This window comes from Balaenoptera ricei, chromosome 9 (genome assembly GCF_028023285.1).
Source record: "Balaenoptera ricei isolate mBalRic1 chromosome 9, mBalRic1.hap2, whole genome shotgun sequence".
Taxonomy (NCBI): Eukaryota; Metazoa; Chordata; class Mammalia; order Artiodactyla; family Balaenopteridae; genus Balaenoptera; species Balaenoptera ricei.
The window spans coordinates 15,675,448-15,920,508 of NC_082647.1; the positions used below are offsets into that span (position 1 = coordinate 15,675,448).

Consider the following 245,061-nt stretch of genomic DNA (forward strand, 5'->3'; position numbering starts at 1 on the left):
GACCACTCTACAATCCACCAAGACCTGGTATTCTGTATTAGATTTAAAATATGCCTTCTTCTGTATTTTAATCACCCCAGAGTCACATGAAATTTTTGCTTTTGAGTGGCAGGAGCCAAACACACAACAAAAACAACAATACTGCCGGACAGTCCCGCCCTAAGGGTTCAAAAATTCCCCCATCATCTTTGGGGAAACTTTAGCTAAAGACCTTAAAGATCTATCAATATATCTGGGGGAGGGTTCCCTCATATATAAGAAGACATTCTGATCACCAACCTTACTAAGGAGGCCTCTGACAAAAATACTGTAACCACCCGGAACCACCTAGCTGATAAAGGATATAAGGTGTCCAAGAAAAAGACTCAAATATCACAAACTAAGGTTACCTACCTAGGCTTCATCCTCACAGAAGGTCAGACAAGCCTACCCCAGGAAAGGAATGAAGCCATTTGCAGTCTTGCCCCTCTTAAAACTAGAAGACAGCTTAGGGGCTTCCTGGGGATGGCTGGGTTTTGCCACATCTGGATACCTAATGGTCTAATAGCTAGGCCTTTATATGAAAAATTGAAAGAAAAGGATCTTCATCCTTCCAGAATGTGAAGGGGCCTTTCAAGAATGGAGAAAGCAGGGACTTCCCTGGCGGTCCAGTGGTTAAGACTCCGCACTTGCAATGTGGGGGGCACGGGTTCGATCTCTGGTCAGGGGACTAAGATCCTGCATGCCACACGGTGCGGCCAAAAAAAAAAAAAAAAAAGAATTGAGAACGCAAACAACAAGGTCCTATAGCACAGGGAACTATATTCAATATCCTGTGATAAACCATGATGGAAAAGAATATATATATAAAAAAAGAATGTATATATGTATATAACAGAGTCACTTGGTTGTACAGCAGAGATTGGTACAACATTGTACCTCAACCATACTTCAATTAAAAAAAAAAAGAAAAGAATTGGGAAAGCAATTACTTCAGGTCCCTGCTCTGGCCCTCCCAGATTTAGTTAAACCCTTTGACCTTTACATTCATGAGAGAAGGGGAATTGCCCTTGGGGTATTAGATCAAAAACTGGGACCCCTTACTTGGGTGGTTGCTTATTTCTCTAAACAATGAGATAAAACCACTAAGGGATGGGCTCCTTGCCTATGGGCAGTAGCAGCTACTTCAATCCTGCTAACGGAGGCTGAAAAGTTAATGTTTGTTCAGCCAATCACTATTTGGACCCTACACCAGGTTCAGGCTTTAGTAAGTTCTAAGGGAACAGAATAGCTATCCCCCGGAAGTTCGATTCAACTTCAGGCTATGCTTTTAGACAACTGTCATTACCATAAAAACCTGTCACACCCTAAATCCTGCCACCCTGCTACCCACAGGAATGGGGCCCCTGGAGCATGATTGTATAGAACATGATATATTCCAGTTGTCCTGACCTAGGAAGTGAGCTTCTCCCAAACACCAAAGAGGAATGGTTCACAGATGGGAGCAATTTTATGAGAGAGAAAAAAAGGATGGCGGGATATGCAGTGACGTCTCAGACCCGAGTCAGTGAGGCATGAAGCCTACCCCCAGGGACTTCAGCCCAAAAGGCCGAGCTGATGGCCCTCACCTGAGCCTTAGAGCTCAGGACAGGGAAGATCTTAGATGTTTACACAGACTGCTGGCATGCGTATGCCATCCTACATGCACACGGGGCTATTTGGAAGAAAAGAGGTATGCTTACTGCAGAGAAGAAGCAGGTGAAACATGGCTTAAACATATTGAGACTCCTAGAAGCAGTGCAACTTCTGAAAAAAGTGGTGGTGATTCACTGGAGGGGTCATCAAAAAGGGAATAGAGGTAATAAAGGGAAACAGCAAAACAGAAGCAACTGCCAAAAGAGCGGTCCTAGAACCAGTAACTTGGCAATTACTCCTCATACCTAAAAGGCCAGATCTATCCAATTACTCCCCAGTCTATACAAAGGAAGAATTAGACAAAGCCCAGAAATGGGGCTTCAACAGAGATCTAGGAGGCCAGGGGTGGCTAGTTAACGAACATGGGCAATACTTCTTTCCCCAAACTGCAGCTTGTCAAGCCATCAGGGAGGCTCATCAAGGAACTTATTACAGAAGGGAAGCCCTATATATGTAATTGGTTAATTGAGGTCATGGTAACTCCTGGCATGAAAAGTATAATCAGTTGGATAGTTGAGACCTGCCCCATCTACACAGGAACACCCCCAACACCAGAGCCCTCAGAGGTCCCCAGATAAGGCCCATTTAGACCATAGGGACATATCCTGGGGAAGACCGACTGATTGATTTCACTGTCCTGCTGAGAGTACTAGGCAATTTCAGGTATCTCTTGGTGCTAGTGGACACATTTTCAGGGTAAGTAGAGGCGTTCCCCACTAGAACTGAAATGGCAGCTGAACTGCCTAACGTATTACTAAAAGACATAATACCCAAGATCCCGACTAAGTGATAATGGTCCAGCATTCGTGTCACAAATGGCAAAAGGGACAAGTGCCCCGGGCATAAAACGTACCTTGCACTCAGCCTGGAGACCCCAATCATTGAGAAAAGTAGAGATCCAATCAGACCTTAAAACGAACCTTAGCCAAGCTATGCCAGAAGACTCAAGAAAATTGAATTAAATTACTCCCAACTGCCCTGCTATGCATGTCGTTTGCTCCAAGATATAAGTTAAATTTAAGTGTATTTGAACTTACGTATGGCAGACCCATTTTCGAAGCCTGAGAGAAGCGACACCTTAGCCCCCTTGAAATGGAACAACTCAAGTACACCCTCCAGGTAGGAGAAACCATGAAAGCCCTCACAGAATATGGTAACCAGGTGCTATCTGCACCCACTGACCCAGCCCTCCACCCCTTCCGGCCTGGAGACTGGGTGTATCTAAAAACCTGGAAAATTAGCAACCCACGAGACCAGCTTACTCCTGAGTGGAACAAAGCCCACTTGGTGATCCTAACCACCCATTCTGCCCTGAAGTTGCAGGGGATCATGCCATGGGTACATCATAGTCAAGTGAAGAGGGCCCCCGAGCCCCAACCTTTGATAACCTGGGGCAACGGACCCCCTTGATTACTTGTGTGAACCCCTCTCTGATCTGAAGCTCCTCTTCCGAAAACCAACAAAAGTGTGCCCCCAAAAAGCAGACTACTAATTGCAGGAATCATTGCTCTCATAGGGGTTCTAGTGACCTTGGCCAGGGGAATCTTATATAACTCTGTCACCATAAAAAAGGTAACAGCCAATGTGGTGTTGGTGGCCAACGAGATCCACCTCAACTTCAAGCTATGACAAAAGTCCATTGGCTCACTGGCTGGTATAGTCCTGGGTAACCGAATTGCCCTAGATGATCTGTTAGCTGCCTGGAGAGGGGTCTGTGTGCTGGAAAATACACTGTGCTGTTTTTGCATCGATGAAAGTGGCCTGATTGGAGAAAGCACAGACAGACCACTGGGAAAAGCCACTTGGCTGGCAGAAACCAGGCCCCCTAATCTGGCCAAACATATGTGGAGGGGGTAACACAGACCCTCCGGAGCGTCACTGGGTTTGAACCTTTCCTGGGCCCCTTCATGACCATTATTCTCTTGCTAATATTTGGGCCTGCATCCTAAGTTGTCTGGTGTCCTTTGTCTCCAAAAGGTTAGAATCTATAAAACTCCAAGTGGTGGTCACTCGGGGATGTGAAGAGTCACAGCTGAGGCCTGGTGACAACCAAACAGATCTAAGGGCTGCTGGGGACAACTTCCGCTCCTCTACCCGGGGTTATAACAACCGATGCCCAAACTTAGCAGGAAGCAGTTACAGAAGACGGACCCGTCGCCCCTCAGTGCCCCTCAAGATCGAGGAGCAGCACAGAAGACAGGAGGGATTTGTCACCAGCAAAGCCCATTAACAATTCCTGGGGAGTAAAAATAGAATCTGGGTAATAAAGTCTAACCTTTTTTTTTTCCCCCCTCTGTGTTTCGTCTGGTTTCACTCGCTCATTGGGTGCCAGGGGCAGACGCCTCTCATCTGGTGCTCCAGACCAGACCTCCTCCTGTGAAATGGCTACGCAGGCACCTCAGCCGGGCGGGTCGCGGGCAGAAGCCCTGAGAACTACACTCAGTGCAAGATGGCGGCAGCGGGCTGTGCGCAGAGACGCTACGCCCAGCACTGCGATCTGGAACGTGAGCCTCGAACCTGAGCCAGCCTCGCGAGAGCTCCACCCCCTTCCCCGGCTAACGAGCTCTCTATAAAGCAGCCCGATCCGCAACCTGTCCGGAGCGTGCGTGCTCTAGAGTGTGAGCTTGTACCTCTCCATTCTTTGATCAAAGAAAAAAACTTTCTTTTGCTTCTGAACCAAACTCAGCCTCGTTCTATTGGCTGCAAGGACACCAGGCCAGAGGACCGTTGTTGGCGACTGCCCTGGAAGGGTAGGTAACTTTGCCTTGTCAGACTAGGAGATGTGAATATCCCCAAGAAATAGCAATACGTGTCTGTGATTACATGATCCTTACATTGAATTTAAATTGTTTCAGCATAGGCAGTGTGGTATGATATGTTCAATTTAGTTTTATCCTCTTCTTAGGAACGGTTACTCGACATTTGAAGAACCCTAATTGGGAAAACACACGCTGCGGGGTGGTAGGTTGAATTTGAAATTCTCAATTCAGAAGCCACATTCCAGAGGGGTTTGGTTACAGGCTCCAGCCATCTTTATCGTATATCTATCCCAGGGGCTTTGTTAATTAGCATACTGAGGTTAGAAATAATTTCTCATTGGTGAAATGAGTTTCAGATGAGTTTCAATTACGTGGATTGGCTAAACATGTTTTAGGCATACCCTTGCCTTTGCATAAACAACATTAAAAAAATCTAGCCAGCCTAACAGTTTATACGCTTTGGATTATCTCTCCACATTTGGGATTCTAAAGTGTGTTTTGGGCTGTAATGGGAGGATTCTTTCACCTCTGATTTGAGAGCTCAGTCCTGCCACAAAGCTGGAACCTTGTTCTCCTTGCCTCTAGTGCCTGTAGGATGCTGGGCACCTAAAAGGCCCAAGTACTGAGACTTCATCAATCTCAGTAAGCAGGTCATGTGATTGGTTGGGACCTGATTGCTAAATATTTACACATGTGGCAGAATGTGGTCTGAGACTTGTTTTCATCATAACACACCATCTGGAAGTGAGGTCCCTGTAGTTGTCACCTGCCTCTAATTATTGAAAGGCATGGGTATCTATCAAAAGGCAAGTAATAGGGGCTTCTCTAGTGGTGCAGTGGTTAAGAATCCACCTGCCAGCACAGGAGACACGGGTTTGAGCCCTGGCCCGGGAAGATCTCACATGCCATGGAGCAACTAAGCCCGTGCACCACAACTACTGAGCCTGCGCTCTAGAGCTCGTGAGCCACAACTGCTGAGCCGACGCACCAAAACTACTGAAGCCCATGCACCTAGAGCCTGTGCTCCGCAACAAGAGAAGCCACTGCAATGAGAAGCCCGCACACTGCAACGAAGAGTAGCCTCCGCTCGCCGCAACTAGAGAAAGCCCACGCACAGCAACAAAGACCCAACGCAGCCAAAAATAAAAATAAAAAATAAATAAATTTACAAAAAAAAAAAAAAAAGTCAAGTAATAACCATGCATGACCAAACTGACTGAGGTACACTTGAAACAGCACTGCAGCCCCTTTCTTGTATCCTTCATGGTCTTCAGCCACAAATGCATGCAAGTGACAAGATGAATATCTGTAATATTTGCATTTCTTTTAAAAATCATTTCTTCTTTCTCAGATTACTCCTTCATAGTACCAAATAGAACTTAAATATATGTATCTGATTCAGGGAATCTGGCAGAACTAGGAGAGAAAGAACAAATCTAGAGAAGGTCTAATAAAATATAGTGTAGAGGAGGAAAAAAATTTCCCTTCTACCCTTCTAGCTTCTGTGACTGGTATAAGAATTAAATTGACATAAAACAGCTTAACAGGATGGAAAAAAAAAAAACCGTAACTGCATATATACGCAAGGAAGGCCCACAAAAATGTGAGATTTCAAATGTTGCCGGAGGATTGAGACTTATATAGCATTCCTGAGCTAAGGAAAGGGACTGGGGTGTGGCGCTTCTAAGTGGGGGAGGCAATTCATAGGACGGTGACAGGGGGAAATGTGTGGTGAATAAAGTTTGCCCTTTTATGTAAATAAGAATCTCAGGTGAAAACATGTTATCTCTGATAGTAGCTCTCTTCCTGGTACAGATATTCTTTCTAATGGAAGTTTCCTTTATTAATGTAGATTTTTCCCACAAATGGGGGAATTTATACTTTCTTTTAGGCAGTTAAGAGTTTTTCCCGAATCTGCTGGCTCTTGATTGCCTAGCTCAAAGTAATCTACATGCCAAAGTGGCATAATTTGGGGTGGAAAATTCTGAACCCCTTCAAGAATAATAATAGCTTTTTCGTTATTGCAAAATTAACTCTACCTCTCAGTACATAAAAAAATACATTCTATATATATTAAAGAAATAGACATAGACACTTTTAAAAATCATAGAAGAAACTGATAATATTTTAATTCTGGGAAGCCTACCCAGAATCAAAAAAAGATAAGATTGAGAGACTTCATTAGATAAAAGCAAAACACTGAGGTAAGACAAAAGATATCAGAAAAAATGTTAAAAGACAACAATCCAGCAGAAAATATTTGCAATGTGTAAAAAAATCAAAATAATTACTTGCAATTGCACTAATTAAGTGATGACAGAGATGATGGTTCTTAATCACTTGGAGGGTGTGTCTATCTGTCATCGATCTCAATATCATAATTCTTCCTCACTTAATGACATAATTTGAATATATTTCCATATTATTAAGTGTGCTTCTAGACAAAATTGTTAACAGCCCCACAGAATTCCACTGTGCTGAGTATGGTGTACAAGTTGCAGTTACTGCAGTGGCACTGTTCTGGAGGAAAGTGAGCTGGTCACTTGCCCAGAGACCTTCCGCCATCCTTCCCCGAGTCAGTGACACAGGCTCCTGCAAATAAACACTGGAGAAATATTTATGAAGTGGTGCCAAATTATTAGCCTGCATGGATGGTGTACCCCTACTGCTTTTGGTTCAGTTTTATCAGAGTCTTTTTTCTTCTTATTAAGTAGAAGATGGAAAAACATGCAATAGTATGAAACCAGTAAATGCGTGAAAATCCTTATGACTAATTTCTCAAATTACAAGCAACTTTCTCAATAAATACATATATCATCTTTCTTATCAATATTTTCATAAAATAACAGGAAACGGAGTTTGACATATAATACATGTATTAACTCCCCTCTTCTGATACCCTTAAATAATACTTTAATTCATAGAGAATACTAGATAAAAATTGTTTTGAGTATTTTTTATTTATAAATTTTGAAAAATTTTGTCGTCTATTAGTGCAAATATATTAAAATTTATTTAACAATTAAAATGAATTAAAATAATTTTGGGGGGACGTTCATGATTTCAAATAATTTTTCAAATAAAATGTTAAAAGTTTTACATTTGTAACATGTTAAGTGAAAAACAATGAGATCGCTTTAATGAAATTAAAATGCGTTCTAAAATACATTTTAATGTTCTTATGTTAATGACATAGTAGTAAATTCTCTTGATTAAAAAGTAGAAAATGCATAAGTGTGGAAAAAAGAAAAAAATCCAGTCTCAAAACTGTTAATATTTATTGTATTTCTTTTCAGTCATTTTCTTAGCAGAGGTTCCTCTCTTCCACCCTTCATGATTATTTTTACATTATATATACAGTGTAAATTCTTCATTTTTCATGTGACATAAAATAATGTATTTTTAACAGGATTTTAATTCTATAAGAAGGATCTTTCATCCAAAGAATGCACACTTAAGATATGGCCCCTCTATCTAACAGCCAGAAACAACACCAGGCTGCAGTAGATGTGTTTATAAATGAGTCCCTGTTCAGTACAGAACCTTTTAGGAATTTAGAGAAGACATTTGGATAACATAACTCCTTTCCGCTCTGTTCCCAATGGCAAAGAGAATGGCTTTTGGCAGCCTGGCTTGTGATATACTGCCAATCACCAGAGGCAACGCCTGATGATTAACCTAGAAAATCTCATTACTTTTGACTGATAGAAAAGGAAAGGGATAGTCTCCAATTTATAAATATTTGGTTCATTATTGCATGACAGACACAAAACACATTTTGTGGGAAGATATTATTTATGTAAAATACATCCTTCCAGTAGGTTGGCAAACAGACATCTTCAGTCTATAGATCAGTGATAGTTACAGCAGACATCTTTTGTCCAGGCAGCTCTCAGGGTCATTGTACCTACAACGGATTCAAGCATTGAGCTGGGCATTTTTGTTTTAACCTCGGTCCAGAGAGGAGTCACTCACTCCATCATGCATTTCCCTTCAGTGAAGTCTAGCCTCCCTAGAGAAAGCCTGCTGTGGAAGGCGTGGCCTTCTCAAATATCAGTGCATAGTCTGGTTTATGCAGACACAATGAATAATGCACAGAAAATAAAATTAATGCAACTGACCCGAGGTATTTATCTATCTCTGGCACTAGAATTCCCTTCCCAGAAGTAGAAACCCTGACTCTGTGAAGAATGAAAAGCACATAGTACAACAATTTCAAAGCAAAACCCCCAGTGTGCACAAAACACTGCTTTGGATAAAAGATGGCAGCTGCCCAGAGCTGGAATGGTAGCTGGTTGCCATGGTTACCAAGGCTCTGATTCAGCCACCATATGCCACCTGGTGTTCTCAGCCTGAAAGAGCAGGTCTGTGGTGTCCTAGATTCGAGATGGAGCTATGGCCACAGTTCTTCAGAGAAATAGTACTAGCTTTGGATGTGAAGCAATATTTGCACTATTTTATCCATTGATAGATTTGGAGTCTACAGCCTTATCACTTGAGGCAGGGGTTCAGTTGGGGAGAGGAAACAAAAACAGCCCCTCCTCCTTTTTAAATAATTCTTTTACTGTCATGGAAACACTGCTATATGGACATTCATTCTCAAAGATCTTTGTCCTCTCTTCAGGGCAAATTTGCTCCCCAAATATGCTAGGTCATACAATATTGCAATAGCAACAAACTCAAACAATAATTGCAGAACGCTAGATTATACCAATTCTAAGGCATCCAGAATCTTTATTACCTTATTTCCTTCTAAAAGTGCTAATGGCAAATAATAGCTGTATGACTTTATTTTAATGTTGAGTTGTGTCCAAATTTTATTTATATATATAAATTATTAATATATATTACAAATTATAATAATTTTTATCCTGTTCCATAATAGAATATAGAGGTTCTTAGTACTTGTCTTGGGCTTCCTTGAGAATGTTCATAGTCACTGGGTAGTTGTCCTTATGCAGTAATAAATAAATATACAACATACTATATAATGATAATGGCATATAAAAATTTCAGCCTTTACTATAAATTTTAGGGACTTCATGTTTGATTTTTGTATATTTATGATAAAGACACCAACTAGGTTTAGCAATTGCCAATGATTTAACTTTGAAAACAACATTTCGTGTTGTACTACTTTCTAATTTCAAGAGCTATTTAAAAAGTGATTACTGACTTCACATTAATGATTTGAGCATTCAAAATTGTATATGTTATTTTGCTGTCATTTTTACCAGAGCTGAGGAAACAATTATCAATATAATAAATAAGGTGGGTAAAAAAAATAAGAAAAAAATAGTAATTGTTACTCTTTTCAACTATTCCTATATTGTGTCAGGATTTTTAATACTATGCAATTTAAAAAAGGAAATTTGATCTAGAGATTGCTATAACAATATCTTAAAATTTGGGGGTTTATCAAAACATCCTCATTATTCTAATTAATTGACTTTATAATAATAAATATTACAAATTTGAATTTATAAATTGCATTATGTCAATTAAAAATAGCTTTTATTTCTCTTATATATTGGGGTCCCAAATTCAATTTTTTTTTTTCCCCAAATGGGTTCTGCTGCTAAAAACAAGTCTGAAAATCACTACATTTGATAATGTCAGGGCCCTAGTTAAATACCCTTTTGGAGAGGATTGACCCAATCTCAGTAGACAAATCAGTTGAGGGAATTTCAGGGAATTTGGCTTCCCTTCTGGTCCAGGTAGAAGTGCCAGTACTTTTAATCAGCCTCCAAAGAAACTCCATTAACAGCCGTTCCCCATTTCCCCAAATCTCCCAAACCTAGGTAACCACTAATCTGCTTTCTGTCTTTATGGATTTGCCTATTCTGGACATTTTATATAAACGGAATCATATAATATATGATATATGACATTGAAAACAGAACGGATAAGATGTTGGTATCTGATCCAAAGTTAGAAAAGAAATATTACAATTCTCCAAAATACAGAAAAGATATTTGCTCTGTATCATAAGTTAGGTGAGAAAAGGCAAAAACTGCTCAAACTACTCTTGATCGAGTTTCTTTTACAAAGAAATAAAACACTTGAATTCTCAATGTTTCTAAAATTTTAAATTATGGCATAGTGAATAAATATTAGTTCTATGTTTTTCAATTTTACTCTACATTTATAATTAAGGATAAGAGAATTTTCAATGTTCTGACAAAAATTTTAAACATCACAGGCAATTTTAATTTTTCCTGTTGATTATTAAGATTGCATAGTTTTAGCTTGCATGGACTTTTTTTAATAGTCCTACATGCAAAGGGAGGATTGCCTGTAGTTGATATACTGTTGCTTCTTGGTATAAATTTATGTACATTTATTATTTAAAATAATTTAATATTATTAATGCTTTTCTACATTAAACTGCAAGCTTCTGTGTTGTGCCTGGCCCACAGAAGTTGCTTAATTTTATACATAAATAAATATTTTCTTTTTCTTGCATACCTCATTTCATTATGTTTATATTTGTTTATATTTACTTCTGGATACAGCCTTTACCTTATATATTGGTAAAATAAATGCTTTAAAATTTTCCAATTTTTAAACAGTATTGTAAATGTTCTGATCACCAGTGTGTGTGTGTGTGTGTGTGTGTAAAATAAAAGAGAAATGGTTTTAATCTAAAATTTCTTTTTTTCCCCCTGCTCACTCTGAAAGGAAAGCAATTACCAATCACCTACTTTCTAAAAATTGAAACTTCAACATATTAAAAAATACTATGATGTATAAGAAGATAATTTAGAATGATCTCTAGACACAAATAGTCAAAAATCAACAGCTTTTCTTTATAATAGCATTCCAGTTAGAAATGGAAATTTTAAAAAATTTATAGTAACAACAAATTATATATTACCAAGTATAAGTTAAACAAGAAAGGTGGAACACTTATCTCAGGAAAACTATACAATTTTACTGAAGGACATAAAACAAAAGCTGGAATACAAAGACATACCATGTTCCTGGGTGGGAAGGTATAATATAAAGCTGTCAGTATTTCTCAGAATAACACGTAAATTGTATGTGATTCCAAACAAAATCCCAATAGAGCATTTGGGGGGATCTATTTTTGATCTGAAGGGAAAAAATGTGATAATTACCAAGAAATTATTGAAAAAGAGTAATAGGGAACACCTAACATATACTAAATATACTAAAATATAAAGCAACAGTAGTTAGTAGTTTGAGTAGAATAAACAAATAGATCAGAGGAATAAAAAAGAACCCAGAAATAGACTTGTGTACATATGGGAGTTAAGTGTATAATAAATGGAGCATTTAAAATCAGTGAGGAAAGGACGGCTCCTTGAATATATTGCATTGGGACAACTAGATTTCCATTAAAAATATGGTTATGACTATTCTGCATAGCAAATGCAAAAGTATTTTCAGATGAATTAAAGATCTAAATGCAAACACACAAAGCAACTAGAAATGATTAGAAAAATAGAGGTGACATATAATTTTAGGGTAGGGTAAAAAAGTCAGAATGTCTAAAGGAAAATACTGACAGATTCAACTATATGACATTTTATTTTATATATGTTTTTCTTAGTCAGACTTTATGTACAGGGGGTTGAGTTAATCACAAGCCTCGTTTTATGGCACATTAATATTATTAGGGAGTGTGAGGCGCCTCTTCTGTTTTTATATATGTACATATGTATTTGTGTATTGTTATTTATCCCTTTTCATTTTCTCCTCTCTCTATATAAGTAACCATTCTAATATTTTAAATGCATATTCTGTTTGTATTGCTCTAACACGGATAACATTGCTTAGAATACATGCCTCTAATTATGTAAATTGTATCATTACAGATCTCATCTTGTTTCTTATTCTTTTATATTTTTCTCTCTCAGCACTATGTTTTCAAGATCCATATTGCTATGTTTACAGTTAGCCTGTTGCTTCTTCTGGCTGCATTAGTACTCTGTGCATTTACCGTATTTTTCTCATTCTCTCCCCTGCCATGGGCATCCAGATTGCTTCTGACATCCAACTACAACAAACAATGCTTCCATGAATATCCTTGTGCATGAAACCTTATGGACATGGGTGGGGATTTCTTTGAGATAAATACTCAGATGTGGAATAGCTGAACCACAGGGTAGTACAGACTTAATTTGGCCAACTGCCAGATTGCTCTCCAAAATGGCTGTACTGGTAGAATACACTTCCATAAGCAGTTCATTAAGGCCAATATCCCCCAATTTTCCTAACAAGTATAAAATGATCTCATTAATTTGTTTACAAAGATTAATTAAAATGAGTGTCCTATAGACAGCATATATAGTTGGGTCTTACACTTTTATCTAGTCTGACAATATCTGCCTTTTATTTTGAATTCTCAAACAAATTACATTAGATATAATTATGAATTTGATTGGGTTTGCATCTACCATCTTGCTATATGCTTTCTATTTGCTCCATCTGTTCTTTGATCCCTCTTTCTTTTTCTGCCTTTTGAATTTACTGAATATTTTTTATTACATTTATCTCTACTATTGACTTATTAGCTCTACACTTTTTTTTTTTAACGGTTGCTCTAGAGTTTTCCTCATGCATGTTTAACATAAAACAGGCTATTGTCAAAAAACTTCATAGTCAATATAAAAGCCTTATTATAATATACTTTCATTTCCCCACTGGGTAGCTAGTTGGCAGCTAGTATGGGGTCGGTCTGGATATTCTGTCCTTAAGAAGGCCAACTATGGGTATCTAAGAACTTCATTGGTTTATGGATTCTCCAGAAGAATTTGGGAGTTTAGTCATGGAGTACACACAATAGCTGTCTCTGTGTAATGTCTGCCTGGGTCCTTTGGTTAGCACCACCCTTTGGCTGCACCACTTTCCTCACAGGAATTTCTCAGCTTCCCCCTTTTGGTCAAATGAGCTCCAAGTGAAACAGCTTTGTCCATAAGGGGTTAGGCTCTTCTTGACACAGTCTTATCAGTTGAGTGTCAGCTTGGGATAATGGGATGGCTGCACAACAACATTTTCACACCTGGCTATTTTCACACCTGGTGGAGGAGGGCACAAAGGGATGAGGACAGCCACAGATATTAACAGAAAATTCGGAACGTAAAGCCTAGCAAGAAAAGTAGCTTCACTAAATTTAAATAAGCTGTTTTGGTGTGCCTGTCTTGATGGAGTATTTTAACTGTTATTTGGTTTATCATCAAAACTAAATTATGGATCACACATTGTAGTTTTTGAGACTTCTCACCGGAGTAGAATCCTCATAGAAATCAGTGAAATCAGGACTTCCCTCGTGGCACAATGGTTAAGAATCCTCCTGCCAATGCAGGAGACATGGGTTCGAGCGCTGGTCCGGGAAGATCCCACATGCCGCGGAGCAACTAAGCCCATGCACCACAACTCCTGAGCCTGCGCTCTAGAGCCCGCGAGCCACAACTACTGAAGCCTGCGCAGCTAGAGCCTATGCTCTGCAACGAGAAGCCACCGCGATGAGAAGCCCATGCACCACAACAAAGAGTAGACCCTGCTCGTCACAACTAGAGAAAGCCCCCATGCAGCAACGAAGACCCAACACAGCCAAATAAATAAATAAATAAAAATTAAAAAAAAAAGAAATCAGTGATATCCAGTGTCTTAGATCCTTTTTGATAAATTTTGATATCAGGCTTTGTTTTAAATACTTTGGAAGGTTGGACAACAAATTTAACAGTTGGAAATTGATAGTGTTGCCCACAGAAAAGATTAACATGAAAGGAGTAAGGAAATGGAGGTGAGATGATTATTAAACCTAAGCTCAAATGTAAATCCTATATCCTGATTACGAGTCTTGATTTGAAGGCCTTGGCAGGACATTGTCTGCACCCAATGTCATCTTGAGTCAGAGAATCTTAATTACAGAATTCACAGGAAGCTGTCTGCTTTGGTCGTGGTCTGTTTCTGGAGCCTTTTAGTGGGTTTCAGGGTCAGGTCTCTAGCAGGTTTGTATGGCCAGGTTGTAGAATCTTAAGTTCTCCTCTCTCCTTCTCCTTTTCCTTCCTGTGGTATAGTATATATAAAATGAATTTTATCGTTTTAACCACTTTTAAGTGTATAGTTCAGGGGCATTACTCACATTGTTGTGCAACCATCACCACTATCCATCTCCAGAGCTTTCATCTTCCCAAACTGAAACTCCATATCCATTAAACACTAACTCCTCATTCTGCCATCTCCCTCCCCACCCCCCTGCCCCATCATACCCTGGCAACCACCATTTTACTTTCTGTTTCTGTGAGTTGACTATTCTAGGTACCTCCTCTAAGTGGAATCATTCAATATTTGTCTTTTGTGACTGACTTATTTTACTGAGCATAATGTCCTCAAGGTTCATCCATATGGTAGTACTTCTAAACTAGTTAGTCTGTAGAGGTGTATTATTGGTTTCCCTTTTGGATGTGTGGCTGGCAGCTGCTGGGTATATAACTAAGCACATAAATGAGGTAAATAATAATAGTCAATGAGATCAGGATGCATCAAGGTAGAATCTGTCAGTAGAGAACTCAACCCAAGTCTAAAAGTAATTTTAGTAACAATCTAATATAGTGAGAGTTCATGGAGATTTTTAAAAATTTTTATTTATTTATTTTTGGCTGCCTTGGGTCTTTGTTGCTGTGCGTGGGCTTTCTCTAGTTGTGGCGAGTGGGGGCCACTCTTCGTTGCAGTGCGCAGGCTTCTCACTGCAGTGTCTTCTCTTGTTGCAAAGCATAGGCTCTAGGTGTGCAGGCTTCAGTAGTTGTGGCACGTGGGCTCAGTAGTTGTGGCTTGCAGGCTCTAGAGTGCAGGCTCTAGAGCGCAGGCTCAGGAGTTGTGGCACACGGGCTTAGTTGCTGTGCGGCATGTGGTATCTTCCCGGACCAGGGATCGAACCTGTGTCTCCTGTATTGGCAGGCGGATTCTTAACCACTGCACCACCAGGGAAGTCCCCATGGAGATTTTGAGATAAGATCCCATTATCATTCGAGTGAGAGTAAGCTTCTTTGGAAGCTGGGCAGTATCGACTTTAAAATGTCATTAGCTTGCCTTTTTCTTCTTAGAGCTTTGAAAATGATGTGGACTTTCCAGTTAAATGTGAATACTTCGCATACATTTAAAAAATATTTTACCTGTAAAGTGAGCTTCCACTGTTATTGATTATTGAAGATATTTCCAGGTGGGAAAATGAAATCTTTGTTTTTATATCAGCATGTTAGTCTTTTGGCAAAAGACTGCTTAAATTCAACCAAAATACTTATTTATAAATAATCATTAAAAAATATATATCAAAGCTTGAAACAAAAAAATGAGATTCATTTGTAAATGTTCAAATGATTCACTAGGTAGGGGTTTCAGTTCTTGCCCTACAGCTTCAGTTTATTAGGGGTTTATAAAAATTACAAATAATGGAAGATTTTATCAATAAGTTTTTTTCCTTCTAGAAACTAGATTATATAACTATCTTTCTATTGACTATAAATGTTTAGTCTCTTTTGGATGCAAACCAGTAAGAGTCACTAGTTTGCATAATAATAGAAAATGCATTTTCTTCATTGGTTTTAAGCTTAATAATGAGATTTTTTTGGATGTTGGATAATCTCCAATAATTTTCTTGGGCTTCACAAAGAAGTTAGAAAACTCCTTTATTTTTGTAGCATGGTAAATTCATAAGCAACTTTAAAGGCATAACATCTACTATTAAGTATATAGATGCTAATTCTTAAGCCTCTGGTAATGTGGCATGCTTGGGTCAGTTATCTGAATGGAATGATTTGTTAGTAACATAATATATTAAATAAAATATTTAGAAATTCCCTTAAGTATTCCTAATACCAAATAAAATCATATTAAGATTGTCATCAGAGTTTAGTATCAAATTAGAATGAGAAAAGTTTAGAGTTTTAAATTGGAGTTACTACCCTAAAACATAAGCTTGACTTTTATAAATTAATAGTGAAAAGAGGCTTAGCATAGTTTGAAATGCCCAGAGATTGGGGGCTGTTGCTATAATACCTGTTAAGAAAGGAAGGTCTATTTAGGATCTGGCTTCCAAGAGAGGGCTTTTGAGATCTTTAACTATAGCAACCAAATTTTGTACCCAATTAACAGAGAAAATTAAAATGAGAAGAAACAAGGTCTGTGTGCTATGTTTCTCCATGAGTACTAATTGTCAACTGAAAAAAAAAGCACAACGTGAGAGTTGTGAGTTAAGTTTTACTTGGGATAAAATGAGAACTATAGCCAGGGAGACAGCTTCTCAGCTCTGAGGAACTGTTCTTTCTTTCCTTTTTTTTTTTTAACATCTTTATTGGAGTATAATTGCTTTACAGTGGTGTGTTAGTTTCTGTTGTATAACAAAGTGAATCAGCTCTACATATACATTTATCCCCATATCTCCTCCCTCTTGCGTCTCCCTCCCACCCTCCCTATCCCACCCCTCTAGGTGGTCACAAAGCACTGAGCTGATCTCCCTGTCCTATGTGGCTGCTTCCCACTAGCTATCTGTTTTACGTTTGGTAGTGTATATATGTCCATGCCACTCTCTCACTTCGTCCCAGCTTACCCTTCCCCCTCCCCGTGTCCTCAAGTCCATTCTCTAAGTCTGCATCTTTATTTGAGGAACTGTTCTGAAGAGGTAAAGAAGGAGGTCAGTATATACAAGATTTTAGTGAAGGGGGAGACGTGCAATCAAGCACACATTTTGCTAGAAGTTTACTGCTATTCATGAGGAGCAGATGTCTCCGTTAATGATTTTAGTGCTTTTCTGGATATGAGAAGATGTAAGAAATTAGGCTCATAAAATCTTCTTCTGAAAACATCTAACTATCTGAAGGCCTGTTCTGCCAGTTTTTCCCTGATCTCCGCCCTGAACCCCTTTCAGGGTGTGCTGAAGGACTGCAGTGGCTAGTGACCTAATCCCTGTAGAGGCAGATGGTGAGCAACAATTTTTCATCCATACTATCATCTTATCAAATTTTAAGTTGGCAAAAATATTCATGTATATTTTCATTTAAAGGCAAGTTCATCCTTTAATCTGCTGATTGCCATTCTATAGTTTTTGTAAAAATAAGAGAGAGGGTAAATTAATATGTTTAGTGATCAACGTTTTTTGTCTTTATCTTACCTAGAAATTTTCCAGGTACCCAAATATAACTCAGTGATTAACACAATTTAATATTAGTTTAAGTACTTAAAAATAAGGATTTGGATATTATAATTTATGCTGACACATTAGTCTGTATGATTTATAGCATTATAAGAATCCCTCTTATAAAGAATTACCTATGATAATTCAATTTATTTTGACACATAATTTTAATATTTTATAATCTATTATGAATTGGCTTATTTGACCATTAAAATCAGTAGAGGAAATCTAGAAAACTCAAATTAATTAGCTTTTTTTATTAGAAAATAAACCCAAGAAAATATGCTAAATAGTTTTATACTGGTAAAATCAGAGGAAAGATAGCTATTTCTAAACCAAAAGATTAAACCAGTCTAATTTATCCAAGGTATCATCTTATTATATAAAACTTTTCCCTATATAACTATGTACCAGGTATTAACTTTTTTAAGTTTTTTAGAAACAATTTTTGCTCTTGACATATTTCCAAGTAACCAAGTAACCAATTATCATAAGCTTCTCTTAAAACATTTTTTTCTGTTACTACCTTAGCAAGACATTTTTCCCTCTTAGAGACAGTACATATAAATCATAAAAAAGCAAAAAGAAACCCCCAAAACCTAGAAATCTTCGCATTTTTCTTCAGATTTATATTAATATTTGATATATTAATGTTGTTTCACTGGATAATTGGAATAAAAACTTGCTCCATTAAATTTTAATAACTCTTATAATCTGGTTTATTAATTCTTCCTGGAGGTAGATAAGATATATTTTCGGTCAAAAATTATAATATGGGAAATTTTACCAACTCTTGTGCAAGCTAGAGTTGCAATGGTGACAAAGCAGGAGAGTCTAACGTGGAAATGGTGTCACTATTAGGAATATTGATCAGTTAAAGAAACAAAGACATAATTATGTACCAGCAGGACCCTTGAGGGAGAATCATTATTGGAATCTAAGTAGTTTTATAATTTTTTTCTGTAGTAGCATAATCTCGCTTTTTTTTTTTTCCAGTTTCTATGTCCCTATGATAATGGCAATCTCCTCCCTTTAGTCTCTGGAGTAGGGCAACACCAAAACAAAAGCGTCCAGATGATTGCAACACGAATGATGGTCCATCCTGTTGCTGAAGGGCCACTGCTATGTTGCTGCTTAGGTACTTTATAGTCTGCAGCTGGACCCCAAGTCAGAGGCCTCAGGCCTCATCAAAACCTAGCAGAAGATGAGAAACTGACTCACTGTGGCCTCCTCCTTGGCAGATAGGGAACTGAGTGAGAAATGGCCTGGTAGCGGCTCCTCACACGCCTCCAGCACACTCTTGTTTTCAGAGGATCCAGGATGTTCGGCCAAGACTCAGATCAGCTGCGGATCAAACTTTGCCTATGTGCCTCTGTGGATACGTGCAAGATCCTTAGGTATTAGCACAGAGCTGTTCTTTAACATTACTCAGTTAAAAACCTGTGTTTAGGGACTTATCCCAAAGGAAATACATGTGAGGCATTCCTGGCAGGCTCTACCACCTGCTCAAAATGCAGTTTCCAGTTTAAAAAGCCTGGGAATGGAGGTGGAAATTGATGGTGCTAATAGTCAGGTGCAGCTGTGACTGATGACACCTGTGTATATGGGCCGTCCTTTTCGTGCCACACACCTTTGAAGAATGCTCCTGGAATTTTGAACATCAGCAGTGCATTTGGAGCCTCGTAGCTATATGGTTCTGCCTCCTAGACTACCAATTGCTCAAGGCCGTTTTAGGCAAAGCCCTGTTGCTGTCTTCTTTGGAGTTGGCTGGTGTAAACTGTGTTCTGCTCTTGTTCCTCAGTTTTCCATAGTTCACCTTAGAGTTTAACTTTTCTTTCAGAGGCTTCTTGCCCAGAAGGCAGGTGGAGTTGGCAAGAAGAGACAACTGGTCTTATGGTTTCCATGATGATTGCTCATGTCATTGGCTTCTTTGCCTCCCTTATTAAAAGGAAACCACGAGCTTCTACCTGACATAGTCTTATAGGTGAGGACGAATCTCTTCCTCTACCCATCTTAGGTTCTGCAGCTGGAGCCCTGTAGATTGGACTGACAGAAGACAGATTAACAAGAGAAAAACAAACAGAAGTTTACAAACATGTGTATTCATGCATGTTACACATGGGAGTTCCCAGAGATGAGTAACTCAAAGGCTTGGTTAGAACTAGGTCTTACATAACATCTTAACAAAGGAGCAATACATTTTTTGAGAAGTGACAAGACAACAGAAAAGGACTTTGAGTCTAGGGGCAGCAAATTGTGGGAGGACAAATATATGGGAGACTAACAGAAGATAAGGTCTAGTTAGCAAAGTTTGTTATGTAAATTCCTCTGGTGCCATCTCCAGACTGATAAGGATCTAAAGTTGTCTCCAGCAGTTGAACTTTTGTCCTTCCTGGTAGAGAGGGAGGAGGGACACTTTGTAAGTTTATTTCCTCCTTTTAGGCAAATCGGGGGAGAACAGAGATTTCTTATATCTGTTTCTTCTCAATTGTCTTCAGCACAAAATAATTCTTACGCCAATGTGGAGTATTTTGAGGTGGTAAAATCTGTTCTTCTTCAGTTATAATACACTGGTTCTCATATGGCCAAGGGTAGCCTTTAATCCTCCCGCTATTGTCACTTCTTCTCCGCCTCCCCCACTCCATGGCTTTATCCTGGAAGTAAATGCCAAAATCAGCTTTGCTCTTTTCTGTTTTTAATCCTACCTTTTGTGTGGTTTTTTGAAGTTTCCCAGGTTGTGATCTGTTTCTCCAGTCTCAATATTGTGTTACCTGCTCTCTTCCGGAACAGTATTCACTTTGATTAGAAAGAAATAGGTTTCAGCCTAAAGAACAAACATGGCGGGCTTTGCTGGTGGTGCAGTGGTTAAGAATCTGCCTGCCAATGCAGGGGACACGGGTTCAAGCCCTAGCCCGGGAAGATCCCACATGCCGTAGAGCAATTAAGCCGGTGTGCCACAACTACTGAGCCTGAGCTCTATAGCCCACAAGCCACAACTACTGAGCCCACGTGCCACAACTACTGAAGCCTGCGCACCTAGAGCCCGTGCTCCGCAACAAGAGAAGCCACCACAATGAGAAGCCTGCGCACCGCAACGAAGAGTAGCCCCCGCTCGTGGCAACTAGAGAAAGCCTGTGTGTAGCAACAAAGACCCAAGACAGCCATAAATAAATAAATTAATTAATTAATTAAAAAAAAAGAAATTTGGGACAAGAAGTAAAGTAGTTACCAGCTTAATCTAATCTTTCAGATTGCTTCTATTTTTCAATGGCGGTCTGTTATTAGAGCAATTTTTCTCTTGATTCATACTGAAGAAATTAATTTTTTAAAAATTTATTTATTTATTTTTGGCTGCGTTGGGTCTTCTTTGCTGTGCACGGGCTTTCTTTATTTGCGGCGAGCGGGGGCTACTCTTTCTTGCGGTGCGCGGGCTTCGCATTGCGGTGGCTTCTCTTGTTGCAGAGTGCAGGCTCTAGGCATGCAGGCTTCAGTAGTTGTGGCTCGCAGGCTCTCGAGCACAGGCTCAGTAGTTGTGGTGCACGAGCTTAGTTGCTCTGTGGCATGTGGGATCTTCCCGGACCAGGGCTTGAACCCGTGTCCCCAGCATTGGCAGGCGGATTCTTAACCACTGACCCACCAGGGAAGCCTGGTTTCCTGCATTAACTTATTTTCATTGGGGCTCGTTTGCCCATGTGTTTTAAACTCAAATACTAAAAGCATGGCATCCATTAGCAGTTTAATAATCTGAGAAAAGATAAAATACACAAGAAAAAACATAGCTGAATTATAAAAGATGGACAGTTTACTTCAAGCACTATAAACATGAGGCTAAATGGATTAGTTTTCAGTTATATGCAATAAATTGAAATTATGGCATTAGGAATCAGCACATTTTAACATCTATCAAGAAAGACTCTTCTGATAGCAGGGTTTCTCAATCTCAGCAAAAATTACATTTTGGCCCAGATAATTCTTTGTTGTGGGAGCTGTTCTGTGCATTGCAGGATGTTTAGCAACATCCCTGGCCTCTTCCTACTAAATGCCAATATCACCTCTCCCCACCCCCACCAGCTGTAACAATCAAAAATGTCTCTAGACACTGCCAAATGTCTTAACACCCAGTTAAGAATCACTGTTTAAAAGAAAGAACCACTCACTCAAATAGCTCTTCTAATACTAGATGATAAAAATGTATAACACAGGATTATATGTCCATTATATCCAACTCAATACTTTAAAATAGAATGTATCTTGTCACAATTCCATGAAATGTTGAAAACATTGACTGATGATATCTTAGCTCAGCATGATTAAAAGTAGAATATAAAAGCTAGAAAAAAAGCTCTAACACTAGAAATTAAAGTAAGACAGGAACTCTTGTAAACAACTATTAAAGAAGAAAGCAAACCCAAAACTCAGAATATCTGGAAAATTACAAAATCGACTTAAGAAATCTTAACTAAAACAGTACTCAATGGACAATTCATTATATTCGATGTATATATTACTACACAAGAAAAACCAACAAAAATCAATGAAATAAATATTCAACCTAAGAAGTTAGAAGTCTATGGATGAGTTATAAAAAACAGACAAGAGATAAGTAAAAGAAAATGAGATATGAATGAATTAAGAAACAGAAAGACAGCAGTAGTCAATGAATTTTCTTTCCTTTGGGAAATTTGGTCTAAATGAAATCCAGGAAAAATAAAAAATAACTTGATAAACCACTAATTAATTACAAAACAAAACCATAGACATACAAAAGAAGAATTGGAAGAGGGAGGTGACCACATGTTTAGGAAAATTAAAGGAATTGGAAGAGTACAGGCGTGTATGAGAGCTCAGGGACTTTTGTTTACTGAAATATCCCAACTGCCGAGGATAGAGACTACCATAGTGGCACACAAAAAACTTGTTGACTAAATGAACAAATATACCTCCATATGCTAAATACATGACATTGATAAATTATAGAAAAGATAAATTTGCAAAATTTATTTGAGATGAAATAGAAAATGTACAGGCTCTCTATTGACAGAGAGGCAATTCTCAGGCGAATTCCACCAATACTTTAAGAAATAAATCATTTAAATTTAATTTGTTCTAGAGTGGAAAGTGTGAAAGAAAATCTCACTCTCTCCTTTTAACAATGAAAGGAGCACAATTTGATAATAGAAACTAATTAAAGAGTACACACAAAACTACACAATAGTCTTATATACGAATGTCAATAAAAATGCTCAATAGTACATATCAAATAGCAACACAGTTTAAAAACATATGTTCAATCATTTCCACTAGCTGCTCCTCTCTGACCAACATGTGACCAACTTCAGCAGGACATAAAGTGAGGGCTACCCAGCTCCAAATTGTCCTTTGGCAATTTTATCTCTTCCTGACAACCCCCAAGACAGGATTAAAGGGGCCCTCATGCTCCTAAGGATGCCACATAGTCTTTGTAGGAAGATTTACCAATGGCCAGATTTAAGGGGGGGACCTGCAAAGTCCATGTACTTTTGTCAAGACCACTGCTACTCCCTCCCACCATATTCTGCATCTCAGCTCTCAATCTAGCTAAAATACCAGTGCCCAGAGGAGATTAAAAGTGATTATCTATCCCTCCTCACCCCTTGCCCCCATCAAGAGAAGTGAGAACTTGGGGATTTGGTATCTGGAGGTAGAAACATGGTGGGTACAGTTCAGATTCCAGGAGGGTTCACATTCAAGGACCAGGGCTCCACAAGATATCATGATTTTGTTACTAGTTTGGAATGGTCAGAAATTGAAGTCACCAGTGAAAGCTTAAAATTTTAAGGGAGTTCCAGAGAAATACCAAGCCTGGGAAATATAATTTACCTCAACCTTTTAAATTTCCAAAACTGTGGTCAAGAAGTGTGCAGCACGTCGCAGTGTTGAAGCCTGCAGACTTGGGATTGGTGCCTATGTGCCTCTTGTGGCCTCTTCCAATAACCTCTGTGTCATTATCTATGGAAGACAGTGCCTGAGGGAGGTCTTCCAAGGAGAATAGTCAGTGATGGGCAAACAAAAAACATTCTGCGGGCTGGGGCAGAAAGTTCTTGCTGTTCTGGTCCATGTGTTTTTATGGCTCAGTGGGCACGCTGTTGGCCTCCTCTCCTTTTCCAGGCAGGTTATGTAACTATTGATGTATCTTACTCCATATTCCATTAGAGGCCTCTGATTAGGAAAGAGATTGATTTGGGTTAACAAACATCTTTGGGGTTGCAAAAGTCCCCAAGAAGGTCAAAAATACTGGTCCTCAAAACCTGAGCTCAGTAAAGCATTGACTAAGTAAGGCCATTTTTACTGCTGGTGTCAGCTTGAGAGACTGGAAATCTTGACTGAGAGATGGTATATTTGCTTGCTAGGGCTGCTTGAACAAAGTGCCACAAACTGGCCACTTACATAACAGAAATTTGTTGTCTCACAGTTCTAGAGACCAGAAGTCCGAGATAAAGGTGTTGGCAGGGTTGGTTCCTTCTGAGGGCTATGAGGGAGAATCTGGTCCATGCCTCTCACCTAGCTTCTGGTGGTTTGCTGGACATCTTTGTAAAAGCATCACCCTGATCTCTGCCTCTGTCTGCACATGGTGCTCTCCCTGTGTGTTGCCTGTGTCCAAGTTTCCCCTTTTTATAAGGATACCAATCATACTGGATTAGTGTCTGCCATACTCCAGTATGACTTCATCTTACCTAATCGCATATGCAATGACCCTATTTCCAAATAAAGTCACGTTCTGTGGTACTACGGGCTAGGACTTCAACATATGAATTTTGGGGGCATACAGTTTATCCCAAAATAGATGGGAAGCTTGAGAGGAATGAGAGTGAAGGGAGAAGTGACATGCAGAAACTCATGCAGACCATCACTCTTTCCTGACCTTCTGTTTTCTGTCTCCAACTCTTTTTCCTCCATCTCTGTTAAGGCTAAGAGAGAATTCCCCTCTTCCAATCTTTAGAAATACATGTATACATTTCCCCTGACAAATAGTGGGACTCTTTTCCAATGCCTGTCTTTAAAAAATGGTTTGATAGGTGTGGTCCTTCTTCCACACCAGCCCCCTGAAATATTTTGAAGAGTTTTGACAGTAGAGGTCAGGACTTGAGTTTCTGTTCTTTCATTATGGTACTCCCTTTTCTTCCTATCTTCCCTATCTTCCCAGTGCTAAATGTACAGTAGGAATTCAACCAAAGGTCTCTAATTTAAATGAATTCAGATGATTTCCCCCACCCCAAGCAACAAAATAGAGATTCATGTGGTAGAATAAATCATCATTTTTATTATTTCTTGTGAATGAGATATTTTCCAGAAAATAGCATTGTAAGTATTCATATTAGAATTATTGGAAACAATAAGTAGAGATCAATTTTTTTTAATGATAATTTCTCAGAAATGTATGTTTTCAGATCATGGAAGATTATAAGCAATTGATCTTGGACAAACATAAGTTTGTTTTGATGTTTTGAAGTTTTGAAGCGCTCTCTTGCCCTGTGAGAGTGACTTAATATGAATGAATAAAATATATTGCTCTGGCTGGATTGAAAATAGGTACACCTCTACTATGGAATTCTAATAATCTTTTTATTCACTTAAAAAAATTTCCATATAGTAAAATTATCAGCGTTCTTTTGAACTTGCTACTTTCTCAAAATTCAGTTATCCCAATAACTTTCAAAGTCTTAAGTCTAATGATTCTATAAAACCTCTTCTTTCAATATGTTTCCTAAAGCTTCCTTTTTATATGTCTTCTTTTGAAATAATGGTCTGTGGACTATTTTACAATACAGGGTATGCAGGTTGTCTCAAGCCACTTTGCATAATGGTGGTCGTATAAAGAATGGGGGCAAGAGTGGCAGGCAGTGTTAGCATGGATCACTAGCTTACTGAAGCTCAGGCCCTTTAAAGCATGCAAGAGAGAACAAGCAATTATCCATCTCTCAAGCTGGATAAAAGCTACACCAACACACATTGGATGGAAACAAACAACAACCAAATCAGTATGGCTTTGTTGACCACTGAGGTGTTTAATTAGCTCTATAGTAAGACTTTTCTATACTTAGCCCTCTCTCTCTACTCAAGGTGAAGCAAATCACTTCCCTGTTAATAATGCATGTGTGGATCTTACCTTGGCTGTGTCTGTATTACAGTCAATGGTCCAAACCATCAAGACCACTGCCAGCACACTGGCATGGTCCAGCTCTCCATCCTTGCTGTTGCCCTGTTAACTGCTAAAGAACTCAGACTACCCATGGCAGCAGTATCCGAATTCATGTGTTATTTATCTTCATATGTTGCCTTTGAAGTCTTTTCTAAAGCCTAATATTTTTCTTTCTGAAACCCAGAAGACATTGATTTAATAAAATATTAGCTGATAATTTCCAAGTTATTTCAACAGATTTAAACCTATTTTTTTCCCCCCACATAGCTAAGTCAAAGTCACTTACACTACACAAAAGTTAAGTGTGTCTCCATCACCATTTCATCTGAAGACAGTAAACTCCTTTGATTTCCATAGCTGGAGGAACCACCCAGCCCAAAGTCCTGGCACATATAGGAGGGAAAATATCTGTTGCGGAGCTCTCTGAAGTCAGTATTCCTCATGAAATGGGTATTCAGGATGGTCACACCACCTGCCAAAACAATTCCCCCAAAGGGAAAAAGTTCACTTCAAATGCTGCATGGCTGTATGTGTTACTAGCATCCTTTGGTAACTTCACCGACCTTTCCCTCTTTCTCTTACTCATTCCATTTCTGTTTCATGCCCATTCTCCTCCCCTGTTTCCCCTCAAGCCAGCACCTTTTACTGAAGCCCCAGATAGCACCCTGGGTGTAAGTGTGGGGTGGGGGGATTGTGGGGGGGAAGGCTAGTTGTCTCCACATTAACACTTTCTTAGAACAAAAGCACAGGAGGTGAACAATACCTGCCTACTTACACACTTTGTCCCAACTTCTTCCGCCTCCTGCTCTCTTGATATAAACTGCCTCCCATTTCAATAAACCACATAAGCATTTCTCTTCAAAACTCTATTATGAATCAGTGTCAGTCTCTTCTCAGAGTTTTTACTTGCCCCTATCACTAGACCTCTTGAGAGTTGAAAGTTTGAGATTTAGAAAGTTGATGACCAGCAAAGTTAGTTTCCATGATGATGATGACGGTGATGATAATGATGAATCTATCTCTTAAATAAAAATGGTGAAACAGTCTATAAAAGGACTGGAGTGTATGTGTGCCTGTACTGAAGCACACCTAAGATTTAGTTCTCTGCAAGTACTATGAGCTTTAAATTAAAATATAAAACAAAACCAAAGAAGGCTCTCAAATATCAAGGATCAGCCGGATGAAAAGCAGCAGAACCTTGGCCCAGCATCCCTAAATGATACATTTTTTTGATCAATGGGGCCTAATCTTTGTTTCTCCTTTTTGATTTTTCTAGTTATTTCCTGATGCGATGAGTTATTTTCCCAGTGTTGCTAGAATTAGGTATTAAAAATGTCAAATGTCGGGCTTCCCTGGTGGTGCAGTGGTTAAGAATCCGCCTGCCAATGCAGGGGACATGGGTTGGAGCCCTGGTCCGGGAAGATCTCACATGCCATGGAGCAACTAAGCCTGTGTGCCACAACTACTGAGCCTGTGCTCTAGAGCCTGTGAGCCACAATTTCTGAGCCCGCATGCCACAACTACTGAAGCCCGTGCGGCTAGAGCCCGTGCTCCACAACAAGAGAAGCCACTGCAATGAGAAGCCCGCGCACCGCAACGAAGAGTAGCCTCTGCTCACTGCAACTAGAGAAAGCCCGTGTGCAGCAATGAGAACCCAACACAGCCATAAATAAATAAATAAATAAAATGTCAATTGTCAAACCAGATAATGTCACCAACCAACTGTAAAAAAAACCCCAAAAAACAGCACATTGGTGGATTGGCTATCTCTTACTATTTCTTTTTAATTGAATGATATTTATTCAATAGAAATAGTTTATCTTCAAGAGCTGTTAATTAACCTGTTAGTTCTGTGTTTGTGTTTACTTTTATGTTCTTGAGGCTAGGAGGTGCTTCTTGATTTCAAATAGTTTTTCCCCTGGAAAATTCACATTAGAAAGCTGTTTATTAATTCAGAAATTGATTCAGAAATTCAGTGTTAGCATAGTCCATACATTCTGACTCATGAAAAATAGTGGGACCAATAAGATAAGCGCCCAAACTATACGAACCATCTTAACAAGCATTTTCTAAATGCTCACTTAAAGAGAAGGTTGTAAAAAGAAGAATACTATCCAGGTGATTTCAAGAACTAGGAATACTAATGAAGAATGATTAAGAAGAAAAAATGTGGGTATGTATGTATACAAATATTTACGTGTGTATATATACATGAACTATATTCTTTTTTTTAATTTTTAAGGCTCTGTAATATTCAGAGAATAAAGGGTTACTTCAGTTGATAGTTAAATTTGGCAACACTTCGAAGGAATTTTGCTTGTGGGAAGTCAGACAATAGGTGAAGCCAGAAGCTCCAAATCTTACAGGCAAACATTTGTCTAAAACTCAACCTGGTGCTCTTTCTACTACACTCTAATGCTTCTCTCCCAGAAATCGTTCTTGTTGACAGCTTTGCTCTAATTTGTGCCCACTTTGATTTTTTTTATAAATTTATTTATGTATTTATTTTTGCTGTGTTGGGTCTTCGTTTCTGTGCGAGGGCTTTCTCTAGTTGCGGCGAGTGGGGGCCACTCTTCATCGCGGTGCGCGGGCCTCTCACTATCGCGGCCTCTCTTGTTGCGGAGCACAGGCTCCAGATGCGCAGGCTCAGTAGTTGTGGCATACGGGCTTAGTTGCTCCGCGGCATGTGGGATCTTCCCAGACCAGGGCTCGAACCCATGTCCCCTGCATTGGCAGGCAGACTCTCAACCACTGCGCCACCAGGGAAGCCCCCACTTTGATTTCTAAGGAAGAAATAAATATGGTGTTTGCATATCTGTGCTGCTGTTGTATTAACATACGAAAACAGTGATTTAATTCTCCTCAATGTTTTTAGCCTGTGATGCCTTAACCTAACCAATGGGAATGTCATAAATGTCAGAAATATTCTTTTAAACAAAAATGTAGGTTTGTAGGAAGTTCCTAATTCAGAATATGCTGCCCACCGGCCTTTACCCTTGTGCCTTCCACGGACACGGTCCCGGTTCATGAGAGCCTGTTGGTTGACGCTTGACAATCCAACATCACTGCGCAGAACCTGATTAATGATCCCCCAGAACTCACATGAGCATTTCCACGAAGCGGACATTTTTATTCAAGTCTTCAATGCCCTTCATTTCTTCTTCAGTGAGAGAAAAGTCAAAGATCTGAAATAACAGAAACAAAAAACAGACATTTATAATAGTAGAAGATGGGTCAAGCTTGGGATCAGGGAGTGAGGCCAGCGGTGGGAGCACTTCAAAGATTTATGAACATCTCTGCAAATGTCTTAGAGGAGTTGGGCTAGTGCAGGGGGGCCACCCCACCCATGTGGAGGTGGAATTCTTTCTGCCCTTTGTCTTTAAGACAATCCTGCTGGGGACATCTTGCAAGAAATTTCAAATGTTCTGAAACAATATGCATTCAGAACATCTCCTAAAAATCTAAAAGTGAAGAATTCTTATTATTTTGGTATAAGATGCTGAACTTTTGATTCTGGACTATGGCCTTCATGCACTTTTTTTTTTTTTAACAAAAATATTCCCTACTCTCTAAATTTGCTTATGTATTCTTTTTAACTTTTAATTTGCTTTGGTTCATCATCTTAATCCTTTCTCTTGTCATTTTTAATGTCTCTTTATCTACCTTTTAATTCTAGTTACTTTTTCATTGTTTTGTTTTTTTCTTAGCTTGTACAGTTTGTACCTTGGTTTTATAATCGTCCTTTATGAACATTTTAATAGTTTATTTTACCTTATTTATATTTTTAACAGTTGATTTGTTTATAATTTCTCTTGTTTTATCTTTCTATCCCTTAACTTTTAATTTAGTAATTTACATGAATAAATTTTAATTGTAAAAGTAATACATGAATATATGCTTTTTGTAAAGAAATGAAACACTACAGAAGTACATGGACATTTACGGAGTGAAAAAAACAAAAGTGTCTCTTGATACCCACCACCCCAGTCCTATTCCCCTTCCCACAGATTCCTTCCAAACATTCAACACAGCAAGAGCAAAATGCAATAATTGTATCATATTTCTATTATTCTGCAACTTTATCTCATTCACATAATATGTCTTAGTGATCTTTTCTGTCAAAATATATAGACTGACTTTATTTATTTAACCACTATATCCGTAGTATAGATGTAATACGATTTACTTAGTCATTCCCCCGAGGATTGTTTCCAAGTGGTCTTTTCAGAGCATTCTTTCCTTTGATTATTTATTATCCAAGAATTGGAGTTATGAGATTGTAGAAGGAAATTTATTATAACATAAAAACAGTCATGAATGAACCAGTCACTTATAAAAGAAATCCTTACAAGCTTCCTTTTTCTTTAACACCTTCCCGCACCTAGTAGGGCTACTTGTCACATGACCTCACCTCCTTCAGCATGAGAATAGGGATGTAGCCCAGGGGACCAATCAAGGTATCTTGTTCATTAGACACAGTGATTATTATGGGAGTAGCCAATGACCCATAAAGGGACAAGCAGGGATTGACAGAGACAGAAGCCTTTATCTGTGATCATCTTTACTAAATGTGGGTAACAGATTAACCCATATTAATCTGTGTGTACCACCATGTGGAGAAAGGGGGTGGGGAGAACTCAATCCTTTTATAAATCATTTGAATACCTGTGTCCAGTCATGTCTGACCTATCCTTGGACTTTCCAGTTATGAGAGGCAATAAATTATGTCTCTTTTTCTTTGGTAAGTTTGAATTCCATTCCTTCATGTGGTAGCAAAAAAGCTCTGAAGATAATTGTCTAATATCATGGATGTCTTCCCATGTCAGTACTTATATTTTCACTTTATTATTTAAAAATGGATATAAAAGCACACATACTGTGTGAATTCATTTATTTGAAATTCTAGGAAATGCAAACTAGCCTATAGGGATAGAAAGCAAATCAGTGCTTGCTTGGGATTGGGGACCGGGAGGGATAGATTATAAAAGGGCATGAAGAGACTATTGGAGGTGCTAGATATGTTCATTATCTTGATTGTGGTGATGGTTTCATGGGTGTGTACATATGTCAAAACTTTTCCAATTTTATACTTTATGTTCAGTTCATTGCATTTCAATTACACCTCAGTAGAGTTCTGTTAAAAAAGAAAAATGAATAAAAATGCCTATATACTATTTCATTGTACAAATATATCATAATTTGTTTTACAATATCGTATTGAAAATTGTTTCCAGTTTTTTTTAGCTGATAAAGTATGCTGTAATAAACATCTGTATATGTGTGCATGAATATGCAAATACATCTATGGGAAAAGATTGTTGGGTCAATGGACATGTATGTTTGAATTTTGATGGATCTGGAAAAATGACATCCTTCTCCAAATCTTACATCAATTTATGTTTCTAATAGTATTATATGAAACTGCCTGTTTTCCCACACACTGTTAACATTCTGATTATTTTCCTATCTGAGGGGATAAATACTATCTCATTTTTATCTTTAATTATAAGTAAGACAAAAAACAACTTACTTTTGAAATTTAAATTATTAACTGATGGGTAACTGATTAACTTTACATGGTACTTTTCTATGGCTGCATTTACCTAGCAGTTTATTCTTTGGAAGTAGCACAGTAAACTAATCACTCCATTGTCTAGTGGCCTCTTTTCTCACCTATAATTTATAATGCTGATTACAGATTACTTATAGAGGAAACAAAGGGGGTTGGCATTTATGAAGTCTAAATGATCCTCTTCAATAATTTCCAAATTTGTCCCCGACTTTTTCCAGAGCCATTAAGAAGGTGGAAAGTTGACTGTTACGAATTTCAAATTCTATACCTTCTATTCCTGCTGTGCTGGTGGGGAAGGGAGTAGGTAGTGTCCAGAGTCAATAGGTAAGGAAACAGAAGAAATAAAGGAGCTAGGTAGCCTACAAGCAGCAAAGAAATCCCTGAATTACTAGGAATTGTCTCAAATTCAGCTAAAATTAAATCCAGGTATGGGCGGAGTGGGTCGGGGAGCTGGTATAAAATGACATATGAAGGCATTGCAACTTTCTTATTAATCTGAACACAAAATTCTCTAAAAAAAAAAAAAAAATACCCTACTTTTTACATTTCCAGAAGCAGTTCTCTTACTTGAAAGTTTTCTTTGATCCTTTCAGGGTTAAAGCTTTTAGGAATGACAACCACTCCTCGCTGGATGTTGAAACGCAAAACAACTTGAGCTGCTGTCTTATTGTATTTTTTCCCCAGTGAGTTTAGAAGTGCATCCTTTAACAAAGGTGGGGAAGACACATTCACCCTTTAAAAAAAAAAAATCGAAACATGCATCATATTTAGTCCGAGTAATGAGAACCAGTGGTTTACCAATCACCCTCCTCCTCTGACCCCCATTCACCTGGTAACCTATCCAGAACACTTCAGGTCACCTGTAACCAACTTCTCTGAGTGCAGAGTATTCGGAAGACTTGCTCTTAGTATGGGAAGATCAAGACAGGCAGATTCACAGAGCTGCCTCTTCCAGAGGGTAAATAATATTGCTTTGATGGATCTTATAGAGAGAATGGGGTTGGAAGTAGGCATACAGGGGAAGGCAAGAAGACTGAAGTAGAAGAAACAAAGGCACAACTCTTGGAATCATCTTAGAGTAGAAAAATTTCTACTTAAGTCTGTGGAATGTGAAGTGTTGCCACTGAATACAGAAATTTTAAAAATTCAAAAATTTCAGAATATGGCCATAGAGACTCTTTGTCAAATAATAAGGTACTGGTAGGCACTTTCACAGGTAGAGTCTAATCAATTATTACAACACCTCAGTGAGGAAGGTTTTGTTAGCTCTAATTTGCATATGTGGAGAATGACTTGAAGAAATTACTTCCTTAAGATCACACAGCTGAACAGTCATTTCAGTCAAGCAATTTACATTAGCCTCATACTCTACACCAAAGGAAATATACTTCCTGAGGAGACAGACAGCATTACTTACCAGGATGGATTCCTAGAGGTCCCCAAAGGGCTGTATGCAATAATGACAATGTCATGTTGTTGGCAAAATTTCAAGAGTTTTGGCTGGGTGAAATATGGATGGCATTCAACCTATGTGGTTGCATTGGAGAGCAGAGCACAAAATTAAGGGCTTTTGGATGAATGCAATTTTATATAGTTTGTAAAAAGTTCTTCAATAAAATCGATTGCAAAGTATTCTGGATAGCAAGGCAAATCTTAAATATTTTTCCCAACAAGGAAGTTTACATTGTTCATATATGGGTGAGATGAATTAAAACAAGGTTAGTGAGGTCACCAACTGTGGGTTAATCCTAAAATAATTGGGGGACAAATTCAATTTTTACAGCTATCAGTTTAAAACTTTAAGTAAACAGACTCTATTATTTATAGTAAATATTCTAGCAAATACAATTTTCCATAACAAACACAGTCTCAAGGTTCACATTACAGTCTTGGTAAATAGAAGTGACATGTTGCAGAAGCCCTCTGTCCCTCACTATCAAACATCTAAGAATATTTTCACAAGAGATAGAGTATGTATAAAACTAGATTTACAGATGAATTTTGTCTTCTTGGTGGAGAGTTCTTTACACCACCGAGTGTAGGCCTAGTTTAATTTTCTGTATCTTATTGACAGGATTCCTGCACTAAAAATACATGTGTCAACAAAAGTTCTTCTCAAAGTTTCTTCTTAAACACTATGGTAGTTTTTGACCTACATGTTTGTTTTCTTTTTAATTAAAATCAACCAAGTCTTAATTAAAGTATTTTAAGTATATAATTATTATTTTCACTATCTAAAGTATTAAATACTTGACAAGTTACATTTCTAGAAGGCACAAGAAAATGCTACTGATGAAGTGGAAAGGTAAACTGGAGCTCTTAGAGGTAGCTCTTCTTTCCTTTTTCTAATTTGATAAACTCTTTTTTCCCCCTTGTCAGTTTCTCCCATTTCTTCTTTTTCCCCTGCCCCCTCATAATCTTGATCCCTCCTTTTCCCTAAGACACTTTTGTTTTCTCCCCCACTTGGGAACATTTCTTAATTCTAAAAAGTGACACACAGTGTCCATAGTACGGTAGTCCCTAGGTATTTGCGTAGGATTGGTTCCAGGACACACCCCCCCACCCCAGCGAACACCAAAATCCGCAGATGCTCAAGTCCATTTTGTGAAATGGTGTAGTACAGTGGGCCCTCTGTATTTGCGGGTTCTGCATCCATGGATATGGAGGGTGGACTGTATTTCTTTCCCTTACCCTCTCCCACTCCTAGCATCACTCTCCCCCTTTGGTCTCTTTCTCATTTTCCATCTTATTGGTACACTAATCTTTTCAAACACATTTTTTTTTTATCATGTCACGTCATTGCTTAAAGACTAAGTGTGAATTCCTTACTTTCATGCCTGCCTGCTTGCTCCAAACACATTTAATTTTCCCCACAGGGACTCCTTTCTAATCAATTGGAGTGCTGTTATGGTCTCTGGCCTAAATATGTATATGCACATGTGTATACAGTATGTGTATTTACCTATATACATATATATGTGTGTGTATTTGTGTGTGTGTGTGTATATATATATATATAATACAAAATGTATACATAATAAGGCTAATACAATTAAAAAATAAAACAAACAGGTATGTGAATATCCATTCTGTGAACAAATTCAGGAGTTTACAGAAAGTTGCATTGGGCAACATACTAGAAACCCGTACTCAACAAAAAATTTGAGTTAATGTAATATAAACTCAAATATATAATATAATATGTAATATAACAAAGATCTTTGCATAGATAGTTTTTTGATAAAAAACTTGAGGGCATATCGCTAAAGGACCACTCAGTGAAGGAAATTCTCGGGATGGAGGTGAGGGTGGGGGTGGGAGTGGGTAGGCTAACGTGACCCAAGTGCGTATGACCTCAGAGAGTCACATTCCTTTTCTTCAGAGCATCTGTCTCAGTTTCCAATTACATATAACTTTCCTGACTTCATTAATGTCTGATCCACGAGAGCAAGGACTATATCTGTCTTTGGTCACTTTTGCATGCCTAGAACCTAGCACAGTGCCTGGCATAAGGCAGGTGCTTGATGACCATTTGTTGAATGAGTGAAAACAAGAGTTATACAGAGAGGACAAAGCCAGAATCTTAGGAAACATCACTCTTGATGCTGCAGACTGTTGTAGGCTGGGCTTCATATGGGGTACAGCTGGTCATTTCTGGCTGGGACCGGATGCTCAGTTTAAGGTAGAGGGTGGTGATGGTTCCTGATGTTGCAGGGCCTTGATGTCATCCTTATTTCTAAGGAGAAAGGTATCTAAGCACACTTGCCTTCCTTCTTTGCTAGGGACTGCTTAGAGCCCTTTGTGAATGAGCCAGTGGAGCTGCAGTATTTACTTTTCCTTGTTTGCTATGTAAAACTGATGTAAGTTGTCAGCGTCTTGGTGTGTCCGGGGTTTTACAACACCCTTTGGTAATGCTGTAGTTTTAGATATCAAAATCTCACAGGGTGAAGTTAAGAAGCTGGGCAGAATCCATGAAGGAAAATAGCAAAAGTCCTTTCATTAATTAACCCAACCTCTTCTGTCTTTCCATGAAAAACTGCATTGAATTTTCATTTCATTAATGAAGTCACTCAACAAATATTTACTAATTTCTGTGTCAGAACACCTGTGAGTTAGGCATGGTGAATAGGATCAGGAAAAACTGAAGAATGTGGAAAGTTTCCTTACTCCTTCCCTTCTTCTTTCCTTCCCTCCATCCCTCCTTACCTCCCTTCTTTCCTTCGTTCCTAGAGTTAGGTGTTGGAACTTTGTATGAGATTAAATGGCTTGAGATAGGTCCACAGTCCCCTTTGAACTGGGCTGGGAGAGCACAGTATGACACTAGGAAGGCTTTCAGACAGTCTAAGCCAGGGGCGAAGCCTGGAGGGACATTGCTTCCCATGGACATCATAGGGAGTACTAAGGAATCTTGGATTGCTCAGGCTCTGAGAATGAGTATAGAGTGAGGTTATATTCTATGTCAATTTGTTCATGAAGTCAATGAAAAATACAAAAATTTGCAAATTTTACGTTAGATTTAGTCTAATGGGAAAATTAGTTTAGAAATACGTGAATTTTGAATCAGGCAAGGCCTTCAGGTATGTATCCCTTGCACATGAAATGTGTCCACTCTGTCTAATGCCTGAAATATGCTCACCGTATTCCTGGGTTGAAAGCTGCTCATTTTGTATCTCTGGAGTAGAGATGGTCCTACCAGGGCATAGGGTCATGGCTGGTGGCTGGGAGACCTGCACTTTGATCTGTGCCAGCTCTAGAGTTTTGACATATTCTGCTTTCAGACACCACAGGACACATGAATAGGTTCAGGCTATGATCTTCCAACAAGCCTTGCTTCTCTTTCAGGGTATATTTGTGAAGCTGATCGACATTCTTGTGCCAACAGATCAGGGTATTTCCTCCTTGGCATGAGGAAACACACTGTCAAATTTTCACTATTTTTCATTCTCAGGTCGAAAATCACCATCTGTCTCTGTGCATTTGTAAGAAGAAAGCTGCTTGTCACTTCAACATTTTTAGAACAAAATATTGTTCTTAGGGGTGCAGGAAGGAGATGTGAAGGATATGCTGGGTAGGGGATTGATTAAGAATAAAGGGATGGATTGAGATCAATGAGGAAGGCAAAGGTAGTTGCTCTCTGTTCCTGAGAGCATATGATATAGTACTAGCTGAGGTATCAGTTCGGAAGTGGTACTTCTAAATATGGCAACACTTCTATTTAGCTGTGAGCTACTGTCATGATGTAGGTAATTCATTTTTTCTGTTATGAATCCTTTTGAGTTTCTAATAACAATGAATTCAACAAACAAGTCCACCATAATCCAAGTTTGTGAATATTTACCAGTTCCAAGAGCATTTTTTAGTGCAGCTTCTTAATGTTTTATGAAGTAGGGGGAAGAGGATGTCATATCCCCATTTAACAATAGTATTTTGTTGTGATTATAAGAGTCATATATGCTCACTGCAGAAGACTTGAAATACAGAAAAGCATAAAGAAGAAAACAGAATTTACTTGTAAAATTCACAGCCAGAGATAGCCATGGTTAGCATTTTGATATATTTCTTTCCAATATTTGCACTTTTTAAATAATATAATCACCTTCATACTGTGTTACGTTTTGTATACTGGTCTTTCCACTTAATATCGTGGCCATTTCTCTTTTCCTCAAGAGTGATTCAAGAACATTTTTTGTTAAGATTTCACATATTATAAATGTTTTAAAGTTTATGTAAACATTCCCTGAATTTTTCATATTTGTTTCCTTTTTGGTGTTTTTTTTTTTTTTTTTTTTTTTGCCATGATAAATGGTGCTGCAACACACACGTAAAGTGCTGTGACAAACACACATATGGGTGTTCTGATTTTTTTTTCACAAGGATGGATTCCTAGAAATCGAAAACTAAACACTTTTTAAGGCTCTTGCTACTTATTGCAAAATTGCTTTCCAGGAAGGAACCAATTTGCATTTGTCAGCACTCCATCACTTGCTTACATGGAACACTATATTAAAAAATAAAACAGAAACTTTGCTAATTTGATACACAATACAAAATTACACTTAAATTTAAATTTCCATAATTACTAGAGCAGCTAAATATTTTTCATATGTCTACCAGTCTTGCAATCTGTCTTCTGTGAATTTCTGTTCATTTCTTTTGAGCCTTAGTATTTTTCTCATTGATTTTTATTAGGCTTTTAATTCGTAAGGATATGATCCCCTTTTTCTATTATATTTTTAAATATAATCATCTAATTTTGTTTGCTCTTTGTTTCTAATATTTTTAGGGTTTAACATTTTTATACTATTACATGTATTGGTTTTCTTTATAATTTCCCCATGGCTTCCCTTTCTATCCATAGTTCCAGAAAACTAAAATTCTTTTGTAGTATTCACAAATAATTTCTTGTTTCTTCTTTTAACTCCTGATCAAAGGGACACTTTGGAGTATAACATGAGGCAAAGATCTATATTTGTTACTATATAACTATCAATTTTCCCCACACTATTTACTGAAAAATCAATTCCTTTGTCATTAGTTTGTGCTATTTTATTTTACATTAAGTTTTTATTTGAGACTGTTTCTAAGGTATTTCTTATTTTCTATTTATTTGTATGTTGGTTCTTGTGCTAATCTTACATTATTTTAAATACTCTGTGTGTCAATATCTGGTAGGTTTTGTCCCCCTACATTATTATTTTTCTTCAGAAAAAGTTTGGGTTACTTTTTGGATTTGAACTTTCAAATCTTTTTTCTTAAGAGACATAAATTGACTTGCCCACAGTCTAATGATGAGATATACGTAAAGTGACCACAAGACTTCCTGACTCCTAGTCCAGGATTCTTTCTGTTAAGTAACGGATTCTCCCACATTCCCCAATCCCCACACTCCCCCTCACCTCCCTCCCCTTGTCAAGCTGTACCTGGTTGCTGACTGGCTTATGCTTAAGTCCTGGTTTGTTCAGAATGAGCTCCAGCTGCCTACGGTTAAAATTGGATACACCGAGGGATTTCACCAAGCCAGCATCTTTGCAAGCTTCTAAAGCCTATAGGGTAAAAGCCAATGGGTCAAGAAAGAAACCTCAACACAAGCAAGAGTAAACATTTATAAGGGTGACTGTGAATTCTTTAAAAAGTAAAGTCCCTGGGTATATTAATAGGCATTCTGTGAACTAAAGAAAAGTGGAGGAGACAGGCAGGAATTCTGTAATTGAATGATTTGGGGGAAATGTTGTATATCATATCTTCCCCTTGTATTTTCATAATGTATACCAGCATGATAATAATGATCTTATTTCTTAAAATTTGTTGAGGTTTTCTTTATGGTATAGTACCTGAAAATTTTTATGTGTCTGGTATGTGTGGAAAATGTATATTCTCCTATTTTTGGATACAGATCCTTCTTGTTTCTCTCTCACACATACACACGCATTATATAGAAGATTAGGTCTAGCTTTTCCTGGCTTTTCAATAATTTAGAGAAATATATCAGAAATCTCCCACTGTAACAGTGGATTTACCAGTGTCTTTCTGTATTCTATCAATTTTTGCTTTATATATTTTGAAGTTATTTTATTTGGTATATATGTGTTTAAGATTGATATATCTTCTTAGTAAATTAAATCTTTATCATTATGGTTTTTGCACTTCCCTATACATTTTAGAATCAGCTTTTCAATTTCCTTTGGGATAGTCATTGGGATTGCACTGAATCTATCCATGAATCAGGGGAGAATTAACAACTTATCTGTATTCAATCTTTCCATCAAAGAACATGATACAGCTCTCCATTTATTTAAATTAAAAAAAATCCTCTCAGTAAAATATTGTAGTTTTAACTATATAAGTCTTGCATAGATTTTGTTAAATTTATCTCTAAATATTTAACATTGTTTTTAAAAAATTCCATTTCCAATTGTGTGTTGCTAGCATATAGAGTACATATAGATTCAGATTTTGTTATTTTTTCTTTATCTTATGGGTTATTTACATGTATCTTCTTAGTTTCCAAATATATGATGATTTTTCAGATATATTTTTGTTATTGACTCAAATTTAATTCCAATGTCATCAGACAGCCTACTTTGCATGAAGAATATTTTTAAATGTATTGAGATCCATTTTATGTCTCAGAAAATGAACTATTTTGTGAAATATTCCATGTGCACTTGAAAAATAGCATTCTGTTATATTTTGGAAAAGTATTCTATAAATGTCAATTAGGTCAAGTTGTTTGATAATGTTTAAGTCTCCTATATTCTATAGACTTTCTGTCTACTTATTATCTCAATTATCGAGAGAGAGGTTTTGAAATCTCTGACTAGAATTGTGGATTATTCTTTTTCTCTTTTCAGTTCTCTTAGTTTTGCTTCATGTATTTTGGAGTTCTGTTATTAGGTGCATAGATGTTTAGGATTGAACCCTTTATTATTATAAAACAAAATTCCTTATCCCTGGTAACACTCTTTGCTCTGAAATTTTTGTTGACATTAAAATAGCTAGTCCAGCTCTCTTTTGATTACTGTCAGCCTAGTACATCTTATTCTAGCCTTTTACTTTTTTTTTTTAACCTTTTACTTTCAACCTGTTTGTGTCTTATTATTTATTTATTATTTTTTTAATTTTTGGCTGCGTTGGGTCTTTGTTGCTGTGTGTAGGCTTTCTTTAGTTGTGGTGAGCAGGGGCTACTCTTCATTGCAGTGTGCAGGTTTCTCATTGCAGTGGCTTTCTCTTGTTGCTGAGCACAGGCTCTAGGTATGCGGGCTTCAGTAGTTGCAGCATGCAGGCTCAGTAGTTGTGGCAATGTGTGCTCTAGAGCGCAGGCTCAGTAGTTGTGGCGCATGGACTTAGTTGCATGTCTTATTATTTAAAATGAGTTTCTTGTATATAATATATAGTGGGGTTTTGCTTTTTAATCCATTCTGACAACCTCTGCATTTTAACTGGGTTGTTTAGGCTCTTTACATACACTGTAATTATTGACACCACTGAATTTAAATCCCCCATCTTGCTATTTATTTTCTGTTTTTCCCATCTATTCATTTCCCCTTTTTTCTTATTTTCCTGCCTTCTCTTAGACTGATTATTTTTTATTATTTCATTTTGTCTCCTTTACTGGCTTGTTTGCTATACTCTGGAAGCTTTAACATTTTCTCTTTATGTTTGACATCCTGAAATTTCACTATAAAGCATCCAGGTATGGGTTTCTTTCTCTTTCCTGTTTGGTAATTCATGCCTTTTCAATATCTCTGGGTTTTTTCTTCAATTATTACTTCCTTTTCTTTTTTCTTCTTTCTTTTTTTCTAAGACTTCTATTGTGTGGATACTGGAAATTCTAATTTTATGATTTACATCTCTTAGCTTTTCATATTTCACATTTAAAATTTTTTCTTGTCCTTTCCTTCTTCAATTGGGAGATTTCCTCATTCTGATCTTTTAAGCTGATCATCTTTTCCTTTTCTGTATCCATTCTATTTTTATCCCATCTATTGCACTGTGTTTTTATTTTTCCTAATTATTATTTTTGCTTGTTTTAAAAAAATGTTTTCTTGTTCTTATTTCATATTGCTGATATCTTTTTTATCTCCTTGAATATATTAATTGGCTAATTAAAAAGTTCTTGGTCCTCTGTTCTGTTTTTGTTGCGATATGTAATTGAGATATGTTGTTTCCTTGTGAAATAAATGCCTTGTTATTTTGGGCTCTGAGCTCATTTTCTCCTGAGGATATTAGCTACACTGTGAGGCAGTCCCTTAGAGGAGAATGCCAGACTCCAATCCTAGTTAGCTCCAATGAGGTCAGGAGTGAGTGTATGGTCTTTCGGGTGGAGAGCCCCAGACAGCAGAAAACACACTCAATGCCTCCTCACCCTTCAAAACAAGCCACAGTTCAGATCCTCAGCTGTAACCTAAACAGGGGGAAGTCTATTAGAATGAGGTGATCATTAGAGTATCATTTCCAGCCTTTGGAGTTTGAATTGGGAGAGGCAGGAAACAACTGCCAGAGGTCACGCAGAGACTTATGTTTTTATCAGCTTCTCACAAGTGCAAGATTTCAGTGCTGTTCTGACTTGATTCCTGAAGACATCTGAACATGAGTCCTAAGTGTCTACATGTGTGGAGTGTGTCCCAAGGCTATAGCAAGAGAGAAATAAGAGCAAAAATCACTCTGATAGTTCCTTTCCTATATTATCTTACTGGTTGCTGAGTTGCCTCTCACTTTAGGTAAAAGCTTCCGTACTACCTCATAAACAAACCAGTTCAAAATATCTGTACCTGCCTCCCACCTAAATCCATAAGGGTTTTCTCATTATTTTCCCCTAGTTTCTCACTCTTATAATCTTGGGGAAAGAGCCAGCAGCCTGCTCAGAAATGGAACCAGAATTATTTTTCAGTTTTTCATATATTATTTTACATTTGTTTCTTTTAGACATCATATTACTGATTTTTAAAAATTCAATTTGAGAAACAAAAAATTTGTGAGTTTATCTCATTTATATATTTTTATTTAGTGTTACAGTAGAACTTATTTCCTTTACTTTCTTTTTCCTCCCACACTTCTCTCTTCCTTATCTTTGGCATTCTTCTCTTCCATCAAAGCAAAATCAAACATTTTGCAGCACCCAGAAGTGGAGATTTTATACATCTTTGCTCGTGGTTAGAAATACCTGACTACTACTTTTCATTGGGAGTAAAGGTTGCAACTCTCTGTAAATCGAATAGGAATAATCAGATCACAATTTAAAAATGTAGTCTTTTAACATAAGAGGCCCACTTGAACTTACCTCCCAAGTGGCACACAGATTTGACTTGTGATATAACCATTTGCCATTTTCATCTTTAGGATAGAATTCATCTCCAGGCTGTCAAAAAAGAGAAAGAAAAAGAAAAAGTGTAGTTAACTTTATTTATATCTGGGGATTGAAATGATGGAATTTAAGTTGTCAGTATTCCAATATACCCGGGCCCTGGGAAGCCAATTCAAGATATATATATATATATATATATATATATATATATATATATATATATATATATATATTTTTTTTTTTTTCCCCTCCCCCCGTGGAACTGTCCAGAAATTCATTTGTCCAACATATATGACACATCAGTCTCATTCTCTCACCCCAGCATTCATTATTCTTTATTTATTGACAGATTATTGTTGTTCTTAAGCCACAAAGTTTTCTCTTAATGATAAAATTTCTCATTAAAGAAAAGTAAAAGTTGAGAATTAGGACTTTTAGACTCAGTGTTTGGATAGTCTATCCTGGCCAAAGTTGAGGACAGCAAATTTCTTACTCTTATAAGAAACCAAAGGTCATCACTAAGGCTGAGAGGAGAAAATTCTTTAGCTAAGTATAGTTGATGAATGCAATGTTCCTTAAGTATAAGGGAAATGCATAGCACATTACTTCTCAGGTCTGGCTAATCGCCCCGTGGTTCTTTTCTTTCCCTTTTTTGGGCCTTCTAGGAGTTCAGCATCTTTTTTTCTACCTCATACACTATGTAAGTGTCAAACCTCCTCCTCTAACTTTTGGATGATACTTTCCCAATGAAGATTGACTATGGTGTGCAAATTGTCTTTCAGATTTCTCCTTTTTTGCTATATTTAAAAATGGGACCCATCTCTTAGGGGCTTGGAAATGAGATAGAAATAAAAGATGATTTCTAGATTCCTTGAGTGGATGGTGGTAATCATCTCCTGAGGCTGGACAAGGAATTGAGAGTTTTGTTTTGCATAGTTTGAGTTTGAAATGACTGTTAGACAGTCAAGTGGATATTTGAAGAGAACAGAGAAGTCTCAGAGAGAGGTCATGGGTACAGATAAAACTTGGGAGTCCTCAGCATATAAAATGGTATTCAATCCATGCAACTGGATGAAATCACCTATAGAGAGAGTATGGCTCAGTAAGACAAGAATATTGAGGATAAAGCACTGGGCAAAACATTTGGAGTTTAGCAGGGAAGAAGCTGTCAAAGAATCACCAGAGGGTGATATCATAGAAGCCATGAGATGAAAATGTTTAAAGAAGGAGGCAGTAGCCAACTGTGCTGAAAGAGATCAAATAAAATATGAGGACAAAGTGTCTACTGGATTTGGTTGGTGGCATAGAAGTCTTTGTAGACCTTGATAATAGGAATTTTTTGTTGTTGAAAATCAAGCAATTGGATAAAATGCATTATATTCTTAAAATTTTCCCCTAATTTTTCGCTCTGCCATCTCACCTGAATGAAACTTTCACCTGGTGATAACAATTTCTCCATGCCCTCTTTAGCAAAGATAATTTCACCTCAATTTTCTTCTATTTCACTGAGAGCAGGAAAAGGACTCCTTTCTCCTCAAAGCCATGTAATCATTCATATTAACTACCCTGGTTCTCTCTGATTTCTAAGCCCTTTGACCTTCTCAACACTTATGAGGCTTATTTCCACTCCAGACTCCCTCCATATTTCTTGCTTTTTGCCTTTCCTAATTTTACTTCTGACCTGAAATGGCCTTGTATCTCCATTATGAACTCTGTTACTATTAATAGTTTTTACTCTCCCAAATTTTAATTAAGTCCTCTCCAAGTCTGAACCCATGTTAGATATTTCTATGATGTTCCACTGTGCTTACTTTACTAACCTTTTCATTTGGATAAGCTCATTGTCTTTTTACTCCTTTCCTGCTCCTGACTGTAAGGCATTATTAGAAGAATAACTCAACCCTCTAAAAATCCATGCTATTGACCCTCATTCCTGTTTAGCAATAACTTTGTCTTTTTAAAATGTCTTATCATGATTTTTTGTACTTTGTATTTTGTTGTTCTGAAATTGTGTCTGCTTATTAACTTTACATTTAAAAAATAACAGAGTGGTAAAATATTTTAGCGAGAAAGGTTTTTCTTTAAAAAGAATCATGAGATTCAAAAAGCAAGTGATATTTTGGCTTCAAAGACTGATTTCTCAATTACAGGAAGTACAGGTTCAGTTGGGAGGTAATGTCACTCTACTGTGTAATTTCTCACTGTTAAAAGTTTACCTTCTCTGTGTCCTTGAGCCTTGATCCTATTTAAGAATAGAAATAGAATTTCTTTATTTACCTTCTCCAAAAAGATTTTACAAGTCATTAGTCAGCCACAGAGAAGTAAATTTCATTTTCTCACTTTTAAATACCGGTTCTTTCCAAATCTGTAAGACTCAGCTTAGAACTCTGCCATTTGAATAAGAATCGAAGTTAGCTGAGTGAGGAGAAGCGCTAAGGTCAAAATCCCAAGAGCCTGACATAAAAAAATCACTGTAGTCCACAGGACATTGGGATTATTAGGCTTGTGAGGATAAGGCAGAGGGTAGTGTAGTATAAGGGAACACGTATGAGATTGGCATCAGGGGACCCAGGATCTTGTCCTAATTCTGATGGACTTTAATCCTAAGTAGTTCATTGCTTTTCTCTTCTGTGAAATGAGGTTTCTGGGATATGTAATTGCTAAGGTCACATCTTGGATATGACCACAGAGGAGAGTTAATAAGGGAGGTGCTTCCAGAGAACAGAACGGGGCAGCCAGGTTGGCTGTGTAAAGAAATTCTGGCCACTGCGATGGCAGAGAGTCCTTGTCTTTCGTGTCCAGCAGGATCTGGTTTACCTCATGGACAAGTGGTCAGTTTTGTTTTTCAATCTCTCCTTCCCTCAGTGAAATCTTAAAGCAGCTGCTGCTCTTCAGCAGTGTATACTGGGTGTGTTGGTGGTGCTTAAACTGAGTCCATATACTGAGAAAGTTCAAGGAAGGAGTGCATTTGAATTAGAGGAATAGATATCACCTAGAAGTCCTGATCTTGGAACTGGCTTCAAAAATCTGACTACTCTTTGGGTTATTTTCCTTTGGAGAGGGTGAAGTGTGAGTAGGTTTTCAGTTGTATTTATAATTTTACATTATGTTGTGCAGGGATGTTTTCGTGACTGTGTGAATGGGAAGAAGGGTGTGTCTGGATGCTGGACAACTGCAATGTGGACTACAGCTAGGAGACTACTTGTTGGTTTGATGGAGAGCGTTTATAGCTGCAAAGACATGATATAACAGACAGTGCATTGGATTATGAATCTAGAAACTTGGGATCCAGGCCTGAGTTGGCTACACATAATCTTTCTTGGCATTTGTTGGGTTAGGTCAGTACTATCTGATTTACGGTAACAAAACATCATAATATTCTATGGTGCTAAGTAATGAATGAGCTTCCCGTACATAGATGTTGGCCCATGGTTGCCAAAGAGCAGAGGCCTTACCTTTAGGCCTATGAACTTACCTTAAAAGCCATAGGTATTTCAATGATGTAAAGATCCACATAATCTAGCTGGAGGTCCTTGAGCGTCCTCTCCAGAGTTGGGCGGACCATCTGTGGGTCATGATGTGTAGCCCACAGCTGAAAGAAAAAAAGGGAGATAGTTAACTAATATCCTCATTATTATTATTATTTTTAACAATATGCAGCCCTTTAAAAAAATTTTTTTTTTTAAAGATTGATTGATTGATTGATTGCTATGTTGGGTCTTCGTTTCTGTGCGAGGGCTTTCTCTAGTTGCGGCAAGCGGGGGCCACTCTTCATCGCGGTGCACGGGCCTCTCACTATCATGGCCTCTCTTGTTGCGGAGCACAGGCTCCAGACGCGCAGGCTCAGTAGTGGCTCACGGGCCTAGTTGCTCCGCGGCATGTGGGATCTTCCCAGACCAGGGCTCGAACCGGTGTCCCCTGCATTAGCAGGCAGATTCTCAACTACTGCGCCACCAGGGAAGCCCCCAAAATTTTTTTTACTGTTTCTTTTTTTTCCGCCGCACCGCGCAGCAGGATCTTAGTTCCCCAACACCCATGCCCCGTGCAGTGGAAGAGCAGAGTCCTAACCACTAGACCGCCAGGGAATTCCCCAGCCCTTTATTCTTTACAAACACTCATACACATTGTATTCACCCATTTCATTTCACAAAAATATGTTTACATTGCAGTGTCATCTGAGTATAGGTTGAGCTGATATAAATTGATATCCAGAGTATAACTTTATCCAAATATAGTACCAGAGATTTAAAGATCCACTTGAACCACAGAGTACCTAATTCAGCAATAAAGTCTTCCTCTGCTCTATGCTAATTGCCTAATCGACTCTTAGCACTTTCACTTTTCCTCATTGTGTAATTAGGGAACATGTATCTGACTAGTGGTTCTGACCTGGTTTGGCAATTTATTTTCATTTCATTGATAAAAGGTGTGCTTCATGTGAGTAAGAAATATGGTTGTGTACGTGTCTTCACCAGATCCTCCACATTGTGATGGGCGGTGCAGAAGCTGGTGAAATTTTAAATTATTGCAAAAGTTTAGATCCCTTTTCACTGCTCCTATGTTCTCATTTGGTTCACTTCCTCATTTCCCCAGGAAAATTCTGCCAATCCCTACTAAGATCTAAATCAATAATGTCACCAAAATGGTGGCACGGGAGACCCCAGCCTCCAGTCCTCCAACAAAGATCAACAATTAAATAGCTATTCATGGGGCATCCCTGGTGGTGCAGTGGTTAAGAATCCGCCTGCCAGTGCAGGAGACACGGGTTCGAGCCCTGGTCCAGGAAGATACCACATGCCACGGAACAACTAAGCCCGTACACCACAACTACTGAGCCTGCGCTCTAGAGCCCGCGAGCCACAACTACTGAGCCCATGTCCAACAACTACTGAAGCCCGTGTGCCTAGAGCCTGTGCTCCCGAGAAGCCACCACAATGAGAAGCTTGCACACCACAACGAAGAGTAGCCCCTGCTCACCGCAACGAGAGAAAAGCCTGCGTGTAGCAACGAAGACCCAATGCAGCCAAAAATAAAGTAAATAAAATAAATAAATTTATATAAAAAACAATTAAATAGTTATTCATGAAAAAACAAAACAAAACAGCTATTCATGAATACAAATGGGGAGATGTTGGTCAAAGGGTACAAACTCCCTGTTATAAGATGAATAAGTTCTGGGGATCTAATGAACAGCATGGTGATTATAGTTAACAATACTGTATTATATACTTGAAAGTTGCTAAGAGAATAAATCTTAAATGTTCTCATCACAGAAAATAAATGGTAATTATGTAATGTGATGGAGGTGTTAGCTAACACTATGGTGGTAACCATTTTGCAATATATAATTGTATCAAATCAATGCGTTGTACACTTTATACAAGGCCATATGTCAATTATATCTCAATAAAGCTGAAAAAGTAAATAAAAGGAATGTAGACAGCTTAACATAAATAAGAAAACAAGAAAAAGAAATTACTCGTTCTCTAAAGTGTTAGGTAATGAAAGATTAAGCCTTGGGTTGTCAAACTGGAGCATGTGTACCCTTGAGGTCTGTAAAACATGGGATACTGAAGGGTACCCAGAGCTTCAGGATAAATGAACACATCTTCTTGGAGCATCAAATTTGCTTACATATTTTTTGGAAAAAAAAGTTTTGAATTTATGTACATTTTTTGCCACAAGTAAGAGCAAGCAAAATTAGCAAAATTTGATTTTTTTCCTATGTTGGACAATAATGTTTTTTCTTGCCTTCAGAGCACAGAGAAGAGAAAACAATGTGAGAGTAGAGAAAAATGTGTTTTTGTTGTTACTGTGGGTCCTTTTGGTGTATTGTTGAAATCTCATCTAACTGAAAATTCTGTTTTATATGTTTTAATCTATTTTTATTCAACAAACACATGCAGTACTAGTTCTAGGTACTCTTTAAGTGCTTTGTAAATGTTAACTCATATCAACCTTGAAATGAAATGAAATGGGTGATTTAATTCAGTTCAATTTTTTCATCATGATAGGTATTCCAACAGCTTTAATGGTTTACCAAGGAGATAAGAAGGAAAGTTTGTTTTTTTTTTTAATAAATTCAAAAATATTTCCAGCTTTGGGCAGGCTTCTTTGGCTCAGGTCCTCAGGATATGAGTTCAAGTTTATTTTTCCCCGGAAACACTTGGTGAGTTGTAATGAGGGACCCTGTAATAACAAAATCTTTAGGAATCAGGTTGTAAAGCTATAATAAAGTGAAAAGCTTCAGGCTGATATTTTGGGACAGTGGCTCTACATGGCCCCTTGAAATCATAGCCCATAAGTGGCTGGTGACTTGGGGAACTGCAAACTCCTGGAGAGGCTGGAAAGGAGTCAGGAGGACGGGGTTCTGGGGAGTGAGTGAAGTCAGAAGCACCATTTTGTTCTCTTTAGAAAACTTAAGAGAATTGTATTACAAGTTCTCTAAAGTTATACAGTTTTATTCCTGCAAGGCTGCCTGTAAATATGTATCCTATATTTCCACTGGCTTTAATTTTATCATGATGCTTTATCTTTCTGATTGCTCTTGAATGGATAGTGATTTCTAACACTGGGGATTTCAATTTCTCAAAAGATAGTGATCCAAACAAAATGTGGTATATCCATACAATGGAATATTATTTGGCCATAAAAAGAAATGAAATTCTGATATGTGCTACAACATGGTTGAAAGTAGAAAACATTATACTAAGTGAAAGAAGCTAGACAGAAAAGAACACATATTGTATGATTCCTTTTGTATGAAGTGTCCAGAATAGGAAAACTAAAGAGACAGAAAGTAGATCAGTGTTTACCAGTGACTGGGGGAGAGGGATAAATGGGAAGTGATTACTAGTGGGTAAGAGGTTTCTTTTTGGAGTGATAAAAATATTCTGGAAAAGGTAGTGGTCATGGTTGTACAACTCTGTGAGTATACTAAAAATGGTGAACTTTATGGTACGTGAATTATATCTCAAAAAAAATTAGTGATCTATGGACAAATAGGCATATACAGAAGAAGCAGCTGCCTCCTTTTAAAAGAAGTTTTGACAAATGCTTATTGTAATATGAACCACCTCCTTACTTCCCCTCACTCCTCAAATCTACTTTCTTTGTAGATTTGACTCTTCCATATTGTCTTAAATCAATGCCCAAGTAGGAAGAAAGAACTTTTCCCTAACCTTCAAGGGGCTAATTAGTCCCTAAATTCTTGGCAAGATTGAGGAACTTGGCAGTTAAGAACTCACTCCTCAGGACTTCCCTGGCAGTCCAGCGGTTAGGACTCTGCACTTCCACTGCAGGGGACACGGGGAACTAAGATCCTGCAAGCCTGCAGGGTTTGGTGAGTTCAACATTCTTCAGCAGAGAAAAGACGTCAGACCCACCATGAACATAAGTCGTGTAGGGTGAAGGGAAGACCTCACCTTTCCGCAGTAGAAGATATCCTGCCTCTGCACCTTTCCTTCTGCTATCTTCTCCCTGATGGCCTCCCCCACTTCGTGCTCGTTCTGGTAGAGGTAGGCGCCATCAATGTGCCGGTACCCCGTGTCAATGGCAATTTTCACTGATCTTGCACAGGTCCCCTTAGGGGTCTAAAATGATAGGGGGGTTGGGTTGGGGGAGAAGAGAAATGTGTCTTTTCTTTAATCATTCTTAATCAGGACACTTGGCACATACATCGTTTTTACAGTGAAAACGACAAATTCGGACACCTAAAAGGACAAGAAAGACCCCTGTGTAGCTGGGTAGGATGAAAGAAAGAAGGGAAAGGAAGAGGAGAGGAAGTGGGATGGGACCTGCACCCCTTGGGGGAGCTGAAGGTGAGGAGAGGTTCCCGCACCTGGGGAAGCCCCCTCACCAGCGAGGAGATCAGTTGGGACAGAAGGGGAACTTTGGGGGCTATGGGAGGAGAGCCCAGCAACCTGTCTGTGGCAGGCAGGACAGAGTGAGACCTACACAGATGGTCCTCGCCACAGCCCTGTGTGCCCCAGCCTGAGAGGTGTGTCGCCAGTGTGTATGGGGGCTGGGTGCTAAAATGTGGGGTTTGGAGAGCAGACCCGGGGAGAAGACTTATGTTGACTGTGCGGAGACAGCCTGAAGGGATGGAAGTGAGGAAATCCGCAACTAGGAATGCTTGTAGAGGAAACCCAGACCGCCATAGAAGCGAAGCACCATTGTTAAGTGACTTGCAAGGGGCAGGACTGCCATTGCAGCCTCTCTCCCCACATGAGGCCCCTGCCTCCCTGGGCACGAGGAAGGGCTCCCGCCGGGGCAGGAGCTCTTGTGACCCCGGCCGCTGCTGCATCCACGTCCCCCTCCTCGCCGGGGCGGACTAGTGTGCTCCAGGGCAGCCTCGGGAGCAGACCCCTGTGGGTGGCCCACATGCAGAGGTGGTGCTGAAACCACAGCTGAGCCCCAGGGGCTGTGCAACTAAGGAAGAAAAGCTGAAGTCTCTCCTCGCAGCTGCACAAACTGCGTATTGACAACCCTGCAAACAGCTTTGTAAGCTAAGTGCCTGCAGAACATCTAAATGGGCAGCAAGTGCTCCTGCAGCCAAGATGGGCCTAGCTTTAGCAGCTGTAGACTTTGTGGGCACTTACACAGGGGGGTCGGGCCAGGCCAGAGTCTGAGCTGCCCCCATAGTGCACACAGCGGGTCCAGATCCATGATTACTGCAATCCTGGGACCTGACTTCAGTGGATCTGCGCTGGTGGCCTGGTGAAAACAACGTCTGAGGGACTCTGGGGCCAACTGCAGGCATTCCCATGGTTAAGGTGGGGACGAGAGCAGTACCAACAACAGTGTAATCTAAGAGCTTGTACAACAGGTGAAGGTGACACAACAGAGCACACCCATAGGTGAACAGCTCCAGAGGAGGAATGCTCCAGTCCCGCCTACCTCACACCACAGATCAGAAACATAGCTCAGAAACAGATCTGGGGGACTCTACTCTGACAACTAGGGAGCAGACCCCACCCCCGACAGGGCAGTGACAACCACAGAGCAAAGGGGAGGCCCTGCTCAATATCCAGTGCAGGTTCTGGTCACCACAACATCAGTCACACCTCCTATCAAGGGGATAACAGCTAGCAAACACTGAGGAAAGAGGTGGCAGACATCTATACTAAAAAGAGCCCTCTCACCAAAAAATATTAAACCCATGCAGGCTACACAGGGACGTTCCCACATAAAAATAGCCCTCTGTGACAGTCTGAGGGTCTGGCATTGGGAGGAAGAACCCCCAGAGCATTTAGCCTTGAAGGCCAGTGGGGCTTGAGTGCAGGACCTCCACAGGGCTGGAGGAAACAGAGACTCCACTCTTGGAGGGTGCACACAAGGTCTCACGTGCACTGGGACCCAGCACACAGGAGTACTTCCATAGGGACCTGGGCTAGACCTACCTAGGGGTCTTGGAGGGTCTCCTGGGGAGGTTAAGGTAGACTATAACTCACTGTGGGGGCAAAGAGACTGGTAGCAGAACCCCCAGGGAATATTGATTGGAGTGAGCTCTCCTGGAAGTCCACATTTCAGCACTAAGACCCAGCCCCACCCAATAACCTGCACACTCTAGTGCTGGAAAGCCTCATACCAACAACCAACGAGATAGGAACACAGCCCCACCCATCAGAAGACAGGCTGCCTAAAGTCGTACTGAGATCACAGCCACCTCAAAACACACCCCTTGACATGGACATGGCCCTGCCCATCAGAGGGACATGACCCAGCTCCACCCACCAGAGGGCAGGCACCAGTCTCTCCCAACAGGAAGCCTGCACAAGCCCCTGGACCAACCTCACCCACCAGGGGGCAGACACCAGAAGCAAGAGGAACTATGATCCTGCAGACTGTGGAAAGGAGACCATGAACACAGAAAGTCAGACAAAATGAGATGACAGAGAAATATGTTGCAAATGAAGGAAGAAGATAAAAACCCACAAGAACAACTAAATGAAGTGGAGATAGGCAATCTACCTGAAAAAAGTTATATGACCTTTAGAAAAAAGCAAGAAAATAATTTCCATAAAAGTTAGAAGATAAATTACCTCTTGAGGGAGAGATGGTTTTGAATTGGGAAGGGCACACAGAGGGTTTCTGGGGGTTGGTATATTCTAATTTTGGATCTGTGTGCTGGTTACTCAGATGTTAGCTTTAAAAGTATTCACCCTTCTATATATTTCAAAATTTTAAATGTTAAAAAAATAAGGAAGTAGATCAAAAATAAAAGGTAAGTGACTCAAATAAATTCAAAACTTTAGATCCAAAGAATGTAGTAACCTGGGCATGAAACATCCATTTTTGGCCTTGGACCTACTATTTGTTCTCCTTTGTTTGGATCCAATTGCTTGCCAAGCTTTGTAGAGTCTACCCCACGATTTGTATCCTTCAGCCAAGTTACTTCTTTTCTAGGCCCCAGCCAAATTATTTTCCTCGCAGCCACCAACCAAATTTAAGTCCTTATTATTTGTTGCCTGATTTATTAGAGAAGCCATCTCACTTGATCTCTATGTATTTCGCCTCTTCTCATCTTAATTCGATTTAACGTTGGCAGGTTAATAGCTTTGAAATATGAACCTACTTTTTTCTCCCTGGTAGTTTTTTGTTACCATCTACCCCACCCCCCGCCCCCCCTCTCCAGCAAACCATTTTTTGCAGCTTGATGTGCAGCATTCATTGCCTCTGGAGAGGAATGACATAAAATGCAGAAGTTAGTTCTTGGTATTTGATTTCTAAGAGCCAAGGCTTCTGTGGCAGGAGTGTGAGTGTGAAGGGGTCACAGGTACTGCAGAGAACTCAGGATACACATTCTACTAAAAGTAAAAACAAACACCAGCTGAATTATTTTCTTTGACTCTTAAAATACTAGCTCATATAGCATTTTACAAAAATATAAATGAGTCGCCATTACTTAAAAGTTATTAATTACTTTACAATATTCTTTGAAAAATGTGAGAAGATCAGGCCACACTGGACTTTTGTTTATGCATGACAATTAGGTGTAGTGGAGAAATTACCATCTTCATTTAGAATGGTGAGTGGAATCCCTGGTACTCTATTTATTGTGTCTTGTACCGTCAATCACCTCCTAAGTGTTACTTGCACATGTTTTTTGTGTTTTTGTTTTTGTTTTTGTTTTGTAGCAAAGAAGAAAAGAAAGCATTTCTTGCACTTATATCTATTATCAAAATGAGAAAGCAGAACAAAACTGAGAAATAGACTTGGCTCTCTAGGACCACTTATTTATGGTTCCTGCCTTGTCCCTGGTCCCTTTAGGTAGAGATTGTGGGAACATCCTCAACCCTGACAAAGATTCTTTCATGGACCAAACTCTAATCAGGTTCTTTTGAACTCGTTTCCAACTTGGACTTTCATACTCATCTCTGCTCTGTCCAGGCTTAGGAAGAATCCTGCTAAGTCAGTTTAACCACAACCTCTCACCCTCCATATCTGATCACACTTGATATCAAATCAGGTTCCTCCTCCTCCACCATGCCCCAGGAGATGTCTAGTCGCCCCACCCTGTCTTCAGCAAGAATCCTGTTAGGTCAGTTTAGCCAGAATCGCCCCTTATTCCTGATGTTTCCTCTTAGTAACTTTCTACCCACAGATCCCAACCCTGCACCTTGGTTATAAATTCTCACTTGCCCATGTATTCAGAGTTGACACCGATCTCTCTTCCCTACTACAAAATTCCATCACGGTGGCCCCTTGATGTTTCAGGCTCCTCCTTGGTACTCAAGGGATTGGACTTCACCTCTCCTTTGCCCCATATACAAAGCCTTTTGCTCACTCTTCAGAGTGTGAAAACTGTTTACAGCTATAGAAATCTTAACCAGAGCCACCCAGGAAGGGATACTGGATCAGTTACAACCCCAACCTAGGCTACTCCTTCCCTATAGCTTGGTGTTTCCTGATCTACCCCATAACTAGACTTGTTCACTGTTACTTTCATCTTTGAACAAGCACTTCAGCTTTTCTTTATATTTTATTTATAAGTGTATTTATTTTTTCTGCCTTCAGTCACTCACGGATTTCAAATCCCTTGTTTCTAGTCCATTGTTTCGATCCCTGTGTTACCTAGAAAAATGCCTCATACATGGTAGGCACACAATAAATATTTATTGAACTGAATTATTGCCCATTTTCCAAAATATTTACCATTGGTCCCAGATGTGTGTCATTTGCACACTTGGTAACATTCTTGAGTTTTACTTGAAGTCTTTGATAAATATTGGTTATTAACTCATGGGCTGATATACATAAAAACCAAATTAATTTCTATCAAAGCAGAAAAAGGAACAAGATTCAAAACTCTTGCCTATCGGACTTTCTCAGACAGAGATATAGGGAGAGAGACAGGAAGAAGGGAGACTTGCTGGGAGGCTATTATAGACTATTTCATCCCTGTATGAAAACATTCTGGGAATCTGTCCTAGGGAAATGGCGCATAGATAATTTGTACAGTTCAGTTTTCATTAGTTAGTGATCATCAAATGAGGAAATGCACAGAGTGCTTGGTGCTACTAAATGTTAGTTCCATCTCAAATTCCCTGACTCCACAGGCACGAAACACCTCCACAGGCATGAAAGTTGGGCATATTAAGAGAAAAAAAATCTTTGTAAATCAGGAGAAGCTAGGCTGGTTGGCCTGACACAGCTGCACAATAATGTTCCTCCGGGCTGCTGTTCTACAGTTCCTATCGCCACGTGTGTGACAGTGGAGTCTCAAATGGGCAGATGCTGGAGGAGAGGGTGTTGTTAGTCTTCCTTATCTCAGCCTTTCATCTCTGCTCCTACCCCGACTCCCCCTGAAGACAAGCCTAAATCTTCCCCTGGCGCCTGCTAACTTCTGTATCAAAATGGAACAGGATCCCAGGACAAATATTGACTGACTTGATTATATACATGAAATGTGAAGGATTTCAGTTAATGAGTTACCTCAGCCTGTCATTCTCCTTCCATCTCTTGTGGAATGAAAGGTTTTGAAAAGCACCTCAGGCACGCCAAGGGGGGAAGACTGAATTTTGGCATCAGATTTCATCTCTAGGACTAAGATTCTGACGTTAAATCTAATTCGGTGCTTTTATTTCCTGGTGACCGACTTGGGCATGGGTACTCCTAGTGTCTGTCTCATCAGCCCTCGGTAGATGGTGAGGGAGTTGTCAGTTGTACGGCTTTGAACAGAAACTGCTGAGTGTTCCAGCTCAGAGATACTCCACCCTCTCCACTCCCCGTCTCCCCCTCAACCTAGCTCTGCCTATCCCCCTCCCCCAAATCTTCCATGGTGGGCATTTTTCCTCACATTAGAGTGTCCAATTTTGTGAGACATACCTTTAGTTCTGTATTTCTGATCACAAATTTGGTTTGCGCATGCACAATCTTCATTTCTAATAGTATTCCTCGAATGCCATATTCTCTAACTGCAGTATGTCTTATCTTCTGAAGTGAGTTACAACTCTTTTTGGGAAGTGACACATGAATGCTTTTGAATGTCTCCATCCTGTAGCATTTAATATTACTAGACACATAGCAGGCACTTAATATTTATTGGTAGATGCAGCACTTTGAGCCCCACTGAGTTTCAGGAGATAGATAGAGAGATAGAGAGATAGATAGAATGATAGATGTGCAAGCAAGGAGCCATATAATTGATAGAGAGTCATTGAAATGAGTAGAGGCATGACATAATTAGATTCATATCCTAGATCTATCATTCTATCTATCTATCTATCTATCTATCTATCTATCTATCTATCTATCCATCCTAGGTACTTTCTGGATATATTCCTAGATACTTTCATATATAGAAATACATATAGAAAGTCATAGAAATATACAGCTGCATTGACATAACATACATTTATAACAGGTAATATAGTATAGGGACTCAGAGGATAGGATCTAGGCCAAAACTACATTGGTTCAAATTCCAGTTCTCTTCCTCAGCATTATAAGTTTGGGACATTTTATTTTATCTTGCCATGCCTCAGTTTTCTCATCTGTAAAACGGGGCAAAATGGTTATCTCTTTCATAATGTTGTGAGGATTAAATTAGAAAATGCATGTACTATAAAGTACTACAAAGAGTTCCTGGCACACGGTTAAGTGTTAAAAAAATTTTAGCTATTATTATTGTATGCATTTACAACTCCATATCCTCTGATGCACATATATATATATATATATCTCCTTTCATTCACTTGACAAGGATTACCTGAACACCCAGCACACATACTATACTGGGAATATAGAGCTGAACAAGACATGGTCTCTTTCCTGATGGATTTTACATCTGATAGGGAAGATTGCACAGCAACAATGGTAACAATATAGTGTGATAAGTGCTACAACAGAGTTGAGTATGAGGGGCTATGTGAACACGCAGGACGGGCAAGTTGTGGTGGCTGGGAGATGAGTTTCTAAGGAGAGGTATCCTCCAGCTGAGTCTTGCAGGTTTAGTAAAAATTAGTCAGCTCAGGAGAAAGCGTGTTCCAGGTGGAGGGCAGCATGTTCAAGGTCATGGAGATGGGAGAGTTGTTCAAGGAACTCAGGTAGCTATGTTTTACATGAGGGAGAGGTGGAAGAGTGGTGGTAGATACTGCTGGACTGACAGGTCTTGACTAAACCATAAGGCCCAATGTGCAAGTGAGGAGTATGGCCTCTACCCTATAATTGATAGGGAGCCATTGAAAAATTAGGCAGAGGCATGACATAATCAGATTCATATCCTTGTGCCTCTGTGCTTCTCTTTCTGCCTACAGTGTCCTGCCTCAGCTCTGCTTCTCTGCCTAGCTAACTCATATTTAGTTTAACAGAGTTCATGCACACATGATCATTCAAATTTCAGTAGCATTTCTAGATATAATCACTGTTTATTCTGGTAATCAGCATTAAATGTGGAATTGCAATGTGGAAAGCAGAAAGATATTTTTCTTACAAGTAGAAGCTTTTCTGTGTTTTAATGGAAACCCACTTCAGTCCTCATGGTCAAATCTAACTATTCCCTTTCCTGTGTTTTCAGAGAGATACTGTTTATAATTCTCAGACAGCATTTACTCTTCATTGTTCTATGATTAATTAGTTATTAGAGTCTGTCTCCTCTATTAGATTTTTAATCACTAGACAGCAGAGGCACTGTTCTCTTCATATTTGAAGCTTCTATAGCCTAGTGCTTCATACATGGTAGGTTTTCACTAAATGTTTTGTTGGACTGAACTAAAAATTCTCAAATATGAACTTAAAAAAATCATAAACCATAAACTCAGAAATTTTATGTACTTCAGTTCAACCTAATAACCAGCATTCAGGCTGAATTTTAGTAAAGGAAGCAGAAAGGTCCCATTCTTTAAGCCAAGATACTTTAAAATCATAAACTAATTTAGTTTAACCGTTGGCTCAGTACTTACTCAGCCAAACAGCAGTCCTTCAAGGTTGCATTCATTATTACAAAAATTAAATCAATGAAATCCATTCAAAATGAATTACAGATTATCCTTTAGGAAAGTGTTAATTAAAAAAAAAAAACAGAGAGAGATAAGCTTACCAATCTAGGTTCTGAGTAGGTACCAAGTCCGATGATAGGAATGCTGTTTCCATCACTTAGAGGTATGCGGTGATATGCAGCACTGAGGTACATCTTGCAAAGTCTGAGGTTTCAATTTCTAGAAATGATTCTGAACACCACAGAAAAGCCTTTTTGAAAAGGTGTCCTAATGCCTATTTAATCAAAGAAAGGAGAGCCAGAGGGAGGAGCAGTGGGAGGGAAGAGAGATTTCTCAACCTGTTTTTTTTTCAGGTTGTTCTGGAAATCCTAATTGAGGTTGTCCTTTGAACTTATCAGAGGCATGTAAATAATAACCCATTTTGATCTTATGCTTACTTCCCTGCAAAGAAATGATTTTAAAAATAAAAGGAAACAAATCTAGCTGGCTTCTGTCAGCTAGGATGCTTTGGTTGGTAAGTAACAGACCTATCGCAAATTCTCTGAAATAATAAAAGAAATTTATTGGTCTATATTCCTGAAAACCCCAACCTTAGGGCTAGCTCCAGGTGTGACTAAGTTTTCCAGGACTTCCCTAGAGATTTGGGCTAGCAGGACTGGGAAGGGGTCTGGAATTTTTATCACCTAGTTAAGTGGGAAACTGGACTGGAGGGGAAAATGATATGGCCAGGAACCAGTTTTTCACTCTCAGTTCATTTCTCTGCCTCCTTGCTCTCTCAGTGGATTTTCTCTTTATCACTGAAAGATGGTAACCAGTCCTTAGAGTGACATGGTTCCAGGCTCCAACCCAACAAAAAAAGGGATTTTACGTCATAGCTCACACAGTAATCCAGAAATAGGGTCCAGTTGGCCTCAATTGCCTTTCTTAGTTCCTGGAGCCAACCACTAAGTCAATCACAGGGGTCAAAGAAAATAAAAGACTGATTGCTTTAATGTAATTAGAAGCCATTTCTAAATTTGGAGTTGGGCTTAATCCCACCTGGGCAGATTCTGGAGATGTTAAGAAAAAGGAAAGGAGTAGCAGTTAGTGAAACAATTAACACATGTTTATTATAGTCTTCCTCCAAAGGATTGTGCTGTTTATGAGAGTTTTAGACCTGGTGATCTTAAAGATAACTGTGTCCATGATGGTGAAAGTATCCTGAAGTATGTCTCTAACTGACTTGTCTTCTCTCCAGGACAACCTCATTCTTGCTTACACACACATGATCAGCCAGTGGACACAATAATTTCAACTATGTTGGGGCAGGGTGGAATATGGGCAGTAGTGATCTTCAACATTGTTTGTAATTCGATCCAACAAACACTTATTGTGCACCTTTGTGTGCTAAGATGTTGGCTATATATGTTTCTTTATTTTTCTTATTTTTGACTTTTTTGGTGTTTAGCTCTGAATTTTAGCACATGCACAGATTTGCGTAACTGCCATCACAATTGGGATATTGAAAAATTCTATAACCCAAAGAATTCCTTCATGCTATTTGTTTGTAATCAAAAGCTCCCCCACCAGCAACTCGTAAAAATCACTCTCTGTTTTCCGTTGCTATAGTTTTATATTTTGAGAATATCATGTGAATTGAATCATATAGTATGTGACCTTTTGAAATTGGCTTCTTTCACTCAGCATAACACCTTTGAGATTCATACAGGTTGTTGTTTGTATCAATAGCTTATTTGTTTTTAATTGCTGAGTAGTAATGTATATATACATTATATATATGTGCCACCATTTGTTTCTCTATTTGAAGGACATTGGTTTGTTTCCAGTTTTTGATGATTGTGAATAGTGCTGCTATAAATATTTGTGTACAGGTTTTTGCATGAATATTAGTTTTCATTTCTCTTGGTTAAATACCCAGGAGTGGGATTGCTGGGTCATGTGGTGTGTTTAACTTTGTAGGAAGCTGCCAAACTGCTTTTCAGCATGATTATATCATTTTGCATCCCCATTAGCAATGCACGCGAATTGCTATTTTTCCGCATCTTTGACAGCACTTAGCATTGTCGGTATTTTTTAATTTTAGTCATTCTGATAGGTTTGTCATGGTATCTCATTGTTAATTTTAATTTGCATTGTGGATAATGATGTTGAACACTTTTTCACATACTTATTTGCCATCTATATCTCCTCGTGGTGAAGTGCCTATTCAAACATGGGTTCAGTGCCCATTTTTTAGTGGAGTTGTTTGTCTTCGTAGTGTTGAGTTTTGAGATTTCTTGGTAAATCCTTAATACATGCTCTCTACTGAATACATGGTTTACAAATATTTTTTTTTCTCAGTATGTAGTTTGTCTTTTCATTCTCTTGACTGTGTCTTTCATGCAGCAAAAGATTTTAATTTTGATAACGTTCAATTTTTTTGTGTTGTTTTAGAGTTTCATGTGAAAGAATTTTTTGTCTAACCCTAGGTCACAGAAGTTTTATTCTATTTTTTTTCTAAAAGTTTTATATAGTTTCATGTTTTCCATTTAGATCAATAATCCATTCAGAGTAAATTTTTGTATAATCTAGCATATTTAGGTAGAGGTGTTTTGTTTTCTTTTACGTAAGGGTATCCTATTGTTCCAGTTCCATTAGTTGAAAAAAAGTATGCTTTCTTCACTGAATTTCTTTTGCACTACTGTTAAAAATCAAAGGTCATATTTGGGTAAATCTACTTTTGGACTTTCTACTTGGTTTCATTGATTTATGTGTCTCTTCCTTTACTGATACCACATTGTTTAAATTATTCTAATTTTATAAAAGGACTTAAAATCAAATGGTATAATTTCTCCAACTTTATTCTTCTTTTCCAAAAGTGTCTTAGCTATCCTTATTTATTAACTTTCTATATAAATGTTAGAATCAGCTTGTCTGTGTCTTCAAAAGTCCTGCTAGAATTTTTTGAATTGAGTTAAATCTGTAGATCAATTTCTTATCTTTACTCCTTTGAGTCTTTGAATCCATGAACACAGTATTTCTCTCCATTTATTTAGGTCTTCAGCATTTTGAAGTTTTCAGCCATACACATCCTATATTTGTTTTGTTAGATTTATACCTAAGTATAGGTATAAATATTTATTTCTTAGAGCCATTGTACATGGCATTTAAAAAATCCTGTTTCCAACTGTACATTGCTAATACATAGAAATAGGGTTGATTTTTATGGCTTCAATCATTTAGTATTTATTGAGACTTGATTTGTTTTTGTTGCCTGACATACTGTCTATCATGGAGAATATTCCACATGTGCTTGAGAAAAATATGCAATCTGCTGTTTTGGGTAGGGTCTTCTCTAGATGTCTTTTAGATATAGTTGGTTCATAGCACAATTCAAGTCCTCTATTTTTAAACTGATCTTCTTTCTAGTTGTTTTATCTATTCTTTAGAGGCGTATTGAAGTTTCTAACTGTTACTGTAAAACTGTCTATTTCTCCTTTCAACTATGTCAGTTTTTTGCTTCATATATTTTGTGGTTCTTTTGTTAGAGGCATATATGTTTATAATTGGTATATCTTGATATATTGACCCTTTTGTCAACATGTAATGTCCTTCTTTGTCTCATAACGATTATTGACTTCAAGTCCATGTTGTCTGATATTAGTATATCCACCCCAGGTCTCTTTTGGCATTTTTTTATTGCATGGAATTTATTTTTCATCCTTTTACTTTCAATCTATTTATGTACTTGGATTTAAAGTGAGTCTCTTTTAGACAACATATATTTGGATCATTTTAAAAAATCTATTCTTCCAATCTCTTCTTTTTAATTGGAGGGTTCAATCCATTTACAGTTAAGTAATTATGTATAAGAAAGGATTTACTTCTGCAATTTTGCTGTTTGTTTTCTCTATGTCTTATTTTCTTTTTATTCCTCAATTTTCTTTTTATCCCTCCACTACTGCCTTGTTCTGTGAGTGATTTTTCTTTTCTAGTTTACTGTTCTGACTCCCATCTTGTTTCCTTTTCTGTATACTTAAAAAAAGGTTATTTCCTGTATGTTTTAGTCAGCTTGGCTGCTATAACAAAATATCATAGACTGTGTGGCTTCAGCAACAGCCATTTATTTTTCACAGTTATGAAGACTGAAAAGTCCAAGGTCAAGGTCAAGATACTGGCAATGAGTTCCTGATGAGAGCTCTCTTCCTGGCTTTCAGATGGCCTACTTCTATTTATGTCTTCACATGGTGGGGAAAAGAGAGAGAGCGAGAGAGAGAACAAGCACACTCTGATCTCTTCTTATAAGGGTATAAATCTCATCATGAAGACCTCACACTCATGACCTCATCTAATTACCTCCCAAAGGCCCCATCTTCAAATACCATCCACAATGGGAGTTAGGGCTTCAACATATGAATTTTGGGGAGACACAATACAGTCCATAATACTAGGGTTACCCTGGGGTTACAATTAGCATTTTAACTTTGTAAGAATCAAGTTTGAATTAGTACCAAGCTACCTTCAGTAGTATTGGGTTGGCCAAAAAGATCATTCGGGCTTTTCCATAACATCTTACGGAAAACCCCAAATGAACTTTTTGGCCAACCCAATACATAAAAACTCTGATCCTTTAAAACTCCATCTCCCCCCTTTATGTTGTTATTTTTACCAATTACATCTTTATACATTGTGGGTCAATTAACATAAATATATAATTATTGCTTTATTTATCTTTTAATCATGTAGAAAAAAAAGAGTTATAAACCAGACATACAATACTACTGGTTTTTGTATTTATCTATGTAACTACATTTACTGTTGTATTCTTTATCTCTTCATATGGCTTCAATTATCCTTTTATTTCAGCCTGGAGGACTCCCTTTAGCATTTCTTGTAGTACAGGTCTACTAGTAATGAGCTCTCTCTGTTTTTGTTCATCTGGGAATGTGCTAATTTCTTCTTTTTTTAAAGGATAGTTTTGCCGGATATGCAGTTATTGGTGGACAGTTCTTTTCTTTCAGCCCTTTAAATATGTCACCCCACTGTCTTCTGGCTTCCAGTTTCCAAAGACAAATGGGCTATTAATTACACACAGTATCCTTGTATGTGATGAATCACTTCTCTCTTGCTGCTTTCTAGGTTCTCCCTTTGTCTTTGGGATTTGACAAGTTGACTATAATGTGTCTTCCTGTGAATCTCTCTTGGTTTATGCTTCTTGGAGTTCATTGAGATTCTTGGATATTTAGATTTATGATTTTCATCTAATCTGGGACATTTTTGGCCATTATTTCTTCAAGTAGTCTTTTTGTTTCTTTCTCTCTTCTCCTTCTGGGACTCCTGGTATGTATATGTCGGTATACTTGATGGTGTCTCATAGGTCTGTTAGGTTTGGATCATTTCTTTCCTTCTTTTCTCTTTTCACTGCTTAAACTGGATGTCAATTGATCTATCTGTATTTTTCATCTCCAGAATTTCTATTTGTTTCAATTCTATAATTTCTACTAATATTCTGTATTTGGTGAGACATATTCTCCTGGTTCCTTTGTTCTTTCTCCATGATTTCCTTTAGCTCTTTGAGCATATTTAAGAGAGTTGATTTAATGTTTCTGTCTAGTAAGTCTAAATGCCTAGGTGTCCTCATGGACAGTGTCTATTAATTTCTTTTCTTCCCCCTGTGAATGAGCCATACTTCCCAGTTTATTTGTATGCACTGTAATTTTTTTTTTTGTTTAAACGTGGAGATTTTTAATATTAAAATGTGACAACTCTGGAAATCAGATTTCCCCCCTCTTCAGGGTTTGTTTTTGCTGTTTGTTGTAGGCTGTTGCTGTTTGCTTGTTTTGTGACTTCTCCAAACTATTTTGGTTAAGTCTGTATTGTTTGTTATGTGAAGTCTGTGTTCCATTAACTTAGGGGTCACCTAGTGTTTTGACAGAGTTTCTTTCAATGGAAAAAGAAAAGGAAAGGAAAGAAAAAAATACTCTCCCAGTCTTTGCAGATTGGTTCTATGTTGGAGCACTCCTTCAGTGCTTAGCCAGGCTGCTTACAATTCTGCCTTAGCCTTCACTCACAGCTTGCACAGAGCCTGAAGGCCAGTGAGAGGTAAAAGCTTGGAGTCTTCTCAGGCCTTTTTTGAGCATGTACCCACCCCTGACACTATGTATACCTGATTCCCTGGTATGCATGGGAGCCTTTAAAGGCCCCTTTACCCCCACATATCTCTTTTCCCTACCTGTTGTTTCCCAGGGTTTCCAGTCTGTCTGTTGCTTGTCCCAACTGTTATCCTTAGCCCGAGGCTGCCACAGCCAATATTTCTGCCTTTAAATGCATATAGGAAAAACCTCCTAGGCTGTCACCTTAGCCCTAGAAATGCTTGTGTCAGGCAAAGTAAAGGCAAGCACTTCAGAGAGCCACCATATGGGCTGGAACTTACAACCACAATTCTTAGAGAATTCTTCGAGAAATTCTGCATTGCTCCCTCTGTCACTAGCCTCCTGCACAAGGAATGTGGGTGCAGTCCTGGTGGCTGGCATCAAATAGGGTTATAGCACGTGGGACGTAGGCGATTTAAATCACCACAGCTGTCTCTTACTGCAAAGCAATAGCTTCTTTCTTCATCAAGCTTTCCCCTGGTTGTAAATTTTTGACTAGACTCCAGAGTTCTGCAAAAAAAATGATGCTGACAGCTTTTTCCAGCTCATCAGTTTTTTTGTAAAGGGACAGAGCCCTGGAGTTCCCTACTCTCCTATTTTCCTCTATTCATTTTTTAAAAATCTTTTAAAATTTCTCTGTTTTGAGATTGGATTATTTCTCTTGACTTATATTCAAGTTCACTTAATCTTTCCTCTGTCTTCTTCTCTTTTCTTTCTCCATTCCGATACTGAACTCATCCACTGAGTTCCTTTTTTTCTTAAATAGACTTTATTTTTTAGAGAAGTTTTAGGTTCACAGCAAAATCGAGCAGAAACTACAAGAGTTCGTGTATACTTTTTGCTCCTCCACGTGCTTCTCCCACTATCACCATCCCCACCAGAGTGGTATACTTGTTACAACTGATGAACCTATACTGACACATCACTATCCACCAAAGTCCATGCTTTACGTCAAAGTCCATGGTTTACATCAGAGTTGACTCTTGGTGTTGTACATTCTATGGGCTTTGAAAAATGTATAATATCATGTGTCCACCATTACAATATCATACAGAATAGTTTCACTGCCCTAAAAATCCACTGTGGTCTGCTTACTCACCCCTCCTTCCTTCCTAATCCCTGGCTTCCACTGATCTTTTTACTGTGTCTGAAGTTTTGTCTTTTCCAGAGTGTCATATAGTTGGAATCATAGATTTTCACATTGGCTTCTTTCACTTAGTAATATGCATATAAGGTTGCTCCATGTCTCCCCCACCCTTCATGTCTTTTCATGGCTTGATAGCTCATTTCTTTTTAGCAGTGAATTATATTCCATTGTTTGGATGGACCACAGCTTCTTCTTTTTTTTTTAAAATAAATTTATTTATTTATTTATTTTTATTTATTTTTGGCTGCGTTGGGTCTTCGTTGCTGTGCACGGGCTTTCTCTAGTTGTGGCGAGCGGGGGCTACTCTTGGTTGCGGTGCGTGGGCTTCTCATTGTAGTGGCTTCTCTTGCTGCGGAGCACGGGCTCTAGGCGCGCCGGCTTCAGTAGTTGTGGCACGCAGGCTCAGTAGTTGTGGTTCGTGGGCTCTAGAGCACAGGCTCAGTAGTTGTGGCCTATAGTCTTAGTTGCTCCGTGGCATGTGGGATCTTCCCGGACCAGAGCTCGAACCCGTGTCCCCTGCATTGGCAGGCAGATTCTTAACCACTGCGCCACCAGGGAAGTCCCCACAGTTTCTTTTTCCATTCACCTACTTAAGGACATCTTGGTTGAGCCCAAGTTTTGGCAATTATGAATAAAGCTGCTACATACATTTGTGTGCAGGTTATCGCATGGACATAAAATTTCAACTCCTTTGGTTTAACTCCAAGGAGCACAATTGCTGGATCATGCTATAAGAACAATTGTTTAGTTTTGTTAGAATATTTGTTTAGTTTTGTAAGAAACTGCCAAACTGTCTTCCAAAGTGGCTACACCAAAGTGGCATTCCCACCAACGATGAATGAAAGTTCTTCTTGCTCCACTTTAATGAGTTTTTTATTTAAGTTATGTTTTTCATTTCTAAAATTACTATTTGATCATTCTTTATTAAAAAAAATTTCTTTGTTGAGACTTTCTATTTTTTCACTGGCTTCAAGAGTGTTCTTGATTGTTGGTAAGGCACTTTTGTAATAGCTGCTTTAACATCTTTGCCAAATAATTACAATCTCTATGACATCTTGGCATTGACATCTTTTGGTTTTATCCTACATAAATTTATATTTTCCTTGTTATTCACTTGCAATGTAAATTCAGATTATATTGAAGAGTTTTTGAATATTAGGTCTTAAGACATTGGGTCCTATTTATATCCTGTAAAATGTTGATATTTTTTGTTTTAGAAGGCAGTCAACCTGGTTAGGTTTAGGCCACAAGGTTCCCCTGCCTCTGTGAACTATGGTTCATTTCTCAGATTTTGCAGTGATCTTTGGATTTATCTTGCATGTATAGTAGCTGATGGCAAATCTGGGACTTAGGCAGTGGTGTATCTATATAGTTCATTTCTCAAAATATTTGATATAACGAATAGTATCTGACCCAAGCATACACAGTTTAGGGGTGAGCCCAGGGTAGTTCACAAACAACTTTATGGTGTCACTTTCCCAAATTCTTCCCTCACTACAATCTCTTGGTTACTTTCTAGTTCCTTAATGTTCTCTTTTGGTCTTCTATCTAGAAAGGTTTTATTACCCCGCTGCTCTATTGTGTGCTTCCACAACTGCACCTGAATCTAGGGCCATGTGACAAGAGACTATAGAGACAGTATAAAGGCAAGAGAGGTTCGATCCACTCTCTTGGAACTGCAGCTCCACTGAAAAAAGAGGAAGCTTTCCCTTCTGCATAGTTTTGGATTCTGCTGGCCTGTATTACCTGAGAATGCTACAACACCTACCATGGAATTTCTTGGGAACTATGCCACAAGTTAATAGAGGGGAAAGAAAAAGAGGCAAAAAAGTAGGGGAAAGTAGGGGATTTTCAGATTCTGTAATTATTATGAGTTTCTCTCTCAAGCCAGAACTAGAGGTCTTCTCCTGAAGTTCTGTCTGCACTCTGGTGCCCACTATCTGGTTGCCAGGGTGATACTGAGAGAGCCCAGTGACACTTGAGTTTTGTTCTTCTTTCCTAATCCACCTGCTACTATTTACTTTTCAGAGTCCTGAAATAACTTCCTCACATACTATTTCATGTTTTATAGCTGTATTCAGTGGGAGAGTCAGGGTAGAATATGCTTACTTCATCTTACTGGAGCTAGAACCCTCACTTATTCCTAAAATTAATTTTTAATTTATCACACATGCTGACTAAATTGATGTGAATTTACATATTGGATGGTTTTTCTTTTGAGAAATGGCTGGAGTTGCTCTTTATATATTGATACTCTCAAAATAAATTGACCTAATTTAAAATAACTCATTTTCATTCAGTAAAAGAATTGCTTATGAATTATTTCTTTGCTGATATAAATTCACAAATAATTTTATTGATTACAATAATGTGATTATTTTCGAGTATTTACTATGCCCTTTACATAGATTTTCTCATTTAATTTTCACAATTTTATGTGATGGGTGTCCTGAGTTGTATAGAATCCCCCAAAAGCTCATGTTCACCCAAATCCTAAGTATGTGACCTTATTTGGAAACAGAATCTTTGCAGATATAATTAGTTAAGTCATAGTGATATAAAAATGATATAAATGAACTTATTTACAAAACATAAATAGACTCACAGGCATAGAAAACAAACTTATGGTTACCAGAGGGGCAGCGGGGTAGATAAATTAGGAGTTTGGGATTAATATATATACACTACTATGTATAAAATAGATAACCAACAAGGACTTGCTGTATAGCACTGGGAACTATATTCAATGTCTTGTAATAATCTATAATAGAACATATATATATATATATATATATGAGTCACTTTGCTGTACACCTGAAGCTAACAACATTGTAACTTAACTATACTTCAATTTAAAAAATGGTAAAAAAAATAAGGTCATAATGGATTAGGCTGAACCCTAATCCAGTGATTGGTGTTATAAGAAAACAGATACAGACACTTGAGGAAGAATGTCCTGTGTTGATAGAGGCAGAGATTGGAGTATGCATCTACAAGTCAAAGAATACCAGAAATCATTGGCAAAAACCAGAAGCTAGGAAGAAAAAGAAAAGGATTTCTATCTAGAGCCTTCAGAGGGAGTGTAGGCCTGCAGATACCTTGATTTTGGACTTTTAGACTCTAGAACTGTGAAAGAATAAATTTCTTTTGTTTTAAGCTACCCAGTTTGTGGTAATCTGTTATGGCAGCCCACAGAAACTAATATAGTTGGTAATATTATTATAGAAAGGGTCTTGAGGTCAAGAGAATTTGCTTGTCAAAAACTGCTCAGTAACAGGAAAAATTGTCAGTCTGTCTCACTCCAGAGCTCATGCTTTTATCTAATGCCCTCTAGTAACCACAATGGAACTGTACTGTTGACAAATCAGCCACAGAAAGTATTTTAAAGAGAGTGTGCAAATGGCTAACTCAATCAAATCAATCAGTTGACAAATCAATTAGCCACAAAAAAGTATTTTAAAGATATTGTGCAAATGACTATCTCAAACAAGTCTTAATTAGATGAAAATAGAGACCTCCATTTATATAATGTGCTTATAATGCCAACTAGAAACTATTCTCTCTATAGTCTGTTAGTAGAAAAATCCTTACATTTGATCATATCTGAGATAGAAGTTGATCTGTTTACTGGATAGCTAATATTAATAATCACTGTAACAACAAAAATGGTAATAAAAATTTCTTGAGTATATCCTATGTCAGGTGCTTTACATGGTCCCATTTAGTCAATCATTTAGTAGTGCTATTAGTCAAGGACCACTAGCAACATATCTATAAACAAATGAAGTTAGTTTTATAAGCTTCCTGCGGCAAGACTTGCAGTCTGCAGGGAAGCATGGGATGTCTTAGTAAGAAAAGGCTCATTGTAGAAATTGGGCGTGTGTTAGGTGATCTGGGGGGAAGGCTTGAGGATGCAGGTATTTGTGTGTGTGTGTGTGTGTGTGTGTGTGTGTGTGTGTGCACTTTCATAAAGCAGGGGCAATATAGAGTGACTGGATACTTTAACAATTTTTATCTAGGAAGCAGAAGGAACAGAACATGGCTAGAGTTGCCACTGGAGAAAAAGTAGCAGTCACTCATTAGCTGAAGATGGGATATTTGGTAATTTTTGTGGTTGCCTAGTGTCTCCATTCAGGCATAATTATGGAATGGACTTAGTTTTTTCTTATTCCACTCTGGTCATGAAGAGTCCTCATTTGATTCTGACAATCTGTGAAATTATTTAGGTTTAGTGGGAGAATACTATTGCCTAGAGGTAGAAACTAGGCTGGCCGCCAACTGATAGGCATAGGGCTGCTTTTTTTTTTCAGTCGCCACTTTTGGCCAAGGACAGAAAAAGTCAGGCCATGGGATATTAATCTTTGATGTTCAGATCTTTCCCATTGTCAGGATTCTTCTGGTTAGATTGTCTGGGGAATGTCACTTCTAAGTTGGACAAGAGTTAGTCCCTTCTGATCCTTCTATTGTAGAATGAACAGAATGCATTGACCAACTGCAATTCAGGCAATTAACAGAAAATTTTTTTTATTAGTTTGTAAAAGACTATTCATCAAGGGGCCTAGATGACTAAACCCAGGTCTCAAAATGTGCTTTAAAATCTAGTTGGGTCTATTGCAGCATTTATGTATTTGCATCATGGTATGTTCGTTCTGGCAAAAACTCCCTCTTGGTTAGTCAAGAAGAAATCAAGGGCTATGTGACTGTCTGAATACCTTGGCCAATGAATATAAACAGGTGTGATGGGTCTCTAGTGGTAGTATCCACTGAGGAACTGTACTGTTGGGGGGCACAGATTCTATGGAGAGTATAAATATTGCTTATTTTAACAGGAATGAACCAACCACTGGGCCCTACAGGCAGACATATGTTGAGTGAAGTTAAACAATTCCTGCAAAGCAGGATACAGTGACTCTGAAGAGAGCAAACTGACTATTGCAGTGAGGGTGGTTCCTGCTTCTCAGTAAACTAGGTTTGGTTGGCAGGGTTTAATGATCTTACAAGAAGCATTCTGTTGATGTAGATGTATAGTCCAATTTTTACAAGGTTGAAGGTTGGGATTCATAATATGAGAGAACTTTTAGGACCAGAAGAAATCTGCATAAGGAAGTCTATTTTGAAAATGTTTTTAAAAACACCTATTAATTTTTTTCCGCAGGGTCAAGTGGGTATTGATCCACCAATTAGACTTACAGCAGTGACTATGGTCTGAGGAAAATGCATGAGAATGTCTTGTCTCTCTTTAAATGGCACAAAAAGACCATAGGGGTTTAGAAGGAAGAAAATGAAATTGTAGAAAAGCGTACTGAGAAACCTTTAGTCATTTACCAGGGAGCTTCAACGTAGAAAACAAACCCAAAGGAAAAGGGTGTTGAGTTCTCTGAAAATGAATACTTTTCCAGAGATTTGAGCAGAAACTGTCTACTTTGTGTAATTAGTTTCAGCTGAGGGTTTTGAGTCAACTGTTATTTTGGGGGACTGTCTACTTCTGGGAGATTTCAAAGACCTCTCAGCTTGAGGTCTACCAATGAAATGGAAGTCCGATGATTTAGAGAAAATGATGTATTGCTTTTAATTGAAAACATGAATCCAAGGATCACTACCCTAGCCTTTTATTACTGTGTTAATTATTAGCAGTACCTGATAAGGTCCGATTTGTTGGAGCCAAGGCAAATCTCCCTTTATTTTCTTTTCCAGAAGACTCAATCTTCAGATTTCAGGTCATTCAGAGATTGCTTCTGTGATTAATTTGGAAAAGCCACTCATACCTGTTTAATGATAAGATTACTAATATCAGCTTGCAGGAAGGCAAAGACTAGGATTAGAGTGAAACTTCTAAATGCACCGAGTGGGCTGTTATTAACTCATAAAGGGAGTTATAGCCCATGTCATTAAGACTAATGGGAGTACCTTGAGATGTGGAAATTCCAGTCTCTGAGAACTCTGACAATTTTCAGTTTTAGAATTCCTTGGCTTTCTCTACATTTTTGTAAAGATTAAGGATAAGGATAATGAAGTTTTTGAGTAAAAGGCAAAATTCTTCAAAGTTCTTTAACAATAGTCTGGCAGAAAAAGTCTTAATCTACCTTAAAAATAAGCAAAGAATGATCAAAGCATAGTAGAAAATAGTGACTGGATCAATATTTGCTCTTTTATTTCATGCTAACTGGCAGGCTAGCCCATGTAATTGTTACCTGAAGTGAATTTTCTTTTGGAAAAGGCCCATATGCCAAGAGTGAATTTGAATCTGGGTGCATAACTTGCTTGACAACCTCTAGTTTTTGTGTTTAAGTATGAATTATAAATGAACAAAATTAAATTAGGGTTACCAAAAGGTGCATTATTAGTTTGATGTTTGATTACTAAAAGGATTCACAGGGCTCAATTTATGTTCATGTTACAGGCAACAAATATAATAGAGCAATATTATAGCTATATATATATTATATATTATAGCAATAATAGCAGGAGAAGAATATGCACTGGGAGGGGCCTGGAGATCTCAGGTGCAGGTTTCCTTACCCTTCCACCACTGGGTTGCCCAGGATATACTTTGTCTTCAGGTTTTGAACCTCCACTGCCATGTGTGTGAAGCACCTTGGTGCCAAGAAACACAAAGCCTGTTCCAGGTAAGCTGGTTGGTGGCCCAGGCATATTCCAGCCACATGACCAGTCTGAACTGGCAACTCTGCCCGTCAGGTGCAAGTTAAATCCAATTATTACTACTGAACGTTGTTGACAGACTGGTACCTCTGTCTCAAAATAACTCACAGATCTATGGTTACAGAGCCTTTACTTCATATATCTCACAGAGTTTCCAAGGGTCACTATCATGCTCCAGGCAGTTCTGGAGATAAACATTTGGCCAATTCAGATCAGCTGAGATTAGCCCAAAGGTCCAGATAAGGCACAGGCAATTTCCTAACACATGTTAAACAATCAAGGGATTTTTCTTGGGAATTCCCTGGTGGTTAGTCTAGAGGTTAGGACTCTGTGCTCTTACTGCCGAGGGCCTGGGTTCAATCCGTGGTTGGGGAACTAAGACCCCACAAGCCGTGTGGCATGGCCAACAAAACAAAACAAAACAAATAACAGTCAAGGGATTTTTCTTGCTCATGTGTGGAAGGAGAATTGGTGGGTTCAAGGCGCTACAGCTATGGGTAGTGTGATATGTGAAGAAGAAGCAAAGATGACAATAACTTGTCTCCGGGGCCTTTAATTTATCCCATAAATGTATTATAATTATTTCCAACTGACAAGGCATTTAAGTCTAAAACCCAGGAAAAAAAATCTTTTAAAACAGACTTACTTTACCAGTCCTTTATTTAATAACAGATATGTTTCTTTTAACCTGAAAAGTATACAATTATTGATATGTACTTATATTAATACATTTTATTTAGACATAATTAACCTGGGAAGGTAAATTTTCATTTTGATTTATCAGGTCCCCCCCCCCTTTCAAGTTTCATAAACAAAAGAGTTTGTACAGTTTTTCTAAATTAACGAAAATTTGGAGAATGCCAAGTAAACCTGATTATTTTTACCTATTTTTAAAATAAAATTTTGTGGTACCTAGTGGTCTTTCCAGGAAATTCAATGATAGGTTAGTCATCAAAAGACATCTTAATTGAAAAAATTTCACAAGTTGGGACATTTGAAAGGACTCATGAGACCCCACAGAGTCAAGTCAGGTAATGCTTTGATTTAGAGGTGAAGGAGAGAGCACAGCAAGAAGTGCAGGCAAGAATGACAGGTTGGAGAAGTGGCCTACCAGGCTCAAGCTTCTCAGGGGACACGTTCACACACACAGCACGTCCAGTGTCCTGGCTGAACCACCACGATCTATGAGGGGTATCTTAGCCTCGGCTGGAACTCAAAACCGAAGCTCCCAGAATAGATGTTTATGACTCTGCCAGCTAACTTAACTGGTTGGGCCAGTTGCACACCATCAGTAAAGAAACTGATCTTGGGGGTAGAACTGATTTCTAAGGGAGTTTCATTCTTTAACTCACAGACCGTAAAACTGACCCCTTTTTGGCCAAGAGTCAAAAATGTCATCCAGGAGATCCAGAGATAGAGTTTTTCCATTCCATCTGTAAATCAACTCTATCGTCCATATAGTTTTATTTTTCTGAATTTGGGAAAGGCAAAATCAAGAACATCTAGAGGATAAAAGTTATAAACATAAGACACAATTTTGTAGAGGCAGGCACAAGTTATAGGGAATGTTTTATTTTGTCCAGGCATTATTCTTAAAGCAAATCACAGCCAGAAACAATAATTAGTAGAAACTTTTAACTCTTTGAAGCAATAAGGAACTTTTTGTTAAAATGATTAAGAACATGCCAGAATTAATGAGGGCTAACAGAATACTGAGACAATAGAAAAGACATTTTTTATTGAAAAAAAATGTATTTTGTACTATGGTACAAAATAATCGAGTCATTTTACAGAAAGACAACCTAAATTGTAATTTTCACCTTTGGGTCAATATTCATATAATAGTTTGTAATAATGGATTTATTAATATTTAAGTATTTATATGTAAGTATTAAGACATTCAAAGATATATAAATATACAAATAGATGATAAATGTAAAGGTTTTAATTTTAGTCTTAATGTATAATTAATTTATAAGCATATTAAATAAAATTGGTTATCATATTGAGTTTATAATCTTAATCATGTGCAACAATTTCTTTGATAAATAGACAAATTATATTTACTATCTTGTCTTGATATTTGTATTTTTCTGTATTTACTGCTAAGCCTGTAAGGATCGCCTCTACATCAAAGCCTAAGAAACAATAATAAAAACACTTGTCTGGGACTTCCCTGGTGGTCCAGTGGGTGAGGCTCCACACTCCCAATGTAGGATCAGGGAACTAGATCCTGCCTGCAGGCTGCAACGAAGATCCCGTGTGCCGCAACTAAGACCCAGCGCAGCCAAAATAAATAAGTAAAAATAAATAAATAATTATATTAAAAAACCTCTTGTCAATATTATGTGACTGATCAGGTTTGGTGGGCATCTACTGTCTGCCTAGCACTGTTGCCATCTTTGGGAGGCAATCTTCCCTCCATCTTTTTGAAAATTGCTCCTTTACTTAGTCTAGTCACATGGCTATTATAGAGGCTGCTAATCACAGTATCTTTCACTCTTCCTGGCCAGTGTCAGTTGGTCCAGAGGTAAGCACATAAAGTAGGTGGGGTCAGTCAGAATCCCTGCCACGAAGAGGAAGATGATCTGAGAGAATGTAACTGACAAGAAAAGAAAAGCAGTGACAAGTGACGGGAGAATGTCCTGGTTGTGTTTGTATCCACCATTCAGGCCTTCCCAAGGTCCAGCCCTTCTCGCTACTACGTGAACTAGAAGGAAGTGTGTAAGAGGACTTATAAGGAGAGAGATGTAAAATATAGGAAATGTATTTGGTAAAAAACAAATCAGGAATTTTTTTTTAGTAGACAATATAAATGTGAACAAGGATTGCAAGATTCAGAAAACATTTTTGCATTATATATGATGTAACCCATTATGTATGATGTTACCCATATGCAAAAATTTCTTCCAGGTTTATTCCCAGGTATAGCAAGGGCAAAAAGTAATTCTACATGATTGTAAGAGCGATGTTTATGCAGCTGCATTCTGATAATGCAGTCTGACAATTTCACCAGGTATTGTTAAGAAAAGTTACCTAAAACTTGTAAATCATACAGGGGTATTGCTTAAAAAGTTCCTCCAAGAATTATTTAATTCTCTAGAACTCTTTACTACTTGATAAAAATCTAGGTATTGAATTTATATGTTAACTTGTAGATTTCTGTTAGAAAAGATAGTCCCAAAAGTTATAGCTGTCTTGCTCCGTGGGACATTAACCAGTTTTGTATCTAACCCAGCATTTTTTTCTCTAAATTTTTAAAATGTCTTTCCTGATGGATTACTTAAACTTTTGTTTTTAAAATTCTCTTGGAACCAGTTTTATCATTTTATTTGTTCTCTTCTTAATAGGTGAAATAAACCTTTGACATTTGTTTATATTACATTTATATGAGTCATATTTTCAACGTTTTGAAAATTATAGTTTGACAGGATATTTGTGGAGAGTAGTCCTGTCCTTAAATTGGGTGCCTAAATTTAGGGATAAAGGTAAATTTGTTTTGAGTGATACACTCAACAAGTGGTAACTCATTATGTAATCCAGGGCTCTGGAAATGAGAAGGGCTTTTTTAGCCACTTTGCTCAAGATTTTATGGGAGACTTCCAGAAAGAGCAAGACTATGATGGCAGTATAGTGTTTGAGTCTCTCCAAATATACAAGAAAATTTTCCTATGTCCAAACTCCAGAGACAATAATAATAAAACTCTGTGTGTGTCATAAAGTTAGGACATTAATTAGGGTTGATGTTCCTAACTAATGAACAGCTTCTAAAAAAGATGAAGAAGAGCAGCAACACAATAAATTACTTAAAACATTGAATATTCTTCTAAAAAAATGATACAAATGAACTTATTTACAAAACAAAAACAGACTCACAGACTTAGAGAATGAACTTACGGTTACCAGGGGAAAGGTGGGGGGAGGGATAGTTAGGGAGTTTGGGATTGACATGGACACACTGCTATATTTAAAATGAATAATCAACAAGGACCTACAGTATAGCACAGGAAACTCTGCTCAGTATTATGTAACAACCTCAATGGAAAAAGAATTAGAAAAAGAATAGATACACGTATATATATAACTGAATCACTTTGCTGTACACTTGAAACTAACACAACATTGTTAATCAACTATACTACAATATAAAATAAAAAGTTAAAAAAAATTGAACATTCAGATTAAAAGAAACTAAAATGGCCCTTAAACATGTTAAAAGTTGTTCAACCTCTCTCACACACAAAATAACAGAAATGCAAATTAAAACTAAACTGAGATATTATTTTTTACATATCAGACCGGAAAAAATCTGCCCCACTGGGGAGGCTGTGTGGAAGCAGGCACGGTCACACTTTGATGAAGGGAATGCAAGATGGTACACCCCTATGTACCCCTATGGAGGGAAATATGGCAATATCTAGAAAATCACATACACATTTACTCATTGATCTAGCAATCCCTGTCCTAGGAATCTATCCATAGACACAGTGGCAAAAACATAAAATTATGGGTGCACAAGTTTTTGCTACATAAATTATTCATATTTGCAAGACACTAGAAAAAAATCAAAAGAACTATGTGACAAGGACTATTTTGCTGGCACCATGGCTGAATCTTCAGTAGTCTATTCTAATTTTATTTAGCTAGCTGCTCTGGTTGATGATTAGACATCAACCAGAAGACCATGACTTGTATGAACATACATCTATTGACATACTTTCTTTCCCAATAAATGTGATCTTTGGTCAGAGGCATTGTTGTTTGGTAAATAATTACTGTACATGAAGATTCTGTAAATATTTATATTCTAGAAGAAATGCTGTGAGCAAGGAATGCATATCTGAGCCATAATGTCAAACTTCAATGAGAACAAACACTGTCCCCTCTTTGATAGAAAGGATCTGGTGTAATCAATCCATCACAGTCTGTCAATGAAACCAACACAGTCCTCCAGAGAATAGGGCAATATCTGCCATTGTCTTGTTGGGTACCAAGAAGTAACAGGGTCATTCTCTGAGCATCTATACAACTAGCTAGACACTCCCCATGAATTTGTGTTGATCTTTAGACTATTTCTCTTTTCACACAAAGTGGGTAGCTAGAAATACCATGCAACATTCCACCCACTGGGAAGATTTTCTTTCACCTATATCTTCAGGGGTACTCTGGAGTAAGACCATAGTGTAGCAGTCATCCTGTTCTGTCTGGAGTTGGCCATAGTGCATGCCATCTAACTGTAAACCAGGTCTTTGGTTTTCTTCCTTTATTAACTGGTCACATGGAACTTCCCACGAAGATGTATGTATAAGGAAATCACAGAATGTCAGGACTGGTGACAATGGTGACCATTACCCCCCTCAGCCTGAAAAGGCAAGAATGGGGAGTGGTTCCTGAAACCAACAAAGTGATTGTGTTTCAAATTTTGTTTCCTTTAAAAATCATGTTTGGTAATCTGGAGAAAACTATAATTCGAAAAGATACATGCACCCCAATGTTCATTGCAGCACTATTTACAATAGCCAAGACATGGAAACAACCTAAATGTCCATGATAGATGAATGAATAAAGAAGATGTGGTACATATATACAATGGAATACTACTCAGCCATAAAAAAGAATGAAATAATGCCATTTGCAGCACCATGGATGGACCTAGAGATTATCATACTAAGTGAAGTAAGTCAGAAAGAGAAAGACAAATGCCATATGCTATCACTTATATGTGGAATCTAAAATATGACACAAGTGACTGGCATAGTTTCTATAAGATAACAGAGGCTGAAGAAAAGATTTGTTTGAATTCAGTTTACATGGATGGTCTAGCCTCTGGATAACGAAGCCTAGAATTTCAGAGTTGGAATAAACTTTGAAAAGACACTGCAATATTAACAGAGTAACACAGTATTAATGTCCAAATTGTTATTCTTAAAATTATTGGCCTCCTGAATTGTTACAATTTGTTGCCTATGCACAGTCAGTGCCTTTTGATTTTGAAAGAGTAAATCTAGCAAATTCATCTTTGGGTGTATGCTGAGATAGCTTCCCATATTAGGAAGATTCTGCCATAGAAACAGTAACCACCAGCTAATATAAAAAGAACAACATACAACATGGATAAGTTCACAGATATGTTAAGTGAAAGACACTAAAACATGGAAGAGTACATACTGTATGACTTCATTTCAATGAAATTCAAAAACAGGCAAAACTAATCTATGGCAATAGAAGTTGAATAATGATTACTTTGGGTAGAGGTTTATTGACTGGGAGGGGTCACAGGGAGCCCTCTGGGTGGCTGAAAATGTTCCATATTTTCTGCCTGGGTTGTGGTTACAGGGATATATACATTTGTAACAATTTGCTTAGCTGTACACTTAAGATTTGTGCACTTGATAGCATGCATGTTAAACCACAATTTAAAAATTTAAGAAAAGAGTAATTAAGTATCCTGCATATAGGCACTTATGTTTGTTTACATATTATATTGTGAAGTGGCAGGTGTTATAATATTAGTTTTTGAAAGAGAGGGAGACTAGTGTAAAAGTCTGGGGTTTCCAGACATTTTCCCATTACAATCACCTATTTTCAGCTAAGATTTGAGGTATATGTGTTTCTTCTTGGCCTTAAATAGTACAGATACTGACTACATACTTGCCCAGTGCCAGTACAATTCAGTCCAAGCATTAGGGTACTCTACCAGCAAGCAAAGGGGCAGTGTGATGAATGGTACAAACATAGTATGCTTATTTGCTCCTTGCTTCTTCTTCTGTTTTTTTAAACATGATAGATTTATTTGTCATCTATGTGTGGTCTTTGTTTGTTTGCTGTTTTTGTTTTTGCTTTTTGACAGCACCATGCAGCTTGTGGGGGATCTTAGTTCCCCAACCAGGGATCAAACCCGTGCCCCGTGCAGTGGAAGTGTGGAGTCCTAACCACTGAACCACCAGGGAATTCCCTGTTCCTTGCTTCTTTGTTTCTCATAAATAACTGGGTTTCTAAATGTAGAGTGCCCCATTACTGCTGTGTCTCCTCAATGTTCTAAAGCAAAAGTTTGTTACATTCAAATATTATCAAACTGTCCAAAGTCTGTAAACCTAGCCATGTAAATTGGAAAAGCACTAATGGTTTTCTATTTGTTCTGCAGTGGTGTAAATACAACAAAAATTTCACTTAAAATAACAAAGACATGGAAAAATCATGAGGTTTTCACTTGTACTATCTGTAAAGGAATCTAATATTACTATGTTTAAGAAATTGGTGCCTCTTTTATTTCCAAAAAAATATTTTTTGATTGAAGGATAGTTGATTTACCATATTATATTAGTTTCAGGTGTACAGAATAGAGATTCAGTATTTTTGCAGATTATACGCCATTATAGGTTATTAGAAGATAATGGCTATAGTTTCCTGTGTTGTACAATGTACTCTGTTGCTTATCTATTTTATACACAGAGTTTGTATCTCTTAATCCCATACCCTTAATTTGTCCCTTCCCCTGCCCTCTCCCCTTTGGCAACCACAAGTAGTTTGTCTTCTATATCTATGAGTCTGTTTCTGTTTTGCATATACATTCATTTGTATTATTTTTTAGATTCCACATATAAGTGATATTAGACAGCATTTGTCTTTCTCTGTCTGATTTCTTTCAATAATCATAATATTCTCTAAGTCCATCCACATTGCTGCAAATGGCAGAATTTCATTGTAATATTCCATAATGTGTGTGTGTGTGTGTGTGTGTGTGTGTGTGTGTGTGTGTATATATATATATATATATAATCTCCAATCATCTGTTGATGGGCATTTGGGTTGCTTCCATGTCTTGGCTATTGTAAACAGTGCTATGAACGTTGGGGTGCATGTGTCTTTCCGAATTAGTGTTTTTGTTTTTCCGAATATATACCCAGGAGTGGAATTGCTAGATCGTAGGCAGCTCTATTTTTAGTTTTGTTTTTTTTTTTAGTTTTATTTAATTTTGGCTGCATTGGGTCTTCGTTGCTGCATGTTGCAGCGAGCAGGGGCTACTCTTCATTGCGTTTCACGGGCTTCTCACTGCGGTGGCTTCTCTTGTTGTGGAGCACTGGCTCTAGGCACAAGGGCTTCAGTAATTGTGGCACTTGGGCTCAGTAGTTGTGGCTTGTGGGCTCTAGAGTGCAGGCTCAGTAGTTGTGGTACACGGGCTTAGTTGCTCCGCCACATGTGGGATCTTCCCAGACCAGGGCTCGAACCTGTGTCCCCTGCATTGGCAGGCAGATTCTTAATCACTGCGCCACCAGGGAAGCCCTATTTTTAGTTTTTTGAGGAACAATAATGTTTTCCATACAGGCTACACCAATTTACATTCCCACCAACACTGTACAAGGATTTCCTTTTCTCCACATCCTCACTGACATCTGTTATTTATAGACTTTTTGATGATGGCCATTCTGACAGGTGTGAAGTGATATCTTATTCTTGTTTTGATTTTCATTTCTCTAATAATTAGCAATGTTGAGCATCTTGTCATGTGCCTGTTAGCCATCTGTATGTCTCCTTTGGAAAAATGTCTATTCAGGTCTTCTATATTTTTACTGGTATTTCTTTTATATTGAGTACTATGAGCTGTTTATTTTGAATACTAACCCCTTGTTGGTCATATTATTTGCAAATATTTTCTCACATTCCATAGGTTGTCTTCATTTTGTTGATGGTTTCCTTTGCTGTGCAAAAGTATTTTTGCTTTTATTTCTCTTGCCTTAGGAGACAGATCCAAAAAAATATTGCTATGATTTGTCAAAGAGTATTCTGCCTATGTTCTCTTCTAGCAGTTTTATGGATTCAAGTCTTACATTTAGGTCTTTAATCCATTTTGAGTTTATTTTTGTATACAGTGTGAGGGAATGTTCTAATCTCATTGTTTTACATATAGCTGTCCAGTTTCCCCAGCACCACTTGTCAAAGAGACTGTCTTTTCTCCATTGTATAGTCTTGCCTCCTTTCTCATAGATTAATTGACCATAGGTGTGTGGGGGTTTTTCTGGGCTCTCTATTCTGTTCCATTGATCTATGTGTCTGCTTTTGTGCCAGTACCATGCTGTTTTGATTATTGTGGATTTGTATTATAGTCTGAAGTCTGGAAGGTGATATCTCCAGCTTTCTTAGTTTTTCTCAAGAGTGCTTTGGCAATTTGTTCTAATTCTGTGAAAAATGTCATGGGTATTTTGATAGGAATTGCATTAAATCTGTAGGTTGCTTTGATCAGTATGGCCATTTTAACAATGTTAATTCTTCCAATCCAAGAGCACAGGCTATCTTTCCATTTCTTTGTATCATCTTCAATTTCCTTCGTCAGTGTTTTATAGTTTTCAGAGTATAGGTCTTTTACCTCCTCACTTAAGTTTATTCGTAGGTATTTTATTCTTTTTGATGCATTTTTTTTTTAAGATATGTGAGGTACATCCTTAACTTTTTCTTTTTTTTTTTAAATTAATTTATTTATTTTATTTATGGCTGTGTTGGGTCTTCATTTCTCTGCGAGGGCTTTCTCTAGTTGTGGCAAGTGGGGGCCACTCTTCATCGCGGTGCGCAGGCCTCTCACTATCGCAGCCTCTCTTGTTGCGGAGCACAGGCTCCAGACACGCAGGCTCAGTAATTGTGGCTCACAGGCCCAGTTGCTCTGCGGCATGTGGGATCTTCCCAGACCAGGGCTCAAACCCGTGTCCCCTGTATTGGCAGGCAGATTCTCAACCACTGCGCCACCAGGGAAGCCCCTTGATGCATTTTTAAATGAGATTTTTTTACTTTCTGTTTTCAGTATTTCATTATTAGTGTACAGAAACACAGCAAATTTTTGTATATTAATCTTGTATCCTTCAACCTTGCTGCATTCATTCATTAGTTCTTATAGTTTTTGGGTGGAGACTTTAGGGCTCTCTATATAATGTATCATGTCATCTGCAAATAGTGCCAGTTTTACCTCTTCCCGTCCAGTGTGCATACGTTTTACTTCCTTTTCTTGTCTGATTGCTGTGGCTAGGACTTCCAATACTATGTTAAATAGAAGTGGCAAGAGTGGGCATCTTTTCTTGTTCCTGAATTTAGTGGGAAGGCTTTCAGCTTTTCACCATGAGTATGATGTTTGCTGTGGGTTTGTCCTAAATTGCCTTTATTATGTTGAGATATGTTCCCTCTATACCTACTTTGATTTTTATCATGAATGGATGTTGAATTTCGTCAAATGCTTTTTCTGTGTCTATTATCAAGTAATTTTTATCCTTCATTTTATTAATGTGGTGTATCACATTGAATGATTTGCTAATGTTGAACCATCCTTGTGACCCTGGATTAAAAAAAATTTGATCATGGTGTATTATCCTTTTAACATATTGTTGGATGCGGTTTGCTAATATCTTGTTGGTGATTTTGGCATCCATGGTCATCAAAGATATTGGCTTGTAATTTCTTTTTTGTAGTGTCTTTGTCTGGCTTTGGTATCAGGGTAGTGGTGGCTTTATAGAATGAATTTGGGAGTGTTCCCTCCTCTTCAATTTTTTTTTTTTTTGAATAGTTTGAGAAGGATAGGTATTAGTTCTTTTTTATATGTTTGGTAGAATTCCCTTGTGAAGCTGTTCAGTCCTGGACTTTTGTTTGCTAGGAGGTTTTTTTGGTTTTGTTTTGTTTCTGTTTGTTTGTTTGTTTGTTTTACAGTTTCAATTTCACTTCTAGTGATCAGTCTGTTCAAATTGGCTGTTTCTTCTTGACTCAGTCTTGGCAGGCTTTATGTTTCTAGAAATTTGTCCATTTCTCCTAGGTTGTCCAATTTGTTGGCATATAACTGGTCATAGTATTCTCTTAAAAGAATATTGCTTGTTATTTCGCCTCTTTCATTTCTTATTTTATTTATTTGGGTCCTCTCTCTTTTCTTCTTGGTGAGCCTGGCTAAATGTTTATCAATTTTATTTATCTTTTCAAAAAACCAGCTGTTGGTTTGTTGATCTTTTCTATTGTTTTTTAAAATCTCTATTTTATTTATTTCCTCTTTGATCTTTATTATTTCCTTCCTTCTGTTGACTGGGCTTTGTTTGTTCTTCTTTTTCTAATTCCTTTAGGTGGTAGATTAGGTCGTTTATGTGAGATTTTTCTTGTTTCTTGAGGAAGGCCTGTATTGCTATGAACTTCCCTCTTAGAACTGCTTTTGCTGTGTCCCACAGATTTTGGAAAGTTGTGTTTCCATATTCATTTGTCTCGAGGTATTTTCTGATTTCTTCTTTGATTTCATGACTGACCCATTGGTTTTTCAGTAGAGTATCGTTTAGTCGGCATGTAGTTGTTTTTTCTCATTTTTCTTTCTGTAGTTGATTTCCAGTTTCATACTGTTGTGGTGAGAAAAAAATGCTTGATGTAATTTCTATTCTCTCAACTTTGTCAAGGCTTGTTTTGTGGCCTAATTGTGATCTATCCTGGAGAATGTTCCATGTGCACTTGAATGTGTATTCTGCTGTTTGGGGATGTAATGTCCTGTAGCTATCTATTAAGTCCAACCGGTCTATTGTGTCACTGTTGCCTTATTGATTTTTCATCTGGATGATCTGTCCATTGATGTCAGTAGGGTGTTAACAACCCCTACTATTATTGTATTATTGTCAATTTCTCCCTTTATGTCTGTTAGAATTTGCTTTATATATTTAGGTAGCCCTGTATTGGGTGAGTATATGTTAATGAGTGCAGTATCATCTTCTTGTATTGATCTCTTTATCATTGTATAATTCCCTTTATTTATAAGTCTTTCATTATAGCTTTTGTCTTAAAGTCTATTTTGTCTAATATGAGTATTGCTACCCCCACTTTCTTGTTGTTTCCATTTGCATGAAATATCTTTTCCATCCCCTCACTTTCAGTCTCTGTGCCTTTAGCCCTAAAGTGAGTCTCTTTAGGCAGCATATTGAAGGGTCTTGTTGTTTTAGTCAACCATATGTCTTTTGATCAGAGCATTTAATCCACTGACTTTTAGAGTAATTATTGATAGTTTTGTACTTATTGCCTCTTAAGTACTTGTTTTCCATTTGTTTTTGTATTTCTCTGTTCATTTCTTCTTCTTTTTATTTCTCCTGTTGTGGTTTGATAATTTTCTTTAGTAGTATGCTTGGGTTTCTTTTTGGTTTTTGTGTATCTATTGTAGGTTTTTGATTTGTGGTTACCATGGGGTTCATATATGTTGACGCATAATTATATCTACTTGATTTAAACTGATAGTTATTTAAGTTCAAACACATTTTAAAAAAATCAATATTTTTTTATTCCCCTCCCCCATGTTTTATGTTTTTGATGTCATATTTTACACGTTTACTGCTTATTGTAGTCATAGTTGCTTTTACAAATTTTTGTCTTTTTTTTTTTTTTTATAAATTCAGTATTCTTTACTCTTTTTTTTTTTAATTAATTAATTAATTAATTAATTTATGGCTGTGTTGGGTCTTCGTTTCTGTGCGAGGGCTTTCTCCAGTTGCGGCAAGCAGGGGCCACTCTTCATCGCGGTGCGCGGGCCTCTCACTGTCGCGGCCTCTCTTGTTGCGGAGCACAAGCTCCAGACGCGCAGGCTCAGTGATTGTGGCTCACGGGCCCAGTTGCTCCGTGGCATGTGGGATCTTCCCAGACCAGGGCTCGAAGCCGTGTCCCCTGCATTGGCAGGCAGATTCTCAACCACTGTGCCACCAGGGAAGCCCAAATTTTTGTCTTTTAATCTACATACTGGCTTATTTAAGTGATCTTAAATCTTTACTATATATTTGCCTTTCTTATTTGGATTTCCCTTTTTTACAGATTCTTACTTTTTTTCCATTTAGAGAAGACCCTTCAACAATTCTTTTAAGGTAAGTTTAGTATTGCTGAATTCTTTTAGTTTTTCCTTGTCTGAGAAGTTCTTTATCTCTCCTTCTATTCTAAATGATAATCTTGCTGGGTAGAATATCCTAGGTTGCAGGTTTTTCCCTTTTAGCACTTTGAATATATCATGCCACTCCCTTCTGGCCTGCAAAGTTTCTGCAGAGAAAGCAGCTGATAGCCTTATGGGGATTCCCTTGTATATGGCCCTTTGTTTTTCTCTTGCTGCCTTTAGAATTCTCTCTTTATTTTTAACTTTTGCCATTTTAATATGATATGTCTTGGTGTGGGTCTGTTTGGGTTCATCTTGTTTGAGATCCTCTGTGCTTCCTGTACCTGGATATCTGTTTCCTTCTTTAGGTTTGGGAAATTTTCAGTCAATTTCTTCATATACATTTTCAATCCCCTTCTCTCTCTCTAACATGCAAATGTTGGCACGTTGGCATGTTTCATTCCAGAGATCTTGTTTGTTGCACTTTTTTTTTTTTCCCATTTGTCTTTCTGTCTGCTGTTCTGATTGATTTCATTATTCTATCTTCCAGATCACTTATGCATTCTTCTGTGTCATTTAGTCTGCTATTCATTGCTTCTAGAGTGTTTTTTTATCTGAGATATGGAATTATCTATTTTTGAATGGGTTTTTAAAAAATATTTTCTAGTTCCTTATTAAAACGATCTGTGTTTAGATAAATTCTCTTTCCTAATTCAGTTAACATTTTTATTACCAGTGTTTTGAGTTTTTTTTCTTGTAAATTGTTTATTTTTTCAGGGGCTTTCTCTTTCTCAATTGAGAGTGGTTCCTCTGTCTTTTCATTTTACTTAACTTTCTTTGTCTCTATGAATTTAGGTGAAAGTTACCTAGTGTGGTTTTGAAGGGCTGTTCTTATGTTGGCGCATCACTGTGTACACCGTGTGTGCTCAGTGCCTCTGGTGAGAGGTCTGGATTTGATGTGGAAACCAGTCACGTCCTTCCTCAGGGTATTCTGGCAGCTATCACTTCAATAGGGGGTGTGGCTGCTGATGGAGGAGCTAGAGCCTGTGCAGGGTGTGAGGTGGGACTTCCTCTCTGCTCAGTGGCCATCATCATCCTGTCAGGGGTGGGTCTGCTTGCAAGTTGCTGGAGTAGAAACCTTGAGGGTCAGGCTTAAGCTGGCTCTGTTCCCTGTAAGTCTGTGTTTTTCCTTTTCTCAGCACTGGAACCTTTACCCCAAAGGAGGGGAGTGCTGAAGCAAGTGGGGCTTCTGCGCTTTCAGAGGTCTGATACTCTGCCTGTGTAGGCATCTGTGGCTCTGCTCAGATGTAGCCCACAGTCACATCTTTTCCCATAATGGTGCCCCAGATCTAGTGCTACACTGTGGCATGGAGTGAGTGGGGCCAGAGTATTTTTTTGGCTTGGGCTGGGGTGTGCAGCAAGGTGGTTGTGGGAATTCTGGCAGCCATGCTGCTATCAGAAGTCTGGGTCCCTTCTGCAGTGCCAGTTGAGTAAGTGCCAATAATGGCTGCTGCTGCCCCACCTGGGCTATGCTCGGGGCCCCTGGGTTGCCTCTTTGTCCCTAGGTCGAGTCTTTTCCAAGGTCTTGGCTGCCCTAGATCTGGTGCCAGGCTATGGTGTGGAGTGAGCATGGCCAAGGCATTCGCTTGTCTTGGACTGGGAAGTGTGTCAAGGTGGCACCCACTAGGGCAGACCTCTCTCTGCCCTGCCTGGGAGGAGGCCAGCACCTGCACACTCCTCACGAGTGGAGTCTAGGTTTCTCTAGAGTTTCTATCTGTCCCAGTGGTTCTCCAGCAGTCAAGGGGGCTTGTCTCCTATGTGTAGGACCCCAGGACTGGGAAACCCAGTCCGTGGATTGACCTGCTCACTCCCCAGTGTGAGTATCTGCCCATGCAATCTCCCTTTATTTCTGAGTCCCCTCTCAGGGGCACAGGTCCCAACACAATGCTTTTCTTCCTGTTCTACTCGATTACCTGTGTATCTTCTTATTACAGCCTTGGTTGTACAGGAGTCCTTCTGCCAGTTTCCAGTTAGTTTTCCATGAAAATTGTTTCATATGTAGGTGTATTTTTGATGTATTCGTGGGGAGAGGTGAGCTCCATGTCGTCTTACTCCACCATCTTGATCTCCTTACCTCCCCAAAAATATTTTAGGAAAACCAATTACTCTTTATTTTTTAAAAAACAGCTTTATTGAGACATAATTTACATACCACACAATTATCCCATTTAAAGTGTACAATTCAGTGGTTTTATGTGTATTCACAGATGTGTGCAGCAATCACCACACTCAATTTTAAAACATTTTCATCAACACAAAGGGAAACTTTCCCATCCCCCATGCCTCTCAGTCCTAAGCAGCAACTAATCTATTTTCCTTCCCCATCGATTTGCCTACTCAAGATATTTCATATAAGTAGACTCATATAGTACATGCTCTTTTGTGAATGACTTCTTTCACTCAGTGTTTTCAAAGTTCATCTGCATTGTAGCATGTATCAGTAATTCATTCCTTTTTATGGCCAAATAATTTTCCATTGTATGAATATATCACATTTTATTTATCTATTCGTTTATTGATTGACATTTGAGTTGTTTCCACCTTTTGGCTCTTGTGAGTAGTACTGTATGAATATTCATGAACATGTGTTTGAACCACTGTTTCCAATTCTTTTGGATATAAACTTAGGAGTGGCATTAAGTCGAATGGTAATTTTATGTTTAACTTGTTGAGGAACCACAAACTGTTTTCCACAGTGGCTACACCATTTTACATTTCCAGCAATGTAGGAGGGTTTCAATTTCTCTACATTCTCACATTCCGTTTTCCTTTTTTATTATAGTCATCCTAGCAGTTATAAATTGGTATCTCATTGTGGTTTTGATTTGCATTTCTCTAATGACTAATGATGTTGAGCATCTTTTCCTATGCTTGGCCATATGTATATATTTTTGGAGAAATGTCCTTTCAAGTCCTTTGCCTACTTAAGAATTTTTCTGTTTGTCTTTTGTTCTTGAGTTGTAAGAGTTCTTTGTATATTCTAGATACTACACTCATATAAGATATGGTTTGCAAATATTTCCCCCAGTTATTTAGGTTATATTTTCTCCTTAATCATGTCCTTTGATGCACAAAAATTTTAAATTTTGATTAAGTCCAATCTACTTATTTTTTTCTTTTGTTGCTTGTGCTTTTGGTATCATATCCAAGAAACTACTGACAAATCTGAGTACACAAAAATTTACCCCATGTGTTCTTCTAAGTGTTTTCAAAATTTTGACTCTTACATTTAGATATTTGATCGATTTTGTGTTAATTTATGTATGTGGTGTGAGGTAATGGTACAACTTCATTCTTTTGCATGGGGCTATCAAGTTGTCCCAGCACCATTTGTTGAAAAGACTATTTTCTCCCCATTGAATGGTTTTGGCACCCTTGTTGAAAATCAGTTGACCACAGATATGAGTTTATTTCTGGACTCTTGATTCCATTCCATTGATCTTCAAGTCTATCTTTACACTTATACCAAACTGTCTTGATCACTTTGCTTCATAGTAGGTTTTGATATCTGGAAGCATGATTCTTCTTAATTTGTTCTTCTTTTTCAAGTTTGTTTTGGTTATTCAGTGTCTCTTGCAATTGCATATGCATGTGGTGTCCAGTTGTTTCAATCATTAGTTGAAAGAATTTTCCTTTCGCCATTGAATTGCCTTTGCTCCTTTGTCAAAGATCAGTTGACTATGTTTGTGCAGGTCTATTTCTGGGATCTCTATTCTGTTCTATTGTCTATTTGTTCATTCATCCGTACCACGTTGTCTTGATTATCCATAGAGTTTTGATATGTAGTAATCTCTTCATTTGTGACTTATGAAGTGGTGGAACCAAAGGATTTTTACTGTTATGACATGGCCTTTACTAACAATAACTCAGGAAAGAATCAATCATCAGAATAAACCTGAATTAACTCTGCCTTTGATTTTTTAATGTACTATTAGTTTATAAGGTCAGACAAAAATAGTAAGAATTAAGATGAATTAGATGTATGTGAATTAGAACAATTTTATAAATATTTTGAAATATGCATGTTAAGTGGCTACAATTTTTTCAATTAATAGATTATATTTTTTAGAGCATTTTTATGTTTACAGAAAAATAAGCAGACAGTACAGTGAGTTCCCTTGTATCCCCTTAATCCCCTCTCCCCAGTTTTCCCAGTACATTTGTTACAAATGATGAGACAATACTGATACATTATTATTAACTAAAGTCCATAGTTTACCTTAGGGTTCACTCTTTGAGTTGTATATTCTATGGGTTTCAACAAATGCCCTATGACATGTATCCACCATTACAGTATTACACATATCAGTTTCATTGTCATAAAAGTCCCCTGTGCTCCAACTACTTATCCCTACCTCCTCTCCTGTGAACTCCTAGTAACGACTGATCTTTCACTGATCTTTTTACTGGTGCTACAGCTTTGCCATTTCCAAAATTTCATATTGTTGGAACCATACAGAATGTAGGTTTTTCAAACTGACTTCTTTCATTCAGCAATACTTATGTCTTTTTGTGGCTTGATAGCCCATTTCTTTTTATCATTGAATATTATTTCATTGTATATACCAATTTGTATATCCATTCACTTATTGGAGAACATTTTGGTTGCTTCTAAGTTTCGGTAATTATGAATAAAGCTATTATAAACATTCATGTGCAGGTTTTTGTGTCCCCTTAAGTTTTCAACTCACTTGGTTAAATACCAAGAAGTGCAACTTTTGGATTGTATGGTAAGACTATGTTTAATTTTGTAAGAAATTGCCAAGCTGTCTTCCAAAGTGGCTGTATTTTTTTGAATTCCCACCAGCAGTGAATGAGAGTTCTCATTGCTCTACATCCTTGCCAGTATTTGGTGGTGTCAGTGTTTTGCATTTTAGCCATTCTAATAGTGCAATGGTGTCTCATTGTTGTTTTAATATTCCTTTATGACATATGATATTGAGCATCTTTTTTAATGCTTATTTGCCATCTGTATACATTCTTTGGTTAAAAGTCTATTCAGATATTTTGTCTTTTAAAAATCAGGTTGTTTATTTTATTATTGTTGAGTTCAGAGTTCTTTGTATATTTTGGATACAAGTTCTTTATCGGATATGTGTTTTGCAAATGTTTTCTCCTAGTCTGTGACTTATCTTTTCTTTCTCTTAACAGTGTCTTTCTTGCAGCAGGAGTTTTAAATTTTAATTAAGTCTTAATTATCAACTTTTTAATTCATGGATTGTGCTTTTGGTGTTGTATGAAAAAACTCATTGACAAACCCAAGGTGACCTAGGTTTTCTCCTATGTTATTAATCTAGAATTTTTATAGTTTTGCAGTTTACATTTAAGTCCATGACCCATTTCAAGTTAATTTTTGTGAAAGGTGTAAGGTCTGTGTTTAGATTTTTTTTTCTTTTTTTTTTTTTTTGCGCTTGTAGCTCTCTTCTTGTTCCAGCACCACTTGTTGAGAAAATAAAGTCTATATTGCCTTTGCTCCTTTCTCTATTGAGTTGCCTTTGTCAAACATCAAAGATCAGTTGACTGAATTTATGTGGGTCTATTTTTGGGTTCTCCATTCTGTTCCATTGATTTATTTGTCTATTCTTTTGCTGATAACATACTGTCATGATTACCATAGCTTTATAGTAAGTCTTGAAGTGCCAGTCCTCTGATTTTGTTGTTTTCCTTCAATATTATGTTGGTTATTCTGGGTCTTTCCTCTGACTTTGTTCTTCTCTTTCAATGTTTCGTCGGATATTCTTGATCTTTTGCCTTTCCATATAAAATTTAGAATCAGTTTGTTGATACCACAAAATAACTTGCTGGTATTCAGATTGGGATTGTGTTGGATCTATAATTAAGTTGGGAAGAACTGACATCTTGACAATATTGAGTCTTTCTGCTTATTTAGATCTTCTTTGGTTTCAATAATCATTTTGTAGTTTTCCCTCATATAGATCTTATACATATTTTAAAATATATTTAAGTATTTCATTTTTTGCATGGTAGTATAAATGTCATTGTGTTTTTAAAATCAAATTTCAATTGTTCACTGTATCTGTGAGTCTGTTTGTTTTGCTATATCCATTCATTTGTTTTCTTTTTTAGATTCCACATGTAAGTGAAATCATGCAGTATTTGTCTTTCTCTATTTGACTTGTTTCACTAGGCATAATACTTTTCACTTATTCCTTCTCTAACACTCTTTATTTCTTTACATAGATCTGAGTTCCTGACCTATATACTTTCCCTTCTTTTTGAAGAATTTAACACTTCTTGCAAAGCAGGTTCATTGGTGACAAATCCCCTCAATTTTTGTTTTTCTGAGAAAGTTTTATTTCACCTTCATTTCTGAAGGATAACTTCACTGGATACAGAATTCTAGGTTGGTGTTTATTTCTTTCAACACTTTGAATTATTCACTTCACTCTCTTCTCATTTATATGGTTTCTGTAGAGAAGTCCAATTCTTATCCTTGCTTCTCTATAGGTAAGTTTCCTCTTTTCGCCCCACTGATGGCTTCTTTCAAGATTTTCTATTTGTCTTTGATATTTTGCAGTTAGAATATGATATGACTAAGTATAGTTTTTTGGTATTTACCCTGCTTTAGCTTCCTGGATCTGTGATTTGTTGTCTGTCATTAACTTTGAGAAATTCTTAGATATTATTGCTTTAAATATTCCTTCTGTTCCTTTATCCCTTCTCCTTCTGGTATTTTCATTATAGACATCACACTTTTTGTAACTGTTCCACAATCTGTGGATATTCGGTTCTTTTTCTCTCTCTTTTTTCACTTTGCATTTTAGTTTTGAAAGTTTCTATTGACATTTCTGTTGACATTTCTCTGATCCCTGGTCAGAGAACTAAGATCCCATTTACCCACTGTGTGGCACGTGTGATCTTAGTTCTCTGACCAGTGATCAAACCCGTGCCCCCTGCAATGGAAGCGCAGAGTCTTAACCACTGGACCGCCAGGGAAGTCCTCTATTGACATTTCTTGAAGCTCCCTGATTTTTTCTTTCCCTGTGTCCAGTCTATTGATGAACCCATCTAAGGCATTCTTCACTTCTGTTACAGTGTTTTTGAGTTCTAGCATTTCCTTTGATTCTTTTTTATAGTTTCTACCTGTTGTGACTTTGTTACATTAACATTTGTTAAGTAGCGCCCCAGTGTGTCAGAGAGTGAGCCATGGTTCCACAAAAATAAATGCAAGGAAAAGTGAAACAGAGAAGCCTATTACTCACAAGTCCTGGAGGAGGAACATGGCACACCTCAAGAGGGCACATCTCAGGGGGCTCCATGGGGAGGTCAAGGCAGGATGCGGGCCAAGAGGGCAGGGCAGCACCTGGAGCACATGTTTTCATTAGGGTCTATGGGTGGAGTGCTTTGGGGTTCCCAGGCTAAAGCCAAATTTGTCAATTCAAACCCAAAAGAGTAAGGTTTTGGAAAGCTTCACAGGGATCTTATCTAAGTGGAGCCCAATGGGAAGGCACTGGGAGGCAGGGGAAAATGCTTAGCACAAAGGTAGTTGGGGAAGTCATATCAGGAATTTAATTTACTTGTGATTCTGCAGGTCTTTATCTAAGGCATGCACCCACCGGAGGGGCTAGTGCCAGTTCAAAGCCCCTGCAGGCTGCTCAGCCACACAAAATGGATGCAGCAATATCATGGAGTAGTTTAGCTAAACTCTCAACACCCTCTCTCTGATTACATTACCCATCTGTTCTTCATCTTTTCCACTTTTTCCTCTAAAGCCATTAGCATGTTAATATAATTGTTTTACACTCCTGGTTTGATCATTACAACATCTCTGCCAAGTCCGAGTCTGGTTCTGATGCTTGCTTTGTCTCTACGAAGTGTGTTTTTTTGTCTTTAGCATGGCTTGTAATTATTTGTTGAAAACTAGACATGATGTGTTGGGCTAAAGGAATGGAAATAAATAGGCATTTAGTGTGAGATTTTAGTTTTATCTGGCTAGGGGTTAGACTGTATGTGCTATTTCTTGTACCTGTAGTTGTCAGATGCTAAATTTCCTTGGTGCCCTTGTTTTTGTCTCACCTACTGTCCTTTGGGTTCCCCAGATACGTCTTCTTAAGTAAGGCCTGAGGCTTGCATTTGTAATTCGTTATTACACAGGAGCCTTACTGATGTGGAGGTAAGGTGTTGGGGGAGAGAAGCTTTCTATAGTCCTATGGTTAGGTCTCCATGTTTTAGGGAGCCTGTGCCCTTGGGGTGTGACCTTCACAAGTGTTTCTCAGTCTCCCCTCCTCCTTGGGTGAGATAGGAAGGCTAGAGGGGGCTGGAGTTGGGTATTTCCCTTTCCCCATGTCAGTTAGACTCTGGTTAAACCCTAGTCAGTTAGGCTCTGATAAAATAGTTTCTTTTGAGGTAGGCTTTGTTAATAAGAACAGAATACTTTCCCCCTCGCCTTGCCAGAAGCATGAGATTTTTCTCTGATCTTCACTGTAAGAACTTGGTTGAGCTCCTGGAGGTAAAACTCACGAAAGTGTGGGGATTCCCCTAAGACTCCTCTCCTGCTCTGAGTTTTTAATTCTCAAACTTGTCCACACTGAGCCTCCAGCAATTCATTAGTTACAGTGTAGGGTTTCCTACCCCAGTACCAGTTCCTGAGGAAGTTTTTACTCTGATAATTTGTGGTTGTCTATATTTGCCTATCTCTCCAATTTGGAGAACAGCAGTTTGCCCTGTTACATCAATTCTTTGATGGATCTAAGAAGGGTTCTTGATTTTCAGTTTGTTAAGCTTTTTCTTTTCTTATGTTCTTTAAAAGAAAAATTAAAGTACAGTTAATTTACAATGTTGTGTTAGCTTCAGGTGTACAGCAAAGTGATTCAGATATATATGAATATATAAATATATATATTTCAGATTCTCTTCCATTATAGGTTATTACAAGACACTGAATATGTTGAATATAGTTCCCTGTGCTATGTGTTAAGCTTCTTCTTGTGTGGGTAGGAATGATGACTTCTAAGTTCCTTACAAGTTGGACTAGAAACCATAATTCTCTCCACAATTTTTACTAGAGTGGAACATTACATACTGTTCTCTTTAGCAATTCCATGTTGTTTAAATAGGTGTAAGTCTCACACATGTACTAGGAAACATGAATAAGAATATTCACAAGAGTATATACATAATAGGAAAAACACCAGAAGCAATCAAATGCCAGGGACAGAAGGATAAATGACTTGTGGCATATTCACACAATGGAATAGCACACCTCAATGAAATCGAGTGAACAGCAGCTACACAGAGCAACATGCACAATTCTCAGTAATATAATAGAGTGGGGGAAAAAAGAGCCTCAGAAAACAACAAACAGTAAAGATACCCTTTCTATGAAGTTCAAAAGCCAGCAGTACTAAAATGTACATGGCTTAGCACAGATATCCTACATTTCATTGACTGTAAGATGCAAACTGAGGAAAAAGTTTTGAAAGAGAAGCACTGGGACGACATACTAGAAACAAATTAAAAAAATAGTTCCCTCTAGTGGAGATAGTGGTAGTTTGGTGTCATGGTGAAAGGCTTTGGAATAGAAGCAAATCTTCTGTGAGTATATATATATATCTTTACACAATGCAAGCTTCTACACAAGAAGAAGGCTCTTTCAGTACTAGAGCAATTGGATATCTATATGAAAAAAATCAATCTTGATTCCTACCTCACTTCATACATAAAATTTATTTTCAGATGGATTATAGACCTAAATTTTTTTTTTTTAAACATCTTTATTGAAGTATAATTGCCTTACAATGGTGTGTTACCTTCTGCTTTATAACAGAGTGAATCAGTTATACATATACAATATGTTCCCATTTCTCTTCCCTCTTGCATCTCCCTCCCTCCCACCCTCCCCATCCCACCCCTCTAGGTGGTCACAAAGTACCGAGCTGATCTCCCTGTGCTATGCGGCTGCTTCCAACTAGTTATCTATTTTACATTTGGTAGTGTATATATGTCCATGACACTCTCTTACCCTGTCACATCTCACCCCACCCCCTCCCCATATCCTCAAGTCCATTCTCTAGTAGGTCTGTGTCTTTATTCCCGTCTTGCCACTAGGTTCTTCATGGCCTTTTTTTTTTTTCCTTAGATTCCGTATATATGTGTTAGCATATGGTATTTGTTTTTCTCTTTCTGACTTACTTCACTCTGTATGACAGACTCTAACTCCATCCACCTCATTACAAATACCTCCATTTCATTTCTTTTTATGGCTGAGTAATATTCCATTGTATATATGTGCCACATCTTCTTTATCCATTCATCTGTCGATGGACATTTAGGTTGCTTCCATGTCCTGGCTATTGTAAATAGAGCTGCAATGAACATTTTGGTACATGACTCTTTTTGACCTATGGTTTTCTCAGGGTATATGCCCAGTAGTGGGATTGCTGGGTCGTATGGTAGTTCTATTTGTAGTTTTTTAAGGAACCTCCATACTGTTCTCCATAGTGGCTGTATCAATTTACATTCCCACCAACAGTGCAAGAGTGTTCCCTTTCCTCCACACCCTCTCCAGCATTTATTGTTTCTAGATTTTTTGATGATGGCCATTCTGACCGGTGTGAGATGATATCTCATTGTAGTTTTGATTTGCATTTCTCTAATGATTAATGATGTTGAGCATTCTTTCATGTGTATAGACCTAAATTTGAAAGGTAGCATAATAAAGCTTCTGGAAGAAACAGGAGAATGACTTCATTACATACAGGTAAGCAAAGTGTTCTTAGAACACAAAAAGCACTAATCTTAAATGAAAAATCGACAAATTGGACTTAATCGAAATTTTAAACTTCAACTCATCACAAGTCACCATTCAGTAAGTGAAAAGGCAAACCACACACTGGGAGAAAAATATTATACTACGTGTATTGCAAATACATAAATGTAAATTCATACATACAAGTTCTTGACAAAGAAGTTACATGTAGAATCTATGAAGAATTCCTATAAATCAGTAATACAAAAGATAAATATCGCAACTAAAGATGGACTAAAGGCTCGTAAAAGTTCTTCACAAAGAAATATATCCAAATGGTCAGCAAGTGTATGAAAAGGTATGCAACATCATTAATCATTGGGTAAATGCAAATTAAAACCACCAGTACACGCCCACCTGTCTAAGGCAGGTGTTGGTGAGGATGTGGAGCAAGTGAAACTCTCAGATTGCTGATGAGCATAGAAAATGGTAAAAACCACTTTGGAAAACTGAAACTTTCTAATAAAGCTGAACATCCACAGTAATTTCACAGCTAGGTATACATCTATCCAAGAGAAATGTGTGTGTATTTCCACAAAACAGTTTGTACAAGAATGTTCATAAAAGCTTAATTCATACTAGCCCTGAATAGGAAACAATCCCAAATTCCATCTACAGGTGAAAAGATAAACAAACCAATAGTGCTGTATACATACAATAATTCTATGGCTCAGCAGTAGAAAAAAACCAAAGTACAGATATAGTCAACCCATGTTATTCATGAATTCTGTATTTGAGAATTTTCCTGTTTGCAAAAATTTATTTGTAAGTCCACAATCAATAGGCATTTTCATGATCACTCATGGACCTGCAGAGTGGTGAAAAATCTGAGTCACGTGGTGTGCGTGTTTCCAGTGAGGCTGAACAAGGCCATGCTCCGACCTCTTGTTTCAGCTCTCATACTATAAACGTACGTCATTTGTGTGGTCTATTTAATGTTACATTTTTCACACTTTCGTGCTATGTGATGTTGATTTCACTGTTTAAAATGGCCCCCCAAGTATAGTGCTGAAATGTTGCCTAGTGTTCCTAAGCGCAAGAAGGCTGCCATGTGCTTTACAGAGAAAATCAGTGTGTTAGATAAGCTTCTTTCAGGTGTGAGGCGTGAGCTGTAGTGCTGTCAGCAATGAGTTCACTGTTAATGAATCAACAATATATATTAAGTAAGGCATCTTTAAACAGAAACACACATAAAACAAGGTACTTGTTTTGATTTTGCTTGTTTACGTGCATTGATCAGCTAATACACTTTTATATACATTGATATGTTTGTTGATACACATTGATCAGTTGATGAAACTGTCGTTGAGTAGACTTGCAGGAGTAATGGTTCAGTATTTGCTAATCTAATGTTTGTGAAGAATTTATAGAATGCAACTACTGCAAATAACAAGAATTGACTGTACATGCAACATCATGTTTGAATCTCATGGACACTGTGAACCAGATACAAAAGAATATGTTCCGTAGGACTGCATTTAGATCATGCTGAAGAACAGCAAATATTAGAAGTTGGAAAAGTGATGATAGGAGAATACTGGTTTGAAAATGGCACAAGGGCACTCTTTGGGTTGATGGAAATGTTCTACATGTTGATCTGGGAGGTGAAAATTAAGATAGAACATAAGAGATTGTTCTTTTTTTCTTTTTTTAAATTTTATTTATTTACTTATTTATGTCTGCATTGGGTCTTCGCTGCTGCGCGTGGGCTTCTCTCTAGTTGTGGTAAGTGGGGGCTAGTCTTCGTTGCGGTGTGTGTGCTTCTCACTGCAGTGGCTTCTCTTGTTGCGGAGCACGGGCTCTAGGTGCATGGGCTTCAGTAGTTGTGGCACACGGGCTCAGCAGTTGTGGCTCACGGGCTCTAGCGCACAGGCTCAATAGTTGTGGCGCACGGGCTTAGTTGCTCCACAGCACGTGGGATCTTCCCAGACCAGGGCTTGAACCTGTGTCCCCTGCATTGGCAGGCGGATTCTTAACACTGCACCACCAGGGAAGTCCCAAGAGACCGTTCTTTTTAATGACTACTCAGCTCTTCCAACCCATCACTTCGGGTTCGCTAGCTGCAATGTTCTTCTATAGCCACATGGTGGCAGTGTCGTAGAAATGAACAAAATTCTGGCTGAAACATAATTTCCTGTCCTTTCTAGTTCAGATGTTTTGTTTCAGTTTGGTTGTGTCTTCCATCCTCCTTCTAGTAATCTCTGGCCTCCACCACCTTCTCTTGTGACATATCACGAACAATATCCTAAGGTGAGGGGCATACACTTGTTTGCGGCAAAAATACGGCATGGCAAAATCTATCTTTGAGGCCTCTGTCTCTTCCCCGGCCCTTCACGCCCTTTAATTTCCCTACTCCTTCCTGTCTTCCACTCCTGGAACCCCATTCCCGCTCTCTGGGCACCAGATGCTCTGCAGGCTGTCAAATACAACAATCGGAGCCTAATCTTCCATTACTAGGAGAAGGTAACTTATAGGGAAATTCAAAAGAGAAAGGCGTATTAACCCATTTCATATAATCGATGTTTCTAGAAGTAAAATCTGGAAATGGAATAAATGCTTATCAATTGGGGAATAAAAAGTGCTTTATCCTGTTAAAATAAGACAGCAGGCCCCAAATGGAGTCACTTATGCTAAGTGCCACCAAACTGAGACTTAACATAAATAGAGTTTCTGCTCTGCCAGAAATGGAATCTCCTGATCAGCATTAGGTAAACTGCCTGATAGACCCCTGCCATCCCCTAAAGGAAAATAACCTTGCCATAACCAACCTGATTTTTTTGGCCCACTGTTAACTTCCTTGTTCCTGCTCCCTTTTGTCTATAAAAGTCTTTCATTTTGTACAACTCCTTGGAGCTCCTTTCTATCTGCTAGATTCACTGCTGCCCGCTTCAAATCGCTTTTTGCTCAAGCAAACTATTAAAATTTTAAGTATGTCTCAGTTATCTTTTAATAGTCCTTTTTTAGTCAGTCATTAACAAAAATGCATTAGATCTATATTGCAGGACTTGGGGGATTTTCAAGATCTACTGTTAAGTAAGAAAAGCAAAATGTAGGGAAGTGTGCATAATGTAACAATGACCAAGCTCCCCAATATGTGTGTGTATTTGTACAGAACTATATGAGCATAAAGTAAAGTGTGGAAAGGTACATACCAGGCTCTTAACATTGTTTACATGAGATGGGATGGGAGTACAGGGAAAAGCAATTAAAAAAAAGACCTTCACTAAAAAAGATTCAGGATAACAACAGCATGTATAACATTTTAATGATATTTATTTAAGTTACATATTCTGTGTGGATATATGTATGTGTGTATATAAATATATATACATATATACATACATACACACTTATATCTAGGTGTACACAAATCTAGCTTTTCCTATATGTTTTCTGTCTTTTATATTATGCCTAGATCGCTCTCACACTAAAATTATAAGTGTTTTATCTCTACTCTGAACAGCTTCGTTTCCTTTTACACTCATATCCTTAGTCCATCTGAGGTTTATTTCCACATAAGTTGTAAGGTAGGGGTTATAAAATTTTATTTTCAAACAGTTAGCCAATGTTATTTTATTTATTTTTTATACAGCAGTTTCTTATTAGTTATCTATTTTATACATATTAGTGTATATATGTCAATCCCAATCTCCCAATTCATCCCACCCCCGCTTTCCCCCCTTGGTGTCCATACGTTTGTTCTCTACATCTGTGTCTCTATTTCCACCTTGCAAACTGGTTCATCTGTACCATTTTTCTAGATTGCATATATGTGCTAATATATTTGTTTTTCTCTTTATGACGTACTTCACTCTGTATGACAGTCTCCAGGCCCATCCACATCCCTACAAATGACCCAATTTCATTCCTTTTTACGGCTGAGTAATATTCCATTGTATATAAACGTACGTCATTTGTGTGGTCTATTTAATGTTACATTTTTCACACTTTTGTGCTATTTCATGCTTTTAATGCTATTTAATAAAATTTAAAAAAACAAAAAAATAAAAATATTTATGCTGACTGAAATATATTTATGCTATTCTCTCAAAAGAGAGAACATAGTATATGATTCCAATTTATATAAAACTCTAGGAACTGCAATTTAATCCATAGTGACAGAAATCAGATAAAGGAATGTCTGGCAGAGGGAGGTGGATGAACAGTGGGAGGGAGGGATTATAAAGGGGCAACAAGAAATTATTATGGGTGATGAATACGTTCATTATCTTCACTGTGGTGGTTTCATGGGTATATGTCAAAACTTTTCAAATATGTGTAGTTTTTAACATGTGTAGTTTATTACATGTAAATTATACCTTAATAAACCCATTGAAATAAAAAGGCACACACGCACACACACACACACACACACACACACACACCCACACCAGCCAGTTGGCTGAGAAAATGTTCTCTCACATTTTAAAAGAAGCTGTAGTGTATTAGCTAGCTCAGTCTCACTGGCAAATTAACGTGAGCACAGATTCAGAATGTGATTGGGAAGCTGCCTTGTGGCACTGGGAGGGTGTAAGCCAAGATCTTCTGAGGGCAGCAAAGGTGCAGGCGGGCCAGCAACACGTGGCTGCAACTGCCCACACCTGCAGCAATTCCTGTTCTTCACGGTGGCTTCACGGTGGCTCCACGTCGGCTCTGCCATCTTTGATCTTGCCAGGATGGGAAGATTTTTTACAGATTTTTTATTAGATTTTCCAAGCTCTCTAGGCTTTCCTAGCCCCCTCTCAGAAATCAAGAGAGAGAGATATGTTTCCTAGGCTTCAGGCAGAGTGGGACCACCCAGGACCCCGCCTCAGGGGCAATTCTCTGTCAACAAGCAACTGTATCTGAAGCCAAGGCACTTGTGCCCTCCAGCCCTTTCCAGCTCACTGTCTCCTCAGGGCTGACTCCTCAGAGAGCATCTCCCTTCACCTCCTCCTTTTGCTTGATTCTTTATCTTGATGCTCAGGGTTCTCATACCATGTTTTTCAGGATCCCTCAGGGCTAAAGGACTCCATAGCCACTCCTGTAATCCCTCATTTTCTAAGGAGGGATTCTCCCAGACATCATCTCTCTTCTGTGTGCTACGTGCAGGAAATAATAATGACTGTGAAATAGAAAGACACCATTTCTAGTTAAGTAATGATAATTGAAAGAAATTCCTCAGTGCTGGAAACTATCTTTGTTAAACTGAATATGGTTAGAATAGGGAGAATTAAAAGAAGGAACATCAAGGAGCAGTAAAATTTTGCTCCCATTCCAAACTAGAGTTAAGGGATAGAATAAAGTAAAATAGAATGAAAACTCTCAAAGTATGGTAGAAAGCCAAGAGCGTTATAGAACAAAATAAATACTTGTGTCTTCAGAACGATTAAAGCAATGTTCAGAGACAAACCATTTATCTATCAAGAATAGACAGGGGACAAGATAATGTGGACTAAGAATGCCCCTGCCATATCAGCAAACAAAGGGTATTGTGGACATCAAGCCATCAGCCACTAGAGCCCCCTTCGGTGAACCCTGAGGGGAATCAGGATGGGAAAGAATAGGATACTGGCCTTAGATAAGGTCCATATCAAAGGAAGGATTTCAATGAGTGCAGACTCTTGCATCTTCCCATACACAGAAAAGTGCTAAATTCATTAACTTGAGATGTCTGGTTTTCTTTAATTCACAGTTATCTTTTGATGTTCTGACTACATGGTTTTTGTTGCAAAACCCCCTATATAGCTTGGCTCCTCCCTTACCTCTTCCGAGCAGTCCCTCAGAGCTATTTGAGAGGCTGCCTCGGAGTCCTCAGAAAGTTCACCAAATAAAACATAATTCTCAACTTTTAGGTTGTGCTTTTTTTTTTAAGTCAACAATAACAATATAGGAGAATCCCGAACTCACCTCCTCTCATGTACACACCAAATCTACAGCTATACATGGAACAATTTCCTCTGAAAGAAACCCCTAAATGAGCTGAGTGACTCCTACACAGCAAGCAACCAAGAAAAAAACCACATCAAAATGGGTAGGAGAGGCTGAGACACAATCTTACCATGAACCCACACCTGGTGCAGTCACCCACAACTGGGGGGGAACTCACAACCCTGAGCTTCCCCCTGAGGAGTGAAGGGTTTGAACCCTACATCTGCCACCCCAACTTTTAAGACCAGCACCTGAGAGATGAGCTCCCAAAACATCTGGCTTCGGAAGCCAATGGGGCTTGTGTCCACGAGACCCACAAAATTATAGCGAACTGAGAAACAGTTATTAAAGGGCTCTTACAGACTCCCCTGGCTACCCTGCAGGACCCAATGCTGAAGCACCCCACTCAAATGCATCTGGTCTTTCTGTGAAGCAGCCGTATTTGCTTAACTTAAAGCTTTGGAGTGAGGGGCAGGCATTTTATTTAACACACATCAAGGGGCAAATGAAATACTTTTCAGACACTGGCCAGCAGGCACCATACATGAGTTTTCCCTCTGCCTCACCCCAGGTTGCCAGTATCTCCTGGAAAGGAGCTTGTGCACTTGTCTGATGCTTGTGGTTGCCGCCCAGGAGACACCTCTTGATCACCTGCCTCTGATGGCTAGCAAGTCTTACACTAGTGGTTCTCACAAGACTGTGACAAATGGAGAAAGAGTTCTTAACCAGTTACCCTTTCCCCACTAGGGCACAGTGAAGAGACAGCAGACTGGAACGTATCCCTAGTCTTTCTGTGAAAGAGGTCTATTAGTTTACCTTGATAGCTGTGGCCTGAGGAGTAGGTTTCTAATTAAACACATCTAGGAACTGACTATGATCCTCTCCAGAGACTAGGAAGGCCAGTGGCTACCATCTTCACACTCTTCCTCTGCCCCACCCCAGGTTGTTGGGTCTCTGAGAAAATAGCTGTGTATACGTCTGGATCACTGGCTTTTTGTGGCTGTGACCCAAAAAACACATCCCTTGATAGCCTGCCCGAGTGGCCAGTGGGGCTTGTGTTCTTGGGTTCAGTGAGACAGTACCAAACAAAGAAACAGCTCTTAACTGGCTGTCACCCAGGGCTCAGTGCAGAGGGACCAGACAGAAATGCCCAGCTCCAGTCTTTCCCTGAAAGAGGTGTATTTGCGTACTTTACAACCTGCTGCCTAAAGGTCTGACTTCCAATCAGCCTAAATCTTGGTGCTGACTGAGAGCCTTCCCTTTGGGATACTAACAGGTCTTGGCATAGTCTCAACCTCTGTGAACCACTAAGAATAAAGTATGTTGCTTGGACAATCACAATGGTTTGAGAGATATCCAAGAGTTAAGGCAGGGTTGGACAACAACCTTTTACATGAGGCCACTCCTTCAAGACTGGGAGAAATGGCTATTCTAGCTAATGTATAGAAACCAGCAAAGAGAGTCAAAGAAAAAAATGAAGAAAGAGTGACATGTTCCAAACAAAAGAACAAGAAAAAACCTCAGAAAAAGACCTTAATGAAACTGAGATAAGTGATTTCTCTGATAAAGAGTTCAAAATAATGGTCATAAAGAGTCTCACTGAGCTCAAGAGAAGAATGGATGAACTAAAGTGAGAATTTCAATAAAAAGAAAATATAACAAAGCACCAACTGAAGTCACAGAGCTGAAGAATACAACACCTGAACTGAAAAATACAATAAAGGGCTTCAACAGCAGACTAGATGAAGTGGAAGAAAGATTAGTGAACTCAAAGACAGGGCAGTGGAACTCATCCAATCAGAGCAGCAAAAAGAAAAAATAATAAAAAAGAGTAGTTTAAGGAACTTATGGGACAACAGCAAGGGAACCAACATTTGCATTATGGGGACCCAGAAAGAGAAGAGAGAGAGAAAGGGGCAGAAACATATGTGAAGAAATAATGGCTGAAAAATTCCCTAACCTGGGAAAGAAACAGACACCCATATCCAGGAAGCCCAGAAAGTTCCAAATAAGATGAACTCAAAGAGACCCACATGAAGATACATTAAAATCAAAGTGTCAAAATTTAAAGGCAAGGAAAGAATATTAAAAGCAGTGAGAGAAAAACAATTTGTTAGGTACAAGGGTAACTCCCATAAAACTAGCAGCAGATTTTTCAGCAGAAACTTTGCAGGAGAGAAGAGAGTAGCATAATATATTCAAAATGTTGAAAGAAAAAAACTTACAATCAAGAATATTCTACCTGGCAAAGGTGTCCTTCAGAATTGAAGGAGAGATAAAGAGTTTTCCAGACAAGCAAAAGCAAAAGGGGTTCATCTGGCCTTAAAATAAATGTTAAAGAAACTTCTTTAAGCTAAAACAGAAGGGCACTAACAGGAAAACGTATGACAGTAAAAGCTCACTGGTAAATCACGAAACTAGTATAAAGCTTAAAAGACAAAAGAGTAAATAACTATAACTACAATCATTTTTTTCTTTAATTTATTTAATGAACATTATAAAATACACAGAAAGTTGTATGTGACATTGTACCAGACATTGGAAAAGTTCTAAATACAAAACTAGATAATTCCTTGATTTATAGAACTTACAAAACTTACAGTTAAAATAAGGTAATCAAATATATAATAAAGATCATATTTGATATTAAAATTATAGTTTTTAAATTATCCAGTTTATGGGATATGATTTAATATATATTTTTCTTTATTATAGCACCCTTTTCTCCTTTGAACACTATACTGTATGGACATTTTATATGGACATTATAAGAGTGTAAATAAAATAATATACAATTCTAACTTTAACTGGCCTGGGGAAGTTGTTTTTTTTTAATTTGGTTTCTTTTTTTTTTTTTTTGGTATTTAAAAAAATTGTATTTTGTATTGGAGTATAGTTGATTTACAATGTTGTGTTAGTTTCAGGTGTACAGCAAAGTTATTTAGTTATACATGTACTTATATCTATTCTTCTTCAGATTCTTTTCCCATATAGGTTATTACAGAGTACTGAATAGAGTTCCCTGTGCTATACAGTAGGTCCTTGTTGATTACCTATTTTATATATAGTAGTGTGTATATGTTAATCCCAAACTCCTAATTTATCCCTCCCCCTACCTTTCCCCTTTGGTAACCATACGTTTGTTTTTGATGTCTGTGAGTTTGTTTCTATTTTATACATAAGTTCATTTGTATCGTTTTTTTTAGATTCCACATATGAATGATATCATATGATATTTGTTTTTATCTTTCAGACTTAGTATGATAATCTCTAGATCCATCCATGTTGCTGCAAATGGCATTATTTCATTTTTTTTATGGCTGAATGATATTCCATTGCATATATGTAAAACATCTGCTTTATCCATTCCTCTGTCGATGGACATTTAAGTTGTTTCCATGTCTTGGCTATTGTAAATAGTGTTGCAATAAACACTGGAGTGCATGTATCTTTTTAAAGTATGGTTTTCTCCAGATATATGCCCAGGAGTGGGATGGCTGGATCATATGGTAGCTCTATTTTTAGTTTTTTAAGGACTCTCCATACTATGTTCTCCATAGTGGCTGTATCAATTTACATTCCCACCAACATGTAGGAGGGTTCCCTTTTCTCCACACCTTCTCCAGCATTTATTGTTTGTAGACTTTTTGATGATGGCCATTCTGACTGGTGTGAGGTGACACCTCATTGTAGTTTTGATTTGCATTTCTCTGATAATTAGTGATGTTGAGCATCTTTTTACGTGCTTTTTGGCCAAGTATGTCTTCTTTGGAGAAATGTCTATTTAGATCTTCTGCCCATTTTTTGATTGGGTTGTTATTTTTTTGATATTGAGCTCCATGTGCTGTTTGTATATTTTGGAGGTTAATCCCTTGTTGGTTGCATCATGTGCAAATATTTTCTCCCATTCTGTAGGTTGTCTTTTCATTTTGTTTATGGTTTCCCTTGCTGTGCAGAAGCTTTTAAGTTTAATTAGGTCCCATTTGTTTACTTTTGTTTTTATTTGCATTACTCTAGGAGACAGATCGAAAAAGATATTGCTGTGATTTATGTCAAAGAGTGTTCTGCCTATGTTTTCCTCTAATAGTTTTAGAGTATATGGTTTTACAGTTAGGTCTTTAATCCATCTTGAGTTTATTTTTGTGTATGGTGTTAGAGAATGTTCTAATTTCATTCTTTTACATGTAGCTGTCCAGTTTCCCCAGTGCCACATATCGAAGAGACTGTCTTTTCTCCATTGTATATTCTTGCCTCCTTTGTCGTAGATTATACACTAATTTTTAATGGATACACAAGATAAAAAGATGTAAATTGTGACATCAAAAACAAAATGGGGGGATAAAAGGTAGAGCTTTAGACTGCATTCAAACTTAAGTTATTATCAACTTAAAATAGATTATGATAAATACAAGTTGTTTTCTGTAAGCCTCATGGTGACCACACAGCAAAAACCTATAGTAGATACACAAAATATAAAAAGAAAGATATCTAGAATTACCATTATAGCAAATCACTAAATCACAAAGGAAGAGACCAAGAGAAGAAGAAAGGAACAGAGGAATTATAAAACAGCTAAAAAACAATTAACAAAATGGCAACAAGTACATACCTATCTATAATTCCTTTAAATGTAAATGGACTAAATTTTCCTATCAAAAGACAGAGTGGCTGAATGGATAAAAACACCAGACACATTTATATGTTCCCTATAAGATACTCACTTCAGATATAAGGACACACACAGACTGAAAGTGAACAAATGGAAAAATATTTCATGCAAATGGAAACCAAAAGAAAGCTGGGAAAGCTATACTTATATCAGACAAAATAGACTTTAAGAGAAAGACTGTAATAAGAGACAAAAAAGGTCATTATATAGTGATGAAGGGGTCAATCCAACAAGAGAATATAACATTTGTAAATATTTATGCACCCAAAATAGAAGCACCCAAATATATAAAGTAAATATTAACACATCTAAAGGGAGAAATAGACAGCAATACAGTAATAGTTGGGACTTTTAATACCCCACTTTCATCAATGGATAGGTCATCCAGAAAGAAAATCAATAAGGCCTTAAATGACAGGTCAGACCACATCAACTTATATATATGTATATATACACACACACACATACACACACACACACACAGAACATTCCATCCAAAAGCAACAGAATGCTCATTCTTTTAAAGTGTACAGGATGGATCATGTTAGGCCACAAAACAAGTCTTAATACATTTGAGAAGACTGAAATCATTATCAAGCATCTCTTCTAACCATAGTGGTATGAAACTAGAGGTCAGTTACAAGAAGCAAATTAGAAAATTCAAATATATGTGGGGATTAAACAACATGCTACTGAACGACTAATGGGTCAAACAGGAAATCAAAGGAAAAATCAAAAATACCTTGAGACAAAGGACAATGGAAATACAACATACTAAAACTTATGGGATGCAGCAAAAACACAGTGATAAATGCCTACATTAAGAAACAAGAAATATATCAACTAAACAACCTCAAGGAATTTAAAAAGGAGAAAAAATGAAGCTCAAAGTTAGTAGAAGGAAGAAAATAACCAAGATCACAGCATATACAAACAAAATAGAAACTCAAAAACAGAAAAGATCAATGAAACTAAGATCTGGTTTTTTGAAAAGATAAACAAAGTTGACAAATCTTTAGCTAGACTCACCAAGAAAAAAAAGGGGAGAACACTAAAGTAAATGCAGAAATATAAAAGATCTTTTTTTTTTAGTTTTTATTTATTTATTTTGGCTGCACTGGGTCTTAGTTGCGGCACATGGGATATTCGTTGTGGCATGCAGGATCTTTTAGTTGTGGCATGTGGGCTCATAGTTGCGGCATGCGGGCTTCTTAGTTGCAGCATGTGGACTTTTTAGTTGTGGCATGCGCATTTCTTAGTTGTGGCAATGCAGACTCTTAGTTGCAGCAGGCATGTGGGATCTAGTTCCCTGCCCGACCAGTGATCAAACCCGGGGCCCCTGCATTGGGAGTGTGGAGTCTAATCCACTGGGCCACCAGGGAAGTCCTGAAATACAAAAGCTCTTAAGAGACTACTATAAACATACACCAACAAATTGGACAACCTAGAAGAAATAGATAAATTCCTAGAAACATAAACCTACCAAGACTAAATCAGGAAGAAAGAAAATCTGAAAAGACTGATTATTAATAAGGAGATTGAATCAGTTGATTTTGATTAAATCCTCCCAACAAACAAAAGTCAAGGACCAGATGGCTTCACTGCTGAATTCTACCAAACATATAAAGAAGAATTAATACCGATCCTTCTCAAACTTTTCCAAAACATAGAAGAAAAGAGAATACTTCCAAACTCATTTTACCAAGCCAGCACTATTCTGATATGAAACCCAGACAAAGACACCACAAGAAAAGAAAAAGACAGACCAATATCACTAATGAACACAGATGCAAAAGTCCTCAACAAGATACTAGCAAACCAAATTCAACAATACATTAAAAGGATCATACACCATGATCAAGTGGGATTTATTCTAGGGATGCAAGGATGATTCAATATCCACAAATCAATCAATGTGATATATTACATTAACAAAATGAAGGACAAAAATCACATGATCATCTCAAAGGGTGCAGAAAAAGCATTTGACAAAATTCAACACTCATTTATGATAAAAATCTCAGAAGTGAGTATAGAGGAAATGTACCTCAACATAATGAAGGCCATATATGAGAAGTCAACAGCTAACATCATACTCAATGGTGAAAATCTGAAAGCTTTTCCTCTAAGATTGGGGATAAGACAGGGATTCCCACCCTCACCACTTTTATTCAAAATAATATTGAAAGTCCTAGTCAGAGCAACAGGTATTTGAAAAATAAATAGAAGGCATCCAGATAGGAAGAAGGAAACTGTCACTATTTGCAGATGACATGATATTATATGTAGCAAACCCTAAAGATTCCAGCAAAAAACTCTAAGAACTAATAAACAAATTCAGTAAAGTGGCAGGATACAAAAATCAATATGTAAAAATCTGTTGCATTTCCATACACTAATAATGAACTATCAGAAAGATTCATTAAGAAAATAATCTCATTTACAATTGCATCAAAAAGAATGAAATACCTTGGAATAAACTTAACCAAGGAGGTGGAAGACCTGCACACGGAAAACTGTAAGACACTTATGAAAGAAATTGAATAAGACACAAACAAATGGAAAGATATTCCATTTATGTATCGGAAGAATTAATGTTGTTAAATGTCCATACTACCCATAGTGATCTACAGTTTCAATGCTGTCACTATCAAAATTCCAATGGCATTTTTCACAGAAGTAGAGCAAACAATCCTAAAATTTGTATGGAACCAGAAAAGACCCCAAATAGCCAAAGCAATCTTGAGAAAGAAGACCAAAGTTGAAGGCATCATGCTTCCCGATTCCAAACTACATTACAAAGCTATAATAATCAAAACATTATTGTATTGGCATAAAAATAGACACCCAGATCAATGTAACAGAATAGAAAGCCCAGAAATAAACCCATGCATACACATTCAATTAATTTATGACAAAGGATCTGAGAATATACAATGAAAAAAGGACAGTCTCTTCAACAAACAATGTTGGGAGAACTGAACAGTCACATGCAAAAGAGTGACACTGGACCGCTATCTTACATAATACAGAAAAATTAACTCAAAATGTATTAAAGACTTGAACATAAGACCTGAAGCCCTAGAACTCCTAGAAGAAAACATGGGTGGTAAGATCCTTGACGTTTGTCTTGGTAATGATTTTTTTGGGATTTGTCACCAAAGCAAAGGCAACAAAAGCAAAAATTAAAAATTGAGACTACATCAAACCAAAAGTCTTTTGTGCAACAAAGGAAACCACCTGCAAAATGAAAAGGCAACCTATTAAATGGGAAAAAATATATGCAAGTCACATACCTGATAAGGGTTTAATATCCAAAAAATAAAAGATCTGTATAACTAAATAGCAAAAAACACATAAAAATCTGATTAATAAATGGACAGAGGATCTGAATAGACATTTTTCTAAAGAAGATATACAGGGACTCCCCTGGTGGCGCAGTGGTTAAGAATCCTCCCGCCAATGCAGGGGACATGGGTTTGAGTACTGGTCTGGGAAGATCCCATATGCCCTGGAGCAACTAAGCCCATGCGTCACAACTACTGAGCCCGCGTGCCACAACTACTGAAGACCACGCACCTAGAGCCCATGCTCCGCAACAAGAGAAGCCACCGCAGTGAGAAGCCTGCACACCAAGTAGCCCCCGCTCACCACAACTAGAGAAAGCCTGTGTGTGGCAACGAAGACCCAATGCAGCCAAATAAATAAATAAATAACTTAAATTAAAAAAAAGAAGATATACAGATGGCCAACAGGAATATGAAAAGGTGCTCAACATCACTAGTCATCAGGGAAATGCAAATCAAAACCACAATGAGGTATCACCTCACACTTGTTAGGATAGCTGTTAAATGACAAGAAAAAACAAGAGATGGCATGGTTGTGGAGAAAAGGGAATCCTTGTACACTGTTGGTGCGAATGTAAATTGGTGCAGCCACTCTGGAAATCAGTATGGAGTTCCTCAAAAACTTAAAAATACAGTTATCCTATGATCCAGCAATTCCACTTCTGGGAGTTTAACCAAAGGAAAAGAAAACACTAACTCAAAAAGATATCCTGACCCCCACGTTCCTTGAAGCATTATTTACAATAGCCAAGACACAGAAGCAATCTAAGTGTCCATCAGTGGATGAATGAATAAAGAAAATGTGGTATACGGATAAATTGGAATATTATTCAGCCATTAAAAAGAAGGAAATCCTGGCATTTGCAACAGCATGGATGGACCTTGAGGGCATTATGGTAACTGAAATAAGCCAGACAAAGAAAGACAAATACTGTATCATCTCACTTGGGTGGAGTCTAAACAAACATACAAGCAAACTCATGGATACAAACAGACTGGTGATTCCCAGGCAGGGGTTGGGGGTGGGCAAAATGGGTGAAGGGAGTCAAAAGGCAATCTTCCAGTTATAAAATACATATACATAAGTCCTGGGGCTGTAATATACAGCATGGTGACTATAACTAGACATTGTGGTGACCATTTCACAATATATATAAATATCGAATCATTATGTTGTACACCTGAAACTTATAAGTGCGATATGTCAATTATATCTCAAAAAAAACAAAACAAAACAAAACCCAAAACCAGACAGGGGAGCAAGCATTGCTACTTTTTTGTGTTTTTTTGGTGGCGCCGTGCAGCTTGCAGGATCTTGGTTCCCCCACCAGGGACTGAACCTGGGCCACCACGGTGAAAGCATCGAGTATTAACCACTGGACTGCCAGGGAATTCCTGAGTGCTGCTACTTTTTAAGGGATGCCAGAGAAGCTGGAAAAAAAGTCAGCTGAATTGTTAAGTCCTAATTATGTTAGGGGAAGGGACAAACTCTAGACTCAAGATGTAGAACAAGAAATGTGCTGGTGAGAAGTCTTCGTACATTGAATGGGAGAAGCATACATGCAACAAAGGAGGCTGAAAAACCATTTAGAAATTGTGACATTACTATATTACTACGGCAATACAGATAAATTTAATCAAGCATTTAGGAAACCAATTATTATATTACTGATTTTATGAAGGAAAAAGTCAGTGGCGTAAAACAATATAAACTTATTACCTTTAGTTTGTGTGGGTCAGGAATCTGGGTATGGCATAGCTGAGTCCTCTGACTCTGGGTCTCTCACAAGGCTGCAGTCATCTCAAGGTTCAACTCGGGGAGGATCTGCTTCCACAGTCACTCAAGTGGTTATATTAACAGGATCCAGTTGCTCCTGGGTTATCGGATTGAGGGACTCGGTTCCTTGTTGGCTGTTAGTTGGACACCTTCCTCAGTTCCTTGCTATGTGGGCCTCTCCATAGGGCAGCTCACAGATCAGAGCAAGCAAACGAGAGGAGAGAACGAGCAAGACAGGAGCCAGAATATTTTTTGACATCCCATCACTTTTGCCACATTCTCTTTGTTAGAAGGAAGGCCCTGGGTCCAGCCCACACTCAAGCGGAGGCAGTTTCAGAGGGTGTGAACACCAGGAAGCAGGATCTTCAGAGCCATCTTAGAAACTGTCAACCACATGGGGCAAAACCAGGGACTGACGTTGCCTAAGGCAGAAATGTTTGACAGATACATGCTTGTATTCCAATTTAAGGAGGGTGTGCATGTTTCTTACCTCACTTGCTCATGTTGAGTGTTATGCTAAGAAAAATGGAAAAAGTTTCTAAAAATTGAAAAGGTGATCTATGAAAAGGATGTGGTGCAGGTGGTAGCAGACTGGAAAATAAAAACCAAGGACTAAGAGAAAAATGAGAAAACTATTATACAAAGAAGGTACGGGGCCCATAAACTAGAATTTCTACTTACGCATTAAAATATTCTCCAACGACCCAGGAGATAGGACCAGACAAATGGAACAGTTTCTACGATAAACTACCACTTAAAGACACCATAGAGTTCTAAGACAAAATTGGACTGACCCTATCCACCAAAAAATACTTGCGAAGGGGACAAAGTAACACCTCCATACCGGAATGTGCCATTGTAAGCAACTTCTGGAGACAATTGGCAAAGACTCCCTTACACTTAAAATGAGCAAACTATATATGCAAGCACTTTGTTTCCTTAAAAGGAGTCTGACGCAATATTGTAAAGCAACTATACTCCAATAAAAATTAATTAAAAAAAAGAAAAAAAAAAAGGAGTCTGAAAGGAGGAAAAAAAATCACAAGTTGAGGGAAAATAATTTAGAAGAGGCTATCTCTTTCCCAATCTAGGCAGGCCTGGTGGTCTGTCCCCTGCCCATCTCTCAGGCCACCTCTCCCCTCACTCACTCCCTGGCACCTCAATCCGCAGCCACACTTGTCTCCTTGGCTGTCTGTAAAACACCAGCTTCTCCCCAAACCTCATTTCATTCAGGTCTGTTCCCAAACGTCACCTACCCAGAAAGAACTTCCCTGATTGCTATCTAAAATCGCATCCATCTGCCCCATCCTCTTACCTTGCTTTGACTTTTCTTTATAGCAGTTACCAGTTTCTGACATTATACGTTTCTTTCTTTACCTGTTTATTGTCTGACTCTTCCACTGAGGTAAAATCTCTAGGACCTGGAAAAGGAAGCCGTTGGCTCTTTTCAACAATGTCTGTTGGGTCAATAAAAGAAAAAAATAGAATAAGGAGAGCCCATAAAAAACACGTCAGGAGAAGAGCCTAACAGAAAGCGGGAGAAAAACCTGAAGCACAAGCAATTTCAATTTGCCAGATATGTGCTAACATGAATTCATGCATAATAGAGAATATTTACATTTGTGTGTAATATGTGACTTATTTTTTAAAAATCCTGAAAGACTCAAATGAGCTAAACTACTTGAAAATATTTAGGACAGTACGTAAGCCAGCCCTCCCAGCAGCGCTCTCTTCTTCTAGACGCGCGCGCTAATTTCTCTCGATTCTCAGGCGACTGAGCGCACCCTCCCTCTTATAAAATGTATTCTTGTCGCTATTTGATTGGCTGTCCCTCCCAGGCGCTCCTTTCTCATTGGTTGCGCCCCCAGTCCATCACTCCTGGGCTCAAGCACTCCATTTGTCTGCTGCCGCAGACCGCGGCTGCCGGCGGTACTAAAACCGGAGTAGCTCCCCGGTGACGACAAAGGCGCTCCCCGCCCACATTCCAACGCCTGGGCGGAGACTTCCCGCTGCCCCTGCCTCTGGACGAAGAGCAAGACTTCTGATTGGGTAGGGCGGGAGAAGTGAGCATCCGATTGGTCCCCGCCCTGGAGGGAGGAGGAGTCATAGCTGTCTCCCGGAGCAGAGCTGAGGAGCTCTGGGGAATCTCAAAGTTTGTGTCTGGAGCAGTGGTGGAAAGTGAGCTTAGTGAGAAGGGCTTTTCTTGGGATGAGTACTGATCTCCTGCCTTTATTTTGGATACACACCCTGCTGTATTCTCCTCAGCCTTCGGTCTGATCTCTAGACAGTCTGTCTCCTCTGGGGATTCTCAAATCTCCGAGGACGCTGGACCGGAGCCCTTGGCAATTCTCTCTCAGGCAGAGGAGCGAACGTTTTCCTTCCTAAGTGCATAAGCTACACGCATACGCACACACACGCACACACACTCACGCAGAGGCGGATCTCGCCGTCCGAGGCCGCCCTACCCGCTCCCCTCCTGCCCTCAGCATCCTCGGCCCAGCGCGCCTCGGACCACCATGGAGGTGCTGGAGAGCGGGGAGCAGAGCGTCCTGCAGTGGGACCGCAAGCTGAGCGAGCTGTCAGAGCCCGGGGAAACCGAGGCTCTCATGTATCACACGGTGAGGACTTGGCGGGGCGGCGAAGGGGCGGCTTGAGAGGGGGAAGTGTCATCAAAGGAACAGCTCGGGACAGGGAACTGGGAAGGAAGTATTTGGGAAGAGCATGCCCAGAATGGAGAGATCTGGGGAGAGGTGTGGTTTTTCTAGCTGAACAGTGAAGGTGGGCCGCTGTCTCTTTTAAACTTTTGATAATAGTAACGACGCTTTGTATTCCTTCAGCAACTTATACTCTTTTCCCCGAGGGCTTTTCACATCTGCTGTATCATTTCCTATTGCGCTGTAAAGCAGGAGAAGGGGTAGACGTTTTGATAATCTGCCTCTGTTTAGTTTGCTACTAATTTTTGTGGGAAGATTTTTTAAAAACTGGGCAAAATAAAGTAGCATTTTCTATCCTTCGCTGTCATATTCTTTCTCTTCCTTTACTTTCTTATTTGAATTTTAGGAAGTATACCTGTGTGTGTGTGTGTGTATGTGTGTGTGTGTGTGTTTTGAAAAAAGGTCCCTTCATATTAGGAGGAAGACTACTTTATTTGGCTCCTTCAACTGTTCAGCCAAGAAATCTGGTTCCTCCTTCTTCAGAGGAAAATCAGCAAAGGAGAATGGAAAATCTGAGACAGTGCATATTTCAGAAAGGCTTTGGAGAAGGTGGGGCAGCTCACCAGTTCCTTGCTCAGTCTTATGTCCCAGAGATCCCTTTGAGCATTAAACTGTCACAGAGGACACACATTTCTTATAAAGTTTTCAATTTCAAGTTTTTGGTATTAAATTTGCAAAATGAAATTTTGTTTCCAACAGCCAGCACTGATAATATGACTTTATTGTGAGATCTCTTTGTTTCTTTTTTACAAATGCAGAGTTTGTATAGAGAGAGAGAAAGAGAGAGAGACACTAATGAGAAAATGAGAGGCTTGGCTATTTCCCCTTCATGATTCTTTTAATGGAGTCAGTGCCAGGATATTTGAAACTTTTGCAAAATGGCCTGCAGGCTCCACCCCTTTGGCCTTTGCCTCTGGCTGACGTTATTTTGGGAAAAGGGTTGAGGGCCTCCCTGTGATTCCCACCAAGGCATTTGTGGTGGCTGAGAAGGGCTTGTTGAAAACATGCCGAGTGCAGGGCAGAGAGGTAGTGGAAGTTCATGCCGGGTCAGAAGCCAGATGTGTGGTGTGATCTTCTGGGCTTTGCTCACTGAGTCTGTCCCGAGGACACCACATGGGCTGCCTTTGGATTGGGGGCCCAGATGTGCTTCCCGTCATCAGGACAGAACTCAGAGAACACTGGCCCTCAAATATCTTCTGATAGTATCTCCAGATGTTTCTCCTGACATAGGCCACATTTTAGCCATTTGCGAGGGGCAGCTCTTCTCTTTTGTTCTCACGAGTACTGTGAAAATGTCTCATCCCGCAGCTGTAATGCTTTGGGTTATCTTTCAGCTGGTGCGATGAATTATGCACCGCCTCCACATTCCCTTTCTCAGGCCTCATGACTTGCATTTGTGAGATCTTATGCCAGGGTTTGAGATGCTACCCATGACTGTGACATTAACTTCAGGCAGGACAGCTTGGACTGGCTCTAACTGACATCTTTATGCACAGTTTCAGGGGTAGAGACCTTACCTTCCTTTTGGTAGCAAGGGCTTAGTTTTTCTATGTCATTGTAATGAAGCAGTGATGGGTGATTATTTTTCTTCTAATTTGATTTTTTTAAAAATTACTTTTATGTATACCACTTAGGGACGTGTCTCTCTTCTGGGCAGCTCACTCATATAAAAGGCCACTCGTCATTGCTGCAAGCCGTGGCCCACAAACTGAGTATATGAATTAGTGTTGAAAGACGTATTGGATTTGGTAGCACAGACGACTGGGTTATATTCTTTCTAAACTAAGAGGAGTTGGGCAGAGATTTGAAAATAGATAACTTTCCCATCTGTTTCTTGAACTCTGTTGGGTATCCAGTTGCAGAGCTGGTTATTATTGCCATTTGATCATAATGAGAAACGGCCTGACCTCCAAGTGGAAAAAGGATGGCCTGATGATGCATTCACTCACAGATTTATTTGTTCTTTCAGTGAATGGTTATTGAAGAGCTTCTGTGTGCGAAACACTGTTCTAAGCAGTTGGGATACATCAGTGAACCAAAAAGACCTCAAAATTCTTGACCTTGAGAAGCTTACACTCTAGGCCTGAAGTAGGGGAGAAGGTTATCTCAGCAGGATGAAAAGCCAGAGCAAAGGCTCTAAGGTGGGAGTGTGTCTGGCATGAGCTTATGGTAACATCACCTTCTGTTTTAGATTCCCCCCATTTTTGTCAGTTTTTTTCTTGTAAAAATGCAGGTTACTTCTGAGGCAGAGTGCCTGTTTTTGGAATGGCCCAGTGAAACTTTCCAAGTTGAGTGGATTAGGCATCACATAGGGAGAGGAGAGCCTGCAGGGAGGGTAAGGTACAAATGTAAGCTGGGAAATTGGTAAGATAGTATAGCTACCATCTATTGTATATTTATTATCGGAAAGGGAGGGCTGGCTTCATGGGCCTGCCACCTGTGCAGTCCCACAGAGCCCCGCACTTTGATGCTCTGCTGTCACCATCATAAGGTCCTCAATAATTTTTGAACAAGGGCCCACACGTTTGCATTTTGTAGCAGGTCCCCATAGATTATGTAGCTGGTCCTCATGAAAGGCATTGTACTTAGTGCTTTACAAAAATGATGTATCGGTGGGACTTCCCTGTTGGTTCAGTGGTTAAGACTCAGAGCTTCCACTGCAGGGGGCACAGGTTTGATCCCTGATCAGGGAACTAAGATCCCTCATGCCGCCGGGCACAGCCAAAAAAAATGAGGATATGTCAATGATCCAGTGAAGGAGTCGTTTTACAGATAAGAAAACTGAGGCTTAATGAGTTTAAGTGACGTGGTAAAAGGTCATTTAAACTCAAGTCTACCTGCCTCCAAAGCCCAAGCTCTTGCCCACTATGCTGTATGAATGAAGGATCCAGACTTAAAAGGAACTGAGTCAGAGGATAGGGAGTCAGAAATTGCTGAGTCTGAAGGCAGCTAATATTTAACTGAGGTGGCAGTTCAACCACCAACCCTTCCTAGCATGATCACTCTCTTTGCTCTAAGTAGGGATTTAGCTACCACACGCATGATTGCTAATGCCCTGTTTTAGCAAAACTGTCACCTACCTGATTTTAAAAATATAGAAGTTGCCCGAGGCTGGTATTGTCAAGTCTCCGAGGCGCCTTCTGTGAGCCATCAGGAGCAGTGTTTTTCTCATTTGGTTAGTTATGAAGAAAACTTCTGGGTCCAGAAGGACAAAGGCTTAGAGGAGACAGTTTCAAAGTCTATAAAATAATGAACCACACAGAGCGAATTTGGACTTGCTCATTAGATCCTGAATTATTAGAGCTTTGGGCTTCCTCTTGAAGCTGAAAAAATAGTTCCCATACGGATGATGAGATATAATTTTAAATCAGTGAGTAGTACATTTAGGAAAGCTATTGCTTCTAGAGTGGATACAGGCTAAAACTGGTTTCAGAAAAGATGGCAGATATAAAAATGAGGAGTGTATCTATTATGGTTTCAAATCATTGCAAGAAGCCTTGTCCCCTCCCCTAAACCTGCCAGGATGTTGGATGTTTCTAACATTCATGTTGTGTTTCCTGTAAGATTCTGTGCAAATTACATTTCTGGGAATTTACTGTGGGATTTTGCAATTTAAAGAGCAAAACAGTCTATAAATCTTATCTATGTATATTATTACATGCACTGACTATATCTGGGCGGATGCTCAAGAAACAGATGGCTGATGTTTTTCTGGTAAGGGGACTTGAGGAACTAGAGGTCAAGAGAGAGAGGGAGGGAGAGGGAGTTACTTACACACTATCCCTTTCGTACTGTTCAAACTTTTACCTCCTGAAAGTATTTAGGAAATGAAAAATGACAACTTAAAGGCACCACATAAAACTGGACTGGAGGTAATTTTAGCCTGCATTTCCTTGGGGAGAGAGGGGGCTCTGGTGCTCACTCAATACCACCAGAGTTGGTGGAGGCCTTGGGTAATGAATAGAGGAAGCAGGAGTGCTTGCTGGAAAAGGGCTTTGAGGATGGAGGATTAACAGTGGGTTTGTGTATGATAAACTTCGTGCTCTTGGTAATTTTCTTACAGCTCAGTTTAGCAATCTGGAAAAGAGGGATTTTATCAATTTTTGCAATGACTATTTTTTTTAAGGTATACAATAGGATACCTTTTCTTTGCAAAGATAATGACAGAGGTTCTGCTTGGTATTTCATTTTATTTTATTGAGGTATAGTTGATTTACAATAACATGTTAGTTTCAGGTGTACAGCACAGTGATTCATTTATATATATATATTTTTTCTTTTTTCTTTTTCTGATTCTTTTCCCTTATAGGTTATTACAAAATGTTAAGTATAGCTTCCTGTGCTTTAAGAAGGTCCTTGTTGGTTATCTATTTTATATATAGTAGTGTGTATCAGTTAATTCCAACCTCCTAATTTAGTTCTGCTTCTTTTAAATACTAAATTCATGTAAATCCAGTTCTTTGTAGAATTATTAGTGATTATGCGCTTAAATTTTATATCCAATTGGTTCTTAAAATGAAATGACTGAGCCCAGAGGGTGGTAGGTGGGGTGTTAAGGGTAGGTTCCACCTGTCTGGTGAGCGGATGTGAAGGCCATCTGGCTTCCACATCCATCGTGATTGCCGGAAGGTGGATGGCCGATCTGAGAGGCTGGTGGTTTCCCCTTCCTCTCGGCGGCCCAGAGACTTGATAGGGCTCCCGTGGGATATGGGAGCTTTTGGTTTGATGTTCGCCTCCTACTGTTGGCCTCTGGCCAGGTTCTGAGTGGGACCCTGGGTCCTTGTGGCTTGAGAAATCATTACTTCTGGTCACCTGACCTCCACCAATTGAATAAAGGTAATGAGTTCCAGTAGGAGACAGAATTGTGAAGTCAGTATAATTTGTCTTCAAGGCCCTACATCACCTTTCTTCACCTTCACTCCTTTCATGTTTCCCTCGCTTCTTGGACCCCAAGTTGCTCGCTGTAATGGTGTTCTCTTTCCAACTCCTCCTCTTTAATTTTGTTCTCAGGAAAGATTTTTAAGCTTACACTAAAAATTTCAATATTAGTAAAGCTTAACATATGACCCCTAAATGGGCATTTATATTTAACAATAATTTCTTGAATCTCTAAATGGAGAACTTTAGGCAATAGCCAGGTAGTAGGGGAGGAGTATTTGGGGAACTGGGAGGGAGCTCTCACTACCCCTCTGCATGTGGCCCCTATTCACAAGGTAGCCTTGCATATATGTTGCTGATTTAGCTATGATCTAAAGAATTTTCATTGTTTTGGTGAAAAATCTTTGACTCATTACATTATTGTCTCTGAAATTGTTCTTATTGTGTTAACACGGGTTGGGGGAAGGTGGGCTTGGGCACAGTTCTGAAAGATGAGAGGGCAGTACTGAGTTTTGTACTTGCCCTCTTTCTTGAGTGATCCCTGAGTGATAATATCCTATTGAGCTCTGATGTGAAGTTGCTCTGGCAGGAGAAATGAGGCACTGCATCTAGATTAATAATTGAATTAAATGACAATGCGTGCCGCTGCGAGTAACTGAAAACCGATCCACATTGCTTACACAATAAGTGAATTATTCTGTCACGTTGCAAGATGCCTAAAAGTATAGCTACATGTTTGGCTGATTCAGCAGCTCCTCAGTTCATCATGGACCTAGATTCCATCCATCCATATGCAGGTTTCATCTTCAAGTTGGAGGCCACCAGAAGACAACTCATACCCATGTGAGTTTCAGGTGTTCAAATAAAAGTGACAATATCCAAAGGGAGAAGAGAGGTTGTGTCTTCCCTGTGTCCTTTTTTAAGATGGAAGAAACTTTTTTTAGTTGCCTACCAGCTGATTTCTCTTCGAGCTTTATTGTCAAGGATTGGATCACATCATCATTTCTGAACCAATGGCTGGAAAGGGATTTACCTGATTGGCTTAGATTAGTCATGTGGGAATGGAGGAGCTATTGGAGCCTCAACCAGCATGACCATGTGTAATGATCATTAGTAAAATAGTCTTAGGTGGCAGACCTTTCCTTCACTAAAAGGTGTGTTCATTTAGCCAATGGCTGTTTTTCTCACAAAGGTGGGCTAGCAAATGGAAAATGTTTTAAAACATTTAAACATGGAATATCTCTGCAATGCATGCAAAGGCTATCATGGAGGGGGTACTGCTGTGTCCCAACTCACGAATGAGGAAATGTAGAATTAACTATATTATCTGAACTCTCTGCGTCAGGGTCAGATATCAGGGCTGGAGGTAACTAGCTGAGCCTGTAATCATGATCACGGTGCAACACAAGAATGACTTGTTCTGTTCGAGGTCCACACAACCTCATCTCCGCAGGCAGAGAGCTGAATGCCATTTTTCAAAGAAGCTGTTTTTCCAGTTGCATATGGCTATTCAAACACTGATAAGGTCAGAGTGTGCCTGTTTGCTGCTTGAACTGCTGGCCTCAGCCCTGCGGGGCTTTGACCTGTCTGTGGACTGTCTTGGGGCAAATGGCCTTAGGCTTTGGCTGGGAGTTTGGTAGGACTGAGGGCCTAGGGCTGCAGAGTGTCTGAATTGCTTGTCAGTGATTTTATGAATGAGGGAGTAGTGTTTACATTCCCTACCTCAGTAGAGTCAAGCCTGAAATGAAATGGTGAGATTCACCATTGGTGTCAACCTTGAGTCTATTCCCCCTTCTCCCAGCTCACCACATGCTCTCCGGCTCTTCCAAGTGAAGCTCCAAGTGACCTCATTTTTTCCCTGAATGGAATTGTCTAGGTTACCCACAAGGCACATAGGAGGTGATGGCTCCTTTTATCTATGGAGAATCTGAGGCCTCGAGCAAAAAAGAGACCTCAGCTGGAACACAAGCTTCTTGAAGGCAGGGGACATGACTGTCTTTTCTATACTCCCAAGCACAGGATGCTCAGAGATATGTAATACTTGCTTGATGCACAATTACGTAGAGTGAGGCAGTCTTGGAGAATGAATAAGCTCAGTGGCCTTGGTCTCGTTTGTTAATGTATTTTTTTAAAACTCTGGATGCTTGTAAATGCCTCTGCAAGTCTGAAAATTTAATATGAAAATGACTTGGGTAGTTTGATATCAATAACTTTTCTTGTTTAGTTTTGAGACCCAGACGGGTGGGAGGATGATTCTATAATAGTCCCAGTTTCCGCTAGAGTAGAGTTGAAGGCAGCGTTGTGGAAAGGGTGTGCCTTCGAGCCAGGCAGATTTGGAATCCAGGGCCACTGGTTCTCTGGTGACCTTGGGCGAGTAACCTCTCTTCTTTGGGTCTCAGTTTCTTCACATGTCACTGTCTAGCCCATAGTGTACACACTTTTTCACCCTCTCCCCTAAGTCAAATGTCTTCTTTCTGGGGAAGAGGTATCCCCACTTCAGGAGTCTGATATCATTCAGGAAGCACAAGGGACCTGTAATTATTCTCTCTCAGGCATCTTCATTTCCTCTCCTGCCCAGCTTCTGCCTTCTGCTGTAAACACAGGTCTCTGCCTTGAACACATGTTTGCCAGATGCTGTTGCCCCTCCTTGCTCTGCTTGTTTTTTCTCTCTTGTTTACTGCCAGGTTTTCTCAGACAAGTAGTCAATAGCTACGGCCTCCATTTCCTCAGTTTTTACTTCTGCCTCCTGTATGTTCTGGTTCCTCCTGCTGCCTGAAGGTTCTCCAACTTCTCTCTAACTGCTCCATCCACTAGTTTTCTCTCCATCCTTACCTGCAAGGCCTCATGGGAACATTTGGCAATATTGACTGACCACACGTTCATCTCGTAACTTGCTCTTGCTTTGGCTCCCATGATACCCTGGGAGGCTTAGTTTTTCCTCCTTTGCTGGCTGCATTACCACCTGTTAAATGTGAGCGTTTGGTACTTGGCCTTGTGTTCTCCCTGTACACTCTCCTGGGCTCCTCCATCAACTTCAATACAGCTGGTTCTCAGATCTTTACATCTGTTAGTTGTCTGTGGATGGAAACTGGGAGATCTTTGGAATATGACCCAAGATCTTCTGGGCCCTCATGAGCTGTAGAGTGGCTCTGGCTGGGTAACCTTTGAATCTTCCTGGTGCATTACTTTGAGAAGAGCTGAGAACACTTTGATCCCCCTTATCACCGCACCCCTGTTATCTCAGGGGATGTTTTGTGACTCAGCTCTCCTGCAGTGTAAACCCAAGAGAGGCTCATGAGTCATTGCTGGGACACAGCTGTTTCTTGAGTCAGTGTCACCCATCAGATGCAGGCTGTGTTTTGACTGGGTTCGTACTTATTCTTCAGCTTGGGAAGCACTTTTTTGGTGTTCTGCGGTGGTGTATCTAATTTTTTTCTAGGACTGAGTGGAAGGTCACTGCAAAAGTCAGACATAAGTTCTTAGATCTTGTACCATTGATCCTTCTGGTGTGTATAGCTGCTGTCGAGCTCAGTTACAGTTGCCTGAGGTTGAATTGCCTGCCTTTGAGTTGCTCTATTCTGGTGTAATATATTTATCTAAACTTTATTGACATTACTGAAGAGATTTTAAAGAATTGAGACGGGTGACGCTGAGCCACTCAAATTTGTATGCCTGCTTCTTGTTAGAAGTATCTTGGAAGAGAGTTTTTCTTCGGAAAAACTCGTTGTAGTACAAGTTACTTCACATCCTCCGTCTCAGTTTATCCTGCTGTAAAATGCTGCATTTGTATTATGGTCCCAGAGGTTCCTTTTAACTCCAAAGTTCTGTGCTGAGTATCATGCTCTCACCCTTGAAAGTCTCTGATCTTTAAAAAATGGGTGATTTAAAACAACAACAGCAAAGGTCAGTTGATTACCTCTTTCCTTTGGGCACTCAGTTGGCGGGTATAGTTTTGCATTTTGTAGCCTCTGTTTTCTGACTTAAAAACCTTGCTTCAGTAAAACCCAGACAAAATAAAGAATGGAAAAACAGAGAGACACAGAGGTAGGAAACATTTCTTTTTAACATCACACACACACACACACACACACACACACACACACACACACAACCCTCTTCAGACTTCTTGGCAAATTAGAGGAGTCTGGGGAAAAAAAATCTACAAATAGTTTTCTAGTCGTCTGAGTGGAAAATCTTGGTTTTTTAACATTTCATATCTTGGAAATGTCTGAATAGTTTTTGTTTAAAGGGAAATTCCTTTTGGCTGAGAAAGAGCCTGCAGGATTCAAACTGATAGGGTGATTTTTTTAGGAAACTTGGAGGAAACAAGGATTTGCGATGAAAATGCTTTCTCACTAGCCAATTGTGTCAAACAGACATTTAAATCCAAGGTTACCAGTCATAGCATTTGAAAGATTCAGCCATTAACTCCTTCCTTCCCCTCGCTTCCTGTCTGTACATCCTGGGGAAATATCTCTCATCACTGGTCCTTCCTCCAATTTGAGGAACTTAATGAACTGCTTTTCTAAACCTGTGCATGTTCTAGGCAGGAGGATATACATTCTTGACCTTGTGGTTCTCCCAGAAGAGTGGGAAGGGAGATATGTAAAGAAGTCATTCAATCACAAGTCATTAAATATCTGGTGTACATTTTGCTTTAAATCTGCGTTCAGAGTACTTCTGGCACACAGAGGGTGGAACAAGAGATCTGAAGGAGATGAGTTGGAGAGCCTCTCACTGAAAAGGTGATATTTGCATTGGGTCCTGAAGTATAAATAGGAGTTCTCCAGGCCGTGGGAACAGCAGATACAGAGTAGGAATGTATAAAATGTCATAGTTGATTCTGGGAATCCCAAGTGGTTTTATGTAGTTTCGAGTAGGATGCTCTGTGGGGAGTGTTGGGAGATATGATAAGATCACACAAGGTCTGCATGCTTTGTTAACCATTTGGATATTCTTTTGTGGGCAGTAGTGTGGGAAGCTTTTAAGACTTTTAATAAAAAAGAGACAGGGAGAGAAGTGTGTTTTGGAAAGGAAACCCTAGTGTTTATGAAGTATGGATTGGAGGGGAGAATTAATGGCAGCAAGATGATCTGCTGGCTGGCTGTTTCATCCATGAAGTAGAACAAGGCACCACAAGGGCCTTGAACCGGACAGGGAGCAGCACATGAATACAAGAAAGGGTTAGGAGCTGGACGCGAAGACTTGCTGGCAGTGGGGCACACGAGGGGTATGGGAGGCGTCGTGGTTTCTGATGCGGCACACCGAGTTGCTGGTGCTGCCCTTCGTGCGGGAAGATGAGTTTGCTGGGGAAGATAACGAGTTCAGTTTTGGACATGGTGATGCTGATGTGTTCATGGAGAGGTACCTGAAAGGCATTTGGAAACATGGGTCTGGAGTTCTGGAGAAAGGTCTGGAGATGCAGATTTGGGTGTTATAAATCTCGTGGGGGAGAAGTGAAGCCAATAGTCCTAATAAGATAGTCCAGCGAGGTCAGGGGGAGAGGGAGGAGTGTGAGAGCAAAACTGAGAATGAAGCCCTGGGGACACTTGAAGCGTTAGCAGGCGAAGAGAAATCTGCAGGTGGAACTCAGAAGGAAGCAGCAGAAAAAGTGGAGAAAATCCAGGAAAATCCAGGATCCAAAGAGGGGAGGGTTGCTACGGAGTGGTCAAGATAAAGAAGGGCTGAGTATGCTCTTCAGCTGCCTGCCAAGCACTGTGTGGTGTTAGCTCAGGGCAGGACCGTGTCCTGGAGCTGCAGAGGTCCTCCGGGGGTCTGGACCTGTGGGCATGCTCTGTGGCTTTGTGCCGAGGGAGTGCAGGCCTCGCTTCCAGGCAAGAGCAGGAACTGCATGAGGGCAGGTGCTGGGAGTAAATATGCATGATAGATAATATGTACAATAGTGCCTCTTTCTTTCCTTTTGTTTTTGTAAAATCAGTCCTCAAAATTGGCCCTGGAGACTGTCCCCGTGCCCGTGCAGTATTAGCAGGTCCTTTCTTCATTCTTCTCTCCATGCTGAATCCACCTATTTCTGATGTCTTTCTCATGAACGAGGAGTAGTTTGTGCCTGGGTCCCTTGGTGCATGTGTCATTTAGGGGTCTCAGGCTTTGAGGCATGCAAAAGGAGGGTCTCTGGACTCATTAAATCTGTATAAGACAGTTGGGATTTATCAAATGCCTAGAAGGCTTGAGCCTTTTCCTTTCTATATTTCTGCTGACTTCCCACTGAGAAAGTATCAAGTGGACCCAGTGGTTGCCAAAGATAAGTTTGATCACAGAGACATCAACGATATTCACATGTTAGGAAAATAGAAAAAAAACACAAATTGACCCCATTTTTAATGACATAATAATAGGAGCAGGTGAGGACAAATGGTTTTGTAGTAAGAATATGAGCCCGAGGGCTTTCCAGTGGAAGGAACACTAAAGTAAATGATGCCGCTTCAAAGAAAATGTGCAGCTCCAAGCAGTGCCTGGGTTTCAGGACCTACAGAGGGGACTCTGGAGGGCACCCTCCACTCCTCCCCGTGTCCCCTGCATTATGGGGCTCGAGTCTACCTTTGCTGTCTGCTTCCCTGTATCCAGGATGTTGCTTTCATGGCCCTCAGCCCTCCTGGGGAGATGAGGAACAGCAATGGGAGGAGAAGTCTGACCCCAGGACTGAAGTTGGGCCCAGGAAACAAGGGGGTGGAGAATAAGGAGAATTCTGCTTTCCGACTGACTGCACAGGGAGGAAGCGGGCGGCCCTTCTCAGCCCAGAGCAGAACAGATTCCTGTGAGGTGACACCGAGTTGAGAATTCACCCAGCACAGTTCAGCTACAGTATGGGTTACGTTGGTCTCTTGGCTGACTGGGAACCGATTACTTTTTTTTAATATATATATTCTTTTCCTTTATGGTTTATCATAGGATATTGAATATAGTTCCCTGTGCTATAGAGGTAGGACCTTGTTGTTTACCCATCCTATATAAAATAGTCTACATCTGCTAATCCCAAACTCCCAGGCCTTCCCTCCTCCACCCACTCCCCCTTGGCAACCGCAAGTCTATTTTCTACCTCTGTGAGTCTGTTTCTGTTTCATAGATAGGTTCATTTGTGTAGTATTTTAGATTCCACATGTAAGTGATATCATATTTGGTATTTGTCTTTCTCTTTCTGACTTACTTCACGTAGTATGATCATCTCTAGTTGCATCCATGTTGCTGCAAATGGCATTATTTTGTTCTTTTTTATGGCTGAGTAGTATTCCATTGTATACATGTACCACATCTTCTTTATCCATTCATCTATTGATGGACATTTATGTTGTTTCCTAAATGTGAATAGTGAATAGTGCTGCTATGAATATAGGGATGCATGTATCTTTTTGAATTATAGTTTTGTCTGGGTATATGCCCAGGAGTAGGATTGCTGGATCATATGGTAATTCTATGTTTAGTTTTCTGAAGATCCTCCACACAGTTTTCCATAGTGGCTGCACCAACTTACATTCCCACCAACAGTGTAGGAGGGGGAACCGATTACTCTCGATCATGTTATTTCAATAACAATATGTCTTGTGAGTTTGAAGCACCTGTGTTACAAATTTTAAAAAAATAGCCTGAATTTTTTAGAACAGCTCTAGGTTCACGGCAAAACTGAGCAGAATGTACAGAGTCTCCATACATTCCCTGCCATCCGCCCACCACGCACAACCTACCCCACCATCAGCATCCTGCTGTTACAAACTTTTGGAATGTGGATTCATAAGCTGGGGTTACCCGTGGCAGCTTTTGACTTTAACTTTGTTTTTTGAAATTAGTCACAGCCAAGCTCCCTTTTGTAATCCAACAAGAAGCCAGGTTGGTCCACAAGAGCCTCAGACATATGCGTGTGTATATAAGCTGTCCCTCCATGCGCACCCCCCCCCCCCCCCACCACCCCAACCTCTGCCCTCTTCCATTTACAAATGGCTTAGGAACTGGACATTGTCCTTTGGAAAGGAGGGTGGGATTGAGTGGGGGACATACTGTATTGTTTTGTAATCACAGAACCTGAAGCCGATCTTTGTAGCTATGACTTTTAACTTCCTACCCTGAGGTAGTATTCATTTCTGAGGCACTACCAGGAGTTGTTTTTCTGGTTCTGCTCTGGATTTGCAAGTTTTCTCTCCAGGGCTCTCCTGCAGCCCATGACCTACATTTGGGAGCAGCTGGAAGGCCTGGGGCTGTGGGCTGGGGAGGCCTAGGAGGTCAAGACCAAACCCAGATGGAGACTAACCTGACCCCCTTGGGTTCCAGGGCATCATGCTCTAACTGAAGGTGCCCAGTGACCCTGGCAATCTTAACGTACACATACATTTTTGTGTTTGATGAGAAAGAGAGGCAGAGAAGTAGCAGCCAAAAAACCATTTGGTGTTTCAGCTGTGTTTACATATTAGGAACATGAGGTGGTTTTATTTTATTTTATTTTGTTTTTTTTAACATCTTAACTGGAGTATAATTGCTTTACAATGGTGTATTAGTTTCTGCTTTATAACAAAGTGAATCAGCTATACATATACATATATCCCCATATCTCCTCCCTCTTGCGTCTCCCTCCCACCCTCCCTGTCCCATCCCTCTAGGTGGTCACAAAGCACTGAGCTGATCTCCCTGTGCTATGCAGCTGCTTCCCACTAGCTATTTATTTTACATTTGGTAGTGTATATATGTCCATGCCACTCTCTCACTTTGTCCCAGCTTACCCTTCCCCCTCCCTGCGTCCTCAAGTCCATTCTCTATGTCTGCGTCTTTATTCCTGTCCTGCCCCTAGGTTCTTCAGAACCATTTTTTTAAGTTTCCATATATATGTGTTAGCATATGGTATTTGTTTTTCTCTTTCTGACTTACTTCACTCAGTATGACAGACTCTAAGTCCATCCACCTCACTACAAATAACTCAATTTTGTTTCTTTTTATGGCTGAGTAATATTCCATTGTATATATGTGCCACATCTTGTTTATCCATTCATCTGTTGATGGACACTTAGGTTGCTTCCATGTCTGGGCTATTGTAAATAGAGCTGCAATGAACGTTGTGGTACATGACTCTTTTTGAATTACGGTTTTCCCGGGGTATATGCCCAGTAGTGGGATTGCTGGGTCATATGGTAGTCCTATTTTTAGTTTTTTAAGGAACCTCCATACTGTTCTCCATAGTGGCTGTATCAATTTACATTCCCAGCAACAGTGCAAGAGGGTTCCCTTTTCTCCACACCCCTCTCCAGCATTTATTGTTTGTAGATTTTTTGATGATGGCCATTCTGACTGGTGTGAGGTGATACCTCATTGTAGTTTTGATTTGCATTTCTCTAATGATTAGTGATGTTGAGAATCCTTTCATGTGTTTGTTGGCAATCTGTATATCTTTGGAGAAATGTTTATTTAGGTCGTATGCCCATTTTTGGATTGGGTTCTTTGTTTTTTTGATATTGAGCTGCATGATCTGCTTGTAAATTTTGGAGATTAATCCTTTGTCAGTTGCTTCATTTGCAAATATTTTCTCCCATTCTGAGGGTTGTCTTTTCTTCTTGTTTGTGGTTTCCTTTGCTGTGCAAAAGCTTTTAAGTTTCATTAGGTCCCATTTGTTTATTTTTGTTTTTATTTCCATTTCTCTAGGAGGTGGGTCAAAAAGGATCTTGCTATGATTTATGTCATAGAGTGTTCTGCCTATGTTTTCCTCTAAGAGTTTTATAGTGTCTGGCCTTACATTTAGGTCTTTAATCCATTTTGAGTTTATCTTTGTGTATGGTGTTTGTGAGTGTTCTAATTTCATTCTTTTACATGTGGCTGTCGGTTTTCCCAGCACCACTTACTGAAGAGGCTGTCTTTTCTCCGTTGTATACATGAGGTGGTTTTAAATCAAAGGAACCCAGTGTTTCCTTTCGACTTAAATACAGACTTATAGGAGGAAACTGCAGTTAAGCTTGACCCAGCTGAGAGGTGGATGGTTGAGCGGATGGAACATGATGAGTTTTCAGCTTTCTTATTCCCACTCTTCCTATTTCTGTTGTGGATTCTGAATGTCCTGTTGTCTGCTGATCACTCAACCACTGGGGCAGAGGGTTGGTAGAATAAACAGGGATTTTGGAGTCAGCACTGACTTCATAGCCCTTACCACCACCAACAAATTATTTATTCAGTGCTTCCCAGCTCTGTCAACATGGCACTAAGAGAAAATGATGATATCTGCCCGGGGCATTGAAATAATGGATGAGGCTGGTCACAGCCCAAGGGCTCTGTGGGCTCTAGCCTCCACTCAGGGCATTCCATAGGCATACTTGTTGGGAAGCTACCAGAATAGTGGTGAGCACATCATAGGGAGCCAATGAAATATTTGCCAAGTGAATGGATGAGTGAATGATTCTGGGCTTACGACCTGGTTCTGGCACTCCCTACTCTGGGTACCTTTCTGAGGTTGTTTCACAAGGCCGTGATAGAGGATGAGTGACATGATGTAAGTGAAGTGTCTGTCTCCATGTCAGGTACATGGCCTCTGCTTAGGAGATAGTAGGTTCCTGCCCTCCAGTTTTCTATTCCAATAATTTCAAGGAGGCATAGGAAGAAATGCTTGCTGAATTCTAAACTGAAGGAAAAAAATTAGTAAATAGAATAAAGCTTCTCTCATGTGACCCAGTTATTTTGCTTGTTTATTTCTCTAGTTTTACCGAGATATAATTGACATAGAACATGTGAGTGTCAGATATACAACATGACTTGATATATGTATATACTGCAAAATGATCACCACAGTGAATTTAGTTAGCGTTCATCATCTCACAGAGTTACAATTTTTTTTCCTTGTGATGAGAACTTTTAAGATCTACTGTCTTAGAGACTTTCCAATACACAATACAGTATTGTTAACTGTAGTCACTATATTGTACATTACATCCCCAGGACTTACTTATCTTATAGCTGGAAGTTGGTACCTTTTGGCCACCTTCACCCTAATGTGGCCTAATTGTGATGACATTTGGGGGGGGGGGAAACCTGAAAAGTTTTTTCAGTTCCTACCTGAATCTTTTTAGGCTCAAGGCCTGGTATTGATTTGCATGACTGAGTTCACACTTCGATTTTTCAAGCACCTGCTTCTGCAGAACTGAAATTCTTTGTAGGTTTTGAGGGGGGTGGGGATTGGTGGCAGGTGTTAACATTCTTCAAGTCACAAGAGGCAAGGCATGTAGGGGCTGGCCCATTCCCTATTCCTGCCATCACCTGAAACAGCCATCTGTGACTGAGATGATTTACATTGCTTTTTTAATATAAATAGCGTTTCTGGGTCTGACTGTGATAAACTTAAGAAGAGAGGAAGAGAGTGGGAAGGAATGGTAAGCGTGGTGTGGAACAGCCCCTGGGGGCCCTGCCCACAGCATCAGGGGTAGTGCTAAAGGGCTCTCCATCTGCTGCGGCACTCCCTGGCCCCTGGACCTCCCCAGCAGTGCAACTTTGAGTGCTGTTGGTAAGCTGCAGCAAATGCGTTAAAGCCACAGGCTCTCCTTCTGACCCAGGGCCTGAACTGACCTTCCAAAGTAGTTGATGTAAGTAGAGTTCAGCAAGGCAACCTCCCCTCAGTCTGCCTGCTTGGGAAGCAGAATTCTTAGTTGGTTTTCTCTTGCTGCCTTTTGTGTGGGCCAGCTAGCATTCTAACAGAAGGTCCATAGAGATTCTGGCATGTGAATGGACCCACATCCATAATGCCTTGTTATTATTTTGGCAGTTTCAGTAGAACTTTGAGAGGGAGATGTTAGAAACCTGTGTCCAAATCTTCATCCCCTCTGGAAGTTATAATTTTTATTTTAAACAAACACACAAAAAAACCCATTGCTGATAATGGGGTGAATGCCAAAGAGAGAAAAATCCTTAGCTGTAGAGGCTAACAAGTTTGAATGAGTAACCTGATGGTTCTTCTCTATGGAGCTGCATATTTGCAAAACAGCTGGCAATTTGGGAGACTGGTTAGCCCTTCATTGGTTTTTCATGAATTGCAGATGATTTTCATGGAGAAGTTTGTTCTTTGGTATTTTCCAACCAAAAGAAAAATATCCTGGTAGGTAGATTTTTTTTTTTTTTTCTTATTGCCCTTTTGAGAAACCACTGCCTGAGCCAAATTTAGAAAACAAAACAAAACAAAAACAAACCAGAAACAAAAGTTTCAAGATTGCAAGCGTATATGTCACTTGGCTTTAAAATACAGTAATTGAAACATGTAAGGGGGCCTACTTTTGAACCAAGAAGCCTTGATCGAGGCCATCTAGGACTGGTATAGTGGTTGAACAGTGCCAGTGGGACCCAGGACTGTCCCATCTTTTCATTCTGCCATCTTTAGCAGGTAGACCTTTATCTTCTTGGGCATTACCTCACGACTGCAAGATGACTGCTTTACCTCTGGCATAACATCAGCCTCCCTGATAGGGAGAAAGTGGGAGGGCAAAGCAGAAGAGGGTAATACCTGTACTTGAAAAGCCAAGGCTTGCTCTGAGGTCCCCAGCAGAATTCCTCTTAGGTTTCGCTGGCCACCCCTCACTGAGGAGGAGCCAGGAAGGTGTTTTAGCTGGATACCTTGTTACCTTGAACAAGATTGGCATGTCTGATTGTGAGGAGGGAGGGCAAGATGGACACTGAGTGGTCAAGCAGCAGTGTCTGCTGCACCACAAAAGAACATTTTCTCAAACTTATAGGATCCTAGGTCTGGTAGGGACCTTTGAGGTGGCCAAGCACAACCCCTTCCTGCCACAATAAGGGAATTGCTTTATTTCCTTCTACTTTGGCTCCATGTGCCCAAAACCCCAATTGCGCTTTTGGGCACTCCTGGGCTGGGCTGCTCATCCCTGGATGTGTAAACTGCCCGGAATGTGAGTGGGCTATGAAGAAGTCCCTTTCACAGGAGAGGAGAGTGGCAGGGATGCGGGCAGTGTGTGTATGGGAATCCAAAGGTCTGATTATGCTTTCTCAGGAAAAGCAGCCAGCCAACAATAATTACTGGGTCACCCCTGAGTGCAGAACCTGGAATCCAGTCTCCTGGAATGATCACAAAAGCCAAGGAAGACTCAGCCCTGCCCTTGAGAAGCAAAGCCTAGCAGGGCCCCCAGAGCAATGGCACATGTGTGATGCGTGCTGACGGTGAGGAATGGCAATGGTAGACCAAGTACCCAGGCCAGGAAGGCAACCTGGAGGCATTGGCTTTGAGCAGGAATTTGTAAAGATCTGTTATTTGGTGGAGAGTGATGGTGTGTAAAAACACTGATTTGAGGGTAAGCAGCTTTGCCTGGTTGGAGCCATTTAATAACACTGGCCTCTACCCTGGTGTATTTTCTTTAGAAGAGCAGCCTTGAGTTGACAGTTTTTATGGATTCCTCCCTGTGTGCAGAGGGGGTGTTAAGATAGGCAGATTTATTGGAACATGTCAGAAAGACCACTATCTCTGTACCAGCTTTCCCTGTGAATCTTCAATTTTAATCCTCTCCTTTTCCTAGGACTGACTGGTAGCCCCGACATTTCATTTCTCCTTTGCTTCTCCTGTTTGAGATTCCTTCTTTGGGGGTGCAGCCAGTATCCTCAGTGCTGGATCTGTGTGCCCGATAGTGCTCTGGAGGGCGTCCTCCAACCTTGCCTCTGGGCCATGTGGTAGAGGAGGCAAAAATGAGGGGATCAGTGTCTCAGCAGCTGTTATGCCCCACAGTGGACCAGGTGTGGTGTTTGGCATTGAAAGTATCTGGTGTATTAGTCTGCTTGGGCTGCCTTCATAAAATATCATAGACTGGTTGGCTTGAACAACAGACATTTATTTCTCAGAGTCTGGAGGCTGGGAAGTCCAAGATCAGGGTGCCAGCAAATTCTGATCTTGGTGAGGGCCCTCTTCCTGGCTTTCTTCTTGCTGTGTCTTCACATGGTGGAGAGAGGTCGCAATCTCTGGTCTCTTGTCCTCTTCTTCTAAGGGCACTAATCCCATTATTGGAGTCCCACCCTCATCGCCTCATCTAACCCTAATTACCTCTCAAAGGCTCCATTTCCAAATACCATCACATTGGGGGTTAGGGCTTCACTATATGAGTTTTGGGATGACACAATTCAGTCCGTAGCACTGGGGATTCACTGGAGTTTCATGAGGCTCCTAATTAACAAGTAGGGGTGACCAGACAGTGTGCTTTCTACTGGACGAAACCTGTAACAGTTGAAAACCTGTAGAGTGGCAGTTCTTTAAAGCTGAGATCATGAACTCAAGTGGGTCTGGGAACCTCCTGGAATGCTCTCCAGGATTTGTAGGTATACTGCACATGTGCATTTTTCATCACATTTTCAAAAGGTATTCATGACCCCAAAATGTTAAGAGTTACTGTCCTGGAGACTGTACTTCTAAAGTGGAGGCTGAAAGGGGTCAGGTCTGTGCACAGCCGGTGTCCACTGCCAGCATCCTGTGTACATGGATGAGACCACCCCGCCCCTGTGCTACCCCCTCCTCCCCCCAGCATTCCAGAGAAGCCCTGCCCCCTCTTGCTGCTGTGCACTAATTAGACTCTGACTGCTGACAGGTGAGTTTACCACCCAGGAACTAAAGGAGCTCTTTCCCCAGAAACTGCATTGTTTGTACCTTAAACCCTTTGTCTTTGTTTTTTGGGAAAAAAATTTTATTTTATTTTTTAGAGAATGCATAAAAAAATGAGTGGCTTGCATCATAAGCCCAAAAAAAAATTCTTGCATTATAAAGACATTTCATAGTATTCTCAAGATACTGACTCAAAGTAGGCAAAAGTTGAAGCTGCCTTTTCTGACTGTAAGTGGAGGGGTCTGGCCCATATATTCATTCATCACAGCCAGGGCTAAACCCTAGTTGGCCCTTATTTTTTCTCCTTCTCTACTTCCTGGTCCTCCCACATCACGAATTCTTCTCTACATCCATTTTGAATTTTATTTGACTTCATATTATGTATTTCCTTTAAGCCATTTAAATCATTTTTGAAACATGGTGAACGTAAATACATTTTAAAAGCACAGACCTTCCTAGAATCTGGGCTTAGCCTAAGGCTGGCTCACTCCTGACCCAGGCACAGTCCCTAAAGGATGCTGGACACATTGGCCTGGGTTCCATCTCCCCATTCCCCACCCCGGCTTCCTTCTTCTCATCTCCTTCCTATCCTTTTTCTCTTTTTGTGTCTTTTGCTCTCCTGGGCTTTTCCCTTCTTCTATGGCTGTGCCCTAACTCTGCCACTGTTTCTAGAGCTTTGCTCAGCCCTGATGGTATGAGGACCCCAACTCAGGGTTTGGAATCTATTCTTAGATTCTCCTGCCTCATTGCCAGAACTTGTGGTCTGCAGCTGATGATGGCATTCTGGAGGTTGTCACATTAATGGTGCACATTGTTAAGGGGGGACTGGAAATTGCAGTAATGACTTTCCAAGTCTATGCAGTAGCTAGAGACCCAGAAGGGGTCACATTGTGGAGTAACTGGGCCAACGTATAAATAAAGAGCAGGAGTAGCCAAGGGATGAGCTAGTCACTCTTAGAGGCCACTGAGGAATTTTACTGGTTAACAGTGGAAAACTTCTTTCCTATTTTGCCTTTCTTGTTTTTTTTCCCCCTTCGGTTGAAATACTGGGGACCTCCGGGTCTAATGGTTCTGTCACCTACACTGAGCAAGCCTGGTCCACTGGTTGGGGAAATCTGGGTCTAGTTTTGCTAGTTACTGGTGTCTGTAATGCTTGACTCTGGGCACCAGCAAGCCTTTGCACCCCTTTCTCCAGTTGTGTTCGTCCAGGCCTAGGGGTGTGGCCCACGAGTCTAGGTTCTTGTAACTGGGCCTCTGGTCACCTCCTTGGCTGACCTCACCCACAAGTTGCTTTAGGCCCAGTGAACCCCCTGGAATAGTAAGGCTCCTGCTGTGACCACATCCATTGCCTATAGCAAAGGTTCTTCATCTTCGCTACACGTCATAATTACCTGGGACCTAGTGCCTGGGTCCCAGCCCATGCGATTCTGATCTGATTGGTTCTGAGATGAGGCCTGGGCGGCAAGATTTTTTTTAACAGCTTCCCTGGTGATTCCAAAATGAAACCAAGGTTGAGAACTGCTGGCTGGGGGCTTAGCTACTCGAAGTATGGTCTGTGGTCTGGCAGTATCGACATCATCTGGGAGCTCGTCACTGATGCAGAATCTGCTCCAGAGTTTCCAAATGATGATCTGAAGAGCCACAGCTCCCAGCTGATTTCTGTGCACGTTCAAGTGTGAGAACCCGTGGTTAGAATGTCCTGCTGCCCCTCCTGTGAGGGATAGAACCCCCAACCTGGAACACCGCACCAAGTACTGATGCCAGGTCAGGCTAGATGGACCCCAAGAAACTGACTTGCCCCCCCCATGAGCCCTTCCTGGGGGTCAATTCTACACCTGGATTAGGCTCCCTCCCTTTCCTGACTAATCCCTTTTCTACCTGTCTCCTCGGAAGTCCCAACAGTTTTCAGTGACAGGGATACAAGGGTCTAGGCAGCAATCCTATTCTGAAATTGGAGGCCAGTGGAACTGGTTGCAGTCTGAGCTTTGGGATGTCTCGGTCCGATGGCCTGACCTCGTGGTGCTTTGCCTGGTCAACCTGGCAGAGTTTGCCCCGTCCTGACCCTAGGGGGTGGAAGTAGGGAAATCAGACTAAAACAAAAGTTTCATGAAAGACAATGGAAAAAAAAAAACAAAACATGCTAGAGGTGGGATGATTAGAACAGAGATGACAGGTGCGAAGCACAGGTGTGGCTCTTCCCTCTGCTTGCCTGCAGCAGATGCCTCCCTTTGGATCCAGCTCTTTTACCTTCTGAGCTCACTCAAGACCCTAGTCCTAGTTCCCTAGTTCCCACCCCACAATAGGGCACTCCAGGCAGACACTGCCAATTCCTCATGTTTTGCACTTAAGATACAACTACTTTGAATTTTCTTTTTCCCAGAATAGCAGCATTTACTACTCAAATGGTGATTCTCGGGTTTCTTAGCACAACTTCTGAGTTTGAGTTCTCAAATACCCTCTGAGATGCCCTCAGCGCCCTTTGCCTCAATTTGCCGCTCTTGTACCTCTCGGCCCTCACAGGCAATTGGTAAAACGAATGCACGCGTCTCGGAGATTGTCATTCTTGTCTCCATCCCACAAATCTTTCTGGGGCAGCGCTCTGCCCAGCACTGCAGGGGGCTGGGACTTATGGAAGCACAAACTTAACAGGGACCCAGCCCCCTTCCTCATTGCCTCACCCCTGCTCAGTTCCTTTCATTCCTCATCACTCGGTGGGAATAACAGTGGATTGGGTCATTCAGCTTCCTGATCCCCAGTATCACTGCCTGACCAGGGTCCCCATTATTTGAACACAGTGTGACCTGACTTACTAACCTTCATGTACCGTCAGGGCTCTCCATTACTACCTTCCTGGACCATTGCTTTTATGTTGATTTGAGCTCAGGAGTCAGGCAGGTAAATGAGGGAAGCTGATCTGGGAGATCGTAGTGGTCAGCAGGGGCTGGAGAGACTGGGAGAGGTTGGGACCTGTTCAGCAGAATCTGCAGCCCCTCAGCTCCAACAGACGGTGCCAGACAGGAATTTGGACCCACTATTGGCAGATGATCTAGCTTTCAAAGAAGCCAGAAACACAGATTTTTGTGTAAATCTCTTGCTTTTTAAAAGTTGCCCCCCTACGGCCCGCCACCAAATTAAAGAAAAGAACACAAAGTAGAGATAAATCTTTACAGGCCATTCAGAGATAAATCTTGGACTCTCAAAATTCACAGAAATTTAGCAAATGCTCTAACCTGTATAAACTGAGCTGCCATCATCCCGACTCAGGCATGGCTCTCCCAGGTTGTAATTTATCTGTGTTTTACACAAAAAGTGTGTTGTTTCTGTACCCATAGGAGATGCTTCTGAAATTAGAACCAGAAATGGCAACAGGACATTTTATTTGCTTTGTCCTGCCTGCCTTTCAAGCTCATCTTTTCCATTGTTAAAAGTCTGTTTTAAGAGAGATTGTTCTATCTGACCTTGATTTCAGTTTTTCTGTAAAGTGCTTTCAAGATTACAAAAATGTGGCCAGAAATAAGGTCATTTATATTATATTTTGGATTCATTAAGCTCAATAGTCTCTGATTTAATTTTATTTATCTTGGCCTCATTTGCTCCATTTATAAAGTGGAATGATAATACCCACTGATTTCACAGAGTTGGCTTGAGGATTAAATGAGATTATTTATGTGGAATCATTTTAGAAAAGGTTGAGTCCTCCCTAATTGTGAAGTATCAAGTTCAAATTAAAAGGCACTGCTGGACACTGCTTCTACATTTCTTAAGCAAAATAAAACAAAGTTTATTGGTGTTGTTACATATGATTGATCACCTATCTATCTATCTACTGTCTTCAACATGAAAGTAATATCGAGGTGTTTCTGATACTACTACTGATTATTTGGTTAGATGCCCAGTGGGTTATACCAAGATTCTTCCCGTAGTCACTACTTGTCATTCCCTTTTCTGAACTCCTGTAGGCATGATCTGTCCCCACAGTTTTACTTTGAAATTGTCGTGTTGTTGCATAACCACTGCATATGTGCGCTCTGGGTCTCTGTGAGAACAAAAATGGAGATGCTGGTGCTTCAGTGGTTGCTGCCACTGAAGCATTCTGCTCCTGGATGCTGTGGACTGAAAAACCTAGGCAGGGTGTATTGCTGACCCTCCGTTCTCCCTGTTGCTAGATTTTGAGAACACCTGCAACCCCATCTCCATGCAGCCTTCAGTGTACATTGAGGGCAGAGCGAAGGGGAGAGGGAAGCTGTCAAGGATGGAGGGAGGCCACTGGGCAGGGGCCATGGACCAGTGCATACGCTCAGGGAGTGTCTTTAGACCTGAATTTTCCCTACAGCAGCCTCAGTTCTAGAGGAATAAAGGCAAGTCATTCCAACCCACCCCCGCATCCTTTGCCCATTGTGTTTGACTGTGGTTGGTTGTGTGTGTTGGTGTGCACCCACAAGAAGGCAGTGCTGCGGGCTGCATAGCTTGTGGCATTCTTTTGCCTCCACGCTATGGCCTCTCCCACCTCCACCTGTCAGGGCTCATGGGAAGCATATGTATTCTCTCATTGATCCCTTTCCTACATGTCTGAATTACCTGGGGAGATTGAAAAAAAATACTGGTGTCTGATCCCCACCCAAGATTAACTAAATCAAAATGTCTGGACATGGGGCATAAGAATTATTTTTTAGAGCAAAAACTTTTAGTTTTTTTTTGAAATGAATTTAGACTTACAGAGAAATAGAAAAAATAATGTAGAAATTGTTAACAACTCACATGACCATAGTATAATTATGGGAACTGGGAAATTAATATTGTTACAAGATTATTAATTCATGTACAGATATTTATTCAGATTTCACCAGCGTTTCTACTCATGTATTTTTTCGGGTCCAGGATCCAGTCCAAAATCCCATATTGCATTTAGTGGTGATGTCTCTTTAGTTTCCTCCAATCTGTGACAGTGTCACATTCTTTCATGATACTTTTCTTGACACTTTTGAAGAAAACTGATAATTATTTTGTAGAACATTCTTCCATTTGGGCTTGTCTGATGTTTTCTTAGGATTAGATTAAGGTTAGGGCATAAGAATTTTTTAAATAGTTCCCAGATCAGGTCTGTATTTATCCAGGAGGTGTGTGATTTACCATGTAACACATAAAAAAAAAAAAATAGAGTCAGATGAATAGATTGGTGGGTAGATTTGTGGTCAAGCAGGAACAATAAAATGTTAGTGGTAGAATCAGAGTGGTAGGCATACAGTATTCATTATAAAATTCTTTCAACTTTGCTCAGATTTACATTTTTCAAATTAGAATATTGGGGAAAAACATCCCCCGCTTCTCCAGATGATGAATTTGGGGCTGATGCCACCCAAGGCTTGATGGTGGAGATGAGTAGAAAGAAACCACGTCTGTCCTTTGGGAAAAGAATGTAGGGTCAGCAGGTTTTAGCACATGCCTGGTGGCTGGGTGGCCATTGTATATTTAGAAAAGTCACCCCAAGAAGGCCCCAGAGAGAAAGTAGGTGAGAGCAGACTCCTGGCTGAAAAAATATCCATGTTGAACTCCAAACTTGATTAAGTGGAATTCTGAGTGCCATTGATTTACGTATGAGCATAGAGAAAATAGATGTTTCTGAAAGATGCTGACTCTTGTATAAGAACATCTGGTTCTTACATACGGGAGCAGAGTCTTGGAGCTGGAGAAACCATTGAGGGTCATCTGGTCCAGCCTCCCACTCAGTGTCTTTCCCACTGGCCCTGTGCTGAATTGCATTTGATTTATGCAGCTGGACAGAATGAGTCTAAGGTCACTGTTTTGAGGGTGAAATCACTTTTAATTCCAGCAAATGAATGCAGTTTAAAACAGCTTCCCTAGGAGAAAAATAAAAGCTGTTTTGTGCAAGCCTTGCTTGCCTCACTCCCCCCTGCTATTTTAAAATTGGGCATCAGGAGATGAAGAGTGCCTTACGGAGAAGTGTGTCGTGTGATGCTTGTGTTTTACTTCTCACTGAGTCATGGGTCCCGGTCCTCCCTGAAATGGGCAGAATGAAGTCTCTCTCTAACTTCTCTGCTCCCCAAACTTCATTCTGCTTTTAAGGGCTACAGAAGCAAAGGTCCTTCTGTTCTGCCTGTGGGGCTGGGGAATAAGCGACAAAGGCCCTTTAAGAGAGAGAGAAGGGCGAGAGTCCTGCAGATGTGAGGTTACAGTGTGTCAGCCAGGCCTCTGGGAGCTGCAGCCAGCTTATTGCAGAGGCCTGAGTATGGGGCTCATTTGTGGGTTCTGGAAAAGAAATACCCTGCTGATTATGAGTAACTCTAAGCCTCCTTCCCAGAGCCTCTTGGGCTCACAGAGAACGCAGACAGTCTGCTCTCCTGGATTTACTGGAGCTTTGATATGGATTATACTCCAGCCCAGTCCTGTCTGTACAACTCCTGGCCTTGCTGAGCTTGATCTGTAACCTTTCCCTCAGTTTCTACACCTATAAAATGCAGAGAAATTTAGTTAGTCTCCAAGCTCTTTCAGGGTTTACAGTAACTAATTTTTATAGTGCTTTACAGTTTATAAAATCCATTCATAGATGTTCTTTCCTTTGAGTCACATAACCTAAAAGGGTTTGGGTACCTCAGAGCTCAATGCTGAAATGTCATCTCTTCTCACCCTGTAACCATTCCTTGGGCAACTTCTGTTGTGTCGATTACCATCTATATTGTGAGAGGCCTATAATTTATATCTTTAGCCTGGATCTCTCTCCAAGAGCTGATTATCCAGCTTGTCTCTCCACTGGGCTATCTATCTCAAAGTTTCCTCCACGAAATATGTTAAAGAGTGAACTTATGATACTTCTTTTTCCGAGGCACCACCCCAAACCTGTTTCCTATCCCAGCACATGGGACAGTTATCCACCCACTGGGACAGGCCAGACACCCAGGAGCCATCCTTGATGTCATCCTCTCCCTAAACCCTCGAATCCAATCTGTCACTCAGTCCTATGGACTTTCCTCCTAAACGTCTTGACTCCATCCACTTCTTTCCATCTCCTGGGCCGCCTTATTAAGACAGTGCAACCCCCATCTTTTACCTTTATCTTTACTCTCCTCACATCTCTTTTGTCCTCTTTCCTTCCCATCATCCCCAAATTTGGAAGAAATCTTTACAAAAAGCAAATCCGAATAGGTCACTGTCATTCCTTAAGCCCCTCAATGGCTTTCTATTGCTGTTATGATAAAAAGACAATCCCTAATAAGGCCTACAGCTCCCTCTGGGGTTTGACTCCTGTAGAGCTCTGCCCTGGCCATTTGTGCTCCTCTTTTTAAGTTCTTTAAATATACTCCTCCTGCCACAGGGACTTTGCACGTGCTATTCCCTCTGTCTGGAACACTCTTCCTCCCCTCTCCCCTTTTCCCAGTTAACTGCTGCTTAGCCTTTAGATTGACCTCAAGCCTTGAAGAAACTCTCCCGGCAATTAGAGATCTGGTTCCTTTCTTTCAGAGGAGTTATAACATTTTGTCTTTTATATTCATTATTTTGATTGATTGACGTCTTCTCTCTCATTAGTGTAAGTTCCAGGCAAGTAAGAATCTGTTTGCTTTTCACCACCGTTGTACCCCAGTCCCCATCACACAGAAATATTTCTTCAGTGAATGATCCTAGTGGGGTAGGTAAGACAAGCCTGTTCATTCATATATATTTTTTTAACACAAGGAGATTGGTTTTTTTGAAAGGCAGACACTTGGCTTTATTTCTTTTATTTCTAATTTTATAATAGGGATGTTTCTGCCTCCAATTGGTTCCTTCTTCCATCATTTCTTCTTCCCAGCTGATTCCAGCTTCATCCCAGCAGTCAGTAATGAGCAATCACTGGTTGGGAAATGCTCCTCAGAACATCAATGCCAACTCATAAAATGTTTTTAGATTGCTAGAAACCTTGTGAAAACTTGCTTAATTAACTACTGGAGAATTTAACTGTGAATATGGATGGGAGAGTCATTAATTAAAAGCTCTGGGTGGATAACTGCTTAAACAATAAAAGTAGGATTTTAAGAGGAGGGTTTTGAGACTGAATTGTGAAGCTCTGGCTGACTGAGACCCCTCTTGCCATTCTCACGTTTTGCCTGCATGGCATTAGAGAAAATGCCCTGTCCCTTCCAGTGTCTCAGATCCTTCCTATTAGGTCTCTGAGCACAGCAGTATATCTCGTGCCAGACGGGCCCTCAGCTGCTGCTTTCTTGACTTTGAACATGTCCTATTATCTTTTGCTGCTGGATTCCTCTGGAGAACACGAAGAATAGTTTACTCTAGCTGTGCTTTCTTCTAGCCCCCAAGGGCCATGCCGATCTCCGTTGTGTTCAAAGAGAAGAGGCACCTGTGGGCCACTGTCTAGGAAACTCTGTGTTTCTTGCTGTCATACTGAACTGACTTAGTAAAAGCTTATCAGCTTTGAGCATCTCACAGCCACTGTGAGCTTCTGGATTCAGGGAACAGCCAGGACTTCCGCCCCTTAGGACCCAGGTCTTCTACACAAGAACATTTGGGAATAGGGCTCTTTATGACTGAGTTCGTCGTTAGTTGAAGGATTTCAAACCATCTCAGTCCTTTTTACTAGCCTGTTTCTTCAGTTTTCTGTTCTGTGTGTGTATGTGCGTGTTTTCTCATGTACAGATATTTTCACAAAGGTCCCTTGCATTGGCATTTGGGGACATTTCCCAAATCAAACAGGTAGACTCTGTTGCCAGGATGTCCATGTGGGAACTTGCTGGTGTGAAAATACTCACTGTGTTGATGGATCCACGATGTATTTATCAGTGACTGTTATGGATACCCGGTGTTTGGTTCCCTTAGATGACTGTGGAATTCAAAATAAGAAATTTGCCTTTATTCTAGATTCATTGCTTTGTTTTTTCTTATCAAGAAAAACTGTTATTATTGTTCACTACAGAAAGAATATTACCCCATTACAGAAACTGAAAACTAAACAAAAAAGACGTCTCTCAAAAACTCAGCCTCCCCCTCAACTGCTGCTAACTTCTGTTGCATTAGCATTCAGAGATATTTTTCTATGAATATTTCTCTTATATAGCTATGATTCATATTTTTCATATTACTTTTGTGCCATACTCTTTTATATTCAATGACAGACATTAAAAAATTTTCATACTTCTTACCTATTACTAAAATTTTTAATGCCTATGTTTCATTCATTGCATGTATATCTTATAGTTTCTTAACTAATATCCAAGTGTTAGAATTTTTTTCTCTTTTAAATAGGTTGAATTAATTTTTTATAATTTTAGAAAGGTGAAAAGAGCCAGAATATGCATTCTATGGCTTTTTGTGACATTCCAGAGAAGTCCATGATTAAGGTCAGAAGAACATGTGATAAGGCGGTTTGCAACTGGGAAGGGGACCCAAGGTGTTCTAACTGCAGGGAGTAAGGACTCAAGTTCTGCATGTACCCAAACATCACAGCGTTGCCACAGAGACATCAAGTTCTGCCGTGTCTGCAGCTTTCCTTAGTGTCCTGTGTAATAACTTGTATGTCATCCAAAACTTTAAAAAAAATATACATAACTCAAATTCTGGGAATAAGTGGACAACTTTAGGCCCTGTGTAGACTTGATTATTTTCTTTTAAATTTGTGTGTCTCAGTATTTCTGCTGACCTAATTCAGGAACTCTGTTCATACTGATGTTGAAAGCATTCCATACTCGAGGCTTTTAAAAAAATACGGATATTCTGAAGTATCTCACACTGGGGCCCTCAGTTTTAAAGTAAGCACAGTATAGGTGGATGTGCACTGCATAACAGTTCTTCTGTCAGTTGGAGAAATAGCTGGAGGAGAAGTCTGTTCTTAGAACAAGGCACAGGCTGTTGGTTCCAGACATTCTTTCTTGCTGGAGGATACAAGCGTGGTGTTTAACGGCTGCTGGCCCCATGCCCACTCTCCAGCCCTGAGGAATGTGCTCTGTCTGGGCCACACTCCCAGTCATCAAGGCAGTTACTGGGGGGAGGGAGAAGCCGGCCCTCCAGGTCCTCAGCCTGAGCTTTTCCTGCCAGAAGGAATCTATCTGTTTTGACTTTGGACTTCCCACCCAGCCCCTGCTCCTGCTCCATGAACTGTCCTGCTTACACGGGAAGCCTCATTTTTCTTTCTTACAGTTGCTATTTCTTCACTGCAAGTTCTTCACCTGAATGTAATGTTAAAAACAAAGTTTAGAAGAAATGTTATTTGGTAGAGAGGTGTCACCCTGTTCTTCTGTTAAGAGACATGATGAGTAGATCAATTCCAGTATCCGGTTTCTGGCACATGCCATCTTTCTGAGATTGCCTCTCTATGTTTTACATATAAGAGGAAGAGAGAGAAAGAAAATTCTAAAACAAAATAGCTTATCCTTGAGAATTCTATTTGGGCAATTTGAGTGGGGAAAATAGCAATAATAATGATAACATTCTGTGAATTATCTCATTTAGCTCTCACAGTCAACTCCTGGAGTTAGGTTTTATTTTTGGCCCCATTTTACAGGTGAGGAAACTGAAGCTTGAAGGGGTTAGGTAACTTGTTCTGCTCATTAGTGATAGATGGTGTCCCAGCGCAGGCAGCATGAATCCAGGGCTGGATGAGACTTTAATCCCCACGAAATAGTGCCTTCAAGGTCAGTAGGTGAGGCTTATGGAAGTTTTGCTTCTTAGATTGGGGCTAATTTGTAATTTTTTCCCCTAAACTTTCTATCTTGAAAAATTTCAGGCCTGAGAAAAGTTGTAAAAACAGTACAATGAAGACATACATCCTTCAACTAAATTTACCAATTGTTAATATTTTACCATATTAGCTTATTTGTCTTTCTGCCTGTGTATGTGTGTGTCTGTTTTGTTTTGTTTTTGTTGACCCTTTAAAAGTTAACTGAGACATGACGTTTCATCTCTAAGTAAGTTAGCAGATATCTTTGAAGAACAAAGACCTACTCCTAAAAAAACCTCAAGGAAAATTCTATAGGTTCAAAAAATTTAGCATTGATTCACTGCTGTTTTCTAATGTGTCTCCATGTTCAAATTGCCCAGTTGTCCCCAAAATGTCCTTTATAGCTGGATTTGTGAAAAATCCAGTATCCAGTGAAAGATCAGACATTGCTTTTCTGGTTTGTAATCTTGATATCATGCACATTCTCTTCTCAGACTAGGAATGGTTTGCTTTGGCTTAACTAAAAGACCAGGGATCGTGCTACGATTCCAGATTTTCCTTTCCCTCCTGACTAAGCAGCCTCACAAATGTCCTTATTTGACACATGTTGTTTTACTGGGCACCCTCCCTTCTTTCTTCCTTCTCTCTTCTCTGCTCTGCTTTTTTCTTGATTCTTTCTTCTCCTTCTTTTCTCTTTTTTCCTTCCAAATTTTCTTTTTTCCCTTCCTCTCCTTTTCCCTGACCCTTCCCCCCACCATAATATACACAAGACTTGTTCTTATGCACTGGAATTATTTTATGCTTCTGTCTGGAAACTGATGGTGTGGCAGGTGGGAGCTGCAAGATTAGATCTATTCCATATTTATTGGGTTGGGATACAGACCAGGTGATGGGGTTGAAGAGGGTGCACTGGGGGACTGACCTCAGGTAGACCCTGTTGCAGAGGCTCACACAGCTTCCTGGCACTGCATGAGGCTAAGAGGATGTGGGAATGGCCATCTTCAGTCCAGGGAAGTGTCAGCAGTGGAAGTTAGGGAGAGGATGGGTTTCACCAAGATGGGAAGAAATGGCATGGTGCTGTACTAGAACTCTAGACTTTAAAGTTAGACAGACAGCTTAAAATAGCAAGACTTTACTGACTAAAGTAAAGCTATGTGATCTTAGGAAAATTATTTAACTTTCTAAGTCTCATGTTCTTTACCCACAAATGGGAAGAGTAATATTTATCTTGCAGCGTTGTGTTGAAGGTTAGGGATAATGCATGTTAAAGCCAAGATCCTAGTACAGAGTTGGTGCTCAATAAACAGCATTTGCATGGTGTTAGGTATTTACATGGTGTCCCAACAAGTGGATGGAGCACTGCAGTGAAGGGAATCCCTGGTAGGTGACGGTTGTAAGTTCATGCAGGTGGCCAATATGAGGCTGACCTGTCAGTGGGTAGAAGAAGGTCCTTTGGAATGGAATGACGGGAGTGACCTGTCAGTGGGTAGAAGAAGTTCAGGGCAGGCCTCCTGTGGCTGGGAGGGAAACTTGTAAGGCAGGTTCCAGGGATCAGAAACACAATTCCATGGGGCTTGGGCTCTGGAGGAGAATCCAAGTACCAGAGCCAAACTGTCCCATTAGGTTCAAGTGAATGGCAAGGGCAATTTGCTGTTGAGCCATCTGGAGCATCTTTTACTTGGGGTTAGCATTAGGGAGGAACTGGGGGCTTGGGTGGAGCCACTGTGGGAGGGGGGCTGGCACTCAGACTAAGCCTGGGGTGTATTCTCTTTTTAGAACTGCTATTGATATGATGACATTATTATATTAAAGAGGCTCTTTTCTTCCTGGGTACTTGGCCCAGATTGTCACTAGGTAGATGATGATACCTTGATAATGAGTCCAGAACCCAAACTGTTGGGCTGATCTAGGTTTATTCCCCATCTGTCTTAGTGAGAGTTGCCATAACAAAACACCATAGACTGGGTTGGTTAAACAACAGACATAATTTTTCCCAGTTGAGAAAGAGATGGGGAGAGGGAGAGGGAAAGAGAGAGGGAGAGAGAGAGAGAGAGAGAGAGGGAGAGAGAGAACAAGCCAGCAGGCTCTCTGGTCTCTTCTTATAAGGGCACTAATCCCATCGTGAGGACCCCACCCTCATGACCTCATCTTAACCTAATTGCCTCCCAAAGGACCACTCTCCAAAAACATCACATTGAGGGTTAGGGCTTCAACATAAGAATTTTAGGGGGACACAAATATTCAGTCCATAGCCCCCTCCTTCCATGCTCCCATTCCCAGACACTTGAGAATCTGTATGTAATGAGAGATGCTACCTTGAGGAGAGTGCTGCTCATATGTCTTACATGGAAGCAGAAAAATTATTCAGAACCACAGTTCTTGCAGCTTGTCAGTAAAAAGCCTTTAGAAGGGAGCTCCAATTAACTCTCATATTAGTTCTTCCTTTTTACCTCCAATTTTTCTGTTTATAATTTCCTTATTTTTATTATTTTTCACTCCAGAGTCATGAAACTGCGGCAAAACACGTTATTGCTTGTTCTTTGTAGAATCTCCAGGTTAAACTTTCTATGGCCCAAGGTGAGGCATTCTCCACTTCTTTCCAAAAGATTAGTTTATTCCAAGCTTTCCCTCTTCTATTTGAGCCTGGCAAGAATCAACAAAAACTTCTTAAATATATATATTTAACACCACGGATAAAGCCATGCCTTTCCCCTGAGCACAGGTGCATCCAGTTTTCTTTGTTAACTAATTTGCTTTTGTTTTAACTTGCTTCCTGAAAGAGCAATAAATTACAGTCTAAGCTTATTAGGACATAGTGTTTTTTTTTTTTAAGTATTTAAGCAAAATATACAATCAAAATAACATATAATCTATTTTACAAATTATAAAGTAATGTACATGAAGATATAACTTAAGAAGATGGAACTAACCCTATGCTTCCACCTTTTGGGAGAATTTCTTGGCTGTTCACATTTGTACCTGCTTCTCTTGTCTTGTGTCTTCTTTGACTCTCCTGCCTTGGTTGACTGGTACCCTTCCCACCCCCAGCTCCCTAAGTCCCTGATCCCATCAGTGAACATCAAGGCCCTTCCCTGGAGATCAGTGGTTCTTCACGTGTGCCCCATGGACCAGCAACAGCATCTGATAACTGGTTAGAAATACATATTCCTGGGCCCCATTCCAGATATGTTGAATTAGAAACTCCAGGAGTGAGACCCAGCCATTTGTGTTCTAAAGACCCTTCAGATGATTTGATACATACTTGACATGGACTGAATGTTTATGTCCCCCCAGAATTCCTCCATTGAAATCCTAATCCTCGATATAATGGTATTTGGAGATAGGGCCTTAAGGAGGTAAATGGAATTTAGGGCCATATAAAAGAGACCCCAGAGAGAACCCTGGCCTCTTCTGCCATGTGAGGACACAGTAAGACGGCGCCATCTATGAGGAAGCAGGCTCTCACCAGACACTGAATCTGCTAGCATCTTGATGTTGGACTTCCCAGCCTTAAGAACTATGAGAAATAAATTTCTGTCATTTATAAGCCACCCAGTCTATGGTATTTTCTTATAGCAAGCAGCCCCAAAGGACTAAGACGATGCCTAAGTTTAAGAATTCCTGGCCCAAGCTAGGAGGCTAGATTCAGTGGACTTATCTCCCAGTTGCCAATTTTGGCATAGATAACAGTACTTTATTTTGCTCCTCTTCAGGTATAGAATCATTTTCAAGTGGAGTAAGATTTTAGGATTGCCCTGGTCAGTTCACTTTACCATAGAAGAGAGTTTGTGCCTGTACAAGGCTTTGCAGATAGTCATTTGCATCATTCAGATGGGAACCCAGACTCCTTGCTCCTGACATGGGCTGTTTCCTTCTCTAAGACTGTTTAATCTTTGTTTTCTGAGCCCAGGATTCTTTGTAAGGTGGCCTAAGGAAATACTCCAGAAGCACCTCTGGCATCAGCCTAATCACCTGTGAGTTCTCTTAACATTTTAATAGCAATATTCTAGGATTTCAGAAGTAGACTCCAAAACCTCGAAATCAAAAGGCTTTTGTCATGGATTTCCATTTAATAATTCTAGAGGAAAAAAGTCAAATGCTTAAACTAGCAGAATTCCACATTTTTCTATCCTTTTTGGCTTTTGTTCTCCTATAAAATAGTATGAACATATCTGTGTGTTTGTGTGTGTGTGTGATGTGTATTTGAGAGAGAGAGAGAGAGGGAAGAGAGCAAAATTTCTGTTGATGGGAAAACTGTTAGTTATCTGAAGAAGCCGTGATTCCTGGAGTGGCAGCAGGTGGGGCAGGTTGTGGGGCACTGGCCGCCCTGGTGTCCCTTGTCCGCACTGGTTTTGGAGAGATGTGTATTTCGAGTGTCTTCACTTTCGGCAGTTTCCTCCTCTGTCTTGTTTCCCCTATTGGATAATCTGTGGAGTGGATTTTGCTCATTACTGGCTGTAATGCTCTGTAATCTGCAGGAAAGGGTAGAACTTGAAGCAGTTTGTCCAGGTAATTCAATGTCTGACTACCTTGCACATCACACCTGTTCCTCTCCTTCCCTCCCTGGAGGCAGGGGAGGCCAAATAACGCCTTCACCTGCATGATCTGGTTTTTCTGGATGGCTTAAAATTCTTGTGTCTGATGGGTCCATAGCCTCAGGTACTTGCGTATCTGTTCTGAGTGTGGGGAAAAGATAAAGACCTGAAGAAAACATTCCCCTGTCAAAATACGTGATTGATTTTGTTGTAGCAGGTGTTTTGGGGGCCGGGATACAGACTTGCTGGTAGATTAAGTACATGGGTTTCTTCATGGTTACTTTAAAGAAGATAAGGGGACTGTTTAGACTTTCTAGGGTTTGGTTCTGCTGGAAATAGAAACAAGTAAGTGGTAAGTGCTTATTTTGATTTTGTCATCATTTGTTCATTTTTATTTTTTCTTTCTTTCTTCAACAAATATGCCAAGCACCAAGCAAAATAGGCTAAAAAGACCCCCACCCCACCAAAACTTAGAGGGGAATGACCATTTCTATTTTAAGATTATAAAAACACAGCAAGTAACACATGCACATAATTATGCTTGTATCAGAAATTTAGGGAGGAGGATTTCTAACGATCCAGGGAAAAAATTAGGTAAGCTCCATGGCCAAAACTCTAATACAGTTTGTAAAGGATGAAGTTAGAAGACAATTTAAATTTAATCTATAAAAAGCATGAACACTAAAACAAAGATAGGGAGTAATGACACCAGAGTGACTAGAGAGTTTTCTGGTAAGCTCAGATTTCAGAAGAATGCATCCGGAAGATAGAAAGGTTGACCTTTATCTTAGGACAAATAGAAGAGTCCTGTGGACTGTTAAATTGTAATAAGGAATACCAAAGTTAAGTATGAGTCACCAGAGAACTAGAGAGGGAAAGAAGTCCAGTATAGATTTTTTTTTTTTTAAAGTTTAATTTTTTTTTTTTTTAATTTATTTATGGCTGTGTTGGGTCTTCGTTTCTGTGCGAGGGCTTTCTCTAGTTGTGGCAAGTGGGGTCCACTCTTCATCGCGGTGCGCGGGCCTCTCATTATCGCGGCCTCTCTTGTTGCGGAGCACAGGCTCCAGACGCGCAGGCTCAGTAATTGTGGCTCACGGGCCTAGTTGCTCCGCGGCATGTGGGATCTTCCCAGACCAGGGCTCGAACCCGTGTCCCCTGCATTGGCAGGCAGACTCTCAACCACTGTGCCACCAGGGAAGCCCCAGTATAGATTTTTGAAAAGTGAAAAGCTTGACATTAATCGCTGGAAAACATCTAGAGCTGATGATTAAACAGGTTCTTGGGGAATCGAAGAAAGCAGTGCTGGGTGAGTGGTAGCATGGATTTGCTAAGAGGTAGTCAAGAGAATGTAGATTCTGGCTTAAAGCCATAGGAGAGGGGGTTCTTTAGGAGGGCTATGTCTGTTCATCTTTCATATCAGCAAGTTAGAAGATGACATAGATCATATAGTTTTCATGCCTTTCGTTGGGGTAGAAGGTTCTGGATCAGGAAGGGGAGTCAAGGAGGGGGCTGGTGTGAGGGAGGGAAAGAAGGAAGGAGAAGTGGAGGACAGAAGACTGCAGGGACTCAAAGCTGCCGGCGAGTGCTCATATGCCAGAATCAGTATCCACAGTCCCCTTGACGGATAGGCAGGCGGGATACGCAGGCCAGTGGGAGAGAAAGCAAATATGTATGTGAGCGATGGGGAATGGTGAGCGGGGGAGGGGGGGGCGGTGGGAATTCATTTATTGAATAAATATTTACGGAGTACTTACTCTGTGCCAGGTGCTGTATTCTGGGTGCTGGGATGCAGCAGTGCAGCAAGCGATGGAGGTCCGGCCCTCGTGGAGCTGACATGCTAGTGAGGGAGAGAGAAAACAGGCGAATTAAATGAGCACATAATTTCTCAGGAGGTGCTAGTGTTATGGAGAACAATGAAACGGAATAGGGGGTGGCTTGTTTCCATAGGGTGGTTGGGAAGGTCTCTCTGATATAGTGGCATCTAAGCCAGAAGCCGTGAAGGTGAAGGAACATTAAACCCCAGTCCTGGGAACAGCGGTTCCTGAAGGTGTGTGGGCGTCTGCGTGGAGGCACAAGGAGGCCTAGTGTGTCTAAGCAGAGACAGCAGAGGGGGTGGGGGAATGATGCCGGCAGAAGAGGGAGAGCGGAGGGGAGGAGGGAGGGCCTGGGGCCGGCTGCTCATCAAGTGAGAGTCAGGATTTTGGTCAGAGGAACAGCAAGATCTGAGAATAAATACTCAGAGTACTTCTATATGACAGTCTTCAGATAAGTTCCAAAGTCAGAACCACAGCCAGCCAGCAAAAGTTACGAGGAGGTGGCTTTTAGTTCAGTATGTGACAGTGTAATAAGTCACGCTGCTCGGCTCAGCCGTGGTCCACGCAGCTCTGAGAGGGCTTCATCTTCAGGCTCTGCGTTGAGCCTGGGTTTACGTTTGAAAACCTCCAAGGTCCCTTTTGACGTGAGTGTTCTCTGATCCTTCCCCCTTGGAGGACAAGAGTTTCCTGACTTTGGCCATGACTTTTGGTGGGCTGGAGGATGGGGAAGCAGAGCAGGGGCGTGGAGGTGGGTGGGGGTAATGGAGGGCTGGAGACAGGTTCGTGGAGACACTGGGGAGCGGGTTGAGCTTCTGGGAGAGGGGCTGTGTGGTTCAGATAAGTTAGGGCGTCAGGCATAGAGGGGTGGATGGGCTGAGCAGTGGGGACACGAGGAGGGCGTCATTGTCATCATAAGATCGGGTGAGAGAGGCCTGGACGGTGTGCTGGGCAGGGTGGGGGATGGGGGATGGGGGATGGGGGTCCTTCAGCAAAGGATGAGGCGGTGAATTTCCAGGGACTGGATTGTGGAGACAGCGGTCGAGGTGATAATCCAGAGGTCTGTGAGAGGTGCCCCTGGGTGAGATGATTGGGGAGGGGCAGAGTTAAGGCCTAGGGGCGGGTCCACAGAAGGACTGCTCTGAATGTCCTCATAAAGGACTTCCTCCAGAGAGGGCAAAGTGGGAAGGTGAGATCCCCCCAGCTTTGGGGCCCTTGGGTGTGGGCAGTGACAGCTGACTCAACCAGAGAGACTTAGACTCATCTTTGCTTTGGCTGTAGAGGGGGAGAGTCCCCGTGGTGGTGTTTGGCGGCCGCATGTCCTGTGCAGAGTCCTAACCACTGGACCGCCAGGGAATTCCCTCTTTCCCTGGTTTTAATTCAGAGGATTTATATACCTTCCCCGAAACTGCGGCTTAATTATATACTGGCCTGATCGCAGGGGACTAATCAGTGGAAATCGGGAAAATTGGGGACAGTCAAACCTTTAAAACGTTTTCATCTTTCCCCTCCAGTTTATGAATAATTTGGAAGAAGGAAATGAATTTAATACAGAACATAAGATTCAATTTAAATATTTATTTCTTACCAAAGTGGCAGATTTATTTTTTAAAGCCACCTTTCTTTTGGAGTAAAAGAGATAATATACTTTTAAGTTTAAAATAATTAATAAAGATTATATTTATTTGTTAAATAAAATGTATGTTTGACTTTAGTAGTGGTTGTGTTATGCAAAACTATTCACAAATATGCACAATTAGCTGTGTTTCTGTGAATTTTATATAGTTCCCCTCCTGATGTCTTCACACGAGTATGCTTCACGTTCAGAGATGATTGGTCCAATGATATCTTTTATTGATAGTTCCGAACTGACATACCATGAATCCTAACCATCATGTATTCCCGCTTCTTTCTTTTTCTCTAAGTCATGGAAAGGCTTTGGCCAAAGTCAATAAAATTCCAGTTCTTTCGGTAGAATTGCAGTTTGCACAGCCACTTCTTATTCTCTTTTATTCTTTTTCACACACTCTCTCTCCCCCTATATATATGTGTATTCATAAATACTTATTTTTGCATTTATTTATAGTCATGGGATTTTAAGCTTCTTTTGTCGTGAGAAGTCTGTTAGGAGCTCAGCACTCATTGTCACGTGGAGGCAGTGTTACATAACGGGAAATTCATGAGCTGTGTAATCACACAGTTGGTGGTTTAAATTCTGGCTCCAGCACCTTCAAGCCGTATGACCTTGGCAAGGTAATTAACCTCTTTGAGCCTCAGTTTACAGCTCTGTAAAATGGGTCTAATCATGCTCACCTAATGGGGCCATTGTGAGAATTCACAATATAATGTGTTTGAAGCACCTATTAAAGTGCCTCCCTAAGTGGAAGTTACTGCTGTTCCTTTTGTTTGTGTTAGAAAACTACAATGGGGTTATGAAGTAATGGGAATTATAAAAACTAAGGAAGGGGAATACGGAAGGATAGACTTCTGAGAAATAAAGGGAATGGAGTGAAAGTGAAAAGTTATTGAGGTGAGTATTTTACCATTTGATTTTTCTGCTCTACTGGTAAATTCAGTAGTAAAATTACTTAAAATTTTCTAAATATTGTACCCGCTTCCCTCACTGGATGGTGAAGGAAGCACTTTACCTAGGATAATTTAATTTGGTCTTTCTGACTTTGATTTTCATCATGATTTCATTCACCCAAGTTTGTAGACTATCTGAGAAATCATTGTTCTGGTTCCCTGTTTTCAAGGAGTTAAATGCCATTCAGACATACGTTCATCTCTTCCAAAAAGTTTTTGAGAATGGTGTATGAGTTTTTGCTGCTAATAACTGAGTAATAAATTAGTGATTTAAAACATACAACCATTTATTTAGCCCACAGTTCTGTGGACCAGCAGTTTGGACTCAGCTCAGACGGATAGTTCTGCTGCCCTTGGCCGGGCTCACTAGTGAGTCTGTGGCCAGTTGTTCAGCTGGGAAGGTCTCCTTCTGGAGCATGGCTGGTGATGAGCTGGAGGAAAGAGGACGGGAGTGGTCGGGGTGCTGGACTGTGGGCCTCCCATCACCCAACAGGCTAGCCCTGGTTTGTCCATACAGTAGCTCGAGTTTCCAAGAGGGAGATTGGAGGTTCCAAAGATTCTTGAGTCAAGTTCTGTCCAGTTTCAGAAGTTGGACAGTGTCACTTCTGCCACATGCTGTTGACCAAAACAACTCAAAAGGCCATTCCAGAATCAATGAGCAGAGAAATAGAGGCCACCTCTTGATGGGAGGAGCAGCACTGTATTGAGGACATTTTTGCAACCCACCCCAGGTAAGGACTCTACAGTCCTCATTGATAAGTCAATTACAGTTCCTTGGAGTCAGTATATTCTTCCTCAAGTCTACCACAGTATTTTCTGCTTTACTTTTTGTCCTTTTTGGTTTTTGCATGAAGTGGTATTCTGAAGACTGAAAAAAAGATGCTTAAGTTATTACTTCCCTCATATTGCGGCCAGAGCTCGAGTTTGTAAAATGCTGGCACCAGAAGGTTGACCTTGACCCTGGTTTGATTTCATCCCTAACAGATCCACTCACCCGTATCTAAGCAGTGGCCAGGCAGAGTGGGGAAAGTCAGCTGGATGACCTCGCTGGAGGCTGCTCAGGTGACCCAGGTTCAAGAGCAGCTTCTTCATTGTCCTCTGATGCAGAAGGTGTGTGGGAAAAAGAGCCTCCCCACTTACTTAAACTGGCTTTCTTGGAACATTTAGACATTGCATTGCAGCAAATGCTAAGCAGATAAGTTGGTTCCTTAAATAAAGTTATTTTGAACTCTTTTAAATCCATCAGATGATCTCAAGCTGCTGGGTGTGTTTTGAGTAGCCAAGGAGTCATTTTCTGATCATTTTGAGGGAGTAGAAATTCCAGTCATTTTCTCCAGATACTAGACTGGAGAGCTCAGTGGTTTGTCTCTAAGTTCCAGGCTTAATGGGGTTCTTTTTCTTTTTCTTTTTTCTTTTTTTTTAAATAACATTAATGCTCTTCTACCTTGTGTTAGACCATCAAGTTTGTTAGCTCTAGCCTTGGCCTTGTATGCCTTGGGTAACTCAGACTCCCTGATTGTCGTCTGACCTGTGAATTCTGAACTCCACTGTATTCCCACTGACCCCAGGGAATTGCATGAGCAAGGAAGGAAGAGGAAGGGTCACGGAGCTGCCTATTTCCCTTAGTGACCATGCAGGTCAGGTACAGTGATGACCTGCATTTAGGAGAAAACTAGGAAGTGATTGATTCAGTTTAACAGTTCCTCAAGATTTAAGTGGGTCAGGCCAAGTATAGAACATGCCAGACACGGTACTTCCACCTTCTGGGAGGAGATGCTATATTGTGATCTTTATTCCACCTTGTATTACAGCAAAAATCAGTAAGAGCTCATCGGAAGTGTTTTTGCTTGTTGATTCTTAATACCTTGGCAGAGGAAAGAGGTAAAGGTCGTTGCATTCACACTCTTCTTTTATACCTAGTTGTCCTTTTACGGGTGTGTTCTTTGAAGAAGACTTATGAAGCAGGTACATTGAATGGAGTAGGAATTATTTGGATTACCAAAATATTCTTCACTTTCTAAAAACGAAGAAAAATTATCCATCGTCATTTGAATTTAAGAGTTCTTCATTAGTTGAAAGGATGGCCTGGTTGTTTAGGTTGCAGTTGCTGTATTTTTTTCTGGCGGGAGGTAGTCAGGGCTGAGTTGAGGTTTCATGGTGAAGGGTGACCCCGACTTGTATAACTAGGCAGCCCCGTGGATGGTCAGGAGGTGGTATAGAAGGGCAGGGAAGGCAACAGGGCATGACTATCATTGGGTTTATCAAGAATTTATTTGGCTTCTGCCATGTCTAGGCACTATGTCAGATCCTGTGGTCACATCCTTGAAGAGGGGGAAATAGTAAAAATGCACAAGTGATAAAGGTAGTAAGAGAAGTATACGTAAGGGGCTCTAGGTGCACTTTGGGTGCATGGTGACATGGGTGAGTGGGAGAAGGCTGGGTTATGAAGTCGGAGTTTTCTAGGAGGAGGAGGGAGGGCGATGGAATTCTGGGCTGCAGAAATCTTGTATCTAAAGTCAGACAGATGTGATGGGCACTGTGTTTGGGGAAATCCATGTCATTATGGCTGGCGAGACCAGAGCAGGGCCTGTGTGAGTAGAGAGGCAGGAAGAAGGAAAGACAACACATTCTGAGAATTTTAATATACATCGGGGGGAAATTGGATCAAATTCCCACACACAGTTTTTAGAAAGGCCTCTATTTTATAAAATGAAATGCTACTCATCTTTAAAAGCAGCTCTTCAACAACTAGGTTAATTGAATTTGGCCCCTTTCCTGTAAGCAGAGGATTCCTTTTTCTAGAAAAAGGTGAACAAATTCTTCCCACCCTGGGGAATGTTATTTCACCTGTTAGAATGGTCTGACTTTTCGGGTGCAACATTGTACTGTATGTACTGATTGTAATATTCAGAACCTGGATTGTGAAATATGAATTAAAATGAAATACTCGTCATTGTGATTTTTTGCTGTTTCAGTGTGGCATTTCTGGGTTTTTGGCTTCTCAAAAAATATTCAGCATGGCACTCTGTTTTGTGGCTTGCCAGGGCCCGCTAAATGGAAGATGTAGAGTGATATAGCAGTCTGCAGGGGGCTGGGGTGGGCTTAAGAGCTTTTGTGAATAAGAGAAAGCTCAGGTTTATCTGGAGGAAATTTAAAAAATGGTTCATAATTTAAAATGTTCAATTACATTGAAATCGTACACTCCTAGGTATATCTTATTCTCTTTACACAATGACTACTTTTTAATTTCATTTTCCGCTTATAAGCAAGAAACAACTGTTTGGAAGTAATGGCCTTTTGGGGCTTTTCTGACTCGAAATTGTAAGTTCCTGAGGTGAATTAACTGTTCAGTCTTGCCACCAAATACCTGGCACCTGTTAGCACTTGGTGGCAGCAAAATCTGAGTCCTGGAATCACATGCTTTGGTTAGTGTTGTAAGTATCCAATTAAGAATGATTTCAAGTGAATTGAAAGGTACAGTGAGAGGAGAGAAATCATGCTTGTAGCAAGGATGTGAATGCTTCCAGAGACCCTTCCTCTCTAGCTTTGGGAAATTATTTAATCTTTCTGAGCTGCAGTTTCCACCTTCCTATGGCATCTGCCTCTTTGAGTGGGGTTCTAGTGTTACCTGCAACATTTCAGTTCTTTTGTGAAAATCTGAGGCCAACATAGCAGACTGACATTTGAAAACTCTGGTGGTGGGTTTCAGGGGTATCTGTGACATTATTTTCTGAATTACTCTTTATTTCAAATTATTTCCTAATTAGAACAGAATTTTAATCAGAAATAGTAAGTGAAAGTGCCAGGTGCCTTCACCCATATATCTAGGCTCAATAAGCATTTTTGAATCTGATGTTTATGTTAGCTTGAGGGGCTTAAGGGGAGATGAATGAGGTGGCAGTGCTGAAGAACAAATCCTAAAATTGTCATTGTCACACTTATCCTGTGGCTCTTAAGAAACTACAGTGCGGCTTTGCTTCTATCCAACAGGCCTTTGCTGCTTGCTTTTTGTTTTTTTTTATGGATTTAATTAATTAATTTATTTATTTATTTTTGGCTGTGTTGGGTCTTCGTTTCTGTGTGAGGGCTTTCTCTAGTTGTGGCAAGCGGGGGCCACTCTTCATCGCGGTGCGCGGGCCTCTCACTGTCGCGGCCACTCCCGTTGCGGGGCACAGGCTCCAGACGCGCAGGCTCAGTAGCTGTGGCTCACGGGCCCAGTTGCTCCGCGGCATGTGGGATCCTCCCAGACCAGGGCTCGAACCCGTGTGCCCTGCGTTAGCAGGCAGATTCTCAACCACTGCGCCACCAGGGAAGCCCTGCTGCTTGCTTCTGAAAGGAAATGTCTGTGAATGTTTGCTTTTTCTGTGCCTGTCTGATGGCTTCTTACTCTACGAAGATGGAAAATGGGCAAGGATTTCTAGAGAATTTCTAATGATGGGGTGGTAGCGTATGTGCTTAACCACTTACAGGAGGCTAGCTTGGTGAGAATTAGGGGTCAGGAAGGTAATTGGTTTATCATGGCCAATTGTTTACCTCTTAAGTATAGGGTAAAATGGTAGAAGAATGGTGTCTTTACCAGTGGCTCTGTGGGAGGAATGCTGTGCTTTGTTTGATATTCAGTAAGAACCCAGATGCCCAGTGTGGGGTGCAGGGTGGGAAGGCAACATCATCACAGATGCTGGTTCCCGGCAGTATTAGAGCAGGGGCACCATGGAACCGGCTTTCCTGAGTCTGCGTTCTCTGTGACTAAGAGTGTTGAATGACTAAGTACATCTGTGCTTAAGCAAGATCTGCAATTTTCCTTCTAGTCGTTTGTAGGTTGAGCGGTTGCCCCAGTTTGCCTGAGACTGAGGAGTTTTCTGAGATGCAGGATTTTCAGTACTAAAGCCAGGAAAGCCCTGGGCAAGTTAGGGCAGTTGGCTACCCTCCCTTCCAGCCCCACTGCCTGTCTCCTCTCTCTTGCCTCCTCTCACTGCCATGAAATACAGTGAGCTTCCCAACAACTGTGTTCACTGTTTCCAGGGACTTTGCATGGTGGAGGGGGGGGGCCTGGGGAGCTTGGCAAAACAAACGACCAGTTTTTAGAGACAGGGGCGCTCCTTAAGTAGTTCAGGCTTAAGTCTGACTGTCTTTGTAGAGGGTGACACCACCCTGCGATGCTCTGGTTATTTCTTTGCAGTACTTTTCCTTTTGCTGAACATTTGTGAAAATAGAAAATGGGGGCTACTGCAGTTAGAGCAGGGAGCAAACAGGCCCCAAGTCTACAGCCCTCTCCTGATTCCCCTCCTGCTTCTCCTGGAGAGATATCTACTGTCCCCACCTGCAAGAGCAGGTATAGTTGTAAACTGTGAATTATGTCCCTAGGACTGATGACTAGTCTTTTCTTTTCAGGAAAGATAATAGCAATTGGAACAAAATTAAGTAAACATGAAAATCCTATGCTTTTGTCCCCAGTGAAAGTTAAATGCTACAGGTCATTTCACAATTTTAGGTGTCATTTTCGTTATCCCTCATGCTTAAGTAGAACAAATACAAACTGTATCTCAAGATCAAAGGGCAGAATTGTAGTTATGCTTGTGAAACTTCAAAATCCCAGCCAGAAGCCCATGAGGGGTGCCTCTCAAGGGTTTGATCTTCTCTCTTTCGAGAGTGACTGGATTTTTTTTCTCTGTATGATTCATCGAGAAAGTTCCATTTGTTCTTCTCTGTTTGCTGCTCACAAATCCCTGCTTCTTTTTTCCTCCTGGCAAAGTTACATGGCTGTGGGATCTTACTGGGCTGTGTGAAAACCCATGATCATATCAAGCATTAAGCAGTTGCCTAGAAACCATCACGCAAACAGGATTAAGTGAAGCACTTTTTTCTATATTACAGCTGCTTTCTGATTAAGACGTGATGTCAGAAATAGCTCAGTGTATACCTCTTCATGGCCTTAAAACACAGATAAATGAAACAAAATTTTCAACAGAGATAAAATGACTGCTCCATGCTCACATCTCGAGACAGCCACCACCAACCCGAATCTCCCCTCCTCCACACCCCACAGACACCTTCCTTCGTGGAGAGTCATGTGTTGGGGCTTGTTGGCCCTTTTTAAAGAACATGAACATAAACCCACACAAATCTCAGACTCTTATTGGTCCATTGATCCCTTGGACCTCAGCCAGACTGGAGTGTGTGTAGAGAAGTTATGAGGCTGCTGCAGGGATCTGGTCACAAGGAAGGAATGTGTTATGTGAAGCAGCTCAGTGATAAGCAGGTTTGCAGCAAAACGTCATCAGGAGCTAATCCCACTTTAAATCAACTGCAGGGAGTTAGAGAGAACTAAATCTCTAACTCTGGACTCTGTTGTCTGCCAGGAAACAAATTGGGATGGAATCAAGGGACATGGAGAAGTATGAATTGAAAGGACTTACTATAGGATTGAGGTATTCCTAAACTCCCTTTGGAATAAGATAGGTAAATAAATGATTATGGCTGGTTTGGGGTCAAAGGAGAAAAAGGAATCAGGAAAACCTAGAAAACCTAAGAGTCAGTAAGTCAGCAAATATTTATTGAGCTCCTCCTATCTGCCCGTGGGCCCTTCTAGGTATGTGAGGGGGTGGGGTGGGTGAGGTGACTGTCAACAATGAGTAAGATGGACAGTCCTGTATGTCCCAGCACGGGGGCAGGGGGCAGGCGATAAAAGCTGGAACAGATAAATAAATACAATAGTTTCAGATAATGGTAAATGCCAGGAAGATGGTAAAACAAGGTCTGTGACTACAGTTGGAGGTATGGGCACTGCCTTTCTGGGGTGACATTTGAGTTGAGGGGCTGAGAATCTGAGGGTCTTGGAGCGATGCCATATTGGCAATAGGGGGAAGTAGGGAAGGAGACTGAGTATATGGTAGCAAATAGTTTGTAGAAATCAAAACAGAAAAAGAACCTTCAATGTTGTTGGATGATAAATCAGATCCATACTAGGAACATCCTTTTCAGGGTTCTCAGAAAAGTGAATCAAACCTCACCAGTCCTCCAGATGGTTTTAATTACCTTTGGGGGTTGCCTAACATAGATTAGTCATAGAATAGACAATGAGGAGTTTTGTGTTTTTCTCACAGATGTTAATGGTGGGAGTTTTTTGCATTTAAAATTTTATTTTTAAACCATGAAAATAACGTATTACCAAAGCTGGAGAAATAAGAAAACTCTTCTATAATTACACGAACCTAGAGGCACTTTTTATCTATTTTGTATATTCCCTCCCAGTCTTTTTCATGTTTCTGGTTTTAGATAGGTAACCATTTAGTTGTAATGTACAACGTGATAAATATAAGTAACACTGGGGTATGTTATATATGAAAGTTGTTAAGAGAGAAAATCCTGAGTTCTCATCACAAGAAAAAATTTTTTTCTATTTCTTTAATTTTGTATTTATATGAGATGATGAATATTCACTAAACTTATTGTGATAGTCACTTCATTATATATGTAAATCAAATAATTATGCTGTATACCTTATACTTATGTCAGTTATACCTCAGTGAAACTGGAAGAAAAAATATGTAGCCCTTTAAATGCATAGCAGGCATTTTCCTGCTCTTCTTCAAACTTATATTTACAAATTTTAATGACTAAATATAATCCATTCTTGTTTGGGAGGTACTTATGTTCTATAAAGTCCCTGTGAATAGTGAATTAGTGAATGCTGAATTAGTGAATACTGAATCATTGCTCCTAGGGGAAATACTGGGTTAGGTTCCTGTGAGCCTCTGGTCACACATTTTCATCAGCTGATCAATACATTGCCTTGTTTTCTGTGTGTTTCGGTTTAAAAACATCTCATTTAATATACATATATTTTTGAACTCATGCCAAGAGAACTATAACTCATGCCTGAACGAAGCTTACCTAACACATGTAGTTTTTCCATAGGGCACATCACAGCTTTCTTCTGTTTAGAAACCCTAGCTAGCACTTCAGCACTGCACTTGGGGGCCATTATAAACAGCAAATCACCCACAAAAAGAACAAAAGTGTGAAAATGTGGCACTAAATAGACCATGAAAAGGACACTTGTTTACAGTATGAGCTGAAAGAAGGCAGAGTGTAGCCTTGTTCAACCTCAGCTGAGAATGTGCACTTCAAGAAACTCAAATTCTACTGCGCTGTGCATTTTTGTGAATGACCATGAAAGCACCACAAGTATTGATTTTGGGGTTACAAATAAATTTTAGCAAGTAGGCAAATTTGCAAATATGGAATTTATGAGTAATGAGGGTCGGCTGTATGCTGTTCTACTGACTGACTGTGCCATGATTAACTGGACCGTAAATGACTCACCTCACCTGGATGTATACACAGACGCGCTTATGCTCTGGTGTTTGTGGAGCCTCCTTAATTCCTCCTTACTCCCCACCCCAAAGAAACCAAATCCTGAAAAAGCCCTACTAGCTCAGAAGCACAGGGTAGGTGAGAAACAGCTCTCTGTCTCAGTAGGGGATAATGGTAATCATATCACCTTACATTTACAAGGGCTTTAGAATTTGTGAAGTTCTTTGATGTGGTCTACGTAATTTGATCTTTGTTACAAGGACCCAGTAAGGGAGATGGAACTGTTATCTTCATTTTCCCAGAAAAAAGACACAAATGTGAATTGATGGTATGCATACCTGACCTGACCTGTCTTTCTGAAATGACTCAGGCATTTTGCCCTCTGCAGATGCCCAGAGAACATGATATCTCATTGGAAACCGGCCTCTCTCCTGTGGTCCACAAGTGCACGACAACATCCACTTGCATTTTCACCTTGGAGAGTCGAGAGGCGGTTGGTGTAGTGGAAAGAAGGTAGCTTTCACAGTCAGAGGAAGTGATTTGATTTCCTGGCTCTGCCCCTTCTTTACCTGTGCAACGTCAGCCAAGTTGTCAAACCTCTATGAGCTTACATTTTTGCATCGGTAAAAATGGGGGTAATAATATTACCTAACAAACACATTTGTTGTGAAGATTTAATGAAATAACATATTTAGCCACTTTCCTCATTATACCTCTGATGATAAGAACTGTGATGACAAGGAGCTTATTGAGAGATCCTTAGAAAAAAGTCAATAAGATGTCTTGACAGTGACCTCTGTTTCCTAGCAACTCTGCCTGGAGATTACCACCCCCAATAGAACCATTAGTGAATAAACAGTGTGCATTGGCTTCTGCATCAATGAGTATCTAAACTAATGTCATTTCCATCACACATTATTTTCCCCTCGTGTCAGAAACATAAATGTTTCAAAATAAATACTAATGAAGTCTCCCTTAGATTTTTTTTCTAATCTTGATTGGGATGTTGTTAAGCTTTAGGTACATGTTGGCTGTTGAACAAAGTGGTGGAAGGGGCTTGCTTCATATAACAGACCCAGGTCAAATAAGTGGTATGGGAAGAGGCTTGTGCAACACCAGTACCTGTTCTATTCATGGGAAAGTGACATACAGGGAAGTGACTGGCACAGCAAGATCCCCAAAGTAGATTAAGCCTGCCCAAGCAGCCAGCCTTTGAAATACTAGAGTGGGATGAAGGGGGGAGTAGAAAAAGATTCTTTTCCTGATAGTTTTGCAATTAAATGAATATGTGTCCTTTATAAAATGTTTTGAGATCCATTTTACACCTACAACACAGTTTCTGGCATGTTCTTCTTTAAACATCTGTGCAGCATCAGTAGAAAATGAAACCCGTCCGTTAGAGCAGGGGTCCCCAACCTCTGGGCCGTTAGGAACCGGGCCACGCAGCAGGAGGTGAGCGGTGGGTGAGCGAGCGAAGCTTCATCTTCTGCTCTCCATCGCTCCCCATCGCTCTCATTACTGACTCAACCATCCTCTCCCCCAGCCCCTGCCTTGGAAAATTGTCTTTCACGAAACCGGTCCCTCGTGCCAAAAAGGTTGGGGACCACTGTGTTAGAGTGGTCTTATAAGGTCACAGTGAACCTCACAGTGGCAGGGATGATGGTGTCAGCAGTCTGAATGCTAAACTCCAGGTCCAAGTGGCTATTTCTTTCTGAACTTTGATAGCTGGTGTCTGCCTGAGAGAAAACGACATTTGTTTTTGCTGGCTTGGCCTCTGAGATTACTCTGAGACCAGTGATCTCTGGACCCTGATGTGAGCTCGAGATTAGATACAGGAATGCTTCATGTATAACTTGTTTGAGCTTTTTCCCATTTTTGTGTGAATATCCTATTATATTTCCAATGACTCATACACAGCCATCCTTAAGCTTGGGGCAGCATGATAAAACTGACATGGGCAATTGCAGGGATCATACTGGCTTTCATTGTCATCGCTAGAACGCATTAGAATGGCCACTTGCTTAATATGCCATTCAGTCACAGAACAAAGAGAACAAAATGTGTCTGATCTGCTTTCTGGGAGCTTGCAGTCTAGGACAGCTACATGGGTGGGGATGGTCAGCTTATTTTCATGAGGCTGTTTTTCAGTAAAACACTAATATTCACGCCTATGAATTCAATAGGAAAATTCACACTAGGGAATTCTTGTGTTGAGCCCAGCACACATTTGAGTAACCGAGAGGACCCTCTTAGAGGTTAATAGTTATGTCTACTGATTCACGTTGGCCAAAGTGAGTCTCTTCTGTTACTTGCAATGGGTATCTGCAAGTAAACAGTCTAATAGTGAAAGTCTAGTAGGGAGATGGAACTTAGACATTGAAATTCTATTACATTTGTTTTCTTACAACTTTATAGAGTAAACTTGTAGGTGATAGAGAAGCTGCAGGTAAGTTTTGGTTCTTGCCATGGTGCTTAGATGCCACTTAGGCATCAGCTAAGGAAAGTAGGTTGACCGTGAATCGATTTTTGGAATCATATAGTACCGGTCTCCGTGATGGAGTAGCGAGTGTGTTTCAGGCAGTTCTGGTAGGCCTTGGGCTACATGATAGCACGTTTGTAGCTCTGCAATTCAGCACAGTTGCCTGACACACAGTGAATTCTTAATATATCTTAGGTGAATTGAAGCCAAAGGGACAGAAAGTAAGAGCAAGACACAGGAACACAGAGGTCTGAAGACAGTGAGTAAAGCACAAGTGTCTTGTAAGGTCCCCAGCATGAGGCCTGGGAGAGGAATCATTGCGGTCAGATGGAGAAGTTCCTTCTTCATCCTTGGAGCCAGAAACCAGAGTGGGAGGACCTGGGAGGGAGGCTCCAGGGCCAGTAAGGTGCCAACTCAAACGCAAGTTGGGCCCGAGGGAGCCTGGCACAGTTGTAAACCTCCTGCAAAGACGGGGCTGGGGAGGGAAGCGGATGTGGACATGAACGTTCCAGGAGCTGCACCAGCCAAGCCAGACTGTGGCCAGCCTTTAGTTAAGTTAGAGCAAGAAATGTGTCCTACGTGTGTCTACTTTCATTTCAAAAATTCCTTCTTCTTCCTGCCCTTAGTTTTCTTGTAAAAGTTTCTTTAAAAAAAAAAAAATCAACTTGACTTTGCCCAGTCTATCAGGAAAAAGAGATTTATTCAGACCTCGATCTGTGATCTGGGAGGACACGTATTAAGCCACAGCCACCATCTAAACCTGACTTGCCAAAAGGAGTGAACAGAGGGAGGGAGGCAAAGCATCAGGTTCAAGAAACCGGGGTGGAGTGCCTCAGACAAGTCTTGCTGGGGGGAACCTCACTCCCCAGTGGGAGGCCGACTCCAAGGAGCACAGAGGGTTCCTTTTTCTTCCACATAAACATCCTCAGAGGAGGTGAACAAGAAGAAGCGAGAGTGTGGGCGAGGGTGTGGACAGACACTTGGCCAGTCAGCGGGTGTGTTCGTTTTCTATTGTCATGTAACAAATTATCACAAATTTAGTGGCTTAAAACAGCAACATGTATTATCTCACACTTTCCGTGGGTCAGGAATCTGGGTACAGCTTAGCTGGGTCCTCTACTCAGGGACTCACTCACCAAACTGCAGTCAGGTGTCAGCTGGGCTGCAGTCCCTCTGAGCTTGTGGTTGTTGGTAGCATTCAGTTTCTTGCATCTGTGTGACTCTTGGTGGCCTGCAGGAGAATCTCTCTCTGACTTCTAGACCTTATTTGAAAAGACTTGCCTGATTAGGGCAGACCCACTCAGGAAAATCTCCCTTTTGGGTAACTCAGAGTAAACTGATGTGGGACCTTAATTATGTCTGCAAAATTACCTTCCCCACAGGGTAACCTGGCATCCATCATATCCCTAGGCCATACAGGCCACACTGAAGGGGATCTTATAGGGTGTGTCCACCAGGGAGCAGGAATCTTGGGGTCATCTTAGAATTCAGCCTCCCACAGAGGGTGAGAAAGTAAGCGACAAGTGCTTGTCCATTCTCTCCATTTAGCGGACTGTAATTTGGGAAGGGGTTGGAGAGCAGGACCAAAGATATTATTTTAGGTGTTTGTGGCTGGTGGTCCCAAGTCATGAGAGAACAGAAACTACCACTAAGTACAATCTAAGGATAAAAACTTAATTGTAGTGGCTTAGGGTGGAAATTTTGATTTAGAAAAGAAAAAGTGTTATTGATCGGGCAATTGTTGGGAGCTGTTTCAGGGCCCCCCCTGGTGAGGAGAGGGTGAATGAGAGGAGCTCTTTGCCCATGTTTGTGATTCTGTTGCAAACGGAGTTCCTGATGGAAGGTGTTTTTAAAGACAAACCTTGCACGTGACTTGGGGTTAGCCGTAGCCGTGCTTGTTGGGCAAAGGCCCAGTTGTTGTGGGTCCTAGTTGCTCTCAACATGGAGGATAAAATTAGAGAGGAAGTTTCTGTCCATTTAACATGTAAAGCGTCAGGAAAAATGGGATATTACTGTCCTGCAGAGGGGTCTGTCTTTTAAGCCTGCGCCTGCCAGTGAGTTATTTTTGATCAGGAACGAAATACAGAGTATCCGCCTTCTGGGTAGAAAATGTTGTCTCTAGTCAGGTGTCCTCACTGTTCTTTGTTCCCTGAGGACTATTTAAACCAGGTCTCACTTAATTTGATTAAATGGAGTCTGTTTTTAAAAAAAACAAATGCTTCCCGCCACCATTATAAACTCATAGGTTTTCATTGTAGAAAATACATGTAAGAAGAACAAAAAAACCACATCTGTTACACTATGCAGAAGTACGATCACCATTTTGCTGGATATCCATCCATACATTTCTACATTATGGCATTTACAGATAATTCTCTACTCTATAATCGAAAAATAGAGAATTCATTTTTTGTAATATATTTTTACTTTGTTATATATTATGAACATTTAGATGTTCATAATAGAAAGCTATTAACAAATAGCTTTCTGCAATCACTTTTTTTTTTTTAACATCTTTATTGGAGTATAATTGCTTTACAATGGTGTGTTAGTTTCTGCTTTATAACAAAGTGAATCAGTTATACATATACATATGTTCCCATATCTCTTCCCTCTTACGTCTCCCTCCCTCCCACCCTCCCTATCCCACCCCTCTAGGTGGTCACAAAGCACCGAGCTGTACAATCACGTTTTTAATAACCACTTAGATATAGTTTATATATAGTTTATATAGTTTACTGAAACAATCTTATATGGGTTATTTTAAGTTTTAGGTGGATAGATGATAGCTATTAAGTCAGGGTTATCCATCTTTATCGGTAAATTTTTCTCAGTGGTTGTGATGCTGTTGTGTTCATCCAACACTTCCTTCATTTAGCTTCATTTATTAGGTGCTCTGATGTCGTTGATGCTGTGCTTGCCGCTTGCAAAGGCGAAACTTGTGCTTTATGTTTACTTTTCCCCTGGTCTGTTCCCAAGGCTACGTGTAGAGTTTTTAAATACCTCTTTTGTGAGCTAGAAGCCCTAATAAACAAACCGCTTTGTTGAGACTGGAGTATTAGCACTGGCACAATTTACTAATTTTACTGCACGTTGCAGACATCACAGCGAGGTGGTCCAGCTGCACCTTCGTCCTACACACAGGCTGTGTACAGCTTTGTGAGTTGCTGTTTTTCTTTCCCTTTCCCTTCCAAGTGGACTGCTGGTGGCAAAAATCTGTTTAAACAAAGGTGAGGAAAGGATCAGTTCATTACAAGCCCAGACTAAAAGTTAGAGGTTTAACCTATTAGGAACCTAAGCTTTGCAAATGTTGAGAGTATTAGGATGAATGGGGAAAGGGGCACTCAGATCCTGGTGGGTCGTTAGGCAGTGGAGGGAAGACAATTCAATGACCCAGATGGTTATCGAGAGAATATTTTTATTATAATGAAAATAGACCCATGGAAAGAGCCTGAATCAACATAGAGATTCCTCATAATCCAGCTGAGCCTATATATGGAAAGTCAGCTTCTTTTGCTTTTAGAAACACATGGTAGCATTTTTGATTGGCGTCATGATGGCGAGGGGAAAGCTACTAGTATTTAGTGCCCAGGGGACCTGTGATGTTCAGGACAATGCCAGTCAATGAAGAATCTTTTTACCTAAAATTCCAACATGGTCTGGTTGAGAACCTCAAGCCCTTCAGAACTTTTGGTTTCTTGAAAGGAATGGAAAAGAAAACAGGAAATTATGGCCATGAATTTTTTTCTGGAGCTTCCTAGAAATTGTCTAGTCCTTGCTCTCTCTCCACCATTTCTCATAGAGGGGCTGCAGAGCTAAGGTTAGAAGGATATTGGTCCATGTAAGGAGGTGTCAGTCAGGAGAAAGCAGTACAGAACTTTTTAAGTCTATTTTTCTCCAGCTATACTTGGCCTGTAAGAGTGGAGTCATTTTTTCTGACAAAAGCCTGTCTGGTTGTTTTTCTCATAGACCAGCTGTTCAAAAGCAGAAATCAGCCAATACTGTCCAGCTGTTAACTCAGCCATCCTCAGGGGAACTAATTCCTTGCAAAAAGAGTCTCGGAAAAGGCCAGAGAGAGGGAGTTGCAGGGAACACTGACTCAGGCTTAAAATTTGTTTTCAGGCTATTTTATTCCTTTAGGCACGTGGAAGCAGAGGCCACCTCCACCATAACTGATCTCAGGATTTCTGTCGGAGATGCAGGGGGCCTGGGATACCAGCTGGTCCTATTCTTTTATTTTACATTCTAAGAAGAGAGACCCAGAGAGGTTAAATGACTTGCCCAAGGTCACAGAGCCAGGTTGTTACAGAGCTGGATCTAAACCCAAGCTTTTTGAATCCAAATAGAGTGTCCTTTCTACTATACCAGCAGCTACGCTATTGACTTCTTATATTGTTTATTAATGAAGCTTTGCTGACTTTCTTTCCAAAATATTCCCCCACCCCCACCAAGGCATTGCATCATTGTTTCATTCAAACCTTATGTCATTTCTGAGACCGTTGGCTTCATGGGCAACAGAAAAGAATCTTTTACAACCAGAAGGCAAAGACTCCCTATTCATGCTGCAGTAAGCAGTTATCCACCACTGTCCAATCATGGAAAAAAAAAAAAATGTAGAAGCATTGTTCTATATTCTCTGTGGGAGAAAAGTATTCAGTTAAGCTATTTGGTAACAAGTTTTAACTTGGAATTTGCATGCGTTTCCCAGAGGGACTGCAGAACATCTTCAGTTTGCTTAGTCTCGTTAACAACTGTCGACCAGAAAAAAAAAAAAAGCACAACCTAAAAGTTGAGAGTTATGTTTTATTCAGTGGGCAAAACTGAGGACTTAAGCCCAGGACATAGCATCTCAGATAACTCTGAAAGACCGCTCCAAAGAGGCAAGAGGGAGAGCCAGGATATGTAGGATTTTTTGCAACAAAAGACCAAGTAGTCAGAACATCAAATGACCACTAAATTTAGCGCTTTTCTATGTATGGGAAGGTACAAGAGTCTGGGCTCACTGAAGTCATTCCTTTTATGTGCACCTCAGCTATCTGGGGCGTTTTCTTGTTCTTAGTTTCCTCAGGGTGCACTGTTGGGGATGGCTGCAGCTGCTGACTGCTGGATGGGCTTGGCAGTGGGCAGCCTGTTTGTCTCCATCCTGAGTTCCCTGAGGGCTCACTGTGAGGGCGGCTGTAATGTGATGGCTTGATGGCTGCAACATCCTTTGTTTACTGATATGGCAGGCGATATTTTAGTTCACACAACTCTGAGATCACTAGATTCCACTTATGGTCTTTCTTAGAAAGAGAATATTCTGGCCTCCTTTCTTCACCTTCCTTAGACATTCTTTAACTCTTCCAAGGTCAAATGAAGAGGAGGGGCAGGGTTTTAGCTAGGTGACAGGGACTATCTTGGTGGCAAAGGCACTTAGATGGATACCTTTTGGAGCACCTGGACTCCAATTCCAGAGCAAGACTTGAGAGCCTGAACATACCCAACTGTTGGGAAGGGTTTGGCTGGCTGCTGCTTAGATCAGGATCAGGAATCTTTGAGCGCGTCCAGGACATTTTCTCACAACCAAGTTGCTCTGTTTTTCTCCTTTTCTCCTGGTGCTCCATCATGGACTCTCAATTGCCCACTGGGTGATGATCTCATTCTTCTTACTGGCCTACTTGGGTTTTCTGGCCCTTTTTTTTGTCAGTAGTACCACCAAAGAAGGAACTTGATAATTCAGTTTGACTGTGACCAGTTCTCTTACAAATTGTTGAGTGAGAGGTGTACAAAAAATTATAATTGCTAGTTAAAATGAAGAAAGGGCACTGACGAAACATATGGATGTGATCAAAATGTTGTTGATAGTCTACAGAGGAATTGCAGGGAATGCGAGATGTGTTTGAGACTGGAGATATGGGCCTGGTCTTCAAAAAGGGGAAAAGGAAGAGGGATCAATTATGAATGACGAACTGAACCTTGAGCCCCATGGTAAGCAAATGAGTAAACTAGAATCTAGTATGAGATCACTAAGAATAAATGATATTTAACAAGCCTCATAATTTTTTATAGTGTTAATAGGCTGATAGGTCAGAGAAATGCTTAATAATTTGTCCCAATTTCAGCAAGGCATGTAGTAATAACAGTAATAAAACAGCTATCATTTACTGAGCTCTTATTAGTGAAGGGAACTGTTCTAAATGAGTAGAGAAACATCAAATTTTGCATCTGTTTTTGGGATAGGGGGCGGGTGGCTTAGGATCTCTTAACTGCATCTTCTTTCTTTTAAAATAATGGAGCTTGCCTTTCTAATCACTCTTGTTTCTATTGATGGGACTTGAGTTAATGGCTCAGCTTGGAGCAGGCAGTGTGGGTAACAGAGAGCCATCTGGTGCTTTTTCACTCCCAACTGTCCTATTCTGACCAGGCTGTTGAGTTCCTGGATTCTAGTACCATTTGGAAAGAAAAGAGGATTCATTACCTCAGCTGGTTGAGTTTTGTAAGAGGAAGAAACATGCAGGAGCAGACAGCCAATGGGTGCCATGCTCCCACTAATGACCATTGCTAACTGGCTAGTCAAGGTGGAGGTAAGAAATAACTATATGGATGACTGTGAGGGAGCTTTCATGTTCATAGCCCACTAATGGTTCTCAGCTAATTTTCACTTACTATGGTACTATATTATATCTAGATCAGACTATCTATGACTTCATTTTATCTTCACAACAATTTTGAATGGCATAATGTATTCTTCCTAATTTCAGGTGGAACAGAAAGCATGCGTGACGTGCCCAAGGTTATTGCTGATAATTACAGAGCTGATCTAGCATATGTGTCCTCTGACTCATGACTCCCGTGCATAAAATACTCCTTCAGATGGTTAAGATTCTCTGGTATGTTTCAGCAGGCCAGCATTCCAGAGAGGTGGGGCATGACTGTGAGATCTGACAGAGTGAGAATCTAAGTGGTTTTAAGCCAGAACTTGCCTGGGTCTCCCAGTTTGGTAACCTCTGGATTTTTTCTTGCTTTTATCTGGGGGTGAAGGAGTACTTTCTGGCAGTGAGTCATCCCTGTGCATTTACAAAACAGGGCAGATAATTTCTTGTACGTCTGAAGCACTTTCCCTTTACTCCTTCGTGCATTCTAGGGATGAGATTATCTCAGTAATTCTTACGACATATCTGGCTCACAAATAAAGGATAGCTTTCGAGGGAGTATGCCATTTTTTTTCATAAAAAGTTTATGGGATCCTTTAATTTTCGTATCTGACATCTTTGGCATTGGATCTTGACTTGGAGACAGATTCTCTTATTGCAAAACATATGTCCTGTTCAGAGAATCCCATGGAGGACGGCTAATGGGACCCTCTTCAGTCATCCATTTGGTGATCCTTAATGGTTAGTCACCACCTTTCTTATTACAGAATCTATAGTATAAAGAGGTCAACCTTCAACTCTTTGATTTCATGTACCACCCTAGATCTCAAATTAGAGGTCATTTCTCAAATTAGAATGACCAAGTAGACTCAGATGATTTCCAGTGTTTCTTCATGCTTCATCAGTCTATGATTTGGAGCCTGTTATCATAATCAGAAGTTTTTCTGGAATGGCAAAATACCAGATTTTGGTTGTTTTAGGGTCGGACCTAAGAGCTTACAAACAATGAATGTCTTAGCCTGGGCCTTCACTGAAGGATATAAGGGAATGCCCTGGGTGTTTCCTGGTGGAGTAAAGACCGAAGTGTTGGTAATGGAAGGTGTGTGATGGAGGAGGGAAAATGGGAAGTTGTTTTCTGTTTAGGAGAGTGGAAGGAACCTGAGAGGACCAGATTATGTTTGTAGAGGGGGCAAGAGACCCAATTAGAAGAGCCTGACCAAAACAGCCTCTGAATTTCCTCAGATAATGAGAACATAAAAGGGTTGAAACCTGCAAATTGAAGGTAAAGGACAGGAAGAGTAACAAACAAAGGATAAAACATCAATTAGGAAGAAACTCTTCAGGGACATTAACCAGGAAATAGTGAATAAGAAACTTCAATCAATTTTAAGTCTAACTGTGGGGAATTTGGACTGTGAGTTATGTTGGAGAATTTTAAGTGTGGGAGAATTTTAAGGTTAAAAGCAAACATTTTGTTGGCTTTGGCCTGTAGGACAGATCAGGCAGAAAGCCCCACAGGGTCACCAGCACTCCCATTGAGAGTGTGGAGGTAGAATCTGGATTTAGGGGTCAAAGCGGAGTAGGCGGGAAGGAAGAATCGGTCATCCTGATGGCTGCCTCTCACCATCCCAGGTACCTCTGGCTCTCCCACCGTGGATGTAGAGAAAAGAATGGCAGATTCTCTACTCCCTCAGCCTTGAATGGTTGGCTTGATCATGGTTTTGAAGGGCTTTTGTTTGTTGGGAGAATTCAGCTGTCTGTTTGGCAGAAGGAAGAGGCAATAGAAGGACTCTGGGGGATGGTTTGAGTTTCTCAAAACCAATCAAAGAGGACTCCTCCATCTTATATGGACTATAATTTATTTCTGGAATGGTTCTGCCTGCTCTGAAAGGACGCTAAGGATTTCCTCCCATAATATGAGGAGATTGCCCAGATCTCAGGCCCACATTGCAATTCAAGAAGCATTTGACAGTCAGGAATCTGGTTGCTGAGGTCTCTGTGTTAGTGATCAGGAGGGAGCAGGCTGTGCTGAAGGTATATGGGCGTGGGAACCAGAAAGCAGGAATCCTGCCCTACTGCACTCTGCTCCACAACCTCCAGCTGTACACTCTGGACGATCCTTGATCTTGTCAAGATCAGATACAACAGTGATGGGGAAGTGTTTTGTCATATGTAAACCATTATGTGTTGAACATGGGAGATGATATTATTATTATATTTTCTTGACATTTTTATTCCTGTGGGGATTGGTTAGATACTGTTAAGCCATGGAAGGAGAGGCCTTCCACCAGGCTAAGGCTAGTTTGGGTTCAGAAAGAACTAAGAAGTGCATTTTAGGGCATTTGCAGCTGTCTATGTAAGTGAGCCAAGAAGTAGGCAGATTGAGTTTCTTTGTGCCAGCTAATGCTGAATCTCTTAGCTTTCCTTTGCCAGCAGAAGCCACCACTGGTGTTTTTCTCATAATCTCATTAACTGATTTGTTTGTATAAAATGAAGCAATGAATTTTTTTTCACATCAAATGTTAAGCTAAGAACTGCTGTAGACCATTCAGGATTGGACTGCATTCAGAGAAAGTGCATCATTACCTGTTTTAATGATGAAGAATGATGTAGTTTAAAAAGGAATTAGTATTGGTGCATCTCCCTTGAAGCACATAACATATGTAAAACTTTATATTTACATAATTAATAAATTAGGGGTGACTCTTTTTACAGAAAATAGAATAAGTCCTATCAATGGACGTATAGCAGGTTTCCTTTAAATAAGCATCCCCAGTGCCTTTATAATTTGACATATTTCACACACTTGTTTTACAAAGAAAGCCACATCTGGATATTAGAAACCATAGTGTGCATGTTTTGGAATTGGGCTCTTTAAAAAACAATTTTTGCCACTGCTTGTAAAATTTCAGTAAAGCCAACATCACTTCATCAAAGAAACAAAACCCCCCAAATTCCCAAACCTCTTGTGTAACAGAGTTCCAAGCCTCAGCTCCCAATTTTTTTTTTTTTTTTTTAGAGAAATATGTAATGTATCTAAATTTTGGTACCAGAAAAAAATTGGGTCCCCTTGAAATTTCACTGTAATAGGATTTGACTTGTGAGCCTTTTTTTTTTTTTTTTCTTGTAACTTTGACAAAGTGGCCTTTTCTTCTCCAGGTGGCCATCTGGCCCTTTTCTGTGTGGTATGTGCGCAGGGCACGAATGCAGGGCAGGAATCCCCTCATGTCTAAGGTGCGGCTCCTTGAAGGTGGGCCCCTGGGAGAGTGGAGGGGGGAGGGTACCCCTTCCCCCCTCCCCCTCCCTCCCCCTTCCCCCTCCCCTCTCTCCCTCACCTCCCTCCGTCCTCCGCAATACAGGCGAACTGTGTTTTACTGGAGGGAAACCTTGGTTTCTAAAGTGAATTTGAGGCGTGCCCTCCAAATGACTTCCCTGCGTTTCTTTGAGGCTTTGGGGGTTGTCAGCTTGCCCCCGCCGTGTCCACTGTATCCGTGACTGCTGTCTGTGGAGCATTCTGTGCTCTGGGCAAGGCTCCTAGCTGCGATTTTTCAGTAAAAACGCTTCTTCCCCTGCCTGAGACGGAGCCTCCAGCCAGCAGCCGGTTTCCAGGCGGCGGGCCTGGAGAATAGGATCTTTGTGGGGAGCGGGCGGCGGAGCCCGAGCCTTGGACCCGGGCCTCCCGCAGGGAGCGGTCAAGTTCTGCTTTCGGAGCTTGCGCCCCACCCGTTTCACTGCCCCTGGGCAGGGTAACAGGGGCAAAGCTAAACAAACCCAAGAAGCAGAAAGAGGGCGTTTTCCCTCGTTCTTTTCCTAAGTTGCAAAGCTTTTCCATTTTAATGTCGCCTGCCACATTTTAGAAAATTATGGTGCAGCAGAGACGAATAGCTTGTCGGCAATGACTGATAATGCGTCGTGTGTTATTACTATCACCTCTGCTGGGAGCGTTTACCCGGAATCCACGGAATCCTCCTCTCCATGGACAGAGCCCGGGGGGAGCGGGGTGGGGGGGAGCCCCACAGAATCCTGCACTTGGTGTGTAGTGCCCGTGGGCATTTTTCCAGCAGGAGGCTTTCATTAGATTCTCAAAAGGGTCTACATATCAAAAAAAAGGTGAGGAACTACTGACCAAGTCCAAAGTCTACTCCATCACTTCCCCTCACCTTCCAACACACACACACACACACACAGTTTTACAGACGAGAAGACAGAATCCAGAAGAGGTGGGGTGACAACCAGTGAGGTGTAGGGCTGAGACTAGAACTCCTGTCCCAACTCTGATCCAGCACAAAAGATGTTGGGCCCACATCAGGGGGACAAAATTGCTTTAGAACCTGCTCTATGAGCCCAGCAGTCATACGACATACTTCAGATAACTCATGTTGCACCTCAGGACAGTCCTCTCTTTATAAGATGACCTTTAATCATATTCTGTCCACCCCTTGCCCAGCCCAGGCTTTGCTCACAGTAGCTGCTCACTCTGTTGAGTGATTGAACCCCCGTGCTGAGCAGCACGAGGAAGACAGCTTCATGTCTTTATACAACCAGTTACTGGAGCTCAAGAATTACGAATCCTTCATTTTCCTCCTACTTTACTCCCCTTCCTCACCCCCACGACCCTGGTTCTTGGGACAATTGTTAGCAGAAGGAGGCAGCCCAGACTTTAAACCACTCTTTCCTTGCAAGCTCCCTTGACAGCTAGTTAAGGACCTGCAAACACAAGTGTAAATGCTTCAGAGCCAGGGTAACTTCTTATAAAGTTAGTAATTTATGTAAGGTTAACAACTTCTCTTAATTTATCTGATTTGTAAGTTTGGATATGTGTTTTAGACATTGGATAGCATTTATTTATAATTGTTGGGGAGGCCTGGGCTCTAATTCAGATTTGTTTACTGCTTGACTGGGATATTATACAATAATAATAGGTGGAAAGAAGAGAAAATTGGTGAGTACATATGATCTGTGATCTGTGCTGGGCTCAGAGGGGGGTAGGTAAAAATGTTTACATCTGGGTCACAGAATTTATAAGGCCTAATGACAAAAACTTTAAGTTGTCAATGAAAGGAACATCAAAGGAAAGTAAAAAAAAAATGTCCAATTAAGAAATACTTATTTGAAGAGCTGTAGTTTGTCAGGGAAGTGAAAGATCAGTTCAAGCTGTGTCTGTCTAGGATGACTTTGTAAAAGAAATAGATTTATTTTGTTTTAGGTAGATTCCTGATAGAAGAGGAAAATGAAAGCATATTCTAGGAAGAACAGTGGGGGGAGCCAGTGTACAAGTAGAGAATGCCCACATTTTGTTTTAATTTTGATAGGGTTTTGTTTTTTTAAAAAGCTTTTTAAAAAATTGATTGCTCTGCCAGTGAAGCGTTAGGTGCATTACATGCATTATTTAATTTAATCATCACAACAGGAAGCTGGTAGTATTGTTATCCTCACTTTACAGTTGGAGCAAACTGGAGTTTCGAAAACTGAAGGGTCTTCTTCAGGTTTGCACAGCTAGGAGCCAGGATTCAAATCCAGTCATCTGGCTCCAAAGCTGTATTGCTCCAGTGTCCAATATGGACACTGTTAGGGCTGGAATGAAAATGTCATGTATTAGAATAAAGGGAGTGACTTCCCTGGTGGTCCAGTGGTTAAAACTTCACCTTCCAATGCAGGCGGTGTGGGTTCATTCCCTGGTTGGGGAGCTAAGATCCCACATGCCTCATGGCCAAAAAAACAAAACATAAAACAGAAGCAGTATTGTAACAAATTCCATAAAGACTTGAAAAATGGTCCACATCAGGGGGGAGGAACCAAGAGGGCGGAGTAGATGGACGTGCTCTCACTCCCTCTTCCGAGAACACCAGAATCACAACTAGCTGCGGGACAATCATTGACAGGAAGACACTGGAACTCACCAAAAAAGATACCTCACATCCAAAGACAAAGGAGAAGCCACAATGAGATGGTAGGAGGGGCGCAATCACAGTAAAATCAAATCCCATAACTGCTGGGTGGGTGACCCACAGACTGGCGAACACTTATACCACAGAAGTCCACCCACTGGAGTGAAGGTTCTTGAAATCATATCAAGCATCTTTTCTGACCACAACGCTGTGAGATTAGAAATGAATTACAGGGAAAAAAAAACGTAAAAAATGCAAACACATGGAGGCTAAACAATACGTTACTAAATAACCAAGAGATGACTGAAGAAATCAAAGAGGAAATCAAAAAATACCTAGAGACAAATGACAAAACCTATGAAAACACGATGATCTAAAACCTATGAGATGCAGCAAAAGCAGTTCTAAGAGGGAAGTTTATAGCAATACAAGCCTACCTAAAGAAACAAGAAAAATCTCAAGTAAACAATCTAACCTTACACCTAAAGGAACTAGAGAAAGAAGAACAAACAAAACCCAAAGTTAGCAGAAGGAAAGAAATCATAACGATCAGAGCAGAAATAAATGAAATAGAAACAAAGAAAACAATAGCACAGATCAATAAAACTAAAAGCTGGTTTTTTGAGAAGATAAAAAAAATTGATAAACCATTAGCCAGACTCATCCAGAAAAAGAGGGAGAGGACTCAAATCAATAAAATTAGAAATGAAAAAGGAGAAGTTACAACACACAACACAGAAATACAAAGCATCCTAAGAGACTACTACAAGCAACTCTATGCCAATAAAATGGACAACGTGGAAGAAATGGACAAATTCTTAGAAAGGTATAACCTTCCAAGACTGAACCAGGAAGAAACAGAAAATATGAACAGACCAATCACAAGTAATGAAATTGAAACTGTGATTAAAAATCTTCCAACAAACAAAAGTCCAGGACCAGATGGCTTCACAGGTGAATTTTATCAAACATTTAGAGAAGAGCTAACACCCATCCTTCTCAAACTCTTCCAAAAAATTGCAGAGGAAGGAACACTCCCAAACTCATTCTATGAGTCCACCATCACCCTGATACCAAAACCAGACAAAAATACTACAAAAAAAGAAAATTACAGACCAATATCACTGATGAATATCTATGCAAAAATCCTCAACAAAATACTAGCAAACAGAATCCAACCACACATTAAAAGGATCATACACCACGATCAAGTGGGATTTATCCCAGGGATGCAAGGATTCTTCCATATACACAAATCAATCAATGTGATACACCATATTAACAAATTGAAGAATAAAAACCATATGATCATCTCAATAGATGCAGAAAAAGCTTTTGACAAAATTCAACACCCATTTATGATAAAAACTCTCCAGAAAGTGGGCATAGAGGGAACCTACCTCAACATAATGAAGGCCATATATGACAAACCCACAGCAAACATCATTCTCAATGGTGAAAAACTGAAAACACTTCCTCTAAGATGAGGAATGAGACAAGGATGTCCACTCTCACCACTGTTATTCAACATAGTTCTGGAAGTCCTAGCCACGGCAATCTGAGAAGAAAAAGAAATAAAAGGAATACAAATTGGAAAAGAAGAAGTAAAACTGTCACTGTTTGCAGATTGCATGATACTATACATAGAGAATCCTAAAAATGCCACCAGAAAACTACTAGAGCTAATCAATGAATTTGGTAAAGTTGCAGGATACAAAATTAATGCACAGAAATCTCTTGCATTCTTATACACTAATGATGAAAAATCTGAAAGAGAAATTATGGAAAGACTCCCATTTACCACTGCAACAAAAGAATAAAATACCTAGGAATAAACCTACCTAGGGAGACAAAAGATCTGTATGCAGAAAACTATAAGACACTGATGAAAGAAATTAAAGATGATTCCAACAGATGGAGAGATAGAGCATGTTCTTGGATTGGAAGAATCAATATTGTTAAAATGACTATACTACCCAAAGCAATCTACAGATTCAATGCAATCCCTATCAAATTACCAATGGCATTTTTTATGGAACTAGAACAAAAAAATCTTAAAATTTGTATGGAGACACAAAAGACCCCAAATAGCCAAAGCAGTCTTGAGGGAAAAAAATGGAGCTGGAGGAATCAGACTCCCTGACTTCAGACTATACTACAAAGCTACAGTAATCAAGACAATATGGTACTGGCACAAATACAGAAACATAGATGGAACAAGATAGAAAGCCCAGAGATAAACCCATGCACCTATGGTCAACCAATCTATGACAAAGGAGGCAAGGATATACAATGGAGAAAAGACAGTCTCTTCAATAAGTGGTGCTGAGAAAACTGGACAGCTACATGTAAAAGAATGAAATTAGAAGACTCCCTAACACCATACACAAAAATAAACTCAAAATGGATTAAAGACCTAAATGTAAGACCGGACACTATAAAACTCTTAGAGGAAAACATAGGAAGAACACTCTTTGACATAAATCACAGCAAGATCTTTTTTGATCCACCTCCTAGAGTAATGGAAATAAAAACAAAAATAAACAAATGGGACCTAATGAAACTTCAAAGCTTTTGCACAGCCCAGGAAACCATAAACAAGACAAAAAGACAACCCTCAGAATGGGAGAAAATATTTGCAAACGAATCAATGGACAAAGGATTAATCTCCAAAATATATAAACAGCTCATGCAGCTCAATATTAAAGAAACAAACAACCCAATCCAAAAATGGGCAGAAGACCTAAATAGACATTTCTCCAAAGAAGACATACAGATGACCAAGAAGCACATGAAAAGCTGCTCAACCTCACTAATTATTAGAGAAATGCATATCAAAACTACAATGAGGTATCACCTCACACCAGTTAGAATGGGCATTATCAGAAAATCTACAAATAACAAATGCTGGAGAGGGTGTGGAGAAAAGGGGACCCTCTTGCACTGTTGGTGGGAATGTAAACTGATACAGCCACCATGGAGAACAGTATGGAGGTTCCTTAAAAAACTAAAAATAGAATTACCATATGATCCAGCAATCCCACTACTGGGCATATACCCAGAGAAAACCATAATTCAAAAAGACACATGCACCCCAATGTTCATTGCAGCACTATTTACAATAGCCAGGTCATGGAAGCAACCTAAATGCCCATCGACAGACGAATGGATAAAGAAGATGTGGTACATATATACAGTGGAATATTACTCAGCCATAAAAAGGAACAAAATTGAGTCATTTGTTGAGACGTGGATGCATCTAAAGACTGTCATACAGAGTGAAGTAAGTCAGAAAGAGAAAAACAAATATCGTATATTAACGCGTGTATGTGGAACCTAGAAAAATGGTGCAGATGAACCGGTTTGCAGGACAGAAGTTGAGACACAGATGTAGAGAACAGACATATGGACACCAAGGGGGGAAAACTGTGGTGGGGTGGGGATGGTGGTGTGCTGAATTGGGCGATTGGGATTGACATGTATACACTGATGTGTATAAAATTGATGACTAATAAGAACCTGCAGTATAAAAAAACAAACAAACAAAAAACTAATACTAAACTTTCTTTGGGTTATTTGTATGGAAATATGTTAATATAAATGTTACAGGCATTACATGAAATTTCTAAAAATCTTATATGTTCTGGTATAATGTTATAAGTCATAATTCTAGTTATTACTTTAAAATGTACATGTCAGAAATAACTAAATTTCCTTGTCAATTGCATTATTATGAACTTTCATCAAATCTTTAACCGTGGTCATTTTTAAGTCTTTTGTCATTTACAGACAGTTCTGGGTGTACTCTGATGCTTTTGCAAGTATGTTCTTATAAAAGGGTTTCATCTTCAAGGAATTCATGGAAAAGACTGACAAGTACAGGTTTCTGGTTACTGACTATACTGCTGAACTGAATGAATAAGCATTTTCAGAACTCTCATGGAAAACTGATGAACTCATAAAAGTGCTAACAAAAGATCAAGATGAAAAAAAAATTACATGGGACTGAGTGAACTGATGAGGATGATTATAATTTTTGTGACTTTCTGTTTGAGTTAAAAAAAAAAAATCCCACAAGGACTCAGAGGCAAAAAATATACAAATCAATTTTCACTGCAAAGTAAAGGAGCTGTTACAGTGGAGGATTACTGGACTGAATGTCAATATTATGACACAGTATGAGTGTGTTTTGTGTTTGGTAATTGCAATCACTGTTGCTTTTGTTGTGGTCGTCCATTTACAATGCTTGGTGTCAGTTTATTTATCTCTTGTAAAAATAAAATACAGTGTGTGTGTGTGTGTGAAAAAAAAAGGACCCAAGAACTAGGAGAAGGAAAAGGTTTATGATGCTTCTCTTTTTTAAGAAAAAAAAAATTTCTTTTGACTTATTAATAAACTATAGAGAAAATTGAAAAAAAATAAAGAAAAGTACAATAGGATCTTCACATTCTTAAGGAATATTAAACAATAAAAACAAAAATAAATCATAAAAAAAAAATGGTCCACATCAAAAAAAATTAAAAAAAAAAAAAGAATAAAGGGGGACAAGACTTCACAGGACGGTTGGGGCCAGGTTGAAGGATGTTAAATGCCAGGTCTTTAGTAATGGGGAGACAGACCTTGAAAAGGTTTCATAAAGGAAGTTGCATGCATCTTCACTGAGGAGATGAGGAACATTCATGTCATGAGATAGAGGTTTAACCTCGACAGGAAGTTTCTTCCAACTGGAGAGCCTGTGATGTGGCTTTGAACCCTTTGGCAGAACCACGCTCAAAGGGCAAGAAAATATTTCTGTTCTCATTGCTGATGCCCCGTGGAAGTGATACCAGGAGCCTCTCCATCTAACAAACCCCTGACACATTTCTACACTTCGAATGTGAAGACTGTGTGTTCATAATGGATGAGTGGATGGGCTGTCAGTGAGTCTGTCTTTTGTTTTTTAAAATCCAGTCTCTACTACATGTCAGCTTTAGAGGCTGACTTAAATGATGGAGCATTCTGCGGTAGAAAGTGCATGGGCTTTGGAACTGGCTAGCCTTGGGATGGAATATTAATTCAGTTAATGCAACTCCAACCTTAGGCAACGTACCTAACTAACCTGAGCCCCAGTTTTCTCATCTATACATGGAGATATGCCTACCTAATAGCAAAGCACTTAGCTCGTTTTCTGAAAATCTAATGTGTCACGCACTAAGTCCATCAGATGAGCCTACCACCTGATCCTATCAACATCTTCATTAATGATCAGCATCAACATCACGTTTTCATCCTGGTTAGAACTTCTCCAAGCCGTTGGGTTGTAAAGCTCGGATGCTTCTTTCCTAGGAGAAATAATGTGGGGAAAGTTCAGTCAATTTGCAATAAGAGGATCTGTGTTCAAGGCCAAGCTCAAACAGTAGGTGACTGAGACCTTGGACAGTGGGTTTAAAGCCAACTTCCCAGGACTGTTGTGAACATTGGTTGAGGGGAAAGCTGTGAAAGTATTATAAACCCATAAAGCTTGATGAAACTCTTAGGCAGAATGGTAAAATGCTATTATGCCATGTCTTTGAAAGAATTCAACTGACATTTCATAGCCCTTGAACTACTACACGAGTAGTCCTTTGCTAAAGTGTTTGTAGGCAGAAAGCCTCCCTCTTTGAGGCTCACTTTGCTCCTTTCTCTGGTCTTCGGCCTCCAAGACCATATGCCCCTCTCTCACTGGCATTAAAGATGGTCTGATTCTGGCCTGGTTCCTGCACAGGCAGTGGGAGCTTGACCTGTCTGCTGAGCCGCAGAGCCCATAGCTGCCAAGGAGACCCAGCTGGAGCTAAAGTGCTGGGCTGAGTCACAGCGTCTGGTTGGGACAAGTTGGGCGTATCTTTGGGACCCCAAAGACACACAAGTGTCTCTCTGGGACCTTCTCAATGCTCACCACTTTGCTGAGTTCCTCGGTGTGGGTGGTGGTTAAGCACAGTTTCTCCCTTCTTCTGAGGAGCTTCTTTTTCCAGAGGGAAGGTTGTCATAATGCACTTGGTAACAACCATGAGTTCTTCAGGACTCCCTGTCATTTAGGACTAAATTGTTTGGTGACATGATAATCACTACAAAATCCAAAGTAAGGAGAGGTCGGGGATGGTTAGCAGAGTTAGAGAAGGTTTATTCTTGCTTATCCAGGGGATGTTCATGAAAACATTCATTAGTGCTGCTCAAGAGAAAGAAAACGGTGTCAGCAGAGTAGCCCACCCTGGCCAACTTCCATGGGAAAGCACCGGCAATCAAAGAGAGCCTTGCCTCAGGATTCCAGAGGCGTAGATGGGCCAGCATAGCTGGCAAGGGCTGACACTGCAGCACAGGGACAGAATTGTGGCTTGGGAATGCAGGGATTGTGAGTTCAAGTCTTGCTTTTGCATTTTACATTGTGGCATTTATTTCTCTTCTTGTTTCCTTAATTTTGGTCTTGAAAGGAATTCCTTCAAATGCTTGCAGAATATTCACCCTCAGGTAACCAGTAAATTTGTCTTTGGGGAGCCGCTTAGGGAATCAGACCCTGGCTTCAGGTTATCAGAGAGTCAGGAAACCTGCATCCTAGTCTTAGCCTTGAAGCTGTTCCACTCCTTGCCATGCAAAGTCCGGTCCATGGGCCAGCAGCATTACCTGGGAGCTGATTAGTAATGCAGAATCTCAGGCCCACCTAGATTTGTGAATCAACGTCTATGCCTTAAGATCCCCAGGTGATTCATATGCACATAAAAGTTTGAAAAACACTGGTCTAGATGATCAGCTCAAGGAAGGCAGGGTTTTTTCTGTCTTCTTCTTTATTATTTTATATCCACAGGACCTATCTAAAGTTTAGCACATGATGGCTGCAAAATCCATGAATCTTTCTCTGACCTTGAGCATGTCCAAACTTCTAGGGACTTTGTAAACTTCCAGTGACTTTGTAAACTTCCAGGGACTTAATTGTAAAGTGGTGTAGGGAGAGAGGTGGTGAGTGGAGATGGGGTCAACCTTCAATGGTTGAAAAACTGACGTGAACATTAGAATCACAGGTGGTAGTGGTGGTTTTTGTATGGTTGTTTTTGACCTACTAAGTCAAAAGCTCTGAAGATGGGTCATAGGATTTGTATGTTTTAAAATTTCCCTTTATGTTCAATAATGTTTATTACAATAGCATATATAAAAACATCTTTAAATGTGCCTCAAGAGGAAGTGGATAAGTACAATGTAATACAATTCAGAAATTTAACTGAATGAAATAGAGCTACACATGTAAACATGAATAAGCCTAAAAAATTTTTTGCAAGAAGAAACTTGCAGAGGAGGTGTGAAGTATGGTGCTGTTTATTTAAAGTTAAAAAAGTCTGTATGTTTGTAATAGAAACATACTTATGTAGTAAAAGTGTAAAGTCCTAGATGGGAAAAATAAACACCAAGTTCAGGGTAGTAGTTAACTCTGAGAGGAAAGAAGGGGATTGGATAGGAGCTTCATGTTTTATTTTTTAAAAAGGAAAGAAAGAGTAAAGAAAAAAAGTTGCAGTAGCAATGTGGAAAAATAAGATTTTTTAAAAAAAGGAATCAATACATAATTATTCATGGTTCTATTCTAATTTTTCTGAATGCTTGAAATATTCCATTATAAAACAACTAAAACAAAATTCTTCTGGTGATTGTGATACAGACAGTTGGCATTTGGGAATTCTTGCCTTAGATGCTTCTAAGGACCTTTCAGTTCTAAATATGTTTGTATACAGAGAACCCTCTCCCAACCACCCTCTCTTGTTCTCATAGATGACCCATGCCTGTTAGGATGTGCCCTGTTATCTGCATTCTGTCCTGATGAGATGCAGCCATTTCTCATGTTTGTACTGTTGGTGAAACCCAGCGATCTAACTCTGCTTTAAGGACCTAGCCTACAAGGCCTCCTCTCTGTTGTCTGCTTCTCTCCTTTACAAAAGCAGAAGTTCTGCCCTACAACTATCCTAATATTAGAGCTCTAACCTTAGGGTCACCACCTGCCCCCCCTTCCCCAAGCTACATTCATTTTCATAACACCTTCACTGACACTTCAGTTCAATGGTAGGACTTAGTTGCCCTGCAAATCCCAAGAGTTTTCATTGTCTACCCCAAGTATCACCATTTGCAATCAGTTCTCTTATTGCTGTACCTGCTTTCCTAACTTCCTTTCTATACCAGAGGTGTCCCTAAAGTTTAATCAATAAGGGTGACACCTGTTGGTCTGTGACTCAGGGAACATTAAGAAGGTAGAAGTGGCTCTAACAGCTGGTATCAAGTGAAATTTTAAATTAAATTATATTATAATTATTTTTAATATACTCTACTGCAGTAGTTCTAAACCAAGGGTGATCTTCCCCTTACCCCCACCCCCCCACCCCCCACCGCCCTGGCCAAGGGACATTTGACAGTGGCTGGAGACATTTTTGGTTTTCACAACTAGGGGAGTGCTACTGGCATGTAGTAAGTAGAGGCCAGGAATGCTGCTAAACATCCTACAATGCACAGAACAACCCTGCCCCCCATAACAAAGAATCACCCATCTAAAATGTCAGTAGTGCTGAGGTTGAGAAACCCAGCTCTACAGACCCTCATATCGTGAACATCCCCCTATCAGTGAAGGAGAGTGGATGGGGCTACAGTCCTTTAGTGTGGGACCATGGAACGAGGGATATAGGACTCCCTGTGAATATATGTATACACCATTTCTGTATCATTGTCATGGCATGGCGGGGGGCTAGGGAGGTGGTGCTGTTGGAGATGGAAGATGAGAAGAGATTAAGGAAAAACTAGAAAGGGACAAAGTCCAGGTAGTTGGGAGAATAGAGGGAAGCTGCCTCTGATGCCTTTGAACTTGTCACTTGGCTATAAATAACACTTTCATGCTTCAAAAATACAAGATAGTTTATTTTAAAATATTCCCAATACAAAATGTGGATAGTTCCAGTGATGGCCCCGAGTGAGTCATGCCATCCTGTTTACACTTGCCTGCGATGTGATTTTTCCAGTTCCTCTGGTCAAGAGGTGGTGTCTATTTTCCCACCCCATGAATCTGGGCTGGCGTTGTCACTTGCCTTGACCTGAAGAATGTGGAGGGAGTGATGATGTGTGCCCTCTGAAGCCATGCAGCTTTGGTTTTCTCCCTCTGGGAACATCTCTACCATCCTATGAGGACTCCCAGCCTGCTAGAGCCTCTTTGAGAAAAAGGCCCAGGTGTCCAGTGTCTCAGCCCAGCCCCCACCAGCCTTCCAGCTCATTGTGCCTCTGTCAGTGAACCCAGGTGAAATCAGCACATCCACCCAGCCAACCCACAGAGTAGTGAGAGATAATAACTCTTGGCTGTTGTAAGCCACTACTCTTTGGAGTGGTTTGCTACACAGCAACAGATAACTGGACATTGTGTATAGGGGACTTCATCTGAAGCAGTGGATGATATTTTTGCTTTAGAACATGTGTGTAACTATCAGATCATGGTTAAGAGAAACTGAGTCCTTCCTCCTTTGTTTCTTGTAGCACTTCTCGGAGCTGCTGGATGAGTTTTCCCAGAACGTCTTGGGCCAGCTCCTGAACGACCCTTTCCTCTCAGAGAAGAGTGTGTCGATGGAGGTAGAGCCGTCCCCAACGTCCCCGGCGCCTCTCATTCAGGCCGAGCACAGCTACTCCCTGTGTGAGGAGCCTCGGGCCCAGTCACCGTTCGCCCACGTCACCGCCAGTGACAGCTTCAATGATGGTAAACCCAGAGCAGGGGCAGCAGCGGGGACCTTGGCACCTTTGGCTCTGACCTCCTTGAGGGTGTGGAGTGTGTGTTATCATTAGCGCCCCCTTCAGCCACATACCTGCTGTCTGTGGCCTTGTGCTTGGGCCATGGGGAAATGCAAAGAGGCACAGAATACCTCTCTCTACCTGAGACTGTGTGCTCTGGGAATTTGCTAGAGCTGAATGGTACTAATTGCTTTCTCTGACCCTGTGGACTGGGCAGCAAAGCATCCTTTTGCAAATCAGGTTGGCCTATCTGGTTGATAATTCCGGTACATCCATTGTTTCAGAGGTCATGCCATTTTTTTTTTCTGAGAAATCATTTTTATGACCATTCTTTCCGTAAACACTTCTTGGGCATCCTCTTAAACTATTTTCAGCATGTTTCATTGACCCCATGTATAGGAGATCTTGGCTAGCATTCCTAAGACTTTTTGCGTTGGTTACCCTTTCATGTCCATTATCAATGCCATTAGTATGGTATGTGTTAAAGGTTTAGTTTTCCTGGCCTTAGAGATGTTCAGATGTTTTGACTATGAATCCATAGGCCTTTAATTGGTATAGGCTGTATGTATACTTTTAAAATTTAATTTTCTATGTTTGTTTTCCTAGAAGTATAATCAGCTATTCTAGTACCTTGAGTTAAGTTTTGAAAACTATATTCTCTAATACTAGTTTGGCATATGCTCTCTTCTCCCAGGAGGATGACCAGAGTGGGGGATGGTCACTAACTTGATGTCCTCTGGCTTGACCTAGGTGTCCCCCTCCCTTCCTATACTACTGTACACATGGCAACATCTTGTGAAGTGGCTACCTACAGAACAAGCTCCCTCCTGCTTCTTTGAGTCAAAGGCAAATGCTTCCTATCAACTTCACAAATAGGCTATTAGCTTTGTGGAGGAATCCCTCCTCCAGTTGGGGTTCTTAGGTCTACTACTGGCCTCTAAGAGAACCAACTCTGGGATCAGTAAAACATCATATCTTTGGACAGAGAATGCTCTAGGTTTTTTCTTTCCCATCTCAGATCTGTTCTTCCTTTGATTAGAGGTTTGCAGACCAGCAGCCCAGGAAATCTGGCCTTATATACTCAGTGAAGGGAAGGCCCCAAATCTGTTCTTAGGCCTACTACTGGCCTCTAAAAGAACCAACTCTGGGATCAGTAAAACATCATATCTTGGGACAGAGAATGCTCTAGGTTTTTTCTTTCCCATCTCAGATCTGTTCTTCCTTTGATTAGAGGTTTGCTGACCAGCAACCCAGGAAATCTGGCCTTATATCCTCAGTGAAGGGAAGGCCCCGAATCTGTGGGTGGATTCTTTCTTGATTGGACCCTCTGGAGCCTTAACTGTATTCTCAGATTTTTCCTGACAAGAGGTCAGATGCATGATGATTTAATCCTTCCTCTCTGTGGTTTGTCCACTTTCTCTACCTCAAATCAGGAGAACAGGGTGAGGGGAAGACTCCTGGGAAGGAAGGGAAGAAGTAGAGCTAAAATAATTTGAGAATGTGGAGCTGTTGTGAGAGTAAAATGAGATGATGTGTTTAAAGAACTTAGGACAGTGCCCACCACACAGCATTTCAATAAATCAGTGTTTCCTCTTTCATCTTCTGTTGTTGTAGAGTTGTTATTGTTCTTCTTCCTGATCCCCTTCTTTTCCTCCTTCTCCTGCTTCTGTTTCTTCTGCTTCTCCTCCTTTTTGTCTTTCTTCTCCCCTCTTCTGTTCTCCATCTTCCTTCCCCCTCAATTTCTTATTAAATCACTTCCAGGAATGACCTCAGTTCAAATGCAGGAATATGGTCTCTGTTATGACTACGTACTCCTCATTTTATCGTTACACAGAGGACCACTGTAAGGAGTCCGCCTTCTTCTGGGTTTTAGCTTAGATAAATTCATGCAGTCCCTGCCTTAGTTGTTTTATTTTTAGAGTGGACTCTAGCACTAGATGAAAGGTTGGACTAAATTGACCTTTAAGATTTGTTTCCAATCCTGAGGTTCTGTGTGGGCATGGTTTCTGTTTAACATTTGTATCTGCCTTTGCTCATGGTTTTCCCTGTATTCTCTTTACTGCTTTGCCTCTGTTATTCCTACAATTCCTTTGATGTCTCTATTTCAAGCCCTACTTCCTTTGTGGAAGTCATGTCTAATACCTCTTGTATTAGGTATCTACTGCTGTGTAACAGATCTCCCAAAATTCGTGGCTTAAAGCAATAGTAATCATTGATTACCTCTCATGATTTCTGTGGATCAGGAATTCAGGACTGGCTCACTTAGGTGGTTCTGTTTGTTGACTGAAAAAAAAACGCACAACCTAAAAGTTGAGAATTATGTTTTTTTATTTGGCGCAATTTCTGAGGACTTAAGCCTGGGAAGCAGCTTCTCAGATAGCTCTGAGGGACTGCTCGGAAGAGGTGAGGGAGGAGCCGGTATATATAGGAGTTTTTGCAACAAAAAACAGGTAGTCAGAACATCAAAAGATTACTGTTAATTAAAAAAAAACAGACATCTCAAGTCAGTGAATTTAGCATTTTTCTCTGTATAGGAAGATGCAAGTGTCTGGGCTCATTGAAATCATTCCTCTGATATGCACCTTAACTATCTAAGGCCAGTATCTTGTTCTTTCCCATCCTGAATCCCCTCAGGGTGCACAGCTGGGGACAGATGCAGTGGCTGAGGGCTTGATGGCTACAACATCCTTTGTTTGCTGATATGGCAGGTGGCATTCTTTGTCCACATGGTTCAGGATCTCTCATGAGGTTGAAATCGGATGTTGGCTGAGGCTGCAGTTATCTGAAGACTTTTCCAGGATTAGAAGATCTACTTCTAAGGTGGTTCCGTTACATAGCTGGCAAGTTGATGCTGGTGAATCAGTTCCTCTCCATGGCGCTGCTTGAGTATCACCACAGCATGGGAGCTGGCTTCCCAAAGAGTGAGGGATACGTTGGTGGTAGTGGTGAGCATAGGTGCCTTCCAAAGAGTGAGAGAGCCAAGACACCAAGGCAGGAGCTAAAATACTTTTTCTGACCCAGCTGTGGAAGTTATTCTGTCAGTCACACAGGGGAGTCCTGATTCCTTGTGTCTGGGGACCATACAAGGATGGGAATGCCAGAAAAACAGGATCACTGGGGGGATGTCTTAGAAGCTGACCACCACACTTCTTCTCATAGTGATGTCTGTAAACTGGCTTCTTCCATGTCTGAACTCCTTTATCACATGTTATCAGTGCCTTACAGTGTAGCCATTCATTCTCCTAGTGGTTCTTGAGTTGTTAAGGGAGAAGGTATCGGAGACTGAATGAAGCATGTTCCCAGGCTTTGGTGATACATCAGGGGAGACACCTGCTCTGCGTGCCCCATCACTGTGCAGACACACTGGGCTGCGGGTATTTGATCAGGTTACATTTTCCTGGCTTCTAGCAGTTGTCTTGTACAGGATCAAGCACGGTGCCAAGTAGAGGTAAGTATTTTACAGGTGCTTTGTGATTCATTTTAAAAATTTATTCCTTAGCTATTCACTGAGCACCTACTTTGTGCTTAATCTGCCACCGACTATCCTAAGCATTGCGGAATAAAGACTGAACACAATTTATAAAGATCTCTGCTTCATGGAGTTTATATTCTAGGATGTGAGGGGGGAATAGGAAATAAGAAAAAGTAAAGAAGTAAACTATATATATGTATTCGATGGTGATCAGTGATATACAGAAAAATAAATCGGAAAAAGAATAGGGAGATGTTGGAGGAGGGGGGAGTTTCTTAATCCATTCAAGTTGCCATAACAAAATACCACAGACTGGGTGACTTATAAACAACAGAAATATATTTCTCACAGTTCTGGAGGCCGGAAGTCTGAGATCAGGGTGCCAGCATGGTTGGGGGAGAGCCTTCTCTTGTTGCCGACTTCTCATTGTGTTCTTACATGGTGGAAGGGGCTGGGGAGCTCTGTGGGGTCTCTTTTATAAGGGCACTAATTTCATTACAGAGGGCTTCACCCTCATGACCTAATCACCTCCCCAAGGCCCCACCTCCTATTACCATCACTTTGGGTATTAGGATTTCAGCATATGAATTTGGGAGGACACAAACATTCAAACCATAGCAGTGGGGGAGTTGAGATTTTAAATAGGATAGACAGGGAAGGCCTTTCTTTGAAGGTAGTATTTGAGCAAAGATCAGCAGATGAGGGAAAGAACTAGGTGTATGTCTAAGAGGCTTGTAGGCAGAGGAAACGGCAAGTGCAGAGGCCCTGTGTCAGGAGTGCGATAACAATATAGCAATACCTATATTGTATTTAGTTATCATCTGTGGAGCTAGTCAGCCGTTCAGCAGCCTTGTTTCTAGACTATGCAGATTAGAGCTGGCCTAAACAATCTGGGCAACTTTCCCCTTCAATTCCTTGTTTGTTGAACACCTACTGTGTGTCAAGCACTGTCGTAGATACTTGTGAGACAACGATGGTAAAACTTACACCCAGACTCTAGGGAAAATGCCTTGTACCCCAATACTTGATCAGACCGCAATATGGGCAGTGTCCCAAGAGGAAAAGAAACTAGAAGTTCAGAAGGCAGAGCGTACGCCCAGTGAAGATCACAGGAAGAACTGCATGAACAAGGCAGAATTTCGTTTGGGTCCTAAAGCGTTGAGAAGAGTTGAAACAGTGGTGATGGTTGGAGGGAAGCACATAGTGGGCAGAGGGCTAGGACACTGATTCTTCTAAACCAAGACCCTGACTAAAATGATTGCAAATAAGCAGGTTTCCAAAAGGTGAGGGTCCCTTTCTCTTCCCGATAACGCTATTTCTTTGCTTTTTAATGCTAATCAGTATAAATGCAGCATAAAGGAACTCATGGGTGCCACCTATACTGATAGCTTAGTGTGGGGAGAAATGATCAGTCAGTCTTTTCCAGGAAGCTTTCTTATCATTAGACCAAAGCACCCACCATTCAGTTCCCCCCATCTGGCCCCTCCTTCTGTTTAGAGGTGCTATACTGCTGTGCACAAAGAATGTGTCGCTTGCTGTATTGTATCAATAAACAAAAGATGTTGTGGTCATCAAGCCATCAGCCAGACTGTGCACCCCGAGGGGATTCAGTATGGAAAAAAGCAGGATCCTGGCCCTGCTAGATGGTTCTGGTGCATATCAAAGGAATGATTTCGATGAGCCCAGACTCTTGCATCTTCCCATACAGAGAAAAATGCTAAATTCATTTCCTTGAGGTGTCCGGTTTTCTTTAATAAACAGTAATCTTTTGATGTTCCGACTACCTGGTTTTTGTTGCAAAAAGTCCTGTGTATCCCGGCTCCTCCCTCACCTCTTCGGGGCAGTCCCTCAGAGCTCTCGGAGAGGCTCTTTTCCAGGCTTAAGTCCTCAGAAAGTCTGCCGAATAAAACATGATTCTCAACTTTTAGGTTGTGCAACTTTTTAAGTCAACACTGCAATAGGCCATGCTGGTAATTTGCTGAGAATAGGTACAGTGGGTCAGATATATTTTGAAAAGAGTTTCTGATCCACAGTTCATCTTTGTTAAGTACCAGTTTCTCTCTGAGTAAAAGCTTTCTATGCCAGCTTTTTTTTCTAGCCACACAGCATGCAGGATTTTAGTTCCCCAACCAGGGATCGAACCCGTGCCCACTGCAGTGGAAGCACGGACTCTTAACCACTGGACCACCGGCGAAGTCCCAGCAAAAGCACTTTTATAAGTAGGGGGTAATGAACATGGATAGGAACTGTTTGGGATGTGTGAAATCAAAGGTAGGCAGTGTGCATGAATGGATGAGGAACTTGCCCAGGAAAGCTTTGCCGAGTTCCTGGCTTCAATTGTTTTTCTGTGGATATACAAATGTTTGGGAACAGAATTATTTGATTCATTTGAACCCCAATTTGCATCCGCGTTAAGGGAGGATTAATTCACAAAGATCCCTCTGGAGTCAGTGCTCTCTTAAGCAGATTGCCTTCCTGATCGAGGAGGATGATAGTTCTTTAGGCAACGCATAAATAGGCAGCATTTAAAAATTGCTGTTTGCATTAAATTTAATATTCTTCATCTTTTGCATTGTCTAAACAGCTTAAGCAATACTAAGACTTCTTGTTTCTAGTGATGGATAGTATTTCATTATATCTCGGAAAGCCAATGATTCCAATCTTCTTGTCCAGTTTTACTGAGATTAAACAATTCTTCTGTAATTGCTTCCAAGCCTGAAACAAAGTGATAAGCTAAACAGTTCAAGTACAGACGCTCTCTCAGTTTATTGGATTTCTCTCTTTTTTTTCCTTCCTCTTACTCCCTTTTCCCCTCTCTCTTTCTCTTTCCCACCACCATCCTTCTTTCTTTCCCTTCTTCCTTCCTTCCTTGTTCTTTCTTTGCTCACTCTTTCTTTTCCCTCTTCCTCCCTCCTTGAACCCCAGGCCAACTATATTGGGCAAATGTAGGTGTTCTTATCCCGTTAGTGTATCATGTTCTTCAGATGGACTGTAGACCCCTAAAATTATATGCAAGATTTTGGGCTGTCAACATTTGTCAATTTTTCTGCTGAGAACATTTATAACTTTTTTTTGATCCTCAAAAGAGTCTGTGACCAAAAGAAGGTTGAGAAACACTAGTCTAAGATTACACAGGAGTCATCTGTCTTCAGGGCTGCATTTGACTGTAGACTTCTCTGAAACACTTGGGTTAAAGAACTTCACATCATTTGGCAACCACAGGAGCCAGTCCTAGGAATGTGGGCTCGACCTTCAGAACCACCAGAAAGACATCCTACATTCAGCTCATTCATTTCTGCCCATGATTAAGGCTGCTAAGCAGAGTTTTCTGTTCTTTGGAAAAAAAAAAAGTAAAGAGGTTATAAAGAGATAAGCAGAAGCTTCCAAGTAGATAGAAGAATAAAAAGCTTATATGTGAATGACCAAGTCTTGCACCTCACCACCTGGAGGGTATCTTCATGAGTTACTCTATTTTGGTCATGTTCCTTTGTAATTAAATTGGGATGCTAGGTATTCATTTGCTTTGTTAGTTAATTTCAGTCTTCTTCCTAAAGAAGAAACTTAGTAGTGCTGGATGAAGGCTGTTCAGAGAGAACTAGACATGGCCCTTATCCTCCAAGATGATGTAAGAACCAAGTTAGAAATATATAGAATATCAACAGACTCAGCATAGAATATACTAATACAGAAGTGACCTACTGGCACCATGCACAAGTCAAGGTAACTTTATTTCGGGTGGAATAAAGGACTGTAATTGTGGCTCTTCCAGGTCCAGAGAGGGTGGGACCAGCACATAAATAATAATCATCTTCCTTCAGGTTAGCCTGGCTAGACTTTAGAGTGAGTAGGGCAAGTGATGGCTGGGTACACTGGCTTAGTGTGGATATCCTAAGTTTAAGGAGCTGTTTTCATAGGTGGGAATGAAAAACAATAGTCTGTGAGCTAAACATGAACAGATGCTGCTGGTATGAGGTAGCCTGATGGAAGGCGGAGACTCAGCATTTGATGGGAAACAAGGCCTTTGGAAAGTGGGATGGTGTTTTTCTTGGAAACTAGAAGAAGAAAATGATGTCTCGTGGCTGATGATGCCAGAGCAGGGAAGGTGTGCATGGATATAGCAATGCAGGGAGAAATGGAAAGGCGTGTACCATCCGTGGCAAAGAAAAACTGGATTTTGAAAGGATTAGATGAAACCCAGAGCAGGATTAGCATACCATCGGGTATGCTGAATAAAGGGTAGAGATGAGTCATGGGTGACTTAGGTTTCCTGTTTGCAGTGGGAAGACCTCTTGATGTTGAAATGTTCCAAGGCCGTGGGGCCTGGGAAAGAAAGTCACAGAGAGATGATAAATAGTTGTATCTTCATCACATTTGGTTAGAGCTGTGGGTCTGAGCTGACAAGAGCATGGGTCTGAGCTGTCTTAGAGGGATAGATTCTAGGGTAAAAAAAAGGCAGATGTGTCTGTCATCTACCTACAGAGAGTAGCTGGGACCCCTGACATGGATGCACTACAGAAAGAACCTGATGTGCTTGGGGTGGACAAGCAGGGGAACAGCCTTCCTTTCCGAGTCCGGAGCCTGGGCTAGTGGTGCGTGCTTTTTTGCTGTTCATCATCCTTTTGAGATTACCTTTTATTTTCTTCGTCTAACAGGTTAAGAAAATAATGATGCTTTCCCCCCTTTTAGAAGTGAAATAATGACTTCTTCGTTTGCCTGGCCATTGCAATGCTAGAATGGTATAAGAAAGCAATATGTCCAGCTATCTAGCGTTAAACTTACTCTATTCATGAGTAAAAGTCATTAATTCTCATGAAGGAAAAGAAATGTACACACAAGGGTTTTCTGTGTGTATATACTAAGTAAATCTTTTGAAATCAGTCATTTGCTCCACAGATATTTATTCAATGAATACTTTAAACACAGTATCCTATGGGAAGACCTGAGATGCCCAATGCAGAACACGGATGGAGTATAGCGATTCATCTCTGGAATCGATTTGCCTGAATTGGAATCTGGGCTCTGCCACTTACTAATGGTGTGATCTTGGGCAAGTGGCTCAACTCTTGTGTTTCTTTCCTGATCTTTAAAATGGGAATAATAGTAATAATACTTAACCTTGTGCTGTTGTTGGGGGGAGCAAATGAGTTAGTATGTATTAAGCATTTATAACAGTGCCTGGCAATTAGTAAACACTAAATACATATTAGCTCTTGTTATTATTGCCCTATGTAAATTACCACATAATTAAATACATAGTTTATCAACTGGCCACAATATGAACACCAGAGTAAGGGAAAGAGGTTCTGTAAGCACAAGCACAGAAAGCATGGAGTGAGGGAGGTGTCCGAGAGAAATCGCATCAATCACAGAAACCAGTGTAAATACGTGAAGACATTTAGAACGGTGCCTGGCACACAGTGAGCTCTCAGAACATTTTAGCTATTATTTGCTGGTGTTAAACTGGAATTCTTAACCTCAGGTACATTGGATTAGGAGTCCATATGAACAAAGGTGAGAAATATAGAAAGAACCAATATTGTACCTTTTGTAGTGGCTAATTATAGGCTCAAAATATCATTAATTGAAGAATACTCACTTTTGGCTAGAGATCTGTTTCATCATTGATCTGTTGCAAAGCAGTATGCTAGAGGGGCCAGGAGCAGGGCTGTGGGTCTGTTTTGCCTGGGTGTGGATCCCAGGTTGGCCGTATACCAGCTGGGTAACGTAGGGTGAGGGAGTTAATCTCTTAGTGTCCTTGTCTATAAAATGAGGGTAATCATAGTACATGCCTTCCAGGGTCACTCTTAGGATTAAATTAATTAATATATATCTAAAGCACTTGGAATAATGCTTAGCACGTAGTAAACACTCACAGTTCAGTGTTTGCTATTTTTACTGTTTTCAACACTTCTTCATGCCGCTCAACACTGGAGGTGATTTCAGGGTCCAGGCACTCAGGGAGGGGACCCTGGGCGGGCAGGCGCCTACCTTCTGTCTGAACATGCAGTGGGCTACAGCTTAATATGATTCTGACATATTCAACTGCATTCCTGCCCCTCTCCCAGCCTCCAGAACCCAGCCTTAGCATTTTCCTTTAAGAGATGTTTACATCAAAAATCGGCCAAGATTTGCCAACTCCTTTGAAATTTTTCAAAGGGCAAACACAGTTATCAAATGCTGAAGGATTTAGATGAGGCATACTTCTTTAATTTACAAAAATTTCCTTTTTACTTTAGACATATTATATAAATAGCTAATGGGTACATATATGTGTATATCATATAAGTGGTATTTGTCCTATGTGATTTCTCTTTTTAAAAGTACACAGACACACCATATATACATATGTATATGTGTGTATGTGTATATGTATACAAAACACACACGCATATATAAGACATGTTTATAAAGATACTACCTACTCCCAATTTAGAGTTTAATCTCTTTTTTCCCCTTCCCAGGAATCAGTATCTATTCAGTGTCATTATTTATGCAGCACATATGGAAATGATTGAGGACCTGCATTTTGGTGTTGCCTCTATGTTGGCTTTGGTTTGTGGGGTTTTTAGCTGCTATCTTGGTAATCTCAGCATCTTGCCCCATTGCTCATAGCTGCTCCATTTCATCCTTGGATATGAAGGACTCATCGCCACGAGACAGTGGCTTGTTTTTATTTTCTTGCTGACAGCTAAGTGGTAATGCTGAGGAAATTTGCCAGTCGAGTTTGACCTTTGATGGGAAGCTGTTTATTTTATTTCATGTTTTATTTTTTTATAAAGTTATTTTATTTATTTACTTTTGGCTGCATTGGGTATTCGTTGCTGCGCGCGGGCTTTCTCTAGTTGCGGTGAGCCGGGGCTACTCTTTGTTGCGGTGCACGGGCTTCTGGTTGCGGTGGCCTCTTCTGCTGCGGAGCACGGGCTCTATGTGTGCGGGCTTCAGTAGTTGTGGCACGTGGGCTCAGCAGTTGTGGCTCGCGGGCTCTAGAGCGCAGGCTCAGTAGCTGTGGCGCATGGGCCTAGTTGCTCCGCGGCATGTGGGATCCTCCCGGACCAGGGCTCCAACCCATGTTCCCTGCATTGGCAGGCGGACTCTTAACCACTGCGCCACCAGGGAAGCCCAGGAAGCTGTTTAAATAAAATCAGATGATACGTTGGTTGTGCTTCTTACTCCCCACAGTGCACTACTGACCTTATTGGGTGATGTTTTCCTTCTGAAATGAAACTTAAAAGGCATAAAGACACAATTTACGAAAAAAATTTTTCAGTCACTATCTGAGCTTCAAGTATTAGAAATTGGACAGTAGATAGAGTGTATACTGAGTCTTGTTTTTATAGTTTTGTCAATAACTCAACTATCTAAGTTCTAAGCCATGGTGCTCTGCTGATCTTTTGCCAATGAAATAAAACTACAAAAATAAGGTCATGTAGAAAAATTGTATTACATATTCTGCTGATTCCCTTTCCCTTTATCCTTTGTTAACCCCCTACCTCATAGGTTACATTTGTCATTTTGTTTTCTCTAATTTGATCTTTATTTCTACTGAGGGACAGAGTACAAGCCAATACCTAGTAGTTCAGAATGAAAGCTTTTTTCTCTAATTTCAACCGCCACTGGAATGTTCTCACCAAACTTCTTACTGGCTAACTTTCTTCAACTGAAATCATTTATTTTATTATATAATTGGTAGATCGAATCAGTCAATCTACAAATATTTATTGATATGGTTCACAGTTGGTGGTTTAGAGGAATTATTATGGGAACAAGGTATAACTATTTGTTGCCATAGGTTCTGATGTAATGGATTTAATTTCTTGTATATACATGCAGCTGTATTGTATCAGCCAGCTGTATTCCTGCATAACAAATCACCACTAAACTCATTAGCTTTGACAACAATCATTTGTTATTAGAGTTCACATGTCTGTGCCTTGGCTGGAGGTTGGCTGATTTAGGCGTGGAGGGTCAGGGGCAGCTGGGTGATTTTGCTGATTTCAGCTAGATTCACTCACATGTCTAAGGCTGAGAGTTAGCTGATCTTGGCCAGGCTCATCTGGGAGCAACTCTGATTTATGTGTCTGTCCTCCTTCTGGGATCAGTAGATTGTCCTGGCACATCCTTCTCACAAGTGTGATGGCAAAGGTACAAGTGTGTAAGTTCAGCTGTACAAGTGTATTTCAAGACTTTACTTGTGTTACAAAGCTAACATCCTTTTGGCCAAAGCCAGTCATGTGGCCAATCCCAGGGTAGGGATTAGTCCTCAGTGGGAGGGAATTGCAAAATTACATGGCAAAGGACAGGGATAGAGGGACAAATGAAGAACTGGAGCCAGTTATGCAATTTATAACATATATTAAGGTACTCATTGACTCTTATTAAGTCAAGGGACTCTAAATGGGCCACTTGACTCACTAAGGCTTCTATCTAATAATTAGCATCATAAAATATAGAGCAGAGCAGGCAGAAGAAGGCCATGTCCATGTGTGAGCATCCAGGGACAATATATTCCCAGTATAGGAAATTTAGAAATAGTATGAAACTAGAGAAAAAAAAAGTCACTCATGTTCTGAATTATTCTCCAGAGGTATTTTTACTATTTTGACATATTTCCTTTCAGTCTTTTTTTCCTATCACTTTCTTCATTAATAGTACATAAATTTATATTCAGGTTTTTTCCTTAATATTCTATCATAACTCTTTGCCTTGTTATTAAAAAGGGTTTAAACATGTAACATTACTGGCTGCATGATATTTCCATTGTATGGATATACCGTGATTCATTCACTTTGCCCTTCCTTTTTACTCTTTTGGTTACTTTCAGTGTTTTGTGATTATAAATAATGCTGCAGTGAGCATATTTGTGCACACATCTTTTTAAAAAAAATTATTTATTTATTTTATTTTATTTTTGGCCGCATTGGGTCTTAGTTGCAGCACACAGGCTCTTCGCTGTGGCGCAGCGCTTCTCTCTAGCTCTGGCACACAGGCTCCAGGGCGCGTGGGCTCTGTAGTTGTGGTGCGCGGGTTCCCGAGTGTGTGGGCTCTGTAGTTTGTGGCATACAGGCTCTCTAGTCGAGGCATGGGAGCTAAGTAGTTGTGGCACGCTGGCTTAGTTGCCTCGTGGCACGTGGGATCTTAGTTCCCTGACCAGGGGTCGAACCCACCTCCCCTGCATTGTAAGGCAGATTCTTTACCACTGGACCACCAGGGAAGTCCCTGTGCACACATCTTTATCTACATGTTTAGTTGTTTCTTTAATGGATCGGGAGATCTGGGTCCTGCCACATACTTGCTGTGTGATTTAGACCAGCATGTTAGTTTCCTCATCTATAAAAAGACATATCTGAGGCTGATGGCCCTAAACTTCTTTCTAATTCAAAAAATATCTTTCGAGGTAGAACAATAAATTGCTGTACTGAAATGGAAGCATGAAGGCAACACCAGTTGTTTGTCCCCAAAAGGCTCAGGGGAGGAGAGGCAGCTTCCTTGGGCTTTTCTCTTGGAAGAGTTCAGGGGAAGTTTTGTTTCATAGTTCACGTATCATTATTTGTCCTTTGGTCTCCATCTCTGATACAGCAAAGATTATATAAAAAATTTTAAAATAGGGGTGTAGGACACTGAGCATTAAGAATATAAACTATCTTGACCTATTTTATGAATGTGTGTGCTTTGAGAATGGCTTAGCCGGATTGGAAGAACTAATTTCATTACCTGTCTCTATTTTGCTTGTAATTTTGTATTTGCTTTTTGTATTTATTTTTACCTTTTGTGCCTTGTGAATTATGTTTCATCACAGTAATTGTAACCACACAGCCATGGGATCTGGCCTTATCTCACCATTTCCTGGTAATTGCATGTGACCTTTTTCTCAGGGATGCCTCCTTAACTGTTAATTTTAATATCTACTGAGACTATATTTCATCTTGCTATCTCTCTTCCAGTCTCTGCTAGGGGTAAATATTGCTCAACGTGGACAGGCTGTAAGTGTTGACAAGGCAGAGGTATGAACACATCATTGCTGAGTGGAGCAAATGTGATCTGTGCTCTCTCTGTCTCTCCAGCCCCTCCCCACATCTGTCCTAAGCGTGTCTTCCTTACAGGTGACAGAGACTTCTCATTCCTAAGCTCATTCTGGGAGTGGCATTAGATACTTCGTTTGGCTCCTCATCCAGTTGCTTCCCCAAGCTGAGCTGGGGGGCCCATCTGCCCAGCAGGGTTCTGCATCACCTGCAGTGTGGTCTCCATCCTCTGGCTGCTTTCAAAAGGACCTTTGTTACCTGCCCCTCCCGCTCGGCCAGGATGTGGCGCACACCCCGGGAATGATGGAAATCCTCCATCACCTCACAGCACTCCGCAGCTGCATAGCACCAGCCCTCAAAGCAAACACCTTCAACCAGCCTAAGTCTTGCCCGTCTTTATTTTACCTCAGGAAATAAATTGGGGCTGGAATAATTAATTGAGTCAATTATAAATTGGATTTGGGGGAAAATTATTTTCCATGGTGCATGTGAATCTAACCTTTCCCTGTGTTTGAAGGAAGTTGCTTATGAAATACAACCTTAATAACTGCGAACTTTAGTTTTTAGCTTCCGTGCCCAGTCTTCCACTGCCCTCTTGACAGTTCTGAATGATGTTCATGTACCTTTTCATAAGAAAAGTTGAGCCCAATTCTTGAGTGTAAAATAATTCATAATGTGAATGACTTTGCTCCCCTGGACAGTAATAGCTCATGAAGCACCTGGTGTGTGTGTGTGTGTGTGTGTGTGTGTGTGTGTGTTTAAACGTTTTCATAAAGCAAGGGAGCATATCTTTGCTTTATTTTAGTCTCGTTTTAGTAAAACTGGTAACAGGTGAGGAATGCTGACTCTGGGAATCTCTGACTTGTTTTCTCTTGTTCTGCACCTGTTTGCAGCCTTTTTGCTGTTGTTCCCTTTCCTGCCCTCCTCCCTCCTTTCCCAGGGCTATGCTGAGGTACCTGCTCTGATGTAACTTGGTAAGAAATGCAGGGTACCATGCAGGCTCCCAGGAGAATGTCACTGAGTGATGGAGGTGCTTCTGTCTGTTCGGTGCTGTTGCTTTGTTGTGATCCCCAGGCCTGTGATCGTCACGAAAGCCAGAGGCAAGCCGAGACCAGACTTGGCAAGATGCCGCCCTTTCCTCTGGATGAGCATTTCATCCATTTCAGCAAGGGGCAGATGTCTGTTACAAACTCTGAAGTTTCCTAGAGGGCTAAGTAAAATTCTGGAAGTCTAGGTCAGGTGTAAGGCATAAGCGGCATTGTAGAGAAGCAGATTAGGACCAATGATGGGGAGTGAGAAAAAAAAAAAAAAAGAAAACAAATAACCATCCACTGGGGAGAAGGACAGAGACCTGTCTCCAGTCCTGTCTCCTGAGACCCTGGTTGACAACCATTCGCTTCTTTCCTTCTTAATTTTAAATGTATATCTTTCTTTCTTATTTTTAAATGCATTTCTTTCTTTCTTTTTCTTTTCTTTCTTTCTTTCTAGATAATATATTAATTGGTTTGAAAACCAAAAAGTATAAAACACGACACATTGAAATTCTGTCTCCTATCCTATTCCCCACCCACCTAGTCTCCTTCCTGCTCTGCCCAGAGAGCCTAGTTTCTTTCTTTTATATGTATCCTTCCAGAGTTGCTTTAGGCATCCTTACACTCAAGCAAATGCAAGTATAGATTCTCACTTTGCCATTCATGTCTTCATCCATTTATCTCCTCTCTCACATCCTCATTTTATTTCCTTTTATTCTACTCACAGTAATTCTTTTTTGGAGCTTTTTTTTGAAGAGAAAGGTCAGTGCCCTTTGTTTTACTTATACCTGATGCCCTGAACAGATTCACATGTGTGCTTATCTTTTTCCCACAGATGAAGTGGAGAGTGAGAAATGGTACCTGTCTACAGACTTTCCATCAACAACCATCAAGACAGAGCCAATCACGGACGAGCCGCCCTCAGGACTAGTTCCGTCTGTCACTCTGACCATCACTGCCATCTCCACCCCTTTTGAGAAGGAGGAACCCCCTCTGGAAATGAATGCTGGGGTATACTCATTTTTCCTCCATACAAACAGATTGGATCAAAAGATACGGATCCTTATTCTCCAATAAGGCATTTAATCTTTTTGGAGCTAGTGGTTGTATATGTTTAAAGATACATAACTACATATGTATGTATGTATGTAAAAATGTATTTATGTATATATCTAGGATATGTTAATTTGGTGTCAGCATTGCTTATATCACTTCCTTTAAAGGCATTTCCAGAAAAATTGGTAGCAAGTCTCATTTCATTTTTTTCAATGATTGCTATTACAAAATTTTAAAAATACATAGATATCCATGGGGAAAAAAAATTCTCCCTGGAACTGATTTTTAAGCCAGTGGAAAGGGAGTGGTTATGATGATGATGTGATCCATGGCTTTCTGTGCCGTGGCAATAGGGAATGCTAGTGCCTGTGTAATACTTTACTTTCCTAGTGTAGTGTTCAGTTGCCCTGACTTAATTCAGGGATCTCCCACCTACCAATTCCTAACGTATGCCCCGTGGAAAACATACGAAATCGGGAATTTCTTCCTTGCTCAGTTCCACACCTACAGCAAGTAGGATTCAGTTTTACCCCACCTTCTCTTTGGGTATTTCAGTGTCTGGTGATGGACCAGAGTCATACTTGTACATCTTCTTCCAGATACTGGAATCCAGTCCTAACTTTCCTTAAGTTCAAAGTCACAGGTTATAAACAATGACTCCACTGACAGTCTTTAAGTCAGATCTCCTCTGAGTGAGGTAGAGTGGTCCACCTGTTCAGGAAGAGGTAACACAGCAGTGGTGGGGCCACGAAGGCTCTGCTGCGTACTCACTCCTGTGCTCTTTACCTTCCATCCGTGTGGAAGATGAGGGACTGTGGACAGAGCATCTCTGCACTGCCCTCTAGAATTCCCTTCTCAATAGCTGCCTGAGTCTGTTTATCGGACTAGGCTTCTGGAGTCTGTATTAGTCTCCTTGCTCCATTAGATTTCAGTTCAGTTCATTTTCAAGCATGTCACTAAGAAAGGGCAGGGTCATGGCCTTGCCCCCCATGCATGGGCCAGAGACCTTTCCTCCTTCCCGTACTCAGTGTTTCACGGTTAGGTGCTGTTAGTTATCAGGAACCTGGAGAGAATGGATGCAGCTGGGTTCACACAATTCCTACCGCAGGACACACTGCTGGAGGCCATGACCCTTAAAAACATACCAGACTATTTTGTGATAATAGGCCTTTATAGTACCATAAAAACAATAGAAAGAAAGCACTGATAAGTGAGCCCTGGATTTTTTTTTTTTTTTTTTGGCTGCGCCATGAGGCTTGCGGGATCTCAGTTCCCCAACCAGGGGTTGAACCCAGGCCACAGCAGTGAAAGTGCTGAGTCCTAACCACTGGACCACCAGGGAACTCCCAAGCCCTGGGTTCTTAATGTTAGAATTCTGAGGGTTCCGTCACCTGTGCTGCCAGGTTTGGCAATGAGGGAAAGGTTAAGGACTAAAACACCTCCCTGTCCAAGAAGCAGCCTGCACTCAGCCGGGCCTCACCAGCCCCAGAGAAGCAGGGCTGCCCTGGGAGGAAGACACAGACGACAAATAACTCCCCTGGGGTGTTTCTTCAGGTTTGTTATTGGTTTTTAAAAACTGTGTTTGAAATTCTTCCTTTAGGTTGATTCCTCGTGCCAGACAGTTATTCCTAAGATTAAGCTGGAACCTCATGAAGTGGATCAGTTCCTCAACTTCTCTCCTAAGGAAGGTGTGTCCACTCTCTCCTTTGGGTTAACAGATGTGGGTGCACTGTCTAAAGAGATGCGGAATGTGTGAGACAGTGCTGGGGTTGATGGTACCAAAGGCAGAACTTGCTTGATGAAATAGCTCTGTTCTTGATTGTAAATACAAACTTTGAAAGCTAAGTTTTTCCAGCTAAATCTTTAACTTTTACTCCTAGGCAGGGTGACTTTTCAGCATGTTCAATGACTGCTGTGACTTGGGTGCTGACAAGGGGACAAGGGGACCGCTGCCCTCAAGCCATCCTGTGGATAAAACCCAGCTCCCTGTCCTGGAGTGATGATCAGTAGGGGCAAATAGGCACATATCCACAAAGGCACCTGGCCCACTTACAACAATTCTAGTTTAAAGCCTCTGTGAAGTGAATTCACGGTTTATCTGTCTGACCAAGTCAATGTTTTTAAATGTTGATTTCAGATGACAGTTGTTGCAAGGAGCCTCCTTTGTTCCTGCATCCCATTGGGCTCCTTGCCATCCATTTAGAATTAAGTAGTGTCACACTTGGGGTTATCACTTTCACTTTCTTCTTTCTCTGTGTCAGCCTTTTTCTTGTCCGGTATGAAGCCCATAGTCAGGAATCCTGAACGCAGACCCCTAAATCTCACAGAGTCTAGGAAGCTCTCTCGGCTTTTTTTTATTCTTTTCTTTCTTTTTTTTTTTGGCTGCGTTGGGTCTTCGTTGCTGCACGCGGGCTTCAGGAGTTGCAGCGAGCGGGGGCTACTCTTTTTTGTGGTGCGTGGGCTTCTCATTGCGGTGGCTTCTCTTGTTGCAGAGCACAGGCTCTAGGTGCGCGGACTTCAGTAGTTGTGGCACTTGGGCTCAGTAGTTGTGGCGCACAGGCTTAGTTGCTCCGTGGCATGTGGGATCTTCCCGGACCAGGGCTTGAACCTGTGTCCCCTGCATTGGCAGGTGGATTCTTAACCACTGTGCCACCAAGGAAATCCCTCTCAGCCTTTATAATTGAGTTACTTTGCACAGATCCTGCTCTTAATTCTGTGCCTTCAGACACGCCATCCCCTCCCTTTTTATTTATACTTTTGGCACAAGGTTAGAAGGATAGCTCATTGGTGTGGTTGACAAATAGGAAATTAGTATATGCACTTGTCATGGGAAGGGTATCCGTGCTACGGTGTAGATGTAATGTGCAGATGTTACGTAGGAGCAGTGCTCACGGAAACAAAGTCTACCTTCATTCCACCAGAAACATACTCAGGATTTGATCCGTGACAACTTAATCAAGGTTGGCATTTACCCTTTATCATCAGTAAAGAAAGGATTCTGTTTTTAAAATTAGAAATATGGACTAAAATCCATATTGAGACAGTATTTCTTTTCACTGAGTGACATACGTTTTAGTGCCTTTCAGCTTTATATACTGCTCCAAAGTAATTCCTTTCATTTTTGTGACACCGGTTACAACTATCACATACATCTTGCTTTTTTAATCTATGTTGCAATATGCTTCAGAAAATGTCACAACTGTACCAGTGGATCCCCTAGTGGCTTCAGAATCTGGGATCACTGGAGGAGAAACGTTTCAAGGGTAAAGTAAATGGCCGTCCTTCCTCATCCTAGATATACAGAGAGGAGGAAATTCAATATCCTTGAATGCAACGGGGCTTCTAGGCAAAGTAGCCGGTTGTCCCCAGCCCTGTCAGTAAGTAATCCAAGAGCAACATTTCAAGTGATATTTAGAAATCTGATACCGAGGCACCTGTGGCCAGGGCAGTAGCTCTTAATAAGTAGGTAAGAGGAGATTGGAGTTTGCTTCACTTTTCCTGCCATGCCATTTTCATTTTTTGTGGCACACCTTCTGCTTGGAAAGGAGAAAGGTATTAGAATAATTAGGGCTGTGCCTAGTGAAAGGGACAAGTGAGCTCTGGTATTCTTGGTTAGTTCTCCAGACTAACCGCTCAGCACGGCAGACAGTGGGAGCCCCTGTTAGGTCTGGCCACTCCTGGGTTTTGTTTTGTTTTGGTTTTGGTTTGCTTGTTTGTTTGTTTACCATGGTTAAAAGATAAACATTGTTAAAAGATAAACTCTAAAAAATTAAAAATTTTAAGAGCTTATTTGAGCAAAAATTAGTTACATTCTGCAGCGTCAAACCAGTTACAAAAAAAAAAAAAACCAGTTACAAGTTTCCACCGACAGGAGCTGGGGGGAGACTTTTATAAAGAAAAGGTGGAAGCAAAGTAAGGAAATTTTTTTTTTAATTAAATTTTTTATTTTATTTATTTTATTTTTGACTGCTTTGGGTCTTTGTTGCTGCGCACAAGCTTTGCTCTAGTTGTGGCAAGTGGGGGCTACTCTTCGTTGCTGCGCAGGCTTCTCACTGCAGTGGCTTCTCTTGTTGCAGGGCATGGGTTTAGGCGCGCAGGCTTCAGTAGTTGTGGCACGCGGGCTCAGTAGTTGTGGCTCACGGGCTTAGTTGCTCCACGGCATGTGGGATCTTCCTGGACCAGGGCCCGAACCTGTGTCCCCTGCATTGGCAGGCAGATTCATAACCACTGCACCACCAGGGAAGACCACAGTAAGGAAATTATTGATTGGATATAACTTAAAGCCAAGTTGGCTGTTTGTGACCGGTTGTCCTAGGTTTCAGTCTGGTAACCTCAAAGCATTTAGAGGCTTAGATTTTGGGTTTGCCTACGTAGGGCCACCAGAGCACTGGAGCCACCCCAGTCTGATGGCTTCCTTGCTTAATTCATCTGACACCACAGAGTGCCATAGGTCGTCATGGCATTGGGAAAAACTTGGTTAACACGCTTGGGACTCCTTCCTAGGTGAGCACATAAGTTTAAGGTGCATACCTACCCTCCTTAGCTGCCTGGAAGTGGTGGCAGAAGAGTTGGCAGTGGAGATGCATAGGATTGTTTTAGAATATTCTTTAGCTTTAAGAGTGCCCATGGACTCTAAAAAACCAGGGAGCTCTTGGGCGGAGAATCATCTAGTGAAAAGCAGTATGTTAGAAAGAGAAAAGAGATGGGTTAGAGAAAGAGAGAGAAAGAAAGTGTGCTGTGAATGGGAGTGGGCGTGGGGGTTGGCAGACAGAGACATATCACCTGTGGTTACCTAGGATATTCAGGGGTCTCAGTGGGCGAGAGAGCCGTCTGGTTGCAACTTGTCACCTCCAAAGGCAGCTATGGGGGGACCCTTTCTCTTAGGTGAGAAGCCGTGTGTCAGAAAGTCTCTTCCCATTCACAGTACATCAGGCAGGAGACCGAGGCCTCCCCATGGCCCCGAGCTGTTCTCTGGCCGAGGAAAGCCAGGTGTGTATGAGGCCTCCAGGCTCCTTGCCCAGTTCAGAGCCGCTGTACTCAGGGCTCTGTTGTCCTGGGGGCCCCAGGAGGGGTATGGAGTGAAAGGTTTACCCAAGGTCATGTTCCTTGGCTCAGGAACAGCAGCTGGCTGTCAAGGTATTTCAGCACAACGTGAAGATTTGCAGGTCAGAAAAAGAGTGAGACCCCAAAGCTCGTTTGTCAGGTTGAACTCAAGAGTGGATTCCTCCCTCGGGAACCCATCCCTCGTGCCCTGGAGATGCAAGATTGGCCCCGGCTAAGGCTCAAAGGCCACGGCAGAGTGTGTGGGCGTCTCCCTGAGGAGAGGCGAAGGACGCTTAGATGCTGGAGGACTTTGTGGGAGGCACCCCTCCCCCAATTGGTCTTCCAATGCCCACCTGTCTATCCACAGATGGATTGGGTATTATCTGAATCAAGAATGCCTGGCATCTGGCCTATGGGCCCTACCATGCACATTCCTCCAGAAACAATGAGCTTTTCTCAAACACTCATGGGCTCCCTGCTTTTGCTATTAAAAAAAAAGATCCTAATACATTAACATGGTTTACAAGTCAAACTATGGAAACTATATGAAATGAATAGAGGGAAGGCTATGCCAGCACCGTCCCTACCTACTGTAATTTCTCCTGCCCCCATTATGTCATAATTTTATTAGTTTCTTATATACCTTCCAGAGTTTCTTTACGCAGATACAAGCAAATGGGGGTCTGTATTCTCTTTCTCTCCTTTTTCATACAAAAGGAGGGCTACTTTATATACTGCTTTGCACCTTGATTTATTCCCCTCCTCTATAGGCTGAGACCAGCAGACAATAATGGCACATCTACTGAAACCCCCATTGACCAAAGTAAAACTGAAAAACCCAATCCAAAAATGTATCCAAAATAAAGCCTGAAAATCCAGCCAAGAGCACCTTGCCACGAGGCCATATCAAGGACTGCGGACTTGGAACCCAATAATTCAACCTTTCAAATTTTTTGAAAGAAACACTCTTAAAATTTAACCTTAATAGTAATACATCTTGGAGGCCTTTCCATATCCACACGCAGAGATTCCTCATTCTTTTGTTCGGCTGTCCTGCGTTCTGCTGTAGGGATGTTGAATGTTGAACTGCCCCAAGTCCTGCTCTGTTGCTCCCTGATGGATGCAATCCGTTCTTTTCCCCTCAGCCTCCGTGGACCACCTGCACTTACCGCCCACCCCTCCCAGCAGCCACAGCAGCGACTCAGAGGGCAGCCTGAGCCCCAGCCCGCGCCTGCACCCCTCTGGCCTGCCGCAGACCCACAGCCCCGCCAGGGCCCCGGCGCGGGCCCCCTCGGCACTTGCCAGCTCCCCACTCCTCACCGCACCGCACGTGAGTGTCCCCTACATCCCTGCACCCCCACCCCCCATTCTGTCACTCGGAACTTCACCCAGCGTGGGTACTGTTCGGAGCCTGTAGGAAGTTTTACGTCTAACTGCTGAAGCAGGGGGATGACAGTCTTAAAGAACATTTTCTAAGAACTGCCTGTGACCTCATCATGCTAACACGTTCTCTTCCTTTCCTGTGCACACTTCCAGTTTTTATTCACATGTTTCTTTTTTGTAGCTACAAACATGAGGAATAAAAATGTGTTGTTATTCTTCTCAAAATTGTATCACAAATATTTATCATCGATTAGGCGGTCTTTATGACCTATGATAGGAAATAATTTATTTTTTAAATAAGCAATCTTTGATGAACTGAAAAATCGCTCTGAGAGTAAATGCGTTGATGTCTAAAGCTCAAAAATATAATTTAACCCTTTTTGTCTGTGGTGCAACTCTTAACCCAGTGACTCAGGATAGAAATCATGAGTCAACATTCATCCCTCACATATATAATTTTTCCAAATAAAAATTAGGGGTAGGGCTTCCTTGGTGGCGCAGTGGTTAAGAATCCGCCTGCCAATTCAGGGGACACGGGTTCGAGCCCTGGTCCAGGAAGATCCCTCATGCCGCGGAGCAACTAAGCCCATGCGCCACAACTACTGAGCCTGCGCTCTAGAGCCCACGAGCCACAACTACTGAGCCTGTGTGCCACAACTACTGAAGCCCACATGCCTAGAGCCTGTGCTCTGCAACAAGAGAAGCCACCACAATGAGAAGCCCGCACACCGCAATGAAGAGTAGCCCCGGCTCACCGCAACTAGAGAAAGCCCGCATGCAGCAAAGAAGACCCAACACAGCCAAAAATAAAATAAAAAAAAAAAATAAATAAATAAATAAATAAATAAATTAAGGTTAGATAATTAACTTCTCATTGTTCTGAATAGTCGATTGATTTCTATGTGGATTTAAAAATTAGTCAGCCTTATTGAATTTATAATATCACATAGAGCAAATTTGAATGAAATGAGTTATTTAAAAATTCTTAGAAGAATCATGTATTAATTAACATAATTTTGAAAATTTGAGTTCAGTCTGTGTCAGAAACTCAGAAAGTTCTAGATCTGTGGCCACGTTCTTATATTTCACTATTACCAAGGGCCAGGGAATTAACTCTTTCCACTCCACCTTTGCCTTCTCTCCTCTAACCCTTCACTCCTTTGATTACTGAAGTAGTGTCCATCCTATGGATTTGTGGATCCTACCACAATTAATCCATTCCACGTGGTCATGGAGGAAATCCTTCCCATATCATACCCTGGCTCAGCATCTGTGTTGTTTCCCTATTATCTGTTGGCCTCAAGCCCTCATACCTCTGCTGGATACAAACACCCTCCTATGTGCCCAACCTGCTGCTGCTTCCAGAACTCCTCACCCCGTCTACGCAGAGTGGCTTCTTCAGTTACTTTTTACAATACTGCCTTTGTTGTAATGCCCTCCTCTGTGTAAATCACCCCCTTTCTTTCAGGAAGCCCAATTCAAGCCTTATCTGCTACCCTAAGCCTTCCCTTATCACACAGACTCACATAAGCGTTCTCCTTCTTCATATTTTTAATGTACCTTGAGTGAATATTACAGTCTAGCATTTAATTGCTCTCATTCTTTTCACGAGTTTCAATTCAGTCTCGGTCTCGATCATTAGCTACTTAAGAGACGGAGTTCGTTTTGATTCTTCTGTGCATCTAACGTGGAGCTAATATGCAATAGGTACTCCATTTATTTGACTAATTATAAACACATTGTCCTAATACGGGTGAAATGAGATGAGCTACAGTTCTCATCTCCACTGATGATGGACAGTCTGGGACTGTGCTGACCAGTGACTTCCGTGGAACATGCCTGCAGGTGCGTCCCTAGGAGCCCTGGCCCCTTAGCTGGAAGTAGAGGTCAAGAAGCAACTCCTAGTGTATAGAGAGCGTCTTGCAAAATGGCATCTTTAGGAGAACAACAAAACTTTCCACAGAGTTCCAAGTGAATCCTTCATCACTCCGAGGACAGGAAATCTCTAGGGACGTGGGAAATGAATTCTATCCTTTCATTTTGATGTTTTAGCCAGGAGGGTACTTTCTGGGAAATAATGGGTGGGTGGAGGTTTCTTTACCCGTTCCCTTATATTATAATCCTTGGGTTGTAACACTCACACGAGTGTCTTTTGCATTTTTGCTTCCACTTCAAAGTGCCCGTTTCTCACCAAAAGAGATGGGCCTCCTTTTCCCTTAGCCATTGGCAAGACATCATAACAGACCCTCCTCACCCCTCAGGAGGTGTTTCTCCGGTGCGCCTGGCTTTTCCTCTTTGACCCTTTTCTGCTCCTTGGTCTGCACAGAAGCTGCAGGGATCAGGCCCCCTGGTCCTGACGGAGGAGGAGAAGAGGACCCTGATCGCCGAGGGCTATCCCATCCCCACCAAGTTGCCCCTGACAAAATCAGAGGAGAAGGCCCTGAAGAAAATCCGGAGGAAAATCAAGAATAAGGTGAGCCCTTCAAATCCAGGTACTTCTGTGAGCAGAACCCGGCCAGCATGCCCACCCTCCCTTCCCGGTGGCCAACACCGGCCCGTCCCATGGTGGGGACCAAGGCTTGCCCCTGTCTTCCCCCAGACCTCCCCATACATCTTCTGGTCAGTGGGCCTCCAGATCGGGCGTGCACACTCTGTGGTGCCTAAGATGACCTATACAGGGGTGGGAAGAAAATATTAGAACTCCCATTGACATTTTGAAAAAAATCTCAGCCTTTAAAATTTGTTTTATTAGATACACAATATTTCCCTCTAGTAGGCATATATATAATTTATAAATGAATAAATATAAATGTATTATGGGTGCTTGCTTAATTTTTTTTCTTGATAGAGGTTTTTGATAAAAAATTCTGCAGACCACTGTTCTATACCTGGGTCCAGCAGTCTCCTAGTCCTAGGCCCCTACAGTGGGGATCAGGGGTGCAGAGGCCCTGGGGCATGGCTAGGGCGTGGGCAGAGCAGGAGGGAGGAGACAAAGAGAGAGGAAGGAAAGAGCTTAGAGTTAAACTTCTTCGTCCATGTGCAGAACCGCCAGGGAATTTTTATACGACTAACCCCAACTGGCTTATATTATGTATTATAGTTGAGCCAACTAGGTCCACAGAATTGAAATCATTTATCTAAGACCATACAGATGGTTCGTGACCCACATGTTCCAGTCTGACTGCTGGACCACTGTCCTTCTCACTGGGGGCCTAGTGTGTTGTAAAGTAGATGAGAACATCAGCTGGTTGAAACCAGGGAGGACAGAAGAGGTGATTAGTAGATGAACCAGTAGGTTAAACAAATGGGAAGTGGCCACAAAAGTGAGCAGGGCTTTTGTGATTTCTTTGCTCATGGCCTCTTGTCATACTGGTTTACTGAGATAGCTGGAACATAATCCTTTTTTCTCCCCTTCCATTGCAGATTTCTGCCCAGGAAAGTAGGAGGAAGAAGAAGGAATACATGGACAGCTTGGAGAAAAAGTAAGCCTCCTGCCAAACTGGTTGTGTGTATTGAGCAATTCATGTAGAGAAATGTAAGTGCAGGGGTGCCCTGCTTTCTATGAGAAGGGGGTTCAATTTCTCGGTCTGGACCCCAGCAAAAAGGCTGTTGGTTTATCAGCTATGTTTTGCCTGCCACCTAGTGGTTTTTAGAGGGGAAAGCTTATAGATCTGGCAGGTGATAAAAAGTACATTCAATCTTAGTAGGCATTTGTACCGCACAGTTTCCGACCAAGGATCCTTAAGTCCCTGAAGGCTTCCTTTCAGATAAGTACAAATACTAACCTTCATGCGTATTCCTGGACTCCTCAGAGGAGAGGTGCTAATTAATCAATTCCTGTTGGCCACACTCCCTCGCACGCTAGAGAAAGCAACAGGGGATGAAGTAAGTAAGGCAGGTTGGCGTTCTTTTTTTTCTGTCCACTATAATTTGTGTTATAGGTGAGTGACTTTTCACAAAAACACTTGAAGGCACCTTTTGCTCTTCTGAATAGCCTGGAATATCAGGAGGGCTGTTAGAAAAACGTAAATTAAATACAATTTTGTATTAGTCCTAGAAAATAGTTCCCATCTGACAAACTAATACCATTTTAAGATGGGAATGAGTCCCGGGACTTAGAAATGAATCTTTATGTGTGTCTGGTGAGAGGAGCGGTTGGTGGATCCTGGCTGGTTCTTGAAGTTCCTACTGAAAGTCAGTGTTTCTTCCTCCTGATTTAGGTGTTGGTAATATAGCATTCAGCAGTCCCATTCTGTTTGTTATTGTCTGTAAGTATCCAGGGTCAAGATGTTTCAATGAAAATCTCTTTATTGCCTCTTTGGGGCATGCCTGCTCCGGCACCTGGATTCCTTGTCTTGAGGTCCCGGGTTCTTGTCCTTCACTCTCCCCCTGCCCCAAGCCCCTTGGCTTCCTGTCAGTCCTTCAGGTCAAGAGTACAGCCAGCAGCATCCAGACCCTGTAGCATAGAGGGAGAATTGTGATGGACGTTGAGAGCCATAGGGAAGTCGAGAGAAATCAAGGTTGGAACACCCTAAAAGAACTTTATGTTTTGTACCATCCCTATTCATTTTCCATTACTGAGGCACTGGTTACCCATCTCTCTCTCTCTCCTTTTTCTTTGGTCTCCTCACCCTTTTCCCCAACTCAGGTGGGCCAAGTTCTCTCCCTCACCTCCCTAGAGTAGCTGCTTCCCTGTCTTTTTTCTCGAACCCCACCTGCCTCCATCCGAGCTCCTGGCTTAGTGTTTGCTCCCCTGATAAAAAACTAAGTTTTTTTTTCTCTCTCTCTCTCCTCTGTAGGGTGGAGTCTTGTTCAACGGAGAACTTGGAGCTTCGGAAGAAGGTGGAGGTTCTGGAGAACACCAACAGGTGAGGGTCCCTGGAGTGAGGAGCCAATACAGCTGCCTGATGGAAGGTGGGGAAAGAACGGGAGATCCAGGGCCAGAGCTGGGAGGAGAGGGGAGGAGATGACATTGAAAGGATAGTTGTGTCAGGATGCTCAGGACGGTCGCACTTCTCTCACCTGTTCCTCCCGTGTGCGTGCGTGTGTGTGCACGCACACACACACACACACACACACACAGAGGCATGTCCTTTACTTTTCCTAAAGTACGTGGGATTGATGAAGAGGCTGATTCTGCCTCCATGTGTTTGTCTTTTTTACGTTTTTTTCCCTGTAATTCATTTCTAATCTCATAGCGTTGTGGTCAGAAAAGATGCTTGATATGATTTCAATTTTCTTAAATTTACTGAGGCTTGATTTGTGACCCAAGATGTGATCTATCCTGGAGAATGTTCCGTGCGCACTTGAGAAGAACGTGTAATCTGCTGTTTTTGGATGGAATGTCCTATATATATCAATTAAATCTAACTGGTCTATTGTGTCATTTAAAGCTTCTGTTTCCTTATTTATTTTCATTTTGGATGATCTGTCCATTGGTGTAAGTGAAGTGTTAAAGTCCCCCACTATTATTGTGTTACTGTCGATTTCCTCTTTTATAGCTGTTAGCAGTTGCCTTATGTATTGAGGTGCTCCTATGTTGGGTGCATATATATTTATAATTGTTATATCTTCTTCTTGGATTGAACCCTGGATCATTATGTTGTGTCCTTCCTTGTCTCTTGTAACATTCTTTATTTTAAAGTCTATTTTATCTGATATGAGTATAGCTACTCCAGCTTTCTTTTGATTTCCATTTGCATGGAATATCTTTTTCCATCCCCTCACTTTCAGTCTGTATGTGTCCCTAGGTCTAAAGTGGGTCTCTTGTAGACAGCATATATATGGGTCTTGTTTTTGTATCCATTCAGCCAGTCTATGTCTTTTGGTTGGGGCATTTAATCCATTCACGTTTAAGGTAATTATCGATATGTATGTTCCTATGACCATTTTCTTAATTGTTTTGGGTTTGTTTTTGTAGGTCCTTTTCTTCTCTTGTGTTTCCCACTTAGAGAAGTTCCTTTAGCATTTGTTGTAGAGCTGGTTTGGTGGTGCTGAATTCTCTTAGCTTTTGCTTGTCTCTAAAGCTTTTGATTTCTCCATCAAATCTAAATGAGATCCTTGCCGGGTAGAGTAATCTTGGTTGTAGGTTCTTCCCTTTCATCACTTTAAGTATATCATGCCACTCCCTTCTGGCTTGCAGAGTTTCTGCTGAGAAATCAGCTGTTAACCTTATGGGAGTTCCCTTGTATGTTATTTGTCGTTTTTCCCTTGCTGCTTTCAATAATTTTTCTTTGTCTTTAATTTTTGCCACTTTGATTACTATGTGTCTCGGCGTGTTTCTCCTTGGGTTTATTCTGTATGGGACTCTCTGTGCTTCCTGGACTTGGGTGGCTATTTCCTTTCCCATGTTAGGGAAGTTTTCGACTATAATCTCTTCAAATATTTTCTCTGGTCCTTTCTCCCTCTCTTCTCCTTCTGGGACCCCTATAATGCGAATGTTGTTGCGTTTAATGTTGTCCCAGAGCTCTCTTAGGCTGTCTTCATTTCTTTTCATTCTTTTTTCTTTAGTCTGTTCCGCAGCAGTGAATTCCACCATTCTGTCTTCCAGGTCACTTATCCGTTCTTCTGCCTCAGTTATTCTGCTATTGATTCCTTCTAGTGTAGTTTTCATTTCAGTTATTGTATTGGTCATCTCTGTTTGTTTGTTCTTTAATTCTTCTAGGTCTTTGTTAATCATTTCTTGCATCTTCTCAATCTTTGCCTCCATTCTTATTCCGAGGTCCTGGATCATCTTCACTATCATTATTCTGAATTCTTTTTCTGGAAGGTTGCCTATCTCCACTTCATTTAGTTGTTTTTCTGGGGTTTTTTCTTGTTCCTTCATCTGGTACATAGCCCTCTGCCTTTTCATCTTCTCTATCTTTCTGTAACTGTGGTTTTTGGTCCACAGGCTGCAGGATTGTAGTTTTTCTTGCTTCTGTTGTCTGCCCTCTGGTGGTTGAGGCTATCTAAGAGGCTTGATGGGAGGCTCTGGTGGTGGGTAGAGCTGACTGTTGCTGTCAAGAGGCTGAGTCTGATAAGGGCTATGATGAGGGGGTTAAGGAAGAGGCTTGGAAAAGAATAAGGTCAATGAGTCTGATTCTCCTGAAAATGACATCAGACTTTAGAGGTGGACAAAAGAGGGCCTGACCACTTTTTTGTCACCCAATTTGAGTAATAAATGGTGTTTTTTAGTAAAAAAAAAATGGAGAGAAAACCAAGTTTGTTTTTTTAATTACTGTTTTTAAAAGTTAATTAATTAATTACATTTTAAGCCCATTTTGAAAAGTAACTATAGGATAGTTCCTCTAGCACCTCCTGTGCCAGGTACTGTTTTCAGCACTTTATAGATATGAATTCATTTAACCTTCTAATTGGCCCTATGAGCTGGTCCTATTACTATCCCCATTATATAAAGGAGGTCCTGAGACTCAGAAAGGTTAGGTGATTTGCCCAAGGTCACGCAGTAAATGCTAGAAGGCTGCATTTGAAGGCAGGCAATCTGGTCCTGGAGCCTCGATGTAGGAGAAACATACTGAGCTTTACCCGGGGTCATATGCAAGAGAAAGGGGTTAAGGTATAGGGCTGAGAAATGGCAGTTGGGGAGTTTCATCGTGTGTGTGTGTGTGTGTGTGTGTGTGTGTGTGTGTGTGCGCGCGCGCGCGCTCACGGAGCCTGCCTATGCTTTGAAAGTTAAAGTGTTCATTAGTCAAGGGATCCTGTTGCCCTTAGTTGTTATAGATCTGACAATCCAAGCAGAGAAAAATTGACTTTTAGGTAAGCAAAATTTTAATTCATCATTTTAAGGCTTAGCACTAATGCCTAGTAACAATTTTGCAAATGTTAAGGGATCAGGGTAAATCTATTTGCATGTCATTTCATAATAACTTGAAATTTGGCTCCCATTTCCTAAATCTTCATGGTCTGTTGCTCAAACAGCAGGCTAATCTAGTCATAAGGTAAAAATACCATCAGTAGGAAAAGTGGACATTGTGACCCCGCTGGGTTTCCCTCTGCACTTCTGGGAATGTGTGCTCATATAGCAAGTCAAGGGCAATCACCTCTAGTGCTCTGTAGACAAACAACAGAAGTAAGTAAATGTTGTCACCAGCTCCATGTGGTATCACCTTGATCCCCTGAGGCAAAGGAGCTGGTTTCCAGTACGACTTCAGGTTTCCGGTTCCATGGTTGCCTTTGGCCATTAGTCTCCTGAGGCTTCCTCTCTTCTTATCTCCACCTTTACTCCTGCCAGAGTGGTTCTCAGGGTCCTGAACCCCACCAGCGTCTGTATCCATCTTGTTAACATCCTGATCTGAGAGTGTTCCCACCCCCCTGTCCTAGCACTTGCTGTTGCAGAAGTCCTGTGTTCATGAATGGGACAAATCCAGGTCATGAACTGGTGAGAAGGGGAAGAGGAATCCATCCAAGATAACCGTGGAATTTGGTCCACGTTGGGTCTAGTCTAGGGGTTCTGGGTGTCAGGTCTATTCACAGCCACACGGGGGCAGCAGAGGCACAAAGAGCAGTGGGTGCGTGTGATGAGACGGGGTCGCTGCCACCTTTCCTGGGAAAAAGGGTCTCTCCTCCCCTCTCCAGGCTGACCCTGCTCTATCATATTTTTCTAAACTTAAAAAGAAAAAAACCCACACATGTAATATATGCCCATTGTAGAAAATATTAGAAAATACAGTTAAAAAAGGGAAAAAAATTACAATCTTTTCACCTAGAGAGATGTTTACATTTTGGAATATTTTATATATATGTATTTATATTGTACATCCTCCTCTGTTAAGAGCCTTTTCCATTTAACAAAAAAACACTGGGTATATATTTTTATATCAGTAAATATATTTCTACAGAATCCTATTTCTTTCAGATTTTGATAAAGAGCTGTCATCTGAGGAGCACTGACATAAAGCACATGTGATTCTATGTAACAACAGTCCGTGCTTTGCAATTGTTTTTTCTGTTTTACAATAATGTCCACAGCCTTTTTAATACGATATTAGTTATTATGCAATATGAGTTATGGGAGCATATGCATATTTGAGCTTGGGGTCAGCATATCTGGCGTTCTTCCCTGAGAGGCAGTGGTGGTTTTCTTTCTGTTTCCTTCACTGACTGTGGAAGTTTTTCCCGGCCATTCAGCCTGCTGGAACCTCGACTGAGAAAACCGTCTATCTTATGCTGGTGGTGTTCTGCTTGTCCCTTGATTGGCAGGAGCCTCCCCTGTGGTTCCCCCAGAGGCCCAAGTGCCGTCTCTTCCCTCTTCCAAACTTACCTCTCCTGGTAGACAACCTTTTATGGTGGAAATGGCTGATACTTGATTAACCTGCAATCTTCCCACAGGTAGTCTGATGAGGGAGTTGCTATAGTCTTAATCTCTCAGTCCAGCAGCTTTTAATGTGCTTTGGCTTGAGAAGTCAGGGAATAAAAGCAGAGCTGCTCTTGTTCACACGAGGAAGGGCCTTCCTTGCCCCCGACTTCCTCTTCTCCCTTCTTCTTCTGTTCCTGCCAAGCGCCTCCCCTCGCCAGAGGACACTGCAGTAGCCCGAGTGACTGTAACATGAACCGTGGCAATCTCCTGCCCTAAACCAGTCAGGAGGAGTTGGTGTGTTGGGCCCGTGGTAAGGGGAGATTTTCGGACCCTTTATTCGTCACACCGTGTGAGTGACCCCGTGTTTGAACTAAGCACAGGGTAGGGCCCAGCGAACACACACCTGTGTTTGTGTCCTGTTCGTGCTTCTTGTATTAACGTCCTTTGGAGGTAGCTGGGCAGAGACAGAAAGAAATGGCTGTGAGAAGTGGACAGGACCCTGGGTCACCAGAAGTGGGGTGGGAGACCTTGTGTGCCGTTGTTTCATTTGGCGCAATGTGGCAGGAAAGGCGAGTGGGTACGTGGACCAAAATAAAGACAAATTATACCTCTTTACATTTTACCACTTCTGTGCTCCCTGCCACAAGGGAGTGTCCATTTATCCAGATGAGAACGAGCCCTCAGATTCCAAATCAAGCCCGACTGTTCGGTTAGTACTCGCCTCAGCAGCAGCCATTTATCATGCTCTTGGCTTCTAGGCAGAACAGCCCCTTTTATCTGAGCTCAGGAAGCTGGAAGAGGATGGAGACAGGAGAGGAGACTTCTGCAGCCTTACCCCAGGAGCCTGAGAGCAGCCGAAGCAGTGGGAAGGCGATCCGCTAAACGCATGCCACCAGGAAATGTGTGCGCTGAGAGTGAGATGGCTTCCCAGGGGGCCCTCCTTCCGCTGCTCGATCAGGATATACATTTGCACTTGCAAAGTCCAGGCGAGGCCATGCGTGGCGCCGGAGGGTCTTCCTGGCCTTCCTTGCTTATCTTTCGTCTCTCCGAGCTGCATGTCTCATTCTTGAGAGACCCTGTCTTTCCCCCACTTTCTAGCCTTTTCTTCTGCACAAGTGATGCACATGTACTGCCCAGCCCATCCATTTTAGGTGTCTGTGGCCCAGTTTGCTCCATTCATTTTTAATTTTGCCCTCGTGCTGTAGGCTGTAGGGCTGTGAGCCACTAATCCCTCTCCTCAGCCCTGATTTGTAGACTCATAGGAGCTTAGGCTTGAAATGTACTTTAGACATCATCTCATTTAACTGTTAATCACTTCCTTTTACAGAAGCGGAAGCTGAGGGCTGATGAGGTTAAGATCATCCATTTAGAGGCAGGACAGGGACTAGACCTGAGCCACTTACTTTCTCACCTGGCCCTTACCTCGGTCTCTTTTGCCGCTTTCGTGCTGTCTCTCCAAGGACTGCTACCTTTCCCAGCACGGGGTCAACCGTAGTTCCAAACAAGAGGGCCCAGCTTGGGATCTGTGTTTTGGGGGGCCCTGCTCTGGCTTTCCCCTAGCCACGCCCCTCCCCGTGGGATGAGGAGTCAGCAGGAGCAAGGCGATTTATCTGTCTGGAGCTCTGACCTGGCCTTGGAGGGAGCTCGACGGAGCAGGTGTCGGGGGTACCCGTGGGCAGTGTTTGCCTGGCTTGGGGTAGGTGGGGTGAGGAGAACCCTTAGGATGTATGACATGTGTGGGATGTGGGCCTCACTCGTATTCTTTCTCCGAACTTCACAGAAGGTGAGGGATGTGCTTGTCCTGTCTGTATTGTTACCAGAAACAAGAATTCATTAGTTTTCCTCTTTGACCTTCCTCTAAGCTACAGTCCTCCTCTCTGTCTCTACTTTTCTTGTTCTTTAAAATCTGCATATGATTCCTGATGGAGGTCTTTCCAGCCAAGCCCACTGGGCTCTGACTGCGCTCTCCTCATTTGTTGGTTTAGCCGCTCAGCTGCGTCCATTTGCACCGGTTTTGTCTGTCGGCTTCCTCCTCACTGTTGTGTCTTCCACATGTGAAGTCTTCTCTTCCCTTCGGCTGACTGTCATCAGCTGGTCCCACTCTCCTGCTGTGCACAGAGAGGCCGTTAGAGTGCTCATGAATGACCCACGTCCAGGAATGACCCTCTGTAGACCTTTATCTTGGTTTAAATCACTTTTCATTTCTCCATTATCTCTAACTTCTGGTTGTGTGTAGAGTATAAGCTTTCTTTTCAGTTGAAAATGTTACAAACTTCAAAGGATTGTTGGATACTAGACTAAGTTTCCCAGAGAGTTTACAAAGGCATTTTAGTAGGATTCCATGGTAAAGTTAGACATTCCTCAGCCCCAGAAAACATTCTAGAACTCTCTCTTTTTTGTGTTCCTGGGTGAGTAGGTGATAGAATATTTCAGAAGTGCCCTCTGGTCCCTGAAAGATAAACCTCCTTATAATGTGGCAATTACACAGTAAGAGAAAGGAGAGCATTTGTATTTTTAAAAATTTAGGCCAGAGCCCCATGAACAACTTTCAAAACTTAAGTGAAAGATCATAAATAAATGAGTATTTATTCAAAGTTTAGAATTTTAGCAGAAAGTGACTATCTTTTGTATAAGAGCTTGCACTTTAGTATTTAAAAGTCTTTGAGGTAGTTTGAGAGTCTCCTTAAATATTGTTATGTAATGTTTTGAATTATTATTAACATTATATCCTACCACCTCCCCAACCTCCCCCTAAGGATTTTGAGGTAGGTGTTTTAGCTTTTTTTTAAAATAATTTTATTTATTTATTTGTTTATTTGGCTGCGTTGAGTCTTTGTTGCTGCGCGCGGGCTTTCTCTAGTTGCGGTGAGCAGGGGCGACTCTTCGTTGTGGTGCATGGGCTTCTCACTGCGGTGTCTTCTCTTGTTGCGGAGCTCGGGCTCTAGGTGCACGGGCTTCAGTAGTTGTGGCTCACGGGCTCTAGAGCGCAGGCTCAGTAGTTGTGGCGCACGGGCTTAGTTGCTCCGCGGCATGTGGGATCTTCCCGGACCAGGGCTCAAACCCGTGTCCCCTGCATTGGCAGGCAGACTCTTAACAACTGCACCACCAGGGAAGTCCCTGTTTTTGCTTTTTGACACCTCCCCCCAACCCTCTGATCTTGGACACTAATTCTAGAAGACTGGGGTGGGTGGGGAGGGATTCAGGTGGGGTTTTGCTTCGAAAGGACATGGATGCCTGCCTCTTCCATCTTGAAGCCACCTAATGTTCACTCATATAATTTTTTTGCATGTGTGCACTAGATAAGTAGCACTTAGACTTTTTTGATCATATTGTTTTACATGTTGTGTAGTGACCCAGACACACCACACGTACATATACATCACATTCATAACTAATATGAATGTTTCACAAATGAATACTTATTTACTATGTGTGATGCCCTCAGATATTGTGTGTTGTATTTGATTCTGTTTCATTAAATACACTAGTCACACCCCAGCTGTTTTCACAACCCACGAATGGTTCATGATTTGGAATTTAGAACTTACTGCTCTAAGTAGTTCCATAAGTAAAAAAAAGTTCCTTCATTCCCGTGGGAGGCTGATTCACCCAGAGGGTGATTTACTTACGCACACAAATGTGCACACATGCATTGTAGCCCAGCTAGTTCCATTTCTGAGTAAGGTGTGTTACAGGATTTGATGGAAATTGTGTTTATAGAGAGTACCTGGTTTGAAGCTCCTGACACAGCAAGTAATTGGGAACCATCAGTTTATTATTTTTCCTGGGTGCTAGTTTCTGACTCCAGTGGGAAATCAGGTACTAGAATGTTCAAAGTATAAGATGCAGTGACTGTATCACTAGCTCGTTCTCTCTCGCTCCCTCCCCACACCAACCCCTGCTGTTTCCCTTAAATAACAGAAACACAAGAAAACAAAATTAAACCAAATACAAGAAAACACATGAGGCTGTTGATGCATTTCCCAGTTTTTATAAGATTGTGTCTCACACTCTTGGCTACTTTTGAATGTTTTGCCCAATTTCCTTTGATATGCCTCCCAAGATACAGGGTGATGCTTTATTTTGGGCAAGGCTGGCAGCTGCCTTTAACTGCTCTTTTACTAGGAGCTGTGTGAGGACAGCCATAAGGTTTATTTTTACATCTCACCACAGGACAAAATCCACATTTTCAATCAAGTGTTGGACCCTCCAATTTAACAAATTGTGAAAAATGTCTTGGCCCAGATAAACGTCTCTCTAAATTAAGACCTTGCTCCCGGAAGCCCAAGAATTCATTAAGCCATAATTAGCCATGATCACTGATGATTTAACATACAATAATAAAGGAGAAGTTTAAACTGAGCTCTGAATGCACTGTTGGAAAGAGAGTCTGTCCTATGATTGACTTTTTTATAGCTTTAGTTTTAAAATAATTCTTCCATTTCATCTGTTGGCTGCCTTTTCTCCAGCCAGCCCTTTATGCAAGCAGGGTAACAGCTGTCATCCGAGCTCCCAATGCTTCAGGCCATGGCATCTATCCCAGTGGCATCAGGGAAAGTACCACATCATCTCAGACCGACATATCAGTTGTGAGATTCCAGGCTTTCCTGTAAAGAGACTCATCTGTCATCAGTGGAAAGAAATAGCAAGCACTCTGCAAAGGTGTATTTGTTTCAGCAAACCCAGAGTACCCCAGAAGGGGATTCTCTCATTATTCTGTTAGCTGGTGAGGTCTAGAGAATTAACTTTGACTAAGTGCCTGAACTCAGGACTTAAGTAATGTAATTAGAAACCATGGTACTGAGATCTAAATTCAGGTTTCTCTTCCTGGGAGCTTATCGCCGTGTTCTGGTGAATATTACTGACTTAGTAATCCTAAAGCCATCTCATCGGCTCTTTTGGTGTCCAGTGGAGGGACAGGTCTTATAGCTTCCATTTTCCTAAACAAAGCTCAGGTTTGACTTCCTGACACTTGACGCGGGCTAAGGAATACCTATTATTCTTTTATCCATCATTTGCATTTTATTTTGATATATCCAGAGATCTGCCAGGAAATGTTTATTTTACCCTATTGCTTTTATTTGTATCAGATCACTGAAACTTTGTTAGTATGTATCTCACTGCCATCAGATTCACTGTGGCCCTTCTGTCTGCAGTTTGGTCACTGTAATCTTTTCGTATTTAACGGTGGACACATCTCTTGGTTGTGCTGTTGTCAATGTGATGCTTTTTTGGGGGGGAGGGGGGCTGCGCTGCGCGGCTTGCAGGATCTTAGTTCCCCGACCAGGGATCAAACCCGGGCCTCGGCAGTGAAAGCACTGAGTCCTAACCACTGGACCACCAGGGAATTCTCTCAATATGACGTTAATGTCACTGGATTTAAGAAAAATCTACTTAACTAAGAAATCTTTTGATCATTAATTTTATTAGGTTATAGGTTCGGGTACCATGGTGTGCTGAATTGGAAAGTACGTGAGCTATGGAGTCAGATAGGTTTGGGTTTACATCTTAGGTCTTCTAGTTACTGGTTACATGTCTTTGAAACCTTTACATAGTATCTCAGTATATGAAGTTCTAGAACTCAGCCAGTGGACACTCAATCACTAACAATTTTCTTTCCTTATGACAAAAATGAGTGTTTCTGTTGTATGAATGTCTATGAATTTCCCAGACTTTATCACATCATGGAAATCTATTTAGATTTTGGGGAGTGGATGAGCTACCCTGCTTTCCTTGGGTGGAATCCCTCTGTTGCTGATGGATGGGGCCTTCAGAGTGTCATCATTCCCGCGAGTTCACCTTCGCTAATCCGAGTAGGAGAAGCAGCAGCAAACAGCGCATTATGAATCCCTGTTGCTTTCCACCAAAATTTCAAACTGAAAAATCTATTTTGAACTACATGTTTGCTCATCTTCAAGAGCTGGATTATAAACTGTTGGAAATCAGGGGCCATTAAACCACCATTTTCATTTGCAGTGGATTCAGAATATAATTGTCTTTGAGTTTGCAAAGGATGTGCTGATGAATGCCAAGTAAAGCACCACACCACTAGTAAAGACACAGCCCTTCCTGCTCGCCCAGCCAGACTTAGATGGTCCTTCTTCCAAACTGATAGCACTTTACACCTATAGCTGGGGTTCCCAACTTGAGCCTAAGGCATTATGCCATTGGGGTTTAGGTGTGTCTGGCCTGTCAGAGGCCTGTCTTCAGAACAGACTGTGGAGCCTCCTGGGAGACTCTTCATCCTAGGGAAGGGGTCCCAGGCCTCGTGATCACAATCAGAAATTGGAAGGGAGGAGTGAGTCCGAGTATTGTGTGGAATTGGTTTTCTCAGTGGTTCATGCTCTGAAGGCTGGACAAAGGGCAGGGAGGAGGCGCAGGAAGGTTGTGCGTAAATAGGGACTGTTGGTAAAAATGGAAATGGCGATTTTGCTTTAAAAACACCTTAAGAATTTGGAGCAAAAGTAAATGGCTGTGGTAACATCTGGAAATCCGCTGTCTAATGGAAGCCTGGATAGAGGAATGTCCTCCACCAACTCCTCCATGCACAGAGCACAATTGAGCTTCAACAGCTTGGAGCTGCCAGTGCAGGCAGCGGGGTGCCCCATGGGAGTTGAGGTGCCCATCAGAAGTGGCAGCCAGCATTACAGACGTGGCTCTTCAGCAGCCCACCAAGGAAACAGTGAGGCCCCTTTCTGTAGTTTAGCTGGTAACAAAGTACCCACAGGAGGAGGCCAGAATATGAGAGAAAAGGTTTGTGCCACACGGTCAAGCATAGGTCTTATCTATGGCTCACCTGTGTATCTTCCCCACGAGTTCCAGAAATACAGCAGGGAGAACCCAAAGAGGGCTTTGGGGCTGGCATTACAGGATGTTGTCAATAAAATGTGTGCCACTGCCCACTAGATCTCAGCTCTGCCAGAAGGAACGCTCACCCAGGAAGTGGGTGTGTCACTCAGCTCTTAGCTTTGAAAAGGCAGCCGTGCAAGCCAGTAAGAATGGGGCACTCTTGGGAGGTCCTGGGAGAAGAAAGTGTGATGAGGAAAAAAACTTGCTGCATCATACGATCATTTAACTGCAAACTTCTAATTTTTTTCCATCTTTACTGAGGTGTAATCGACAAGTAAAATTGTGAGATATTTAAAGTGTGCAATGTGATGCTTTGATACATGTATACATTGTGAAAGGATTCCTCACATCAAGTTAATGACCTATTTACCTTATCTTTATTTTTTGGTAAACACATTTAATTTCTACTCTCTTAGCAAATTTCAATTATATGGTACAGTTTTATCACCTAGAGTCACCATATTTTACACTAGATCCTCAGACCTTATTCATCTTATAGCTGAAAGTTTGTACCCTTTTACCAACCTCTCCCTATTTCCCCACCCCCAGCTCCTAGCAACCGCTTGTCTACTATTTCTATGAGTTCAACTTTTTTTTTTTTTTAAAGATTCTGTGTGTCAGTGATACCACGTGGTATTTATCTTTCCTTGTCTGGCTTATTTCACGTCGCATGATGCCCTCCAGGTTGATCCATGTTGTCACAAACGACACAATTTCCTAAAGTAGAATTTACAATAATCACGTTATCGGTATTTCTCAGCCTTGAGTAACTCACAAAACTCTTTTAAAGAACGTGTTGCTTGAATGTACAGAAACATAAACCAGTCTGTACTGCTTGTGATTATGCTTCTAGATAACCATAAAGCAAGAAAACATACAACTAAGTACTAAAAAGACCTCCATATTAATAGAATTTAACGATATGAAATAATGGGATGAATGATTTTGTTTTGCTTAAATTAAAACCACTGTACAGGGCTTCCCTGGTGGCGCAGTGGTTGAGAATCTGCCTGCCAATGCAGGGGACACAGGTTCGAGCCCTGGTCTGGGAAGATCCCCCATGCCGCAGAGCAACTAGGCCCGTGAGCCACAACTACTGAGCCTGCGCGTCTGGAGCCCGTGCTCCGCAACAAGAGAGGCCGCAATAGTGAGAGGCCCGCGCACTGCGATGAAGAGTGGCCCCCGCTTGCCGCAACTTGAGAAAGCCCTCGCAGAGAAACGAAGACCCAACACAGCCAAAAAATAAAAAAAATAAATAAATTTAAAAAAACAAAAACAAAACCAAAACCACTGTACAAGGTAAAAATACGGTGTAGATGGGATCACACAGGGTCATTGAGTTCAGAAAGCCTTCGCTGTACATGCTGTGGTCTCCAATTCTGCCTCCACTCTTATCCATTGAACTGCTCAAAGCAATGGTCTTACTGCCAACCTGTCCTTAGTTGGCTTAAACCTGAGAGAACCTGTTTCGCTGGTACTGGTCACGGGGGAAGCTGCAAATTTGGGAAAACCTGCATGTCCTTCCAGCACTTGGAAGCTGTTCAGGAGATGGGCTATGGTGGAGGCAAGTTATCTGCCAAAGCCCAGAATTCTTCTGCAAATGAGTGATTTGCTGATGTTTTTCAGTGAACTTGTCTGGCTTTCTGATGTTCCATCACAGCATGAATTTTCTGAAAATCTTTGAGACCCAAGAAAAAAGCATGTGCTTGTAAAACCTCTCCACCTTGCCGAGTGCACTGGGCTTGGAGAAGAGGGATGGGGGCTAGGAGCAGTCTCTGCGCCGCTCACGCAGAGTTCATCCCCAAGGCTCTAATTCAGGAGTGTGTGCTGTGGGATCCTTTTCTATGGCCGCACTGTTCAGAATTTGCAAAGAAATTCACCATCTGCTCCTCCTGTGACCTGACGTCACACAGAGCAGAACATACCGTTCTCACCCTCAAACTCCACCCTTGCAAGGGTGTGCACAGCTGTTCAATTTCAGGGAGAGAACAACTCCTTTTCTGCTCCTGCTCTGTGTCTTTTCCTGGAGGAATATCAGAGTCTGCATCAGAGGATGGCTTCCAAGATCCTGGCTCTGAAGGTGTGTCCAGCTGAGCAGGCTTCTTTGCTCCCGATTCATATTTGGGCTTCATTTCTGCCTATGGAGGTGCTGTGAGCCTTCAAGTACCACAGGCCTGAGGTGCTCATGGCTGTTTGCCTCCCCGCCATTCTTGTTTTCCTCTCCGTCTCTCTCCCTCTCTTCAGATCTGCCATCTGAGCACTTGCTGCTCAGAGATGTTGCTACCCCTTCCTGTCACAGCCATCTCCTCTGGCCACCCCTCCACTTGTTCTCTGCCTGGCATCGTCTTCTTCATGCTTTTCTCCTTTCTTGCATCTTCTTCAACGTTTCTCTTCTCTTGGGTGAACGGATTCTCCTTGGTTCACCATCACCAGCCAATTTTTGCTTATTTTTTTTCTCAATGGCTGACAAACAAATCCCGGGATTATCAGGGATGATTTGGGGCATAGAGATGACTTACTCAGAACAGCACAGAATGGACAAGCTGCTCATGTGGGCGGATTCTGAGCCCCGTAAGCTCTGCGACTCTGGTGCTGGAAGACAGTGGTGTACGTGTGTTCACCAGAGGAACCTTTTTCTTGGTACTGTGTTCAAATTCAGACGCAAAGCCACAGCAGCTTCCCAGGAGCCTGGGGCAGAGATCACCCACAAGCATTCTCTTGTCTCTCAGACGCCCTTCATGGCTTTGATTTGTTGTGTTTGCAGAACTCTCCTGCAGCAGCTGCAGAAGCTTCAGACTTTGGTGATGGGCAAGGTTTCTCGCACCTGCAAGCTGGCTGGCACGCAGACTGGCACCTGCCTCATGGTGAGTTTCCTGAAGGGACAGCGCCATCACTGCCCCGGCCCACTCCCCAATCTCCAGTCTCTCCCCAGCTTGCCACGTCCAAGTGCTGGGGGGTTCGAGGGACCACGCAGCTCACTCCAAGGCTGTTTCTCCACTATGATGTGATGGTGATTGACTGCGTACGGTCTGCTGGCCTGATGGAGGGGAGTTGTCTTCCTGAACCTCCCAGGTGTTGCAGGTGTAAAGGTTTGCTCTGTGGATCTCGGAATTGACGGCTCTCCACTTTCTCTCCTCGTCCTGCAGGTTGTTGTGTTATGCTTTGCCGTTGCATTCGGCACCTTCTTTCAGGGCTATGGGCCCTATCCTTCCGCCACCAAGACGGCCCTGCCCAACCAGCATTCCATGCAGGAGCCCTACACAGCCTCCGTTGGTAAGACAGCACTCAGCAACTTGGGGGGTGTCTTGTTTCTTTTCTCTTTCATTTCTCAGGCTTAACTTTCTGAAAGAAGTCTTATGTGAGAGTGTAATTTTTTTTTTTTAGATGGGAAGACTTTATTAAACCACTTGGTTTAGAATAGCTATAGGATAAACTTCCCTGGGTACAGAGCAGTGGTCTCAAAATCATTTATCCATAAAAATGCATCTATATCCATCCCTTGGGAGAAGGCAATTCAATATCACTGTTCCCTCTCCCCCATAAAAAACATTCATTGAATAGACCCACACAAGCATCTGCCCCCGAATTAGTTACTCTGCAGTTAACTGTCATCGCTGTGACCGCCAAGACATTGCAGGAAGTGTTCTTGGCTTCTGTTTACATATGAAAGTCTAATTTTTAAGAACTGGTAAAAGTGTAACTTCTCCACTGAAGGGAGGAAGAGAGCCATGGAGGTGTCTGGTGCCCAGGCTGCTGGGTCTCCCCTTGTGGCACTCACCCACTGGGCTGAGACACCCCTCGGAATTCTCTAGAGCTCAGCAGAGCACAGTTTGCAAACTACTACTCTAGACTGTGTTCCCTGGCAAATTCTGATGTCTTCTTTTTGAGTTCTGATAAGGGGCAGGGATGCGCATTTGGGGGGAAGGAGTGGAGAGAGCATTAAGTTTTCCATGACATTTTCAAGGAATTCAACTCAGTGGAATTGTATGCGACCATAGTAAGCATCTGTAAAATGAAATTAAAGAATCAGCCTGTCTTACAAAATATGATGCCTAAGATTTAGAAAATTTGGAGAATCAGGTGTCAGAAGTGATATTCTCACCCAGATCAATGATCTCTCTTAAGTATGTAGGAAATAAAGAGGTGATATGTAGGGATCATAAAATAGATACACTAGTAAGAACAAGGGTGGAATTAGGGGGTACTGGATTTGGGGAGTAGGCATAATTTTGTGGTTCTGAAAGATCCGTGGTCTTTGTGAGGTAGGTGTATCCCTGCCACGTATATGACAGAAAGGCTAGCATTTCAACCAAATAATTTCATTGGTCTCCTGGGAAATTCTTTTTTCCCTAAGGGAATGTATCTCTAAATTTAATTGGAAGCCAATGGGAGCATAGTTTCTCTGTTGTAGAAACTTGCTACGAGCCATCTAGCTATGCAACTATCCTATAAAACAAAAGAGAATGTCTCCGTTGTTTGATTTATGACTTTGGCTATGTGCCTTCTCTCCAGTTTTAAATGAAAACACAGTTTTCTGCCCTTTTACCTTCTCCCTATGCAAGACCTACTCACTGGGAATGCTTATTTTAGCTGCGTCTGGACCTCTCCAAGTATTTGACTCCTATTCTCCATGAATTGTTTCCCCCAGATGGTTGGGGGTGGGGCATGGAGGGGAGTTTTATTTTCAAAGCAGTGGGGTAGCAGTATGCTTCCTGTTTATTTGCTTTTCTATTGTTCTTCCAGACTTTTTATAATTGGTATCATTTTTCAATGCACAAAACTCTGAAATCCTGAAGCCTTTATAGAAAGCCAACTCCAGTTGGCACCCTCTGTCCTGGGCAACAAGAACCCATGAATTGTCATCTGCTCCCAGCCCTGGGCATCGAGGGAGGGGATGTGATGTACCCTTGTGGTCTCTCGTAACACCTGCTACTTTGCTTTGTTCGCAGTGAGATCCAGGAACCTGCTGATCTATGAGGAACATTCTCCCCTGGAGGAGCCGTCCAGTTCGGCCTCGGCTGGGGAGCTCGGGCGCTGGGACGGAGGTTCCTCCCTGCTCAGGGCATCAGGGCTGGAGTCTAGGCCTGACGTGGATCTTCCCCATTTCATTATATCAAATGAGACCAGCCTGGAGAAGTCAGTGCTGTTGGAGCTGCAGCAGCACTTGTGAGTCAAATAGATACAGATTCACCTCCTCTAAGGCACCGACGATGGGCTATGCGTCAGCAACATGCAGTGTGGGGTGCAGACTTTCCCACTGGCCTGGTCCAACCCTCGGCTTTTTCAAGACCTATTTCCAGCACCCGGACTCTGGAGAGTCTATTGCTTGTGAACAGCTGCCCCTAGCAGAGATTGGGGAAGAGACCTGGTGTGAGCTGGCCCCGTGTCTGCTGCGCCACTGGGGAGCTGGCAGTGGTGGCTCCAAGAATCGGGGGAAAGGGCTTGACTCCCTTCCTCCCTCAAAGCCTCGCAAGTAAACATACCATCCAGTAACAGCAGTGTACTTGCTATGCAAATGCAGCCTCAAGACACTCCCCAGCTTCCTTCCAACTAGAGATACATATATGTCATGCTACATGTCAGTATGTAGTTTTATGATTTATACGTAAATAAACATGCATTAATTATAATTATATAGTTATAATTACATATTAATATTGAAGGACACTTCGAGAGGCACTGTGCATGTATGTGTTTCCATATTGAAAATAACATACATTTGTCTCCAATTCTCCATGAGGTGTTTCCTTTAGATAGTTACGAGGAACAGTCCTTGTGTAAACACGAAGGCTTGTACAACTGCTGGGCACTGTTATCATGCTGGGGAGATACCTGGGTACACCAAATGGCACGGGAAGGAGCGTCTGCATCCAATCCTGGTTATACGTGGTGTGGTTCGTGGTCTAGCTGAACTCTGCCTCTGTGCCTCCCAGAAATGATGCTATTCCAATGCAAGTGGGAAAGATTTTGTTGCACATTCTTCAGTTTTCTTCCCCTAATGTTGCAGGGGAAAGTTTGTAATTATATATACTATTATATGTTTATATTATATTATACATGTATATAGTGCTTTATTATTATTATTTATAGCGCTTATTATTTCAAGCACTATGTAAATATGACATATACAGTAAATCCTTTGAAATACTTGGAGAGGTTAGACATTTTTATTATTATTATTATTCCTATTTTAGCGAATTGTGGAGCTGCCACTGGGAGTAGAGAAGACTCAGCTGCTCGACTACTTGACTCATGACACAAATCTTCTCTCCTCTTGTCTCAGCTCTTCAAGGCCCCATTGAAATCCCTCTTGTTCTGGGATGTCTTCCTGATGTCAGAGCCCTCATAGCCCTCCTCTGAATGCCTAGAGACTTTCTAGGCTGTTACATAATTTAATAATGTACTTATTTTCTGTTATATATTTACTGTTATTTCAAGTTAGTTTGGGTGTTTTTTTTTTTTTTTTTAGTCTTTATCTAGAATCTTTTAATCTTTATAAAGATTTCATCTTTATCTAGATTTTTTAAAAAAATCTTTATTCTAGACCAAGGATCAGTCTTTATCCTTTTATTTTCTCCTTCCCAGAGTTTAGCATAGGGGTAACTAACCATCCTCAAGAAATACAATCATTTAAAGCAATGTACAACAAATCAGCATCAAACTGCCATGTTTATCCTCTGGGCTGGAATGTCTCCTTTGGCATGAGGCTAGAGGCAGGAATGTGGATGACGGATAGGCTGGTAGCGGGAGACTTTGGGAACAGGGGAGAGGACGAGAAGTATGCTTGAGCCAGCCTGCAGAGTCGCAGTCATGGAATGATTGTGTCATCCTACCGAGCATGAGGCAGTTGGTAGTAAGACCTCTTTTTCCTTCTGATGCCTTTACAGGGTCAGCACCAAACTGGAGGGGAATGAAACACTAAAAGTTGTAGAACTCGACAGAAGAGTGAACGCCACCTTTTAAAGAGACCGTCGCCACCTCCCTCTATCTCCTCACTCTACCTTTATGTCTCCAAACCGCCTTTGTCATAAGCTTTTCCTTTTTGCCACCCGATCTTGACCGAAGACCTGGATGTGCAGTCATGGCTTTGGATGCGAGGACAGCCTGGGATTTCCACCCACGGTGAGAGAGCGCCTCCCCCGGTCCCACGTCCCTCCCCGCCTCTCTCCCTCCCTGTTGCTTACTGCCATAGGAAATTATCTTAGGGTCAGGGCTGGGACGAGCAGGCTTGTTTCTACCGACAGTGCCAAAAAGATACTGCCTGCTTCTCACCGGGGTGGGTGTGACCACCTCTTTGAAGAAGAGCTGACTCTTGTTCATTCGAGACCCCCAGCTCGAGCCACAGAAATACCAGGATGCCTGTTGGAATCTGGCAAAGCACTGACTGACGTCCTGCCTTGCTCAGCCTGGGTCTCTCCTGCCGCTCTGCGCTGCTGAGCCCCCACTGACTTGTCCTCCGGCACTGGAGCTGGAGCGAGGCGTCCCCTTCGTACTCTCAGGCCGCAAGTGCAATGCCTGAAGGAATCAGGCTTTTCTACTCCAGGCAAACCTGCCCCATCATGTTGCTTGTAGGATTTCTCCACAATCTGTGTCCCCACACGCCCCTAGTTCTGCCTCCTTGGCTTCTCCTCCCCATTTGTAAATAGTATTTATTAGCTTGCTGAGGCTTCCCTGGGCAACCACACTGAAGACATCCGGACGCCTCCCTCCAAGCTAGCAAAGTCTTCTGTTGGCCTTTGGAGCGAGGAGGGCACCCTAGGCTCTGGGATCCCCAATCCTTCCAGGCCATGTTTTGCTTTCTGTTCTTTTTTGCTGGAGCCCTATAATTATAGTTGGGAAATCTCCCTAAGCGTGTGTCCTCCTGTAGAATGAACTCAGAGGGAAAGTTGGAGCAGTGCCTTGCTCATGTCTGGGGCTCTGTGGATAGATGCTTTTTCTGTCCCATACCCATAACAGGGAAGGGAAGCCCTGTCCCTGACAGCAGGCATTTCAGACAACCCTGCTAGCTTGTCTCTCTCCACCTCCCCTGACACTTCTGCTTTCCCCCTCCTCTTCTGCTTCAACACAGGAGGTGAGCCTGAGGCCTGTTCCTGGGGTCAGAGTAGGTGACATTTGTGTATCCAGTCTTACCTTTTATAGTCAGGTTTGGCTACTTTGCAGCTCACCCAAAGAGACACGACCTAATCCCCCAACCTACTCTTATTTTTTTTAATGATTAAAAGTAACTTTTGTAGTTTTAAAAAAACTTTCCTCTTTCCTACAAATAGGAAATGGAAATTGACTTTTTACTGTATAATGTAGAAGACTCCCCTTAAATGTTTTCCCCTAGCTTGTAAAAGATTTCGTGTAAGAAATTTGCTCACGTTTTGTATTTTATTTTTAGTAGTAGCTGAAGCACCCTCAGCTTTAACTCTCTCTCTGTCTCCGTTTCTGTCTCTCATCTACATTGTCATTGGAACCTGTACTTAGGAGAGATTAAGCCACACCTGGGCCTTCTGTTCCATAGCAGACACAGGATTTGGTGTCATTAGCATTTGCCGTCAGACCTCATAAGCAGATCTGGTACCTTCGGGGCTCACCGTCAGTGATTCCTCTCTCCCTACTGTGATGGAGAGAGTTCTGGCTGGGAGGCGGCCAAATTCATCTTCTTAGCCCTGATGTAGAGCTGGATCAGGACTGCAGTGGTCCTGGCAGCCCTCTCGGTCCTCTGCATGCCCCTTGCTGTCCTTTCCGTTGGCCAGGGAGGGCTGAGACCGGCTGGGCTGTGCAGGAGGAAGGATGCTAGCATGCGCCCCGCTTCTGTTTCCCTCTACCTTCTCCTCTCCTTCTCTTCTGCTCTAGACCCTCTTGGGCCTGGCTGGTGTCTGCTAACCATGGGCCACGACTGACCCATCCCTCTCTTTAAACTGTCATGTAATTATCAGACACGGGCAGCCTGTGTGTGGGGGGAGGGAGAGGGCGGCTAAGAAGGTAAGAATATAGAATTAACTCAAGGAGTATTTGGACGATGAGAAAGGCAAGCTTTTGTATGTCAGTGAGAATGGGTCATCTTCCCCACCTGACGCACTGGAACCAGATCGGATTTTTAAGTCTCCTGGATTAGTCTGAGTAGAAAACCAGCTCTTCTGAATAAGGAGGGAGAAGGAAGAGGGCAGCAAACTCCTAGCGCCTGTCTTTAGTGCCTTGAGGATTTTATTTCCTCCCTGACCTACCCTTGCTTGACATCACCGTCTCCAGCCCTCCATACGGCAGGGCTTGATCTCTGGGAAACCGTTCTTCCCACAACTGAATCTGTGTCTAGAGACCAGGGACATCAGCCTGAGAGCTCAAATGGCCATCTTAAAGGGATCCAAGGACCAATTGCTGCTATTATGAGAAAGACCTCTGCCCTCCACTCCTTGCTTGGGCGAGTAAGGGGAACTAAACAGTTATCCCTTTAGGAGGATGTAATGGAGTCAAGAGGATGCAGAAGAGTTGGATAATACCAGATTGGTTCCAAATAGTTAATGGGCGTGTGCACCTTTTCTTTTCCAGGGTTAATCCCACAATGTCAATGGATTTGTTTCCCTCCCCCAGAGCCATCCCGTAGATGAGTCAGTAATACCTGGTTAGCCCTGAAGATGTCAAATAGTGGCAGCCTTTTGGCTTCTGAACCTCAGTTTTGGAAAATAAGAGACTGTTAGCACAACCCATCAATCGTAAAGAATCAATGTTAATGATAAACATATTAATATATTTTTCATTATGTCAACAGCTTTTCCTCTTTCCTTTCTTTGATTAGCTTAGTGGAGGAGATGTCTTGCAAAAGTTCAGAGAACACGTACTTTTTTACTGGATGAGACCTGAGTAACCCAGACCCCCCAGTGAAGTTCTATTCACAGTTCTTGACTTTGCACTTAGAAATGGATACTGTAAATGAAAGGCCTCAGTGCCAGGTTTAAGAAAGGATTTCTGTGAAGTGTTAGGACTCTGGAGCCTAGCTCACATAAAGGGAGTGTTATATAAGAATCTGACAGCTGAACTAGGTTGCTCCTTTTGGGCAGGAGGTGGGGATGAGGTTTGACACCAGTACAGGCAAAATTAGATAACCTTTTTATGAATATAAATGATTTTGATTTAAAGACCTAATTTGTAGATTGTGAAAGCAGCTTTCAGCTCAACTTATTTACAAACCAACTATAAATACCATGTTTTTTTCTTCCTAAATCTCTCGGTTTAGCCTGAATGCCGAGAGAGGGCTGTGTGCCCTTGGAGCAGGAGTCTTGAATTGGTTCACCTTTATTCTGGCAGTGAGTCAGTGTCCAGAATTTTTGACAGAGGTGTTTTATTAAAATGTTTTTAGCACTTTGTGCCTCCTTCCTCCTATGTCCTCACACCAAGCAAAAGACATGGATCAGAGGCCCTTCGGGGCCAGCGCCTCCGAACACACGTGTCACGTGAGCACGTTGCACACGCAGAGACCTCCCTCTCCCCGTCGAGTCGGAGCATCCGTGCTGGCCTTGCTAACGTGCAGAGATGGGAGACGGAGGAGAAGGCATTAGTCTCCCCCTTCTCTGCCAAGAGCTCTTGTCACTAATTCGGTTCTGTTGAATCCAGTCTTTGAGAAACCTTTATTACAGACACCAGCTCTCCTGCTTGCGGTGCAGGCAGGACCTGTGAGACAGACCAGTAGCAGGTGGTGCCCTGGTCCGAATCATCTTCTTTGAATGCTTTTCAGCTGAGACAATTAGGAGACGTGATCGCATAAGCCCCTCTGGGAGGGCAGCTGCAGGAGAGAGTAGGGGGCTGTGAAGCAGCCAGAGACAGAGTTCAGATTTTTCATTCATTCATTCATTCATTTGAGTCAGTCATTCACTCCCAAGGAAGAGTGTTGCAGAAGGCCCTAGTGACTATTGGGGAAGAAGGGGGCTGAGGAAGCTTCATTAATCAATAGCTCTTCAAAAGACCCATGTGCCAGCTCTCTCTCTCTCTCCTTTTCCTCTCTCTCCCTCTCCCTCTCTCTCTTCCTTTTGCACAGGCACGCGCACACATACACACTCGCACACTCGCACACACTTTCCTCCCTCATCTTGGACACTCGTTTGTGCCTTACATGTGCCTTATATTTGAATCCAGGATGCCTGAGAACTACCTAGGGGCTGAGAGATTTTATATACAGCTTTGTGGTACTAGACTGAGGTGGACATGGGAAAAGGAACTTTTTTCCAAAGGCTCAAAAATGGTTTCCTAAAAGTGAGCCATGATCAGATTTGCACATCAGGAGAAAAGGAACAGAGTTATGTCCATTTGGAAAAATCCCATCTTGCAGAGGTGCAATCACATCAGAAAATGGCCAGCCGGGATTAAAGGTATTGTAAATCCTCAGAGCAGAACATTTTCTCAGCTCAGAGGAACCTGACGCATTTGAGGATTAAGGCTCCATGTCTCCGTGGACAAAGGGTCAGCACCTACCACAGGACAAGACTAGGTATTGTTCCGTTTTGTCCTTTTGGGCAACATAAAATCTGGGAATGCTTTATTTTGTCTTGGTTTCTAGAAGGAAGGGAAATAATAATGCTTGAGCACCCACTAGATGCTGGGTGCTGTGCTAAATAAGTCTTAATTTTATAGAAAGAGAAAACAAGGGCAACTAATTACTATAGGTGGATAAACAGCTAAGTGATATGGAGAGTGCAGCAATTTGTGGATCTCTTTCTGCATGAACACGCTTTAAACTTTGAAGGTCCTCTGGGTAGGGCATGCAGTGCCTATTCCCTAGGCTGGCCCTGCTGTGCAAAGTTCAGGTTTTTGCCTCATGCTGGAGATGCTCATCTCCTGTCCGGTTCATCCAATCCTCTGTGAGTTCCAGCTAGCAGCCTTTGCGTCCTGGAAAAGCAACACCAGCGGTTTTAGCTGTTTCTCTGCTCCTCTTCCTTACTCACCAGCTGGCTGAGAACAATGAACTTTTTGCACCATGGACCCATGGCCTATGCTGTTCAGCAAATCTCCCTTTCAGATGAAACACTTTCTGAGTCTATGAAAAACACCAGCACTCTCTGACAAATTGTGAGCGACCCTTTTTAAACAATGCTGAGCAGACTCTGCACTATAAGCAACCATGAGCTTTAATGTCTCTGCTGAAAGGCTGGGCTTTCCTCTCTCTGGTGACAACGTTATACAGACCAGCAGTGTTTAAGTCTGAATACATTGTGAATCTATTATCTGTCATATCATGCTGTTTTTTATGGCTTTTTATTCTTTATCATAGCTAAGTAAATACCAAAAAAAAGTAAATGCTTTGTAGGATACTTGTATTTAGTTTGGAAAAAAATGAACTGAAATTGTTATGCTTTTGTATTTCTATTTCTTGCAAATAAAATATTTTTTCTTAAATAGTGAAAGTTGAACATCCTGATACTCTGTTTGTAAAAGCTTTTCATATAAGCATGGATCTGCATATGTGTGCCTAACTATTCTTTCCTGATTATCTAGTCCAACTGAAAGAAGAGCCTCAAACCAGCAATTTATATGTTATCTAGCCCTGAATCCAAGTCTCAATTGGAGGAATATTGAGAAATGTAATTGTTTTTTCAGTCAGTCACAGGAAGAAAAACAGTATTCTCTGGAGATTTATGCTGCTTGACTGCTATTTTCGTTGTCTCCTACAACTATTCTCTAACTAGATTTCAGAACTCCATGGATTTGATTTTGCTTTCCCCATCTCGGGATGCTTGAGGATGATGGCTTGGACCTGAGCCAGAAGAGAAGGATCCTTCCTCATGTGAACAGTTGCAGAGGACACCTAACACATATTCATGCTCCAGAAATTCTGATGAAATGGTTAATAAAGGTCAACGCACTCGAGCAGAATCATCTTTATTCCATTGCAATCTCTGTATTCAAATTTAATTTTCTCTGCTCAGAAAGAGTGGGGCTTCATTTAGCCTTAGAAAGAGTATCCAAGATGTTAGAGACTAAGGCCATGGACCATGTTTACCTGGACCTCCACCCCCCTTGCCAACTTTTTTTTATCTCAGCAGAATGCCAGACCCTTCCTTGAGCTCATGGGTGCTTTGATCTCCTGCTGCCTTTCTTCTCTGAGCACCTTGACCTTCTCTTCTTCTGTTCCTATGCACGTGTCCTTTCCCAGTGGAGGATTTTAGTCATACACCCTCCCTCTTTCTTATTCTGTGAGCCTATAATGGAAACTTCCTCCTTGACATTCTGATATCTTTCCAGGGGTGTGTGGAGGGGGCAAATACCCCCTGGTTTGAAAATACTCTGTATTAATCGTGCCTTTGTATTTTCTGTATTTCTAATGCTTTGACATCTGGGACCTTGCTGACCCAGGAGAGACTGCTGCTCACAGGGGTAGCCAATCACTAGACAAAGTAAAGGACTTGTCTATAAGCACAACTTTCATATGCAAACCAACCAATCCAGAGCCCATTCCCCAACCACTTCCTTTATGGGCTCTCAGGAGCTCACTATCCCCCCTGCCCTAATCACCTAATCACCATGGCGAGGTACCAGACAACTAGAAACAATCTCTATACCTCAGAGCCCACTGAAATTTTTCGAACTAGCCACGCTTAAACCCACTTTCCTTGCCTTGCTTGTTCCTTCCTGCAGAAACTACAGTAAAGCCTCTTGCCTAATTTTTCTCACTCCCTCTGCCTCCCAGTCAACCCTGGTGCTTCCCTGTGTGGCCCTGCGTGGTGTGGCAAGCTCCCTCACCTTGGGGACTGTGAGTAACAAACTGCATTTTCTTTTTTAAAAAAATTCAACAGCTTTAATTAAAATTAATAATCATTATCACATATTTAGTAAGTACCCACTGTGTATTGAAATCTGTTAACTGATATAGGACAAATTGCAACAATAGCATAAAGCTTGTCTACTTTGGAGAAGCTAGGAAATTATAAGACATTAACTTAAAAAAAAGTTAACTTAAAAAATACTCAATGTTTATTAGTAAATATGTTGATAATGTTCCATATTATTTCAACTTGATTCACCTCTCTGCTAATTAATATGTAGTCTAAATCTTCTTATAGATCACTTTTTGGATAAAGATGAACATTTTTTAAGCTTTTATTTTATTTCTTTACAAACAAACTATCTTTTCAATGGCAATTGTCTCCTGATCTGTTGGCCTCACCACATCTAAATAATAATAAAACCTACATTTTAAAACACATTCCTTAGGCATCGGAATGTCAAATCAGAGGCTGATCCCAGGCTCACAGGCATTTGGGTTTCACGGATGGGCCTACTACAATTTAGAGCAATGTAACACAGATTTATTGTCTCATTTTACAGTGGTTGTCACTTTTGTTCCAGAGAAAATAAATGAGACCTACACAGGTTGATGGGGCTTGTTCATGGGAAAAGAAGTAAATCAGAAAGCAGGTGTCTAGAGCGCTAATCCTATGCTCAGTTTCCAGGGTGAATCATACCTCATATCTCTGAAAAAGAGAGCTTTCCAAGCAAGGGAACCATGGGATACAGTGGGGGGAAAAACAAGTTGGATTCAGGAGATAAAGGTTACGGGTTCTTGCCTCATAATACCATTAACTTGTTGACCTTGAGGGAAAAGGAGACACTTACTGGGTGCCTATTATGTACCAGGTGATTTTCATGTATTATCTGTGATCTTGTTTATTTTCTCTAGAACATTTATAGAGGATATATAATTATCCCCTTTCACAGTTGAGGCAATTGGGGTTCAAAAAATTAAGACTCTTACTCAAATTATCATATGGCAAATTAGGTGCTGATGAGAGATTTAAGCCCTGGTCTTTGCTGACTCCAAGTACATAGTATTTGAACTACACTATGCTGTTTTTTAGGGCTTGAGAATTTGTACTTGTAAAAATACAAGAGTTAGCCTAGATCAAAGGTTGCAAACCTTCAGCTCATGCACAAATGCTTCTGGTTTGGCCCTATGATGATTCAAACATTTAAATATTGCTGGTTAACTTTCAACCTTCAAAGATTTCTCACACAACTCCAGATTTCCATATTCTCTTGAAAGACTTGAAGACCCGGCAATTTCAGGAGCTGAATAATGGTGGCCCTTAGATGGTGTAGGTCATCTCTGCCTGGCCACATTTCCCACGCCCAGGCTGGTTCACTCATTTATGTCACTTACCTGGTCCTTCCATCATCTGAACTGACAGCCTCTGGACTAGATGGTGGCTGACTTTCTGGGAGTCACGAGAGGGGGAATAAAGGAAAAGATACTGTATTGGTGGTGGGACTAGGAGGTGAAGAAGGTGGTTAGTTTCACCCTGAGGGACAGGAAGTGAGAGGCCTGAGTAGGGAGGCAGTTGGGCTGTGAGTGGGGGAGGAGTCTACCCAGTGATTGCCTTTATAGGCACTACCGGAAAAAGAAATTTGCAGTCTGGGCTCTGTTCTCCTTAGTCCCAGAGATAAATCTTCATTCATCTCAAATTTTATATTAAAGATCTTTTTAATGATCCCCCTTGCATAAGACCCTGTGCTTTCCATGAAGTGCTTCCTCATGCCTTCTAATGTAACTTGCTGATCGTCCACGAGGAAGGTGGAGCAATTGTTAGTGTCCCTGTCGCTCAGCTGAGGAAGTGGAGGCTGTTAGAGACGCGAATGGCTCCACGTTAGGTTATGCAGTGAATGAGTGCAGAGGAGAATCACAAACCAGCTGTCCTGATTTCCAGCCTAGTACTAGTTCCTTTAACCATGCCTGATCTGGGGCAGGTGACGCTCTAGCTATCATCCATTACCTCTCTAATGGAATCACTTGGCAAGGTGGCACTGCCATATTCTTTTGCCCGGAATTCTCAGGATTGATTTTTAACCCAGGATTTGGGACATTCCCAAAGGCTCCTGTCTCTACAGGGAGGGGAAAAGAAGGCAGATGGCTCATTTCAGTTCTTTCCTGCAAAATAATCCAAGCCACCATTTGCGAGGCTGCTTACAACTTGATCCCTCCCCTCATCATTTGATGAGCCTGGGCAGGTCGCACAAGTTGATGTTGTCTTCCAATGGGCACAGCTGTTGCGAGAGCTTCTGGCAATGTTAAAGAAGGGTTCTCACCCCAGGAGGAGTCCGTGTTCCCCCTCCTCCCTCTATGCTGTCGTTTTTCGATGGAGGAGCAAAAATAACCATTGAGGGATACCATGAAAGCTGCTGGAGAGGCTGTTGTGCTGTTCTCCAAGAAGTCTGTTTCAAAATGTTTATTAAGTGAAAAGCATTCGGGAATCGGGGCTGCCAGCGTGTTCGTAACTAATGTCCTCCCCAATATTACTGCAAGACAGATGGCAAGTTGAGTTTCCTGATGGGTACATGAGAGGTCCATGTGCTTGGGCTGGTTCAAAGAAAACAACTTCCCCCCAAAGAAGAAATGTAAATTTACAATCACCTACATATTTAGAGACCACCAGGAAAGAAAAGGTGCCTCTAATCCCCCCAATGTTTTCTTTCTTGGCCTCATTATCATTTAAATGCTTTCAATGGATGATACAACTTTTTATCCTGGTTTGAGATAGTTTAAATTGTAAATGAATGCAGAAAAGAAAATACAGTTGAAATGGTATGTGCAATATTGCATACATAATTCCACGCAATCCTACCCCAGGGGCAGTACTTGACAGGGGATATAGGTTGAACCAGGAGGGGTGCTTTAGATAAAGTCAATGAGCGTCAGGGTCTGCATGTATGGTGCAACAGGGAAAAGAGAGAGGTGGAAATAGTGCTATTGAAACCCATGACAAAATTTTCCTGCAATACAACTAAATGTTGAAATATGTAAGATTCACAATTAAATGATATTGTCAGTGATATTGTCCATAGCTTAAAAAATTAGGGTACTAAAAAGCTTTTATTGAAAAATAGCAGTCCATTTTTCTATATCTTTTCCATCCACCAGTCCTACTTCTTGGAAGTAACCAAATTAGATTTCTTCTTGCATTTATTTCTATATTTGTAAATAATGTGTTTATGTTCTAATATTTTATGTATCAATTTTAGACTCTTACTGTTAGTTCTTTTCATGGTATATAAGAATTTTACCACCATCACACACACACACACACATTTCTCTCCCCATTTGGCCTCTCTTTCATATTATCAGCCTTCCTCAAGGATCTGAATGGCTATTGTCCATTCTCATGCATAAAACAACATTGACGATGTATAATGATTAGTTATAAATTTGAGAGTCAGGGTAAGCGAATGTTCATTTTTGTTTAACCTAGTGTTCTTCAAACTGAGGGCCAAAGGGCTGGGAAATCAATTTCATGTATTTTTAACCAACAATTTACAAAAGAGAAACAATGGAATGGAATAGAATGGGGTTGGGATGGAATGGGATAGAATGGAATTTCACAGAATAAAATAGAAAATATCAGAATGCATTTAGTAGAGATTAACACTGTTTCATGTAACGTTGATTTCAGTTCTGTTTGTGTGTTTGTAAGCATTGTTCTGGGTCACAACTTAAAAGTTATGTCTTTCTGAGGGTCCCAATAAAAATGTTTTAAATTCTCAAAAAAAGAGCATTCATGTATAGCACATAGAGTATAACAAATACTTTATAATAATTTTATATGGAGTATAATCTATAAAAATATCGAATCACTATGTTGTACACCTGAACAACACCTGACTATTGTAAGTCAACTGTACTTCAATTAAAAAAACTGACTGAATTCTCTCTCTTTAAGGAGATCGGATGGTAAGTTAGTGTTTTCTTGTTAGGGTTCCCAAAGGGTAGTATTTGAATACCTGGGACCATTCAAGTTTCTTAAGAGGAAAATATTTCTATGTCCTGACAGGGGAACGTGACTGTACAGGTATTCTGGGATCATGGTGGGGAACGGCACCGGGGAGAGTCTAATCGTTCAGTATGTGGTTTACTTCATCCTCCTGTTTTCGTCCCATGCCTCCCCTCTGTTTTCTTCTGTCTCTGGTGGCTTAAGCTGTGTTCTATTTGGATTATCTCCATCAAAGAACCTCCAAGAATCTTCTAGATGATTTAGCACTTGCTCTCACCCACCATTGCCTAACTGATGTTGTAAAGGCTGACACCAGGGACTGGCCGTGAGTGAATTTTTCTCCTCTCTGCCCAAACTCCATCCCCCTCTGACATTGCCAAGCCTGCAGTGGTCTCTGATGCTGTTTTCATTGCTCTAGAGGTGCCTGAGTTTTTGCACAAACCAAGGTCATGTAGCTCTGCATGTCTGAAAGGGTAGGTGTTGTTAACAAGAGCCAGAACTTTGGACCCGAATTTTAAAACAATTTCTAATCTGGGGTTTAAAATATATTAGAAGTCCCACTTTCACGTCCTGGGTGAAAAGTGGGAGAGGATGATATGGCAAAGAGAAGACCTCCCATCAGGACTGCATGGCATTTCACACACGTAAGTTTTGCTCCCTTTGCCTTTCCTGGATACCTGATCACAGGAGCCGTGGAGGCAAAATTAAGAGGATGAAGTAGGTGGTAGCAGATAGAGGCAGACCACTTGGTGTAATGGAATGCCTATTTTTAGGTCTAAAACCTTGCCTTTCCAATCATAGATTGAGGAAGCTCTGGCTTGGCAATATATCTAAAAGTTTCTGTTGACACTTTGGAATGTGACTGTCGTGAAGTGAGTGCAAAGTTAGAATCTGCCTCAAGTCATAGGAAGCAAGAGTTCACTCTGCCCTGAGTTAATTGATTCGCGTGTGGAGTAGTCCGTTCCGTTCTGGGTACCGCATTTCAAAATACATATCATAAGCCTTCTTAGGTATTGACAAACTTTATCAAAATGGTTGTATCAATTTACACTTCCACCAGCAATATATATGTTCCTGTTTGCCAATACTCTCACCAATGCTTGATGTGATCTGATTTTAATTTTTGCTACTCTGATGGGTATAAAATGACATCTTGTGGTTATGACTGAACTAAAACACACTTTTTATTCTTTTGAAACATAATGTTTTTATTCTTTTCATGAACATTTAACTTAAACATTTAAAATTAATCAGTATGTTTACTCTCCTCCTGAGCAACCTAAGAACCTCAGCATGCCTTAATTCTGAGCAGTTCTCCAATTTTCATGAAATTTTTGTGCAATATTTTAGTTGAACAGTTGGTCCTCATGTTTTACAGAGAGCTTATTTGTGAATTTGTCTACTCATTAAAATTTACTTGTATCCCCGAAATCACTCCTCACAGCACTTTCATGATAATTCATGAACTTGTGCAGGACAGCGAAAAATGTGAGTTGCCTGATGCATGTGAACCCAGTGCAGGTTGAACAAGGTGACACTCTGCCTTCTTATTTCAGCACTCATATAGTATACAAGTGTCCTTTTTGTGATCTATTTAGTGTCACGTTTTCTGCATTTTTGTGCTTTTCGGAGTGATTTTGCTGTTTAAAATGGCCCCCAAGCATAGTGCTGAAATTCTGTGTTACTAAGTGCAAAAAAAGCTGTGATTTGCCTTATGGAGAAAGTATATGTTAGAGAAGGTTCATTCAGGCATGAGTTACAGTGCTGTTGGCTATAAGGTCAATGCTAATAAATCAACAATGCAGTACATTCAGAAAAAGGAAGAGGAAATCCTGACCTGGACATGAGTCTACTTGGAAAAGTGCTAAAGTAACATCTATGAGTGATGAAGCTACGGAAAAGATGGAAAAGCAGCTAAGTTTCTGGATTCATGAGATGAGGACTGATTAAAAAAAAAAAGCACAGTAGACATCATTGTTATGAAGCTGGAAGCCAGAGAAATTTATGGTCGCATTACCCAGGGTTAGGATAATGTTAAACCCCTCTCAGCTAGTGCAAGCTGGCTCACACATTTCAAAAAGCTATAGTGTGGCTGGCTCACACATTTCAAAAAGCTATAAGATGTGGAAATTTTTTTAAGTTACAGGAGAGGCAGGTACTGCAGATCAGGCAGCTATGAAAGAATTTTTAAAATACCTGCTAAGGGTTATACAGGAAAAGGGTTAGATGAGGGTCTTGTTCTAAGATTTAATTTGTCTGTAATTGTCTTTTATTTTTCATAAAACTTAAAAGAGAGTTTTGCTGGGTATAAAATTTTATTTTATTTTAATTGCTGCAGGCCTCCTGGAGGGAGAAATGATACCCTCCTTACCTTTCACTTCTTGACTACTTCTACCTAAGAGGCCCAACAGCCTGACTACACTGGTGTTAAGGACGCCACAGGCTGGCTGGCACAAGTAGGCAAAGAAACATCACCAGCCATTTATCACTAGCCATTGAAGGAGATAGAGATGTTTGAAAAGGGGACTTCAGGCTGAATCATCAGATTAGGTTCTTTCTATGGAAGAACTGAAGACAATGTTAATAAAAAATATAATGAGGGCTATTAAGGTTATTTGCTTAACAAATTAGAGTTTGTGGAATCAAAAGAAATTCTGAATTTAAAAATTTATTAGAGGGATACAGAAAGTTTGTTTTCTTTAGCTTTGTCCCCTGACAACCATACCAACATTCCCACAAGATAGTAGTTGAATTAGCCATTAGCTTCATCCTTTTCAAACTCACAAAACATGTCCAATTCATTTCATTTCCCCCATTTTTTTAGTAGTCTTCATTACTTTCTTCTGAACTCTCTTAAATCTCACCATATCTTCTCTTAGAGTAACGTCAATTTAACCAGCACAGTGGAGCTAGTGTGTTCAATGTGATTACATATCCCTACGGGAGGGCAGAAGTTTCCACCTCATCACCTGCCAGAGTAACACTCAAAGCAAATCACAAAGTCCTTTTGGGCTGTAGGGAACAAATGCATCTCCTTTTGTATGAGTTACAACTTTCTGCGTAATGTGTTTTCTCCTCTTCCTTCCTACTTCCTCCCATCTCAAAGAATTCTTCCAGAGTGGTTTTAATAGTACTGTTTCTGTTGTTGTTATTTAATGCTTATTGAGTAATGGAACAGGAAACACATCAATGAGCTCTTGACTACCAGACACAGTTACCCATTAGCTTTGATGAAGTGATGTTCTGGAAAACGTTCAACATTCAGATTGGCAAACGCGCATGAAATTACTTTCGGAGACAGAAAAACATCAAAAGAGCCATATCTATTCCTGAGAGAAGGGGAACACATGCGTATGTTTAAGATGGTCTGCGGTTATACCCTTTGAAAGTGTTCTTGATGCCATTCCTCTTTCTTCCCTGAGGCTGGTCACCATCTAGAGGG

At 40.9% G+C, this 245,061-nt stretch overlaps 2 protein-coding genes across 3 annotated transcripts; one reads left to right on the forward strand and one right to left on the reverse strand.

Moving 5' to 3' along the window:
* Positions 1-26,156: 26,156 nt before the first annotated feature.
* Positions 26,157-111,288, reverse strand: AKR1D1 (aldo-keto reductase family 1 member D1). Its single transcript, XM_059932632.1, has 11 exons — positions 110,853-111,288; positions 70,506-70,633; positions 57,692-57,821; positions 49,575-49,742; positions 45,626-45,742; positions 42,127-42,204; positions 38,267-38,389; positions 32,764-32,873; positions 31,914-32,079; positions 28,877-28,959; positions 26,157-26,246 (listed from the first exon to the last, which is right to left on the reverse strand). Exons 3-11 carry the CDS (start codon positions 57,782-57,784, stop codon positions 26,204-26,206), a joined length of 981 nt encoding a protein of 326 aa, XP_059788615.1. The 5' UTR covers positions 57,785-57,821; positions 70,506-70,633; positions 110,853-111,288; the 3' UTR covers positions 26,157-26,203.
* Positions 111,289-113,033: 1,745 nt separating this feature from the next.
* On the forward strand, positions 113,034-237,751 carry CREB3L2 (cAMP responsive element binding protein 3 like 2). 2 transcript variants are annotated; one of them, XR_009504964.1, is made up of 13 exons: positions 113,034-113,527; positions 185,485-185,701; positions 201,091-201,266; positions 202,912-202,999; positions 207,500-207,684; positions 210,064-210,210; positions 211,161-211,219; positions 212,537-212,605; positions 226,649-226,748; positions 227,031-227,157; positions 228,834-229,050; positions 230,772-231,006; positions 236,547-237,751. XR_009504964.1 is itself a non-coding variant. In XM_059933286.1 (12 exons), the coding sequence occupies exons 1-12, from the start codon at positions 113,426-113,428 to the stop codon at positions 230,845-230,847; spliced, it is 1,563 nt and encodes a 520-aa protein (XP_059789269.1). In that variant the 5' UTR covers positions 113,034-113,425; the 3' UTR covers positions 230,848-234,231. The 2 variants fall into 2 exon arrangements, 1 of the variants encoding a protein (XP_059789269.1); XM_059933286.1 differs by lacking the exon at positions 236,547-237,751 and having other exon boundaries at positions 230,772-234,231.
* Positions 237,752-245,061: the final 7,310 nt, after the last annotated feature.

Bases quoted from the DNA above. Each gene is read 5' to 3' on its own strand.
- CREB3L2 (XM_059933286.1), top strand. From the start codon at position 113,426: ATGGAGGTGCTGGAGAGCGGGGAGCAGAGCGTCCTGCAGTGGGACCGC. The intron at 203,000-207,499 runs GTGTGTCCACTC...TTTTCCCCTCAG, and splicing joins CAACTTCTCTCCTAAGGAAG to CCTCCGTGGACCACCTGCAC. The intron at 229,051-230,771 runs GTGAGTCAAATA...ATGCCTTTACAG, and splicing joins TTGGAGCTGCAGCAGCACTT to GGTCAGCACCAAACTGGAGG.
- AKR1D1 (XM_059932632.1), bottom strand. From the start codon at position 57,784: ATGTACCTCAGTGCTGCATATCACCGCATACCTCTAAGTGATGGAAAC. The intron at 32,874-38,266 runs GTACAGCTTGAC...GCAACCACATAG, and splicing joins ATAAGCCAGTCAGCAACCAG to GTTGAATGCCATCCATATTT. The intron at 32,080-32,763 runs GTAAGTAATGCT...TTTTTTTTAAAG, and splicing joins ACCTCTAGGAATCCATCCTG to GGTGAATGTGTCTTCCCCAC.